At 41.6% G+C, this 288,358-nt stretch overlaps 4 protein-coding genes across 14 annotated transcripts in view; 2 read left to right on the top strand and 2 right to left on the bottom strand.

The window, feature by feature from the left end:
- rab38a (RAB38a, member RAS oncogene family) overlaps nt 1-6,602 on the top strand; it is an 8,443-nt gene extending 1,841 nt beyond the window's left edge. The window contains exons 2-3 of the mRNA XM_084350048.1: nt 1,986-2,266; nt 6,302-6,602. Of these exons, the coding sequence (XP_084206174.1) occupies nt 1,986-2,266; nt 6,302-6,457 (437 nt within the window). The 3' untranslated portion in view covers nt 6,458-6,602. The remainder of the gene's footprint in view (nt 1-1,985; nt 2,267-6,301) is intronic.
- A 31,697-nt stretch (nt 6,603-38,299) lies between these two features.
- Nucleotides 38,300-49,226, bottom strand: fzd4 (frizzled class receptor 4). The gene is made up of 6 exons (XM_084351503.1): nt 48,596-49,226; nt 44,512-44,649; nt 43,953-44,339; nt 43,274-43,419; nt 42,532-42,779; nt 38,300-42,030 (listed from the first exon to the last, which is right to left on the bottom strand). Exons 1-6 carry the CDS (start codon nt 48,857-48,859, stop codon nt 41,612-41,614), a joined length of 1,602 nt encoding a protein of 533 aa, XP_084207629.1. The 5' UTR covers nt 48,860-49,226; the 3' UTR covers nt 38,300-41,611.
- Nucleotides 49,227-119,105: 69,879 nt separating this feature from the next.
- Nucleotides 119,106-134,833, bottom strand: LOC311256726 (T-lymphocyte activation antigen CD80-like). Of its 2 annotated transcripts, XM_084352000.1 has the most exons (9): nt 134,782-134,833; nt 134,556-134,642; nt 127,168-127,196; nt 126,278-126,342; nt 122,991-123,299; nt 122,335-122,610; nt 121,225-121,362; nt 121,044-121,095; nt 119,106-120,839 (listed from the first exon to the last, which is right to left on the bottom strand). In XM_084352000.1, exons 2-9 carry the CDS (start codon nt 134,559-134,561, stop codon nt 120,791-120,793), a joined length of 924 nt encoding a protein of 307 aa, XP_084208126.1. In that variant the 5' UTR covers nt 134,562-134,642; nt 134,782-134,833; the 3' UTR covers nt 119,106-120,790. The 2 variants fall into 2 exon arrangements, with proteins under 2 accessions (XP_084208126.1, XP_084208125.1); XM_084351999.1 differs by lacking the exons at nt 134,556-134,642; nt 134,782-134,833 and having other exon boundaries at nt 127,168-128,392.
- Nucleotides 134,834-135,227: 394 nt separating this feature from the next.
- On the top strand, nt 135,228-260,940 carry dync2h1 (dynein cytoplasmic 2 heavy chain 1). 10 transcript variants are annotated; one of them, XM_084351592.1, is made up of 97 exons: nt 135,228-135,351; nt 136,131-136,313; nt 136,728-136,901; nt 137,104-137,242; nt 137,534-137,652; nt 138,033-138,177; nt 138,436-138,581; nt 138,756-138,842; nt 139,755-139,889; nt 140,114-140,227; nt 140,338-140,449; nt 141,257-141,381; nt 141,618-141,793; nt 141,959-142,154; nt 142,306-142,401; nt 143,008-143,169; nt 143,342-143,440; nt 143,679-143,818; nt 144,061-144,289; nt 145,032-145,159; nt 147,105-147,220; nt 147,506-147,633; nt 147,916-148,065; nt 148,257-148,462; nt 148,713-148,868; nt 148,999-149,113; nt 149,404-149,574; nt 150,087-150,245; nt 151,735-151,808; nt 152,030-152,179; nt 152,538-152,670; nt 152,774-152,891; nt 153,026-153,138; nt 153,251-153,364; nt 153,492-153,642; nt 156,745-156,950; nt 157,889-158,071; nt 158,213-158,395; nt 158,651-158,874; nt 159,218-159,333; nt 162,520-162,719; nt 162,930-163,061; nt 163,279-163,411; nt 163,597-163,804; nt 163,918-164,047; nt 164,436-164,591; nt 164,807-165,066; nt 166,352-166,598; nt 166,822-166,973; nt 167,174-167,318; nt 168,344-168,446; nt 170,774-170,920; nt 172,369-172,493; nt 172,844-173,092; nt 173,425-173,533; nt 173,993-174,106; nt 174,605-174,747; nt 175,101-175,179; nt 175,468-175,631; nt 175,869-176,006; nt 177,308-177,421; nt 177,596-177,756; nt 178,815-178,938; nt 179,092-179,213; nt 179,465-179,551; nt 180,193-180,319; nt 181,831-181,972; nt 182,724-182,833; nt 183,881-183,901; nt 184,383-184,481; nt 185,579-185,702; nt 188,068-188,231; nt 188,587-188,706; nt 190,011-190,145; nt 191,556-191,699; nt 194,241-194,330; nt 199,552-199,617; nt 199,738-199,788; nt 199,884-199,940; nt 200,303-200,434; nt 200,887-200,959; nt 228,250-228,410; nt 229,521-229,646; nt 233,499-233,609; nt 236,267-236,336; nt 236,880-236,965; nt 241,766-241,841; nt 242,138-242,364; nt 243,265-243,369; nt 247,957-248,073; nt 250,381-250,488; nt 250,771-250,872; nt 254,263-254,352; nt 257,956-258,065; nt 258,152-258,233; nt 259,279-259,395; nt 260,103-260,940. In XM_084351592.1, the coding sequence occupies exons 1-97, from the start codon at nt 135,301-135,303 to the stop codon at nt 260,262-260,264; spliced, it is 12,969 nt and encodes a 4,322-aa protein (XP_084207718.1). In that variant the 5' UTR covers nt 135,228-135,300; the 3' UTR covers nt 260,265-260,940. The 10 variants fall into 10 exon arrangements, with proteins under 10 accessions (XP_084207718.1, XP_084207717.1, XP_084207716.1 ...); XM_084351591.1 differs by having other exon boundaries at nt 170,756-170,920; nt 175,471-175,631; nt 199,887-199,940; XM_084351590.1 differs by having other exon boundaries at nt 170,756-170,920; nt 175,471-175,631.
- The last annotated feature ends 27,418 nt before the right edge of the window (nt 260,941-288,358 follow it).

Below are 288,358 nucleotides of genomic sequence, written 5' to 3'. Positions count from 1 at the left end.
CAAGCAGTCATGTGTCTCAAACTCATGTGAGTGAGATTTGAGGCCCGACCTTCTTGTGTACAGAAGGCTTTTATTGTGGGCTGAGAGTGAGCGTCTCCCTCAGAGAAAAATACTATCGGTCCGTGCTGTATGTGCTACCTACGAGCCTTTAGGTGGGAAATCTTAGTTACAGCATCCTTTGGAGTCCGTGGATCGTGGAGAGGACACTTGAAGATGATTCAAATAATTATGTTAGCATCCAGTTTATATAAGTCACATCCAGAAAATATCTTCCAGCCCTGCCGTGGGTTTGTTTGGGGATTTGATGATGGAGTTTTTCTCATGCCACAGATGTGATAAATCACTTGCTGTTTCTGTGCATTTCCCAAGACAAATAATAACTTCAACTGTTCTATTTTTGGATGCCATTTTTCTACAGCCTGGGCTGACAGGCCTGACAACGGTGACAGGGCTAGCTGCACAGGCAAATCATGATGAAGATGCGAGTTAGGCTGGTTTGAGGGCTTATTGGAGTCGTTTTTCAGCTGTTCAACCTCTTAAGATCACATAGATGTATAGACATGTGGAGTAGTTGAAGACCAGATTTGAGACGGAGTAACTCCAGATGTTTCTGGCCTCTGCTCGACTTCATCACTGCTGAATTATTGCCAGTCCTCATCCATATTAATTGATACTCCTTGCTTCAAATGCCCTGAAATACCTCTTTTTTCAATCAGCTTCTTTCTATATTGTCTACATTTTTCTACCAATCTTAAAGAGGCTCTGTCCTGTCAGTCCGTTGGCTTGTTAATATCTGGTCTTCCATCTCTGTCAGGCAGCGCCTGAGCATCATTGACTCGGCTCTGAGTTTGAAAGAGAGATTGAAGTTGACAATAGTAAAAAACATTAACCATAACCGTTGTTTGTGGCTTCCTTGCGGTCTGAGCCTGGTCAGCCCCCTGATCAGCACTGAGCATGTGCAGCTCATCAGAGATCAGAAAGAAGCGAGATGTCTCACTCCTCAGCAACTTCCGTTTTCTTCTTGATGTAGTCTGATGAAATTTGTGATTATAAACGGGACACAAGGGGAAAAAAAATGAAAGGCAAACTCATCGACTGGCAATGTGATGAGCAGGTTTGTCTGCATTTAAAAAACCTGCGTATAGACGCTAATGTCGGTGTAAAAGTTGTGTGTGATCTCCCAGAAAAGCCTGGTGTGTCGGCTGACAAGGAAAGTTAGAAACATTGTGGTATACAGTAATACTATCCTACAGTTTCTCTGCCCTTCTGATACTGTATGTCCTTGAACAAGACAGCCCTCCCCCTCAGCTGTTCTGCAGCTGACCATGTGCTCTGATCCACCTGTGCAGGAGAACAGAAAATGTTCCTCCGGGCCTCAACACCGGAGCTCCTCTCCTCTGCTTTTTGATGGACCAATGTAGTTTTTTGGTTAGCCCACAGTGTGAAAATGTCTTGCCCACAAGTTGATTGCGAGGCTGCTGCTGATGGGGCTCTCGCAGAAGTTACGGATGGGAAAATCAGTGTGGATACAACATTCCAACGGGGCTTACCGAATTAATTTCACCCTCAGGAATTTTTTGCAGGCAACTTCACAAGCAGGCACACACAGCAAAGACACCTCTCCCCTCCCTCCATCCTGCTTCTATTCGTGTCTACATCTTTTAACAGTAAAAACATGCACGAAATGGCGTGCGTGTATCAAGTGTGTGTGTGTATTTGAGAGAGTGGGTGTAGAGGCATGTTGGGAATGCTTGCATGGTTGCACGTATGAGACATGAGTGTGATGAAATGACTAAATCGGATGACTCAGATTCAAGCGTCCGTGTGGTTGCTGCTGAAGTGAGACTGTATCACTTGCAGCCTTTTCGCTGCCAGCAAGTGGTACAAAATGGAAAGCTGAAATTTTTTTTGTGCACCCGAGAGACTAAATGGTCATTTTTTTCTGCCTGTATACATCTGTGTCCTTGTTCCTATCTGTCCTCCAGGTCAGGAGAGGTTTGGCAACATGACCCGGGTGTACTACCGCGAGGCCATGGGCGCGTTCATCGTGTTTGATGTCACAAGGCCCGCCTCCTTTGAGGCCGTCACCAAATGGAAGGAGGACTTGGATTCCAAACTGACACTTGCCAATGGGAAACATGTAGCCACTGTGCTTTTGGCTAATAAATGTGACCAGGGCCGGGACGTACTGACCAATAATGGAATAAAGATGGAGCAGTTCTGCCAGGAGAACGGCTTCGTGGGATGGTACGAGACGTCTGCTAAGGTGAGAAAGACGAGACACACACGTACACGTAACACAGCTGGCAGGATAGTGCCGTGAATACAAAGGGTAGCCTTCAACAGGAGCTCTGAGGTGTCTGCAGGTGTGTCCTTCAGTTCAAATGTCCTTGAGAAGCAGCTGACTGCCGAACAGCTCGACTGTGTCAGACCCAGCACCTGATTACCCTGTGGAGAGGCCACCGTGGAGGCATTCAGGATGTGAAGAAATCCTTTAAAAGTGCTGAGTTTTACCAGACTCTCAGTCTGCTCAGTATTAGCATATGAATAAAACCTCAGTCAGAAAGTGTTACGGTGGAAATTTCAGGTCAGCTGCGCTTGCATCAGGTGCTCGATCATCCAGACAGGATGTCCGAGAATGTTGAGAGAAGATATAAATCCACCGTGTTTAACTGACTGACACAGATTTTAAAGGAATACATTAACATTTAGGGAAATAACTTTTCCTCACTAACTCGCTTTCCTGGCCAGAAGATGGATGCCACTCTCATGTGTTTGTTAATATCAGTCTGAAAAGATGGATGGCTTTGCTTAGCATAAAGACTGGAAATAGGGGGAAATGGCCAGCCTGATGTTATCCAATGGTAGAGAAAAACACCAGCACTTCTGTAGCTCCTTTTACACAGAGATCATGCAACACTGATGCAATAATGACCCTTCTTTACGCTTGCTTTTGTTTTTAAGTATGATGCTGCCCCAGTGTGTGATTTTGGATAGCATGCCTACTTTCCAGAAGCAAAAGAGACATGCCGTGTAAAAAGACAGCATCGGCATCTAGTGTGACATCTTACATACACGACAACAATCATTAACCATCATTTAGTGTCCCTGTTACATGGTGGTCGACTTCCTTGCCCCAATTTGCTGACATTTTCAGTTGTTCTTCTTCTCTGAGTTAGCTGCTAGCTGCTGCTAGCTGCACGTAAAATCTCCAAATTGTGTGTTGCACATCTAACAAATTGTCAAAATGTCCCACCCCTCTCCCATCCTGCCGCCTTGCCGGCTCACTCTTTTTACAGAGTTTGGCTCCGCTACAACTATGCCCCCATCCACACACTTTGTACTTTACGTGCAGAACGGTGACACGGCTCAACATTCCCGCCTCGAAGAGGTTGCCTGAAAGGGGTTCATGGTTGCATAAATTAACCTTCAAGTGGTATGTGATGCAGATACAGCCATAACCAGCCGATCAATACACTGATGAACATAACAGTAAACCTGCTTTCGGCGCTCAGTTAAAGAAAAGCAGGTGTCACTTAGAAATTCATATTTGATCTAAAACTTATGTTTGATCTAAAAACGCATTCTAAATTATTGAAGATGTACAAAAGTATATGCCACTTTTTATTTATGTTTGCAAGCTGTCAGTTTATGGGCATTACAGTCCATCTAAACCTTCACAACCTGGATTGGACAGATAAAAAATATGAAACACGAACATGAAACCTCATAAAACCTTGAAAATGTTGATTAAGAACAGCATAATTCAAGACTCCCTGATGCAGACGGGGGTGAAAGAACGTGGTGAGTGAGTTCTGACAGTGATGTGAGTTGAGGATTCACCCACCTACACACAAGCCGTGATTACAGCAGCTAACTGGCAGCAGGAATCTCACAGCTGGATGTTGAGGGGAGAAAATAGACTGTGATGTGCACATACGCATGCAGACACACACACACACACACACACACACACACACACACACACACACAAACACACACACACACACACACACACACACACACACACACACACACACACACACACTCACACACCTAAGGCATTCATATACTGTACAGTACAAAAATTACATTTAAACTTGATAACCGAAATTGAAACACTCTCATTTATGGTGCCGTATATTAAAAAAAGGACAGTACTCAAAGTGCTTTCACTAAGGCAGCACAATCCTCTATTCATTTATTTTTTTGTTTTTTATTAATAGATAATGTTTATACATTTTAATCTGCATTTGAATTGTGACAGGCAGAAGTAACGGAAGTGGCTTTATGATGAAAAGCGATGGGGACATAAGGGGCTCGGATGAAACAACACTTTTGAAACAGCCTTTGACATACGCAATATTACATTCTGTATTACAGTGTATGCTGATCACATCTATATCTAAGAACAAGAGGTTTTCCTGCACATGTTGTTGACTGTTGTTTATAGCGTATGTGCATGTCAGGTCCTGGGTTAAAATATTGTCAAACGTAGAGTCTGAAGCTCATACAGCTCTTTGTTTTGTGTTTGTTTTCATAAAAACCTGTGGAAATGTTTTTCCGCAGCGAGTGTGCAGCCATTTTGTACCGAAACTCATATTTGTAACCATAAATATAAATAACACTGACCTTGATTATCATGTGATGTCACCTTGATGTGCCATTTGTACAAAAAAGTATCAAGTGTAGTTCACCTTTGAGCTGAGTGACTGTTCAGAGTCTGAAACATAACCTGGGTACGCTCTCCATGTACAGGGAACAAAGTGAATTAGAAAGAGACGAGCGTTTCTTGTGTTTTATGTTGATTTGGAAGAATCTTTTGTTTGACGTCTCCCAGTAAGTATGATAGATCACGACGTGACAGACGGAGGAGTTTGTGTGTGCGTGAGAAGTTAAAGGCTCTGTAGTCGGCACCATGTCACATCCCACTGAGCAGCACGCTGTTACATCTAATGAATATTCAGTATTTCTACTGCTACTGCATCACGCTTCATGATTTATATTAGCAAAGTCCGTTGTGCATGTGTGTCTCTCTCATCCATACTGGCTGCTGGTCCTCTCCTCATGTGAACCTCACCAGTGGACAATTTCTCTAGTTTACTCAGCTTTCAGCTCTGGTCCAAGTCGCTCTAAATCCTTTGTGTGGGTGCTGTCGAGGAGTTCATTTGTGTTTTATTTTGACGGGTAGAATAGGTTTGTGAATCAGGCAGGACAAGGTTCTCAGGATTATCTCTCAGCTCTGTTATGTTGGCTGTAATCATTTCATAAATGGGCATCCTCGTGGGCAAGTTGTGTAAGACTGGCATCATGTAAGCACACGTGGTTCCAGACCTTTGTTGCATGTCATCCCTCTGATTCCTGTCTCTACTCAATTAAGGCCTGACGTCCTCAAATATCCTTTGACAATGGCCTTACAGAAATAAAATGACAGGAAAGATGAAGTGCAGTGGTGCAAAAATAAACATGTTTTGAAACGATTCAAAACACGAGGAGAATAGATTAGACTGAGCAGCACTTCAGGCATTTATTTCGGTCAGACTGTACTTTGCTGACCGAGTTTCATTCTCTCTTGTTAAAATTGTATCAAAGCTACTCAGCTGTCACCAATTTCCTGTTATTCATTGGCCAAATAATTATTTTGCTGTTGTGAGTGTTTGCATAATATTTCCATTCAACTGTAGTGTTTTTTGCTACTGTAAGAGTGTACCCAACTTATCCAAAATGGGGATAACTTTTGATATTTTACATGTAGACATACTTTAACTATTTTGGTTACTCTCTGTATTTATTGTACTCTGAGTGTTGTTGTTCAAATAATCAATTCAGACATTTTTACACAGTTTCCTATACTTGTCTGATTACTTGGTCACATGCTATATTTTTCTGCAGTATCATGCACTGGAGAAAAAAAAAAATAATTTTATGGATTTTTTTCTGTTTACAAGTTTCCCTTTATTTTTGAAATACACAATTACAAAAAGAGACTTTTAACTGATATGTCCAATGCAAACTAACAAAAATAAAATCTGTAACCATGAATAACCATACATTTTCCATTTTATTTATTTATTTATTTATTTATTACAATCTTAAAGGTGCAATATGTCAGAACGACCACTTGTTGAATTCATACTCCGAACAATAGGGGGCAGTATCTCACCCGAGTCACTGCTAAACTGCAGCTAACTTTATCTGCCATTGGCTCGTTGTTTGCATTAATCAGTTAATCCCTCTTCTTCTTTTTCCCCTCCCACCATTTCATACTCTGCATTCGTTCACTTTGTCCTCTCTTTTTCAGGAAAACATCAACATCGACGAAGCAGCTAACTGCCTGGTGAAACACATCATTGCCAGTGAGAGCGACATGCTCCAATCAGAAGTTCCCGACACCATCACCCCCCAGTTAGAGAAGGACAAAGGCGGGACATGCTCCTCCTGCTTTAGATCCCAGTAACAGCTCCTGACAGTTGGATGTCCTTTTGTATCTCGTTACGACACAAAGTCGAGTTTGTCTGTGAGCAGGAGGCGGTGGAAGGAGAACGACTTTGGCTGTTTTTTAAGAAGCATGTGTGGGTGCCAACTCGTTTCCTGTCTGGTAGCTCGGGTAAGGGGTGGGGGGTGGAGGGAGGAGGGGTTGGGAAGGGAGGGGGTTGACAGAGAGGCATCTGGCTAAAGAAGAAATGGTTGGATTGAAACAGAGACAGAAAGAGAGATGGATGCAGCTGTGTGCGCTTGTCAAAGGCAAGGTCACCCTCTGGGCGACTTCAAGCCTTGACACTGCCACTTCGGTTACCATGGAGACACAGTTAATGAACACGCGTGCAGAAAGATTGCAGCAAATCACAGTTTATGTGTACTGAAGGTCCACGGAGGTGATCTCTATTTACAAACCATGTTAGCTGTCTCTCTTTCTTCGCCCTTCTCGTCCTCGCGTTCCTTCTTCTCCACTTTTCGCTCCGTTTCCTCTCCACTCCTTTCCTTCTGTGTCTGAGTTTGTGTCTGCTTGTCCTCCCTGACACCATTTTGAGTATTTCACATGTCATTCTGGGCTGATGAGTGGGCAAAAAGCACATTTATATCTCGTAAGTCAATGGTTTTATATGAAATTTATATTTCACTGGTCAATATTTGTAATATTTGTAATTGTGGGATAAATGCATATATATACACAAACATGTACATATTATACCGATTATAATGAGGCAGATTATAGAACCAAAGATGTATCCAGTGTTCAACATGTTCATATGAATAAACCACAGCTTTACTGACTTATGTCTGGGTGTGATTAAAAGTTTTTTTTTTATTAAAAAAATGCTGTGTACATGTATTTCAGTTCATCTGGCTGACTGGACCCATTCACATTAAAGTTGGATGGAGACATGCCGGGAATTATATGAGGTCACTAAACTCTATTAGAGCAACGTTTACACTGAATTGTAATAAGGAGAATGGTGCCTCTCATTCCCTCTCTGCACCTGAACGCCTCTTCTATGTAACTTGGGTTGCCGGGTACAGTCTCCTTTGAAAAGTGTGTTGCTTTGCAGCACTACATCACACACCACCAGCCACTAACTGAATCATTTTTGTCATGAAAATGTTTCTGGTTTTCCCTCTAATGTCCTCGGGCTACTCTGCCTCAACTCTGTGCGATTTGCAGAGTTTGGCAACGGACAGATTGCATAAATTGTTGCTAAAGTAGCCACTAACTTCTGATAACTGTGGCTACTCTCAGCTAGTTAGCTAAGTTAGCCATGTAGCTAGCTACAGGAAGTGTTGGTGTTGACAAGGCTAAAAGAGGAGGTTGGAGCCACCAGGAGGAGGTTTTCAGGCCCGGGGTGACTGATGGGGAGCCAGCAAGCAGGTAACAGAAGAGGCTAAAGAGGATGTTGACGGAGGACGCTTAGAAGAGAGCCACTAACGTTAGCAACAGTGAGTGGAAAAGTGTTCGTTTTGATTTGATGGCTTGAAGTTGCGAGCAACCATGCCTTTCTATCTCCATCAGACAAATGACAAATGGCATTGGGATAATACCAGGATTGGCACAGCAATACAAGAGAAATCCCCACTGTGGAAGACGCCATGTTGGAAATGTCCAGTCGTAACATTACTGATGATGTATGAGGGTCTTGAGGGGTTCTCACATTTCATTGGGTGACGATTTCCACTACTAACTCTTGTTGACTTAACTCTGTTCTGGAGCGAGGGGTTCACCTGAAAACAAGGGGTAGGGGTAAAACTTGGGCCTTAGTCTCAGAGTGGCTCTTAATCGTTGGTGAGAGCTTTGCAGAAAAAAAGGCCTCAAGACAGTCGCTGAGCTGGCCTTGCTGCTGGAAGAGGGAGTATTATTAGCCTGCTTGCCAAGTTATGTCTTGTGTTTTTGTGCTTGCTTGATGTTTGGCTGATAGCACAGTAGTCAATGTTAGTTTTTGATAAAAAAAATTATGTAATCAAACAAATACACATGTGCAGCTGTTCAAATTAATGGCAGTGGTGAAAGTTAATAACACTTAGAAACTGTAAAACACCTGTAAAAGGACTATTGGTGTGTATGTTGTAGTAGTGTAATCCAGTCTTTTAAATTTTAATAAGATAGCAAGAAAAGTAGGTTTCATTGCCATCACATCTTTTATCTCTGCACATATACAGTGTGACGAACATGAGAAATTTAGATGGGGCTGTGGGAAGAAAGAAAATATTACAACCCTTTTCGAAGGTGTACCTGGTGCAGTGAAAAGTGTTTTTGGATTGTGACCAGATCATGCTTGATTTACACCACCGTGTTCTCTCCCTGATTAAATCACTAACAGTTATAAAAACAAACAGGCAGAATGTGATTTTTTAATCACCTCTCTCTGATTTGTAACCAGAGCTACATCATTATTGCCAGATCTACATGCAAAAATAAACAGTCTATTATTTTTAGACGGTGGTTGTTAACATCAGACAGCAGCAAATTTACAGACTTAGTCAAAGCCTAACAAATTGATACAATTCAAACATCTCCTGGCGCCGAGCCACAGAATCAATGTCTCATTTCAGTCATGTGTGAAAACATCCAGTCCTCCTAGAGGAGCACTATTTTTCTTCTGCTGTTTTTCTCACCGTATGTGTTACCGGCCGCTCCTGCTGATGTGCTGAAAATCTGATTTTCACAGAGAAAAAGTTCAGATTCCAACAAAATAGGTGTTGTTTTTTTTCCCTCAGTGACCTGCTTCTGACCTGCCATGTAACTGTAGCCAGCATTTTACCTTCGCACCACTGTATGACTGTTGTACGCTCTCCCTTAATATTGATGATCATTTCTCTGTTATGCAGCAGAAAAATATTTGTATAAATATAAATGTAGATCAAACATATGAAAATATTTTCACCTCATAATAACGAATATGACACTAACATGAAGATCTGACGCAGGCTTATGTGTGAAATTAGTGTCATCTTTACATGTATTGAAATATATATTTAATAATGTACTTGGAATGTAGTTTTGAATATAACAATTGATACATTCTTTATAAACTGACAGTTATACCAATTATTTCAGATATTGTAAAACATACTGACATATATATGGAAAGAAATATATGTGTTTTCATAATTTTATTTTGGGTTACTACTAGAATATGTCTACGTGCTTTAATGCTCAAAAACACATCAGTTAACAGCCCTCGTTAGCCTTTTAGCCTTTATGTCTCTTTACATGCCAGACTAGCCACTAGGCATAAATTATGCAAATGTACGACACGATGACGTAGTGTGATGTCACAAAGTCACAGTTTTTATGAAAAGTTTTTTAAATACATGTCAGTATGTATTTCTTATGTATTTGAGAACAAAAGCAGCTTCTAGTTTGGGTTGTTGGCTGTCAGAGTGAACAACAGGTGAACCTGTGTTTGGTCACACTGCCATACTTTTCTCCTTTGGTTACATTTGTGAACATCAACATTAAATTAACTGGTTTCCGTGACTAAGCAGTCACACAGAGAAAGAGCCAGATTAGGGCTACCACCGACATTTCCTTGGGTATACTTTTTTAAATCCCGTCACAGATTTAAGTCGGCTCGATAAAAAAACGTTTGTACAAATGCTGCACCAAAACATTACTGTACTGTTATCCAGCCTTTTCCAGTCTCCTCTCCTTACTCCCGCCTCAGACAGGCACCGTCTAATTATTGTCCTCTGCAGATAACATCCTGTGCCTTGTTTAACACTGTGGTTTCTTTTCATCCTCGGGTGGCAAAGACACAATCTATCGTCTTGCACGGCCTCTGCCGGATATTGGCTTAGAGGTGGGGGCACGCGTTGGAGAGAGACAGTGTCACTCTCTAATTTGTAATAATTAGCTCTGGTTTTCAGCATTGATGTTACAATTTGAAGGGGCAGGAAGAGAGGTTATGTGCAGTTATGTGGGAATTTTCCCCCTCGGCGGCATGTCAGAAGCCAACCCCCCCTCCCCCTCTGTACACCCACACAGGCACCCCCCTCACACACTGAAACACACACAGATGATCAGAAGATTTCGCAGATTTATCTCTCACTCTGCGCTGGTCTCTAAGGCAACAAGCTGCCGGGAAAAGTGATAGTTTCTCTTTACTTACAGGCCCCGTGCTTGTTGTTCTTTCCCATGGACCAAAGAGAGAAGAAGAAAAGGAGAGAGAGAGAGAGAACGAGAGAGAGACCATAACAAGGGACTGTAATCACAAGACTTCTCAGTCATACAGGATAAGGAGGTAATAAGCTGCACGTGATTTCAGGATGACTTCCCCCTCTCGCTCACACACACTCCCACGTGGATATTTTACACACAGCTTTACCTGTCGAAGCTGTCACGATGTTTGTGCTGTAAATTGTATTTTTTTACTTCTCAAGCATTTCACAAACACGCTCATTCGCTGTAAATCCAGCTGCTTGTTCTCAGATGACAAATTACCCTTTGAAGATAAAGGATATTCATTTTTTCAAGCAGTGATGCACGCAGGTATAAATAACAAAATGTTATGAGCGCGGCAATAAAACAGTCCCAGTGAAACTACAGGCACTGAGCTCGGTTGTAGTGCTACTATATGGTCGATAAACATTGAGAGAGGTGTTGGAAGTGGAGGCTGTGGCAGGCGCACTCTGGCTGTGAATTAAGCACACAGTAAAATGGAATCGATGAGCAGGAGCCACAGGGGACCAGGGGATGAATGAAAATAGAGGCTGCACCTCCGACTTTGATCGATAAGTGCGTGTGCTTGTCTGTGTGTGAGCCTGTGTGCGTGTGTGTGTGCGTGTGTGCGTGCGTGTGTGTGTGCGTGTGTGTGTGTGAGTGACCTCCCAGCAGCACAAGTCCCAGTGAGTTTTAAATGGAGTGCTATGTGGAATATCAAAGTCCTACTTTGGATGACTCACCATTCACAACCAGCTCGGCCGGAGAGAGAATCCGCTTCAATACCAGACCTGGGTCTCACACACACACACACACACACACACACACACACACACACACACACACACACACACACACACACACACGCAAACAAACAAATGTACAATTGATTACACTTGAGGATTTGTTTCCACTCGCAGCAGGTACTATTTGACTCAGTTGTGTGGGACGTGATATTGTTTGGTTATTTTTGCCACCAGTCCCAGCGGCACTTTGCTCTCTTTGATTTGATGGAAATTACAAGCTTGTTATATAAAAGGACTGTTTGTTTTTCACAAGGTCATTCATATGTCAATGCTAATGGCAGTTTTAAATGCTTATTTAAAGCAACATTATGCAACGCTTTCACCTTAAAATAACAGCTTCTGAATCATTTTCATGGTGCAGTGTCTTCTAATAGGGTGAATGGTGTCCTGGGATTTGTATTTACGACAGTGGTGTTGCACTCAGAAACTGTGGGGGGCGCCAAATCGCACAAAATGCCAATTTCAACATAATGTTGCTCTTACATCTGGAAAGGGGACAACGCTTGAAAATGAGGCTGACAGCGTCACATTTACAGTGATGATATGCACTGAAAAATAGATAACAAAGGTAAAGATATTTATGTAAGAATAGAAATGTGTGTAGCCATTAGGACCATTATGTGAAGTGTTCATGCAAAAATTAGGAATGAAATTTGAGGAGGATACTTGTGGAGGCAACAGGATGAAACCGTGGTCACACAGAGCAGTCGCAGCTCTATATCTGTAGCTTTAGACCAAAGATACACTTGCTTCTAACAACGTGTTCAGGCACGCATGAGAGCTGGTGTATCCTGTGTCTGTTTGGGGCGTGAAATTAACACTATGCATGTGCAAGATTCATTATGCACACAAAGGGTAGGAACAGTGTAGGGTCAGTATGAGGATGTGCCAGGGTCAGGAACCAGCAAGCCAGTCAGCAGCAGCAATGGGAGAACAAGCTAATACATGCTGTCCAGTTGTATCCTCCAGTAACACATGCAGTACATAGGCAAGTATGTGAACAGCTATGTTCACAATGCAGCCAGTTGTCTTTGAGGACGTATGGTTCAAAAGCAAGTATATCTCCGGCCTTAGCCTCGTTTCCACCAAGCAGCCTGGTTCAGTTCAGGTCCGTTTGTTCCGGTCCCTTCTGTCAAGGTACCTCGCACATTGATCCAGCACTTAAAGGGTAAAGAGAGAAACACTGCAGTCTGCTGATTGTTCGACAGAATTGTCAGGAGCGCAAACACCTGCCATTTTCAAAAATCTCACTGATTGCGAGAGAAAACATTCCAGACTGTTCTGTTTTGTTCAAAATTTTAGTGCGCAACTTCGTTTCATGGACAATCTGGGATGTGTAGACATTCCTCTGTACAGGAGGAAATACAGAGAGAGCTGGATGGAGCAAATAGCAACAAGAAGGTTTTTCAGCTCTTCACAGTGAATGGTGGCCCAGGGCTTCCAGCGCACGTCCGAGCAATGCAGAACGTAATGCGAAAATGCTCAGGAGTGATTACGGGAGGATTGGGGAGGAGAACAGCCGGAATGATGTTATTAGAAAAAGCTGGAGATGGTTCAACACGATGGATGGCATCTATGACCACAAGCCAACAGGTATAGGGGAATCGACACGGCCATGATTTAGTTGGAGACCATAATGGATGCTGACAGGCTCACCTGTTGGTTAACCCCAACATTGCTCCATCTCAGCATCAAATTGCTGCTCTTACCTTCGAGTCAAGTGGCTGCATGTTCTGTAAGATGTTGGAAAGATTGCTGCTGTGCTCCCCTTGAACTCACCGGAAAAAACAGAAATGAGCAGTTGTGATGCACATGATTCCAACTGGAGTAATTTCAGGCAACCATTACTTCTATTTTGTATGTTTTCTACCCTCTCATGGTTTCTGCTGCCAAAGCACATGCTGTAAAAGATGTAATGTACTGCCAGGGACAACAAGCTCCATAATGTACCCTGACCAGCTCCCGACTGAGTGGAGAGGCTGTTCAGACAGCGGAGAACTCTCCACCTGGGTCTAAATCACACACAAAATACTGTGCTGGGAAAGAGGACACAGGTGTGTGTCTGTCAAAGCCAGACTCAGCTCACACACTGTCATGAGCCAAAGAACAGGAAGTCATTTCTTTAATTTCCTTATACATGTGATGGATTACTCAGTCACACCAGGGTTTAGCTCTAATTTTGTGTTTTTGTCTTTTGCAGCTTTATGTCACTATAACGCTGATAAAGAACGACAAGCAGTGTAGTCTCACTTTCACCTGATTAACATCACTGTCACACAAAAGAAACATCTCAAAGTCACTGGATAAACACATTTTTGAACCTTTGACAGAAAACACGGCTCTTAGATCTTAATACCATTCCAGGACTACAAGGCTCCTCGTGTTTTATATGAAAGGAACAGGAGATGAATGCCATCATCTGTTGTTACAATTAACGACTGTAAAATCCCTGAAGGGTTCAGTGGATTATCGGCGTTTCCTTTCAAGCCCTGTGCGAGTTTGACTTTTAATTATCTGCAAACTTGAAAACGCTTGTGTTTTTTCAGCTCAGCACTTTTCAGTAAACCGACTTCTTTAAATGCACATATACAAGCACCGCGCAGGCAGTCACACGCTTTCAGGTTCAAACGGCAAACACTAGTTTTTACCGACTCATCAAAGGCAGCTTCCTATGCAGTTGGATCGCTGCCTGGTTTGAAAACTTGGCATCATCCGCCTAAGTCACAAATTTGGTCTGTTATCCTCACTGCCACACAGATCATCAGTGACTGACAGAGCCTGCCTTTTATTTGAACAGGCTGTCTGTGTATGAGGTGACACATGGGCTCCGTGATTAGCTCTGCCAACTAACGGCAAGAAAAGTGTAGGCACTTACTGTGCTGATCTTCCTGAGACTCACAGACATTAGGTAGAATGGGAGCTCTAGACTGCCAGCAGATGAGTGTGTGTGCAAGTGCAAGAGAGGCCCAGCCTTTCTCATGCAGAAAACAACTTGAGCTGCAAGTACTGTAGTAGTAATCATAACATGAGTACTCAGTACTCATGAGTGGGACCACACCCATCTTCAAACTCGGCTTCGTTTTTATCTCAACACTAGTAAAGTTTAATGTGACAAAATCTGTCCACAAGCAGACTGGTGTCGCAGTCAGACCTATCTCCACAGCACTGGAGACTTGGCTGGTGCTAAACGGTCTAAACCCAAGACGCAGCGACTGTGCCCTTGCCAAATAAGGTCAGGGGGGAACTTATTTTGCATGTGGAGAGCCGAGCCCTGGCGTTTAAATGGCATAATCCCTGCAGAAGGTAACAGCTGCTTGTTTAGGGTCTTACTTTTAGTGGCCCTGTTGGTGTTGGGGTAGCTTGCCATTTTCCGGCGTGTAGCTTGCCAGCTGGGAGGTTGTTATTGTTGTTGCCTCACGTAGCGACGAGGATGTTGAAAAGAGGGGAATGACAGGTTTTTACCTGCAGTCTACATCAGGTGAGCCAGCCAGACAGACTAGGCGAAAGCTCGGACAACGTCCATTTTTCAAACTCGGCCTTCATTTTGATCTGAACTACACACTTGTAAAGTTTCATGACTTGCACAGTCGTGATGATATCACGCTGTAAAAAAATCTGTCCACAGACAGATAGACAGACGGACAGACAGACGCATAAGCACCAGGCAAATTGCTTTTATATTAGTTTCAGAAATATCTTCAGCTGACGATGTTGCCACTGGTAGATAAATAAATAAATTGTCTAAGCATTCGAGGCTATTTGTTTCTCATCCAAAAGTGGAGTGATAACTTGTGTAGGATATAATATAGTATGCTGTGGGGTATACTTTATTACATGTATTTCAGAAAAACAAACTTAGACATAGACAGTGTTCAGACCCTGTTTGATTTATCTATATAGGCAACATCGATGTGCAAAAAAAATAGTTGTGCTTTGTTTTCATGTCTTTTCTGATGGATATTTCCACACATGTGGTGTGTCAGCTCAGTTCAACAGAACTTACAGCCCAGACTGATGTCAGTATATCAATGACAGCCAGTGAACTGCCTCTGCCTGTCTCAGGATCAGCACCTTGGACAGCGATGGTCGAAAACGTTAAAAACATGGCTGGTTTATTTTTCAGTAAATCATGTTTTACACCTTATTGTGCCACTAATTGCTGTTTTCTTAATGCGCTGATTCCATGCTCAAGGTACATGATGCCACAATGTCCTCTAAAGAGACAATAGGGTTACATTTGTGTCACATTATCATACAATTGCACCCAATCTGCCCAGTCTACCCTCTTTATATTGTGGCAGAAGGAAGGGAGGGGAACACTGGCGTTATTTATGTAAGTATAGATTTAACGGTTTCCACTTTATAACAAGTGTATCTCGGCTCAGGAAGTTGATTGCTGCTGCATCGTGTTTGTCCCTGGGATGAGTCTTTTGGCCAAGGCCACTGCATGTGCGTGCGTATGTGTGTGTGTGTGTGTGTGTCAACAGAGTATTTGCCTGCTCTCTTTGCCTTGGCAGGGAAAAAGCTGTGCAGAATATTGGTCAGCGATGCCCTTCCCCTGTGTGCCAATTCTCTCTCCTCCAGTGTGGATGTGTGCAGAGCAGCATGTGTACAGAATATCCATGTTAATGTGACCTTGTGTTGAGTGTGAGCTACCCTATTAAAATCCTGCCACATCTGTTGTGCGTCAGTGTGTGTTTGTGTGTTTCTGTTTGAGTGTTGGTCTTCTTGATGCAGAAAATAATCTCATGATTTTCTGTGGTCCTCTCTGTGGTGCCTTATAGCGCTATTCAGCAGCGCATTGCACAATCAGTGCAAACCACTAAACACACTTGCAACCCTCATCCATCACGTCATGTTATCAAGTTAAACTGGAGATTAAACAAAGGTAATACTCTTAATTAAAGGCGCATTATGTAAGAATTGGCCACCTCTCAAATTCATACTCCAAACCAACAGGGGGCAGCATATTACCAAAGTAACCGCTAACTGCTGCAAAGTTTGCTGCTGTAAGCTATTTAGCTAAGTTAGCCTTGCAGCTAGTGGTCCAAACTGTGAGCTTTGAGGGGCTGGGGCTAGCTGGTTAGCATGCGTAGATATCTCTGCAACACAGTATGTAGATGTTTTTGACATTAAATCTAAACTGTTATTTCTTCACATTCTGTTGAAAATCTTAGTTATTTATTGCAGGTTTTAAACTTAAACCTTTAAAAGGTGCAATATGTAAGAATTTTGGTTAAAAGACTTCACTGAAATTATCAACAGAGTGTGGAGGAATAAGAGTTTTGACGTTATGATATCTATGTGTTGTGTTGCTATGTGCAGCATGAAAACGAGCTAGCCCTGGTTCAAAACTCCATTTGCATAACAGCACTTTTAACACCGCTAACAACACTTTCGTTTCCGATACCTTGAAAGAATTCCTGAGGGAAATGACTCCTGGGTGGCAGACGGAGTACCGGGGAGCGTGGATGTTGATGTGCTGGGAGTCAGACTGCATGGATGGATGGATGGATGGCTGGAGAGTGGGTGGACAGAGAGAAGGGAGGTGGGCGGATGAGAGGTGTGTTGCCAGGCAGGCAGCGTGGGAGTTTGAGGGCACGTTCAAGAGTTGTGTCTGTGAGCGTGTGTGTGCCTCCTCTCTGTGTGGGCGAGCGAGCATGGGACCGAGCGAGCGCTCACGTGGAGGCAGTTGTCATGGCAACAGAGGATGTCGTCTCGTTCCGCAAGATCTCAGCTGTCCCAGAACCCCACAGACCTCTCTCCTCTCTCGGTCTTTCTCGTTCTGTTTCTCCTGCTTACACATTATGTTTTCTTTGGACCAAAACACTGGCTTGCTCCTCTTTCTATTCCTCCAGCGCCATTTCCCTGCTTCTCCAAATCCCCCGTGCTCCTCCTCTTCCACAGCTGTAACAGAGATAAATAGAGGTAATAAATTGCAGTGAGGCTGTATATGTATGTGTGTATATGTGTTTGGGTTTTCGCTCTAATGGCCTGTACAGGCTCATGGGTAGGATTTTCCTACACAGGGAGCGGTGATTCACCTTACCTCACTCGCTCCCTCACTGCCTCCCCCTCGCTCCATCTCAAATGGGACACACACACGGCCCATTAATTCACAGCTCTACCGATTTAGCTTCAAAACACAGAGGCCGCTTAACTCTGTCAGGCTTGTGACCCTCAGGCATTTTCTGGTATCCCACCGGCTGTAGAGGTTGTTTGAAAGCTAAATAAGTAATCATCAAAGATAAAGATATTCTTACTTTGTAAAGAGCAACAAAGCACCTAAAGGCTGGAGTAAATCCTCGATATATCTGATTTGTGTGCTACAGGGTAATATAATGAAAACAAGAAATGTAACTATAAGACGTTAACATATCAGTGTTGTTTTTACAGCGTGTTGGCCAACACATATTCTCATGCTGCTTTAGATATATATTGTATTAATATATAAAATACAAATATATTGTAAAAATATCAGCTCGCAAACTAACCATTTAGCTGGCGTCTCTTATTGTTTGATCATGTGTGCATGTGATGATGTTTTTCTGCCCAAGATCACAACCAGTGTGTAACCCTGACTCACTGCTCCTGGTTATAGCAGCAGCAGCACTGTGAGCAGATTAGGGCTTTCTTATCAATGCTACACATCACATGCAAGGTCAAGGAATGTGACCTGTATCGGCCCAAACATCTAATCTCTTCTCCAGGTTTACTCTGTGGCAACAGTCTGGCGCCGTGTTTACATTTACATCCAGTCAGCTGACACTCTTATCCAGACCACACGCCAATAAAAGTTATTGGACTGAAGACATCGTCATCACTTTGTTTATTATATTTAAATAAACACATTGTTCAATTGTACTGTATGATTAGCTGAATAGGATAACTCAGCATGTCTATACATTATAATCATATAATGCCAACAATGCTCTGTGCACAGCAGTGCTTTCCTACCAGGGTGTTGATGATCAACTGAGTAATTCGTCAAGCACACAAGGAGGTTTCTATAATGTATATCAATTAATTAAAGCTATTTGTTGCTGCAGAAGTGATACTGTGCACGTGGAGTGTCTCAAAACACCAAGCCTTACAACCTCGTGTGTTTATTCAGGAGCACCTTACACACATTTATGTTAAAGTTGCATTTATTTACAAGAAACTTTTGTCTGAAACAACTTACCTTTTTTAACATAAACGTTGGGAGTATTTTGGGCTTTAGGCGGACACGTCAAAAACCCTACCGTTAATGGACCACGCCTGACACCGCATGAGCTCCAGAAAATGAATAAAACATATTTGTGCGTGAATAAGAATCTCTGTGTACAGACAGGTTTTCATCGGTGCATTCACACACTGGTGCAATGTCATGACAGCTTTTGCAGAGATATAGTCAACGTTTTCAGCATTTAAATAAAGCAAGACTTGCTAGAAAATGATAAAATTACCCTTTAAAGAAATAATTGTGGAAGTAAAGCCAACGTTTTCCATTTTTCTCAACAATGGAACTCAGTTTTTTTTATTCTTCTCTCTAAATGTCTAAACCGTAAATCATGTCATAATGCTGTAACCAATTAAACCCTGAAATCTTGTGGCAGCAAGCCATTGCTCTGTTTTTCTCACCTCTACCACCCCTGTGTGCCTTTACTCTCTGCTGCTGAACCCCCGTCGTGTCTCTCTCTCTCTCTCTCTCTCTCTCTCTCACTCACACACACACACACACACACACACACACAAACACACAGGGATGCACACTCAGACAAACAACGTGCAATGTGATTTATTGCTGTATTAGCAACAAGCCCTGTCCCTGGGAGAGCGAATGAGGGGAAAACAGGACAAACACACGAGACCACCTGAGACCTGACAGTGTGCTCATCTGTCCACACTTACCGGAAGCAAGGAGGTGAAAGACAGAAGATACAAGGGCATGAGGAGGAGAAGAGATGAGTGTAGAATCTGTGGAAAGAAGACAATGGATAATGAGGTCTGCTGCGATAATGAACACATTCTGAATTGTATTTATCAGAACGTACTGTGGGTAAAGATGATGGAAGAATTAATGCTGCGTACACCAAAAAGACCAGATATCACGTACACTTTATACACCATTTGGAAGCACTGGAGTTCAAGGTGGATGAAAACCTGTCTAAGGGGCAACTCTGAAGTTTTTATATTTTTGTCGGTGCTCTAGTCCAGGAGGAAAACACGGGATGACAAGTGACTCAAGACGCTGTAGAGAGAAATAGTTCAACAAACACTAACAGCACTTTAAAGTTTTGGTGGTGTTGGTACCATAACGCCTGCTACATACCAAAAACCTTTTTCAAAACCTATAGCTCACCAACCACATCTATTAACCTGCACAGTAACAGGAGATGATACAAAGAAGCACTGAACCAGTGAAAAAACTGATCTTAATCACAAATAAAATCAACAAAAGCCAGAAATGATCACTTTTATGTAATATATAACACAATAATATATTATATGGGGTTTGGATTACATGTGTATGAGCTGACTTTCTTATCAGGAGGAGGAGCAGATGCTGGTGGCATTTTGAGACCACCTTTCAACCAACAAAAGTAGGTGTTTTAAGACAAATGATCTTTTCCTAACCCTAACCAAATGTATTCTGTACCTAAACCTTACCAGACAATAAGCACAGGATGGGCATGGCATAAAACTCAAAATCGAAACATGAATAAATGTATAAAACATACATTTTGACAGGAAAAGAAATGAGCATAATATTTTAAACCACGTTATCTTAATTTGTCTCCAAACAAAACCAATCAGTCATTTAAATGATGCTATATTTACATCTGTTTCACTCATTGTCTTAATCATACTCAAATGTCTTTAAGCGTCTTATCTGGGATTCAAGCCGTCGTTGGAAATAATTAGCTGTATTCTATCTGTTGTACTGGAATGACTGTGTGCCTCCCTCACATGTGTTCGGTACCTTAGGTCGCTGCAAACTCATACTGGGAGAAGCAACTCCCACTCTAAATAAACAGCAGTAATTCAATCAGAGATCATGGGACAGAATTAGAGCAGAGGCCAGCACTGTGAGCGCTGAGGGTTCAGTTACTGACAGCAACAAACAAAAGATGTAGAAAAAACACACAAAAAAACTAACGTAACACACAGATTATCATTTCACTTCTTTATCGGATAACAGGCTGTAGATACTTTCTGAAAAGTAAGAAAATAAGTTACTGAATACAGTTAAAAGGGGAGCCTGAGGGATGAGTATGAGCAACTCTGGAGGACTTGTGAGGCCTGAGGAGCAGAGGAAGAGGAGATGATGAAGCTGATTGGTGGAAAGGAGAGGAGAGAATATCAATAGAGAAAAGCTGGACGAGCTCTGAGAGTCCCAGCATGCCAGTGCAGCCTCTCTACACATCTGTTTGTTCATCCCAGGGGGGGATTGCAATAGCAGACGCAACAGGGCGCGTGTGCGCTCACCTCTCCCCCTCCACACGAGAAACATCTGTCTCCCCACACAGGCCAGATGCCCTGTAACACAAGTCCTCGCTCGTCTCCATCCCCCCGTCTCGCTTTCATGTCTTTTTCTCTTTCTGTCCCTGTCTTGTTGTCTTTGATGGAGTGCCAGAGGCTGGCAGGAGCTCCTGCTGCACATCTTCATGGCCACACTGTCTCCTTCTGCAACTGTCCTACACAAAACAACTCACACTCACACACAGATGCACACCGAGGAGGGCTGGATTTGCTGTCGTGAAATAGCAAAGCTGAATATGCCCACGGCAGTTCAGATTTGCATTAAAATATAATGATTCCTCTAGCAAGAATAACTTTCACTGCGGCTTCAACAACAGACGTGGGAATGAGCCTGAACGACTGAATATCAACAGACCCTACACATCAATATTATACTGGTGCTCAGCACTGGTCGTTGTGATGTGGGTATTCCCAAAAGCAATCAGACCATCAATCCTAAAGGAGAAATCCATGTCAGCACAGTCACTTCTCATTCCTGTGGTTAACTGCCTAAATGTAGATAACATCATATCGATTCATTTTCAGCACAGTTTTAACAGCATTGCAGAGTTTCATTGATCTAAAACATCAGTGTCTATTTTCAAGGTCCCACTGGACTCAAATCCAGTCCCTTAGGCTTCTTCGGACTCAACGTCAGAATCAGAGTCAGAATCAGAGTCAGAATCAGCTTCAGACATACAAGGAATGTGAGGAAGATAAAACCAGAAAGGTTTAAACAAGGACAACCAAGCTGAAGAAAGATAGATACAATTAAACTTACAATTATTGCATACAGAGAGGTGAAAAATAGGTGTGTGCCAGAAAATATATATATAAAATCAAAGGACCAACGACATAACATTTTAACATTTTTCCTTGGTGGCGCGAAAACCAAGGATTGAGCGATGGTACATGCCTGGGCCCTGGGATTAAAAATGGCTAAGCCCACACAAAAGTAAAGGTCACAGCTGCTAGATTGTTTATCATGCTGTTGGTGACCAGGTTAGTGTTAGGGTAACTTGCCATTTTCAGTGTGAAGGTTACTAGCGTGGAGGTTGTTGTTTCATGTAGCGACTGGGATTCTGAATACAGTAGCAGGCGGATAGCGGGAGGAAAGTGGGAATACCGTCTGCAATCAATGCCCAATGACAGTTTTACACCAACAGTCTACATCCTGTAAGTCAGACTAGTAATTTATCACCACCTGGTGAGCACGCTGAGTGAAACAAATCAAACACGCCTGCAGCGTTGCACAGCCAACAGGTGCATGCTAGGTCTGGCTATTCATGGTGCTGTGGACAACCTTTCTGGTATTTTACACGAACCCAGTCAGAGCGCTGTGACTGTTGATTGTGACTCATTTAGCAAATTCAAAATCAAAAATAACAATCATCTCAGCGGCACAGTGAAAGGCTGAGTGACTCAGCTGTATAACCCGATGCTTTGAGAATGAAAAAGAGCAGATGGTGTAGGATGCCTTTCAAAACAGGTGAGCTCGACAACAAACTCTCGCTTTGTGCGCTTGTGTATGATATGATGTTAAAAAATTGTGCAGCCACATTCCTGTACCTCTTTTCTGATTCATTTTAGTGAGGATCTACTGAGGAACATGGCATCATTTATCATTTGTAGTCTGCAAAGTGTTCAACTCGGGACTGAAGGTTTGAGTTTCAGTTTGTCTACTAAAGTCTACTAAACATGCTTATAATTAGTTTTTTACTCTTCCTCTTGAGTTAAATGAGCTCTCCTGCTGTAAAGGTTGTTTGAATAAATTGAACAACAAACATACAGGACCCACAACGACAAACACACAGAGACACAGAGGAGGACTGAACAGCAGCAGATGTGCTTGAGCACACGCATCTCTTATATATCTCGGGTATCGATCGAAGCCATGTACCTGTCTAAAAGAGGATTTAGACCGGGAGTCTACAGCCAATCGGTCACACTGCACTGCCCAGCACACAGTCACACGCACACACACAAACACACACACATACTCACACCTAACCTGTCGTTTTCTCCCCCCTCTCTTCACATTCATACATAATGCATGAAACCACTGTATGGTTATTGGAAAGAGTGTGTGTGTGTGTGTGTGTGTGTTTGTGTGTGTGTGTGCCCTTTTAACGGAAGTATGCAGCAAGAGAAGTTTGACTTAAATGAAACTTTTCTGTGTTGTGACGCTCACCCATCTCTTTGCATTATTTCACTCACTCACTCACGCACACACACACACACACACACACACACACACACACACACACACACACACACACACACACACACACACACAAACACACAAACAAACACACAAACACACACAGACACAATCTATCTCTGTCACAGCTTCTCCTCTGCCCTGTCGCTCCACCTGTCTCCTGCTGCCAGTTCCCTGCGGACCCAATCAGCGGTGAGCACTAGAAGACAGATTATGGCCTTAAGCGGCGCTCAATAGCAACTGGAGAGGAGGAGAGGGATGGAGTGGGATCGAGGGGAGGACTGGGAATGAGGCGAAGGTGGAAGGAGAGGATGATTACATCTGGGGATTACAAATGTGGAACAAGAGGTTGTGGGGAATGGGAGGTGTTGGTAAAGGAGAGGAGAGTGGTCTATAGGAAGAAATTGGAAAAGGTGAAGAGGCTGCAATACACTCAACAATACAAGACTTACACTGACGGACATCATGCTGCCAAATGGAATAATTTTAAATCATTGCTAGTTCTGAAAATGTGAAGTCCATCCTGGGACGAGACATGCTGCGACTCGAATTAAATTGCTTCGGATCGTGATTGTACCCAGTTATCATGTGTCCTGAATTTGCAATTGGACTTGAGGGTGAAACCAGAGCAAAGCTCACACAGTGCAGTTTTATCGTCCATGTGTGCTCATAAAATTTCACTAAAATCTCCCCATTAGCAAATCCTGAAGTGATTTGCTGGTGATGTCACAAAAACATCAGAAATCATATGCTTGGGTCTATTAATTAAAAGAGCAAATTTAATGAAAAGCTATTGGCTAAAAGTTTTGCGATGAGAGCTGAAATGATTAAGGGATCAGTCGATCAGCAAAATATTTAATGGCAACTAATTTCATAATCGATTACGTCGCTTTACAAAACCAAAAATGCCAAGCAATCTATTGTTTTAGCTTCAGAAATCTGGAAATGTGCTGCTTTACATCGCTGTAATCTGAATATCTTTTTTGTTTTGGAGCCTTAACTTTGGCCTTAAAGCAGCTGTTTCCTAACTGTGTTGCTTAAATTTTTTTAATTTTCAAATAAAATCCGCCTGTGCTGAGCCACATAAGATGAACGTGAATGTGAACATTACATGACATGATGCAACGTGACAGCCTACGTGAACTAGTTAGTCGAGAGCCAAGTGACATTGCCGACAGATCAGCTGACCTTGGTGGAGTCATTATGGGTATTTTTTTTTCTTTTCTTAAAAATTACATTTTAAACCAAACTATGAATGAAGAACATAATCTCCAAGTGTTGGAGGCAGAGCTGCAATAATTAGACGATCGATAAATTACTTGCAGGCTATTCTGATAATCGCTTACTCATTTTTTAAAGCAAAAATGTCAAACATCTGCTTGTTCCAGCTGCTTTAATGAAAGGACTTGTTGCTTTTCTTTTAACATTTCTGACAGTAAATGCCGAGTCGTTGGGTTTTGGACTGTTGGTTTGAGAAAGGAAGCAATTTTAAGACGTCACGCTGGGCTCTGGGAAATCATGATGAGCATTTCACAAAATGTTTTGACATTTTAGACTAAACTATTAATCATGAAATAATCAGCAGATTAAGAAAAATTAGATGGAAGCTTAAAGGACTGATCGACTAATATTGCCATCTCTGTCTTCACTATAAAGTAGGAGATGGGAGTAATGTAACACAGACAAGAGAAGTGAAATGTAGAGAAGCACTGGCATGGTGTGCCTGCACATAGGTGTGTCTCTGTGTGTGTGTGTGTGTGTGTGTGTGTGTGTGTGTGTGTGTGTGTGTGTGAGTGCATCTCTGTGGACCGACCTGGAATGCGAGAGTGACTTTGGATTTTCTTGACATTTTAGTTATAGTGACATTAAAGCTTTGTCTGACATTTAAATTTGCCGCAGACTTGTGCAGACTGCTCCCCCGACGTTGCTGTAAAATAAGACTGATCGCCCTCAGCGTGCACGGTTGCTCATGCATGTACAAGAGAGAGGTGCGTTCCTCGAGAGTGTGTGTGAGTCTGTGTACTCTGTAGCTTCTTCTGTGACAATAATCTCTCTCAGACTCCGCTGTGTGGTTTCAATCATCGCAAATCCCTGTGTGGAGAACATACCAGCGATGAACTGATGTTCACACTATCTGCTTGCTCTGCAGGATCCTGCAAAGACTCCCTAAATTCCCCAGTTTGATCCAGATCTTTCCTCGCTCAGGGAGAAAAGATAATATTTGCTCAGCACTTGCGAGGTGAGGGATGTGGACTGTGATGTTGAACGTGACAACAAGAACTGGTTCAGGGAATATGGTGCATTGAGAGCCAGAGGTGCAGTGGGATATTAAACACAGATAGCCAGCCTCAACATGCTCCTCCTGGACTGTCCACAACACATCTATTCTTCTGGCACATGGTGGTTTATAAGGGCAATTAGTGCCAGACCTCCTTGGGCTGATGATTAACTCTGTGGTTGTTTAACGAGTCCTGCGGCCATATGTTTTGGACATCGACACGGATCATTGGAAAAAATGTGCAGCGCTGCCCACTGATCACCCTCTGGTGGGGAGTCGGTTGAGACAGCAGGGAGGCCGGCCGCCAGCGCCCAGCCTCAATCCAACGAATTAATGAGCATCTTAATGTCTAATCTTATAAGAGTTATTCATCTATGTGAATTCCTGGAAGCAGACCCTGTGCTGCTGTATATCTAAAAGGTTTTTATTTAATAACTAACTGTATAGGCCGATTCAGACGTGGCCTAAAAAAACAGAAAAATGAGAAGGAATCAGAAACATGTCCGCAGAGACAGAGATTACATCATTACATCAGATGGCACACAGTGAGCTGTTATATCATGTAATTCAATATTCATACAGCAGGCTCATTGGTTTAATGTTCATTACTTTCCCTGAAGCAATAACTAATAAGTGTGCACAGATGTGGCAGCAGCAGCTTTTATTACTCTCTGAGCCACAGCGCTGTCAGCTTCAAGGGCGTTTTATTTAGGTATTATCACATCATCAGCGGGCCAGAGCAACGCTACCTGACTGAGAGGCAGAGCAGCGACTGACAGATACGCTGCGTGTCAACAACTTACTGAACATTATTTCCGACTGAAAACAACTTGTCTGCCACCCTGACAATAGCTGCCAAGGGCACCCATTTTTATATCAGGAGAGACTCCACCCTAGTTTAGCAACAAATTTTATTAAGTGACACACAAAAATGAACATTTGACGTCATGCGTGTCCTCATCAGAGTTATTAGATACACAGAAAATAAATGTACAAAAACCACAACAACCCACAAACTTAATCCTTCTAGGTAACCTCCTTGTAAGTCAAAACGTTCGTCATTTAATAAAGTTTGTTGTCTGGATCCGTGTGCTTCACTGTTCTTGGACAATATTCCTGAAGTTTGTCCTGATGCTAGAACGTCCTACTCTGAGAGCGCCAGACTAGCTGTCAACTCCATGTGAAACGGTTGAAGCGTGAAACTTCTTCCAGCACCTGTTCTGTGTCTGTGTACGATAAGTAAAAGCGAGTGAAAGATTTTAGGAATACTGACATCAAGAGTCTAAAAATTGCCCCAATGCAAACCCAGCCTTTTGATTGGCCACCAAAAATGTGTTAAATCTTCTCTCTCTCCCCCCTCTTAGCTGGCTAAATGCTGTTCCAACCCCCTCCGAACTGTGCTAGAGGTATAGTTCTGGTGGAGAAACATCAAATTGCTTTATTTCAGTTCATGTTTTTGACCTAAAAACCACCAGAGCTAGGCCTAAACATCTCACCGTGCATACTTTGTGTGTAATAATAGAAAGTAAACTTGTTTAAACCTGTTTCCACCCTGGTCAGAGGCAGTTGGACTTGCTGTGCAGCCTCGTAGATGCCGTTCATCCAAGTGGCTCCAACATTTCAATTTCAACCGGCGGCCGGGTTTCTTTTGTGGGTGACTCACACCTTATGAACACCAGAAAAGTAGGAAGCCGGCTGAATTGCTCAAATAGCACTCAAGTATATGTAATAATGAGCCTAATGTGCAGCCAACACAAGTGAGTCACAAGCGCTTATGTGTTCCCGGAAATATGGAGGGGAGACAAGAGGACACCAGCACAATGAGTGTGGTACCCAACAAAAAGGACGAACTAAACTAAAATGGCCCCACAGTTTTTTAAATTGTTAGTGAATATTGATTTGTCAGATAAATATTTATTGAATAAGATCAGCCGAGGATGTTCCAGGTCCAGCAGCTTGTGATAGAAATGTTTTTCACTCAGTGTTCAGCTGAAAAAACTCTTGCTCTTAAATCCTGGCTGCAGCACTGTTGTCATTGACGTGGTACTCAGTGATTTCAGATTGAACAGCCTCAGGTTTTCTCCAAGGTGGACTGCAGTGACTGGTCACAGCAGGAATTTCTTTCTAGGACAGCGCATTCAATCATTTTTAATAGTGGCATTGCCTTGGAGCCAGAGACCCTCTCCTCCGCCGACAGCTCCGGGGTGGCATCATTGAAGGATGACAGCAAATAGAAGGACTCACCTATGTGGTTATATTCCTCTGCAGGCGCGGGGGGATGGAGTCTGCTGTCATGGCCGGGCTGAGCCAGTGGCTTTGTTGGCTTGAAAAGACTCTGCAGGATGTGAAAGGAACTATTCCAACAAGTATTCACATATAGGTGGTGGTCATCCCACTGCTTCTTATATCTGCACTTCCAGCAGGAGAAGACGGTGCATCTGCATCACACATACAGCTCACGTACAATTTAAATGTCTTTTTTAATGATGCCATTTCAGAGAATATACATCTATATTATCTGATGCCGTCACATATACAGAAGTTTTCTGATTTCACATATCTAGTTTTCTACCCTTCTGTTACTGTGGTATGTTGGTCTATAAGTTTCTACTTGAGGATTGCAGGGGATTGGACACTTTTTTTAAAAATCTGTTAAACCAAATAATAAAATGCAATACACTATAAAATGCCAATAATTAGTAGGGCTTTGATTAATCTTTTAGCAACTTTTTCAGCAAAATTACCATTTTCCAGCTTATAACAGATGAATTTTTCTTGGTTTTGTATTGTTTGTCAAACAGCACAGGACATTTAAATACGTCAACTTCAGCTTGAGAAAATTTCAATTTTTCACAGTTTTATAAACCAGCAGTTTATAGACATTCATGCAATATTGGACATTTTAAAGATGAAACGCTAAATTGATTAGTTAAATGCACAGTACGTAATTTGGGCTGCTAGTGCTCTCTAAATCTAAACAAAACAAAAGCCATAAACAGAGTGGGATCGTGGGAGTTGTTGTCTCCATTTTCAAACAAACCAACCACTGCTGATGAAAACCTTTCTACGTGTCTCAGCCAGAAACGTTCACTGATAACTTCCCTCCTCACTCTCTGACTCTCTCCCAGAAGTTATAGCGACAGGTGACTAAATGAAATGCACCTTGCCACTAATAAAATCTCTAGGTTTGAATAAAAGTCATTTTTAGACATTTTGATGGGGAGATGTTACATATTTTATCTTAAAGAAATCACAGACCAGTTGATGTTAGAAAAGATTGATAATTGCAGCCCTAGTAGTTATAATGATAATATAATAAATACCATACCCAATACCTTTGCTGCTTGTGAGTCTAGTTAGGAGCATTTTAAATGACCCAAGTCAGTGCACAAGTTCATGAGGTTTGTATTTGCAGCAGCATCTGTCATTATGCATGCAGTGTTATCCCTGAGACTCTCTGGTGTTGGTATCGCTCTTGTTTTCTGGCAGCTTTCCCACTCCCAAAACAAAACCATTTAATTTATGGTCAACAGCAACATGGCAGATATGCAGCCTTACTTGAAGTGGTGGCCCCCATTAGGGCCCGAAAAAGAGAAAGTGATTGATTGTCCAATTAAACTGCTGCATACGTACACATACTGTACTTACACAAGCCTTTTGGGGGCAGTATAAATAGGGCCCAGTTTGTGCACAAACCACCTGAACCCCTCATTGGTTTTACAACGGCACGTCTGCAACTAAATGTAAAACAATAGCAGTCTCCTTTCTTTGCGTTTTGCTCTAAACAAACCCATTCTTCTTCCATTTACCGCTGACCATATCGCCACTGACAGCAAAAGAGGAGATTAGCGATCACCTGGCCTCAGCAGCACAGCAGGCTTCTGGCTGAAGATGTAGCATATTTTTTAGTATTTTTTTCTAGCTTGCTGATAAGAATGTTGCCAGCTGTGATATTTGCAGAAAAGCAGTCTGCTGCAGCCGTAATATCACCGACTGGATCAAACATAATCATAATGAAAGGGCATCCGAAGATGCAACCAAACAGAGAGGAGGAGGGAGAAGCCATGAGTAACTAATCAGAGATGAATGTTTCTGAGGAAGGATATGTTGATATGCTGCTTTGCGACATTATTACAACTATTATTACAATCATATTATTATTATTGAAACATCAGCAGCTATAATGCCAATGTCATTGTAATTGTAATTGTAATTTTTGATGATACCTGTGCTGGAAGTAATTGGCATGAAATTGGCATCATCATCATCATCATCATCATCATGTGTGTGTGTGTGTGTAGGTTGTGGTTGTAGCTAATATTGGTCTCATTAGAGAAGAGATATATGGATCTGGGCCTCACTAATGGAAAATGATCTGCCTCATCAGGCGCTTTTCCTTCACTCCTCTCGCGCTTTCAAGCATTTCCTCCTCCCCCCAGACAGCGTGCGTCCTGAGCATTTTATGACCAGAATCTTTAACTTAAAATTAAATGTATATATATGTTCACCCACCCACCGTAATTTTAATCACAGCGCAGAAGACAGTTTTTATTAGTCTGCCTCACTTGTTTAAAACCTCCCCCAGTTCATAGCTCACATTTTCTCACTACATTTACTTGATGCCAGTCGTTAGCCATGCCCCATTTGACTTGTAGGGTTAACGAACGCTATTCTGCCACTTACTGTACACAGCAGCAATAATTTCAGAGTGTTACCTCTTTAGCATCTGTTAGTCATTAAAAAGCCATAAAATATCTCAATTCAAATGTGAAACCGTGACTATGTATGTGAATGCTCAATCCTTAATTTCAACATGAACTCACAGTGAACATTTTGACGCGTCACGGCTTGAACAAGCAACATTTTTGCTCTTGATGATCAGTGAAACGTACCAAGAAGAACCCCACACTTAGATGATTGAATCTTACAGTCGTAGCTTTGGGTGAATTTGTGAGGTGTAACAGCTTGTTGACATCATTAAACTGTGCGAATAAAAGTAACGCTGTCTCTCTGAGGCTCTCAAACACGTGTCAGTCCTGTGTGAAGTGTGACATTAAGCCTCTGCCCATTTCTAACTCGTATTTAAGCTTCTTCAGCAACATTTCAAAGACTTGGGCTTCACTTCAAGCTGTCCAGGATCTTTCTCTGCTTCACATATGGTGTAAAATCACCTTCTGTCACTGTCACCTTGATACCACAACAATGTCTTTTTCTGTAATGTCATTTTCCAGGTTATTTGCATATAAAAGAACACCCGCCAACCAAGTGTCTGAATTTGCATTAGAAAATTGAAACATTACATGTTCTGCACATAACAAGTGAATTTAAAGATAATGTGGTTTTAGATGAAGCTTCCTATTCATTTAAGCCTTTTGTTCCATTGACATCCATTAAAATCCTATAATTTATTGCATAATCAAAATAAAGCCTGGAAATGTTCTGTATTATTCCTGAACAATCAGTTCTCAAAGTGGTGTTTAACTCCTGCAGCCACTCAACTTTATACTATAACTTTATAGTGGTTCAATTAAACTTTTAACAACAAACAAACAAAAAACATTTTTTTCTCTATTTTACCCAGTTTTGTAGCTGTTTCAATAGAAAACTGCCAATGATACTTTTGTTATTTCCGTGAGGCAGTTTTTGTGACATACTTATCATAAATGGTCTCTTGGTACCACAGGTTAAAAATTGAAGTTATGTAATAAATGTCCCAAATCCTAAACCTATGTTTTACTCGATGTTAATGTAATGAGGTTGACAACGTCAAAAGTTTGATGAATTGTTGGGCTTCAAAATTTGTACATTTGGGTTGATTCTGTTATTTTTCTCCAAACTAACTGAGTCTAAATTCAGCAAAACCAGCACCAGACCAACGCTGTTTTATTAAGCTTTATCACAGCACAAGATGTTTTCTGTATTTGTGGCCCAAATGATGCTCTTTATTCATCTGTGCAATTGTACCTTAAATTGGGAGTAAAACAAATTACAACAGATTTTAATCTTCGTATTAAAAGAACCAAGAAGTGAAGCTGCCATTGTGATTTAGAGGTGGTGTAAAGTAATTCATAAAAGTAGTCACATTTTTATCACTTGAGCAGTAGATAAAGTTTCAAGTATGTTATCAATAAGAGTTGGAGAGATAATCCTGGAACATTTTCTTGGAGCACAAACTCTTGTAAACAGGTCATATGTTCATTAGTCATGTGGATGATGAAACATTAAAGAAAAACAGATACCATCATTTACCCTCCGGGCCGCTCTTCCTCCCCTGCTCTCCGTCTCTTGCCTCATATTCTGCCTGCATTTCTATGTCTTATCAGATGACTTTTGATTTGTTAGTGTTTGGTTTTGTACGTTTATACGTGTGTGTACTAATTTCCATATCGGTGTGACGAGGATGCCGCTGCAGTGTGTTGGACCAGTTCTAATAAGCAGAGCACAGTGAGTTGTGGATCATAGGCTTTAGCTAATTGTCTCATTGCTATTCATGCGTCCAATAAAGTTTAAAACAGGCAGTACAGAGTCACTGACCCATGAGTAAACATTAAAAACACACATACACCGAAATAAAACTTGCACACAAATCTCCTGTTTAGATGTTGTGTAATGTAGAATATCAACTTTAAAGCTTAAAGTTTGTTGCCCTACTTTTGAAGACAGGATATCTGGAAGTAGCCTACAAAGTCAAAGCAGCTAGATTTATGTTATCATGCAAGCTAATTTTGACATTCATGGCCTGCTAAAGGCTAAACTATTGACTTTGGTGACTTTCTTCAGCAGGTCAAAGTTTTTCACACATCAGTAAACATCTCAACAGCTACCGTAAAATGCCATATGCTAATGGTTTGGTGATCCTGTGACTTCTACTGTCACCAGAAATGAGTTAGCATTTTTGCCCTTCCGGTTCCCTCGCCTTGAAGTCAGTGGGTTTGGACTTTAGACGTCATTATGCCAAACAAGGACACCATTTTCAACCTGTAGATCGATCAATTTATGGGAAAGAGAGGGGGTTATATGGTGTAATAGGAAGCTTCGTGGTGGTGACGTTGAAGTCATGCAAGCCTAATGTCAGCTTTTTACCTCTGGTGATTCATTTACGCTTCAAAACTCATACAAGTGGAGTTCATATGTGAAGATTATCTTGCTGAACGAAACGTGTAAGTATCAGAAACTCGTGTTTGCCACAGAGCTTATTTTCTGCAATAACTACAACTAACTTCAGGGTTAGCCTCCAAAAATACGCCATCCCTGCCCTTCTCCATAACTTTGGAGACCCTCTATTACGTTACCTGTAGCATCATCTCCAGGTCTTAATTCGTGCAAGATTTTCTTTTACGACCCATCACCTGCAAAACTAATGACCCCCAACTTTTTGTGTAATGCTAACGAGCAATGTCAGCATGCTAATACACTTAGCTACGATGGTCAACATGGTATCTTTTGAGAAAGAATGGAAATACACAGAAAAAGAAGATGAGATGCAAAAATTGAACAACTTCATTTGAAAATGTTGAAAACAGCACTATAAACAACAAAAACAGCAAAGATATTAAATGTGTATTGACGTAGCAACAACGATAAGTATCACCTTTCCTGTGAGGGCTCAGAGTTAGACAGTGGGCAGTAACAAGACCAACTGAATTATTTCTGCTAAAACCACAAACAGAAAACACAACGTTGAGAATCTGACCGAGCAGAGCCAGGGCTTTCTATGCTTTCTATTTCTGTACTCGCAGATGCGCGTACAGGAGGAAACTAATAGGAAACAAACCCAGACGGGCTCTTGGAGATAGATTGTGTTTGTATGAGTCATTTCCAGTCATTTGGCTTGCCAATCTGGCTTTCTGATTGAGGGAAACAATGGAATCATTTATGTTCCGCTTGTTGCACTCTTCCCTCCATCTTTTTCTCCATAACCGATCAACGCCGCCACTTTCATTTTCTCTCCCATTTGCCCCTGCTTTCCCCTTTCTTTTTCCTCTCCTCTCCCACTCCCTCAGTTTTCCCCTCATTCTTTTTGTTTAAAACCATTTTTCCTTTCCCTGTGTCTACACTTCACCTCTGTCTCTCTGTGTGTGTGAGAGAGTGAGACAGAGAGATGGATGAGGCGACTGTATTGACCGGCTGACATTTCTAAAGTTGACAAATGTCCTGCTGAAATAACATGGAATCACTCAGCCTTTCTCCCACACGGCACCGCATATATTCATTGCAACACATTTCCCTCTAACAGTGCAGCTTTTATACACAATAAACAGCACCCCTGAGCGCTCTTTATGTAACTTATGAGGTAGAGGAACACATATTTTTTGTCAGAACATATTCCATGGACCTGTGTTATGTGGTTATTATTCAAAATGTTGTAATATAATTAAAAGTGAGCAACCAGAAATAGTTTTGTGATTTTCTAGTTATTATCCCCTCGGTTGCTCACTAGCTCACCCGAGAGATATTCCAGGCAATTCATGAAGTTTATTTTAAAAATTTGAGAAAATAAGCTCAAGACCCTAATCCGAACCTAACTACTGAATGGTCTCCAGACATCCGTTCCATCAGTCCAAACATTGATTGAATATGTAAAGACCAACATATTTGGCCTTCAGAGTACAGCAACCAGCCCAGAAGTCCCAAGCCGTTTAGGGCATCCAAGCCTTAACATATTTTAGTCGTAACTGCTGCATTCAGCTCTTTTTAAAAACAGGCACAGATGGTGAGATTTTTGTGTTATCAGTCTCATCCCACCCTGTGGGCCTCTGCAAAACACACGGAAGCTGGTACATTTAAGTTCACATGTTTTAGCCTTAATAAGATGCTTTTTACTAGTCTTATGTGTGCAAGGCTAAGTAAATTGGAAAAAGGTCACAAATCCTGTTGGCATATACACATTAGACATTATACAAGCATTGTGAAAGATACTACATTCAGTAGGCATTCAGCATTTTAATGTTGTAGTTGGTTGAAGTAGAAACAATTCTACCTACTTTTTGCACTGATTGGTAGTTAAATGAATGCAATGAAGTGATCATATATTTTGTATGTAACAATGTACAGCCCCTGCACCCCTAGTGCATCCACACAGAAGTTGTACTATGTTGTGTTATAACCTGTGTTTGTTTGTTTGGTTGTAAGATTTAACAGATTTCCACGAAACCTAGAGGGAGGATGGGTCTGGGTCCAGAATAGACCCCATTAACTTTTAGTCCGCACCCGGAAAAAGGGACTGATCCAGGATTTTTCTTTCTCACTTTCTTTAACATTGCAAGATAGAGAGTTTTTCAACACTAACGTTAATTTCTGAGGGAATATTGCATTGATCTTGATGAAAAACATACATTTGGTTAAGCAGTTTTGGATGGTTTATAAGGCTTGATTGAATTAAGGCAGACTGTTGGGACTTGGTGGAGGTATGCTCTCTAATGAGTCACATTCTAGTGGTACGTTAGCTCCATCCATCTTTCACCTGGATGTGTGCAGAGCCTTTAATTTGAAAGGTAATGAGTAACTACTGCTGTCATATGTGGTGGAGTTAGAAATAATATAATTCAGCTGAAACATGATGAGGTAGAAGTTGTTGTTGTTGCTGCTGTTTTCCAAAATGCTAATGATTTAATCATTTATTTGAAAAGGCATTTGACAAATTGTTTTTCTAATTAATATTTCCTTCTGTCTTCTGCTTCTCTTCCAGTAGTGATGCTGATTTCAGTAAAATAGCTCTTAATTTGTTGAATTTCTGTGAGCAATTTCTTTAATCAGTCGCAATTCACCTCTGATTTACCCAAATGAGCATACAACCAGGATACATGAAAGGTAACAAGCATTAATACAGCTGAGAGACACAACAGATGGTGACGGGACCTGGCAGGGTGATCTGGACAAAGAGTGACATCTAGTGGTGGCAAAGGGACGAGGTGCAGCAGTATTATGGTGTAACCGAGATAATAGTTCACAAGTATAAAGTATAAGGTGCAGGTTTTATGAGGTTCAGGGACTGAAAGTTGATGAGACACGATGGCTTTGTGAGGAATATATGGGACCACTGAGGCAAAAATAATCTTTGAAGAGTTATCACATGGCCACAAACATTAAAAGCATGCATAAAGGCCTTTTGCTGTAAAGCCAGAGAGCCACCTGATTGGCTTAAATCACTGTTTCAAAGCCCCTCAGTGTTGTCCAAAATTGTGCTTAACATGCTTTAGGCAGACAGCACTAACATCCATTTTCAAGTATCTGACCTGACCTTAAACATACAATACATCTTTGTCTGGCATAAAATAAATCCAATCTTTCACACCATGTATAAAGAGCTCTCTGTGTCAACCTGATGGTGAATAATTCTCCCATCTCTGTCTTGGCAGGCCTCTTGGATTTCAGTCTCAACTCGTTAGCTTGTTTGGCCCCGAGAACCAGGATTTACAAATCCTCCGTGCACCAAATTGGCTCTCACGCCAAGACAGCTACGTCACCCAGAATCCCTAGTGGTGGCCATTACTCAAAACTATTCATACAAGCACAGACGCTGAGCGGAATGGGAAAATGATTTCAACATTGCTGAGAGGGAACAGCTGCGGCATTCTGCTGTTGGAGGATGACAGATTTCCTTTTCCCTCTTCCCCTCTCTCAATCCCTCTCACTTACTCTTTTATTTTTGTCTCTTTCACTTTTTCTTCTTCTTTTTCTTAATCTTATCAGTCTCATTTCATCTCCAGCTCTTTTAATTCCTGTCTCTTTCTAACTCTTACATGTGTGCACACACGCACAGACGTATACACCGAATTACACACAAGGGAACCCAGCTCTGGAAATACATTCCCAGGAATATTAGTCCAAGGAATTTTAATGGGGCCCTTTCACATTTCAGCCTTGTTGAAAAAGAAAAAAAAAAAATACTAACATGCTGTTCGCTAAAAGAGTGGAACAAAGTGTGTGTGTTTTTACAGTATGAACTGGCTGTGTCCAAATGTCACCACAAGTGTGGCTATGCAGAGGTTGCACTGTAAAAGCTGTCATTGGTGAGGATTAAAGTTAGATGTGTATTGTTGTTGTTATTTCTAACATTGGAAAATCAGCGTTTAGGGTGAGCTGTTGGTTATTAAGATTTCCATGTGATACACGTTACTAAATCTCGAAATAACCAAACACAAACGTGGAAACTGCTGCCTGGAGATAAAATGAGTGTGGCACTGAGTGAAACATGTGAGTTTGAATTTGTAGCTGATTGGAAAAAACAACGACAGCATGTTGTGCGCTTTGACATACACACTCTCCCATATAGAAACACCATTTAGGGTACGAATTTACGAGCAGTCAACTCATTTAACTCCTCCCCTTTCTGCCTGTGTTTGTGTGAACGTGCATGTCAGTTTGTGAACATGCTTGCTCGTATATGTACTGTGTGTTTGTGTGTGTGCGCGCGTTAGCAGAGCCACATCTGGAAACAATAGAGCAGTAGATGCTGTCACTTTCCCTTTACCTCAGGCCTTTGAGTGAATTCTTAAACAAACACTCAATTCGCTCACAGTAAATTACAGGAAGGCAATCTGAGCTGCAGACTAAGATATTTGGACTGTCTTTTTCTCTCTCTTTTCTGCCCACACACACACACACACACACACACTCGCACTCGAGCTGCACAGAATTAATCAGTTTCTTCAGATGGAATTTTACCCCTGCGCTGGTAAATTACAGCCTAGCGTGCATTAAGTGTAATTGTAAAACCAAATTACAGCAAATTTTGTAAGTGAGAGGAGGTGTGTGTGTGTGTGTGTGTGTGTGTGTGTGAATGTTTCCGTGTGTGCTGTAAGTGAGCGTGTGTGTGTGTGTTGAGTAGATTTTAAGTTCATAGCTGATGAGATGTGAATGACGGTACAGTCTTGTTTACACAGAATAATTACTGTGTTTCCACTATGGATTCAAAACAAATTAAGTGGTCATGGAGCATTTCTTACCCTAACCCCGAAAGAGACGCAAGAGAGATGAAAACAGAGTCACTGCTGTGTGGATGTGTAGCGTTAAGTGGGTCTGAGAGGCTGCAAACAAGCGTTCGAGGGTGTTAGCAGCAACACTTCATTTGTCTCATCAGACAAGAGGTGGCAGCATTGTTCAACCCATTAAGTGAACACAACTGAGAAGGCCTGCAAGGTGCTTCATAGACCCAGACAGGAACTCACTCACTCACTCTCAATCACTTATACTCGCTGCCGAGTATACATACATACCGCTCAGTCGTGTCTTTTTTTAAGTGTTTATCCAGTCTATGTAGTCTATTTAGAGCTAAAAAAAAAGTCAATCGGCACTTATTTCGATAATCTATTAGTTTTACTCTGCAAAAGAGCCAAGCATATGTGGGAATTTGATGCTTTTCTTGTCTGAAGTGATACTGAACACACAATTTGGGGTTTTTGAAACTTTGGTCAGACAAAACAACAAATCAAGATGTTACCTTGGGATTTCTTTCATTGTTTTCTGACATTGTCAAGACCAAAAGATTCATTAGTTAAAGCTGTTTCACACTAAGCACGGGTTTTCAAAATTTGCATGGAAATTTATAAAAAATGATTTTATGGGTTCTTCTTTACACGTGCACCCGACCTGGTGTGCAGTCGTCACTCAGAAAAAACGCATCCAGATTTTCCGTATTGTCGCACCGCATTTTTGCATCGCACTGATGGGAAATGGCTTTTGATTACACTTCATTACTTCCATTCATCGTGGACAGCCAAATGACTTTTTGCCTCATTAGGGCTTTGGTCCCCATAAGGTCTACTGGTCCCAGCAAGGTAGGTGTGTATACCGTAACACGTACGCACACATAAATACACACAAAACTGCATCAACATGTTGGAAACCAAAAAGTTTTTATTCATCATCTTCTTCTGATACAAAAGTGTTTTTAAATAACAAACAAGTTTTAACATTTTTGTCACTTTTTTAACAACGATAAATTAGCACTTTCTTTACAATACATTGATGACATCATCAAGACAACAAGTTTTGTACACAAAGGAACAGTCTCTAGACCTTAAAGGCTACGACCAGTGTCCGTGAACTCACTCCAACATCGATTCATATCTGGGCTTCTCAAAAGCATTTACAAATCTGTGTCATCCGTGGTTCTCAATCTTCATTAGGCCGTGGCACACGCTCATACTGTTTCAAGGCACAACTATTCAGCGATTGTTTGGAAATGTCACCTGGGGCTCAGCGTGGTCATACAAGAGGACGCGGCCAAGACATGAAGGCATGAGAGGGAAACTGCATTAGCTCAGAGGGGGAGGTGGTCAGGGGTTAATTTAATTCACTTTAACTCAATGTAATGTTTGTTTGACTTTGGAAATTTAATAAGTGTGCCAAGGTATGCTGGTTGGAGAAGCACTGTTTTTTCAGGGTTCTAGGTTTCACCAGAACCTCGAAAGGATCATTGAATGCAATACGGATGATGTTACATTTAACGTACTTTGTGGAAAAGGCAGCCCATACGGTAAAAAAAATGATTTTCTGTCAAAACATTGGGTTTAAAATACATGTGACAGTCTGTGTGAGGCACTATCTGGTTTTAAAATGACGCAAAGCTCTAGCCCTTATACATTTAAATTGCCCAGAGCCAAATTTTCTTTACTCTACTTTAATATGTAGACGCACCCTACATTTGTATACATTCAAAGCCTCACTGAAACACAAGAGCTTTGCTAGATAGATTGTCAGGCAAAAAGGAGCGGTTGCAGAATTTGGTGAAAGCAGCAGTAAGACAGTTATAACTTATAGAAATGAAAGCTTATAGTTCATTTTATAAGCTGTTATTGAGCAAGATTAGAGTGGAAGTGGAAGATATCCATTGTCAACAAAATGCACCGCTGGAGACAATGACCAGAAATCTCGTCTCTGTCATCCATGAAATTTTGAAATGCAGCGTACAATAATCTTTTCCAGGGACGACTTGATTGTCTGGGAAATGAGCCACGATGCAGCAGACGAGGTTGAAGAGAAACAGGCAGATGAGAGCATCAGACATACAGACATGCAGGCGGGACAGACATGCCAATTAATAGTGCAGATTTCACTGTGCTTCCATGTTGGCTTCATTTAAGAAGAAACAGAGTTGTACACAAACAGACATGGTCAGATATGGTCTCTTATTGTTGGTGTAACTTCGTATCAAATCTGGCGGATGACATTCGTGGGAACAGATTCATATACTTGCATACATGTGCATGTGCCTGCGACAGCTCTTTTGTTATTGCATAATGTGTCTTTTGGCAACTGATTGTCTAATAACCTCTAATTCTTTAACCTGCCTCGGGTCCACTGTTTAGAGAAGAGGGCAGAGGGAATAATTTAATTTCCTGGCTTTCACGGTAACTTGAGAGCATATACAGTACGAGGTTTCCAAGAGGACTGCACACATCATTGGAAGTTAGCTGAGCTTCTCATAGACTACTGAGGTAAAGCACACAGGCCTACATTTCCCAGATGCCTTACCACTTCCACATTTATGGGTCTGGAAAAAAGGCACAGCCGGGGTTCTCCCAGGATTCATTGCAGTATGACCTCATGGGTACCGCTAAGGGCTGCAACTAATAGTCAATTACTTGATTAGGCAATTGAACGCCAACTATTTTTTAATAATCGATTTTTATTTTGACATTTTATAGATTTAACCGTTTCACAATTAATCGTGAAAATAATGGCAGATTAAAGGTGCAATATGTAGAAATTTTAGATTAAAAAAATTAGCTAATATTATCAACAGCATGTGAATAGCAGTTTTGACATTATGATATTATGATACTGAAGCTAGCGTGCTAGCCATCTCTCCTAAAGCTGTCGGGGTCCAACGCTCCTGTGCTAGCATCATAAACACTAACACTCTCCTGGTACCCAGTCTGAACCGCTAACTGCACAGCTAACTGAGCTGATTAGCTAAGGGCAACAGTTAGCAGCAGTTAGCAGTTACTCTGATGATATGCTGCACCCTATTTGTTTTGAGTATGAATATGAGAGGTGGCCAATTCTTACACACTGCACCTTTAATCGATAAGTTGTTAGTTGCAGCCCAAGTTACCACGGACTTTACCTACATGTACAACACATAATAAAAAAATATTCTCTAATGTTTCTCCACCTGCGCTTGCCTTCATGATATTTGTAAGAAACGGAACAACACACCACATTTTTTTTTCTGCAGCTTTCATACTGAAAACTGACCAAACTCTCCCTGTTTAAAGGCTCTCTGCATATTCATATACTGTGTAATGATTTGTTATGAGTCCCATCACTGCCGTCCCTGGTAATGCACTTGTGACGAGCACAGACGCTTCACATATTGTATATAATTATAGTGCATTATCACAGCTTAGATCTGGTTTCCCAAAAAAATCTGCTCTTTTATATTGTACAAAAGGTAATAATTTACAGACAAACAAAAAAAAAAGGTCAGTGACCAAATGTAAATACATACATTTGATATGTTTTCTTCAGATTTTAATTCCTTTTGGCCTGGTAGTTCACTGATTTCCTATACTTTTCCATGTGGACATATGAACCCATATGAGTTGTCAGGTGCTTTTGGGAAACATCAGCCTACAGCTGCATCATGTCTGCACCAGGACTGTCCAGTGTAAAATTAAAAACTTCAAAAGACCCTAGAAAGACACAACGGTGTGAGGGTTACTGTATCGAGCAGGTTCAGTCTCTGCTGCTGAGGGCTGGGGAGAGGAAAGAGAGACAGAGAGGTAGACGTGGTGCTACACAGCTTATCGCTGTGTCTGGTCTGCATATCAATGCTTCTCTTCTGCCTTTCCCGTCTCTCTTTCTCCTTCATTTTCTGCTTTGTTTCTCTCTCTCTGGGCAAAGGAAGTCTTACAGAGGTAGAGAGGCTACTGTTGCTACTGATGCACAACCCACCTCCACTTTTCTCCTCCTGAAGAGGCACAGGGTCAGTTAGAGGGGGGTGAGGCATGCTTGAGGACTCTCAGTGAGCTTGTACGATGCCATTACATCCAGTGGCTTCCTTGAGAAACTCCTGCTGCGTTCCTGCGACACATCTCCCTCTCATCTTTTTTCTCTGCCCTCTCCGTCCTTCAATGTGGCAGAGTGAGTTTCTGTAAGTGAGAGGGAAGCAGATACAAGTCCATTCCTGTCCTTTCTCCTCACACCACAGTCTCATTGCCTTTCCCCGGTTTGATCCAGCCCTCGCCCGGCGCCCTCTTGCCCCCCCGGCTCGCCCTGCTGTCCCTGAGGAGGCGGGCCGAGCAGCGTTGCCAGGTGTGGAGGGTTTTCGCTGACCAGATCCACATGCCTGATGTGATGCCTACAAGCAGAGACATGAAGATTCGAAGCATCTCCGATGCCACATATGAGTCCCGGGGGCTGGCCCTGAACTCCCCCCAGTGAGAGAGCTGGTAGAGGTAACAGCCGATGACAGTGGACGCTGGGACGGTGTAGAGAACGGAAAACACTCCGATCTTCACCATCAAACGCTCCAGCTTGTCTGTTTTGGCTCCGTCCTTCTGCAGATTGGAGCGGATCTTGAAAAGAGCCACCAGGCCGGCACAGATGAACAGTGTGCCTGAAAACAATAGAAGAAATGAGCAACTGTACATGTTTGAGGGGCACTATGTAGTTTTGGAGAAGAAATTAAACTTAGAATTCATCATTTACAAACTTAGAAATATTAAACAAAATGTTCTCAAGCATATGACATAAAATATGTTATTTACGTGCAGGCCCTGAATGCATCATGTAAAGCACAGTCAACAGAAGCAGGTAGCTGTTTATCGCAGACCAGCAGTCCAACAAAACTTGAATTTTGAGATGAGAAAGGAATCTGATTGGAAGATTTTTAATCCTTTTACAGACAGGACTGGTGGTAAATAGCTTTTCTGATACATTAATCTGACTCATGTTAAAAGTGAAGGTAAAAGAGTGAGATTTGTGGTGATGGTGGGGCGACTCAGGAGCATGGATGTTCAATCTTCAGAATCCTTACACCCCTAAATATAGGTATATCTGTAAAGGTTAAAACTCCCATGAAAATCGATAAATTGATCGCAAGTCATGTCATATTTACCTATTAGAAGGTATGTGGCCAGCGGCGCCACCACAAATCCTGTGAGTGCCTCTTGCTGCATGTTGCCAACATAGCAGAGCCCCGTCAGGTCGTCGGCGTCCACCAGCCTCATTATGAGGATGACAATGGTTTTAACTGCCGGGATAGCCCAGGCTGCTATGTGGAAGTAGGAGCTGTGCATTTCAATGGCCTCGTGGCCCCACTTCAGTCCAGCAGCCAAGAACCAAGTGAGGGTCAAGATCACCCACCTGAAGAGAGAGAGAGCAAGAGGATAAGGTTTAAATCATGCAGACACATGTTAGCTCATCTTGACACTAGAGAGTAATGAGTTACATAACAGAGGATCATATTTTAGGACAGAGTGGAGTCCTTGGGCTTTTCAGTCTGTTTTTCGTCCAAAAGGGAAACGTGAATACAAACAGGAAAACAAGGTCAAAGTGAAAAGGAAGAAAAAGAGCTGTGGCAGCGATGTGTTTCCACTGCAACTGCACGGCAGCACGCACTAGAAAAGTAGCTTTTTTTTTTTTTTTTTTTTTTTACAAAGGCTGCCTTTGTATGTGGAAATTAATCCATGTAGTACAGAGGTTATGAGACAGGATAGTTAGACTGTAAAGAAAACAGGATGCAAAGTTTCGTGTTCCAATTGTTCCCCCAACAGTCCATTCAAAATGACAATGAGACAAAGAGTCGAAGGATTGATATGATAAAGAGCGTGTGTGTGTGTGTCTGTGTGTGTACTAACCAGAGTGAGGAAGCCATGCCAAAGAAATAGAGCAGGAGAAAGACTATTGCGCAGCCGGTGCTCTTTAACCCTTCTTGGACCAGGATGGGTACGGCTGCGGCATCCAGGTCACAGGAAACGCGCTCCCTGCCCAGAGTCAGCCTCACCTGCAGGAAGCAGAGGAGGAGGGTGAGGAAAGAGAGAGGACAGAAAGTGACAGTGGAAGGAAATAAGACATTAGTGAAACACAAATCTTTATTCATTCCAAGAAAAAGACACAAAGACACACCCCGTCATTCGCACGTTCCTGTTTAAAGCAACATTATGTAGAATCTGAGTGCAACAGCACTATTGTAAATACAGATCTCAGGTCTGTAACAATTTGTTAGATGTAATGTACTCATGAAGTCATAACGTCATCACAATGTTGCGTCGAAAATTTGTTTCTCGAACAAACAACAGTCTTTTAAGATAAATGTTAACTATCTTGTCTAGTTAAAGGTGCAATATGTAAGATTGTATGATGCTCCTTATTTGTTTTGAGTATGAATGCAACGCGTGGTCAATTCTTACATACTGCACCTTTAAATAAAAAAAAATTCTAAACATTCAAGACTTCGCTCAAACCCTATAGATTCCTTTTTATCTAAATAACAAATTAACTTCAGTGGGACAATATAATACTGAATCTCCAACTTACCAGGTAGGCAACACTATACAGGTTACAGCACATGGACAGGAAGATGATGGGCCTTTCAGGGTACGAGAAGCGCTGTGAATCCAACAGAAAGGTAAGGACGGTCAAGGTGGTCGACAAGAAGCACAGCACGGCCCACACCGCCATCCACGCATCCGTGAACACTTTGGCCCCTCGCCGGTAGAGCCCGCTGTCGTAGCCGCACTGCAGAGTGCAGCTCTCAGTCTGTTTATACCAGGTGTACTGGTCGGGTGCAAATCCCAGGGCCTGACACTCCTCCTGCTGGGGAGGATGACGGACGGGCTGGTAGGGCGGGTCCTCGTCCACCGGACCCTCCATACACATGTGGTTGTGGTCGTTTTGAGGCGGGAAGAGGCTGCAGTTGAGCATCTGGAGAGAAGACATGATTGGAAATGGCATTTTGGTTGCTGTTTAAGGCTGAGATTTTTTTTTACAACTAATTAACAAACATTTCTTACATCCTTTTTCCACATCACTCAGCCACATCCTGAAGCTACATTTGTTAAGACATGGAGGATGTTTGTGTGATGATGTGACTCACCTCAGGCCAGATGAAGCCAAACTCACTGAGCACTGGGAGGCATTTTCTCTTCACAGACAGACACATGCTGCCACATGGACCGATGGGGATGGGAACCTTGTCAGTGCACATTGGCACGTAGACTGAGCACAGGAAGAACTGAAGGGAAATGGAGATACGAGATTACAAGATAAACATTTTGCTCCGTTTTACAATCACATGATTAATTTCTTGTTACTTGTTTGGTCTTAAAATGGGTTAAAAATGTTTAGTTTTGTTTCAATGTGACATCCAAAAATGTCTTGTTTTGTCCACAACCCAAAGATATTCAGTTTACTGTCATAGAGGAGTAAAGAAAACAGAAAATATTCACATTTAAGAACTAGAATCAGAGAATTTTGACTTTTGTCTGATTCATCAATCTTATCAAGTTTTTACAACCTATCAATTAATTGTTGCAACTTGACTGGAGAGCAAGTTTAAAAACAAATAAAGGACACAAAAGTCTTTTAAAAGAAATCATATCTAATTGTATGTTACATTTCAATGCACTGACTTGTTCCGGTTTAGTTAAAGCAAACAGAAGCAGAAGGTAAATCGTGTCAGCGGTAAACTGCTTGTTAACGAAGTAGAAACAGCGCTGTGACTCCCCTGTGGGCAAGTCTTTCTACATATTACAACAGGATTACAGCTGGTAGGCGGCTACACACTGTACTCCCACATGTGGATCCTCCATCTACTTAGCATATATACCCCTCACTATCCTGCCGCCTTTACTTTCAACACATTGCATCACCACTTTTAGTGGTAGGTCTCCATTTTCACTTCAAATAAGAAACTCCATAACTTGAGTCAAAACACTAACCTGCTGCCAAGGTTACACATACAACTCCGCGTCTTTAAAAACAATATGTGATTTTAACAACACTGAGGGCATGTGCCCTGTAATGCTCCATAATCCCCCCTAATCCAAGGCTCAGTTTTCTCTGTCCCATGGCAATGGTATTGAAATAGATATCTAAATCAGGGTTATAAAGATAGTGAGCAGTCTGAAGTCACATCTGACTCTTTGAGATGATGTGGTGGTGATGTGAGCGAAGAAATACTCTGGGGTTACAAAAGGTTGCAATTTTAAGTGATTTCATGCCTTTACGGTGAAATCAGTCTGAAGCCGGAGTGTAAAATCGCGCCAGGCACACGATATGAAAATACACAGCAGCCTAAAGTACATTTCAATCTGCTACCTTCAAATAAAGGAAACAAACACGCGCCTCCAGGAGCTTGGACAGGCTGATGGCTGACTTTGAATGCTAAAGCGTGTTAAAGCGTAGTGTTTTCTATCATTTTTCATTTTAAAAATACCAAAATATTTAATGGGCCGTAACAAGAGCAAAATGTTTTGGGCTTGCCGCCTTGATCCAGTGACAGAGAAACCCCAGCCTGAAATCGGGCCTTGAACGGAGCCCAAATGAAACATGAATCCAAGAAGGGTGTCAAGGTTGGGAAATAAATACACACAGAAACATTATATAACTCTTACTTTCTTCATGAGAGAAATCATTTGTAACGTAAACATAAAGACTGTTCATGTTTGCGCCATGTTAATGTCGAGAAACTGCATCCTTGATAAATAAACTTTGTAAGAATTAAAGATAAACAATCAGCGGGCTACTTCTGATTATGAGTCCAAACTCTGACACAATAACTTCTTCGTCTGTTAGAGGCTGTGTATGGGAAGTATGCCATGTCCAAACCAGTTATCTGAGTCAAAGGGAACTCCCTTTGAACCCAATTTGTTACACTGCTCTCTGATCAGTATCTGGGTTGTAGCGGAGCAAACAGAGCAGGCTGGCTGATCTGGAAGCAGTTTAAGCCTTTCACTACACATATAGAGAATGTTTGCTCCCAAAGTGAACCACATGTATTGAGTAATCTGCTGTTCGATAAAACGAGATCAAAAAAGTGAACAGAGTTGTCCTGTGTGTGAAAAGCAGGTGAAGTTGTAGATAAGAGAAGATGGTATTTTATCTTTCCCCGGGGAACTTCTTGTGCAGCAGTTACAGCACAAACTAGGAGAGAGTGCAACATTAAATTAGACGCAGTAGTTTACCGTTTCTTTTACATATTTCCCACAGTAACTTATGCGACAGTAATGTAACACGTTCTGGGTGTTTTCCCCCCCGACTGTTGGTAACCCGAGTGCTGTCACTTCGCTGCTAAAAGCTGCTCCGGTTACTCGTCAGGAAGCCTCCCATTAGAGCAAATGTTGGGGGATACGGTTTCCCTTTCCCCTTTCCTCCCTCTTTAGCGTGTGTGTGTGTGTGTGTGTGTGTGTGTGTGCGAGAGAGAGAGGGAGGGAGGGGTGTCAGCTAATCTTGCGGGCCAATTTTCAGCTGGAGGGGGATAGTTTGGTTTTACGCTGCAGTTGCTCCCTGTTCTGTCTGGCCGTCTCACACATGCACACAAATATCTCTTCAGCAGTTAGCATGTCAAAATAAAACTTGTTCGCAGAGAAACTCACAGAAAAGCACAAAGAAAAGCCAAACACACACGTTTGTTTCAGGGTCTGTCTGTGCAGATTATCGATAAATTGATCAGTTGTCAACTATTACATCAATGATCATCTGTTTTGATAGTCTATCAATCGGTTCGAATATCTTTTTTCAGAGAAAAAAGTCAAAATTCTCTGATTCCAGCTTCTTAAAGGTGCACTATGTAGTTTTTAACATCAGAAGAGAAAGACCTTCATTTTCTGAAATTTTATGCCTAAGCAAACAAAATAATGACTGAATAAACTGAATACACACAATTTCATACTGTTTTATGCACTTTGTTTATATGTGGCGGACCCTGCCACCTTTCTAGCTTCATACAGTGTTCGGGGGACTTTATTCTCCTCTGAGAACAGCTCGTTTATTCACATGAATACAGACATATTTCTGAGTTTGTATTATTAATTCATTAATGTCGTAAATATAAAAAATCTGAGTTTGAATTTCTTCTCAAAAACTACATAGTGCCCCTTTAAACAGTTAGCATGTCAAAATAAATACGTACACACACAAAAATCATTGAAAAACACAAAACAATCACACACACACGTGTTTTCGGGTCTGTGTGTGCAGATGTTCATCGATGAATTGATCGGTTGTCAACTATTCAATTAATCTCCGACTGTTAATCAACTTGAGTAACTTTTTAAGAAAATAATAGACAAAATGTTGTGATTTCAGCTTCTTACATGTGAATAATTCCTGGTTTCTCTCCTCCTCTATGACAGTAAACTTAATATCTTTGGATTGTGGACAAAACAAGACATTTGAGAATGTTTCACCACTCTCTGACCGTTTATAGACCGAACACCTATTTGATTAATGGAGAAAACAATCAACAAGTGTAGGCATGGCCAGCTGTGTGATAGGAGGACATCTCAAAATAAAAACGAATGCCATTTCAGTCAGAGTAAATTCCTTTCGCTGACACAGATTCGACTCGAGTCTTTCCAATTAAACCTTCCCGAACCTTAAGGAAGCTGAATAGGACAAATCTATTTTTTTTCTTTACATGGTGCATGAGGCAGACAAGCAGCATTTGTCTTAACACACTGAGGGCACCATTGTTGAGTAAGAGACAGTAACAGTATATAGACTAGCAGTGAAGACTCAGCTGTTGCTGTGTGGGGCATGAACTGAGACTGTCAACAGACAGAGGGGGGCATTTTCAGTGAAATTAGCATGACAGCCTGGCACAACAGGAAGGAAGGGAATCAGTGAGGCAGGGACCCCTCTGCTTATTTTAACTCTGTGGCGGCCAGCTCACTATCACTGGCACCATCAGTCTGAACAGTTCACTGAATAGCCAACTATTGCTTGTAGCTCCCTGTCATGTGCTCTGGGACCACACTGTGTTCCTCTCTCTCTCTCTCTCTCTCACACACACACACACACACACACACACACACACACACACACACACACACAAATATAGCAGACTATCTCCACTCAGCCATGCCTTTTAAGAGTCCAGGATCAGCGCCTCCTAAATGTGTGCATGCTTTTAACAACCGTCCTGTCCTGCACCAGCACGCATCAGTCCCGGGTCGTACCTTGAGCTGGCTGGAGCAGCCGTACTGTATGAGCGGCGTGAACGTGGTCAGCTGCAGCTCTGCGTCCGACTGCAGCACGTTGCCGACCAGGTTGGGCATCTTGGTGACGTTGTAGCCGAGACCCTGGCACATGCTGATCCGGATCGGGTCGCAGGTCATTTCCTCCACCTCGTCCCCGAAAGCCCGCACCACGCAGAGCGGAGCGAGCAGCCCGGACAAGACGAGCAGGGCTGCCCCGCTGAGCGACACCATCATCCCGGGCATTGGTCACTCACCAGCCGCGGCACTGCCCTCTCTGTGGGTGCTGGCACAGTTATATCCTTCCTTTTTTAAAAAAGTTTGGTTTGGCACCCCGGTGTTTGTTACAGTCCAGCCGGAGAGGAGCGCGAGTAGTCCGTGCGTTTTTTTTTTTTTTTGGAGGCTATAATATCCAAATCCGAGCCATTCAGTCGATTCAAACATCCAGAGAGCAGCAGGGAATCATCTAAAGTGTTCTCCGATCAAAACAATATGCGCATTTGCGATTAAAAAAAAAAAATAGCCCTACATGTGGATAAGTCCTTCTTGCGTTGTCTCCCGTCAGTAAGTCCGTGTGGAGGAGCGCAGCGCAGGGCTGGTTTTGTGCGCCTACTGCCTGCAAGCGTCCAGCTCTAAACTTTATTGTGTCTGTGAGGAGAGACTGTTTTGCCCGTCCAGAGGAGAGCCGACCAATCCATGCGCGGGAGTTGGGTTTCCCTGACCAACCCCTGACCAGGAGGGGCGGGATCCGCCAGGAACAGAGAGGAGCGAGCCTCATCTCCTCCCCTCTACCCCCTTATCCCATCTCCTCCACTCTCCTCTCCTTCCCTTCCACATTTTCTCCTCTCCTGTCTCCTTCTTGCATTTCCTCTTTCTCCTCTCCTCCTGCAGAAAAATCAGCACACATTCTCCAACTAATTCTGACAATATCCAGAGCCTGTATTTATACTGGCCGATGTGGCTTACATATGTTTTTATTGGCTGTATTTTTAGAAAACAGGCATCTGAAAAGTAGATTTTTCAGTGTGTGAGTGTGTGTGTGTGTTTTTATTTTATATTTAAAGTCCCTAATGGTCCGCTAAGCCCGTCTGGAACTTCACCACAGGTTCCACTCTCCTCCTCTAAAGGCCCGTCAGCTTTAAGTGCTCGTGACATTGTAATTGAAAGTAGGGGCCTTAAGTGATGCTGAAGCATTGGAAATCTGTTTTGCATCGCAATGAATGCACATACTGGACAGGTTTTGTTTGCTCATGGCACCCCGGGAGAAGACTTCTCTTTTACAGCATGAAACTAGCAGTGAAAAGTGTTGTTTTGGCTTTTCTCTGTTGCAAAAGTGGGAGAGAGAGTGCTTGGAATTGTTGCAAGTATCTCGGGAGGGGGAGAGAGCTCGATGCCTGTTTTCTTCCAAGTGATTTGCACAATTCGGAGATGTGTTTATGCATGTGCCAGGTGTAATCAAACTCAACTTAAGAGCTCCAAGGACCTTTTGAAATACTACAAATACCTGAACCCGTAGTCTAAAGTTACTCTGCACAGAGCGTGAATGACAAAAGGTTTAAATAAGACTTGATTTCAGATTAACAGAGACATGCGTATACAGTGACAGTGATGCTTTAGTTCATTTTAGTCAGCGTGACCGAGAAGTCTTTATGTCCAGAGTTCAGCTGTTCCTCACTGTTAACTAAAGTTTTGAGCTATGACTCATTAAAACATGTGAAAGTTTTGAGAGATCATTTGGTTTTGGCCTTCCACACAAAAAAATGATATTCTTTATTACGTGACGGATGAATACAGGACCCGAACATTCAGGTGACGTCAATCGAGCACAGTAGATTAATAAGACAATCAAACTGCTGGGTGAAGGTCAGCATACTTTCACAAAGCCAGAGGATATTATGTAACACTTTATTATAACCATCACTAATAAATGGTAAATTTATAATGAGTTAAACAATGAGATGCTTTGCAGAATGTGCACAGACTTCTTGTCTCGATAGCCTTCTTGTTTTTGGAGGAGAGAACATTCTCCATGTATCATTTATCAGATCATCAGGCTTTAGATTTATAACATTTACACGAGCAGATATGAAGATTTGCCAAGAGAATGATTAGGTTGATGATATAATATTGTTTTTATTTTACCTGTATTACCGTTTCTGAAACCAAACCAAACATTCTCCAGGCAGTGACCCAGAAACATACACAAACGCAGTGAGGAAGTGCGGCTGGACGCCAAATATGCACCCTTTTCTAAAAGACATAAAGAGAGACACGAGGAGTCAACGTGGAAGGAACTAGAATGAAGCTCAGTAGAGCGCATACCTCCGCCAATACCCATTTTAATCAAATCGATCCTAATTCAATATCCTATTTGTTACCATATAGCGGCTGAAAAAAGAATGCCCTCTATAAAAACATATTGAAGTTCGCTAGATGTGGATTTTTATACGGCCCGACAATTTGTACTCCATCCATGCACTATTCCCTGAGATATCCTAATCCTGCTGACAAACCAACCAACCAACAAACAAACAGACACGGGTGAAAACATGACAGAGGCGATAAACACACCAAACTAGAAATAATGAGCAGGGTTTCAGGCTAATAAACTTGCATGTTTGTGTCGGGTATTTCTAGGGAGTTGCTGCTGATAAGAGACTTGCGATAAATGCTTAAAACGTGGAAACATCAGCAGCGGTCTGGTTGGCTGGTCCCTTTGTGCTGCTGTGTTTTCCCTCCTGGATTATACTGTGATGTTTAGGCCAATCCAGTGTGACAATTGATTGGCAGCAGCAATGACCTCTCCACCCAGCTAACCCTACCCCCAACCCTCGACCCCCACCATCACACACTTCTCTCTGCTCACACAGACACATTCGCATACACACCATCCCCCTCAGCTGCTCTTTGGCTGAACCTGAGGTCAAGACCTGAAGTAATTAGCACTGAGCTGAAACAATAGAGTGTGCCCTGGAGCTGATGGTTATCAGGGGCGTGGTGTGTGTCTCTGTGAGTGTGAGTGTGTGTGTGTGTGTGCACATGCAGGCAAAAGGAAGAAGTGAATGGATGGGAAGATTAAGTGGAGAAAACTTAAAACAAAACCAAAGCTCAATTTCAAGGGGATTTGGTGCCAAGAGCAAAGAATAAAACTCAGCTGTGGTACTTTTTTTTGGCACCACAGCGGCAGCACTTTATCAAGCCAATTAACTGAGTCAATTAGAGTTAACAGAAGATGCAGAGAAAAGGAGTGAGGCAATCAGAGAGAGACACAGGACTGTGAGGTAAGGAGCAGCAGCGGCACATTATCAGCCCGAGCCACCAGCACACTCCGTCCCCTCTGTTTACTTTCACAGTAGAGTGTGAATAGCCGCGGTGAGCAGACAACGTGTTGGAATTGACAGACTAATGGCCATCACACTGAGAGGATAATGACCACAGTTACTCTTTAAGCCATAAAAAACACTGAGTTAATAATCAAACAGGCCTTCTCATTACAACTGACATTTGGCTGGTAAGAGAAGAAGAAGAGGCGACTGAGGTTTTATATCTGTTTGTAGCAACACGTAGGCCCAGGGTCACAGATCTATACACGTCTTTCTCAGTATTTTGAGCCTGGACCCTATTTCTTCATGTTTTTGTGTCTAAGTGACATTTTTTGTATTTAGTCCAGTACTGAGGAAATTTACAGCAACACAAAGTTTTATCAGAGAAGCACCGGGGGCAAAACAGCATGTAGGGCCAAAATAATTGCACATGTCACTCAGTAAACTAAGTGTTTATTTCCACCATACCAGAGCTGGTGATTGTCAGAACAAGACAGACCGACCAAGACGGTTAGGGTGAGTTTTAATTTGTTTTTCTGTCGAGTCTAAATGAAGTGTGTTTGCACCGCTAAAATTATTGTGTCTGTGAATGGAGTCTGGTGGCTTTGGCACGGGCTATTTCTGGTTTAACAAAAGGCTTCTTATTCCTTAAAGGATAAGTTCACCAAAAAGTAAAAATTCATTCATTACCTACTCCCCCCCACATGTCGATGGAAAGTTGGATTAAGTTTTGTAGTCCACAAAACATTTCTTGAGCTTAACAGCAAAACAGTGTTGCAGCAAATTCCCAAACAGCGTAGTAACAGATGGGGATCCAAGTCTCAAGAGGCACCAAGATCCCAAATTGATTTGAAAAGATGTTATTAACACCCTCAACGCCAGGTAGAGCTCGTGCACCCACTTCAGATGGGGTGTGTGCTAATTCTTTTAGCTTAGTTCACTAAGATTTCAGCTTTAAAAAGGATGAAAATAACATTTTTTAAAATCAATTTCTCAAAGATCTCGGGTCTTCAGGAGACTTACATAGATTAGAAGTTCCCATCTACTTCAGTTGTTTAGAAGAATGCTGCAACTCTGTTTTGCCATGAAGCTCCAGAGATGTTTTGTGGACTACGAAAACTCATCCAACATTTCATCGGCATCATCGGTTGATAATGACTGAATTTTCATTAATGGCTGAACCTTACCTTTAACCAGACAGAGACACCATTCACCCTATTATAACACTGAACCATCAAAATGACTCTGAAGTTATTTTAAGGTAGAAAAAGTTGCTTTAAAAGATAAATAAAGATAATCTAGTGCCTGAGATTAAATGTAATGAGCATCTCTGGCTGTTCCTAATAAATTATCTCCATATTTTTTAATGAATCCACATGAGTGTCTTTTCTGGCCATCCTACTTCTATGCACAAATTGCTTTCTAACCAAACCAGCAATCATCTGCAGCAGGAAATCTACCAGGCTGCCAATGTTCAGGTTAGTGCAGGCATAACGTAAACATTTATGCCAAGCGGCTAATTGATGGTGACTGTATGGAAAACAGTCGTTGCAGGCTGCAGAGGTGGGCTCTGGACACAGTAAATATCCAGTCAGAATGTATTAAAAACATGATGTGGAAAGCGGGAAATGGGAGGTTGATGAGGGTAAGAGAAGGTCAGCTGATGGCAGCCAGTGGACCAACTACAGTGATAATGATGTTATGTTTAGCTCGTGTCAGTTCTGCTTATTGTTTTTGACTTGTCGTTCTGAGAACAGAGGGCTGACGCTTATTCACATCATTCAATTATATTATAAAACCTACCACAAGACATGCAGTCTGTGTGAGAGTTTGTTTTGCAGTCCAGTGAGACTGATTTCCACTGCTGTAGGCCGAGCAGAAATAGTCAGGGCTTTCTAATTATCTATGCCACACAGTTTCCTCCAACACAACATTCATGTGATTCTTTTTGCATGTCGATGCCAACAGAAAGGACTCGATGTCGTGGCTTTCCTTCCCCAAATTACCCAGCCTTGCTAACATTTTGATGGTTTAATGCTTACGAGCCCTGGCTTTGGAAGGACATGTGCCTTGGCTGGCCTCGGATCAAACCCCTCGCCACAGTCTTAACTTCCCTAATCCCCACTCTGCATCACTGCCACCTTTGTTACTGCCACAATAACACAAAATACGTGTGCAGATTTATAGGTACCACATGAGGTCAACCGGCTGGACAAGAGTAATGAGTGAACACCATCTTTACTGTTTAATTCGGCTTAAATCTGCAGCTTTAAAGGCGCAATGTGGAAGAAATTTAGTTTAAAATATTCAAGAATGAACTCAAATTATCAACAGAATGTGATGAAATAACTGCTAGCATGCTAACCAGCTAGCCCCAGCCGTCTTGGTCCAAAGCTCCCGTGCTAGCCATATACCATCATATAAACCATATCACCACCTACTCTCCCCTGGCGCTTGGGACTCTCAGTCTGGACTGCCAGCTGCACGGCTAACTGAGCTAACCAGCTAACATTAGCTATAGTGCGGCAGCTAGCGGTTATTCTGCCGATACACTGCCCCTTATTTGTTTTGAGTATGAATTCGACAAGATGTCAATTCTTACACAATGCATCTGGAAAGGAGGCAAGTAAAAAAAAAAAAAATTAATGTCTTGACAGAGTTTTGGGATTTAAATGTCAGCACTTGATCTTGAAATTAGATCTTGTTGGAGCTCCCTTAATCGCAAACTCATATATCCATGTCTGCTAAATATTAACACCTGCTGTCATCTTGGCTCAAAAACACACAGTCTCGTTTGGTGCTGAGACATTGATTTATGATCATTAATAACGCAGTCTTGGGCAGACAGCTGGAATTCTCAGCGATGCTAAAATCAGCTACAGCGCTGATATGGGCAGCGACTGCGTCTGTTCTTAATGATTTAATACCAGCTGTTCCAATTTAATTTAGATTTTGTTACCAGCTTCCTCTATTTTTGGCAGCGCTTTAACTATTTGATGTCACATGTTTTTCACTTTGTTTGATTAATTTGTTTAATGAGATAAAAACAAAGGGGACAAGGGACGTGGCTTTTGTCAAACAATAACATGAAATCAATCTCTCCGTATCATATTAAACTCTTAACACAGCCATAAATTCACAGTTGAAGGCTTTGAAGGGACAAAATGCAACACTTTATTCAAAGTATGTGGTTCTAATACGCTGCCCCTTCTCCTTTTAAATGAACACATAAACATGTCGGTTTGACCACAGCCCTGTTAAGGCCAACATGCTCTTGCTGTGGGAATGTAACCATTCTAACCTTTCAGCTTGGCAGGCGGAGTGAAAGGCAGTACCCTGAGGACAGAAAGAGAGACACAAGTGTGTATCAGTCACCAGATAGCATCTTATGGCTCGATGCCCAATCCCTCAGTCCTTGAAGTGTGGTATTAATAGGCCCGCCAACTCCTTGGAATGGTGTGAGTGTGCATAACTGTAAATGTTCTGTGTGCAGGAGAGAGTGTGTCTGAAGATGTGTGGCTTCACTTCCATGAAATTTGTATTTTTAAGCTTCTGTGTATGTGGATGCAGGTGTTTGGAAAGGTGGAGTGTGTGAGTGGGTGTAGGGACTTCTGCCATCACGGGGTTGGGGGAGTTTGTTGGAAAAGAGTTGGGGGTTTCTATAGGTGATCTGTCCCCTCTGGGATCGCAGGCTCATATTACTGTGCAGAAGAGTCCCACACACTCTTTCTTTAACTCTGCTCCATCACTCCATCCCTGTCACATCCACTCTCACCAGCCCTTTCTAAAGCACACAGTCATCAGCCCCTCTTCTGTTTCTTGTACCACAAGTTTGGCTTTCTGTTGTTTTTCTTTTGGTGTGTCACATTCAATGTCTCGATTCTGCTGGAAAAACAGGGAAATCAGCACTAGAAAGCAGCATGGAGGCTACTAACAATGTTACGTTAGTTTAGTATTTATATCTTTCACTTCAGTCTCTCTTTCAAACTCAACGCTGACTGAATGATGTTTGAGCCCTGCCCGAACTGTGTTGGATGCAAATTTATTTACTTGCCAACGTCCAGAACTTCAGTGTCATAGCATCGCACCTGAAATCATGTCGATCCGGGTGTTGTGTTTCATCACAGCTGATCGGAGCTCGAGATGATAAACAGCCAGTCTTCTGAAGTGGGAGTCAATGCTGATTGTACCCTTTCCCACTGGAGATAAAAGCCAGATGTTAGTGGGTGCTAGTGGGTTCTTTGTCCAAGTGGTTAAACTGTAGTCGCTTAGTCCTTACTGAAAGCTGTGAGAAACACTGCTTTTCTAGCCATTCTGAGGGCTGTATTTTCCTTTCATGCAGGCAAACAGTGGTCTGCTACAAGATGACAACCGTTCCTTTAATTCTCTTTAACGTTTGCCGAGATTGATCGGTGGTGCAGCTGAGCTTGTCTTCATGCACATCAGCATCAAGTGATTAAAGCTTCATCCAAATTTAAAGGGCCTTTATCTGAAAACACTGTTTACATGTGAACATAACAAATGTAAAGTTCTCCACCTACAGCACTAAAACAATAGCGCTATAAGAGCTATTATGCAGGATTTGCTGTCTTAATTTGTCCACAAACACGTTTTTATAAGACTACAAATGCCATGATGAAGGGTTGTATACACGCCACATTCTCACCTTTTAACTGGTTGTCATGTTTGTCAGAAAGACATACTGAACTAGGTTTCTGTCTCTGTTCTAAGATAGATGAGTATCCACCTACAATTACCTACAACAACACTGATCCTTTTACACTTGACTCATAACTTTTTTCCTCAAGACAGAAATCTGAATGTAATCTAATGAAATTGGCTGTAGAGAGAGTTGAACTTTATCTTTTTAATTTTAGCAACACAACCCTTACAAAAGCAGTTGAATAACCACGAAGATCAGGGCAGAAAAAAAAGTTGTCTTGCTCTTTCATAATTTTTCTCATGATAGGAAAATCCATTTCATCACAAGTGCTCACACTTGAAACTTGGCCTTTGTACAGGACGTCTGGCCTTACCATCCACTTACATGAACTTCTGCTCTTACTTCTGCTTTATTTTTGATCACACGCAGTTTGTCAGCATAATGTATCATCAGTGACATCAGTGAGTCTATTACTAATGCCTATCCACCAGAAATAAATACCACTATCAGTCATAGGTTTTCTTTAGTGTGTCTGTAAGCCTGAGTTTCCTAAGAGTTTCCACAGCTAGACGATTCATTATTACACACACACACACACACACACACACACACATATATGTATCTGAATTAGGCAACCCATAATCCCTTGAAAGAAACCACCGCAGCGAACGACCAGAATAAATGTTGTCAATTCACATTACCGTAAACCGCAGATAGGTCGCAACTTTACGTTTCTTAAGTTCAATTTTCAATTTTATGTTGTGACACGGTGTGCTTGTGCTCTGTTTAGGCTCAGGCACCGAAAACACTTGGTTAGGGTTAGGAAATGACCATGTTTTGGCTCAAACTACTTGGTTTTGTTGCCACAATCACAGCTGGAAGTTGTGCAGCGGTCTCCTTAAAAAATCCAGTGATTTCACAATTACAAATGTTGAAACTCAGTCTTGAACGGCTGTCACTGGCTTGCCAGCCCTCTTGCCTTTGACAATAGATCACAGGGGCAAAGTTCATTGTAATCAAGTAATTTGTCAATCAGTGCAGTGGTATGTCTCTGTTTTGTGTTTCAGATACTGATGTTATCACATTTTTTATTATATTACCAAGAAATGACATTAAGTGTACTTTAATTCTGAGAAACATCCCATTGAGGCCTCAGGCTCTTTCAGGGGATACCACAGAGAAGTCTTCATGTAAAGTTTCGGCCTGGCTCTGCCTGTGTTTTGCTTTTGTCTCTCACTCTTTCTCTCTCTAAACCACAAACAGGGGATCGTAGTTCATCATGCACACTAAAAACTGGATAACCAGCTAATAAAAATCATCTGGACTACTTGTTTTATTTTATTTGCTCATTTGCTTGTGGTTGTATGCCACTTACACACTTTGAAAGCATATTTATGAATGGTCTCAGACGGAGGGCCTTCCAAAGGAACATCTCGATGTCTTGAAATTCAGTCTTTGTGTTTTTTTAACCACAGCCTAACGGAAAAACTCACTTCAACGGCTTCTCTGCATGGATAATAATATACCCACGTAAAATTGCCTTCAGTAACTTCAGCATAATGAGATCGGCATCACTGGCAGAATACCAAGCACCAGAAAGTGTTTATTCGTTTTTTGATTATTCATTTTTTTGAGTAGTGACTCTGGCCAAAGGCGGCTCTGTCTGTCCTGTTCGGTGACAGGCAATAGAGTGCTGATAGATGGTTCCTGTCCATGGCTGTAAATCGGCCTCTTGTTGGAGAGTTAACCCCTGTAACCCTGCTCTGTCTGTAACGGCAGACTCCCCTCTCACAGCCCGAGGCAGCTGATGAGCTTTTCCCAGAAATCGGATGAGCAGGTGGTAGCGGCCCAGTTGGGAAGCGGATGGACGTGCTCGCCTCGGAAAATTGTCCCCGTCGCAGTAAACATGGGTGCGTGGGTGAGAATTTGGCTCACAAAAGAATAAAAGCAAAATAGAAGCGTCTCCCATCCGTCCAACATCTGCACCGCCAGCTGAAGGCAGCTTCCTGTGATTATAGAAACGTCTTGTTAGCGAGGTTTAACGCATGAAAATGTGAGCAGAGCGCGCCAGCACAGAGGTCAACCAAGTAGGCTGGGTGAACTTATTAAATGGCTGCTGAATATGTTTCTTTGTGCTCTCACTGTGCGCTGTTGGGGTCATTATTCAGAATTAATCATATATATCATGTAAGAGCTCAATCACAATAAAGTGTGCACACATACACACACGTTCATACATACAGAGCATTAGGGAGTAGTCCTCCTCCTCCTCCTCCTGACCTTCTGCAGACACAGCTGTTTCTCCTCTCCTCTGACTGGTGACTGGGACGACTTTTATTAATGTACTATAACTAAGTAACCACATAATATGGATCCCTGTAGCCCTGCTTGGAGGCTGATTTATCTCCTGTTGCGTGCGGGTGGGTGTGCATCCATTCACTGGTCGTTCCAACTTCATATATGAATACAAGCCTTTTTTAATGAGCTAATGTAATGTGGATCTGCTGCTGCGGGGGGGCCTTCAGTGTTGCCTGGGAGGGATTAATGAAATACAACAAACATACGTTTTTATTTGGCAAATAAAATAAATTGTTTCAGAGTAGCAGAGATGCATCATATTCATATTCATTTCTTAAAGTTTGCATGTTTAACTTAATGGTCATAACATGTAACGTAACATGTTCGCGTAGACGTTATACATCTACAGAGCTTGTAGAAAGGTGCATAATAAAAGTATCTCTTTTCTTTAAGAACATTATTATGATTGTGAATTAATAATTTGCTAACGTTAGCTAGATAGCATTAGCAACGCCAGGTACCGCTCGCCCCTTCCATGGCATTCACGTTACATCACCGCTGTTGTTCAAATCATCTGTGCCCTCAAGTGGTTGCGTGAATGATGCTAACATTAGATAGCTGACATTCCTAACGCTTGCCTACGTTGACATTGCTAATCGTAGCTAGCTAACACGAGGGCAGTACAGTATGCTGGGCACATACAACTCAGCCATTTTTTACTTTTTTTTCCGCGAATGGGACACTACCAAGACCATTAATCGCTGACAAAACACAGATATCACGTGATAGTCACAAACCTTGTTAGAAGCTGGACCCAACTGTCAGAATTGTTACACAGAGATAAACAATACAATTATTTTGGACCTGACATTTAATTTTTTTTTTTAAATAATCAATTCAAAATAATGTTTTTGAGGAAAACATTAAAATATCATCATTAAGACCTTTAATTGTGTTTCCATGATCCATGTGTTCACTGTACATCTCACAAGATGCTGAACCTTTTCATGAGAGCATGTATAACTACACTAACAGGATTACACTTGACAGACAACTTCTGGGAACCCCTCTAGCGTCAGTGTGTGCGTGTGTGTCCTTTGAACATTATTCATCCGTGACACCGTTAAAAGAGAATGTAGAGCACACGTACACATCATGCATGCTCTACATGTGTTTTGTCTGCGCATGTGCTGTGTCGGCTTGGATATTCACGCCAAAATGGATTGAGGAAGAGATCCCGCTTTGAATACGTGATAAGAACGTGTATATGTGTGTGCCTTTTCCGACAACGAAGTGGAAATGTTCTGTCAACTGCTGCGTTGACAAGGTGAAGGGCTGACATCCAACATGCAGCTGTGCATTTGGAGAGAGCGTGGATGATTTACTGTGGAGAAGGGAGGTGGGCGCTCTGTTTTTCCGTAGCAGTAAGAGATATGTAGAGAGGAAAGAGGGAGCGACTGCTCTAGAAATAAAGTTGGAATGAGGTGGGACCGCGCTCTCACCGAGAGACAAAAGGAGAATTCAGTCTTCTTTGACTGAAAGAGTGACATTAATCACTGTTTCCCTGGTTGTGCTCTCTGTTAGCAAGCTGCTTCTTACCGTAAACACACCATCATCCTTCAGTTTGTTATTCACAGACCTCTGTGCTGACTTCCTTGGCACCTGTCTCTTCCCCGTCTTGTTGCTTCACTCCCTTAAAATAGAACTCATGTCTTCAGAGGAAGAGTAAACATTAGCCTTGCCGTGGGAACACAGACAATCACACACACACAGACACACACACGCGAGCATATCGCTATAGTGTATACACATCGTATTTCATGCCTGACCACACAGACGGCAAGTCTGTGGCCCGTCTGGTTGATATTCAAATATGCTGCGCAGTTCTGAGTAAACTACTCGTCATAAGTGCTAAATTCCAGCTAAAGTGATTAAATCAACACAATGGAAGTTCAAATCCGGCTGTGGAGAAGGTTCAAGAAAAGGCAGTTAGAAGTTGCATTCATCTTACCTCCAGTTCTCCTTATCAGCTGCTGTTGCAAAATTACATTCGTGGAATTCCTTGATCTTGGCCTTATCACTGAGGCATGCCACCTCTTAAAGGATAAGTTCACCTAAAAAGGAAAATTAACACATTTTCTACTCATCCCAATGCAAACGGAAAGTCAGCTGAAGTCTCGTATGGAGCCGTTTTACGTTTTATTTCCTTTTCTTTGTCCCCATCTACTTCAGTTGTTTAGGAGAATGCTACAACACTGTTTTGCTGTGAAGCTCCAGAAATGTTTTGTGGACTACATTTAGTAGATAATGACGGAATCTTCATTTTTGGGTGAAATTATCCTTTACAAGCAAGAAAAAATATATCTGGTTTACTGGATTCCAAGCTACCAGTGCACCTCAAAACCAAACACACATCTTCTATTGTCAAGTTCAAGTTTTAGCAATAAAACGGTAGTGAAATGTGTGTGTGTTGGGAAGACCAGGCCAACACCAAATAGGGCTGAAACAGCTGGTTTAATAAATCTTTATTTGACTGCTTAGATCACTGCAGAGATCTGCTCCAGCCTTGGACCACAAGTGCCGTGGAGTCCTAGATTGCACTGAACCAACCACAGCATGATGAATGAATACATTTCTTATCTACAAAATAGAATTATGTGATATTATGTGCACGAAGGACGTGTGATCATGGAGAAAATCTAACCAAGGATTCTTTCAAAGTCATGAATGTCAGGTCATGCCAGCCCAGACTCGCCTGCAGAGCCCGGTAGCACGAGCTGTTGAGTGCTCCTGAGAACTGGACTGGCAGCCCGCATGGTGTCCTGTGACTTAATCACTGACAACACTCAAAGAGAGGCAGAGTGTGTGTGTGTGTGTGTGTGTGTGCGTGTGTGCGTGTGTGTATGAGGGAGAAATACTGTGGAGTAGAAACGTAAAACCACGGGAGGAACCGGTCCAAATATTTAAAGTGGATTTTAAAATCAGGTTTTCCATCAGGGTGAGTGTTGATGTTTATAACCTTTGTGTGCGTGCGTGTGTGTGTGTGGTGTGTGTACAATGTGTACTGTCTTCATAAAACGGTTAAAATTAAGTCTACACAAGGAGTGTAGGGAGACGCTGTTTGCCTTCACATGCATGATAAAAATCAAACCAAACACACACTCACACATACACAAACACACACTGTTTTGATATGCGGTCCCCTCCCTCAGTTTGCCGCTCTTTCTTACACACACACAAACACTTTTCATTCAACAGTGAGATTCCTGTTTTCTTGCCGCTCATTCACAGAGTCCGGATAAGAATAACCTCCAAACAATGCACATGGAAGCACACACACGCCTGAGTTTACCCCGACACTTGTGATTTGAGTTGTGCTTTGAAGAGTTTCCTACGTTTATTTCACATCAAGAGGACACAGAGATCTTTTTTTTTACCATACTTGACTTGTGTGGTAAAAAAGTATTAAAGATAAAGCTAAAATGAAATAAAACTGGATTTTAACAGGAGCTTTTCAGAGTGGCGTGCGTGCGTTTTGTTTGGTTTTGCCTGAGCGTGTAATTTCTGTGTGTACAGTATAAGCTCATGTGGGTGTTTAGTTTTGATACCCGATGTGGGTTTACAGTCATACGTCATCCAGCATATGGTGTGTGTGAGCGTGAGTGTGTGCTGGGAAAATGCTTTATACAAATGGCTTATTCACGTTTGTCGCAGCAGTGGGCGCCCGGCGTAGCATTCTCACCATACCAAGTCCGCTCAGCCCGATTGTGGTTTGACATTTGTGTGTGTGCGTGTGTGTGTTTGTGTGTGTGTGTGTGTGTGTGTGTGTTTGCGACCATGTGTCCCATCTTTGTCTCACGTCTACTAGATTTACCACAGACGCGGCTGACAGACATAATCTACATGCACACTTAATCTTTCTCCAAACACACACACACACACATGCGCAGACTGGAAGACAAATGGACCTTGCTGACACACAGACTGAGATGTGGACAAGCTGCTTTTCCGTTTGAATGCTCAGCCAAACCGCAAGCCACAATTACACTTGTCCCTGTCTTTTGACTGCAGCAGAGATAGAGCGCTGTGTATTCACTGAGCTGTGGGCTGCAGGGCGATGATGTGCGACAGTGGGGATGTGACACTGTAGGGTTGTGTGTTCGTGCTATCCTTAAAAACTCATTGTGAGTTTAGACAGTCGACAAAGGACACTCGGAAGTTCAGGTGGCACAAGTGTTGCATATTAGCATGCGTATTAGTAGCATCTCTGCTCATTATAAAGCATGTTATACAGGAGAAGTTCACCCAGAAAGGAAAACGTAGTCATTATCTACTCACCTTCACGCTGATGGAAAGTCTGGTCAAGTTTTGTCGTCCACTTAACATTTCCGGAGCTTCACACCAAAACAGCATCGCAGCATTCTTCCAAACTACTGAAGTAGATGGAACCTTACAGCTCGTCCTGCGTAATCCAAGTTTCCCAAAGCCTGGAGATCCCAAATTGATTGCAAAAGACGTTATTTACACCATCATCGCACGGTCAGGCCAGTGCATCGTCTCCAGATGGGGTGCATGCCCCAAAATTCTCTACAAATTCTATACCAATGAACAAAACCATTAATTGCAAACAAATTCCTAAGTAGGCTCAAAACCCAATCTGCAGCACCAGGATGTACTACAGGATCTACTCCTTTGAACTCAGAACCACCTTCAGTTTCCATATCCAGGAGATTTATTTAAAGCGCCATCAACAATCTTTCTCTCCCACACAGCAAGCTAGCCCGGCATTAACGCTGACTCCACTGCAGCTGCCGCAAGGTAGCAGCCTCGTGTTTAACTTTGCATGGACATCTCACATATATCAAGTGTCATCTGGAGATAAAACACATTTTAAGGAGTGTTTCATTTCATTCCTAGTAGATTGTGCAATGTGATACTGAATTTAGGAAGACTAACATGCTGTGATACAGACAGATGTTCTTAAGGGAAATCTCTTTGTCAGTGACTAAGTAGTTGTGGATTATGGTCATGCAGAAAAAGGCTTCAAAAAGTGACTCAAAAGGCGCTAATATGCTACTAAAATGCATGCTAATAAGCAGCTTGTTACAGTATTTTGTTGTGAGTTATGGACTGTTCTGTTCTGTATGTTGCTTTTGGTGCGACATATTTGATACAAAATACAAGACTTTATCGACCAAAGTGATAAAATAAAGCCTCTAGCATGGCATACCGATATTCTTCCCTTTTTCCCACCTGACCATGCACGACACAGTGTGGAGGCTCTGTGGAATGTGCTACGAGGCATTTTTCACAGACATGGTTTATAGTGCTGTTGACTCCTACCGGCGTTTCCTGCAACTGATTGCAAACATCCTCACTCTCTTCACATGAGCATATCGCAGGTGCAAAGGGGTTTTGGATGAAGACGTAAAATTTACTGAACTAATTGACAGAACCTGCGCCTGAAGCGGGATTGAAGAGGACCGTGAGAGCAAATAGGGTTCAATAATTCATGCTGGGATTTATAAGATACTGCCTCGCTCAGTGAACCTGGGAAAGAGTTTAGCATCCTCTAACCCATCGTTTTTAGCATGCTTTTACCATTTAAGGTAGCTGCATGACTGTTTTCAAAAATACATAGTTTCTGATGTCCCAGAGGATGAGGAGGACGTTATGTTTTTATGATGAAGGTGCATATGTCAAGATGTCCGCGGATTTCTATAACAAATAGATCTGCTTCCCACTTATTAATAGCTCAAACCCCCACAATATGACATCTTGTTTTCACAAGATAAAAAATGAGGCCAGTGGAAAATATTTGAGTGAAATATAAGAATACACATTTATAAAAACACATCTTTACCGCTAACAGATAGAAACTATGTAAAGGCAGAGACAAATTATTCAGGGATTACTTGACCCTTCGCTTCCTTCTTTCTTTATTTTTTCTCTGTCTCAGGGAGCGTGACCCTTGACCCCCATGAGGTCGCTTGTGGCAAGTCATCATCTTGTTTTCCTGGCTGCTGTCAACAGCCCCCATGAATTTACGTTTTTCCAAATCCCTCCTTTTCCTTCCAAGAGGGGAGAAAGTTTGACGCTGTGCATTTCAGGATGTAAAGTTTTTGGTTAAAAAATTCTCAGGAGACAGTCGAAGATGGATGCGTGTGTGTGTGTGTTTGAGCATGTGTGTCTGTGTGTGTTGCTGTCAGTCCAGAGGGACTGCAGGCCACAGATGTAAAAGTCATTCTCTCCTCCGAACTTTCTTTAGCTTTATCGTTCTCATCCTCTTCTGCCTACATTCTTCCTTCTCTCCGTTTTCCTCTCGTCGTGCTTATTTGACATGTTTCACCGCTCATGTTTCCATTATCACCCCCATCTATTTGCTTATTTCTCTCTTTCCTTCACTCCTCTCGTATTATTCCCATTCTCCAGTTCTTGCTTCACTTTCTTTTTCCTTCACTCTTCCTTTTTGTCTCCCCATGGCCCTGTTTCCTCCCCCTCCATCCCCGTCTTTTCTCTTTCTTCTACGCGCTACGCTCTCCAAGGCCTAGTATAAGTGTATGTACCTGGCAGAGTATTTTTATTGCGCTGTCAGGGGGTTGGGGACGACTAATTTCACCCATAAAAGCAGCTCAGAACAAGAAAAAGGGGGTGGCAGATGGGGATTGGGGGTAAATTTATTGGAATAGTTTGTTTTTTTAAACTGTGAACAGCTATTATTTTCCCTCTCCTCTTTCTCTTTTCTTTCCATCCTGGCAGCGGATTTTACTTTTGGCTCAGATAGTTGTTACTGAACACACACACACACACATCTACACACACAGAAACATTGACACAAGCTTTTGCGTTAATACAGTACAAATAGGTGCATTTGTACAGTTTTAATGGAGTTGCATGCAGAGATTCAAAGACTGGGTTATGTATTAATATGCACACACACGCACACCGCACACTTTTTGAGTGTGGCAGTGGTGGCTGTGGGTTGGTATGTTTGTTTGTCTTACTGAGTGCTACCGCTACCACAGACCACAGCGCATTTAGCAAAGCTGTAGCCATTTTGTCTGACTGCAATTTGGCAGACAGCCTGCGATTCTCAACGCAAGGAGACGTATGTGTGTGTGTGTTTGTGTGTGTGCATGTTCCATTAGCCTGGTTCCCATAACGTAGACCGACCATAGGCTATAGCTTCCAAAGGAACTCCACACCCAAACAACAAGCTGATTAAATGGAACAAGGTATTGTTAATTGTAAGAGTATATCCGATACACCATGTCTTGATTTATGTATGTCGGTTTAGTCCCATGAAGACTGCTACTGCTGCCGGACTCCTTTTTTGCTTTGCTCTTTTTCTGCCTATGTCAGCATGCAAACTTAGACGTCAGTTTCTATTACTTTAACATTGTTTTTAGTACTGTACTGTCTGAATGAAATTACAAACCTTTTACAAATAGAAATGTATTATCCCTATATTTAGTGTAACCACGGTATTATCTGTAAAGCATCCAAAGGCACTTGCCAAAAGATGTTACTGATCCTTTTCCAAGTGGCCTGTTGAGCTAAACATTGAATATCTTGAAGGTAAAGGTCTATAGGCCTGAAACTGAACTGGGGAATGAGGACTAGGAGGAATGTTCTCAACCATTAAGTGACATATGTGACGAAAACTGTCAAAGTTAAAACTGTTGGTTTCTTTAAGTTGCATCTTCCATTTCTCTCTTGTCACAATGCTGTGCTTATGCCCTGCTTAGGTTTGGCACAAAAAACACTGGGTAGCGTTCGGAAAAATATCATGGTTTGGCTTAAATGACCTGTTCTGGTCACCACGATCGCCAGTGGAGATGGTCCGACTTCCCGTGAAAAATAGACGATTTTGGTCGCCACAAAAGCCGCTGGAAACATCCCCAGGTCTCCTTAAAGAAACACCCTTTGATGCCACAAAAATTGGTGGAAATATCCCCATGTGTCCATAAAAATATCAGTGGTGTGATTCGTCGTCCATTTGGCAGCTTTGTTGGCTGTAGTAAAACCACCTCCATCCCCTCCAGCTCCTGATCTGAAATACAGCTAATAAGCACATAATATGCCATGTTTGCTACAAATGTCAACCTGTCATCTGTGGTTTGCAGAAACGTTAACTGCTGACATTATGTCCTAGCGGCTGGGCTGGATGAAAAGTCAAGGAAAAACTCCAGTGGAGGGTAAATGTGCAACAGCATGGGGACTGTAATCACTGAAACCCATCATTTCTATAGTTCAACAAGTCCTCCAAATTACAAGTAGGACGAGATAACAATAAAAGTAGCAGAGGGATGGCAGTAGCCAAGTCTGTAGGGATCCGTCCTGGGAACTAGAGGGTTGCTGGTTCAAGACCCACTCTGACCTGTCAATGTGGATTGGGACTGGTAGCTGGAGAGAAATTTAACTTGACTTTGTAGTTGCCATTTCCATTTGTACTTGATGGAGGATTTGCAAGCGTGTGGTGCTCGCCTGTTCCTCCTGTCTCTTCTGAAGTGTGCCAGATGCGTGTGGACTTTGGGCTTCCATGGTTCCCGCAAGCAGAGGCGATGGGATCCATTTAGATTAGAAGTCGGAAAAATTACCAACTTGGAGATACTGACATCTGGCTTGCAGTGCATGGCAGCATCAAAAATGACTTGGTTAGGGTTGGGGACAGATCAGTGCTTGGGTTAAAATAACTTCATGTTGAGAGAAAAGTGTGGTTTGGGTGAAAATGACTGCTTGGTTAAAGTAAGGGGACATTCGTCATCGTGATTAAACTAATAACTACTTGGTTTTGTGGTTTGAAACCAATGTTGACTTTTCAGTAGAAAGCAGGAATCAAACTGCAGTCTACTGTGTTAAAGCCTGACATTTTGTTGAGCCATCCAACCACACGGCCATCCTCCCTCTGTGGACTTGGCTCTATAACAAAGTCACACTGTCTCTGCCCAAAGAGTCACCATTCATATGGATGCAACAGGGCCTTGTCACTTTGACATAACCATGTGTCTTTTCGGGGTGTTTGTAATGCGACTGATTCTGTTGTTTTTCTTGGGAGGACAGTCTCCTAAAGTCCTGTTGTTCACAGATGAGTTGCGTTTTTCTTTTGGGACGATAAATTCTCCCATAGCATGGAGGAGTTTTGGAGGGAATGCTCCAGTTACAACAGCACCGCCGCCTCCCCTCCGATGAGACGCTTTCGCTCTTGGAGACATATTGGTCCAACGAGCCGAAGAGTCTGAGAGAATTCCTTCCAAAGATTTCAAATTTTGCCGTCACCTAATTTTAATGTATTATTAAAGCACTGAAATATTTATAACACACTGGTGGTTTGTTGTTTTGTTGTCTAAAGAATCAGTTTATCCATTAAAATATGTTCCAGCATTTGCATCAGGAATGCAAATGCCATCCAACCATTATATTCCTTTCATAGGGTGTTTATATTTACCTGAAGGCCTGTTGTTTGAAGAAACACAGCTCTGTGTGCTGCCTAGAATTGGTAACCATAAAAATCCATGATGAAGTGATTAGTGTGAGGGGGAAAGAGAGCCGTAGATGCCAGTGTTGTGGTGTTAGTTCTCTGCCCACTCGGTTGTAAAGCCACCCAGTGAGTGCACGCATGTATGAGTGTGTGTTTGGGTGGGCAGGGGTTGGATTAGGTGAAATAAATTATTTGTTTCTAGGTGTATAAACAAGCACACATGCACTTACTTTAGTGTGAGAGAGTTCTGTCCTCTTGTTTTACTGATTAGTCAACAGCTCAATTACTTTATAACGCTGTGGATTATGGGAACAACGTTACATAACCAAATCACTTTTCAGACTCTTGTGGACTCAGGAGGACCAGTTCCCAGCACACTTGGGGATTCCCTTTGTGCTCATAGTGAAGTGACAGAACAGTAAGTGACATTTTTCAGCTCTTTCAGTAACTTTTTTATCTTGTTCTCACTCGCAGATTTTAAGAAACAGACACCACCTTTGTCTGCGTCTGGAGTCTCTCTAAGAACACAGTAACATTTTCTGTACTCGCACAGAAATTCTTTGAAAGATGGAAAGTAAAGCTTTACTTTATCCTACGGCAAATTACTTTGAAGCCTGCAAGGGCTAAGCCTACAGCCTACGTTTCTCTGTTTCTGAATCTGTGTGTGTGTGTGTGTGGGTGGGTGTGGTTGGGGGTGGGGGTGAAAGAGGATATCTTTTTGCTGTGTAGAGGTTTCAGGAAATGCCGCTATAGGAGCCTGATGTAGCTGTAGGGTCGTACTTAGTCTACACACACACACACACACACACACACACACACACACACAGTTTGACAGGCCAGTGTTTTATGGTCACCAGTTGGCTCAACTTCTTTTTCCTTTACATGTGCCACTTGTGTATGTGTGTACGGTATTTCTTACTTTTTCCTTTACGTGTGTGTGTGTGTGTATGTGTGTGTGTGTGTGTGTCTGTGTGTGTGTGTGTTTGCGTGTGCACGTATGCCCCTATGAGGTCATTAGGAGCAATTAGCTGTGGCCCTGCAGAGCTAGTTAGGGGCCTGCTGATGGATTGGAAACATCCAGGCAAACACACTTCTTCACACTTCTTCAGTTACATCCTCCTCTCCTCTCCTCTCCTCTCCTCTCCTCTCCTCTCTATGCCAATCACTGGCTGTGCTCTCAGACAAGTCTGTGTGTGTGTGCCTAGTTTTTGTATGTCTCTGTATGGCTGTTGGTGTGTGTGTATGTGTGTGTGTGCGTGTATGCATTTTTGTGTGGTTGTAAGTGGATTTGATTTCAAAGGTATGTCTTAGGCCCATTTGAATCATTAAGTGTGATTAGTGGAGAGGGAAGGAGGCCTCCTACCTTCGCTTTACCCACAGAGAGAAAATGTACTGTACTACCAGCTGAGCCTGGGCCAAAAAATGGAAACAACTCCCTCTCTTTCTCTCTGGCTTTCTGTCTCTTGTTTCTTTCTTTCTCTCCTTTGCTCGTTCACATTTTTTACCCATCTTTTTTTCTTACTTTCTCCTTGTTCGGACACAAGGAATTTGCCCATCTAAACTTTAATTTCTTTGAATTTGCTCTTAAGTTTGTGGAACCACACCGAATTGTGTGAGAGTATACAGCAAGAATTTGACTAAGGGTCGTAAAGGCTGTACGCCAAGGCTAACAGTAATCCCTGGGCTCTCAGACCCCCAATCACATGAGAAACACAGACATATGTCAAAACCACTGCGCAATGTGTTCAACTATATTCAAGAACAATATTACAGAAAGGCTATAGAAAGTTGACAGTGCTGTAAATCTGTATTTTAACTTATACTGGTGCCGTACCATTATCACCATTGAGTAATTAAACAAAAGGGACAAAAGTAAACCTGATATAACTGAAGAAAATACTAAAGAAACAAATTAAAAAACAGAAAACTCAGGAGTAATAGCAATCAACTGCGGAAAATCTTCGTTACATTATCAGTGTTTGTTGAAGGTTTTTTGCCAGCCGGTGGCAAAATCACAGACTTTGAATGAATGGAAGGCTGATAACTTATGTGAGAAAAACAGCGTTTTCAAAGTAAGCCCAACCCAATCACCAGAATAAATGTTAGCTAAGTAAGTTTCTGCTAAAAATGTCATTTCGGTTACCACAAAAGAAGCTGGTAACGTCCCCACAGAGTCGAATGCGGACGCCCACTTAGCAGGCTTGTGCCTTGTAATAACGCCACCACCATCCCCTTGACCTCTTGATGTTAAAGTCAGCTAACAAGCATATAATGTGAATGTGATATTCTATGTTCAGTAATGTAAATCCTTGGAGGTATCTGTGGTTTACTGAAACACCAACTGCTAACATTATATTTGGCCGACTGGGCTGAGTAAGCCATACTAGAGCGAAGATGTGGTCTGTGTTTTTGTCTTGTGGCTCTTCTTCACTGTCTCTATAACCATTCCTGTTTTCATCAGCGTGTGTGGGCTTTAATGTCACCTGGTATATAAAGCGTGTTTGTGTGCAGCTTAAACATGACATAATGATTTCAGCATCAGCAACCAGGACACAAAATATCTCAAGTCCAGGAGACTCACTAAACTGAGGTAGTTTCCTTGACTATGCTTGTGTAGACTATTACACAACACCCAAAAAAACGATGGTGTCCAAGATGGCAAATAAATCAAGTGGGAGAAACACATGTATTTATGTGTGTATTATATTTTATATTACATGTCTGATACACTATGAAGTGTCTGCAAACAGTGCATGGGTGTAGCTTCTTCTCAATTATTAACCTTTGTCTAAATGTTCTCCTGTTTTCCCTCTAAAGTCTTTCCACTACTGACAATCTTAAGCTTACTTGTTTTATATCCACCCGTGATGGATGGGAGGATTTTTTTTAACAATAAGGTAGTAATGTTGCATGTATTTGTTGCTCCCCCTGAGTTGTACTGACTTTCTCCTTTCAGTCTTACCTCAGTACGCTGCCATAAATCTACAGGCTGGGAAGCCGTCCAGCTGGCTCTGCCGTCTTCTCTAGATGGGATGGGTTATTTGTCTCATAATGACCCTCTGAGACTTTCCTCTCTGCATCTCTCTTCATCTTTGTCTCTTTGTCATTCACTCGGACTTGCTCACTGATAAACACATGTCCTCTTCTTTGTCTTTACGCCTCATTTTTCAGTAACAGCACATCTGCAGCTGCATGTACACATTCAGCATTACAACAACATCAACACATTTGAACTTAGAGATGCAGACACAAACTCCATACCAAACACTGCTAGCTCTCTACTAGGAGAGCAATTACATCCAACAATGTCGAAAAGGGGGAAAAAATAACAATGACCAGACAGTAAACATCTGTCTGTTTGTACAGACTGTATGAGTACACGTAAAGTTGTGTCAGGTTCATGTGGGTTTCTTGTTCTCACCTTAGGAGCCAAAGGCAGCATTACAAGGTCCCTCAAACCCTGCAGGGTCTTTGGCTACGTGTCCGCATCTCCCCATCTCTTGTTTTTCACTCCCATTTATTCAAGACTCTTTAACTCCCTTGTTTCTGTGTCTGGAGTTGATTCCAACTGTTGTAATTCTTGTTTTATGTGAGTTGTCGCTGTTCTTGCTTTTCTTCTTGCATCTGTGGCCTTAGAAAAGGTGGACTCAAAAACAAAATGTTCGTTGTGGGGGGCCAAGCACTGACTGTTTGTTGGCTCTTTTTCTTTCTTTCTTTCTTTCTTTCTTTCTTTCTTTCTTTCTTTCTTTCTTTCACATGTTAATGTATCAATGGAGTCGTATGCTTTGAGTTCCTGTGGTCAAAATTTGTCTTGTAAATGGTCAGTTTCAGCCAGTTCATTTGGCTGCATTCACACTGCAACACGTTCTCATTGGAGGTTGTTGGTATTTGACAACCTGTGAATGAGACTAAGCTGTTGCATTGAAGATTGTCTCTTTTGGATGCCCTTTTCTGTGGATTATCTAACATTTGTTTTGCCATGAAGTACAAATTCAATACAGTCGTAATGAAACTTCAAAAACTCAAAATGAGATGTTTTTCTGTTTAGCTTTCCATGATCATAATTAAGCCTAAATAGTCCCCACCGCCATCGCCAATGACTTAGGTGCAGTAAGTTGAGACAGGATGTGATCATTGCAGTGGAATCTGAGCTCTACTCTTTTGGTCTAAATTTGGATCTGTTTTCACAGAAGCTGGGGTTTGGGTTTGGTAAGTTGTAAGTTATGTGTTCTTCCATGAAATATATTTCTTGACAGGATACGCTCCCATTTCCTCAAAACGTGCTTCCTAGAAGGAGACCTTGAAGTCCAGGAGACATCTATTTCTGTGACGTCAACAAAGCCAAGTAGCTTTTGCCCTAATGCACTACCTGTTTTTAGTCCTTTTCTTCCTCTTCGTCTTCCCCCTCTTTTGTCAGACTCGGCCTTTTCCCCTTCCTACATGTTGTTTCACTGCCTGGTGTTTGCTTTAGCTAAAAGTCATCGCTTCTCAGCACTTATCCCACGCCGCACACCGCAAGTAATAGTTGTTTTAAGATGTTATCTGGGTGCACTTAGGCCTGCGTGTTTCTGCAGCAAGGATGTGTACGCATGTATGTTTTTCAGCTGTGGAAGTGTGTGTGTTTATGTGTCAACAGCCACAGAGTTGTACTCCCAAATTAGTCTGTGGTTTGTCTCAGCTTCGGAAAATAGATTTCTTAAGCAGTTGAAAGATGTGGTGGAATGGTGAAGATTGTGTGTGTGTTTCTGTGTGTGTGTGTATCTGCCTGCTAGCCTAGCCTTCAAAGTTAACCTGATCCTAAGCTCGTGTAAAACTGTGAACGCTGAGAAATCAGGCAAGCAGTGAGGTCATACTGTGCTTTGGGCCAAATTCTCCTATCAATTACACACACACACACACACACACACACACAAACTCACAGTTGTTTTCCCTGCGCTTGCTCTCTCACTCTCTTTGCGCTGTTTGTTTCATCTTGGGCTATCTTTAAGGTTTATCGATTTTGGATTTTGACAGAGAAAAGAACACATCTGTTGAATTTGGATTGAAATATCAACTGCATTTTATTCGCCCACGTATTCAGACTTGTTCTCTTTATGCTGCACAAAGAAAGTGTTTTTGACAGTTTATGAGTGCCTCTCTTTTTGCAATGAGGGCAGCCCACAATTTGCTTCCAGTAATAGAAAGTGAACGGAAAAATGCTGAGGGAATGCTTGAGCTGCTTAACATGCACCAGGGTCCCTCAAAGTAATCGATAAAGAGTTTTGCTGTGCATATTGTACATTCAAGATACCGCTGTCAACCTGATATTTGTATAAATGATTGCTCTCAACAGATTTTCATCAGCTTTTTAACATTCAAAGTAAACAATGATAAAGTATAATTAATTCTAAAAATACAAATCCATAATAACGACCCTCATTTATCTTGCACCCAGAATTATTCTATGCTGTGAACGTGTGTGGCATTTATTGAGGAGTGTGAGTGATTGCATCTGTCAACAAGAGCAACTTTGTTTGTTTACTCATAAAGAGAAAGCAGGATGGGAGGGGTGAATGGAAAAAACAGAGAGTTTTATTGCACGTTAACCGGGCCCAAACAGATTTGAGCAGTTTACGGGCCTGTAATGAAGGAGCAGTGCTGCTGCTCCTGCTGCGTCTGCCTATGTGACTGTTCGTGTGCGCATGAAAGACAGACACGGATTATAGCAAATGAGAAGAAAAATAAAGCTGTGGTTAGAGCTTTTAGATGAAGCATGGGCAACGGCTTCAGAATGGTGTGTGTGTGTGTGTGTGTCTGTGTGTGTGTGTGTTGTGTGTGTGTGAACATGTGTTTCAGCAGTATCTCATGGCTGCTTCATCTGGTCTTCATTTGACTACAAATGTTTGGCTGCTTCTGTATCTTACCGTCCACATGTGTGCGTGTGTGTGTGTGTGTGTGTGTGTGTGTGTGTGTGTGTGTGTGTGTGTCTGTGTGTGAGAAGATAATTTGTATGTGCGATGTTTTACTCATGAGAAAATATGGAATCCTGATAAGTCAGAAATACACATGGGTATGAATGACGTAGATAGATGTGTGTGTCTGAGTATTTCACAAGGCCACACAGGGAGCTACAATGCACATTCTGCTGCTGATTTAACAAGACTGTCTGTTGTAAATGTCTATGTTAATGCATGGTGACCACAGTAGCCTTTAAACCCATAATAACCCTTGATATTTGGTCACTTTGTGGTGAGAAGAAACAAGCAGAAACAGTTGTCTATTTGTATTTACACATCCAGCAGAAACAGAGCAGTAAGGTAATATTTGAGTCCACCTGATGAATGTAAATGCAATATATACTTCCTTTTCAGCTCTGTTTTTGAGGGAAGTATCTTGCTCTTAAGCTTGTGAAGTAGGTGAAGATAGTGAAGCAATTGGCATGAAGTCAGTCTTTCAAGGCTTTTTGCAGGAAACAGCTGTCTGCTGCACTTGAAAACAAACGCTGATGAGAGCGGTGAGAGGGAACCAACAGAGTAAAGTTGCGGACTAGAAAACCAACACAAACCGCTCAAAGATGGTAAAACACGCTATAGACGTGAGGAGAACTGCATTGATGATTGATTCTTAAGTTTGTATTTGTGCCTCCTGTCGTCTTCCAAACAAATGAATAAGCTTTGCTCGAGACAACCTGGGTCTGCTACGACTGTGACCAACCTGCAGTTACAGCTTGTTGTTTGTTATCTATGTAATTTAAATCATTTGTCAAAAAAGTTATCAAAAATCAGAGAAATACATTACATTACTTTGAGGAAGTTATTAAAAGAGTTACTTTACTTGTTACATTTTTAATGGGTAACCAGTAAAATGAAACATATTACATTTTAAAAGTAACCTTCCCAACATTGGTGGTAAGTGCAAGTGGTGACTCACGTGTATACAATCCATTGTTTATATACAAATATTCTTATAGCTGCTTTAATTGGTCGCTGAGTCTACGAACAGCAACTATGAATTCACTTTGCTTTAGGATCTGTCGATCCTAGAGATGAGCTGTGTTTTTAGCTGTAATCGATGACACTTCTTCTAAAAACTTGATGAAGAACCTTGGTTACAAATATCTGTGAGCGAAGATCTGAATGTAGATAAGTGATGCTGATATTTAGCAGCCTCGGGCATGTTCACAAACTCACTGTTTGTTGGTTTCGATTTGCAGATTTACCGAAAAACAGCAGCTGTTGCTTAAATTGAGCTCCATCTCGGCTGTAGCAGGTCTCCGGGCTGTGTCGTACAGGTGGTGCTTCTCTTCCCTTAAGCGTTGAAGAATGAATATTTAAAACCTGTACGCTTGGATGTAAATGGTGTATTCAAGTGGAGTATATAAAATGTGTGTGTGTTAGTGAATATTTCATGGGGTGTGTTCAGAAGTTTGTAGAGTTTGCTAATTTATATTTCACCTCTACACAGATGCCCACCTATACACAAACACACACTCAGCACACAGGACTGGTTCTCAGGCTCTGTAGTAATTTGGGGTCAGAGTTTGGGCCCCTCGTCAATCAGCAGGTCATTAGAGCTCTTTAATGACCCCCTCCCCCTTCTCCTCTCCTACATTTTCTCCTCTCCTCTCCTTGTTCATCCCCTTGCAGCATGATATCCTCCCAACCCTCTCGTCTTCCTCCCCTCCTCCTCCTCCTCATACTCTCAACTCCCGCATTTGATTGATCTCTTATTTTATTCTCCATCTTTTCTCTAGCGGTTCATCCACATATCTTTTCTCCCACATTACCCCTGGCGCTCCTTTCCTCCCTACGTCTTTTTTCTCCTCCCCCCTGTTTCCATACCTCCTCCAGGGGAAGTGAGCAGGCCCTGGTGTAGGTCTGCACTATTTCACATGTCCATCGGTTCGATTCTCTGCATTCCCTCAGATAACAAAAAAAAGCCTGGAGCCTTTTTATCCCTCTTGACGTCTGTTTTTCTTCCTTCCTTCTGGCTTCCTCTCTCTCTTCTCCTCTTCCTCTCTCTTTCCCTTCTCCCTACTGAATTTTAAATCCTGACGACCTCTCCCTCTTTCCCTTCCTCCATGCCTCATTCTGTCATTCCTTTTTGACAATGAATGATTTGTCAGCAGAGCAGATCCATCCATTATGTGTGCGTCACGCTGAGAGGTCTTTATCATTTGTCAAATGACATCACACACCAAGTGATCTCCAAAATACTCAGTTTAGCACCAATTTTTTAATGTGTGCATACAAGAAACAGATTTTGTCCTTTGTGTTTGATTTTCTTGATTTAACTGGTTTTGGATGAAGGCTGTTCCAAAGATCTGCTTGATTATGAATGAATGGCTGTCAGGAGGTGGGTGAGCTAATACACAAACTAAGCTGATGCAAGCTTGTGTGTGGAGGATTGTGGTGCGTGGACAACATGCTCTCCAAATGTTGCCTTGATTTGATTTTTTCAAAGGACCTAGTTTCAGAAAATAAGGTTGTAGGTCAGGCTGGTGGATGGACATGCAGTGCTTCCAACTTTAATGAGGGAGACTAGAAAACCACAATCTTAACCTCACCATAACCAGTGTTTTAGTTGCACAACACCAATTGCATATAACCATAGTTTGTTTACTTTTGTCATTCCAACCTAGCTCTGCAGATCCGAAAGATGGACCTTGAACTGTCAAGACTTCAAGAAAGTGGAGCACTTTGAGGAGCAGAAGCTTCAATCAGTCATGAACATCAAATGGGAAGACTAAGTTGCTAACTTTGCAGTCCTTGAGGAAGCTCAAGCCAACAGCATCGGAGGCACCATTATCAAACATCAGCTGAGATGGACAGGCCATGTGCGCCATCAACCCAATTGCCAGAATTCATGTTGGCTAAGTACGTTTGTGCAAAACCACAGAAATGTTAAAACTAAGCACTTAGTTTTTCTCTTGTCAAAATGTTGTGCTTATGCTCTGTTTAGGTTGAGGCACAAATACCACATTAAATGCTAATAAGCATTTCATGTGAACATGATAGGCCACATCTGGCACACGTTAACCTTGGACGTATTTGTGGTTTGCAGAAACGTAAACTGCTAACATTGTATCGTGGAGACTAGGCTGGCACCAAAGAGTAACACCAAACTTTAACACCAGATCCTCTACAGTGAACTCTGACAGAAGACCCTGCAGCTGCTCTCTGTAACGGTACAAAGATCAACCATAACAGTCTATGAATAAGACCAACATCAACCCGAAAACCTGGGAAGAGCAAGCGGAAGATTGTAATCTCTGGCATCAAACTACTTCAATTGCTTTAGAGCAATTCGAAAAGAACACCACAGAAATGGAGAGGACAAAGACAAAACATCTGCCAAGCCCAACCACAGCCACCTCCATCTATCAAGTGCGAATACCAGAACAGCAAAGAAAAACAGAAGAAACGAAAAACTCAGAAACAAGGAAAAGCTAACAAAGATTTTCCATAACTGCAATCTCTCTCTGTCCTTAACTGCAATGTAGTTACCCTGCTTTGATATTGTAGCGAGATATAAGAGTTAAACGTTCAACATTCCTGTCTGGCGATAAAGTTGGTTGGTATTGTATAACGAGGCTTGATGTGGTTCAAATGGGCTACTTTTGCCACGCTGTGTTCCTCTGAGGCAAAACTTTCTCCCAGGTTTTGTTCTCCCCGAGCTCTACCAGTGAAATGCTTTTAGTCATTGATTGTTATAGGTAGGAATGTGGATTTCATTTCAGGGCACATTTAGCACATAATGGACCTCAGTAAACAGCAACAGTTTTCAGTAATTGAGCGCCAAGTTCCTCGTCTTCTGGTCTCGAAAACTGGTCTGATCATTGCAGTGAACATGCATTATGCTATATGTTGAATGAAAAAGGTCATTCTTAGTTTATGGGCCATGTCTATATTGTTTAAAACAGTCTGCTCTGAGGACTGTCCAGGCAGTTGACTCTGGATTATGTGTTAGTGTTTTCTTTTTGTTTCGTCGCTGCTGCAGCTTCACAACTACCTCCACAACTTTCTCAACAATTATGAAGATGGAGTACAATTAATAACGATGGAAAAAGGCCAGTGTAAGTGTTTGTCCAAGTGTGTGCTGAATAAGCACTGTTTGTATTCTGAAGGCCCCCCCTCCTGTCTCCGTGGCATGTGGAAGTAATATCAGCCCAAATGTGTTCCTCATTAAAGCAGCGGCAGCAGCGCGTATGAACACGGTCAGGATACACAGACAAATTAGCCCATTTCCCCCCCAACACGCACACGCACACTTAAACACACACACATATTCAAGCGTGCAAACACACAATCATGCGTGGACACCGAAAACACATGTCAGCACGCACGCGTTTTTATGAACACATGCCCGCCTAATACACACACGGCAAAAAGAGCTAAATAATCACCATTTTAACTGTGTGTTACTTTTTCCTAGAGCGGACAAATTAATGAAGCAAGGCTGCAGAAATGTGTGACCGAGTGTGTGGGAATGTGCTGCGCATTATGTTGGTGTTTGTGTGTGTGTGTTTGTGTGTTTGTGAGTATGTGTGGGTTTGAGCATGGGATCATGCAGAGCCAGGCACAAGGGGACTCATGGTGTAAGAAAGATTAGGAGAATCACACTACTTCAGCTCTGCTTATTTCCCTGCTGGGTGTGTGCATGAATGTGTGTTAGTGTGTGTGTGTGTGTGTGTGTGTGTGTGTGTGTGTGTGTTTCTGTGTGTGTATTTATACGGAAGGGTTCGGCTTCCGGCGTCCTGATTGGACAAAGTCTCAGGAAAACCCCCTTTAGTCTCAGGCTCATTCGCAGTTGTCACACTTCTCCTTCATAAACCTGCTAATAAACATCACATGGTTTGTACTTTTGCAGTGTGTGTGTGTGTGTGTGTGTGTGTGTGTGTGTGTCAAGATTTATAACTTTTATTACCAGTTTATCAAGGCTGGAATCTGAGTGACACTTGTTAAACATCAGCGGTATGGTACCGTTTTATGGTTTTCACATAAAATGTAGATATCTTGGCAGATTTGTCGAGGTAGTCGTGCACATACCTTATATGTGCTTTCATACCATGAAACCTGGCACCGGCTCAAACACCCACCCACACATACACACACACACACACACACACACACACACACACACACACACACACACACACACACACACACATACTCACTCACTCTCTGTTGCTCCTGTCACATTCACTGCTGATCCTGCTTCTGACCTGCTGATTGTGAGGGATGTTTGTTTGGACATCTTGTGAATAATAGTGATAGCTGTAAGCCTGGGTGGACCACACTTGTGTGTGTGTCTGGCAGGGCGTTCTTTGTGAGTCCTTTTGTGATCAGGGTGAGATGTAATCTTGGCCGGAGCTGCTGAAGAGCTGCTGAGCAGAAAGACAAAAACATAAAGATGACAGATGAAATGACTTAAGGCCTTGTGTCTTTCCAATTTTCAGGAGGGGAAAACAGAGAGAACTGTGAAATTGACAAATAAGGGCTTGTTTCTAAAAGAGAGAGGAGGGAGACGTTGTATTGTTTAAATAGTGGGTTCTCGGTTCCTCCTGGAAGCCTTTCATCGTGTTGCACTCCGTTGTTCACATTAAAAGAGACAGAAAGAGTTCAAAACATGGCTCCTTTCTCACCTCCGCACAGCTGGCCACTCATGGCGTGAGGTGGGTGTGAATACCGGTTTGTCAGTTTCGGGAACTTATAGATATTGTGGGAAGTTGTTGGACACCGTCCCCCTTTATTCGACATCAGAAAGGTGTGTATGTGGGGATTTCTAAAGCTTCTAAATTGATATATGAGTATGATGAGTAAACTAACCTCTTAAAGGGAGACTACCAGCAACAGCTGGTGGATATAAACATCAGAAAGAAGGGTAAAAGTCTGCAGATGTCGAACTTCAAACTTGAAATTGGAGATTGTAATATTCTATTTCATATAAATGGAGACCAAAAAAATAACATAATCAATGAAAGGAAACTGGAAAAATCAACTTTTGGATGTGGCCCAGAGCAGGAGCAGAGCAACAGCTGTGATTAAAAAGTGAACTGATACTCTGTGAATTAAGCAAAAAGTGCTGATTATAATGGTGTTGTTGTTGTTCAGTGAAGCCTGCAAAGCTGACAGGTTGAACCTGCTACACACTGAGAGTGACTGTGAAAACGAGATGCAAAACAAAGAAGTCAGAATTAGAAAATGGTCAGGACTAAAAGGAGAGAAAGTGCAAAAAGGAGAGAGTGTGAAAGAAAAATACAGAATACAGAAAATGAACAGATAATGGCTTTCTGGTTTGTCTTTAGCTTTTGTATTTTCCTAGTTTTTTGGACTTTCCTTTGACTGCCTTTTTGTTGCTTGGACTTTTGTTTTTTTTGTTTTTTTTTGCCTGTCCGTGTGTCTGCAATTGGGGTTTCTTTTTGACAAAATCTGGCAACATCAAGAGATAATCTATTCTAACAAGTAAAAAAATACCCTACCGGAGCTTTGTCCAGTCTGACATTATGAACTTATGCTGTCATCAGACTTATCTTAGCTTGAACTCAGGATATCTTCACATTTGCTGCTTGCCAAACTTCATGGAAATCAGTACAGTGCTGCTGTATTGGCGATAAGAGACTTTGATTAATTGACATTATTTCCACAGAGTAGACAGACTTGTTTCCATGACGCTGCTTAGTATCTACTCATGGGGGAACGCTAGTCATCAAAATAAAGTCCTGAATTTGTCTCTTTCCCTGTGCATTACAGTCCTCTGCAGTTGTGCTCCGCAGGCCTCGTCTACAAAGCTGACTGTTGCGCTGGCACGTCCCCCAATTCCTTTCCGCTGAGTTCACTTTAGTTTATACATGTAGAATCAACTATTTTAGGATAATGGGAGAAGCACATGTGTGTATTGATCTTATTCGGAGTGGGTTGTAACAATGGGATATGTATTGCAGACACAGTGAAGGGGAAAGAGAGCGAGCACTATATCGCTCCTTTGAGGGTGCTCTGGCATATAGTCAAACCTGCACACACACACACACACACACACACACACACACACACACACACACACACACACACAGTTACTAGAGGGTTAATGGTGAGAACAGGAGCTCTGGGGTCTACATTCAGTCTGCCTGGTTTCCTACATTTAATCACATTTGGGAAACAGGCCCAAATCTCTCTTTCCTTCCTCTATATCTCAGTTACTCTCTCTCTCTCACTGTATCTTTTGCCCTGTTTCCTCCCTCACTTCCTCCTATTTTGGCCCATGAATTTCTGAATTTGTCTCGTCTCTCGGCCTCATTTTACTTCATTTTCTCTCCACTTTCCGCCTCTGTCTTTCCTCACATTCACCGCTTGCTGCCATTCTTTCCGTCTTCTCCCTTTGAATCACTTCAATTTCTGCTTCATCTAAATTTTCACTTACACACACACTCTCTCTCTCTACAATCTGGTTTGTTTCATCTGGTTTGTGAGAAGAACAAAAAAAAGTGTGCATGTGCGTGTGGGACCTGTGTGTAATGTGCAACCACATCACTTCCCCTGTGGACAGTCTGTTGTATTAAATACAATGCTGAACGCATAGCAGTGATACCTTACCCTGCTCCTTCCTATAGGCTTCATGTGCCTGTATAGAGGGAGGAGGGGGATGGTGCATGTGTGTGTCTTTGTGTTTTTGTGTGTGTGAACAGAAACCAGAAGCATATATGAACTGTACGGTCACTGGTGAAGGGGACGGACGAGATAGAAAAGTTCACAGGCAAACCAAATAGAGGGCGAGGGCGGATAGGTACGACGGAGCTCAATGATTGTGAATGAGTACACAAAACACACAGGAGGGGTGACAGGTTTTATAGCCGCGTCTGGTCGAGCGAGTTAATGATCAAACAGTCTCAGTCTCCCTCTCTATCTAACGAGACAGGGGCACTCAGCCCAGACTAATGCCGCCTTTCTCCTTCCTCTTTTGTCTTCCCTCCTTCTTTTTATGAGTCGGTTAGCTGCTTAATTAGTGACTAAAGAGAAAGAGAGTTTAAGGGAGGGAGGACGAGAAACAGAGTAAGAGAGAGAGCGATCGCTGTGATCATTAACTGACCAGAGCTCTTAAACTTGTCCCTTGTCCACCCTTTCTTTTCCTGCCCCCTGCATCCTTTGGTCCTTCCTCTCCCACATGTTCTTCCTGTACGATTCACCGGATTTACATTCACACAAGGAACCAGGTTATTGGGATTCAAGTTAAGACAACACATCTGTTAGAGGGATACACTGTATGACACTGCTTTTATATGATATATGACACTGCAGGCTTTTTTTCTTGTCAGCTGTGTTTGACAGCCCAGATGCCAGAATAAAAAATTGGCGATGATCATTCCTGCAAACCACAGATATATTGAATTTGTAAGCTTCATACATGTAGTATCAACAGCTGTCAAGCAAAGCACTGTTAAAGACAGCACATTCAAAACTAAAGAGACGTCGAGACCTGGTGAGCCAAAATACGATGTCTTCCTAAACCCTGGTTTTTGTGCCTGAACATAACTAGACCATGAGCACAATGGTGTAATAGCAGAACATTTAAAAATGAACATAAAGTTGCATTATGCTGTCAAAACAACTCGTTCTAAAGACTTGGTCTCACCCAGACACGCTTGTATTCACCATGTTCAACACCTGAACACACCATTGTTCCATATACACCAGGTTTATCCAGCAGAAATGTAGATCTTAAGATTTAGAAATGGGTGTCTTTTTTTACATGACGTCTCAGAAGTAATATATAATTACATAAAGATTGCAGCAAAAAATACAGTAGCCTTCACTTCACATACCTATAAATGCCCTGTGAAATAAACACATAACCTAATTATTAGCTCAAATAATGTAAAAATGCATTAAAACAAAAAACTAACAGTTTATAGCGGTTAATTTGTCCTGTCCATGTATCTGGACAGGGCATGGAGTCACAGAGTCATATGACAGCGCAACATGATTATAATTGGGCTTAAGTTGCTCCACGGGTAGCCATCTGAGTCAGCTCGATTATGGCTCAGACCTGGGGAGTGTCGGGGGCACTTGACTGTATTCTGGCACCGGAGAGTGAAACGTGAGCCAGCTTTGGCTCATATATGCCAGCCAGATCTGGTGGGGGGAGTTTGGGGATGTGGAATTGGAGAAATCTGGGTTGAGAATTGTGTCAGGTTAGCAGCACTCATTCTTGCTTTGGGTGCAGTCTCTGTATTTCAATGTACACAGTGGGGACCTCGAGCCAATTCTGGCATGTCACACTAGTGGTGGAATGTAACTGAAGTGCTGTGGACAAGTATAAATTTGAGGTTCTTGTACTGGAGTCTTTTCTTTTCATGCCATTTTCTGTTTCTTCTCCACTACGTCTCAAAAGGAAATATTTATCTGACAGCTTTTGTGACAAACTAAGAGTTTTGCACAAAAGAACATTTAAAAAAATTATGTTTTGTTGACGGCAGCTATACCGTTAGCAGCAGTTAGCGGTTTATTTTTATTTTTTTTACATATTGCTCCTTAAATGCATGAGTAATAATAATCTAATGATATTATATATATAATAGTATCAGGGGATTTAACAGTCACAGGGGACATTTATCTGCATTAAGTACTTAATCATACATAATAATACATTTTCCTGATTATTCTTACACATTTTTCATCATGTGGTATTCGTACTTTAACTGAAGTAAAGGATCTGAATACTCCCTCCAACACTGCATGTCACCCATCACAAATTAGCTTGCAGCATGGTAACAACAACAAACTGGTGTGATCCAGTTTTTCACATGAGGTGGGTTTTCTTTAGGCACGGGGGGCTACATGTCAGCTGCAGGTGGGTCCACATTAGTGCTGAGTGCTGGATTTACCTAATGAGCCTAACAAAGAGTGTCATCTGGGCCTGTGGTCAGAGTTTAAGAACCTGGACGCCAAGCCGCTGGATGAAAGTGATTTAAGAGTACGTTTTCTGGGGGAAACTGCGCTCTCATGATCCAGTCTTTTCCATTCACTCTTTCTCCATCGTTCATCCTCCCATCTCTTTCTCCCCCTACTTTTCCGCTCTGCAGGATACCAATTGGCCAGACCACCTGTTGCTGTTGGCGACGGGGCCCTGACAGGAGAATGTGATTGGACGGCAAGGTCGTTAACCTCCGCATACAGAAAGTGCTGAACCCTGGCAGGAGGGGGTGATGAGGACACACACCGTCTTAATGAACACACACACACACACACATACACCCCCACTGACACTCACAAATACCCCCACAAACCAAAATTATACACACCCCACGGACACGCAGACAAACACACACATTTAAACGCACTCTCCCCTTTCCCTCCCCCATCTCGTCGTCCTCCTCTCCTCCTCTGAAGGAACGTTTAGTAAAACAGCGATCGGCTCTATTGAGGACCAGTCTCTTTTCTCCTCTTCCCTTTGTCCGCAGCTGATTGGCAATTTGTCTGGAGATGAATTAGTTAGCTGGTTTCACAGGAGACGCTGAATGGAATAAAGGCCTAAAAGCCAAAGAATTAGAGAGCTAGTTAAGAGAGAGGGAGAAGGACAGAAAGACGAGGGGGGAGTCGGAGAAAGGGAGAGGCACGGAGTGAACGAGAGGAAGAGTGAAAGGAGTGAATGAGAGTGCTGATTGAAATGGTGGATATGGCAGTCTAAAGGTTTAGAGCGTAGACGGAGTGCTTCAGGCAATTAAAACGGCTCGCTGCTCCTCTAGTACCATTGTCATGGATGGAGGGCTTTTGCATACCTCAAAGCTCTAACGATGTTTTCTGTGGCTGCATAGGGCTCACTTTCACTGTGCCTGAAAGCAAGTGTTTTAATCTAAAAAGTCTGCAGCAAATCATTTAGGCACCTCTTGTAGCAGTTACATGTCAGAGGTAAAATAATACGGATTGAAAAGACAGTACACGTAAAAAGTACAGATGAAAGCTAAGCCGCGTTAACAACATCACCTCGAAAACCTGATAAAATATACTTATAAAACCCATCATGCATCATTTCTTGATAAAGTAATAATATTTCCCACATTACAAAAACATTTAATTATACTATGATTAAGTCTTTTGATTATTGAGGCCTGGTCACACCAGGAAGTGGCACAGCAAATTAATATGTCTCTTATTGTACAATGAGCTTCCACAGTGCTAGCTGGCTAACGACTGTAGCTGCTAACCAGCTGCAAACACAAGTTTGTTAGCATTAGTCAGTCACAAAAGCTTGCCAAGCTTCCTCAAGTTTCACTTTCCCATTTCAATTTGTTCTCAGGACTGTACATCATCAGGTACAGAAGAGAAAGCTCCCTGTCCCAGCAGGCTTCCTAACTGTCAGTTACCATCCAGCCATCACTAGCTATCGAACAGCAAGTCATTTAGCTGGGTTGCTAATGAGACCATGAATTCTTGGTGTCCTTTTTGCAGTTTTACAGATAAACTAAAGTGCACTGATCCAATCTAAATATCATATTAGATGTAATGTAGCAGGTTGGAAATCTTCACTCACTTTAATATGGAGTTGTTTTTGAATATCCCACCAAATGTTACAAGTGTTGCTAGTAGGTTAATAATGGCTGTCAAAATAAACTGTCCACAGACAGACAGCCACACACACACACACACACACACACACACACACACACACAGACACACACACTTCCGTTGGGATGTCCCTCGCTATTCTGTTATTTTGGCACGGTTGACAATATAAACCTTCCTGACAGACAATGGCTCTTCCTGAAAGGCTGTATATGATATCCTCTGTCTCTGTTTCACTCCCATACACTCTCACACACAGACATAACAAGCACGCATACACACACCCACACACACACACACACACACACACACACACACACACACACACACACACACACACACACACACACACACACATAGCCAACACATTTCCGGTGGGATGTCGTCTTTTCCTTTGTTTTGTGTGACAACTGACACTACAGACCTTCCTAAGAGACAGTTGCTTTAAGGCTGGACATTACATCAGGAGACACAAACACACACAGTTGCACGCACATGCAGATAATATTTCAACAACTTACAGTAATGGTGCATCACCACACAGCCAGCACGCCATGTGTAGTCCTGATTTTTTTCAAGTTTATCTAATTTCTTTTGAGCAGTCGTTTTTTCATTTTTCCAGCTAAAAACTAAATTCATATTCAGTCAGATTAGTGTTTCTTGTCAGCAAAACACAGTCAATCAGAATCTCGCTCCAAGTGTGTGTGTGTGTGTGTGTGTAAGCCTACTTGTTGAAGCATATGTGTGTATTGTTTTGCTAAGTTTCGGTGTGTGTCTCCAGCCAGCAGATCATTTCTCACTGACAGGTATTCCTTTTGTTGACAGCATACACAACACCCTGGTGCTGGGTCTGACTTTTAGTGCACCTAAGTGTTAAGTGTTGAAACCCTAAGTACATGTTTCTCCATCATGAATTTGTCTGCGTCTGTGTCTACATAGGAGCAGTAGTAATTGCACAGGTACATTTTTCAGATGTCTGCCAGTGGACCACCTCATTGGGGCTGTCAGCACATACAAGGCCTGAAAACATACAGCAAGAGCGAGAGAGGAGGGGGAGAAGCAGGAGGGGAGTGAAATTAGATGGGTACAGTGTGAGGAGGGAGGTATAAAGGGACCAAGGTCGACAAAAGATGGAGAGGTGAGACGGATGACTGAGAGACAGCAGGTGGTAGAGAGAGAGAGAGAGAGAGAGAAAGAAAGGATGGAGGAAAGAAGAGAGACAAAGACGCAGGGGAGTTTAATGGAAAAGCACTTCTGTCATCGAGGCTAAAGCCGTAGAAATATCACACACATCCCTCATTGTGTATGGATTAAGCACAGACAGACACATGCACGCACACACACATAGCCCACACACATGCTCCGATGCACATACTTGGACACACTCATGTCTCTACACTCATATCCGTGCACAGAAAAATGTGCTCAGCAATCCAAACAGTCAAGTGCACACCGAAGCACAGATGGAAAAGTTCTCATGGTCAAATTACGATGGCATGTCCCTATTTTAGCCAACCTCTGCCCCCCTCTGCCTCTGAGGCATGTTTCCCCAAAAGTTCCCTGGTCAACTCAGCCTACAGAATTATGTTCAACAAAAACCCTGACATGTTGCTATGCCTCTACTCCTAAACAATTAACGTTTGTGAATCTGATCATGACTTATTCACCAAACCAGCTGCCTGTCATTGGTAAGTACTATCTCAACTGTTAAATGCAGACATGTGTTCTTCATTCAGCTTCCAAATTCAAACACACATGCATACACAGTCAATCAAAGCACAGTCAAACAGACAAGTGGTTGGGCAAATACCCAGAATCACACAGAACCAGACAGAGCAGCAGACAGATTGAGCTTCATGGTGTCACTGCCTTCCATTAAGCCTCATTAAAAACGCTGTCACGTGTGATTCTTTCCCTTTAGTCTGTGTTTTCCACGATGTCCACATAATCAGCCATAAACACAAGACATGGACACTTGTTACACTACGGTACACACTGTGGTGTCTTACTGATGTTGGTGCAGATTGCTGGACACAGCTGGACATGGATCAAGAATAGCAGAATCAGGGAACAGTTTGCCATTTTGGAAAATATGCTTATTTGCTTTAATGTCTCACTCTCATGCTGGAACTAGTGACTTCCTGGAGTCTGCACTGGTAGCCTGGCTGTTTCCTGCCAAGAAATAATCACGATCATAGCCACTACCTAAAATGGCAAATTGTCATTTCTGTACTTCAGTTTTTATAGCCAACATATTCAACATGTTAATTAATTACCTTTACATGTGCTGGTAGGTCAACTATGTTGCCTTTGGAAAGAGCCCGGCTAACTGTTTCTCCGATTCCAGTCTTCCAGCTAGGCTTAGCTAACTGGCTGCTCGCTGTAGTTTCATATTTTCTGTACCATCATACAAAAAAGCTTATTATCCAAAATTTCGAACAATTCCTTTAAAGGAATGTGGTACCACCCTGCTGTACAGCTGGGTCGGAGGGGCCTGCCAAAGACCTACTTTAGTTTTAGCATGATCGTTGGAGTGTGTCAATAACGACCATTTTCAGATTGTATCCTCTATCTCCAGAGCTCGTGTTGGGCCACAGCATACCTTGTAACTCTGTTCTGAGGGGCAATGAGGCACTTAAAAATGAGGGGTAGGGGTAAAAATTGGAAATGGGATTGAGCCTAAGCCAATGTAATGTGTGGCCACTAAAGGCCAGACTGTTTCATCACCGTTTATAGATTGTCCCATTTGTGGTGTTGATACTATCTATCCTCACGCTACTCAATATTTATTAACTGCTACAGTGGGTTTTTGTGATCGCATTCAACAAAATGTAGACAGACTTTATAATCCAAGACTTTGAATTTGAAGAATGTAGTTCATGCCATGAACATTAGGCTAATGTATGCGTACCGGTGCTCTTGACAACTTGCTGACAAGAAATTGGCTTCTCACCTGCTCAGTGATCTGAGCTGTAGTTAAGTAACAAAGTAAAGCAAGGCAAAGTGTTGGGGGGACAAAGCCAAAGAAAAGGGCAGTTGTTGGAGTGTTTTCTCCCTCCTCTCTTGTTTGGCTTGTGTGTTTCTGTGTGTGTATGTCCACTGCTGTATGGAGAGCAGTCAGATCAGATAATCTCTTTCACTGGCTCCTCTCCTGTTTCTCACATTATCATCCATTATCCCTCCATCTCTCCTCTCCTCCTTTCAGTCCCTTTGTCATCTCTGGCCCGCTCCCGCCTTCTGTCTGCCCGTCTGACTCCGCGTCTTGGAAAAACTCTCACATTCTGCTGCACAACAATATCTCCCATGTGCACTCCTTCTCTGTATCCTTTATGCGCGCACCTATTTACTACCTGGCTTTGTTTCTGGCGCTCGCTTGGGCACACACACACACACACACACACACACACACACACACACAAACTCCTTCTTGCTCCCTCTTGCTCCTCTGTAGGAAACAATGCACAGGAATGGGTGTGCGGGGTGTGAAGGGAGGTAAAGTTGCTTTTCAGAGATGTCAGGGACATCCTGTTACACACACACACAGACACACACACAAAGAGGATGTTGGCTGGACAATGGATAGGTCTCAGGAGTGTTAGTGGGGAAAGGGGCCCTTCCATACCTTGGTTTCCACTCCCTACACAATATTCCCTGTTCAGTAGTTAAAGTGTTTTTCTTCCCAGCCTGCAGTATATCTAGTTTAAGAACATATGTAGTATTCTGACAACATCTATTGCATTGGATAATGTATTTGAATGACTGTAGGATGCCTTAAGATACGCCTGATCTCAATTAAGCCAACAGGGAAGCAGATTTCTTCTACACACTAATATGTGAGGGTGTGTGTTTGAATACAGGGCAGGTGTATGAGTGTATGTGAATGAGTCTTTGTGTGCTCTGCGTGGGGAAGCAAAGTAGAGACAGAGTCAGAAGTGCAACCATGGGGTGAAGAGTTCAGAGAAAAAAAAATAAAAAATAAAAGAGGAAGAGAAAAAAGTAGAGGGAAACGAGAAATATTTCTTAATATTTCAAATTAACTTGTGTCGGTCACATGTTGGACACTTAATTCACGTCGGGTCATTCACGACTATATAGGTGCAACGTATATGGCCATAATTTGAAAGTTGCTCCAGACATATAGGAGGCAGCATATCACCAGAGTAACCACCAGCTGCTGCTTGGGTGGCTGTTTGCTAGCTATCTTTGGCTATAGTTAGATGCCTTTAGCTAATTAGCTCAGTTAGCTGTGGCGCTAATGTTCCTATTATTTGACTGGACTCAGCCTGGAACGCGACTGTGAGCTAATTTCAACCGTATTCTCCATGTGAATACAGCTGGATACCAGACTTGGACCAAACACAGCCTTCGGGACTGATGGAGCTCAACTTGACAACAGCAGATGAAGTATGGAGGTGATTTACAGCAGCTCTGACCAGCACTAAGACTCAGGTGGGGAAAGCAGAGGCGTGCAGTGGAGTGAGATAGAGTCGGGCATCAGCAGCAGGCGGAAACATCTCACATCTTTATTGGTCAATTGACGATTTAATTTAACCAAACCAAACCAGAGGTGACAGGGGAAAGTGCATTCATACATCTCCCCGCTGAAGGAACGTGGGGCTATGAGATTATTGTCAGAAAGTTAAAAGTGCAGCATGATGTCGATTGTAGAGAGGGATGACACTATGAAAGGAGAAATAGTTGATATAATTTGGAGTTATGTTTTACCTTTTATGCAATTACTTCAGTGGGATTTGCCACTCCTTCATCTAACACATAGTATCCATATTTTTTTCGTATGCTTGTCTTTGCTGCTGCCATTTAGTTCCCCTGGGATATTCTTCAAAGTGATGACCAAAGTTACAACAAAGTTATGAAAATACAAACACACAAGGGAACAGTGAGCCTTATATCTGAACTAGAGCTTCAACAATTAGTCTATTAATTGATAAGTCAATTGATGATTGAGTCGTACTATATGTGATAATGAATTAAAAACCATTGAGTTTTGGACTGTTTTGGTCAGTCAAAACAAATAATGTGTAATTTTGGGCAGTTTTCACTTTTGACATTTCATTGACTAATCAGCCGATTAATCAAGAAAATAATCAGCAGATTCATCATTAATTCAAATAATTGTTAGCTGCTCTGACAAAAGACACTGTCACAACAGTAAAAAAGTGGTGGAAGTAGCTCAGTGGAGGCAACAATCAACAAAAAAGAATTAGCATACCTTGCCCATTATCTACACAGGGTACACCTGGCTAATGGGTGTAGATTTAAGTGATGGTTTGTTGGCTTTAGGAAGAAACATTTTGCTCGTGCACCACCTCCACTGCCAGAAAAGAGCCTTCTCATGTCTCAAAGAGCACTTCCTTTGAAGCCTGCAGCAGCCGCAAGAATTACCAGCTGGCATCTGAGGATATTTGGGTGGGAAGAGGGTGGGAAGAGTCCAGAGAATGAAAGGTCATGCGATGGACTTTCACACACAAGCACACGTGAAGCACGTGTAATTTATTGTAGTGTGATAGGAGTTCTATCCTCTTCTACAAAATGTATTTTAACTCCACAGTCACAATGCTCCACATGCTACATTTATCCCACGGTGCACAGTTTGGCCCCGTGTTTGCCCAAGGCGCCGAGATAAGACTGAAAACTTGGGGTGAGAATCATCCAAGCACATAGCTACCAAAACACATGATTATGAGGTTTTGTTGGCTTTATTTAAAGCTTCCACCATGTGCAAGGGTGCGACATGGAGATCAATGGAGCCGGAGAGATGAGGAGAATGCAGAGAAAAGGGGAGGAGGAGGAGGGATAGAGAGAGAAGGAGCAGTGCCAGGTGCTATTGTCCTGTCTGTCAGTCGCTGGAGGGCACGAACAAAGAAAACTGGTGGGCTGTGGCGTATCACATGTCTGTCTCGCTCTCTCTGACTCTTTGCTCTGTTGTTCACTCACGTACTCAGTACATTCACTCTGGGTAATGTGTGACTCCATTGCATTTGTCCTGTCTCCCAACCCTCCCCTCCTCTATCTTGGTCAGTCCTGATCTTTTACCCCAATCATCCCTTCCTACTACCTCCCTTGTTTGCCCTCTCCAGATACGACCTCCTTCTTCAGAGGCAGGTGGGGTTGGAGCAGGTGGAAGGCAGGCCTATAGGTGCAGGAAGAAAAGGATGGCGGGAGGAGGAGGAGGAGGAGGAGGAGGAGGAGGAGACCCCCTACTACTCCCCAGGTAAGGAGGTCACCGCAAGGCCAGTCCACCCCACACCTGTCCCTTGGCGCCAGGGAGGGGTGGATATGAGCGGAATGGGGGTAGCGACACACCTGTCCCCTGGGGAACTCACCCTTGCAGGAATGAGGGACTCGCTGAAAAGAGACGAGGGAAATACGGTAGAAAAATGCACTTGTCCCCTGACCTTTAGAGATGGAAAGGGTATGTGCATTAGTGGGCTACCTATGGTAGATAAAACATGATAGAATACCCTCTATGGTGGTCCACTGCGCAAGGAAATGTGGTAAGGTGCCCTCTAGGGTGCTTGTCCAGTGGCAAAAAACAAAATACTGGGGGCAATCACACTCTACTTCTCTTGGTGTGGTTTAGACACTACAACTACTTGGTTTGGTTAAGGAAAATATCGTGGTTTGGATTAAAATAAGCATTCTAACTTTAGTTATGTATCTAACTTTAAGTACATTTCCTAATTGAAAATCAGTCAACATTGGGTCATCACACGGGACATGATCAGCGGTCATGATCAGCGGTCTCCGCATTCGGCTGGTGCCTTTTTTGTTATTTTGCCCCTGGCCGTCAAACAGCCTGAGTCCACCACTGGATATCATGTGTGTCTAATGGGGAGGAAGAAGAAAAGCAGAGCATTGTCCAGGTGGCAGACCACAAAACTTATGTGTCATGGGAAATTTTTGTAAGATGTCGCTATGAGCAATCTCGCATGTGAAAATTCTTCCGAATACGCCTGAGGGGGGTAAACATTTTTTTTTTTTTTCCATTGTGTTGTTTCACTGACTGTCCAGCTGATGCTGCATCTTGTCTTGGCCGCACCAATTGCAAGATGGCCTCTGTAATCAGCAGGCCACCCAGCTACACACCATGGAAAGCTTTTATACGATTAAGTATGAGTCCTCTGTTATGGTTTTAAATCAGTGCTTGTAGAGTCACACACTGGACTACTGCTAATTTCCATGACACAACTATGAAACATTCTCCGTCAAGATTTCGGAAGTCTAACGGCTAAATGGCCCACAGACAAGGATTATTTGAATGGAAATCCCCATTTATTTGACTCTACAAATGCCAACTCATACAGGGGTTAAAGGTCTTCTCTTCTCTTCTCTTCTCTTCTCAGCTTATTCTGTGCTTAAGTCTGTAAAAATCTTTGTGGGAGAATTTTCCCCAGTAAAGTTAAGGGAACATTTGTTGCTTCCAGAAACAGTCCAATAAAAACAGACCTCTGCTTGCTTTCTGTCATCTCTCTCGCTCCCTTTCTCTCCCAATCACTCTCTTTCTTTCTGCCCTTCTATTGCTTTCTCAGCTTGTCATCACTTTAAACAAGGCTGATCGTTCGGCCTCAGTATTCCAAAATGCTGAGATCCAGTGTCGTACAAAAATGTAGACTGTGTTACAAAGTTGAAGCAAAACCAGCCGTGCATGTTACATTCAACATGTGACGTCTGAGAGTGTATGGAGGGACATTTTCTTCTTTATTAGTAGTAAACTCTGGACAGAAAAAACAAATGGCTGCCCTGATTTAAACTCAAAATGTTGCAGACGCATGAGTAAGACAACTGTAACGTCTCTTTCTAAACAAAGCCTGGTTTTATGTAAGGATTACTACCTTCCTATCTGGTCTTTCTTGGAGGATCAGAGGAGGTCTTTGTCATGTTAATCCACTGATTCCTGACACTCTATTAGCAGGCCAGGATGAGGCCTTGCACACAGGGAACACCTACCTCCAAGTTGATTAGTTGGGCCTCTTGTTCAGATGGCATTACATGTGTTTGATGAGAAAAGCTCCTGCATTGTAGAGAGACTTCAGTGTGTGTGTGTCCTCTATCTGTGATGGACACAGAGCCCTCTTGTGGTTCATCTATCTCTGCCATTCTCTACTCTCTGTTTCCAGGCCCCTTTCACACCATAAACAATTCTTATTTTGCCATGTGTTGTGTCAATAACAGCTGGGCCCTGATAGGCTCATCCTGCATTATTTCCTTGAAATTGTGTCAAGATTCTCTTTAATGTTCCTCAGTGACTCTGCACAAGTATAGGTCACAACAATTCTAGGACAAGAACACAATAATGCTTTCTTAATGTGCTTTCACATTAAATGAGTGGCACACTTTGGTGTGACACAGTTCACACAGATCATGTCACTTGCTTTGGACAAACGTTTTGTCTAGAAAGGGACCTTTTTGGTAAACTATCACCCTGCCACCGGTGTTCCTCATCTGCCATTTCTCTGAAATACTGTATTGTCTGCCATTTTTTTTACCTTATATAAATGGAACATGCATCTTATCTGGGACCCTGTGTCAGCACATTTTGCAGCAACACTTTATACAATAGAAGTATAAATAGCGAAAATCATTTACACTTGCGGAAAGAGTTAACACACAATTTATGGGGCTTCTGTGCTATCATTCTAGGGTTTAGCCAAAAACATTACATGGTTAGGTTAAGGAAAATATTGTAGTTTGAGTACATTATGTTATATTATGTTACACTACATTATGTTGCGTCAAGTTACATTATGTTACGTTACGTTATGTTGCATAACGTTATGTTTTATGTTATTTTATGTCATGTCATGTCACATTACATCACGTTAGATTATGTCATGTTGTGTCAAGTTATGTCACGTCACATTTTGTTACGTTACGTTATGTCAGTTCACGTAATATCATGTTATATCACGTGTTAGGTAATGTCATGCTGTTATATTGTGTTATGTTATGTTATATTACATTACATTACATTATGTTATGTCACGTTATGTTATGTTATGTTATGCTATGTTATGTTATGTTATGCTATGTTATGTTATTTTGCATTGTGTAAGTTAGGTACATTACCTCAGTTAACTTATGTACGTAAGTTGACTTTTGGTTTCACATGGGACATGAAGTCTATCAGGTGAACGTCCTGTGGTTCACCCATCAATCCACCCCAGTGTCCCCCCTTTGCAGACTTTGTTGCTCTGTTAACTACACCACCTCCATCCTCCTTTGCTCCTGTCATAATAACTACAGCCACTAGAGGTCATCTGGCAATGTAAACATCAGTTGCTTTCACCACTTTAACAATCCACCAGTGTTGACATTTTTCTGGTGAGGAGGCTGTCTATATCACCCTGTCTCCTTCGATTCCTCTTCTGCTTCGGTAGAGCAGTGGAGGCCTGAATCTTTCACAAGTCTGAATCTCATCTCCTTTGAAACTATCTGTGTGCTTTCATGAATGGCTGATCACATGCCTGAGTTGGTCCATGCTCATCCATATTACAAAAGCAACAGCATGAGAAGTAAGCACTTGGAAGATAGAAGAAAAAGCTTTCTCTCACTGTCTTTTGTCCATCATCATCTCTGTCTCTCTTCTCACTGTCCTCTGTCCACGTCTCTTTCCTAACCCAACTCTCTCTTTCTTCGGCAGCTCTTGTTGAAACCTTAGTTCCCTTCTGTCTAATCACACTCTTCCTCCTTCTGCCATGTTGCTGTCAATTAATTCAGGTGAGACAAAAAGACAGCAGATCTAGTTACAGACACATTCGAACTATACAAAACAACTTAATACTCCATTTGTGCAGGATATAAAGATGTTTTCCCTTTAGTCCCATTTAAAGGGATAGTTCAAGCTTCTGAAAACCCTGCGCGCAACATGGAATGGTTAAACACATGTTTACATGTGTAACACTCACATTTGGCGAACCATGCCAGACTATTTGGCACAAACCTTGTTAATGTCATTCAAACAGGAGCTGGGTTCACAAGTTTAGCCACATACATCATTGTTAAACCACTATATAATAATATTTCTTGAACCTTATTTATTCTCCTTCTGGGTTCCTAACAGTTAAATTTACCATCTCTCTACTCCAGAATCCTATAGTAAGCCTAATACTAATCCTATAGTTACTATAGTAACCTTATTTAGCCGCTCATACCCGAGCTAAGTACTGCCAGACCTTTGTTAAAGCCAGAGAGGGAGCAGATTTTAACAGCAAGGTCAGACAAAGTGTGTTGATCTCTTTACACCAACAGCAAAAAATACAACAATATAAGTTAGAGATCAATGATTTGAATAATTATCCTACACTGTCTGTAAGATGGACAGGTAACATGGCTCCCTCAGCTATTTGTTGACAGGATGCAGCCTGGCTTTAACCTTTGACTCCTGCCAGTGGCCAACTAAAACCTCTTGACCTCGTGCTTTGTTATTTTTCTTCTTCTTCCTCCTCTTTCCCCTTGTTTTGCTACAGAATGGAAACACTGAGAGAGATTTCCCAGATGGTGACAGGAGAATATACTGTGTGTATTTTATTCCTCTGCTACATACCATATGTTCATTTTGGCTAAAAATTGCACCTTTTTCCCAGCAGCGATCGGTTTTCACTGCTCAGACTCTGTGCATACAAGACTGCAACTCTCTTTAAGTTGTAAACCCTTTTTCTTTTGCTCTGTGTCTGTTTTCTCTTACATTTTCAAACTGTTAATCAACTTCTGGTGTCAAAAATCTGTTCATCACCCAGCGGTTGTTCTGTCAAAGATGATTCATAGCTGCTTGACGCAAATGTCTTGTAACTGTGTCAACTGCCATAAAACATTCATAAGTTTCGTCAAACAATGTTTAACCAGCATGTGGTTGTGCTGTATGTTGCACACAAGTTTCTTAATCTGAGCTCCCTTCACATCTTACCTCCAGTCAAAGCCCTTTGTTTGCCCACAGTCACATCCCCTCCCCTCACAGCTTATTAGTAACTGAAAACAAGACGTTTTGGATGATTTGTGGGCTGTCAGTTATATTTGTGTATGTGTGTGTATGCATTATAAAAGGCTCTGACTCCACTTAGTCTGCACTCAGCTCATATAGAGACTGCTCGGCCCCTCTCTGTTACCTTTGTTAAGTGCAGGCACGGACACATGAGAGAGTGTTTGTGTGAATGTGCTGGCGGTGCCGCATTCGGCTCATATTTAGACACCTTAGAGCTGAACTTTGACCTCATTGATGGATTGTTCTGCCAGCTTTGGTTTGGCGACACCATGGTTGTGACCCCCACCAGTGCATACCTGCTCACAAATTGATTTTTTTTTCTCTCTGGTTTTCTGGAAACAGGAAAGTGTTGTTTTTTTAATTTATTGTTGGACAGCAGTTTATATTACAGGGACAAGGTCAGTATGTGTGCTGTTCACAGATTTTTACAAAACGTAGAAACTCTGTACATTTAGGGACAGGTGCACGCAAAAGCAATGCAAATGATGTCTGAGGGAGATTATAGAATATAAAAGGATTCAGTTGGTCTCCAGCGCAATATTGAGTAGGTTGCCTACATTTTGGCAGCGCTCGGAGCATATACACAATCACTTTAGTTATGTGGTTAAAATGAAAGACAAACAAAAAGGAAGATAAGAAAAAAATGCTTCTGGTTGCCTTTACGTGTGTAGCAGGAGCAAAACATGATCCATTACGAGGCCTGTGTAGACAGCTGGATTAATTAAAATATTAGCGTCTCTGTTCTGTCAGACGTGCGTGAGATAACTCCTGCGTAGACAAGCTGTAATTTTATCACAAGTGATTAGTTTCAACCCAGACTGGAACATCAATCGACAAATGTCCTGAAAAAGGCTGAAATTTGGATCTCACTTTGTCAGAGAAATCTATTTATCTACCCTCCCTTCCAAAAGATATTAATCTCCCAAGTGTACAGGGTCAATCTGCCTTTATCTTATTTATACTGTGTGTGTAAGTAGTGTGAGTGAGTGTGTGTGGGTGTGTACCTGCATGTAGACCATGGCAGGAATTTGGTGAATGGATGTGGGAGTATATGTTCTAATGAAAAACATTAAATTACAGCGCTGTGTGTGTGTGTGTGTGTGTGTGTGTGGGTGGGTGTGTAGGGAGTATTAGTGTTCCAATTATTTCTGCTGGGAGTGATTAGGCTGCTCGTGAGACTACAGGAATCCAGAGGTCATAGGTCACCATACTCCCCTATCTTGCACACAAACACACACACACACACAGATGCAAACATTCCTTTTGCAAATAATTCAAAGTTTTGTCCCTCAAACAACAAAGTTGAATACTTGCTGCTACTCTCAAGATCGAAGAAAAACATGAGCAGAAGGACGAGAGTGGCTACTGCTGCCATGGCGACTAATCCTCAAACCCTCACTGTGGCCACATACAGAGGGGGGAGGTGGTCAGCACAGGGGTCAGTGGGCAGGTCAGGAGGTCCTGGTCCTGTCAGGGTGAAGCTGCAGGAGAGGATGATTGAAGGGTTGACATGGCAGGGGGAATTAAATACACAGCAGAGAGAAAGACAGGAGTGAGGAGGGCACCTTTACAATTTAATGCCTCGCACTGTACCTCCTGTAGTGAAGACAAAATACTTTGGGATAAGATTTGGAGAAAGGACAGGAGGGATGGGGGCAGAGAAAGACACAAAGAGAGGTTCAATTGGATGAGAGGGATGTGGTGGTGGATGGGACATGACTGAACTAGAGCTAAAGGAGGAGTAGAAGAAGAGAAAGGGTGAACTGGAGCATCTTCATTGCACTGTTAAAAAGACTAAACTCTGATAACTGTCACCCGGAGCTGATTCGTGTTCGACCTCCATCCTTATTTGCAATTAGTCCCAAATGCGCTCACACACCAGTCAAGAAAGAAGCACTTCCACAGGTTTGTATGTGTACTTCTATCTCAAACGTATGCAGGTTACACTCTTCGTTTTCAAATGTAGGTGTGTGTCTCCACGCCAAGTCTGTGTGAGCCAAACAAGGAAAGTGAAGTCATGGTTGTCATGACTGATGTCATGGTTGCTCAGGGAGCGGTGTTGAGTTTGCCCGCTGATGTTATAAAGCACTTAAAAGAGTTTTGTCCTCTAATCTCAGGGCTATCAGGAACAATCAAAGACAACAAAGGTGAAAAAAAGTGACCGTGGCTTCTATGGAGACGAGTAAAAAATAGAATCAGTGTTTACTAGGAGCTAAGGAGCACTAAGTTCAAGCTTGTGTCAAGTTGTAAATTATACCCACCTTAAACAGAGCGTCTGTTCACATAACTCATGTCTGTCAAATGTTTGACACTGACGCTCGCTTCCTTCAGGTGTACAGCTGTCTTTTCTTGTAGACATGACACCATGGTTGGTCTTCCTGACACGCACGAACTGGCAATCTGGCCATTCTGGTAATTGCAGGATTGGCCAGCCTGCCTTGTGGGCTGCAAGGGGAACACAACTTTGACTTGCTGCCCTCTTGCTGTTGGGACAGCCCATTTGATTGATGCTGACGTGATGCTGCTAGTGTGTAGTGACTGTGTCTGTGGGTAGTTGCTTAAAGATCATCTCTACTGCCAACGTGATATCCTTTGCTTAACCTGTATATTATAAATTGTCTTACTGCTTTATGCAATATCCACGGCTACATTTTATTTCCAGTCTGACCCTTCCTGTATGTCAGGAGGAGTGCAGCGGTGATAAAGAGAGGCTTATCAGGTCGAGAAACAGGCAGATCATTCCTGTCGACAATTTATTGGAAAGACTCTGAATAAAAAGTTGTGCAGATGTTTAGGCTGTCTTCTGTATGAGAAAAGCGTCTGACGCTCCACAGACATTTCTGTGACTTCTCTGTCGACACATCGCAGTTTACACATCATTCGCACAGAATGAGTGTCTTGACATTTAAAATATGACCATAAATGTCCTGCCTAAATAGGATCAGCTGTATTTTCGCTTTATATGAAACCTTTTCGGTTGCCAGTTTAACTGAAGGCTCGAATTTGAAACCCACGTTGCTGTGCAAAATATTTAGCGTCCTGCATCTCCATGCAGCTTTTGGATGAGTTTCCAGGGTTAAGTCATGATGATGTGACCGTGGAGTGAGAGCGTTTAAGGGGAGAAGTGTGAACATGTCCAGTCACACACACCAGTGGTTAGATTCAAAGACGGAGGGCTATAAAATAACAACTCGGTTTGTTTAGAGCAGGAAACAACCGTTGCTATGAGCACACACACACACACACACACACACACACAGATCCATGCACACACATACAGTATAAACATATAGACTGCAAGGCAGTGAGACACATGGTAGACTATGTCGTTAACACTGTTAAGATATAATTACTGTGCGATAATAATTTATGTACTGGGTCAGAAGTTTTCGTGGCTAAAAAAAAAAACCCTTTGTCTCTCTGGGAATTACTTCTTACAGTGAAACTCCTCCAGAACTATTTTTAGTATCGAGTACTCACCCCCTGGAGGCTTTAAAGGTGGCTGTTAGTAGATTAAAATACAGATGAACTGCTTCAGTAAGAATCTGGAATCTTTGCCATATTTTCAACAAAAATACACACTACACATGCAGTTACACAATGTTAGTCTTCAAAACGCACAAGTTAAAAGCAATGTGCAGATCGACGGCAGAGAAATGGATTTCACCACAGGCGAAATTTGAGAAGTTTCTGTGGAAGTTTCAGTACTTTTTTTCTGCTATGGAAACTGGTCACCCTTGAAATCTGTCGTAACTGACATTAAATCAAACTGACCACAGTTTCTGTTCCCTATGAAGCTACCAATTCTGTAATTGCCAGAATATTGCTTGAGTTTCTGAGGTGCATTTTATCTTCCTCTCTCTTTTTCTGGTTTTCTTTCTTGTTTCACCTCAGTGTCCCGCTACTTTTTGGCAGTTTTTTTTACTTTCCACACTTGCAGGAAAGGACGAAGTCAGGCGAGTTTCATCATGTGACCTTCGTCGACACAATCAGGTGACCTATGTCGTCATGGTAATATTAATAAGCACGTGGTTAATGTTGAACAGTCGCAGTTTGGCTAGGTTTAGGTAACAAAACTTCTTGGTCAGGTTTAGGAAAAGTTGTTTGGAATAAGCTTATTTACGTTGCATACCGTGCGCGTTTTGTAAGTTGTTAGTTCTAACATAACAGCTTTTCCACTGCACCTTAAAACGCAGCAACCACTGCACTACAGGGATTCAGTATTTTCTAAAATGCACAAATGAATCCCGTAGACAGATAAATCAGTGGTGAGCAGGTTAAAGAGAAAACAACAGACTGAAGAATAGACTGTCAAGACAGTAGGAAAGAAGTCTTCTCGCCCGGCGTCATGAAGATGACTTCACCTGGCGACAGTTGGCGTGAGGTGGGGTGGATTAGCAGAGGCTGTCATAACTTCACCCTGTGATTGGCTGAAGCCAGAGGCTCACCTGGCCAAGGTGTCTAGGAGGTGTTAAAGATTAGAGGCTTTTAATGGCTTACATTTCACTCACACGACAGGAAGATGTCAGAAATGACTGACAGCATTAGAGATAAACAGAATGCTATAAAAACATGATTAAACTTTGCACACACAAGCACTTGGAAGTGCATGATTGCACTTCAGTAATACACACACATGGTACATTTACCCTCTGGAGCCTGGTGGAGGAGAGGAGGTGGAGGACATGGAGGAAGAGAAGAAAGGAGCCTCCCACTCCATACCTGCAGGTATACTCCCCTTCATCTCCTCATCTCATCCCCCCATCTCTCTCTCTCTCTGCCTCGTGGCTGTTAGCTGTTGTCGTTCTGCCAGTCTTATTAGAAAGGAACAGAAAGAGGATAAGTAATATAATACATGAAAGTTAATACAGGTGTAGGTCATGGTAGTTTATCATGTGTCTGTCATGTTGAACAGGGGCTGCTGAAGAAAAAAAAATCCCGCAATAAAAGTTTCATTTGATTTTGAAAGTTGAAAGAAAACCTTCAAGTCATATACAGCACGCATGCCTCTTTCACAATGTACAGCCGTAAGATAGGTTACAAAACGGCCACTGTATGTAATCAAAAGGTAATGTTAGCTAGGAAGTGGTTGAATGCTAACATTAGCAAATGGGCTATGAAATATGTTGTTTTAGCTAGAAATGTGCCCTGCTGTTCCTCCATGTTTCACTGTCCATCATCTTTTCAGCTGTGGATCAATCAGGAAGTGGTGAAAATATAACAATTTGTCAGATTCCCCTTCATTTGTAGGAGTTGCAATCTGGAACACAGCAACATAACATTATCCCTGCATTTGAGCTTCCCACCCTGAGACAGAGAAGAATGGTTACTGGGTGAATATGGTCAATGCTATAAAACCTGTATGATAGATTGACTACTTGCCCCATGTGGCTTCTCGCAGATGTTGAACCTTTCCAGATCTCAGCAGTTAACAAAACTATCATTACTGATAAAAATGACGTCCAAAGCTGCAAAAATAAGATACAAATTGTCATGACATCACAAGTCTGATGTTGCAGAAACTGTGACAGAGCACTGTGAGTGATTCTCCAGATATACAGTATATGGAGCAAATTATGAATCAGAAAATGACTGATTCAGATGGTTATTCATATTTATTGGGACTGGTGGGACTGGTGACCCAATATGTCTATAAATGTGACATCTGGATTCAATGTTGAAACAAAAAGAGGGACTTCAATAGCGAGCTACTTGTTTTATCACCCAAGGGAACGGTGGTTCAAAACTGAGGCAGATGACTGTGTGTATGGGACAAAAGCAGAGAGCAGCGAAGGGAAAGTGAAGGAGAAAAAGAAAGAAACTGTTGGAGGTAGAGAAAGGTGAGAGGAGCGGAGAGTCATCTGTGGTTCCCATGGTCCAGAGAAAGAGCTGCTTGTGCTCACATGGTTGAATGTGCGTATGCGTGTGCATTTGTGTGCGTGTGTGTGTCATTAGAGTCCCCCAGAGCGCTGAGACCAAAGGGGTCTCACCGTGACACCTATTATCCCCCCGAAACATGACACACCACCAGCGAGAGAGACAGAAAGAAAGACGGGGGGTGGAGCCCACGTTTCACTTGTCTCTCCCTCCGTTTGAGTCACTGTGTCTGCACATGTGTGTGAGTGTGACCGTTTCTGCCTTTACCAGCATCTGCTGTGTGTGTTAATGTGCACACACGCCGTCTAAAACTGAGACTGCACTGTGGTTCGAGTTTACGTCTGTGCATATGAACTCCCCGTGTGCATATTTCTGTGGTCGGAGGTGAAATGTAGCAGATCGCTGCGCTGTGCCAGGTGTTTGCCTTGGCCACACTTCTGAGACCCTGACACACATTTTACAGAGTCCGCAGGGAAATAGTGTAAGAGTTTGGGGGGTTGTGTGTTTCATATGAGGAGTGAGAACAGTTTAAAGGAAGGGAACGGGCTCTGAACTCTTTTTTCTTGTGCTTCACTCTCACAATATTGTCCTAAAGGTTATAAAATTGATTTTTGGATTCATTATTTTCCTAATTCACTCATGACCCAATCACTTGTAAGTATGCCCAGTTCCATTTTGACATATGAACTAAGATTTTACCATGCACAGGGGGTTGTTTACACATTAAGGACTGCGTTGGAAATTAAAGTGTGTGTGTGTTTTTTCCATTTTTGGTGTTATTGATATTAAGGTTCACCTATTCACATAGCATACTTAAGCTTTAATTTATTCAAATTAATAACATATGCCCTGCGTACGCGTTGGCATATGTATACACAGTCGAACGGCGCTGTACACCTGCCACTGTTCCGCTCGTCTGTGGTGCCTCAGTTAGGTGGTAAGCGAGCAGGTGAGTCTGCAGGTTTGTTGTCGTTAAAAGGTGAGAGAGCTGCCGTTTGTGAAGTTGACTAACAGCCTTATCTTTGTTTGTGAACCTGAAACACGTCCACACACGTCTTCTCAGATGCGTTGGCGTCGGTAAACCACAACAAACGGCCTAATACGCTTGTAGACTGTACATTTCGAACAGATTATTACAGCTCGAGTAGTAACTTTTCACCCCACGTTCGAACAAATGTTTGGTTTTCGAATAAAAAGTGACAGCCCTAAAAGTAGCTCACCAGCAACTTTTCGTTCCAGAAACTGTCACTGTTATTAATCCGGTAAATCAACAGACCTTGCTTTGACCTGCTTTCATTGGAACTACTTTCTATTAGAGAAATAGTCCCTATAAACATTTTTGACAGCGTGCTCCCGAGGGCTACATAAGAAAACATGTTTTGTTTTGTCATTCGGGATCCGTAACGTGGAAACCATTTACTTACGTGTTCGATTACCACATGCGTGATTTATCGTGCCGCCTCATCTATAAATGCTTCTGCCTTGCATCTGATTGACTTCGTGCCCTTTGTGACACATGCACAGAATCCAAACACCAGTAACCAGAGCACGCTGCGTGCACGGCACGAGCAACTCAATAACCCAGTTTGCTTAATCGAGTTATGCTTACTGTCATGAAGCAAGTCAGATAACTTGATTAAGGTGTTTTACATGGCATTAACCAGTGTAGTTACAGTAAGCAGAGCATTTCCCTGTTAGTATCAGATAAATGTCTGAATGTAGAGCTGGTTGTTTTTGGTTTGCAGCAGGTTTTGAGGTCGGTTGGAGAGGATGTTGAGGATGGAGGAGTATTACTTTCACAGCATTTTGGGGCTGGAAAACACCCACTGGGGGTGGAGGGTGCTGGAAGGTTGCTTGGGGACATTTTTCCCCCAAGTGGGTGTTATTGGGCAGGGTGGGTGTACGTTTGATATAAGTGGCGGCTGTTTGGAGGGGGTGGACTTGAGACATTTTAAACCCCGGCTCGTCTCTTTCTATAGGCCTTATCAGGTTTCCAAAAGGCTGCCAGCAGTGAAGCAATACAGAGCCAAAAAGTCAGAGGGGTGTAGAGTGGTTGCAGGGGTATGAGTAAAGGGGGGTAGAGTGGGTCTGGAGGGGAGAGAGGGGATGAGAAGAATGGGGAAGGAAAGAAACAGGCATGGGGAGTAGGAGGGGTGAGAGCGAAGGTGGCAGAGGAAAATAGCGGAGGGAGGAGGAATTATAAATAAATGGAGTAAAGGTGAGGTAGAAAAAAGAGGAGGAAAGGGTTCAAGAGGAAGATGAAGAGGAGATAAAGGGAGGAAGCCGAGGGGGGAAGGCAAGGAAGAAGGAAAGAAAAAGAAAAAATTGGGGCCCATGTCTGAAAGTCAAAGTAACCCCCGTCTTTCTGTCTCTTTGTCTTTTCCTCTTTCTTTCTCTGGGAGCCGTCAAAATAATGGATTGTCACGCTAAATGGCCGGATACAAGAGGGCAAGGGGGTTGCCTGGGCGGGGGAGCCGGGAAGGAGGGGGTAATTGTAGGAGGCGGGGGGGATGAGGAGGGAAGTTTTGGATAGACAGGGGGGCGGACAGACTGACGAGTCGGGGACGCTTCCAAGTCAATTTATTCCCTATTATTAAGGAGTGCTGCCAAAACCAACATGAATGACTGATTATCATTCTGATTCTTAGATCAGGGTTTCATCAGTTGTTTCTCTCTGTCCAGCTCTGTGTTCCTTCTGGTTTTGTTGAGATGACTTTTAGAAACACAGCGGTGCGCCACAGAAACCTCACGCTGACTTCTCAGGATTTGGGGAAAAACAGGTTTGTTTTCCGATTGACGACGATGTATTTTTTGATATTTGACAATGCACATTCAGTGGTTTGGCTCAGCCCTCGGGTCATGCAACACTCTCATTATGCCCCAGTGTTACAGTTAAAGGAAACAGCATAAATGGAGACGCAAGGTTTTGTTTTTTTGCAAAACACCAAGACAGCCTTTGGTTTCTATCAAACTTTTGGGCAGCCGCTTTGTTCTTATGAATATAATTTGGCAGCCATGCGTCATATTTTTGAGCGTGTAAAAATGTGTTTTGGCTGTTGCAGTATTTTGAGCAGATTTTTCCTGGCCCCAGCAGTACACTGTTCGTTTTGTGGATTTATAAAGCTTCTGGGTAAGATTGGCCTTGAGGGTAAAATAGTGACAAGCTACACAAGACATGGTCTCCCCATTAGGAGCAAACGAATAGACAAACTGTCTCCAGCACATGAACTACTCCACTGTCTCTTCCGTGCGCATTTCTATTTATTTTAATTTTAATAAAGTGTTTTCTTATCTGTTAGATTTCACACTGCCAGTTAGTTCACATTGTTGGCTCTATGGGAACTTCTGTTTGCCAAGCAGAGCCCCCCTGCCCATGATAAGAGCATGTGGTTATAAAAAATGCACTGTTTAAAAAAACGTTCTCTACTATTGGACATTTTTGAACAACGCTCTCCTCCAAAAAGCCAGAACACCAAGACAACACATCACAACAAAAACACCATGTCAAAAAAGCTGGTGTTTTGTACTACGATGTTTTCGAGAGTGTTTTTCTCGTCAATTATGCATGTGTTTGTGAATCAAGACCCAATTTAATGCAGACCCAGCAGCTGTATGTGGACCATGCTAAAAAAAAAATGGCTCACGCTTGTTTATTTCTCCCCCTCTGTCTCCCGAGCAAGCCTTCGAATCAATGAGGCCTTTTGATGTATATTTGATGTATCTCAATATCCAAACGTCAAGACATCTCTATTGTTATTCCATCTGACAATCCAGGATCAATAGCTGACAGCAAATTGATGGCCTCGAGGAGAAAGAGGAAGGAGAGTGTGTGAGAGAGAGCGTGGTGAGCAGGAGACAGAGAAATTCACAAACAAAAGACAAAAGGAATACTACGGGATATTACAGCAAAAATATCAAATCTAAATTAATTGTATATGTGTGTGCACTGCAGCAGTCTGTCTGTAAGAAGAAAAAAAAAGAGGTTTTTGGCCAACCTGAGCCAAGCGAGGCCAATAGAGACATTAGCCTCATAATCACTCAACATTTGATTTGGTGGAAAGGTATGCAGTTCATATTTTTCATTTCCCCAACTTCCCCTCACACATGCAAAGAATGAAAACAAAGGGGGGAAAGGAGGAACAATACAGTAATGCAGAGACAGATGTAGTAAAGGAGATAGCACATATAAAATATAATATGAGTATGAGCAGTCCTAAAACATTTAAGTAGTACAAACTCTTGTTGGAGATGCGACTTTTGTCTATAACTAATACTATTATGTACCAAATTTAGCAGGCAGGTTTTTTTTTTACGTAAACCCTCTAAAATAGACAAGAATTAGTGGCAGATCGTGTCCACCTGAATGTCATGTTTCCTGTCACATTTATGCAAAATGGACCCAAACACAAGACACACAGAGCAAGGCAGGTGAAGGAACAAAAGCAAACAAAAAAAACTAAGGCCAAACCAGAAAAACATGAGGAACAAATCCGGAACACAGGGAACACACAAGGGAACAGGCACAGTAGCACAGGAGACACGAGAACAGACGAACCAACAAAGAGTGAGGGAACAACACAGGCTTAAATACGAACTAAACTAATGAGGGGGTGAGGTGCAGGTAGAGAGACACTGGGAACAGGGCAGTTCTGACGAGGCTGATGTGAAAGAGGTGTGGGGGGGAAAGGAGACTGGGGAGGAGCACAGGAACACAGGAGGGAAACAGAACACTAGGAACACAGGTGAGCAGGAAGTAGAAAGTGAGTAGACACAAGAGTATATATAACTACAAAACGTAACATAAAATAACTAACAAAATCAAAAGCTTTTTTCCTTTTATTCAAAAGGAAAAAGCTGTGTGGTAAATTACATCTAAACACATTCACTCAGATGCAATGTTGAATATTTAGTTTCTACCTTTTGACTTGTTCATGTTCACAGATGTGGATGTCTCGCAGGAGCAAGAAATATTCTGATTTTAAGGATGCAAAAATTGTAGATATTCCCCTCTCTCTCATTATAAATTCTCTGTTTCGATCACAATCTTCCTCCCCGTCCTCGGGGCTTCTGATTTCCCCCTGCTCTGTTTGCATACAACATGCTTTAGATTTACACCCAGTCCCCTGTGAATGTGTGTGTGTGTGCACTGTTTGTTTTTTCCTCGGGCCTCGGTGTTAATGCCTGCATGTTTGGGTGCATTGGTCCATGTGGATATGCATGTTTCTCAGCTATTTTCTGGGTTGTGAAACAGGAAGGTGAGCCCAACCACATCCCATTGTGACATGCTTTAACAATGTCTATTCCGCTTCCAGAGATTTGTCTCACTGGAACTGTTGGGAGAGGCAGCCAAGCATGCGTTGCATCCCCCCCGATGCTCTGCTCTGTTCTGAGAAAGATGAGATGCTGCAATACCTTGATAATGGATTGATGGCGCCTGTGGGCCTCTCAGCGTTTTGAAATGCAACCAAACAAGGTCTCTGTGCAGAGTTTCAAACAACGATACTCCCTTTGTTCTGGGCATTTATTCAAACGAGCATCGACTTCTCTGTGTAACAGCTCCAAAGAAGACCAAAGTCGTCATCAAAGAAAGGTTAACTCCGACAGACACCATTTTTGGTTGAAATCCTCTGCAGAGCAACCCACGGAGGGAGCATCAATCTAATGAGAGCTTTCTCTTATCTTCCTCATTACCGTGGATCTTGTATCTGGTGGAACACCTGTTGACTTGACGCTTTGCATAAGTTACTGCTGTTTGCTGTGCACTGATTAGGAATCTACCATCAACGGCGTCATTTTAAGCAGGGACTGCCAGCACAAAAAAGATTCCCAAGATTGCACTTAAAACTAATTTATAGTTTTTATTTCACCAATCCTCCCATCTGTAAGTCAGTGACAGCATGGTGTACTCAGAGGTCGGGGGGCCTGTGTGAAGAATTTGTTAGAAGAATGTTTTACTTTAAATTTTTTATTACAGTCTCACATTTTATATATATATTTTTGGAGTGCTTTTGAGTATTGCCATGGCAACTGACTTGAACGATAGATGCGTTCAGGAAATGAGGGGAAAAAAGATGCCATGGAGCAGCGTGTTAACGTTAAAGGAATTATCCTCTGTGCAATGGCCGTCTTAGGACATCTTACAAGTCAGGCTTAGCTATATATGTAAATATACTTGACTAGCTATACTTTACTTTGTGGACCTCAGCTTTTTTCCTCCATATCAGTTCAGAGACCCAGTTGTTTTAATTAAGTTTTGGTCTTATATGGTTGAAGAGCGTGTGGAACGTGACTATAAAGCAATCTGTGCCTGTCTGTATAACTGTGAGGATTCATCGCAGGAGTTATTTATACTCTGTTACTTTCTACATTTGAAAGCCAACCAGTGGCGTTGAAATCAAAAGACGTTTGCTGAATGTTGTGTGGGAAGGGCCGGGCGGAGCGGGGGGGTATGGCTACTCTTCAGGCCAGCTCTGGAGGAGAGAGTCGGGGGAAGAGCCAGGCCTTCTGGAGGAGTAAACACCCAGATTCACAACAGATTCTGCTCTGATCCGGAGCTGTTGAGCGAAGGGAGGAAAGCTCTGAGATTACATTTTAACATTTTAAGTGGATTTATAATCTCTGCCGTTTATCAACCTGACTGCAGCAGTGATCCGCAGATGTGACCTCCATTGTCTGGTGTTTATATACAGTACTATGATGCTGACTGCAGACTGCAGGTGGAGGGGAAATTTCAGGGGAAAGAGAAGAGAGAGAACTAGAGTCTCTGGTGAGTGCTGTGCTAAACTGTAGACCTTGTAGACGCAAAATTTAAATTGGCTGACTGTTTTGTGCTTTTGTGGAACAGCGTGCAATGTCCAGTAAGTTTCAGTAGCCAAAAGCAAAAAGACCTAATTTGAATTTTTTATTCTGAAAAATCTATCTTTACAAGTGTGGGAACTTGTTGACAGAAAACTGGTCACAAAACCTGAAGGGGTTTTTCTGCAGGAAAAGACAAATCATTTTTATAACGAGAAGCCTTGCCGGCTGGGTGGTTTTCTTTCACTATGATTGGTGTCCCGCATGGTGAGTCATTTCCCATCTACACGTGTGCTGCTTTATAGGCTAATTAAATACTTTCGGGCCTTCTTTAAGCTCTGCACTGAATGAGCCGTTGCCTTACAAGGATTGCTGAAGTCATAATTCCGAGAAACCAAACACAGAGCAGGGCATCTCTCTCCACAACATCTTCTCCTGCTCCTTGTAAACCTGTTCCCCTTGCAAACTTGCCATACAGTACCACACCTTGTTAAAAAGCCACCGGCAGCGAGATGCACAATGATGATCAGATTTATGCTCTATGTTACTGCTTCTCAAAGTGTTTGTGTGTGTGTGTGCGTGCACGCTTGCAGATATGCATGCGTGCAGTATGCAGCGAGCCAGCTCTCAGAATCTGATCTGAGACTAGAATTTATTGTTTTGACAACCTAAGAATTTAAACCACGAGCACACCTCGCATGAGTGCACACACACACTGTCCCTGCACTCATTTGTGTGCATGTGCATGAACACATTCACACAGCAAATGCAAGCGGTGCCAAACAAAGGTACGGCTGCTAATGCATTAGTGCAGTCATGCAAACACAGGCTTGCGCATTACAAACAAGTGTGGGTCCCCCGTCATTCTGCAGGGCTAACACTCTCCCTTGGACACACACACACACACACACACACACACATACACACACACATCAAGAGGGAGAGTTTGTGCCCGTCCCGTCCTCTCTGGTCTATTTCTGAGGCGACGAGAAAATGATCAAAGCTATGTGACCAGACTCCAGGAATGACCTTCTAACTGTCTCAGGTGTCTCTTATTACACACACGCAAATACACACACCTTCATTTACACAGTCAAACTCACACAAGCCCACACACACACACACAGATCTTTTCTTTGCAGGGGGAAACATACTCACAAAAATGTCTCAACACTCACAAAAATGTATGTACAACATCTCTGCCTTGTATTTCAGCCACATTGGTGTCTGTACACCCCGTCCCTCCTCAAAGCCCTCACCACGTCTGGGGTGTAGATAAATTTAAGCTGAGGTTGCTGTAGGGACCTGTTGGTGTCAAGTATCCAAAGCTTGTGCAGCATGTCAGCCATATTTCTTCACATCTTTTCGCGGTTTCAGTTGTGTCCACTTCATCTGGATCCGTTCGGTCCAAGCGCACACAGAAACTACTGAAACTTTTTTTTTTTCGATTGCCCCATCTCTTCCCCACTGTTTTCTCTGTTTGCAGCTGTTGATGTGCAGACTATATACTGCTGTGTGTAGAAAATAATTGGATAAATGTCACACAGCTGTTGCAACAGCCATTGCCAAAGGTGAGTGGTTCCTTGAATCCACAAAAGTAGCTAAGTGAGGCTACTGATTTTTCATCTGAAAAGATTCAATAAAATTATACTTGTTGATTTGATTAGAAAAGCAGCTACAGGGAACTAAGAAAGGTTTTTTGTTGTTGTTGATTCTGGCGGCCCCTGTGGACAACAGCAGTATGAACACCACCAGCTCGTGTCCTCGAGAGCTTTTGCATACAATTGTTTCGAGTGATAGGAAGATCCAACGTATTTTTAATTCTATTTTTCTTCTTTAGGCAGGCATGAGGTAAGGTTTCAGTTCATGGCTATGTAAGAAATTAAGTAAACTTTATTTTTGTGCCCTGCCGTACCACGGGCCTACAGAGCAGCTTCTTTCCTCAGGTTGTGAGGCACCTCAATTCATCCTCAAGACTCTTGCTTTGACTCATTTTGACTGAATTATGTGTACTAGAAAATAACAGGTTGGTAAAAACACAGAAAATCATGTCAGTTTTATGTTAAAACAGCAAAATACAATTGTTGTGTCCAGCATAGCTCTGTAACTCTTATTGCAATGATGTATTTTTGTCATGAGAACACAGATTCCTTGAACAACAAGAAAGCGACAACATGCCAAGTGTAAATCAAACAATTTAGTATACATTTTGACATTATTTGTAGTTCACTTAAATATTGAAATATATGCAAAGTGCACAAGGTTTGTGTTAATTGGGCTATGTTGGCTTTAACAAATTTTGTAAAATAAACTCAAATCAAAAATACTACTACTATAAACAGTTAAAAAATCATTGTTGTACATTTTACAATTCAAAACATATAATGTCCTGACCCTGGCGCACTGGAGGAGGGAAACAGACACCCACATTTGACAGGGCTTTAGTTATGGCCCATTATTGTACACTAGAGTAATTAAATTCTCCCATTATCGCTGTCTGGTCTCAAATAAACCACACAAACTGGCTCCCTTACTCATGTAAATAAAGACAAAAGCACAACCCTTCACTTCATGGCCATGCAGTTATCTTTAGTGCAACAGAAAATGTCGCAGCAACCAAATAAGGTCAGAGCGGCGGAATCTCCACAGTAGTAGGCTGTGAAATGTAAACACCCGTGCTTGGGAAAAGTCCTGTCGAACAGCAGCAAGACATAAGATGTAGCAGGGAACGAACATCGTGTATGTATATTATGATGTCACTTACAGTCTTTCACAACACACATTACAAATACTTTTGACGGTCTTTGATGTTGAGCCTCTGCGGAAACATGAAGCTGCCAGCCGTCTGCAGCCAACTGGGCATCTTACCACCGATCCCTCTCACCGGCCTCTGTTCTTCTTCTCGTTGGCTCCCCTCATACGATCCTCCCACGGGACAGTCGGCTTCACTCTGATCACCTGTCTGAGTGTTTCAAGCGGCACAACAATGTCTACTGTACAGTCTGATTGATAGATGGATAGAAACTGTGTATAAAGTTTACTCTGAGTGTGTGTGTGCGTGCGTGTGTGTGCAAAAGTAAAGGTCACATCTTAAGCAGTTCTATAAATATTCAAAGGAGATGTGACTCGACTCTACTCAACGTCTGCTCAGATTTCGCTCATCCACTCGCACACACACACACACAAACACACACACACACACACACACACACACACGCACACACAGCTTTAGATACCAGGTCACAGCCTAGTTGAAAAGGCCTTGGCCAAGAACGCCTTTGGTGTATCACCATTACAGAGAGGTGTTAATAGTTCTATTGGGCTCCGAGCCAGCGAACGTCCCTCCCTCCCAATTTTTTTTCAGGCTGTTTCAAGTCTCTGCTGATGGTTTTTGGCTCAACCAAACCGGGACCACCGGCAATGTTTTCATCCTCTGACCAAGAGAAATATTGCCGTTGATTCACACTCATAAAGTCCACCTTGGTTTCCAACAGCTTCATAAACCTGCCACTATAACTTTAGAGAACAGAAAGCAATAATTCTGGATAGATAGATAGATAGACAGATAGATAGATGATAGATAGATAGATAGATAGATAGATAGATAGATAGATGATAGATAGATAGATAGATAGATAGATAGATAGATAGATAGATAGATAGATAGATAGATAGATGCCCCTTGCCCATGTCTTTATTTATCCTCTTCCCTTCTTCCCTCTGGTGTGTCTTCTCCCTATCTCAGGCTTCGGGTCAAGGGTCAGAAAGCACCAAGGTGATAAATGCTTCCAGGTCACCTCTCCTGTCACTGGGGGTCAGGGAGAGGCTTTCTGCAGAGACAGCAACAACGTGATCACTCAGCTGAAGCAGCACAGCTGAACCCCCTGACCTGCTCCGTCCTTCTCGTGTCTCTGCTCCATCAGCCTCATTCTACAAAAGGTGTCTGTTACAATTTACACAAAAGGGGAACACAACACCAAAATTCAAAGCGAGAAACTTTAGTCAACAACTAAATCTAAGTGACGCTTTTTGATGATGCTGATTGTTGTTTCGACATCACTAATGTTTGAAATGACAGCAGACAACTTCAAATACTGACACTTTGGGGTTGTTGGTCGGGTCGGTCGCCATCCCAAAGTGTTGGGAGTTGGGAATGAGACTTAAAATCCAAATTTCTTACAAAGTGGACCTTTTATAGATGTACCCAGTTTTGTCATCACAAACACAGCTGTATTGAAACACTTGACAGCCATCCTCATAATGTAATTTGAACGTAATATGACACTTATTGTAGAAATGTTGATATAAGTATAAAACGTACAATTTTAACATTTCTGTGGTTCGCAGAAACGTACTACGCCAGCATTTTATCCTGGGACTGGGCTGCACCGGGATGTGTAGCTCAGGACAAAACACACAAAAAATTCATGCTGGGATTTCCACTTTATTCTGCACGGTTACACCACCGAGACACACACACACACACACACACACACACACACACACAGACAGACACACACACACTTATGACAGTGAAACGCCTGGTGTTATTTTGAGAACGTTAACAGCCCAGCCTCCCTCATGCTGATCAGCTCCGCTCTCCCGCTGTGAATCGATGCCTTGTGCTCCGGCTCCTCGCACTAAAACTAATCTAGTTGACTTTCATAACTAGTATAATCTGATTATAAATCCCCTGGTATGGACTGCACACAGAACAGTGTGGCAGAGGTCACACGCCTCTCGCTGAGAAACGCCACAGGGCCATGTCCCGACTGAAAAGGTTCTCCATTAAAGCAGGAGATTATACACCCTGCTGCGTCACTGGAAAACAGAACAGTCCACTCAGATTGTTCATAATTATTAGATCTGCTTTCTTTGCCTTGACTCCTAATGTGCCTATAAAGACTTTCATTCTTCACATGCTTAATTACATCTGGAAACAAAACTGCGATCTGTAGTTCAGAATGAGAGTTCAGTTTCTATAAGTGTTTCTATCCTTTAAGATGTTTGTTTTTAATCTCACAATAGATTTTAAAGGTGCAATACATAACAATTTCAGTAGAGAAGGTTCAAAAATTGACTAAAATCAACAGACTAATAGGCTGCTTTGCTAACATTATAAAAACTTCTGAACTCCCAATCCAGACCACTAGATGCACAGCTAACCAAGCTCACTAGCTAACGGCAGCTACAGTTAGCTGTTGCTCTGGTGATATGCTGACCCCTATTTGTTTTGACTACAACAGCTTCCCAGTTCTTACATTTTGCACCTTTAATTAGGCCAGATATAAGGTTGGTTTGCTACCGATAATGATACAGTATATGATATGAAATCTGAGGCACCCCTTGATGTTAAAGGTTTTTAAAAAAATGATTTAAAAGACGTAATGAAAAATTGAACTTCACTGTGGGCCTAACAAAATTTGGGTTTTTTTAACGTGAACAAACCAATGTAAACAGGGCTTTTTATTGTCTTTCTATGGAGTCCATTGGTTTTTACTATTTCTTAGATACAATTACCCCATTCCAAACCTTTGCCCAAACACACTAAAACATACCGCTCACTGCTCTGATTTTTGTATATTCAGTGGTCAGTTTTAGCGTTAAGATTTCCTAATAGTAGCTCTATCTCATGTTGAACTTAAGCGCCTCATATCCTTTTCCAGTACCTCAAATTGACTAATGTTTATGTTTAAACCCAGTCTGACATGTGGTGTGTTTCTTCTGCAGCCACCACAGAGGAAAGTCCTCCCTGGTTTGTTTGGGTTAGACAGCAGAGGAATGAGGGAGGGAGGACAGAGGGATGGAGAGAAGTGGGAGGTGAGGGGATGATGACAGGGGAATGGGGGGGGTGAGTGAGTCTGGACAATGCGCTCTGAATTTTAAAAAGGGGATAGAAAAAGGTGAGGGAGAAGGAGGAGGTTCGAAGGAGAGAAAGGTGGCGGAGGGGAGGGGGAGGAAGGGGAGCTTGTGAGAGGGAGGGGGTGACGGGGCAGAGGGGAGGATAATTGGAGGGAGGAGAAGAGCGGAAGGGAAATGACGGAAGAGGGAACAGAAGGAAAGTGAGGAGAAGGAGTGAATGTGTGCAATGAGGGAATAAAAGAATGAAGGAGAGAAAGAAAAGAGGTGGGGAGAAGGGAAAAGAGGGGAGGAGGAGGAGGAGGAGGAGGAGGGCAGGGACCTTGGGGGTTACATTCCTGAAGTGCAACCAGCCTGGTGCTGCTCTGCTGCCCAATGTAAACACAGGGCAGAGAGGTGGACTGACAGCCTGTCACTGTGACTCATGGGAGCGAGAGAAAGCGAGCGAGGAAGAGAGGTGGAGGTGTGCTCGGAAAGAATGAAATGTGTGAAGAGGGAGAAAGAGAGATATAAAGAAGAGGAAGAGGAAGAAGTTATTGAAACAGTCTGAGACAGTGGTGGAATGTAAATAAGTACATTTACTCAAGTGCGGTACTTAAGTACAAATATGAGATACTTATTTTCCTTTCATGCTACTTTATAAGTCTACTCCACTGCATCTCAGAAGCAACTCGAATGGCAGTCAGTAGAGCGCATACCGCCGCCAAGGCCCAACAATCCCCTTTCAATCAGTCGAGCCTCATCCAATATCAAACTCAATATAACTCAAACCACTCATATCTACTTAACAGTAATTTAAGATCATCAGAACTAGGATCTGCATCAAAATGTTCTCATAGACACCACCAACCTAAATACACCTGATTTTTTCATCAAGATCGCTGTGTTATTATCATACAACTGTATGTTTTGTTATAAATGACAAAACAGTCACAAGTACAGATGAACCAATATTAATTGATTGGCCGAATTAAAGGTGCGACATGTAAGAATTGGCAACCTGTCGAGTTCAAACAAGCAGGGGGCAGTATATCACAAGAGTAAGTGCTAAGTGTTGCTAACTAGCTGCAATTAGCAGGAGACCCCAGGCTCAGAAGCCTTTCAGTGAACACGGTCATAGGACACACCAAACACTGCCTCAGGCAGAGGTGTAGTCCAGGGTATACGCAGGTATACGGCGTATACCCACTTATTTTTCAGTCAGCATTGCGTATACCCACTTCTAAATCCCCCCTGTGTTTCCCCTACCGTTGTATAGGGGGGGGCGCCCCGCCCACCGGGACCCCCCTGAAAGTCAAGTTAATTTCATTTCCACGTTTTTTAAGCGCACTCAAAGTGATTGTGGCGAGGCAAACGTTAGATCTGCTGCTAGTAGTTAGCATGGCAGTACGATTGTGAGATCAATGTAGATCGGAGAACTGTTGGCTGATGTTTATTGACAGATTGTCACACTCTACAGCCAATGGTATCGTTAACAGCGTGCTGCCTGACCAATGACAGTGTAGAGACCCACACGGGGCGGGATCTCAACACGGAGCGGCGCTAAAGTTTAGCTGCTTAGCTAGCAAGGACTCGTCGCGCTGCTACGTTATCACTGAGTTTAGTCAGCACGTGAGAACTCGTCTGACACGGAGAGTCTCCTGTTGTGTGCTTCATGTGTGAAACAACAACTACAATCTGGACTTTGTCTGTAGTGTATCTTTGTTAAACGGCTTCATTCAGCGTCTCTCCCGCCCCTCTGGCACCGTGAGTTACCATGGTTACAGGACCGCCCTGAAACTTTATAATGATGATCAATAAGAAGTGTTTGGTTAGTTTGACTGTACAGAGTCATGATTGTTGCCTGATTGTAGCTCAATGCTGAAATCTTGTATTATAACATAGAACAAAGCCTCAGAGCTTCTTTGATTATTAACATGTTAGTGATGACAGAAAGTGATAACTCGCCATCAGACTGACAAGGCTGCAAAAGTTGCTGCTTGTATGATGTATTTTTCTGTTAAACGATAAGAGGCTCACTTTAAACAATATTATTTGTACTAATAATAATGATGATGAGAAGAAGTAGAAAAATAGCGTACTGAAAAGTTCTGTAGATGGTTGATTATTTGAAAGAGTGAAACTTGAGAGAAGCTTGGCAAAAATAAAGAAACAGATTGATTTCATAGATTGAAAATTACATTGAAAAGACAAAAAACATTTTAAGTGCAAATAGAACAGCTGTTCAGATCATCCTCCTGGCTGAAGACGTCAACTACCTTCCTTGGTCCATCCACAGTGTGGATGGACTAAGGAATAAGGAATAGTTCACTCAAAATGCATAGTTGTCTCTCACTAGTCTGTGGGCCAGTATTGGTTAAGTAATTTCATATTACTTGCTGCTTCCTCCCTGAGATCAAGCAGCAGAAATTGTGACAATAAGCAAATACTACTGATGGATTTTGGGGTAAATTAAATAGAGTAGTCTTACATGTCACTGTTGCTAAAACAGGCCGTTTTTCTGGGCTGCGTTAAAAAAAGGGAAAAAATTGAGAGTATACCCACTTCTCCAGTGACCACTACACCACTGGCCTCAGGTATTAAAAGACGGCCTTGGCCTAGATTTTAACATGCTGCCCCTGCATTTTAATACTTTAAATACAATTTGATGATTATACTTTTTTTTTTTGTTTTGATTGCACGACTACATACATAACAGAGTATTTTCACAGTCTTTCAAAGGTCTTAGTACTCCCTCCACTGATGGACTCAACAGCTTCATGTGAGAAAACGGCCTTACATCTCCTGTCCTTGGCACCTCACCTCACCCTTCTCTTCCACTTCGACAAACCTTCTACTGGCAAAAACCTACATACTGAGGTCAAAGAGAGACATCTTGTATCCCTGTTCTCATTGCTCTGATTGTACATTGTGTGCTGAATGTATAAACACTGTTTCATTCCCTGGGCAGGCAGAAAGGAAGTTTCTGAGCTCTTTGCAGTCTAGCTGACAGATGTGATCAGACTCATGGATGTGGTACTTCAAAGCAATATTCTGATGTTAGGGTATACACAACACCAATCAGCCATGACAGTGGTGTTGACGTGGTGGTGCTAGTACTACATCTAGTGGCAATAAAACTGTATTGCAACTGAAAAAATAAGGCGGGTAAAGCTCTTTCTAGAGGGAGTGTAGCCTTTTATGTGACTAAAATCCTCAGCTGAGCCTCTTAAAACATTTACATTGTATGAATACAATCTACTGCAGCAGTTCAAATAGTATATTCTGACCATATGTTAAAGTGAGTGGAACATTTGTGTAGTTCTTCCCATGACACAATAAAAATTAAAGTACTCAAGTTTGATTAGTGAATGCACATTTCACTAAACAGAAAAATGAGAGACGGACAGGAAGTTATGTGAAGTGACAAACTAGAAAAAGTTTGAGGAGTGTTTTGTACAGATTTAGGAAATGAAAGCAGCCGTTTGAGTTTCTTTTGTAATTCAGAGGAAGGAGGAATAACAGAGGTCTCCTTACCCACAATCATGTAAACAGGGTGAACAATGTACAGTTTGGTATTGAGAGAGAAGAACATACAATGAAATAAATATGGGGCAATGCAGTATACAAACATGTTATTCAACATGAGAACAGTCACCAGAGAAAAGACCAAAATATGAATACAGATGTTAACAGCAATTTAATTTAAAAAGAGGAAAAACACATGTTCCTTCGTACTCAACATTGCACTTTACAGGGGAATACTGGGATCTATAACTGAAACAGCAAAATATAGAGAACAAATTTAGGCTCAAACAGGATTTCGTATTTTCACAGCTTCCACTTCTGTTCGTTTGACTAAATAAAGACTATAACACTGGACACAAATTAGGGAAATAACGTACCTTTCGATCACTTTAAAACTAACCATGACTGTTATATATGTGACTTGTAATGAAAATTTTAAAAATTCCATAAGGCCAAACATTAAAGACCGAAGGCTATTGTAGACCGAGATATACCAAGATCCCCTTCACCCCCCCACCGTTAAAAATTCCAGAATATATGAATATGAAAATATTTTTCAATTTCCCAAGTTTCACCCCCGGACATAAGATGTCTCCTTCTTTGCTGTTACAGTATATGCACACAAGTTTCCACATCACACTTGTGAATGCCTAATATAGGACCAGGAATTTACACAATAAGCAAAGAATGTAAAAACAGCCTTCTAGTGTCAAATCACACACGTTGTTCTGCACAGTGGCTCTCAAACATTCGACTGTAGGAACAAGAAGAAAAACACATTTTTGACACAAGGGGGACTTTGGGGAAATGCATAAAGTGCAACAACAACAATATACTGTATTTAAAAATGACAAAACAAAGTCCAAAAGTGACACTTTCACAGATTGCATAGAAAAAGGGAAGCACCTGGGAAAGGAACTGTTGACCGGTGGAGTGTCATGACACCTTATCTTGACGATTAGTGGCCAGGAGGCTAAACTACAGCAGCAACACACAATAAATATCCCACAAGAAAAAAATGTGGAAAAGAAGCTCATTGTCAGTGTAACAGTTATAACAATACAAAAAATAAATTAACTTCAATACATTGACAACCATGAAGGAGGTCAATTCAAGACCCGGATAAATTAAAGCATCAAATTTAAGCCTCTCTCTCAAGCAATGTGTGAAGACAATAGCCACCTCTCCACAAATTTAATACCCTCCCATCTCAAAAAGCTATTGTTTGTCGTCTTTCATGGCTTGGTCAAGTGTGCCTGAAGTAAGCCCAAGGGTTTCCCTTTTTCTAGTTGTCCAGTTCGATTTCAAGAACACCCCACATTCACATGGAGTTCTTCTTTACAACTGTGAGCACCCTGACTTTTCTTCTTTTTTCTTCATTAACAGACCTGTCTTCTCCCCACAGAGGTCAGTGTAACACTTAAACATACATGACATCAAACTTTAGGTACTTTTGATTTTACTGCTCACAGTGCTGGTGGGTGTGTCCCTAGGAGACTGTTTTCCTGTACACAACAACAATCTCACCACAGTTCACTGGAAAAGTCCTTTTTTTTTGAGAAGTAAGGTATTCCCAGTTGACTGACACACTTTGATCACAAGTAAAATGACACTAGCGATGAACACTTCCTCAAACACTGAGAAGTCAAATGTTGACAGCGAACAGTCACTGACTCCTGCCGTCACTGGCCTTATGTACCTAGTTTATCTGTATGTAGCCAGTCAGTCACTAATGTAATGTACACTTGCGTGACATACAGTTTTAATTCTAGATTATACAATGTGTAAAATGATCAGTCCGCGTAGAAATCGGATGATCTTCTTCACCAATGCCGAACTCAAGGTTGCTCGTTGCCTCCGTCGTTTTCTCTGAGTTCTACTTCCTCCCTGGAGAAAATGAAAAACAAAGTAGAGAATGGAAAATGGAGGGATGATTAAAAAATGTGAGCCATGTATATGATGGACATGCACACGTTACACATGCATACACTCCCAGCCTTATCAGCTTACATTTTACATTGCTTATGAATTAAATCAAAGTATTGTGTCCTTTTAAATGTGGTCAATTGTGTCTAGTAAACGTCCACTTACTCCTCACGTCCGTTTGCTCTCCACTCCTGCGTCACAACTGCTGCTGCTGCTCCTGAAAGCCAACGGAGAAACAGCTGTCAGTTTTTGCTCATTACTGTGGAGTCATTGCTCGCATCTTTGTATCGTTTCAGGAATATGCAAGTATTTAGAAAAGCTGCATTGTGACTATATCTGTCCTTACCTCGCTGTCTTCTCATGTGTTTCAACCACAGCGCTGATGCCACCATAATGGGAACGACCACTCCCACTACACCGATGATGATGATGGCTACTATTATCTCAGCACGTTGGCCAGGTGGTGGTGGAACCTCGCCTTTACCTTCGGATAAGAACAAATATTTATCAGAGTCAAATATTTATGAACTTGGACAGCTGAGTATATGGCTGCTTATAATTTAATAATTTAATGTTATTGTCAAAAATCCCATCAAAAGACCAAAACTGAGAATGTGTTAGTCCTTCTCTCAGTATTTTTACTACCCTGTCTGTGGCATTAAACCTCAAGGTGTGTTCCCACTGAAGATGTAAATCAACAAATGTAAGATTTACAGTTACATTTTTGATAGGTTGAATAATTTACTTAAAAGAACTGGACGCTGTAGTTGTTAGCACATATTACTCAAACTGAAGTACATTGTGCACTTGTTTGGGACTATTTCTTAGCCATGGATTTATATATATTTGATGCGCTAGTATATGTATATGTATATATATATATATATATATACGTATACGTATAATTACGTATTACGTAAGAAAAATCCAAAGCAGCATTAGCATCTAGCATCGCCACAATCAGCGTACCCATTATTCGAGATAAAGAACATGACAAGGCAACAAGGATTTTTGGATGAACTGACCCTTTAAATAGTATACTAAAGATATGTATAGACTTGTACAAAAGTACTTCCTCTCAATCATCATGACCCTATCCTCCGCCTGAATGTTCTTATTTTCTTAGTGTGTTGCATGTGTAGTTTGTTATGTGTAGCATCCAGTGTGGCAGTCCAGCAAATTGCCATTGTTAGCGTTAGCATTTAAGCTCAAGGTGCCGCCAAGCTTTATGGTGTCTTCATAGAAAAAAACTCTAGACTGAAGCTGAGGTCTATTCATCATTGACATGATATAAAAGGTTGAGAAAATTTTCCCTCAGACATTCCTGAAAGAGTAGCCATTAAAAATCTGTCGAGGGCTTTCCATTGCCTTTCACTTCCCAAAACTTTCCCAGCGTAAAAAGGATTTTGGTACAGAAACCATTAGGACTGGTATTTTTTCTTATTTTAATACTCACAGACGGTGGTCTTCTCTGATGTGACATTGCCTACTTGGCAACTGATGGAAACCAACTCTCCCTTGGAGCAATTGAAGGATGCAGTGCTGGAGCTGTTCCACATTAAAGTGTCCCGATCCTCCATTTCACTTTTATTCACCCGCCTCCACATCTGACCCCCAGGAACGTTCCACTCCATACTGGTTCGAGGATAGCCCCCATGCGATGTACATGTCACCAGGCAAGTAGATTTGTCTTCACTACAAGCCACTGTGACTTCAGGTTTGCTGTAGGTGGCTGTGGCAGAGAGAGGTACAGAAAAAAGAGTACTGTCATATATCTACAGCATGTCAATTGCCGTGATTAGCTTAAGCACCATAACCTTTTTTATGATGCCAAGAGATTTCACTCCCAGGGTCCAAGATCAAAATCTCACAGACAACTCATCAAACTGTGGGAATTCTACTGATTTTAGGCCTAATCATAATGCTTCTCCTATAAACATTAACCTTATGAGATGAATTAATCTGCATGGTGAAGACATGAATGGAAAACATAGGTCAAGCCCTAATGTGATTTTTTTTTTTGTGACAGAAAAGGAAAACAGCATCTCCACTTTAACAAGTGTAACTGTTAATTAAATACATTTTTAAACATTAAATTTAACAAACACATACCTGTGACTTTGATGTGTACGTCGTCAAAAGTGTCAGGGTTGTCCTTATCCGTGTACTGGATAATGCACTTATACCTCCCGGTATGTGAGATGCTCAGGTTATACATGTGCACTGTTGTGCCGCCCTTATCCACTCTGGTGTTCTCCCACCCTCTGTCGGGTGGTATAATTTTTGATGCATAGTAGCCATTGACGAATGTGTTACCTATTTGAAAGTAGAAAAAGGTGATATTCTTCTGTTTGTTACAGGGGCAGTGAATGGTCACATTCCCGCCAACCTCCCCTTGGACGTCAATCCGCTTAGTACTTTCTGGAAAAGAAGCATAAGGGGGAGTAAAGGGTTAGACCATAATTTAATGCAACATAATGACATTGATTCAAGGCAGAAATGTATGCAAGCCATGGCTATTGAAAACATATAAATATACTTCTGTTTCATAGGAAGCTTATTTCCTGTAGTCGACTTTGACAACATTCTGAATAGGTAGCATCTGAGCTGGTAGTTTTTTTGTAAAGTATATTATACTAAATAGATGTGGATTGAAAGAAATATTTTCTGTAAACAAAAAATGACGAGGGGGGGCAAAGCTGAATGCAGCGATTGGACTTGAAATTAACATAACTAATATATGTTGAGCAAACAGTTTTTAATTTAGGCTGTAGGTGGGTGTAAAGGTCAGGGGTTTTTCCTGTGAGATCTCCACCAAATGACGTAGTAGACAAATCTCAGTTCCTCTTCAGACTATCTGCCCTTTCTTTTGTATTAAATACATCCCAAGTAGTGTCCCCATGTTTTACACGATCTAAAGGTCACTGTATCGAAAGTGGTGTTACAGCGAGCTAAAGGTTTTACTTTTCATTATCACCTCATGTGTAGGTGTTTTTGGTAACCTCATGAATGCTTTTGCTCTGTTTAGAATTCAATTGCGTTCTTGACCGTCTATAGCTTGCCAGATGCAGTGTGCTGAAGGAAACCCCAAAAAACGATAGCATTTTTACATTTCCAGTTCCCCTGTCTCAAAGTCAATAGGTCTTTTGAATTGGTTTGTGGTTAAATAACACAGGCTTAAGATATGTACATGCTTTGTTCCAAGACATAAAGTACATCATTACATACCCCACAATTGAATTATAAAGGGTATACGTGACTTAAAAACGGTGGTTACTAACAAGTGGCTAAATGAGGCCACAGAGTTGTCGGGGACATTAAACATCATCATGCCTAAAGCATATTAAAGTGTGTATAGTATAGTGTAGTAAGACACTTAGTGGTAGTGACTTTATAGTCATGTGACTACATGATGTAGTTTGTTTATGGCAAACATTAGCTCTTTACATATTTAATTTACACTTAAAAAAATCATAAAAGTTCATCTGTAAAGATTATCTTGCTGAACAACACATGTAAGTATCATAAACTTACATGTGCCACAGAGCTTTTTTAGGTGAAAATCCCAAATCCAATTGAAAAATCCCATTTGCATTTTGCAGAAGGAACCAGGCAATGCTAACTTCCAGGTTAGCATACAAAATATATTGTCCCTACAGCGCTCTATTCAGCTATTCTCACAGGCTAGTCACTTTATCTGTCTGCTGTTCTGTGGTGAGCAGGTAGCTCAGTGGCTTGTGGTCACTGAGTGTGGTGGGACTGTGATAGTACATTTATGGGCCTTTAATCTCAAGTCTTCAACACAGGGTCCTCAGAGTTACTGCTGGAGGCCAGAAAAATGATTGTTTGATAATATTTTTAAAGGGTGTGTCTGAATGTGTCTGAAAGTACGCATTAACATGGATCCATATTATACTATCAGCAAAGATACATTTGTTAAAAAAAAACAGAAAACAGAAACAAAAACAGAATTTTTTTTTAACACATAGTCTACCAAAGATTACTTGCGCTAACCTATCCATATCCATAATAGTGTACTTATTGGCCAGTTATCTGTATTATTACACCAAGTGTACTGACATTCTTTTGAGCCACAGTGTTTGGTAATTTAACGAGCAAGAGAAAATCTCTTAGTGAGGCTGACGCACTTAACATTAGCCTTGCTTCAACTGCTTCGGGCTTGTTCAAACATGACACTATAGTTAATGTAGGCACAGTTAAATATGCTATAGATTTGTTTTTACAAAATATCCTGCTCCGTCTCACTATCAACTTAGTGGTCCTTGGCCTGAAAAGCGCTGAAGTCACTTGCCTTAAAGGAAAAGTTAGAGAATGGTTTGGTAAATGCGCTTAATCATTTTCTTGCCAAGGGTTAGATGAGATGTTTGATAGTGCTCTCATGTCTATGCTGAGAATGTGAGGTTAAACAGCAGCTGGTTAGCTTAGCTTAGCACAAAGACTCAAAACGGAAAGAATCAACTAGCCTGGCACCAATTTCCAGACGGAGTTGGCCTTCCACTCCGAAACACCGCTGTTCCAAATCCGACTTTCAAGTTCCAATTACTTCCCAATAGGGTTAGGGTCAGGGGTTCCCCAATAGCCTTTTCGGAATAGCGGGGTCTTTAGAAAAAATGGGAAACCACGCCATTACGAAGAATGGAAGTCTATTTTCCGAACAGCGGGGTTTCGGAAAAGCGGGTGTAACCTTTCCAGGCATAACACTAAGCTAAGGCAACTGGCAGCTGGTTGTAGCTTCACATATATCGTACGGACAACTGAGTGACATCGATCTTCTTACTAAAGGTATAATTCATAGAGACCGACTAAGGCCAGTTTAACAACAGACACTTTTCATTACGCTAACATACTGTGGGCTATATCTACCAGCAGAAACTACAGGGTCTATCAGACTATAACATCTTTGCAACACAGTGGGACATGGCATAACGTCAACACTGTCGTTTCTTTACTTTCTGTTTATAATGTTAGTTCATTTTTTGAATGTTTGGAACTCAAACTCCGGCCATGTCTTGCAAATTGCTCCTTTAACTATCGGCATGAAAGAGAGCCTTTACCCCCCCAAAAAATTTTAACTGTTCCTTTAAAACCAAAACAATAATGCAAACAAACAAAATGTTCTGTAGAGTCTAGTAAACTAAATTATTCTCTGTGTATTCATCTCTGCCGGCACACCTATCGCATTATGTGAAGCTATCTGATTTATTTGGAGTTTCACCACCGCTGGTTTGTAATACTTTTGGTGTTTTTTTTATTCATGTGCAATCAAGCATACTGCTATGACATCACAAACCTTCAGGCATATAATCTATTTATATAACCAAATACTCTCACTGTAAGATAAGGAGATTATTTATGCACTGATCACTGACGAAACTCACCTGTGACAGTGAAGGCCCACGTCATAGTCAAAATCAGAGCCAGCCATAGGAAAATCCTTTGGTTTCTTGGAAGACAGAGGGAAAATCAAATGTTATCATGGTTACCTTGGCAACACTGGGGCATAACACAGCAAAGACAATACAATACTCGCCGTGGCCCTATTCTCGGGAATGCTGTGAGTGCGCAGTTCAATTCACTTCCTCTGTTTTCACACATGTGAATAGATCTTATGATCTAATCTGACTGAACTTGCCCTCCTCTGTCACTAACCGTCATTCCCTCTAATGCTGAATTGAAACTGTCCTGCCTCCTCCTTTACAAAAACAAGTACACAGAGTTCATCAGCATGAACATTGTAAGTTGTTCACAATGTGTTCTTTCCGGATCCATACGGTTCTTATCAATATTTCCTCCTTTTGTTGACCTCCAAGCTTCTTTTGAGGAGCTTCAGTTTATGGCTCTTTACACAGGCAGCAATCGCTCCAGTGAGCCTGAAGGTCATATGTTATTGTTAGATTGACAGCTTTCTGTTAATTATGTTGGATTACGTCAGTACAAGTACAATTTAAGACTTAAGACTTCATCACAAGAGTGTTTGGATTCTCAGGAGAAAACTGGTGCATATATGAAAACTGTAGGTTTCAATATTTTTTGTTGTTTCCACGCAATCTTTTGTGGTTGACTTACAGTAATCAAGAAGGTGTTTGAATCAGATACTACTCTTGACAATGACTCTCAATGAGTTCATGCGGTTTGAATGATGACATCATTGTGTTTAAACATCTGCTGAAGTTTTTAAAATAGTTTATGAGTCACAGCATTGTACTGCATTGTCTGCAGCAGACAATTCAAAATCATAATGGCATAGTGGGAAATGATAGTTACTTACAAGAAATGGTGTGGATTAGAAGGTGATGCCTGTAGAAAAGAAAAACACATTGATCACTTGTTAAAGGACTGTCTTTTCATTTAATCTTTTTTAATCAGTGCACAGTAGCATTAACCAGACAGGAACCCATCGGAGTGGCAGGTTCGTAGTTGAGCGCTCATGCAGAGGTAAAAAAAACCTGTGATGCTGAAATCATCGATGTGGATCATATTAGACCAATGAGTTATTTGCTCTTATTTAGCAGGTGACTGATTGATTTACCTAATTTTTTCATACAACCTTGTTCCGAAAAAAAAAAAAGTTGGGACGCTGTGTTAAACATCAGTTAAAACAGAATGCAGTCATTTGCATACAGTGCTTGCTGACAGCGGTTTTACAAAGTGTTTCTGAGCCCATGTAGTCATATCCTTTATACAATCATGTCTTTCAGAAAGAGGAACATCACCCCATGCTCTCTTGTGAGTGACTCAGCCTTTCGAGGATGGCCATTTCCTACCCAATCATGATACTCTCACCTGTTACCAATGAACCTGTCTACCTGTGAATGTTCCAAACAGGTGTTTTTGGAGCATTCAACAACTTTCTTTTGGTGCACCTGTCCCAACTTGTTTGAAACTTGTTGCCACTGTTGCTAGCATCAAATTCAGAATAAGCATCAACAAAGTTTACCCAGCGTGGCAGCTGGATTTGTGAGATCACAGGTATGTAATCTCACATAGCCATCTTGCCAGGCTTTAAGCCATGTAATTGCTGACGAAATAGTGGCAGCAGGCGTGGTTTAGATGTGACGACGGCGAGAAGCGACTGTTAGCTTGTAAACAATGGCAAAGAACGGCACTGAAGGCTTTTCTCGATGGACCTTCTTGTGACCAGTTTTGTTACAGTTAGATTTAACAACTGGCACAGCTGGTAAAACTCTCCTTCTGTTGATCTGATTGGTCGAAGTTAGCCTGTGATAGCCAGTTACAGACAGATGATCACCTTCAAAGTATTTTTTGAAAGCACCTGACTTTTCCAAAGTTGCAAATTAAGTCAAACTGTCTTTGTTTACTGTTATCGCACTCTGTTTAATGTATGTTTTGTTCAGCATCCCATGTTTTTGGAATCAAGGATGAAAATCTAAAACTTTGTCAAGTTTTTCACTTTGTACTTGATTGAAAATGATTATTTAAAACAGTGTGGACAGCATGCGGAGTGTGTGTTTAGTGAAAAGGCAGTACAGCAAAGACTCTCTTCAACACACAATCAAAAAAACAATCTTATCTGAAATATCTGACTGCTCCTTCCCAGTCAGTGTTGAGAAGTAAAATGATATTTGTCATCTGAAAGAAAACATTGAAAAAAAAGGTGTTTTCAACAGTCACCAAGCTCAAGGAAAGTCCCTGCAGTGAGCAGTATTACTAAAAATCTGTCTCTGTTGTTGTGCAGAAGGGTGTCGGCTATTACGGTACCTGCTGGGGGAAACTGCCATCACAGTACCGAACAGTGCCTTCTGACTCATTTATTATTCTGTATGTGGTATATTAGAGATTCTCAAAGTTACTACTTCTCTCTCTATATATATATACATTTAGTTAGTTCATATTTCTGTCTATTGGTGTGTAAAAACTCAATTTCCCGCAAGGAAAAACACTGATTTCATTAGATGTTGCAAGCCAGCTAGACCTAAAGCCTTGGGAAATTCCCAGGTGGTAAACAACATCTCAGTTGTGTTATTTGTAGGGTATAGTGTTACAGGATAATGGGAAAGGAAGTGTGAACGCTGTCAGTCAAAGTGTATCACACACCTTGTCTTCTGAGACACCTGGTCTGACTTCACTCATACTGTGTACATACTGCACAGTCTAGAAATTGCGTGGGCTACTTTCAGTCCTTCGTTTTGTGCTGAAACTTTCTCTTAAAACACAGATTCACAGAATATAACAAATCAAGTACTTTGCAATAAAAAATAGCCTTTACAGAAAAAGGACTTCCTGGGGAAACACCATGATTAACTTTGAGCAGCCTAACACTCCTCACCAGAAACCACATCAGAGGGAATTCCCAAGGCCACATAATAACAAAAGTACTGTTCAGCTTACAGTGTGTTTAGTTTCATCATGGATCGATTGTGAAAGTGATATTAATAGCTATGGAATGCAATGATTTTATCAGTATCAAATGTAGTAGTATATAAGTAGTAGTAATATAGTATCATAGATCTACACTGAGTACTACCTTTGTGAAAGCTTGTGTTGATTTTCATTGCCGAGACTGAGACTGAGGTGTTTCTACAGGTTGTGGTTTGAATGTCTTTTTTTTTTTTCAAAGATTTGCAAAGCACTGCAGTAGATGCACTGCGATATTGTTTCGAGGAAACAAGTACGTGCTTTTAAGAGTTGGCACAACAGAAAAGCGACAAAACCACATACCGGTCCCACACACACATCACAGATGTCTTTTTAATGTGGGAGCAGCGTGGCATATTTACGACGATAGAAAATAGAAAGTGTGTGAAACTGATGACACTGAGGTGAGAGATGTGTATTTGTTTGCCACGCAGCTTCTCTCATCACTGTCCCTTTCACGAAGAATAACACCCAACCTGACTTTCTATTTCCTTTCTCATTTTCATTCACTTTGGACTCTTCACACGCTGAACTGTAAAGTAAGGTCACAACGGTGTCAGGAATGCTGGATAATTGTTCCATAGTCACTTTACATTCCTGAAATAGTTGTATCCTGTAACTTTAGTCACTCTGCCACAATATTTCGTAACTAAACCAGTCATGTATGAGATCAGCAAACACATGTATTATCTAAAATTAGCCAGTGTGTAGTGATTTACACTGTCGACACACGCCTTGCTTTCTGTCTTAGTCACAAAAGTTACACAGACAAGGCTGAGTAACCTTCCCGGCATGTATCTGCACATATCTTTCCTACTGTGAGATAGTCCTTCTGATATACATGCAAGTGTTATAGTTTACTTGTGGCTAAAACTTACTTGATAATTTTGTTCACTACTTCTGCTAAAACAACTGTAGGTCGCTCAACAACCAAGCTCATGCCAGATTTAGATTTTGAGAAGCTATGAGTACACACACACACACACACACACACAGACACATGCACACAGCATTTTTCACGCGCTGCTGCTTAATGAAGTTTCAAGCATTTCATTCAAACAGGAAGCTATGTTCGTACATGAGAGACAGCCCTTATTTCTAATGTCAACATGGCAGCAATAAAAGCCTCATTCACTTCAATGAAAATATTACAATGAAACAATAAAACTAATTGTTTTTCAAAGAGACAGGGGGAAGAGCTCTTACCATCTCGATGTCTCCTTCTCTGTGTATCTGAGAGAGGAAGTGAGAGCTCATACAGACAAGCCTTCGGGGGGGTGGAGCTTTATGACGCATATGAGGCTTCTTTTTTTTCATCCATTCTTATCGAAACCACATGAGGTCAGCAAACTTGATGTCAACCTGAGCGCTAAACACAGTCCTTGTTAGTTGTACCAAACCTGTTGTATCTTTGAATACAACATGATAGTAACACATTCATTAGTGTATGTACTGGTGTTTGTTTTGCTGAGATTTAACCTGCATGTCTAACTCACTGGTGAGCAACTTAAAAAGGTTTCCAATGAATCGTGTGGGCGCATGGTTATTGCGTGTGCACTGGTGTGTGTGTGTGTGTGTGTGTGTGTGCTTTCACTACATTATGTGACGTAAGAAATCAGACAGCTTCACAAACTTCCTTGTTTGCTCACGGATTGAGTTTCATTAGACCATCTGACACGTGTCTTTCTTTGGAAGAGATCTCAGCCGTTAACTTAATGCGTGATATTCTGCTGAGATGTGGGAAGTGAAAAGTAAAGGTCATAGTTTACTTACGTTTACTGACCTGATCTGCTTTAAGTACATAATTGGAAACAAGGAAACACTAACCAGTTTCAAGTAAAATTGCCTCCAATGTTTAAAATCTGAAAAAAAAACAAACAATAGGCAATCATTAACATGCCATCTAGTCTGTTTCAGGGTTATAAATGCATAAATCATTCACTGTTGTAGATGGCCGTAAACTGTAACTTCTTGTGCCACTAAGAGCAGCTTTGAATGATGGAATTATGTAACACAGAGAGCAGAAAAGGTGGAACCAAATGCAGGAGGCAGCACGCAGATAAATCAATGGATGAACTTTGATTCAAAATAACAGCTGGGACAGGCACAACAATAGACAACCTGACAAAGACTAAACTACAACCTGGACTTAAATACATGATAAACTAACAAAGGCATTAGATGCAGGTGGAGGAGGCGGAGAAACACACACAGGTGAGGGGAATGAGTGGAGGAAACAATAGAGCAGGGAGGGAGCTGAGCATAAAGGTCTTATGAGGCTGATGTGAAACAGGTGGGAAGGGAAATTCAGGCTGGGGAGGTGTACATGACCACAAGAGCACAGAACACCGGGAATACAGGTGAGCGGGAAGACAGACAAAGACAGGAACAATTAAAACAAACAGAAACGACAAAATTACACAGGAAATACCTGAACTAAAAACCCAAACCATGACAACGGGTAGATATTGAGACAGTGTTGTTATCATGAGTTCTTTTGACCATGATAATGGTGTAGTTAAAATCTGATGTTGTGACAGCCTCAGGTGAAATACAGGCGTGAGATACATCGTTTTTGACTGCAGGAACATCCGGGATTACTTCAATTAGTTCGTTCATCATGTCCAAGTTGTAGTGATTGGTCTGAGGAGGTTGCTACAAAGTAAACTTTAAGGAGTACTATGTAACAACTCTTAGCAATTAACTTGTATTAATCACTTTTTTTATCGGCCATATGTGAGCGGATTGTAACGTGAGACCTTCCCCGTCTCTCTCTGTTGTCTATACGAGCCTGTGGACGCTTTGTCTAAGTTGTTAAATGCTGCTGGACTGTGGATTTCCTTGTGGAGGACTCGGTCGGACTTTATGCATGTTCTCGAGTGCCTCGTCTCAGTGCGTCAGTCACGTTAGTTCAGAAATGACGTGCGCCAACATAAACGTACAACGCTCCACAGAGCCCCTTCAAATGTCTGTATGCCACACAATATTTCAGTCGCCTCCCATCAGAGTTTTATTTTACAGAACAGCTCCATTCTGGCACCAGATTGGGCACTACTGACATTTTCAGATGGTGGTTCATTCGTGAAGATGAGTCTTGTGTGAGTTTGTGTGTTTTTGAACATAGAATGAGTCACTGTGAACTGTGCCTTTTGGGTCAAAGTGGCCTGTGATTGACATTTTCTTTCTTAGAAACATCTGGTTTACTATTTTTCCAAACTGTACAGTACACTGCCCCAGCTGGGTTGCTCGTAACACCTAACATAACCACAATGTTTCACATTCAGGTTTTGTTCTTTGTTCTTCCTACCAGACATGATAGAACATGTTTTTCACTTCTGTTTTTCATCTCTTTGTTATGTCAAATGAAAATCAATACAGTAAATCCTATATTTATTCATTTTCATTGCCCACTTAATTCCTTTTAATTGTCATCCAAAAAAGGTTTTTAATTTGTAAGGTTCAATTCAACTGAACTACCCTGGCTGTAGCAACAGGACATAATGTCTAATGTGTTAACTTCGATTTAAACCAGATAATAAAGTGTTTCTACCCCGTAGAGCTCATTAATGTCACTCAGTGTTTGCTCAGTGAGACTGTCTTTGCACACTTTTCACAGCTCCTTGTCAGTTCTCCTTTACAGCTCTCGTTGGCCTCATGACACTTTCCACTGAAGTAAGGAAAAAGTGGTCAGAAAACCAAACTGTGTGTTTCGTAATTAAGTGGCGTTATGCCGTAACACAACTGCGTTATGCTCAACTAGTCTCTCACAGTTATTGACATAGATATGCCCACAAGTTGGCCAGTATGCCTTTTAACTCTGTTAAAAATCAATAATATTAAAGGATTAAAAGAGCATGACACAAATGCTGCTGATTTGTGGAAACTATACGATTTGCTGGGAAATTGTGCCACAATAACAGAATTTAGGGAAACAGACAAGGAGTTCCTGGGATTTTCCATGTGTATCCCTGTACATGTGAGAAACCAACCGATTAGGTCTCCTAAGTACTCCTCCTAAGTTGACTCACCCCTATGTCACAACACATTCTGGTACACTACTGTATATCTAGTGTGCTTTTGAATCATTGGTGTGCAAATGTTAACAGTAAAGGTATTTATATACGATGAATGTTAAATGTTTAAAGAATGACTGTAAGATAGAATGTGCTCTTTTCAAATGGGGAATTATCAATCAGATAAGGGGCTGTGTGCCTCAGCAACAAGCCAGTGACGTGAAACTAAATATGGAAGTCACATGAATGTTTGTGGGCGGTCATTTCTGGTAACACGTGATAACCACTTAACTCTTAAAGCTCTCTGTATTGGCTGAGAGGGACATCCAGGAGAAGTTCACACAATAATGAAATACAAATCTAATCTAAAGAATGAATATTTATTACAAAACAGATGCCAAAGCATTACAGGTGATCGTCTGCATAACACAGATTAATCAACACCCACAGGATTCTTTACATTCTTGCTTAGGGAGCTGAACAAAACGGTGTCTGTCTGTGGGCAGTATGTGGGTGGAAAGGCTTTTAAGATCACAACCACATCCCCAAAAGAGTTAATAAACAAATCAGTTCTCATCATTCGGGGGAATTTTGAAACCCAAGAAACCCAACAATCTCATATAGCTACCAGCTTCTTTTAGTAACATATGTCTATATGAGAGTGTTCCCTTAAACAAATGTACAACATATTCCCACAGCTTCAGTTTTTCTGTTGGGTGTGAAGACACTGTGTGTCCCTTCTATCTTTGTAAGGTCAGTGACAGAAACTAAACTCCAGTAACATGTTATGTCACACAGTGTTTCTGTGTGGGGTCTAAATTATATATATATAATATTAATACTTTAGTATTATACATTCATAAACAGCTATGTTTACATGGGCATTGATGGCAAAAATTAGCCACCGGCTCGATCACCAACTGGACCTCTGAGACTTAGAGACACCGAAAGCCCCTTTGTGACAATCAGTTTGAGTTCATTTAATCAATTGTGACTTTGTTGGAATACAGGAATATTTATTTACAAAGTAAAACTATCAATTGACATGATAAGACCTTTCAGGTATAGGTCCTTCCTTTATTATCTGGCACTGAAGCCCCCGAAGCCTATTTCATGCATATTCCTATATTAAATATTGGCAAACCTGAGGCCAGGTAATCCAGCATAGAAATACAATACAGCTCACAATGCGCACAGAAGAGGGGGCATAGAAAGTTTGAGAAGTTCAACCAAAAATGAAAGTCATTTACTGTATTTATGTACTCACCCTCATGCCGATGAAAAGTTAGATGAAATTTCGTAGTCCACAAAACATTTCAGGAGCCTCACAGTGAAACAGCGTTGCAGCATTCTCCTAAACAAGTGAAGCAGATGGGGACTCAAATTGATTTTAAGATTTAAGCTTTAAAAACAGCAACTCACTTAGTGTTCATATACAATTCATAAACACACAACAAGATAAGCGTTTTATTTTCTGATCAGCAACAGGCTACCTGACGTGACCTCCTTTCAACAGTCACAACACCACAGAAAAGGAAACAGGTGTGTTGCTCATTCTCAATGGAAATCTAAAAGTGACTGTGGTGATGTCGACCACATGTGAACTACAACACTTTCATACATTTGTAACACATCACAGGTGTGACGTTCATGTTAAACCCCAATGTGGTTATTAAATGCATGCAAATAATTGTTATTTTGTTCTTGTTAAAAAAGCACAAGTTACGTGCATGGTCACACTTCACTTGTCAGGAGACCTTCAGCTTTTCAGAAAGACCTATAAGCTTAAAGAAGTTTAAAGATACGACAGAAACGGACAAAACCAGCGGCGCTGTGCGGCTCTGACGCACCTACGTAAAAGGCGTACGTAAATTGCGTAGACCTCCCGTCCAGCTATTACATCAGTGGTTCCGCGGTGTCATGTGATACGAGGGATCGTAGTTGCTACCTGGCAACCACGCAAGCATAATCCTGGAAAACACACGAGCAACAGATTGCTACAGCTTCACTTCATGAATGAAGTTACCGAGTGCTCCGAAAGTAGAGCATTTGGTGGCAAAACGGTATGAAACCAAGGTTTCCGTTAGCTTGCTATCGTGCTGAAGGCTAGCTCGCTAGCTTAAATGCTTAACTTTAATTCACAGAGGCAGCGAGCTAACGTTAGCTAGCTAGCTAGCCCTCCTGCAGCCGATGCTTAGCCTTAATGCTGCACCATAACTTTGCAAACATTATCGGAGTCCTTTCCATGCAAATAGAAGAAGCTTCTTGAACACAGGGGACTAGCTAAATTAATGCTGGTTTTAGAAGCTAGAGTTGTTTCAGTGCTAGCACGTTTAAGATACGTAGAAACGTTAGCTTACTTTATAGCTTGGCAAAAGATATCCGTGCTGCTCAAGCGCATCACTTTTTGGGCACAGTTACTAGTAGCAAATGGATTTAATCGGAAAACGTGAGCAGTGACGTGGCATGACTTTTGGTCTCCTTGTTTCAGGGCTGACGGACTCTAACATTACATTACGTATAGGTTAAAGCTATCCAAGTTGGAGATAATGACCCAGTTTGTGCCTCTAATGGCTTATCAGGCACCAACTGGGACTGGTCCTGATGCAACAGCAAGTTGTAGCCTGGTTCTCAGATGCTAACTCTCGTGATTAAAATGAGGAAAGTCCATTGAAGTCTTAGGAATCCGCAGAAATAACCTTGTACCTTGAGATTTATGGAAGTATCTGTTTTACACAATAGCTACCATTAAGCCATGTCCCTCCCACTGTGTGAGCCTTCACAATATTATTTTTCGTATGCTACAGCTTTCTCAGAATCACTTCATTATTGTTGCTGAAAGATGCCCCACGGTTCAGATGACGCCCGCAAAAAGTTTATCCTGACCACAACTGGAAACTTCTATGGGATAAAGCCTTCGTCGTCCCTGGCTGACAGCCAAGAGCTCAATAACTTCTTGGATGATGGAAATGAATTTGTCCTGTCTGTCAGCAGACATGACAATGACCTTCACTTGTCAAATAAGGTAACAAAAAAGTTTTAAACCTTTTTACCGTGCAGGGTTTCCTAGAATATGCATGCATATCCACGTGAAAGGATTTGCTGAGCTCACAGGGGGAAATCCTAACTTTCTGTTTGGTTAAATAGACTAAATAAACCATATTTTACACAAAATTGTCAAACAATCAATAAACAAACACCATAGAAGGAAGACATTACTCCTGGAAATTACCTGTGGTTAAAAGATACTGAGTGATACTATAAACTTTGAACCCGGATCTTTAACTGTTTTTTAACTGAGTGTCAAATAAGCAGCCTGGTAGCATGTATATGTGCATTTTGTTACTTTATTCATGCTTCATACTTTAAACTTAACAATTAATCATCATGAGTTGACTTTGTTTTTTTCTTTTTTAACATTCCGCCTTTCTTTCATCAGATTGAAGCGTCGGGGAACAGCAGAGAGAAGGTGTTGGTGTTCTTCAAGCTGCATCCCACAGTGATCACAGAGGACAACCTTCACCAGAGCCTCCTTGTGTCGTCCATGCTGGAGTCTCCCATTAACACTCTCTACCAGGCTGTAAGACAAGTCTTTGCACCTGTACTGCTGAAGGTGAGCCCATCCCAGTGTGTTAAAGAATCCCATAGAAGCATGCCACATACTTAGTCAATTTATTTTCTATATTTGTAGTTGTAATGTTACAATTGAAAAGGAAAAAAATGGGGCAAATTTAAAACAAATGATTGTAAATTAATATTACATCAGCAAGTGTACTCACTCTAAAAGTTTTTGCATCTTGTTCACTTCTCTCAAGGATGAGCGGTGGCGTTCAGCATTTGACCCTAAGCTGGCAGGTCTGCTGAGTGAGCTGGAGCTTGGCCTGGGCTCAGTGGTCCGCCAGACTGGAGCGCAACCCTCGTCCAAGAAGGGCCGCACGGAGGAAGATGTCCTTGGTATGCATACGTGTGTTTTTTACAGAAAGATAAACACCGGTCAGGACCATAGATGTTTTTTCAAATATTGAATATTGGAAATATTTAGATTTTGGAGGGACATAAGATTTCACATGCCATTTGGTAAAACACCTTGTGCTAGCATCTCAATGTGGCCTATCAGGAAGAGTTAATAGGTGTATGACTAAACATGATTTTGCTTTGTTCAGTTCTTCATAAAGGAAGTTACCTAGTAGAAAACAACAACAAAAACCCCCCCGGTGAAATCATACTTTATTCTCCTCTATGCAGGCATCCTGACTCCCAGTGATGAATTCCAGTATTGGGCTGATCTCTCTGAGTCAGCGGAGAAGAACAGTGTGAGAGAAAGGGCAACACATTTCACTGAGCTCTTTAAACCCGTACAAAAGGTATGCAAGCAAACAGTTATGTATCAGGGCTGGCCACATGAAAGAAAATTAATTAAAGTCACATTAAAGTTACATTTACTATTGGTTTTATGTGTAAACATGGTGGTTGCTAAATGAATTACAATTATTTAGATGTAAACTGTAACTGTACTAAGCAATTATTCTACAGATTAATTTGTAGAAGAAAGCCTTTCCTTCCATCTTAGTGTGAAGTTTAAAAACCTTAACATTGTTGGTCTTAATGTTAACATTATTTCTCATAATGATTTGACCAGTGTTTAATGGTTGTTCTAGAAGTTAATGTTTCTATTTGCAGTGAACCAGCTGGGATAAAGCTAAACTGACACACCAAAGTATGTGTCCCTTTGTTTTTCCGCCAGGAGTATGGTGGTCTTGATGGCTTGTCTATGCTTGATGTTGTGGATCTGGTGGAACAGAGCAGAGACTCTCTGGATGATGTTTGGAGGCAGACTGACTTTGATCCTTATCCAGAAACGCGCATGGTCCGACTCATGGACGTTATCGGTGCGACTCTCTCACACATACACAAACCAAAACAAGGAAATGAAAACAACTAAATGCTGATGTTGTTTTTCAGATACAGTATGTGCCAAGCTGTCTATGTCACACAAATTAAAGACCGCACATCTATTGAGAAATGAAACCAACTGTTTTCCGAGGAACTACACTCAGAATACAGTACATGCTGTTTGTGCAGAACATGCTTGTCAGTAGTTCAAGTTTGACATCTTTTCTTGTTGTGTTTGTGTATTTATGTACAAGGTGGAGCCCTGGGGAGATATGTGCAGAGGAAGCTGAGCGGTCTTAAGATTTTTGAGGAGCCATTTGTATCAGTGAGGGAAAACCTGAGAACAGGTGTGGCCATCTGTGAGCAATGGGTGGTAGCCTGCGATCATCTGACTGGACAGGTATGGAAGAGTACAAAATGGGGGAAAAGTATGCGCAAAATGGTTTCACAAATCAAAGCCATTACTATTTCTGTCATAATTGAATGCCTAACTTCAGTTCAACTGTAAAATAAAAGATATTTTCAGTTTGATTATGGTAAACACTGAAAACTTGTTTACGTGCCTTTTTCTCAGGTGTGGAAGAGACACGCCCCCCACCCCTGGAAGGGAAACAAGCACTGCCCACAAACCCTTCATTGTCTTGCAAAAAGATTAGACGAGGTAAGATAAGGTCCTGATCAAGATATATCCTGACATGGCCTTTTAGTTTTTCCTTTCCTGGTTTCTGTTTATTTGTAAAGAAGAAGAAGATGTGACATTCAAGTGGAATTTCCACTTGATGTTTATTAGTCCTTAACAGGAAAGGAAAAGTGAACCATAAATGGTTACCATAAATAAAGGACACACAGACTCTCCTTTTTATGGCACTTTAAAGTCTCCTTAAAATACTTCTGCTAATATACCATATTTTCTAATGTCTAGTACTCTTTATTGATCCATAAATTAACCCTCTCACATGTTCATATGTACAGATTTAATCTTAACTTTTGACTTTACACAAATTGTGAACTTAGACAGACTCAAAGTAGCCTTTGCAATTGGGCAGCTTAATCAACAAAACTTTAGACTCTGAATTTGGTCACAGCCTTTGATAAATGATCTGCCCCTAGTAGCTGTTTGTATTACAGTGTTCACAGAACATGATAAATTCCTTCTCTCCTCTCCAGGCTATTGCCTAACTATGATACAGATCTATGATACGTTTAAACCCTACTTGACCTGACAAAGTCTTTTAGTCAAGAAACTCTACCACAGACTTGGAAAGTGGGGAAACATGTCCCCACTGTCCCATACCTCTTTACAGTGTATTGTATAATTTCCCTTGTGGACATAACGTTAAGTGTTTGGAACTATCTAATATCTGCCCTGTGAGCATTTTCCATTGATAGTTTGTCATGAACATCCTTTGTGTCTCTGTAATACCCATATCTATAGCATCTTAGAATTAGTCCTACAGTCAAATAAGTCACACAGTGGAACTCAGGTTGTTGACTCCTTTCAGTCTGATAACCAAAGATGAAACAGCACACATAGATAACATGTGAATACACTGTCTCTGTTAATGTCTACCAGGTGGTGACTCTGCGCATGGTTCATGAGAAACTGCTGCGCCTGCTACCAGGAGGGAAACAGCAGGCTCTGACTTCAGATCGTGTTTTTGAGCCTTTCTCTGGACTCAACCCTCTGCATTACAACCCCTACACTGAGGTTAGACTGTTGTTGGAAGCTGTGAGTGTGCATGTGTATGTGCAGGGTCTTCATTGCGTGGCTGACGCTGCCATCAGATTACTATCCAGTTACTATGCATCATTTTTCCATGCACTTCATCTTTTATTGACTTTGATCCTATATATAAGTATCATCTACATTTATTGAAACATCCCTCTTTACTTACTTATTTAGTACGACTGATTATTGTATGTTTTCTGTAGCCTCTTTGGAGAGCAGCAGTGGCTCAGTTTGAGCGACTAATGGCTCCGTCAGAGCAGGAGGTCGCTGGCAGACTAAAGAGCTACATTGCTGATGTGCAGGATAATCCACAACAGGTAGTGAAACAGACTACTTCAGTTCACGTTAAAAAATATTGTGTGTGGGTGTGTATTCATGTAGGAACTTATCGTAAGTGCCTGTGGGTGTGCATTTGTTTGTTGTCTAGCTGTTGCAGGTGTTTCAAAAGCACAAGGAGCTAATCAGACGTCCCAGTATCAGCAAAGAGCTTCAGTCGGAGAGAGAGACCCTGCTGGCCAGACTGCTGGACTACGACAAAGGTTCACAGTTCTGCTTCAAAACACTTTCGTCTCTCTGTTTCAGTGAGACATTGAGTTACTGTGTTCATACAGGGGAGCAGATACATACAATCTGATTAAACCCACTTCCTGTGCTTAAATGCTGCTGCTGAATGGATTCACTTTCCATATCTAAGAAATACACTCAATGTATTTTCATTTTATTGAAATCATTTATTTAATTTCGCACTATTATTGTCCAGACCAGAGGTTTTTAAACAGTATAGAGAGAGTTGAGGGGGATGCACAGGGGGAGAGATGTGAGGCAAAGACACTACATAAGTTGAAAATGTTGGTATTCCTGTAAAAACACAAGAATTTAGTTATTGTGGTTTGGATCATTAATCAACACAGTCATCACAGGAGTGGCTGTGTCACACATGTAGTGCCTGTATGCCACAATTTGAGTCAAAAATCACATTCATAAATAAGTCAAATCTGAACATATATATATGAAGTATATGTATATATATTTTTTCCAGATGTGGTTGTGGTAATTTTGTCTGAAGAGGTTCTCAGAGAGAAAACCCTTGGTCCAGACCATAAGAGTGCAGTTAAAGATAGCTACTCTGAGGTTGTTTCAGAAATGTATTAGCTTAAATGGGGCACTAAGATGGCGTTGTGCTTAGAGTAAATATCCTGTCATGACAAGGCTCTGTCCCTCAAACAGCAATATATTCTTAAGCTGAAGCACTGGCCGTTTACTTATAGTAGTATAGTAATAGTGGTGAGACATTGTTGTTCCTCATCTTTGACCTCTCTCTACTTTATTCATTTTTGATTTTTTAGGCCTAAAGACCGACTTTGAGAGTCGTTGCCACGGAGGACCCGGAGAAAAGTCTGGGCCACTCATCGGCAGAAACCTCCCTGAGGTGGTCAACAAAATTGTCTGGGTCAGACAACTCATACATAAGGTAACTGAGTCACATACCGTCCAATAGCATGGACTTTCTGGTCTATCATTTATTTGCACAGGTTTAAGAGAGCTTTTATTAGATAATTAGACAGATGATCATGATATGAAAATGACTTGAAAATACAACCACAACGTTATACTGATATTCCAAATATTTCCTATGATGATGAAAAGAGTAGTGTGTGTGCCGATTCCTTTTTCTTTTATGTTCCTCTGCTTGCATTCTTACATTAGGTTGAGGACTCTGTCCGCATATCTGAGGCACTGCTGTCAGACCTGTCTGGGTTCAAAGGGTTCATGCATTTCTGTGATGACCTGCTGGAAGTTCTGAGGGCATATGAACAGGAACAGTTTGAGGACTGGTCCAGAGATATACTGTCAGGGCTGGCTGACCCAAAGTCAGGGATCAGGTTGGAAACAGTGCACGCTGTGACATACAAGACATTCAAGAAAAGTTCAGAGCAACACTGAATTCATCTTAAATGTTAATCATCGCTTCTTTGATCAGGGGCACTTCAGTTTAAGTGGATCTTACATTCTGTATTTCTCTAATCCAACTCTCTCCCTCTGCATAGTCTCCAGGCCAGTAACCGTGTGATGGACCTGGACCACGTTGACGGCAGGCTGAAGATCCAGTATTCAGACAGACTGGTCAGTCTGCTCAGGGAGGTCAGGCAGCTCTCTGCTCTCGGCTTTCCCATCCCAGCCAAGATACAGCAGGCTGCTAATACTGCAGACAAGTTCTACAGACAGGCCATTGTCCTAAAACAGGTGAGAGTGTACTACAGGTCCAAACACATACATACACATATAAACACATTTCCTTTCCTTATTTATTTATTTATTTATTCATTCCTCTGTCATTATTTCTGTTTTAGTTTGTCTCATGCTCATATTGTAACAAAGTGTTACTGTGTTTCAGGTGGCCCATTTCTACAACACCATTGACCAACAGATGATTCCCTCTCAGAGACCTATGATGCTTGGCCTCGCCTTGGCCTTTGAACAGGTCATCAAGGTACTGCACACAGCTTGAAATGATTGTTTTTGAATTCTTTGCCTTAACGTTAAATATTGGAAAATGTTTTTGTGATGATAATTATTTCTTAGGGAAGTCGAATGTTATAAAAAGAGAATTTGAAGCCGATGACTCGCCAGTGCACGATTGTTATTGTGAGGATGAATCATCATCATCAAAAAAAAACATTCAATAATTCCTAGAACTCAAATGTTTTTAGCGTTCGCGGGAAAAGTATAGGAACTATAATTCTGTATAGTTCCTTCAACACAACATATTTCAACCGCAAACTTCCCGTCGCTTTTAAATTATGCCTGACTTTGATTTTATGTTTTCTACAGTCTACTGACTACTGACCGCTCTAAGCGCTTTACAACACTTGTCACATTCACACACCCATTCATATACTGATGGCAGAGACTGTCATGCAAGGTGCTGACTGCTCATCAGGAGCAATTTGGGGTTCAGTATCTTGCCCAAGGACACTTTGACATGCCGCTGGGGGAGCCAGGGATTCGAACCAGTGACCTTCCGATTACTAGACGACCCGCTCTACCTCCTGAGATGCCCCATTAGTGACATACCCTTTCTGCTTTTCTTTGTCAGAATCCTCGCTCTCAGTCAAAAGAATCAGGCGGTAAACTGCAGATCACCTGGGACAACCCCAAGGAGCTGGAAGTTTACATTACCAAGCTGCAGTCTGCTGCTGAGAAACTCTCCACCGAGAACAGGAAGCTACGCAAATGGCACACTGATTTCGTTGACAAGGTTGTAGCATGTTGTTACATTTAGTCCTCAGTTGTTCTACAAAATGGTCAAATACAGAGTTGTACAGTTAGCACTAATGTAAACTGTTTTCTTTGGAACCATAATCCGATATTAGTAACTAAGCCTTACTCCTTTGTGTATTTGTTTGTACACCTCTGGGTACATTTCTCAGGTGGTGACACTGATGAATGTGGACCTACTGAGACATCAGCAGCGGTGGAAGGATGGCCTTCAGGACCTCCGTACTGGCTTTGCCACTCTGGAGGCTCAGGTATTGATTATAGTCAGAGCACAAGTATAGTGTTTGCTGCTGCCCTCTTTTATGTATTTTTTACTGAATAAATTATTGCTATATTCATGACTGGAACCATTTGAAAAAAGTTCACCAGGGAGCCCTGTGGTTTCTGTGATAATCATTATGAGTAAGCATGATTCAGACTGGTTCAAGTGCTCATTCAGCTTTTAATTGGACATTTTCCAGCCTGTCTAATGCATGTATGTGTTTCCAGGGCTTCAGGTCTGATGACATGCGGGCATGGCGTCAACACTGGAACCATCAGCTGTACAAGGCTCTTGAACATCAGTACCAGACAGGACTGGAAGCTCTGAACAAGAACCTGCCTGAAATACACATTGACCTCACTTTCAAGTCAGTACACACCCTTTCAGCTGTCAAACCTTCATCTGCCTCTCTCACACATTAAGTATTTTTCCCTTATCTGGAACCATTGACACCTCTGACTTCCTTTTACCAGCCCATAAATCTCACACTTGGCCATGTCACCATTTCTCTTTCTTTCTCTCTCCTACAAAGACATTATGATAAGTGTGGGTTGAATAAAAAAAAAAAAAAAAACCTTTTTTCATGGTTTCTTTCCTTCTTGTGATCAGGCAAGGCCGTTTGCAGTTCCGTCCTCCATTTGAGGAGGTGCGAGCACGCTATTTCAGGGAGATGAAGCGGTTCATCTCAATCCCAAACCAGTTCAAAGGGGTCAGTGCCCAGGGGGAGGGGCTTATTTTCAGCATCATGATCGATAGAAATGCCTCTGGTTTCCTCACCATCTTCAGCAAGGCCGAGGACCTCTTTTGCCGCCTCCAAGCTGTCCAAAACAAGTTTAAGGTGACTAAACAACATGTGATGATTAATAGTGTTTATGACTAGATTATGAGTCAACTGTCCTGTAAAAAAAAAAATCTGTATAATCAAGATGATGTAAAGAGATGTATGATGAGGGTTTTATTTGTCACTATACAACATGAAACCATTTTAATGCATTAAAAAAACAACGTAAGTGTGGTCATCTTTGAAACTGAAGAGATTTGAATCTGGCCTCAAAGGTCAAATTTGATATCACCCAATAGCTGTAGAATACAAAGTGATTAACAGTTTCTTGTAGTTAATGATTCGTCTTTAAAACACTTCTTATGGCTCCACTGTAATGCTGTCCATGTATTTTACACTAATGTTCAGTAAGTAACCACTTCTTGCTCATTGAAGCATAGCAGTCTGAGCCATTGCTGTGCTGTTTTCTTTGAAAGAGTGCAACTTGGATTAGTCATGCTTTTCTATTTACATACTAAAGGTCTGTTTGTTTTCATTGTCTACATTTTCCCCTTTATACTACCCTGACAGAACAGTGAGCACAGCATAGTGTCTTGTCCCCTCTATCTGCAGCCATGCATATTTAATTGTAAGGGGAAGCCCTCCGCCAACACCAGACTTCTCCTTTTATCAACCCTTTACTTCTGTTTTTTTATTTAGTCATCTATGTCCAGTTTTGTAACCTCTGACACAGACACATATGAAATTGGGAAATGTGCACTTAACCCAACCACTGTGATTCTGTGTGTGTATGTTCTAGGAGTGGGTGGTGCTGGGCCAGGTAGATTTAGAGAAGTTAGTTGAGAAGCATCTGAACTCTGTGCAAGACTGGGAGAGGAACTTCAAGGCCCTGAAAGCCAGAGGAAAGGAGTCTGAACGTCTACCCAGGTACATATCACATGTAAAATAAATAGAAGTCATACAGTTACACAAAAGAAAAAATGTCTTCAATGTATAGTACTTCTGTGAAATACATATAAATACTGCAAAAAGGTGGGGAAAAACAGCAAAATCAAAAAGCCCCAAGATTAAACCTATCATCACACCATCATGTATTTTGATATCTCGTGGGAGATCACTTGTTAAGAGTGAACGCTTAAATGCACAGTATGTCATTTCTGCCATTATGGGGTATGTCAATCAAAGCGATAACAAAAGGTATACATTTGATGATGCTGTGAAGTAGCCTGAAATCAAGAGAGTTGTTGTCTTCATTGTGAAACAGCTACAATTGCTGAATAAACCAGAACGGCACTCAGTAGAGCGCATACCTCCGCCAAGGCCCAACAGTCCTCTTTAATTCAATCAAGCCTAATTAAATATGAAACTCAATAGCCCTGTTTGACTCAAAATTTTCAACCACTCATAACTGCTTAACCATAATTTAAGCTCACCACATCTAAGTCTGGCATCAAATTGTACTCATTCATACATACCAGCTATCTAAATACCCCTTTTTTTGTATCAACATCCGTGCATTGTTCACTGAGAAATGAACAAAAATGTTAATAATGCCTTATCTTGCAATGTTAAAGAAAGCGAGAAAAAATTCCTGGATCCGTGCCTTCATATAAATTCATACCAAAAGTAAATGCCCTTCCTCCATCCAAGTTTCATGGAAATCAGTTTGGTAGTTTTTGTGTAGTCCTGTTGACAAACCAACCAACAAACAGACAACAAACTGACACGGGTGAAACAAAACCTCCTTGGCGCAGGTAAAAATCTGATCTGAAATTCTAACAATGTGTTTGCAAGACAATCAGTTGTAAATGTCCTTCTCAGACGTGTCATCTGGGGTTTCCCTTAAAGACATCTTAACTAGAGTGGGTTTGAAGGGATGTGACGCCAGTGACAGGCGACCAAATGAAATGCCTTGTTACCTTGAATAACAATACTTATAACTGTGTTGGAAACATTTGGGATAGTTTAAGTACACAATTAAACACAATACGTAATATATTATATATATGTTTTTTTGACATTTTAATGTGAAAATATTACATATTACTCCTTTATTACATTTTGTTTTGGCACAAGCTGGCGCTGCTAATACAGGTGTGGGGAAGTTGGTTTAATCACAGCACTGAAAACCAAAAATCAACCTCAAACAAATCACTACCAACGGTTTATTATCCTATCCTATCACATGTTTGTTTGTAGAACTAACCGACATGACTCATCCTACTTATCTTGAGTTGTTCTCTAGCCTTTTGTTGCTGGTATGTATTTCCCCTAGGAGTACCAAATTCACTCCATTGGTTCAGTTGTTAAGATGAAAGGTCATATGCTAACTGATATCACAAATACAGGAAATTTATAAACTAACATTAAGTAACAGACACTGATATTCTTCTTCTCCCTCTGTCAGTCACGAGACTATTGACTGCACATTACTCAGCTGTTAACCAGATAAAGCAGTTAGTCACTCACAGTATACAGCATCTTTATGTCCTTGTTGTTCTTGCATTCTGTTATCTATGGATGTTGCAGTATTTAAAGCTACTCAGTATTATTACTGATGCATTTCCATCTACTAACCTGACATAACAAGAAGGCCTTGTCTACATCTTGATTCTGAAAATTCTTTGTTAAACTAATAGTAAAGACTCACATCTCATCTTTAGTTCTCTGCCCTGAATCAGCTTTGGCAGATGTCTCAGAGTTCTTCTCTAGCCAATTGTAGCTGACATGTACTTTCCCCTGGTGGGATTAAATTCACTTCTTTGATTCAGTTCTTATGGTTAAAGGTCATATGTTAACTGACACCCCAAATACAGGGAATTTACAACCCATCATTTGACAGGAACTCATCCGCTCTTTCCTTCTCTTCCAGTCAGGAGAAAGTAGACTGTATCACAGTTAACTGTGAGCCAGTAAAAGCAGCCATCGATGACCTCATCCAGAGGCTGTTTGACATGCTGCTCTTGTCACTCAGGAGGTCCATACAAGGTACACACAGACAACTTGATTGTACTTTTACTTTCACTTTTTTGTATGTAAATGGGGAATGTTCTCTCTACTTTTCAGCATTAAGATTTCACCTTCGAATTTAAATGTCAGTGTAATTTACACCAATCACAAGCCCAGTGTTTCCCTATTTCCTTGTCTTTCTCTGTTCTCGTTTTATGCCAATTTTGTTTTCCATTCTCTTCGCCCCATGACATCCCCCTTTACTTTCTCTTTCCTTTTCTGTTTACTTTACCGTGTGCGTGCATTCTTCTCTCTTGCTTGCAGGTCACACACAGGCCATAGACAGTTTTGTTTCAGAGTCAATGGAGGCACTGTCCAATAGACCAGAGAGCATGGAGGAGATTGGTGCGGCCAGTGGCACATATAGCCAGATACTAGCTCGCAAACCTGATGTAAGACAAAACACACCCCTAAACTTTGGCTTGGAACTTTTTTTGAATGATAGTACCAATGTTTGAGGTCTATGCCAATATGATTCTCCAACCCCTTCATTCTGCAGGCTGATTTGAACTGAAAAAGGTTCATTTTTCTACACTTAAGAAAATAGAAAAGAATGTTTTATTTCAGATGTTTGATATACAGTATAGCAGCAGTGTCTTTGTTTCCACGTGGGATTGGTCTTATGTTTGACAGGACATGAAAATAAACAACCCATACTGTATGCATGTGTATAGATCCTACCTCAATTCCAGTGTGCTGAGGAGAAGAACCGCTTGCTGCGAGCAGTGGCTGGGGCCGGCCTGGACTCGCTGTCCTCACTGAGAGCCAAGTGGGACAAACTGGAGCTTGTCATGGAGAGCCACCAGCTCATGATCAAAGAACAGGTGACATAAACTCACAAATGCAAAGGCTTACAAGTTTGCTTTGACAGCAGCTTTCTGCTACTGCTTTGTTAAAGTCTTTCAACTCCCCTCTCACTCTGTTTTCCTTTGTCTGTTCACCCCAATTCCTGTTCTTTTCTGTCCCTGGCTGTGTTCTTGTGCAACTCACTAATCTCGGCCTGTTCCTACCTTAGGTGGAGGTGATGCGAAGTAATGCCGCTGCTCGTACCGACGCCTACAGGGCAGATCTGGAGCGGTTTAAGGCCCGTTGGGACCAGCTGAAGCCTAAAGATGAGATGCTTGAGTCTGGTGATCATGCTGCCCTTTTGGCGTGTCTCCAGACCATCAGAGACAAGCAGCAAGAGTTCCAGGAGCTCGAGCTTGTGCGCATTAAACTGCTGTAAGTTATTTTTTAATATGCTGAATTTATATTTTTTTCTACTTATAAAGTCACATGTTCTACCTTCAAGTTTAAGTGCCTTTAAAGCAGGTTCCAACACAGTCAAAGAAAAAAAAAAGTGTTTGTCTCGCTCGTAGTTCAATAATTACATACTTACTCAATGATGAGCCCCTTTGCTGCATTGTGCCTGACAATGAAGTGGATGAAGTCCTCAACTCTACTCTACTCTACTCTGCTGTACTCTCCTCAGTGAGGACTGCACCTATTTTGACCTGGAGGCTCCAGATTTCTCTCTGGCAGAAGAGACTAAACGAGACATGGATGAGTTCAGTCAGATGTGGAGTCTTTATGAGGAGTGGCAGCAGGGCTTCACAGAAAAGGCCCAGGAGGACTGGATCACATTCAGGTAGAGGGTTATGTTAAGGTCTGCTGCTGATGGATCTCAATTCTCTGAATTTGGCACTGTTCTTAAATGTGTCTCTACTCTGTAATCAATTGTGTGTTAACATGTGCTGTATGTTTCTGTTGTTTCACAGGAGTAAAACATATGTGTTTGAGGAGTTTCTGTTTACGTGGCAGGACAGACTTAGGAAGTTGGAGCAGCCTACTGCCATGTCTGTTAAACTGCAGGGAGAAGTGGACAAATACAAGGTACAGTGTAGTAGAGTTGATGGAATAACATATCATTGCTATTCTCTACAAGTATTTTTGCTTTAGAGTCTCATACAAGACCCTCAAGCAGGGCTTAGGCCTAAATTGTGAAAGTTTTGCACAAATAAACTACTCTTAGAGTCTGCAGGGGTTTTAGATGGTAGGTGAGTTCTTCTTTTCGGGAGCATACATTTGTTCGGAAAACATTGTGGCAATTTGCCTTGCAGAATATATTTTATGCAAGTTTGTTTGTACTTTTATTTTCACACTTTTCCATCCACAATGTCTAGAACATGGTCCCAGTGCTGAAGTACGTGCGTGGGGAGCACCTGTCCCAGGACCATTGGTTGGACATGTTCCGCTTGCTGGGCCTTCCAAGAGGAACAACTTTAGAGAGACTCACCTTTAATGACCTCCTCGGTGTGGCAAATGCCATCATAGAAAAGGCCTTGGAGCTCAAGGTATGGACACACACACAAATACGCAAATACATATGCATACTTCTATAGGGAGACACACCTCTTTGAATTATTTAAATTTTGTTTGGTCTTTTTAGTTAAGGGACGATGATGGCTCAAAATATATGAATTGCAATGGTTACCGACATTATCACAATAAGTGACTGAAGACACTAGGGGGCAGCAGCAAGTAAGAAATTGAGATTGTTGATGACATGAAACTTATGTCATTGCACTTCGTAACATTTTATAATGAGACTTTTTGGTAAAGACAATTGTTCAATGAAGTTTCATATCAGCACATGTAAAGTACTATTGTATATTACTGGCAGGCCACATAGACTATCTGCATATTTACAGTTATTGACAGTTTGACAAAACACGGCACACAGGTGAAAGTTCTTGCCCACCATCACAGAGGAGTTCTTACAGAATGCTTTTTTAAAATGTTTATTATGTGATGGGTGAACACAAGTTATCCAGCTGTGTGTGTATGTGTGTGTGCTTGTATTAAGGACCTGAACAGTCGTGCTCAGGCAGAAGTGACAATCAGAGAAGCGCTGAGGGAGCTGGATTTGTGGGGAGCTGCAGCTACCTTCAACCTCACTGAGTATACAGACAGCAGCAAGCGCACTCTCACCCTCATCAAGGATTGGAAGGATATAGTCAATCAGGTGAACACAAATACACAGTAGACTGTATATAAACACAAAACACACACTTGGTGCACAGTGTCACATTGACTGAAGGTTAGTCTGAAGCAATCAAGTAAATTACAGTTTACTGTAACTGGTTAGATTTGTATTACTCTTACTTAAGAGAAGTATACATCCCCACTTATTGATTAAATCTTGACTCAGGGATTCTCAGCATCTGCCTTTCTTTTTAAGTAACTACCAAACACTACCTGTTATATCTTTTAGCTTCTTACACCTTTTTACATCACCACTATTTTTTCAGGCTTTTATTACTTCAGATAAACTGGACTTTTTCTTGATAACTGAATCTGGGCTCGCCCTAGATGCAAGGATAAGGATGAGCTTGCTTCAATTACTTTTTTATAGCCTACTTTAGCAAGTTGCTCCCCCGTAGAATGGGGAAGCTTATCAAAAACTCAGCCTTGTTCAAATATAGAGAGAGAATGACATAAAGTTAAATGCAGCTAGAAGGACATTTGATCTAATATTATTTAATAATTGATGGTCTCTTTGATTCACTAAAAGATGTATTAAGCAGTTTAAACAGTGGTTAAATGTGAGGGCTCAATTTCTTTCACAATTCTATTGAACAAAACAAAAAATGATAAGTGCTTTTCAGGTTCGAATGCTGTTACAAGAGGTTACAACTCATCACACCACTAAGTCATATACTTAATTTCTAAATTCTTTTACTGTTGAGGTGCGTACAACAATAAAAACCACAAGCCCTTGATAGAGACCATGGCTATGGTGAAGCACCTCTTCTGCTCTTTTGACAATCTCCCAGACATTAACCTCGAGGAAGTCTTTGCAAGAATTACTTCTGTTCTTGCTTAACTTGATTATGCATTGGTGAATTTGAAGGAACCATCACTTGATCCAACAGTTCACAGTAAGCTGTTTTGTTGAGTGCATACTATATGTACTTTCTGGGAAATATTAGTCATGTTATAGATATAGATACAGAAACAGATGACAGCCTGATTACTGAATGATGGACACTACTGTAATTTTCCTGTAGGATGCTTCTTACATGTTTTCTTCTATATTTATATATATACATGTACATAAATATGTCTCTGTAACTGTTCTGCCTTTGATAAATGTGTGAGGCAGAACGCTGAGCATAATGCTTTTTAATTAGACAAAATATAAAAAGTGAAGTCTTCATGGAGAGCAATGTTTTCAGAGACATTTACTGTACTGTATTTATTGAAAAGGCTCCTTCAGCTATTGTTGTCACTATTCACATTGTTGGAATTTCCCCTTGTTTTTTTATTTTTTTATTTTTTCAGGCAGCTCAATTAAAGGAGATAACTTCTACTACTACCACTGGCATTTGCTAGATAGACTTAGAAGGCACATAAACATTGTCTGGAAAACGCAGGCATATCTACTGGCACCATTAAATGTAATCTTAAGGATTAGCAAACATTGGCTTTATCACTACTCTGTGCCCATCCAGGTGGGAGATAACCGCTGTCTGCTGCAGTCTCTGAAAGACTCTCCCTACTACCACAGCTTCCAAGACAAGGTCAGGTCAAAGGCTTGAATCTATGAATATGCTTTTATAATCTCTAAGTGCTTCATTTTTATTTTTGGGAAAAGTAAATCTCCCACAGATTGCCTGTTTATTAAAGATACAAAATGTGTTGACTTAATCACATGAATTGCTGTCCATGTTTTCTTTTTTATTCGTGGTTCACCCATATATCGTGGTTTAGCTTCGCTAACTAATGTTTTGTGTATATCCAGGTCAGTCTGTGGGAGACTCGTCTGTCAGACTTAGACGAATACCTGCTTAGTCTGAATGCCATCCAGAGGCGGTGGGTCTATCTGGAGCCGATTTTTGGACGAGGGGCATTGCCCCGAGAGGAGGCACGCTTCAAACGGGTTGATGAAGACTTCAGGTACTGTGTGTGTGTGTGTGTGTGTGTGTGTGTGTGTTTCTGTGTTACTGTATCACATCAAATTTAGAAGTTTTGCTCTATATTGCAAATTGGTTGTCAGCTAGAGTAATGCAGATATGAAATGAATCTGTTTAATTTGACCAAGAGATGGCAAGAACACTGTCCACTCCCATATCCACTGTCAGATTGTTTGCCTATACCCTGTACCCCTGGAAAATCATTTTCTTGTTGCACAACACATGTTTTGATGTACTAATCATTTTGTGGTTGTGTGTCTTTTTTCAGTAGAAATGTAGAAACAGAATTTGTGCGACAGTTTTATTTACATTCAGTAACACTTTCTCTGTATGTGTAACAGGTCTATAATGTCAGACATTCAGAGAGACAACAGAGTTGTATCTCTGAGCTCAAGGGCCGGCATCAGAAACTCCCTGGTCACCATACTGGATCAACTGCAGCGATGCCAAAAGTCGCTCAATGAGTTCCTGGAGGTACACACACGTTTGCATTTTAGTATGCAAAGAGTTCATATGTGTAACATGGGCTGTTAGCATCACAACTTTTTTTTTTTGTATGTGTGTGTGGTTTTTGCAGGAGAAGCGCTCTGCCTTCCCACGATTCTATTTCATAGGAGATGATGATCTGTTAGAGATTCTTGGTCAGGCAACAAACCCAACTGTCATCCAGTCACACCTCAAGAAACTCTTTGCAGGTCAGTAACCTCTGTGATTATCATGCTGTGCTCTTTTGCTCTGTTCTCTTCTCCTCTTTAAATTCTTTTGATCCTTTGTGTCATAGCATTCTGCTGGACACTGAAGGTAACCTACATGTGTATTATCTGTGCAGGCATCCACAGTGTTGTGTTTGATGAGCAGTGCCAGCACATTGTCGCCATGTGTTCTCTGGAGGGAGAGATAGTGCCTCTCAGAAACCTCATACGCATCTCCAACCTCGTGGAGGTAAAGCTGTTGTGCAGATTTGTGTGAATGTAAACATATTCTGTATGTTCTGTGTTTTAGACTCTGTTTTTGTTTGTATATTCTGTGCCTGAACTGTTTTCCTTCTTTCTAGGTATGGCTAAGTGAGCTGTCAATGGAAATGAAGGAGACTCTGAAGCACCTGCTGTATGAATGTCTGTCAGCAGGGAAGAAAGGGGCTGTGGACCCATCACGTTACCCATCACAGGTACACACACACTTTTTTGTATAATCAGCATTTAGCAGAATGATTTTTAACTGCTGTCCCGACCCAGCATGTGAAATAAACACATTTTCCTGTAAGAATGTCTTCTTAATCACTATGTCTGGTGCAGATTCTGTGTCTGGCAGAGCAAATCCAGTTTACTGAAGATGTGGAAAGAGCCCTGAAAGAGCAAAATTTGCAGCAGTTGGAGCTGGAGCTCAATGCTAAATTAGAACACTACACTACAGTGGACACCAGCTCGGACGATAACGCTAACACAGGTAGTTCTGTCTGTGCTTGTGTGTGTGCATTCTTGAATATATTCATTATACGTGCCCTTTCAGGCTGGTTCAACCTCTCCCAGAACCACACCAAATACCAATGTTATCGACTTTTATTTTTTTTCCTTTAGGTTAATTAGCAAGTTTTTCCATCTCCTTTTTTCCTCTTATGTAGGTTAAATATATACATAACAGGTCCTTGTTGTCATAATCTTTCCATTTGTCTCTCCCTCTGTCTCTCTCTTATTACCTGTAGTTTTTGCGATTTTGTTTTAGTGCATCCAAACCCTCCTACCTCATCCTAAAATTCATTCAGCACTAAACTGTATCACCTTGTGCTACTCTGATCAGATCATTGATTACTGAGAGGGTAAAAAAAAAACTTCTGATGTGAGACTAATGCAAACCCAGACAGAATAAGCAGAGAGACACAGTACTATACCCTGTGTGCTAAAAGATGCTCAGGTTGTTGTCCTGTTCTTGTACCCCTATTTATACTGCAACAGAGTTTTCCTTTTTTCTCCTGCTTTTTTTTGGTTGCTGATCACATTCCTGATAATATGGACCCCTCTAAACTCCCTCGCTGTCCTTATAAACAAATGCTACTTGACACTCTCTTGTTGTTCCACTATCAGACTCCCTCTTGTGTTGTTAATGATTGAGCTCTGATCAGAATCTTGGGTTGTTACTTAGGACTGAAGAGATTAATGCCGAATGAATGACTGCTCTTGTGTGAATCTCTTGATAGCCAGGCGGACACAAGACGACACAGAGGGGCAGCACCCTTTTAAAGCTAGAGATGCGGTAGCTTGCAGGCTAATTTAATGACTTGGGGCAGAACTTATGGCTGCAAAAAGCATGACAGCAGCATTTTTTCACTGGACTTAAATTTGTGAAAAGGACTTTAAAATTTAAATTGCGGTTTCTTATTCATGCATGAGATGAAAAGCTCTCTCATAATTCTGTCAGTGGCATAATGTCAAGGGACATTGCTGGCAAATCCCAAATTTCTGTTCCATATGAAAATGTATCAATGAAAGTAATGCTTGTTTCACTTGCACACAGAATTACTGAGGACACATTTTATTCATCACTAACTTACAGCAAAGTTTGGAAATCATTCGCTTAATCGTTATGTTTCAAGGTTAGGAATCTGCTTGAATTTGAGTATACTCCTTGAAAAATGCTTCAGTTTCAACATACTCTGGTGTTTTATGTACACGATCACTTGTGTAAACAACAAATCTTTTGTTATCTGAAGTAAAACAGTCCTATTGTCATAGTGGATTGTTGTCTCCCACATTAGATAATCATGATCAGAACATACAAGCAGAGTAAAATATGAATAGCCGCTTAAAAGCTGCTTCACTATACATTATTCGCTGTTGGTATAAAGAAAGCATCTAAACTTTATTTTTTGCATTTGCATTTATAACAATTTAGATGTGACGATTAAAGGTTTGTGAGTCTAGAAATCTTAGGTTAAGGTGCCTTGAAAGTGCTTGGAAAGTGCTTGAATTGTACTCTGAAAAACCTGTGCGAACCCTTAGATTTTGATCTTTTTGACAAAATCACAGCATAACAGATATTGAAGGCTGTTATATTTGCAGATAATACAGTTCTCTTTGATGCTAGGCTCTACCATCCACACTTCAAATAGCGCTCATTTCCATGATAACACCTCATTAAATTACTGGCTCACTTAAAACAACCAGGTATGCTGAAGAGGCCTCGGAGTGGCAGTACTGATTAAAGCACCTAAAGTAATGGCAAGAAGGATAATCTAATCACCCAGTCTACAGTAATGGACCATAAAGCCAGGCAGGGAGTGGGAGTGATCTCCACTTTGGCACAGAGACAAGGCACGATGGTGAACATTTGGCAAGGTATTTTTTTGTGCCTCTGCGGCTAGGCAGACATCACCGATGCATTTTACACCCAACCAATAGTTAATAAAACAATATTTGTATGGATTAAACAAACATATTTAGTTAGAATCCCTAATAATTTTGTTGAGGTTGTTGTGACCAAGATGTGCTCTTTAGACAGTAAACTAAATAAGTGTTCTAGCTACATTTGATTATTCCTTTCTATTTTCTTTTTCATTTCTTTCTTAGCTCTGACACAACTCTCTTCTCAAAGTACAGGGGATACTCAATGATTAGGGCAATCTGACAAGTTAGAATGGCACTATTTCCAAATTGTCTCAAGTGCGTTTTTCTGCATTTTATGCAGTCACTTATGACAGTTAAGCCAGTATTTGTTGGTGATATTGACTGTCGAGAATATCAGTGTGGCTGTATTCGTGTCTGACACAGTTTCCATTTCTAAATTGTTAAATATTTCAGCTGAGATGTTGGGTTTGTTTACACAGTGGGTGGTCCCATTATTCTTCTTACCAGTCGATATAATTCTGCTTTTTTTTATTTTATATTTTTTACTTTAAACAGCTTTCCTTACAACTGACAAAGGTTGCTGTTTTATAGTAACATAAAGGCTATTGCCATTCTGTCTGCTGACAATAAAAGTCAATCATCTATTAACCACAAAGTGTTTATTTAATGACCTGAATGAACACTAAATAGAGTGGTAATTACTTTACAAGTTTTTAAAGTCAACGCTAAGAATCTTACTTGGTCTGGGCAATATATTGATGATAAACTTGCCAGATTGTTCTACTTGGTCTTAGGCCTACCTTTAACCACAAAATGTCATTATATATGCATTGCTGATGATTATTTATCAAAAATCTCATTGTGTTAATATTGTGTGAAAGCACCAATAGTCATTCCTACATTATTGTGACAATATCAATATCGAAATATTTGGTATATCATGATTGTTTACTTTGTCCCTATCAGCCGCCCCTGTATCTTAAACTTTTAACATCATTATCGACTATTTACAAGTCCATATAGCACTGTGCGTACTTTTTTATAATGCATGAGTATCTTTTTTTCTTGCAAATGCAAAATAGGTTTGGCCTTGTCGAATACTGTATATGACCTTTTCAAAAATGATCCTCCTTCATGATCAAGTTTATTATTTTCGTAACTCTACCTATTCTGCCATCCTGATGTAAATGCCTGTCTTCCTGTGCAGAGTCCAACGTGCTGCAGCTGAAGCTAAAGGCCTTGATCCTGGATATTATTCACAACATCAGTGTGGTGAAGCAGCTTAGCCAGGCAGGAGTTACCACCCCTGATGCCTGGGCCTGGAAGAAGCAGCTTCGCTTCTACATGGGATCAGACAAATGCTGCCTCATACATATGGTGGATGCACAATTCAGCTATACATATGAATACCAGGTGTGTTTGCATGCTCAGTAAATATTTACATTTACAATGACTTGAAAGGAAGGAAAGCAACAAATGTTTTCTCATTTATGAGGTACCTAATTTGTATAATTAGAAAATATGTATTTTTACTCGAGAAATGACTAAAATTATACATGTTATGCCAGAATTGGATGCATTTGTTCTTTTTTAACTGCCTAGTTACATGACTCACATTAAAGTTACCTGTAACAGTAATCAAAAACCATGCATGCAAGTTATATATATTTTTCCTTTTCAACAAACGCACGCACTTCTATTTTGCCAAACTCTGATTGATTAACAGTGCATCTATACCATAGTCACTTGTAGAATCACACAATGTACTATTAGGCACCCATACATTTTCATACATGCTTGACTAAACCAAAGCCACAGCAGCAATTGACTTACGGATAGTTGTCTGGTATCAGTTTGGTACTGAAAACAGGAAGCTCCACTGATGCTACCAAAATAAAATATCCTAAAATACACTGATTTTAGTACAGAATTTCATGGTATAGGATATTGATCTGAATGAGTAACCCCTTGATACCCATTCAGGGTTTCACAAAAACATTTTCTAAGTTTCAGGAATATACTTGAACTTCTTAGTTTTTACCTTTTGGGGGCACTGTTTGTGCAGATATGAGGCACTGAATAACCTTTCTTCACGTCCCCTCTGCAGTTCCTGGAGTCACTCATTATCATTTTCTTTGACTGTCCTTCATTTGTTTATCATTCCTTACCCTCTTAATCCATCATCTGTCTGTTTGTCTTTATCCTTTGCTGGCGTCTTTCCTTCTCTCTTGCCCCCCCCCATCCTTCCCTCTCTCACACATATCTTAACTTGTGTCTGGCTATTTCACTGCGTTCTTGTCTATTTCTTTCTGGCTCACTGTCTTCTCCCTCCTACCTCTGCTATCTCCCAGGGGAATGCTGCTAAGCTGGTGCACACTCCACTTACTGATAAGTGCTACCTGACTCTGACCCAGGCCATGAAGATGGGGCTTGGGGGAAACCCCTATGGGCCCGCTGGCACAGGCAAGACCGAGTCGGTCAAAGCCCTGGGGGGGCTGTTTGGGCGGCAAGTGCTGGTGTTCAACTGTGATGAGGTATGATGATGCTCCCGGAGAGTATGTGATAGATTTAACATGTCAGCCACAACTTTGTATAAGTCAGCATTTTTCTAAGAGCAACACATATGCCAATAAGGACACACAAGGCTATCTGTTTTCTGTCTGTTTTCTTTTTAGGGTATTGATGTGAAGTCAATGGGAAGAATCTTTGTGGGCCTGGTGAAGTGTGGAGCATGGGGCTGCTTCGACGAGTTTAACCGCTTAGAGGAAGCAGTGCTGTCTGCAGTTTCCATGCAGATTCAGGCCATTCAAGACTCCCTTAAACATCACAAGAACACATGTGATTTGCTGGGGAAGGAGGTCAGAAAATGAGAACAGATGCAGAAGAACACATTGTTTCCAAGTGCTGATGCCGAAAAACAACAACACATTACTCTTTCAAGTATATCTTTCTGTTTAATGCACTGACTAGTATTAATAAACACAACCTCAAGTTGTTGCCTTTCTGCCAAATCAGTTAGTTATTCGTCCATTGTAGAAGAGTTAGTTGGGTCAATAATCTTAAGTATGAAACATATTTGATTAAGTAGAATGACATTTTCCTTCATCCTCCAGGTGGAATTGGACCCAAACTCTGGGGTGTTCATCACAATGAACCCGGCAGGTAAAGGCTACGGCGGCAGACAAAAGCTTCCAGACAACCTGAAGCAGCTGTTCAGGCCAGTGGCCATGAGCAGGCCAGACAATGAGCTCATTGCTGAGGTCATCCTCTACTCTGAGGGCTTCAAAAATGGAGAAATGTTGGGACGCAAACTGGTTGCAATTTTCAACCTGGCCAGGTAATAAATGTGTGATCTCTTTTTGTCGGTTTGGGTTAGGATTGATGTTGGAGGGAATAAAAATGCGAGATTTATTTCACTGCCTGTAACTTATCAGACTACTAATTGTGCAGTATGTGTATGACATGTGGGGGAGGTTTTTTGTGCGCCAAACTGAATCATGCTGTGGGTGTTGAATTTATTTTAAATTATCTATACTTACTGTTGCTACAGTCTATTGCATTATATTGATTTTGTGGATAAGTTATCCTCCTCCTCCCACCCATTAGCACTGCATCCAGTACCACAGTCCATTCAGAGTGTGTGAGTATGTGTGAAAATGTGCCCTTATTTGTGTGTCCAGGGAGCTGTTGACTCCCCAGCAGCACTATGACTGGGGTTTGCGTGCTCTGAAGACAGTGCTGAAGGCCTGTGGCAGTCTCCTGCAGCAGCAGAGGAGGAGTCAGGACAAGGACAAGAGTAAGACCCCCTCTAGCTATTTTTTTATTTTAAGGTACAATATTTTCTATGAGGCATTTTTACTTTTCCAATAGTGAAGCGTGACAGGAAACTTATGAGAGAGTGGGTGCGTTTTCGTCCGTGAGCTCGAGTTACATTCATTGCTGCCAAAAGTACATAGTACCATAACTTTTTTGTGAACAAAAAAAACATCTGCACAACACAACACATACTGTATAGTGCATTTGACAAATAGGACTAATGCAGAGCAACAGGATTTATTGATTGAAATACGCTGCACATGTTGGGATCTACAGTCGAGGGCTGAAGAGAAAAACAGGTGATTTCACTGTTACCTCCTCCTGTCCGATGTTAATCAGATAAATCATTTGGTGTGGGGCAAAACTTAAAATATCGACAAAAAAGAAAAAACTGTTTCTTAATGACATCAGACTTAGTTAGGCAGATCTGTACTCTAATTTCTTAGCTAACATCCCCCTCATCATCAACATCAACTTCATTGGTCTAGCTCTCCTAAAAACAAGCTAATCCTTTTGACAGCATAACACACACAACAGGATACAAAATCAATACATGTTTGAGCAATCATTCTACACAATTAACCCAAGGTTTTTATATCAAGTGTCACTGCATAAGTCTTCTCTTGTGTCCCTTCTTATGTCTGTATTGACAACTAATGATAATGGCTACTAAAAGTTACAGGTCGCTTTGATATGTCTTCAATACTCAATGTAAGAATGTATTCATGCTTCATAGGTGGAAACAATAATACATTAATGAAGTGTACGTCCATCAAGTAACACAGATAGACACAAAGGGCAGAGCGGCCCTTTTACAAGAAGCAATGGTTTAAATCATAAGATATTGTCATGTTATACTATTTTAGTGTTTCAGAAGATTTGAATACTTGTGCCATGATTTGAAGTAAATACTTATAGAGCGTTTGAGAACATTTTAAGTCCATTTCAGATATCACCACTATTGCAAAGATCAGTCAACTGCCTCATATCACAGAAAATGATCAGCTTTAAGAAGCAAGACCATTCATTTACCCAAACTTAATTAATGTTAAGAGCTGACTGCAGGACATGAAGCATCGAGCCTGTTCCAAAACACTTCAAGAAGGCTCAGTGGTAGGCTCGTGACAGCCTGCTCAATAGATCAGAAGTAAATGTACAACGATAGCAGAGGAGTCATTATTCTACTGTCATATAATATAAGATGCTGGAGACAGCCAACGTTGAAAGTCTATATACGTTTTTTTTTTTTCAATAACTCAGATTCACTGATTCACATTTTAAGTCAAACTGACTATATTGACAAAGGTTTAAGTAAAAGTTCCAGTTGTTACACAAAAAGTAAAGAACTTTAAAACTAACTTTTTGGTCAAAGTGTCTCTAAAAGTGTCCACTGGGAAGTGCTGAAACTGTTTCACTCATATCAGGCTTTGGACCTGAGAGGCAGACAGCTGTTGAGCTGATGAAAAGGATTAGAGGATAAGGCAAAAGTGAAAATACGGCCGGTTTGTAGATGCTTATCCTGAAATGCAACAAGGTCACACTACAAGTGTTATGGTAGTCTGTGTCTCTCTTTTTGAACACTATTCATGAGTGAACTCCAAAAGGCTCTATTGACCAGCACTTTGTGTGTACACACCTGCTGTTGTCCTTGCCCTCTAAATCCTCTAATACAGACACGCCATCAATTGACATTTAGCCCAAATGCTCCCTTTAGAAACTTCCCTTCCCTTGGGCTTTCCACTTGTCTGTACTTTTGTCCTTCTCCATCGTCTCATTCCCAAACACTTTGCCGGAGTTCTGTTGTTTACTTCTTCAGTACCTCCTTCCCCCTCCTTCTGACCTCTTGTTAGCTCTCTCTCTGATACCTGGCTGTCGATGCCTCTCTCATCGCACTCGTTCCCACTTGCTGCCCTCTGCTTCTCACCCCCATCTCCCCTTCATCTCTCTGCTTTTCAATACTTTCCCCTCCTATCTCTCTCTTCGTTTTCTTCCCCACCTCTTCTTGAACCCATCCCTCTCTCTCTTTTAAATCCCTCTGTTCCACAGCACGGCCTTTATCTGCCCAACACACACACACACACACACACACACACACACGCACACACACGCACACACACACACACACACACACACACACACACACACACACACACACACTACGTTCACCTCCCGTCTGCCGATGAGTCCCCAAGGTTTTCTTGTGTTTATCTCTGTGTGTAGTCTGGCCAAGTGTTCCTCCCTGCTGTGAAAAAACACCACATTTGTGCCTGCAGGGAAGGCCAGCATCTTTTGGAGAAGAGAACAAAAGTATTGACAAACTCTTAAATCATGACAGGCCTTGGTAATTAGCACTTTTATAACAGGGGGCATGTGCCAGAGCAAAGCAGTAATCGCTGGGCAAGTATATTTTCACAAGCTTGTGTTTCTGTGATTTTCTCCATCAAGCCGTATTATTTCTTTGCTTCTCTTTCTGCATATTGACCTTTTTTAACCAGAATAAAACAATTTCATGTTTTAAGTGGTATCCTTATCACAAAATCTGTATTTTGAATAATAATTAATTTAATATAATTAATTAATTTAAAAAAAGTATTTTGTCTTTTACCACACAGTGGTGGCCAGAAGGCAAACAGGCATTCATCGACATTAACACAATGCTGCATTTTATTAAGTTGGAGAAGATTAGTTACTGACAAGTTTATGGCAACCTTTCCTAAGTCATGTTGATGCTTCAGGCTCTGATAACTTTATGGCTGAGTAAAGCCTTTTGTGTATCTAATTTGGAGCATGGAAATGAAGCATTCGAAAGATCCTTGACATGTGGAAGTGTTCACATTTTACTGCTTACTTTTTGTACTTTTTTCTATGCATGTCAGTGCCTTAGATATTAGGGAGTACTGTTCTATAACCCTCACAACAAAATTGTTTATTATTTAGATTTTTGATGATTATATATTCATGTTTCCTGACATGGTTAAAGTTGTATACCCTCTGAAGATTATCACGTGTTTGGTGGCTGGTTGGGGCTCTGTCCAGTGTGTCCATACAGTGAATCAAAGCTGTATTAACAAAAGTCAGAAATATGTGTTGTTGTTTTTTTTTTTTTTACATGCCTGTTCTATTTATTGGAATGGAAATTAAATTCATCTCTTTCATCTACATGCAGTTCAGGAGAGCAGTTTTGTGGTGCAGGCATTGAGACTGAACACCATGTCCAAGCTGACGTTCGCCGATAGCTCCCGGTTTGATGCTCTGGTCAGAGATGTCTTCTCCGGGGTAAATTTCACCGATGTGGAGGACCAGATACTGATGCACGCGCTTGAGCAAGTCTACAAGGAGGCCCGACTTGAACTCATACCAAGCCAGGTGCGTGTGTATGAAAACATCTATTTATTAGCCAAATAGAAGGATGTTATTGTCATGATTATAACATCTGGTATTTAGCCAGTGTTGAGGATCATCCTATACTGAAACTCAAGAAGTCTCTATCATCAACACAGACACAGTTGGATAGTTTGTTTGAAAGATGGAAGAAAAGTCAGATTAATCTTAAGCTGTTTTTCCATCTCTGCGTAGCTGAAGAAAGCATTGGAGCTGAATGAACAGCTGAGACAACGCATGGGAGTAGTCATCGTAGGGCCAAGTGGAGCGGGGAAGTCTACACTCTGGAGGACGCTGAGGGCTGCTCTCAGCAAGACAGGCAAAGTGGTGAGTAAGAGACAGGCCGCCTACTTGGCTTTTCATTCAGCGATTTATAGTGTACATAACATCGAGTCTAATGTGAAACTTGTGGAAATGTATTCAAAATTACATGTATTCACATTACTTTGTGTAAGGCTTGGGCTCGAATAGTATTCCGCATACAAAGTATGACAAGAATTTACTCAAGAGTTTATGTGTCTTTGACTATTTCTGTTTTTTGTAGGTGAAGCAGTACACAATGAATCCTAAGGCCATGCCCAGACAACAGCTGCTGGGACATATAGACATGGACACCAGAGAATGGGCTGATGGCGTCCTCACACATAGTGCCAGGAGTGTGGTCAGAGAGCCTCAGGGTAAGAGGTCTTGCATAGAGCAATGTTTACCAACTCAAATGCAGTGTACTTTGTCTGGAAGCAGTAGCACTGTACAAGGAATGGACACAGTTAGCCTAGTCAACATTTCCATGACTCTGTACTGTATCTGTTGTGGTTGATGTACTGTATGTATCTACAGTATTATGTATTTTTGTATTTTCTAGAGGTGAGCTCATGGATTGTATGCGACGGGGACATCGACCCAGAGTGGATTGAGAGTCTGAATTCTGTGCTCGATGATAATCGCCTGTTAACAATGCCTAGTGGAGAACGCATCCAGTTCGGACCCAATGTTAACTTCCTGTTTGAGACTCACGACCTTAGCTGTGCCTCACCAGCCACCATATCCCGCATGGGCATGATCTTTCTCAGGTCAGTCAGCCCATGCAGACAGTCTTTTAAGTGTTTGTTTTCAAGTCTAACCTTTGCCAACTAGCTTGACTCACTCCCCCTTCCCCTTTTTCCCCACTTGTATGTATCGTTAGCGATGAGGACATTGATGTGGGTGCCTTGTTGAAGTCGTGGTTGAGGGGTCAGCCAGAGGAGTGTCGTAGTAATCTAGAAAACTGGCTGGGAGACTACTTCCAGCGAGCCTTGGACTGGGTCATCAAACAGGTACCCTTTGTCCTCTCCTGTCTCAACAAAGTGGCTAAAAAAAACCCAACTGTCTTCATTGTGTTGAATTTTGAACACGCGCACACACACACACACACACACACACACACACACACACACGCTCAGTGCTGATCTCATTTTGCATGCACATGACAACAATATAAGAATTTGTGGATAAATGACCTCCACATGTACTAACCAGTGTTCATTATAATCTGAATCTCTGAGTCTGATAAATTAACAAAAATCACTTGAAAAAACAGCAGGCCCTGTGGATAGATCCAAGTTAGATACTTAGATACTTGGTTTCCCCCGTTTCCACCCCATTTATTCCAAACTCAAAAAGATTTTTTATTCAAACTTTACTTCTTTTCTCTCCTTTGATCAGAATGACTTTGTGGTGGAGACTAGTCTGGTGGGTACAGTGTTCAACGGTCTGTCACACCTCAGTGCTGTTACAGAGAGAGGTCAATTCATCGTTGGTCTTCTCAGAGGTTTGGGAGGAAACCTCAGCCTCAAAACACGACAGGAGTTTGCCAAAGAGGTGAGGACCCCTGTGTTTTTTATATGTTCAGAGGGGGACTGTTAGAATAGTTTAGCTTCAGAATTAAAATTGTATTCAAGCATTAAAAACTGGAGGATGAGTCATTATTTAAGTACTTAGTACAGGATATGTACTTACTGTATTGCCACCATTGAGAAAGATATCAGACCTGGTTTTAATCTGATCTGTGCTCTTATTTCTTTGTTTTTCTATAGCTGCTGAGCTGGGCCAGGGAAAGCCCACCAGACTCAAAAAAACCACTAGATACCTACTATGACTCTGACAGCGGCCATCTAGCAGCCTATACATTCCAGCGTCCAGAGGGTCTCACGCTGGAACAGCTGTCTCATACACACACGCTACCTGTCATTGAGACTCCTGACATGCAGAGAGGCCTGCACTGCTTCTCCCCATGGCTCACAGCTCAACACAGGCAGCCCTTCATGGTGGTAGGGCCAGAGGGCTGTGGAAAGGGGTAATTAGACACACATGGATATGTATGTACACACAGAGCATTTGCATAATCATGGGATTTGCACACATGCTTACAAAATTATGTATATGGAGACACTGTATATACACACACATTCACAAATTGCATGCAAACACAAAGTTTGGATCCAAACAAAAAAATACATTTAGAAAACCATTCCGTTGTGGGTAATGTAGGCGCCAGATTTTGAAGAGCAGTCGACTGGTTTAGCATTGCACTCCTATAACACCTGTGGACAGTTTAAAAACAGATCAAAATCGATTCAGCAGAACCAGAGATATCACCTTTTTTATCCTGTGCATTCTTCCTCCTTTTGAAGACCTGGTGCCTACATTACCCACAAGGCAACTTAGCCACCGACTTACATCACTGGAGGCAGTTTAACAGATTACATGCAGCTTCCTTTGGAGCTGCAAAAGGCCTTATATGAGTTTTTTCACACATGCAGTAGTACTCCCCAAGACCTTTTAACAGATTATGATGTGTAAAATTGATGGCATTACCCTTAAAATAGGCACTGTTCCATGCAGACTACATGTAGAAAAAGGGTTACTGAGGGTCACGTTGGAAGAATGTGCGTTATGGATTGTGAAGCAGAAGCAGTCAAATGCGGACACTCAAGATGACACAAGCAGACAATCAACACTGCTATCAAAGCTTGTTTATTCAAGACTTGACCTTTTGTGTAAAAGCACTGAAGAGTCAGAATAAGGATGAGGTCTGTGTGTGTGTGTGGTGTATGTGCTCTGGCTTGTGTATGTGTACACAGAGAGTCGTTGCCTCTAAAGTAATTGCTTCCCTCCTCAGGGGGTTGAAGAACAAGGGTCACTCAGTTTGCCTTTTACACTCCAGTTGAGTCTCACTCAATGTCTCCCTTTCTCGTCCTCTTGTCTTGCCTCTCTTTGCCTGAAAGGTCAATGTGTCAGTGAGGCAGCCGGTTTGTCAGCTTATTCTTTCTGATTTCCAATTAATTTACACACACATAGACTGGAAGCAGCATACATGCACATGCATGCACATCATTTACTTTCCAATTATTTTCTCTCTGTGTTTTGCGCCCTCTCAAAATGTCTCTCTTTGCCTTTGGGTCTGTTCTGACAAACATTGTTCTGTAGATCCCAAGTGGCCCCCCTAAATACAGCGCTAACACACATTTCTACTTTCCTGCAGTCCCAGCAGTATCCTAAACATACACGGGACATACAAGAGTCGCAGCATTTAAGTGTATGTGTGTTTCTTGACCTTTTTTTCCATGTATTGTTTTTAGCATGCTCCTGCGCTATGCCTTCTGTCGGCTCCGCTCCACCCAAGTTGCCGTGGTTCATTGCAGTGCCCAGACCTCATCTCGTCATGTCCTGCAGAAGCTTGGTCAGACCTGCCTGTTGCTCAGTTCGAACACTGGCCGAGTCTTCAGGCCCAAAGACTGTGAGAACCTGGTGCTTTACCTGAAAGACATCAACCTACCCAAACCTGACAAATGGGGGACCAGCAACCTCACTGCCTTCCTGCAACAGGTAGCGAGGATTCATAAAGACGGATAAATGTAGACAAATTAGTGAATAGATGATGTGGTTATATAAAGTATTGTTTTCAATCCTTATGACACTAGTTCCATGTAAAATTTAAAAGCACTTCAAGTCTCTCTTACCCTTTAATAAATGCCTTACTTTCTCTCAACTCTCCTGTATCTTCCACCTCCTTAACTCTCTCTCCCATCTCACCATGCCTTTCCTCCAGGCTTTGACATATAAGGGATTCTATGATGAAAATCTGGAGTGGGTGAGTCTTGAGAATATCCAGGTAGTGGCCTCCATGTCAACAGGGGGTGCTGTTGGGAGCCATTCACTCACCTCCCGCTTCTCATCTGTAGTTCGCATCTGCACTATCGAGTAAGTATGGTGCACATTACTTTATGTATCTGCATACATGCCCTTTAAATTTGTTTCCCCAACATCGCCCCTCACCTCGCTCTGTTTCTGTGCTTCGCTGTCGCTCTCCCTCTAACTCTAACTCTGACCCTGATACCCTCTCTTCTCTTTTCATTTCCCTGTCTCCATCTGTTTCTCTGCCTCTTTGCCTCTGCCTTTAGCTATCCAGACAGGGAGCAGCTGCAGACTATCTACTCAGCATACCTGCAGCCAGTTCTCCAGCATAGTCTGGGCAGCCAGGCATCCTGGGCCAGCACAGGGAAAACACACCAGCTGGCTGGGTCTCTTGTGCAGCTCTATGAACAGGTATTGACTTGAACAGGGTGTTCATTCATGTTCACATTTGTATTTTTAGCAACAAAGTCTTGCCTGAGATATTGAAAACATGACCAAGTCATTGGAGACTGATTTGGGTGATTCCACATTGAATTCATTGATGTCCCCCCAGCAGGAGAAAGCACACACAGGCTGAGCACTGACTGATGAATGAGATCAGGAACAAATTACTACATCCATTTGCACCACAATAACATCACCCCGGCTCTTGTATGCTTTAAAAACAACCTCTTTTGGTTGAGTGCCGAGCATTGTTTTGGAGAGCACATCGGATTTTTAGATAACTATTGCAAGTCTAGAGTTTGTAAGAGATTATGTATGGCATGACACAGTAGTGCAGAATGACATTAGATGTTGTGATTCTGTGTAGGTGGTGAAAATGTCAAGATAAACGTTTTACATTTACAGTTGATGGAAATCAATCCCATTAGCATATGCGTCTCCTTAATTTACCTCATGGAATTTGTTTTCAGCATCTTACTGTGTATCACACTTAACTAATGCCACGAATGTCACACTGAATTGTGTGACACTTTAAGGTAATAATTGGATACACTTGTTGTCTCTCAGGGATGTCTTTTCACCTAAACTTATACTGTATGCAAAGGTTTGGTGACAGGGTAAACACTCCTTAGCTGTTGGTGTATTGCAGTACTTAAACAAAACTTCAATGTGCCACTGAATTACAAAGATTTTTAAGAGAAGTCAAGCAATGTGATGTATTTTGAAAAGCCAGAGTGGAGTTCTGCAGGAGAGTTGTTTTATTGTACAGGAACAAGCTGTCAGTCAATGAAGCCCCATACGGCTTTGGAGTTTAAATGTCTGTATCATGATTAATGCCTTGTACAGTATGCTGATCGAGCAAAAATATAAAGGCACTTATTTTGGTGAACTACTGTAATTTCGACCATAATTAAGCATATTGTCAGTTGCCAATTTATTTTTCTCCTATGTATGTACGTGTCACCTCTCTCCCTGTGTATCTTTACTCTCAGGTGAAAGCTAAGTTTACAGTGGATGACCACAGTCACTACCTCTTTACCCCCTGTATCCTCACAGAATGGGTCCTCAGCCTGCTGCGATATGACCTTACTGCAGGTAACCAAACTCACATGCGTGGATGCACACATATTAATATGTGTCTGTTTGAGCACTTTTTCTAGGAAGGAATAAGATCTCTAAGTTTTGGAGTGAGTTAGTACTTCAGGCTCCGCTGAGGTCCAGAATAGCATTTCTTATTTTTTTTTAAAGTGGGAACCCTCAAGAATCAGACCCATGGCCCGTAAAGGGATTTTTTTGACCCACATTTTCAGAAAAACAGAAAGTCGGATTTAATGGCCCATTGCTTTTCTACTAATTCCTGGGAGTCCTCACTTAGAATAATTTTGCTGCCAGTGAGGAACATAAAGCATTAATAACTTTCAGTTTTGATGCCTGAATCAAAAAGACAGCACCAGATGGCTTAGTTTCTTGTCAGTATTCCTTTAGCTCAGAGCTACTGTCTCCAACTCTCACCTTTTTCTTCATTCCATCTCTTCCTCCCTCCCTCCCTCCCTCCCTCCTCTCTCCCCTCTTTCCTCACTTCCTCTCTGTCACTCGTCTGTCTCTCCCTCTTTTATCATCCTCTCCCTTTGCTGTCCTTTCATCTCTCCCTCTGTCACTCTTTCTCTCCTTCTGCAATGTGTTCCTGCTGTGATAGTGAGTCCAATCATTTATTTTAATTAAACACGTCAGCGGACAAACTTCTCTTTTCCTGTGCTCATCATTTTTTAACTTACTCTTACTTCTTCCTCCCTCTTTCCCTTCTATTGCTGCTTACCTTCTTTTTGGTATGTAAAACCCCCCTTCATCTTTATTCTGTGCTGTGTTGATGTTTGTGGTGAGTTTTAATTGGCATGTGATCACAATAAATATATTAGCATATCATAACTTTAGTGTTTGACATTTAAAGTGACTACAACTGATATTTTAAAATAATTTTGTATAAAATGACAATGTAAAAGGGGTCATTTGAACCGATGAAACCGCAGAGTCATTGTAGCACTGCTTGACTTAACAGAAGTTCCAGCTCATTGTTTACTCACATTTAACACCATCCATACCAGGCAGCTATTTTCAAAGAAAAAGCACTAGAGACTCTCAGTACACTACCCTTCCAGCATGAAACAGCTAGGCAGACAGTTAGCAACTAGCCTGTGAACATAGTTGAGCATTTAGCAGCCAAAGAGTCAGACATTTCCCTCAGGAGTTGGTAGAAACCAACACCAGAGTTAATAGAGAGTGAAATTGAAAGAAATACGACCCCAGAATGTATTAAAATGGCACTGTTGTAAATAAGCAACAAGTTTGTTAACAAGTTCACAATATCAATGTCAGTGTTGTGTTCACATCTTGTTTCTACTGCCCCTAAGTGACCAGAACATTTTCCAGGTTTAATTTCTGTGTTTAAGTAAAATATCTTTTAAATTGATTGGGGATTTAGTAGAGAGACATTAACTAACAACAAGACTGTGTAAGTTTCCTCAGGTAAATGAGAATGAGGTCATGTATAGTGGACTTAGATCTTCAGTTTTTGTTGTGTTGCTCTTACACAACAGTATATCTGAAGCAAAAGATTTAACATCATGACCAATAAATGGGACTAACTGATATCATCAGCCAAGTTTACTGCAGATATATCAGTATTGGCAGATATGCTAAAGGATTTATTGGCTGTGGTGGTAGAATTACCACTGGTGTGGGTATAGGGCAGGGAAATCATCTGAAAGCCATAGGCATAGACAATGTTTAGCATGACAACTTGGCACTTTAAGTGTTTTCTTTTCCTTTGTGGTCTTTAAAATTTAATATGCCAGGAAAAGCCCCGGAGTGTAAACTGTGTCTCAGTCTGACTGTCCTCTTCAGCTCTTTCGATATAATGTGACAGACACTGTTAAAGCCGGCGGCCTATGAGACTCTCGTTTTAGCCAGCAGCACTCTGCTGATTCTTGGGGGAATTTAGTAAATTTATGCTCACCCTGGGAGGTGCTTTTGTCATGCCTGATCCCACCAAAAACAGGCTGTTGACTCATGTTGAGGCCTGAGTCATAGTGTGACAACTGTGCTAGTGTCTGTGTGTGCACTTTTCGAAACTTAAACAACCATGACAGTTATGGACAGACTACAAAATGCTCATTGTGCGAGTTATTGAGTAAGTGAGAAGTAGAAAAATGACCTTTTGGAGATGAGTCACTGAATTGTAGTTTCTGATCACTTCTGTATTTTAGTCACCATGCTGAATGTTGTCCGATCAGAAAAAAAATCACCAAATCTTACCTTGTGTGTAAATGCAAGCATGAGCATGCCTCGGGATATCCTGCTGGGTATTAATCCAGATATGTGTCTGTGTCTCCTTTATTCCTATTTAGCTCAATCTAATGTGACAGACAGTGTTTTGGAGGTGGTAGCATACGAGGCCAGGAGGCTGTTCAGAGACCGGCTCGTTTCCTCCAAGGACCTTCACACCTTTGATAACATCCTCTCCTCCATCATACGGGGAGACTGGGGCTCTGACGCTCTAGACAACATGACTGGTATGAAACAGCTCTTTTCGCTCACACGGACCTTCATTCAAATCAGACGTACACATACGAAACAATTGTTTGCAGGCTCAGATAGATTCAACATCAAAGCAGAAGAAATTCCATTACAGATTGACATTGTTGATTGGCTCTGTTGTTTGAAAGCTCTGCATTTATGGCACTTTCCCAGCTAATGGTGTGTTTGCTTATTTAACACCAGCATGACAAAATCTGACTGCTCCAAACCACTTAAAACTAAATGTAAACAGAACTCGGAGTGAATGTTTCTCATTCGCTGATCAAGAACATAGGGTCACCCACTGGTGTTAACATTTGAATTGCTTGGTTATAGCAGGGGTCAGATGTTGGCAACTAGTTTTTAAATCCTGGCTGGAGCTGGCAGAACTCCAATGTTGAACTTGCCTGCCAACTCCTAGTGTGAGATAAACGAGAACAAAGTGTTACAAGGATCAAGAATCATACCAGATTGGTGTTGTCCACACCTAACAGGAGGTCCCCTTAGGAACCCGAGAGGATTGAGAGTTAAAGATAAATAAAGATCCCGCCCCCCCCTTAAATGTAAATGTACACACTGTAGTCATAATACTAATATGTACCCTGCCTTGTAATGGTCTGCACAGCAGCACTGGAAATACTTGGCAAATGCAGGCAAGAGCAGGTCAAAGACGGTTTTCTTCATGCAAACTAATATTGGAAGCCAGTACAAAGAAAACATGCAAAGAATGCTGGCTCAACTCAGAGAGGTGTAATTATCAAGAACAGGTTTTGGCTGCTGAATAAGCACGATGACATATCTATAATCAAGGCCCTTGAAACTGCCAAACAAAGGCTTACAGTGCTGGCAGTCAGACTAAAGACATCAGAGAGACAGCGGTGTAAAGGATACATTCTTTTCATCACATCAACACATCCAGAGTTCGCTTCCAGCTACCGTGAAACCCAACAGTTTAAATTAAAAAATAATTGGATGAACGTACATACGTATAACACCAGTTCTCAGTGACTAGGAGACAACAAACTGCATTATCCCTGAATGTGGCGCCTGGCAATGATTGCAGATACAGGGCAGAACCTTGCAAGTGTGACAGCTTTTTTCTTGAACACCCCCGTCATCTGCACACTATTCTCCTCTAACCTCCTATTAGCATCGCCTAGACTGCTGAATATAAATACAAGCAGTTTGCATTCATATCTAAGCTGTGAGAAAAGTGCAGTCTGCCTGCAAAACAAAGATCTTGCCTGCTTTTATACAACATCTGGGATGTTAGACAAAATACAGCGATTGATCATCCAGACAAACATTTGATCTCATTTTCACATATATTTGAATTCTGTTTGTTAATTTTATGTGTATTTTGTCTCACTTCTACTGTATGGCATTTAATGTGATCATATTTCGATGTGTTACTAACAGTCTGTAATATTTCCCTGGCATGCAGATGGTTTCTATGTGACATGGGGAGCATCTGAAGGGGCTGTAATGGCTCCAGGCCAATCTCTGCCTCCTCATGGTAAACAACTGGGACGTTTGCATTCGGCTGACCTAAAACAAGTTATACAGAAGGTACACAGTGAGGAGCTGTTGTCTGGCGTGTTGTTTGTGTGGTCAGGCTTATTGGATTTAATATGCACACATACATATGTATTTACAGACAGTACAGTAGTAAAGTAAAGTACAATTAAGCTTTTTTGCTGCTTATAGCTACTACATTGAAATGCTGCTTACATGCTGCTGCATCATTTATACAATCTCTTTGTAATAATAACATAATATTATATTATTCGTTATTATAATAATGAAAAAGGTTATGCTGTATAATGAGAACGATTGCTTTCAATGTTTTTGCTGATAAAACTTGAATATATTTACAAAAGAAACACAACTGTTTGTGTCGCTCCCTCTCCTTCCTCAAGGGAGTAGTTCTGTACAGCCGTGATAACAGGGAGCTGGATCTCCTCCTGTTCTGGGAAGTGTGCGACTTTGTGTCCAGGGTGGATCGGGTCCTGAGCAGACCCGGTGGCTCTCTGCTCCTGGCGGGCCGGAGCGGAGTGGGTCGGCACACGGCCACGTGCCTGGTGTCGCACATGCACGGATACACATTGTTCACGCCCAAAATCTCCCGTGGCTATACTCTAAAGCATTTCAGCAATGATCTCAAGACGGTAAGAGTGGATTCTTTTTTTTATTGGTAGACATTGTGCCAAAAAACCACTCTTTGCAGAATGCACTTAGAGATAATTGTATTATATTGGAAAATTTTTAAAATCCATCTCATGTGGGTTTTTTTTTCTTTTTGCAGATAGAAATTGCCAAATTGATAGTCGAATGGCACTTGTACAAGCAATTTAAGCAATAAATACACAGATAGTTTTCGAAAGGAACTTCGGTTTCCATATACATGTAGTGCGCTGTGTTGATATCAAATGTATGTGTATGTTTGTGATGCATTTGTGTCAAACATGTAATATATAATATGTGTATACTGTTTATGTAGGTGATGCAGCTAGCAGGTCTGGAGGGCCAACAGGTGGTTCTACTGTTGGAAGACTATCAGTTTGTTCACCCAGCTTTCTTAGAGATGGTCAACAGCCTGCTCTCATCAGGTATGCATTTTGTTTGTGTGTTCGTTTTCCCCTCTTATCATTTTTACAAGAACAGATTTGACTGTTTTGACCTCAAGTTTGACGTTTAACGTCTTTTTCAGGTTAAGGTTAGAATGTGGGTGAGATTAATGATAGTAATAAAGGAAAAGTTTGGAATTTTGGGAAATATGCTTGTTCCATTTCTTGTGGAGGGTTAGATGAGAGGACACCACTCTCATGTCTGAGCATTAAATACATAATAGGATACCCAGCAACACTTCCAGTCCTCTGTCTTCATAAACACGATCTGCATTTGAACATGAACCATGCACTTATTTTAGCAAAACCTAGACTGTACACCAAACAAAGGTTGCAATTATAATTTATTCTGGCACTACTATCTTGTAATTGAGAGATGCTGATGTGTAAGGAAACACTGATCATTTCTTTGTGTGTGTCTGTGTGTATGTTATGTTTCAGGTGAAGTCCCAGGTCTATACACCCCAGAAGAACTGGAGCCTCTCCTCACCTCCCTCAAAGACACTGCTTCCCAGGATGGATTCCCCGGACCACTCTACAACTACTTCTCCTTCAGTCAGTTCTCTATATTTATCGACATCACAGTCCCTCTGTCTTTCTGTGTGTCATTCATTATTTTGTTCTGTTCCCATCTTTGTGGTACTCTGATCTTCTTTCTCACTGTACAAGTCTACTACATGTTTCATTTCTTTCTACTGATTGTTCTATCTATTCTCCTCTGTTATTGTATCTGTCACTGCTCCGCTGCCTCCCTGCTGTGCAGTGGTGTGTGTACTGTAGAAGTGGTGCAGTGTCTGTGAGGTTGAGGTTGCTGCTGGAGAATCAAATCAATAGCTCTATTATTGTCAAAGTAAACCCGCTAAAGAGCTCCCTGCTCACCTTCACTATCAAACTCTGTCAGGGAGGCACAAGCTAAAAGGGACAATATCAGTGACAGAAAAAGTAGTGCCTGTCTCTCATTTGCTGTGTCTCAAACAACTTTTTGTGATTAACTCCTCCAATGTTTTCATTCCCCAACTATCCTGCTGCTCTTTGTGTCTCACACCCACTTAGGAATCCAGCAGAACCTTCACATTGTTTTGATCATGGACTGCTCCAACTCTAACTTCACCATCAACTGTGAGAGCAATCCGGCTTTCTACCGCAAGTGTTCTGTTCAGTGGATGGAGGGATGGTCTGAAAGCAGCATGAAGAAGGTTAGTGGAGAAGGAGAAGGACAACAAATACAGATCAAAAACAGATATTAAATCAGCAGTTGTTGAAGTTAAAGTTTATAAAGTTTAATATCAATAAATCCAGCTAAAAGTATTGAGTGTTGAGATTTAAATATGCCTGGCGCCACAAAGATATCTGTATGCTTTACCAGTATCCAGTGGCTTCAGATCCAATATTGACCCGATCGGTGCAGGGCTTAAGAAGTAAATTTGCTTACCTGCGGTGCCTGAGATTTAAAGTACAAAAAGTGACACAAAAATTCTTATGCATGCATCAGTGCTTTCTATGTAATTTCACATCTGGTGTGTGTCTGTAAAACTCTAAACCTTTTCAGATTCCTGAGCTGCTGCTGGCAAAGACAGAAGGAGGAGAGGAGAGTGAAAGAGAAAAGGCCACAAACGTGAAAAGCTTAGGTAGGAGCACTTTATATACAGCAAAAAAGTCTATTATTATTTAGAAAATTAGCTACTTTGATACCACTGTATGACTGTGTTATTTATACTGATGGTGATGTTATTTTGGTAGTATATCTCTGTCATTTCCCTTATTCTAACGTGCTGCTCTTCTGTGGATGTAATGTGTTTCACAGTTACCACAACTTTAATCTTAGTACTGTGTTTGTCTCTGTTTTGTGTTACGAACTTGACCTCCTAAAATTAAACCAATTTGTGCTCACAAGCCTCATCATCCTCTGCTCCCAGCAGGGTCTGCTCAGGGAGACCTGTGCCGCTTGTTCCTGATGGTCCATGAGTCATGTAGAGAGCACGGTGCGACACCCAGCCAGTACATGGCCTTTCTGCATGTTTACACCGCATTATATAGCCGGAAGAAGAGCCAGCTCACGACGAGACAACAGCATCTGCAGGTAAAATACCAGCAGTGATGCAATCTGGAGCTTTTAGCCAGGTTTTTTAAATAAATGTTTGATGAGTTTTTGTGTACCTCAGAATGTGGAAGTATGCTGTTTACCAAATCATTTATGAATAACTTATGGTGTGAAGCACAGATATTGTATGTATGAGGTAAGTAAAAGAAAACAGTCATACTCTGTAGCATGCCTTTAGAATTAAGGACACTGTTAAAGCTGCTATTGTTTCTGCAGGCAGGAGTGTCGAAGCTGAACGAAGCCAAGGCATTGGTCGATGAGCTGAAGAGGCGGGCTGCAGAGCAGAGTGCACTGCTGAAGACTAAACAACAGGAGGCAGATTCTGCCCTGCAGGAAATCACCACCTCCATGCAGGTGTGTGTGTGAGTCTGTGTGCATGTGTATGCTTGTGACCGTGTGTATGTCAGTGTTTGTAACTTTGCCACTCAGTGGCAGGCAGGACAGAGGTCCTGCAGGGTTTCATGTCTCCTCCAAGTTGCATCTGTCCTCCTCTCAACTCTCGCTGCGGCCCTCATCCCTGCTGGCCCTCTTCTCTTCTCTTCTCTTCTCTTCTCTTCTCTTCTCTTCTCTTCTCTTCTCTTCTCTTCTCTTCTCTTCTCTTCCAGTTTATGTCTGTACTCCTCCTCTCCTCATCTGCGTCGTATTATACGAGCAGCCTTTTCTATATTTCCCATGGCTGTGTCTCTCCTACTGTGAGGAAACTATTTATTTAGTTTGTGTGGGTATCAGCATTTATTTGTTCTGTGACTTCTCATCCAGTGTTTGTCTTCATATCCATGTTCCATTCCCTCCTGCTGGCTCTGTCTTCAGGATGGATGGATGGATGGATGTGTGGAGGATGCTGAACCCTGTTCATTAGTTATGATATCCCTCTGTCTTTCTTGCTGTGGGTGAGATGGAGGGAAAGAATGAGGGAGAAGAAACAAAAGAAACAAGGAGGAAAAACTGTCAGTTTGCCGGAGTCAGTTTGCAGAGTGATAATTAATGACTAGAGCCGTCCCTTTGGGCTGTAGCAGCCTTTTCTCCTGTGGAGATGGACACAGCAGGGAGGGAAAAAAGGAGTCGGACAAAGTGATGAAGAGTTGAAACAAACTAGGTGATAGAGGCTTAGAGGCGCAAACCTTCAGAGTAAGATGTATTGGAGGAGGATGGAAAATAAGATTTGGAGAGGGGATAACTGAGTAACTATGTGGTGTATAGGAAGGGGTCAAGGGAGAATTGGAGAGATGGTGGAGACTTTGAATGAGGATGAGATGTGATAAGATTCTAGTGATGTAGAAGTGAGAGACAAAAAGTTTCAGAAAACGCTGCTGCCAAATGTTCGTCCTCTCTCTCTCTTTTCATCTTCAGTGATCGTGTCTACTCTGACTGTTGCTAAAAGAAATCTTTCATCTTTACTTAGACAAGGACTAGGGCTGTTTGTCATTTCAGAACTGAAGTACTGAAAAAGGGGAACTCATTTACATTTTAAAAGGCTGTTGAGAGGCGTTTAAGTTGTAATATTTCCAGGTCGTGGGTCAAGTGTTCTTGGAAAATAGCAAGTTTAAAGGGAGTATACTGTTTGTAATATTGTTCTGTTTCAGAATTTAAAACATTTTAAGACTGTATTTTCAGTCGACCACAATGAACATCATTTGATCTTTTTGGATATCCAGAATGCCAGTGACCAGAAGACAGAAATGGAGAAGATTAAAGGAAAGATGGCTCAAGAAGTCTCCAAGATTGAAGAGAGAAAGGCCAAAATAGATGATGAGCTGAAGGAAGTCCAGGTAATTTGTCTGTTTGACATGTGAGACCAGTCACCTACTAGAAATACACATACATACATACATACATACATACATAGAACTGGCCTCTACCTTTTTCATACTTGCCATATCAGCTGTACTTAAACCTTCTTTACCTCTGTACCCCTCTCTCTTCTTATCATTGCTGCCCTCTAGCCTTTGGTAGATGAAGCAAAGCGTGCAGTTGGAAACATCAAGCCCGAAGCTCTGTCTGAGATCCGATCCCTCCGCATGCCCCCTGATGTCATCAGAGACATCCTGGAGGGTGTACTGAGACTGATGGGCATCTTCGACACCTCCTGGGTCAGCATGAAGAGGTGAGAGGGGGAAGACATGGGAAGAATGGGTAAAAGGACAAACAGGCGGATAGATGAGGAGAAAGTTACCTCAGTGGGAGTAATTAAACTGATGAGGATTATCAGCACCATTTGGGTTACCACAAAGAAGTGTGAGGAGGTGATGGGGTGTTAAGGGATGGATGGGGATAGAGGAAAGGATTTAGAGGAGAGATCTTAGTACTTCAGTTAACATGAGGACATGTGAGAACTTTAGCACTACATGTAAGAGATTTTTAAAGGAACATTTTTTGGAAAATCAGCCAAACCTTCAACTTCTGTTCAAGTTTGAATTCAGAATAGTTTAATTTGTCATCTCATTCAAATAGTGATATTTTCCTCCCACTTGTTATTGTATACATCACATTGCCGAAAAGCAATTAAACCTTGTATCAAGACAAAAATTGTGGTATATTGAACATATTTTAAATGATAAAAATATGTCAAATATACACATCAAAATACACATCAGTGTCTCTACTTATGTATATACGCTGCATGATTGTGTCTATGCAGTTCCCTTATGTTTCAGTGTTGATTTAAATTAGCTTTTACTACGAATCACTCATCTGACCGTGGGCACCTTTCGAGGCGATCAGACAGACAAAAAAAAAAAGACAAAAAACATTCTGCCCCGCTAATGACTCATGTTGATCGGGTGAGCCATCTCCACTCTGAACACTGCACAAGTAACAAAGCGTGTGAGTGTGTGTCTGACAGAGAGAGGGGGGTGGAAGAGATGGATCTGCTAAATATGAGTAACATAGAGACTACGTTGCAACGGTTTGCGCTTAATTAGAGATGAAGAAAATCTAAGTCTCATAATTTTAGGCTTGAATTAACATTAACTTGCTCATTTTCTGGATAAAAATGAATTCTATTCCCTCTCTCTCTAATGTCCCATTATCTCTGCTTTACTTTGCTTTATTGCTGTAAAATGGAAGTGTGTTTCTTTTTTCAGTGCTTTATCTGTTTCCTACTCATGTCCAATCCTATCTTTCCTCCTTTTTTTTTTTTTTTTCCCCTCTTTTTCCCTGTAGCTTTCTGGCTAAGCGTGGTGTGAGGGAGGACATCGCTACATTTGAGGCCAGGAACATCACCCCTGAGATTCGACAGAGTGTGGAAGAGCTGCTCAACAGGAACAAGGCCTCCTTCGATCCCAAGGTCAGCCGGTCACTATAGCAGAATATGAAGTAGATGTATGGCTGGTGGGGGTTATTAACCCTTTGTTGATTTTTCTTTTGTTGGCTGAAAATGTTGTCATGGCTTACTAATGGAGTTGTTTTTGACTTGTGATGCTTTTGTTCTTACGGTCAGAATGCAAAGCGTGCAAGTGCAGCAGCTGCTCCACTGGCTGCCTGGGTCAAAGCCAACGTACAATACTCCCACGTCCGAGAGAGGATAGAGCCACTGGAGAGAGAGCAGGCCGGGCTAATGGAGTAGGAACACACAAGCGCAAATATACTTGATTTCTTCAACACAACCACGCAACTGGTCATAAGCTATATGCATAAACAAAAGATCTCATACTTGCAACTTTGATTCTATGAGCTTGTGGCCTTGAGCTTAACCTCTTATTAATCTCTTACGCACATAAAGTACACATACATTAAATGATGCACATAGACAACCTCTTCATAATTAACATACAGCGAAATAATTTTCTTTAATTTTGTGTTTCTGTGTCCAGAAACCTGAGGAAAACTGAGAGCAGGAAGAATAAACTGGAGGACCAGCTCAACTCTGTTGGAGCCAAAGTCAACGAGTTGAAAGAGAAGTATGCGTCCTTCCAACTATCCATCAGTTCTTCCATTCTTCCTTTCTTCCTTCTGTTTCTACTGTACTGTATACAGTCCTGACTTCACGTTGGTCAACAGAAACATTATAAACCTTATGGCGGGGCCAGAACTGGCAAAGCAAAACTTACTTTCATGGTGAGGCCATGGTGAAAAGCCGGTATGACTGGAAATAATGCAGCTTTTAATAATCTTCTGATGCTAATTCGGCTAACAGGGCAACCGTAGCATTCCACAAGAAAGAAATTATTTACTCCTTTGTAGCTGCCTTCCCTTTTGTTCGCTGCCAGCCATGCAGCATCCCTCCTTCTCAGCATGTAGATACATAAACAAGGATACAAACAATCAATAATGCCTGAAGGGCAGGTCTTTTCCACCCTATTTTAAATTGGCTGTATATTGGCCAGTCCCAGTACTTATCAGGTCACAGTTCAACAAACATGAACTTCACGATGCAAGTTTGATCTTCAACCGTTGCCCTCTCCAACCATCAGTCCTATCATTTATCTGTTCCTAATCCTCTCCTCTCCTCTCCTCTCCTCTCCTCTGAGGAAATGATGATTTACTGGCAATATATTTGATCTATCATATGTAAATTCACCATTTGCTTACTGTTTCCCAGGTTTCAGTGTCATACGACAGAGGCAGCTAAGTTGGAGGCTGAGGTAACAAAAGCTCAGGACACGATCACTGCGGCCCAGCAGCTCATATCACAACTGGACGGAGAACACACACGGTGGAACGCACAGGTAGTTTGATGTATGAGTGTGTTGATTTATGGCAGGTTATACACATTCACTAAGAAGGGGGCTCATTTACCATGTAAGAGCAACAGGAGGTGTGTGAGTTTGTGTTTGTGTGCGTGCGTGCGTGTGTGTGTGTGTGTGTGTGTGTGTGTGTGTGTGTGTGTGTGTGTGTGCGTGTGCATGTGTGACAGGGGGATGTATCCTGCTGTCTTGAGTCCCTTCTGGCTGTTTTTACTCCTCTCTACAGCATCTGTCTGCGCCTTAATTAAAACACTCAATCTCTTCCTGACACACACACACTCGCGCACACAACCGCCCACCCTCGCACTCACTGCCTCCCTCAAGGCCCGCGCCAAAGAGCCAGTTTACTCTCTACTCACGTACTTTCATATACTCACGCATATACGCACACACTTCATCCCTAAATCTAATGCACACTATGCAGTAGCTGTAGTTAGCTATATGTTAATGCCTCTAAGTTGTTTGACCTTGCAAAAGACTTATCGTGAACTTATCGTTATAAGGTATATGTTAATTGAACAATGTAGTGGCTATAGAATAATGTCACCATCATCGTTTAGATTGGTTCCCTATAAAGCTCGCTTTCATTATGCAGTTTTGTCTGCCTCCGGGTACAAAATCTGATGGCGAGGGCTGACTGGCGATCCAATCAGACAAGCAGCCTGGCGCCATTTCTGTCTGCTTTCATGTCTCTATTAAAGTCTAAAGACTAAATTAATGAATAAACTCATGTTTTGTACTGTTGTTGGTAGGGTTACAGCAATACATCTTTTTTTGATGATAAACCATGCTATGAAAATTGTTGATTATCATACCGTGTATGTTTGCTTATCTGCTGTATAAATCTACTGTATTAGTTTATGTTAAGTTCCATGTCTGTCAGTTCATAATATAATTGCCTAAAACCAGAAAAGCAAAACAGAAAGCAATTTGGTTGGATTTTTCAACTGTGGCACCAACGATTATACTACTTGGAACTGCTAGGGGGGAAAAATTGTCTAACTCCACTTGATGAGAGATGTGGGCATTTGGGGGTCATAAGGCTCGACAGTTTAGCCTGATACGTTATTCGTCTATCACGTTCGTGTCCATTTGTGATCCCTTGACATCCACTCCATTTCTTGACTACCTCAAAGGGATCCTCATCAACCTAGCAATTACAGCGTTAATCACATTAGCTCCGAAAGTGCAAGTCTGTCCCTGCAATTGTGGGTTACTTAAATCTGTCAAAATCAGTGTGGACATTTTTGGATAATTTGTGGCTCTAAATTGGGTTAATGGTTAATCTGTTTAAAGGAGGGAATGAGGAATCACATGCCCCCATGGCTATGTTATTGACATTTGTCTTTTTCCTCCGTCATTTATCCCTACCTTACTTTAATTCCTCCTTAACCTCGTGGTGCCCTTCACTCTCTTGTCATACTTTTTTCACCTGTCTCTCTACCCCTCCTCCCTCCTCTACCTTGTCTGTTTCTTTTCTCTCTGTTCATCAGATGTCTGAGATAAAGAATGAGTTGGACACGCTCCCAATGCGGGCAATGCTGGCTGCAGCCTTCATCACCTATCTGTCTGCAGCTCCTGAAGACCGTAGAAGATGCTGTCTGGAGACATGGATGGCTCAATCTGGACTACAGAGTAAATATACTACTGCTAATACTTTAGGCCAACAGAGTGTCAGCATACGCCAGCTCCTGTACTAAACAGCTGACACAAACACACTACTACCCACACACATGGCACTGTGCTAATACTGTACTTATACGTAGAATGTACAGCACTTTAAAGCTCCTGGTTCTGATAAATATTAGTGCTGACTAACCACTCCAAGTCTAGAATTTACACAAAAGTAACGACCAAACTTTCCGATCATGTTAATGTTTTGTCTTTAATCCCTCAGACAATAGACATCTTTATTTTCACACATTTACTCATTAAGGATTACAGTTTAAACTTGCTGGATTTTACCTCTCATATACAGAGCTTTTCTATTCAAATATTAATATTCCACCCTCACAAATGAATGTGTGGTAAGTATATTCCAGCACTAATTGTTCTTTCATTAATAGCTCTGACTACATAATTCTGCTTCACAACTTCTTTCCTTTCAGACATGCATGTTATTGCACAAAATACTGAGTCATGTACCCGCTTTAGTTCCAAAATCCTTCTGTCCAGCCAATGACTTCTCTGCAAATTAGATGTCGAGATTACTTTGTTTGTCATAATGTGTTCAGGCACCACTGTTGAATTGGGACTTGCAGTCAAGTGGCTGTCAGAGTGTCCAGTAGCTGAGGTTTAATTAAAATTAAAAAAATAAAAAATCTTTTCAATGAGCAAATATAAAAGCAACAATAAGAACATGCATTTGTGTTGTGTGTATTATCAGAGTTTGACTTGCGGTCATTCCTGTGCTCGGAGAGTGAGCAGTTGATCTGGAAGAGTCAAGGGCTGCCGTCTGATGACCTCTCCATGGAAAATGCACTAGTCATACTACAGGTTAGACATTCACCTGCCTGACTGTCAAATCTTGTTAATCTCTCTCTGCTTTGCTTTAATTCCCTTGATTACAAATCTGCTTTGACACAGAAGGATCTATGTTATTTAAGCAATTTAATCACACATTTCTGTCACTTTTGCTACCCAGTTCTTTCAGCTTTTTGTGAGGCTGAATTTAGTAATACAGTAACTATTGTTGTGTCAGTTTACAATAACTCTTTGTCTTATGCGTTTAATGTCCTTTTTAAAAGGGGAATTTCTGTATTTTTAAACCTGGGCCCTATATTTCTATGTTTTTGTGTGTAAATGATTCACACTTACCAAGTTTTGGAATCGGTGCAGCAGATCGCTTCAGCTTGAAGCCGCATTACAGCTGCAATGGCTGCAGTGTAATCATTCGGGACAACTACGACCGTCAAAGTTATGCCCACTAAAAATGTTTGCTTTTGGTACTCAGGCTGAGGATTTATTTCTACATGTCTGACAACATTAAGGAAACAATTCCTACAGAGAGACATTTTTGTTAAACAATAAGATCCCTTTTGTAACCAGAAAAGTCTTGCTCACAGAGACGTCTCGCCCTGAAATCTCATGAGAGATGAGTTGTTGGAGGAAGATGATGGTCAGAGCTGGAGAGAGGAGTTTGGAGTTTACGTAGACTAACTGTCAGCAAGAATTTATTTCCAAAGTCATGGCTAACTATTTAGCTGTCATGATAACAGAGTGAGACTTGAACAAGACTTGTGTTCCTGGTTACAAAATTAATCTTACACTAACAAAAAGTTCTATCTCTGTTGGAATCGTTCCCATAATTCAAAACGTTTGGTAAGTGAATCAGGGTGTGAACACCATTAAAATATAGGGCCTTAAAAATACCAGAATTCCCCTTTAATATACATCAAAGTACAATATAACAATATCATTCACTTGCACCAATCTGTTTCTGTATTAATGGTCGTATCAAGAGTTCTGCCCTTGTTGCCATTCATCTGTCCTCCATTTGTCTGTATTGTGTTTGTGTGTTGTTTTTACCATTGCTGCCTTCAGATCAATGCACTCAAGTTACGGGTAAGAAGTTGTCCCACAATTCATCCTTATAGCCCACACTTAGTTTTGTGTAGCCTCTCTGTTACTCTCACTGTCTGTGTGTCTGTCTCCCTTACAAGCTTGTGTGTATGTGTGTGCATAGGAAATTGTAGTGTATCGTCAAATCGCTTCAGTAGATGTATATGCTGAGTTAGTTGCTGTGTATATATATATATATATAGACTGAAAAGACTGAGGTAAGAGAAAGAGAATCGTTGATCAAGATACCACGAAACAAAGGGAGCACAGGATGAAAGGAGGGTGCTGGACTTCATTCCTTTGCCTGGTGTGGGACTGATGCTGGTCTATAAGCCTGACAGCAGTGAGACAGGACCGAGCTACATTCAGATACACACACAAATACACACACCACCTTTTTCGGTTACCGAGCCTCTTTCTAGATGAAACCATCCCCGAACAGCGTAACCTAAAACACAGCTCTTTATGATTGTTCTCTGCTCAGAGTGTTGCCTGTCCGTTCCTGATCGACCCGTCGTCCCGAGCTACAGAGTGGCTACGCACACATCTCAGTCACCAAAGACTGGAGGTTATCAACCAACAGGTAAACACACACACTTGTATACATGTCAAAGTAGGCACAATAGACATTCTTGCTCATGTACACTGTTGATATGTTTTGGTCAGAAACATCAGCCCTACAACTAACCTATGAGTGAAGTAACTTTGATGTTGGCAGGAGCATGTAAAGCTATTCCCATCCAACATCTCTTTAATGTGTCTTCAAGTGATCTTTTCTTCTTGTCTGATGAATCCAAGTGTATACTAAGTTCATTAATGTACCCTCATCATTTAGTTGTTATCACTGTTTGACAGAGCGTATGATTAGACCACCTTTAACTTCCTCCTCTATCTACCCAGTTGTTTATTTGAACAAATGATATGATTACATTAATCGATTTTGAACTGTATGCTCATTACTCACTAATTACTAGTTAGTATTTGCAAATTAGTGTCATTCATTATTACACTCTTAAATCGTAAATTAGATTTTGTGGCATGGTGCTCTTAAGAAGATTGAATATCTCCTTTGTCCTCTGTGTGTCGACAATGTAATAAAGGCATTGTAATCCCTACGCTAATCACTCCTTTTGTCCACCAGGCATAGGATAGGTGTTAAACATGAGATGTTCACCACTTTCATCTTGTCTGTTTTGCTATGTTTATCTAGAAGTCTGCTGTGTTCAGATAAATGACGTAGCTGTATCTTACTATTTGTTTTTGTTCTCTTTATTTTATTAATTATTATGTTGTTCTTGTGCTCAGTTACTTTCTTGACAAACTAAAATAGTTCTCTTAGTGTTGTAAATGCTGCTTTTGCTCAACTGTCCTGAACTTGACATAGTCAACACAGAGCCGGGATGCACAAATGGCAGACTGTGCTAGATGAGCTTTAGTGTGCGCATAAATGAACTGGAAGGACAATTAGTCGTTATATGATGAGTGGTTATGAGCATTCAGTGAGGCAAAGTAATAAAAAAAGAGGAAAAACAATTCTTTGTCTTCATCTGTTAATTATTGAATTGTTCCTGGGAATAGTGACAATATTGCTATGATATGTTACAGAGCTCTGTGCCACCATCCAATACTGGTGTTCAAGAGATTCTCACAATTGTGTGTCTCTGTCTCTGCTCTGTGTAGGATAATAACTTCATGACATCCCTGGAGCTGGCGGTCAGATTTGGAAAAACACTCATCATCCAAGAGATGGATGGAGTTGAACCTGTGCTCTACCCACTGCTGAGGAGGGACCTCATTGCACAGGGTACACACATACACTCACAAACACCACTTTCATTCAAAGTGGGTGGGGGAAAGTAATTGATTCTGCATCACAGCTTTTTTGAGTGTAACTCAGAGGTTTCACCAACCAGTTGTTGCAAACTAAAAAGCTGAGTACTTGCCTCTGACTCTGACGGCTACTTTTCTACATAGTAGTGAAATCACATTTTGAGGCATATTGCCATAACAACACACACTTTCATCACGTTGTTAAGCTATCGTTGTTAACGCTAGCTCACATTAACGTTGCCAACGCTAGCTAGGTAACATTAGGGAATTACAGTAGGCACATACTGTAGAACTCAGCCATTCAAACGTTTTTTTTCCATAAGATTGTCAATTGCTGATGAAACACAGATACCGCATGATACTAACGGTGTTATACTATTGGCTCACGAACCTTGTTAGAAGCTGGAACCAACTATCAGAATTCTTACACAGAGATAAACAAAACAATCAACTTGGAACCAACAAATTTTAAAATGATTGATTCACAATAATAATGTTTTTAGGGAAAAGATATACTTTTACTCTTCACCTTTCTACAAGCTCTGTAGTTGTATTTTTTAAATGTTTTTTTATTGATTTGTCAACATAAAAATGTTATCAATATGTCCTTTAATTCTGCTTGTCATATATAAGACATCAAGCCATATATGTTCTCAATTTTTGACTATGTCACTGTCATTTAACTGTCGCGCAAAACTGCCATGTGTGAAAGTCAGTGAACTCATTGCACAGTTTTACTACAGTCTACATCCCCCTGTCAGTGCGTCTTAATGCCAGGGGGTTAATGTATCAACCTTTTCAGTCAACTTGTTTGATGTTAAAATACAGAGGATTCTCACTGGCAGCAAGTGAAGCAGTTTGCGAAATCTCCCGTAAAACAGACACTTATGATCAAACACCACTTATATTTTCCAAAAAGAATAAGCCGTAACTCCATATTTGGGCAAGGCTGATGCCACAGGGAGGCAAATGACAAACTGTGCATTGAACCAAGACAGCCATGAGGAGGATTTTTGAAGTGGTAATGAGCCTACTGTGAAGAAGCATTACAGATGACTCAGGAAAGAAAAGCATGAACAAAGAAGAGAGTGGATAAATACAGATGATTAAAGAAGAGAATCAGTGTTGTCATACTATCAATACTGTCATTTAATATCACTCTTTGGTACGTAAAAATTACAATTGTTTTTCCTGTGTCAATTTCCATTAGTTGTACAAGCACAGAAGATTACAGATGAGTTTTTAGTTTTTCAGGAGGAGCTCATTTATTGAGTTTCCCCGAGTTACTCAGTCTTTGTTCCTCACATTCTGCAGTAAGTGAGCTTAAAGAAAGAAAGCTGTAAGAATACGGTCAAAGTTGAAAGACAAGTGCTTTTGTGAAACATCAAACACTCCTTCAGTGGTCATTTCAAGAAGTGATGGTAATCACATCTATTAAAACCTAATTACTACATCCAGGGTGTGATCCAAAATCTGAAGAAACTGTGGTGGTTTTAGCTACTGAAGAATCTAAACGACTACAATTCTTGACAATTATTGGAAATATTTACTATATAAAAGAAAATAAAAATAAAGGACAACACTCCCATCAAGCGTGTATTATGGCAAAACAAAATGTTTTCCCAGAATACACGCTGAAGAAGGGCGTCTTGCCCTAAACGTCTGTGTGGCAAGAATAAACAGTTTGATGGGAGCGCTGTCCTTTATTTTTATTTTCTGTATTCCTTACAAGAGTGATTCAGCACCCCATACTGAAGCTATATACGTGAGTTGTGCGTTTGTTTCTTATTTGTAAATATTTACTATATAAAATGAGATGTGCTCTGTACTGCTTTGTTAATCATACTTTGTTGATGGGTGCTACTTGAACCATATTATAGTCATCCATGGCTGTCTTTGAATCTGCCACTCTGATTCCATCTGTGATGTTTCAGTTTCTTGGCTTAGAGAACTGGATACCAATCCCAGCAAATTTAATCAAGTAGATACGTGTAAAGAGAGGTTGAAAACATACCTGTGAAAATGAGGGTGATTCATGAGGCTATGAATCATCCAGGGAGAGGCGGTTGTCTATTTGAAGGTTCACTGCAAAGAGAGAGGGCAGAGAAAGTGTGAGAAAGGGCAAGTTATCCACTTAAAAGTGATGTTGAACAGGATGGAAAAAAAGAGGCGAGAGAAAGGGATGGCAGTACTGCACTGCAGACATCTAGAGGACAGGGAGTAGAGGAGAAAGTAAAAGGGTAAGGGTAGGAGTTATAGTGACCACAAGCCTGTATGATACAGTGTATGTTGTTAACACAGAGTCTTCCTCTTTCTGTTTAATTTCAAAACACACACAGGTCCTCGGTATGTGGTTCAGATAGGAGACAAAGTTATTGATTACAATGAGGACTTCCGTCTCTTCATGGCCACACGGAATCCCACCCCATTCATCCCCCCTGATGCTGTTTCCGTGGTGACAGAGGTCAACTTCACTACCACCAGGGCAGGCTTGCGAGGACAGGTGACCCAAATATAACACACTCAAACAGTTACACAGTCTATGATAATGGCCCTGAAGTAAATGGTGCCTGTGTGAATCTATGTTCATTTCTGTTCATTTGCTGGAGCAGTATTGGTCAAAATGAATACTGTGTGAGGCCATTAAACAATACAATTTATTAAAAAGAATGTACTACTTTAATGTTTTTCAATTTAGTAATTTAGTGCTTAGTGAGCAAAATCCATGTGAAACAAGTGCTTTTGTAGTGGGATAATACAGTTTATAATGAGAGTATGTACTCGATGTCATTAATTCCATATCATATGTCCACTTGTCCATTTGTGTCTTTGTTTGTTTGTGTGTGTCTGTGCGTTAGCTCCTAGCCTTGACCATCCAGCAGGAGAAGCCAGAGTTGGAGACTGAAAAAACAAGACTACTACAACAAGAGGAAGACAAGAAGATACAGCTGGCTCAGCTGGAAGAATCACTGCTAGAGGTACACATGCAGACAACATACACAGTGAGAGAAACAAGGACAAGTTTACTTTTTGGAGTACTTAGAGAATTTGGTGCTGCCTGCTGCTGTACCTTGTACTCTATTATGTAAGTTACAATACCAGTTGTACCTACAAAAGCACAATTATATACCCGAGTAATAAAAATCTAATCAATATATAATCATCAGTTAATGTGCACCTCCCTTTTCTCCCACTGTGGGATGCTCAGTTCAACCCTACACTGCAGACCTTGTTGCAAACTCCCTGAGGAGGTTGTAGTAGACAGAATGAGACAATGTGTACAGACCAAACAGGAGGAGTTTCTAGTGCAGCAACAAGGATGCGATCTGTCACCGGCTTTCCCCGCGTAAACACTGGCAGATGTGTTTGATGGAGCACTCAGCCAAGCTGGAAGCCAAGCTGCTGGGTAATGAACCCATGTCTCAGGGTGAGGCGGAAAGTTGCGCCTTAAATATTCCCAAACTATTTTATATCTTTATGCTAACTTTAATTTTAGGTTGTCTCTATGAATATTCAGTTACTACTTTGAGAACTTGGTGTCTTTTGTACCTGCAAAACAGATGGTAAAACAACGTTAGCATAATTGTCTCCCTGCAAATGTCCGATTAAAAATTCTGGAAGTTGTCGGATTTGAATAGGAATATTAGTATGTATAATTTTCTTGGGTTGCATTTCTCTTAACATATTCATGTACTGAACACATTGTTATTGTCCAAATACTTAATGGCCTTCCCTGTACTACCAGGCAAAAATACATAGAGCCAGACGCATATATGCTTTTAGAATTAAACACACACATACACACACAGTTGATGGACATTTGGACACACATAGACATCCATCTAGCTAGTGCCAAGAGCAGGATGTCAGTGCTTTACTGGTACTAGACATGTAATTAATCTAAAATTGTAGGAGCATATTCGACTTGACATTTCCATGCTCCAATGCTTTCTCATCTATTTTATCTGAATTTATTTGAATACATTTTATCAGTTTGTTTCAGAGAATAGATTCCACAGGATGAAGTGGATGAGTCATAGCACTCAATCAAAACTTAGAAAATATAAAAAATAAATGAAAAAGATCCCCTCATCAGGCCATTCTGAAAATGTCACCTCCTGTTTTGTGCAACTATTATGCGATCACAGATAAACTAATTGACAGATACATGAAAACCTACTTCTTGTGTATCCCCCCACCCCTCTTTTCTCCTGCTGTGTCTCTCTCTCCATTTTTTTTTGTAGCTGTTTGTTCATCTGTCTTTTCTTTTTTCCTGTGTCAGACCCTGGCGACAGCTCAGGGTAATATTCTGGAGAACAGGGAGCTGATAGATAGTCTGAACCAGACCAAGGCCAGCAGTGCCCTTATCCAGGAGTCACTACTGGAATCACACAGGCTGCAGGCATCCCTTGACCAGGTACTGTACTGTACTCCACTCCACACCTCACTGCAGCACTTTTTATGTGGTTTGATTCAGTTTTACAAGCTGTATTTGTTATGAAAAATATAGATATACATCTATAATTATACAATTATTGATGTATAATACATGTTGAGCAGCCACTTTGGTGACCTGCTGTTTTGGGTAGTAATCTCACTACTTAAAGAAACATTATGTAACTTTTTTTACCTTAAAATAAGAACTTCAAAATCATGTTGATGGTTCAGTTTCTTGTTATAGGCTGAATGGTGTCTCTGTCTCAGCCACTGTGCCCCTCATCACTTGTTTCTGCACTATGTAACTTCATTGAGGGGGTCGGATCACAGTGTTAGTCATTAGTGTATCATCACCTGAAGCTATGAATTGTTGTGTTTTTGTTACCTTAGATTGTATTGCGATATTTCAGTTAACTAGTTCAAATCTATGAAAATAAAGTAAATATATACATTTTAAATCAAGTTTTTGATGTGATATTTACTGTACATCATGCCATAATCATGTAATTTCAAAGAGAATCAGTATTAACCCATGGATTACTGTGGTGTAACTACTTGGAAGTAGCTGGTATTTCCTTTCACACAGTCTGCTTCAGTCTTCCAACTCACTGATAAGAGTGAGAGAGAAGGATTTGAGATTGAGAGAGACACACACACACACACACACACACACACACACACACACACACACACACACACACACACACACACGCACACAGATAATGACAGTCAGAGATAGACAGAGATGTAATGTGTTGAATGCATAATGATATGAATGCCCAATCTGCAAATGTAAACTAATTCCACTTTTGTACTCTTCTCTAATTTCTGGAACAAAGTATCATCTTGTACTCAATGCTTGTGTTAAATTGAAAAGTTGAGGCTATTATCTACGATGATGCAGTTTTTTGGCACGGACACTTCATCCGTTTCAGTGGTCTTCAGATAAACAAAGTCACAGCCACTCACTGCACAAACTGCTGCAAACATCAGATAGCACAGGTGCACAGGCATGGAGATATAGATGCATTACATAATCATCCTCTAGGGTGCAGTGTTACATCAGAACTGTCTCTGTGCTTTCCTCTCAGTTGTTTTTATTTATTTATCTCTCGCCTGTTTCTGTCTTTCTCTGCACCTTGTCTTCCCACATTTCCTGTCGCATCACACCTCATGCTGTCTATCCTCATTTCTCCTTCTCTCTCCTTCCATCTTGATTGAAATAAACATTTACAATTCTACTTTTCTGCCTGTCCACACCCACATGAATTCCTTTCCCTGCCTTCCATCCATTGGTTGCATTTTCTTCACCCTAAAACATCTGTGTTTCTCTTTCTGCTGCTTCTCTCTGTCCATTCATGTCATCTTTCTCCTTGTGTTTTTATTTCAGGAGCGGGATGCCTACCTTCCTCTTGCAGAGAGCGCCAGCAAGATGTATTTTGTCATCACTGACCTGTCAAAGATCAACAACATGTACCGCTTCAGCCTTGCTTCTTTTCTGCGCCTCTTCCAAAGGGCTCTTCAGGCCAAGAAGGTGAATGGATGCAAAACAACTCTTACAGTACTTCAATTTTCATCCAGCAATAATGGGTCCATATAATATGCCCTTGAACTGAAACCTACATCAATACAACACATTCATGCAACTTGACAAATAAATGAATCATTCAGCAGTATAGTAGTACAGTTTGCCAGTATTTAGCATTAAGGGTAACACAACTTGACATCATACACCCACACAACGTAAAGCTTGAGTGAGACCATGTTTTACCTGGTTTCACTGTAGGAGAAGATCATTAGTCTTGTTAGATGGGAAAGGAAATTCTTCTCCTTTGTATTTTAAAGGAATTTTTCTATAATAGCAACACACCTCTCCTAAAATCTGCTTTAAGTGTTAACTGTGCTTCTGTCAGACCGTTCCAACATTAAGAAAGACCCTGAAAGCATATCTAAGGATTCACTATTTAATGTTATACATGGTTTTCCAGATACAAATGTTAAGCAATTTCTTCAATCTATAGTCAGCTGCTTTCACAAGCATTTATTGGTTAATCATTAATAAGACAATATATTTGATGTTATTTCATTAGAAAACTGTTTTAACCAGGTGGTTAGGAGTTAAAAGAACAGATAAAGTAAATACCATGTTACATGAATGATACTACACTAAATAACACAATATAACGACTTGATTTTAATTGTGGTGACTTTTAACAACTAGTCCAACAAAATCCAGCAAAAATAGTGCTAATATCAGATTTTATAGAAGTTTTTTTTATTAAAAATTGCTTAAAATAGCAAGATACTTTTAGAAGTATCTCATTCCATCTCTGATTGTCAATTAGTACATTTTTCATCTGTAAAATACTTAAACCCGTTTAGTCGATTAATGATTATCATCCCTATATGGTTTGTATAATTCGGACTAAAACCAAAGCTTAAAAACGACAAGTTGCCATTTTACATTTACATCTGTGGCCGGACGATTTTTTGGCAAGGAACAGTAACTTCCTACAGTCTCAACAACTTGTCAGCAACTACCCTCATAATGTACTTCCCAAGAAATTTCCTGAAATGTCAAACTATTTCCTTTTAGGGGTTGCTGCTTTGGGTTGACCCGAGGTCATGCTGAATTTGAAATTTGAAAGACATCACAAATCATTACGACTCTTTCTATGATTGCTCTTTCTACAGTGCCAATAAAAACGAAATCCTCATCCTATTTTTACATGGTTTTATTGCAGTTGAGGTCAGCTTGATTCATTTCAGCTCATTTTGAGTTTATCTCAGTCTGACCTGTGCAGCTGGAGAGCATCATGGACTGTCTATCGCACCGCTGTTCCCCATCTGAGCCCTAAACACTGTCTGATAACCAGAGCACACACACACACACATACACATACACACAGACACTGGGTTGAGAGATTGAGCGCTAATTCCCCAAATCCTGTGTGGGTTGTTAGAGCCAGTGCTGTCATCCAAGAATGTCACCAGGCAGCAGCTGGTCACCACTGTTTCGTGTGTTTGTGTAGGTAGGCTTGTGGACACATTCAGTGTGTTTGGTCAGAATACTGCACTGACTCATGGACTCTCTCTCCCTTTGTATCTTTTTTTTTGTTGTTGTTTTTGTATTGAATGGGCAAGTTTAATTTGCCATGAGCTGCAGATGGTTCCCAAGATCTGGAAGAGAATTGTAACCTCTCATGTCCGACATAACTCACTGAACAGTGCTCTTATTTGCTCACACACATATACACACAATGTCTGTGCTAACTTGCACTCACTAAGCACAGGTTTATATAAAATACCATGCTTGCAGAAAACCTCAAACAGAGATTCAGACAGGAGAAACAGAAGGAGAGACATGCAGAAGTAGAAAAATGGGACAAAAAGAGAGAAATCCATCCGGAATTTCTCTTTTCTTCACCATCTCCCTTCAGTTCTCTTCTTTATGTGTCGGTTTCTTATGCTCTAATTCGTCTGCTTTACAATTGCTGTTAAATTTTCCTCCTTTTCTTATCCCACCCTTGTGTATCCAAACAACGTTTCTCTTCCACACTCCATGTACATTCGCTGAAAGTTTAACTGTTGTCCCACCCTACAGAGCAGACACCGACTTCCACCCGGTGACTGATCGCTCTGCGGTAATTTGCATCAGAGAGAAAATGAATAAAAGGGTGCGAAAGGGAAGAAAAAAGATACAGATTAAACATCTGCTGGACGACCCTGACACGCTTTGATGAAAATGTCACGGCTAACGTTTACAGTTTAATCTCTAAAGTGCATAAAATCACATCACACACAGACATATGTAATGTTTCATGTTAATGGAGGCTGAGAAAGAAAAAAAAAACCTCGAGTGATAGCCTTTCAAATCAATTCAATGCAAAGCTACTTTACTGACATGGTGAAAACAGATGTTTACATTGCCAATACAAGTGTGAAGTAAAAGTAAAACAAGAAATATAGAATGGAAATATAACTTAGAATAGAAAAATCACTCACACCTCGTTTCATTGGTTTAACTGCCTCTGATTTCATTGTGTGCATGTCTGTGTATGTGCGTGCACTTTAGGAAGCGGAGAATACCGAAGCCAGAATTGCTTCTTTGGAGGCCAGCTTGAAGAATATGGTGTACGAGTACGTCTGCCGGTCACTTTTCAAGGTAATACACACATTTACACACAGAAATAGAACAAATGTTATTTTGAGCATGTCTACAAATGCCTGTCATCACTCTGCTGATTTGCATAAGTCATAAATGGGTAGTGACTGCAGGGTTTGGATTGCAAAACGGGATCAGCCTGTTTTGAAATACATTTTTTTTTATAAAACCAGTTTTATTTCTGCCTTTTTGTTTCTTGTTAAGTTAATTCAAATGATAGGATGTTAATCTGAAAACAACCATCAGCCATAAAAATATCACTCTTCATGAGCCATCATAAGTCTCCACTTAATCTACTCACAGCTACAGAGAAATTCCTTCGCCAAGGTAGCTTATGTTGTTATAAATAAGCATAATGCAAGGTTTAAGCAGACAGGCTAAACGTATTAGGTTACTGTTTTTATTTTTACTTGTAACAAGGTTTAAAAAACATTTGCAAGGAGTGCTGCTTGGGTGTGGAAAATGGTGTCCCTCTGGTGCTCTTCAGTTTGGGGATCCTATTCAGAATTGTTGAAGAAGTCTGAGGCGCTCAAGAGTGTTGGGTTAAAAAGGGCAAATACAAAATGGCTGAAAAGGCATCAATGGCTGAAACATGTAGGCATGTTTTTATTGTTCTTATGATTCAATAGCCATGAGATATTAAAGGCTTTTTAACTCAGCTCCCTCTTGAGAGCCTCAGACTTGTTCAGCAATTAGTAACAAGGTTTGTTTGTCTCCAGCAGACGCACTGAAATCTTTGTGATTTTGTAATATAAAGTAGAACTAAAGTAGTTTTCTTATTGATCTTCCCACAATCAGATAAACACATACATTTACACACTTATACAATCAAACCTGTGCAACTAACACAGTGATTAAGTGTAAATATTGACCAACGGAGCAATCATTGCATCGATCAGGCAGTAAATGGTAAATGTAATTTCTCTGTCCTTTGTGTGTGTGTGTGTTTGTGTGTGTGTGTGTTGCCTCCATGGTAATGGAATTTTCAGGCAGAGTCAGAGTGGCTTTTTACTGCTGATCATGTCTATAGGCTATCTACCCAACACCTGCACACAAACACACGCACACACGCATATAGGCAGTAGCAAGCCCAGTCATTAGCAGAGAGGAAGCACTGGACTACATTATCATTGCTCCTGTCAACATCTGCGCCACAAGAGAGATAAATTCAAGGGGGACAGGAGAGAGGGTCCAATGAAAAGATAAAGGTGAATAATGACCAAGAAAAAATTAGGATAGCACAAGGGGAGAAGGGAAGAAGAGGGTAAGGGAATCAAGATTAGAAAACACCATGATATATACATTTTTGGAGAAAGAAAACAAACCTCTCTCCCCACAGTTTTTGAACATCTGTATTTTTTATGTCAGCTGTTGGCATTCCTATTCTATAATTGTGTTAAATACATTCCACCACAAACACAACTGATTCAGCTTAATAAGGTATTGATTGAGCATCATAGCTGAGATAAAGAATCTCTACCAAATAGCCTATTGATTGTTGAACCTCTTATAAGCAAAGATCGTTCATTATTTTTGTATTTCTTATTGCTGTTAACTTCTTACTATATGAAAAAAAGAAAAGGGATGTTTTTATTTTGAACAGCTTTCATTTTGTCCAAATAATGTCCTGAAAGAGAATGTAGAGCCCGGATTTTGTCCCTTTAATGTTAATTGAAGCTTAATGGTATTCTCTTAATTGATAGGGCAGTATATTTAAAGGAAAAACATGTGATTCATAAGGAATACGTTAACTTAGCAGGCAAGCAGATACTGTGCCATCCCATCATTTTGAACTTAATGTGTGTGATATTTAAATCATATATTATCTTAGCTTTATTGAATAAAAATATGCTAATACTTCACAATAACCACCATTACAGGGGCTCTGTGGAACTTCTGTGTTGTGCTGGAAGCCAGCGGTTAGCTTATGTTTGCAGACTCCATTCCTCAGCTAACGTTCAGCTAACACTGTTAACAACTGTTGCTCTGTGTCAGCAGAGTGGACAGAGGCACTCAGAGGAAGCACTCGAGAGCATCCATAAATTCACATCCTTTGGACTGTCGCGGAAAATCTGACCTGAGTCCTTCACAAAGAAATCCACAGTCCAGCAGCATTAAATAACTTAAACAAATGGTCTACAGGCTTGTATAGGCAACCAAGATAGACTGAGAACGTCTCAGTTCTCACGTCAAGGTATAGTCCGCTCACATATGGCCAATAAAAAAGTATTTAATACATGTAAATTGCTTCAAGTTGTTGCATAGAGCATAAATTCTTAATTTAGAGCCAATTAAACCTTTTTTAAAAGTTATTTAAATTTTAAACAATTAAATTCTTTATATACCATTTAATAAGCAATTGTAAATGTTTATAAACATCAGTTGCGATTTTATAATAATAATATTTATAGATGAACTACACAGTATTAATTAAACATTTAGAATATATTATAAAGATTAGTTGCAGCTTTACAATAATGAATTGCTTAATAAATGGTTTAGAGAGCATTTCATTGTTTGTTAACAGTATAATAACTAACTATAAATTTACCATTTATCAATGATGGTTATTATGAAGTGTTGCCAAAAAGAACAAAAAGGCCAGAATCAGACAATGTGCATAGGAGCTGGAGCTGTACATTTACTAATATAAAAAGAGTACTTCAGAAGCAGCAGTATGTAGGCTGTTTAACCATGCATAGCACCTTAGTAAATCCTGTTTTTCGAAATGTTTCTCCATAGAAAACATGCAACAATAACAATGTGAACGTTTTTCTTTTCAACACACTGTTGTACGCAAGAGGGTTGTTCAAGGAGGAGATTATATGTTCAGAGTTGTAAACTGCTGAACTGTCAAAGACGGAAAACAATTAGATTGTGTATCTGTTTGTGTTTAATGTACATGGATGTACTGTATATGTGCAAACGCTTGTTATGTTGGTTGTGTGTATATGTGTGTGTGTGACAAAGTGGATGGATCTCTCGGGACATGCAGTAGTTTGAGTTGCAGTTATGTGCTGAAGTGTGACATGTTCCAGGTTGCACTGTCTACTGAGGTTCCTGTCCTGCCAGAGTGCCAGTATGACAGCAGTTCATACGAACACTCACAGATTTCTATCCTCATTGCTCTCTGTCACATACTGTATACACACACACACACACACACACACACACACACACACACACACACACACACACACACACACAAAAAACAGGACAGTGTTTTTTGTTTGATCCGTCATATCATATTGCTCAGTTCTCTCGGTTCAGCTGTGTGCACTGTCACTTCAAGGGCTGGAGTTGAACTTGGCAGCTTGGCGTAAATCATCCAGACATCGGATCAAGAGATGAACCATGGAAGGGGTCGTAAAGAGGGCATGGTTGTAAAGAGCTTGGGTCCAAAAGTAGCCTAAAGGTTAGCCTCACCACAGCTCAAGCTGGTTCTGCAGCTGTTGGTAAACGTACACAATGTAGTATTAGGGGACAGGCAGAGATGTGCTATGAAGGTTATTGAACTAGTAGAAATAGGGTTGTCTGACCATTTTAAATGGAAGAAAAAAATACTGGCTTAATAACTGGCAAATTATTTTCTGTTATGCCTTCTACAGAATAAAATGAACCCTTCTTTGATTTTGCGCTGACTGAGTCTTAATGTAACACACTACCTGACCCATGTCAGATGCTCACGTCTCGTGTAAACAGCTTGACACAGGAATATTGTTGGTCATGTGGTTTGGTGTACAATGGTCCAAGCTTAGTCCTATGTTTGGAAACACAGGTTGAATTCAGGAGGCACAAGATTGGATTGCATTGGCAAATTGCACTGTAGCACTGTTTCTCATGTATAAACCTTTATTGCCCCTGGGAACAAAGAGCATAAAAGAATATATGTACAAAAAAAAACAAACACATAAAATAAAAGCATAAGCATCGTAAGCATGTATCAACTTATTATTTTTGCTTGCAAGTATATAGTTTAAGGTGGATGTAAAAGACCACTGGGGGTCCAATTCATCTCAGTTGATGCTGCTGGTGTCCTTTGCATGCTGTCTCTTTGGGTGATGGGTTTTAATCTCATCCAATGATGCTGTGATTCAGTAACTGTTCAGTAAGCACATCTGAATGATTGTAGCCACTGTAGTTGCAAAAGAGGTTTTCTCATAGAGGCTACCATCTCCCTTATGTAGCTGAATTTTCAGCAACAATGCCTACATCTTGCAGCATTGATAGCAGCTACCGTGAATAGCCAAACCGATTAGATTAACACAGTCATTTGACATTTTGCCACTTTACAAAACACAACATTGAGAAGAATTATCAAATTGCATGCCACTTCCAAATTGGTTGTCCTCGCCAGCCCGTTGTTAAATACATTTTTACATAAATATACATGACCGGCACAGAAGCAGTGTGGCTGCATTTTAATGTGAATGTTATGTCTGTTATTAAGTTTGTTGAATAGGTATTGTGGTTTTTGAGCAAAGATATCAGGATCAGTAATAATATGTGCTGCAACTCTAGAGGGAAACAAGACATTAAATGAATGTTTCTGGAGGCCATTCACACCACAGAAATTAATTTAAGTCGGGTATTAAAGGAGACGTACATTGAGTGTTTTTAGTTGTCAGAAAACCAGACAGGAAAATATGCTTGTGAAAAAAACATTCATTGTACAATTCATCATTTAATTGTATTACTGTTTGTTGTGTGTGTTAATTTGTGTATATTTGCTATCTTTCCCACTGCTTTGTCTCTGTTTCTCCTCTTTCTGCCAAGTTCACTGTGTCCACTGGAGTGTCTTGGTCACTGTCTTTCTGTTTCTCTCTGTGGGTGGGAGCGGCGGGATAAGCATCTTGATTAGTGTCTGTTTCTGTTATCTCTCCCAAGAGGAAGAGAGAGAGGCAGGCACAGAGAGAGAGAGAAAGAGAGAGCGAGGGAAAGAGATAGAGAGAGGGAGAGAGAGACAGAGAGAGTGCAGGGATGATATAACCCGGGGCTTTTTTGTCAGTGTGTAGCAGCCCTTTACAAGCCCTTTAGTCAGGCAGGCTGAGCTGCATATCATGCAATGGGGCTATGAGTGTGTTTGCCCTCTGTCTGGAAGAGATGCTAACATATTGTGCTACCATGACTTTCTTTGGTTATAGTTGGGTTTAGAGCACGGCAAAGTAGCATGTTCCCATATGTGTATTAATCTCTCTTCCCTTCCTTCTCTCCGTCTCAGGCTGACCAGTTGATGTTTGCTATGCACTTTGTGAAAGGCATGCACCCAGAGCTCTTCCAGGAGAGCGTGAGTACCTTTGTAGATTTAGCATCTTCATTTTTAGGATTTCATCAGTGCTGAGGGACAATTTAAATAAGACATTTAAGATTTGGACCTGTCAAAAGTTAACTGTACTCTTTGCTGTAGGAATGGGATGTCTTCACTGGAACCATCGTAGGAGAAATGTTTAAGAAAGAGGTAAGAATGCAGCTTTTTTTTTTTTTATGAGAACAAGAAAACATTGTACTGTAATATTGTATGTATGTATTTTAGCCACACCTCTCCTCTCCCAGCAGGAGTTCCCCTCTTGGATTGATCAGGAGAGGCATGGAGCAGTGGCCATTTTCAAAGTAAACACAATGATATAAACAGTGACGTACACATACATATCCACTCAGGAGCATTATATTTACCAGGTTATTACTGAGCTGTAATCTTAAGTGCTGCGACACACTCAACACAAAATATGTACATTATCACCCCATCCACTGCTTATGCAATGTGTGCAAAGTGCAACATCAATGTTTTATAGCGTAAACAGTCATTCTGGCATTTGGATTTTTTCCCCCAGCCAGTAGATATCAACAATAGTTATAATGCATTATAAATTGAATCCCAGTAAAGTGGTCCTTACTGAGTTTAAGATTGGATCTACTTATCTACTTATGACCTGCCCTTCACCCTTTTTATTTTTGCCTTCCGTCTTTCACAGACTACATTTCCAGCCCTCTACCAGTCTCTGTGTTTGAGTGACTCAGACCTTTGGCTGTCCTTCTCGCAGAGCTCGCAGTGTGAACAGGAAATCCCATCGTCCATTGCCAAGAAGATTACTCCCTTCCAGCAGGTCAGCTTTCAATCAAAAACCATCAGCCAGATGGAACAACTTATCATTGTTTACAGAGTTTATCAAAAATCTGCACACCCTTAAAACAGTCTGGTTGTGTCTACGAGTTCATCCCTTCACATGTGGTTTGAGTTTGAATTAAGATTTAAATATTCTCATTTTGAAGCTCAAACAAGACAGAAGCCACTTATCACTCAAGTCAAATGTGCATGCTTCATTGTCATACCAGTGAATGTACTCATTAACTTTGTGTTCTCAAAAACATAAAGAAAAAAACAATCTCTTAGCACTCTGAGAATTTTATAGGCTTGTTCTTGTCAAATGCTGTCTTTTTGGATATGAAATATTTTTGTTTGATATGAATGGGACTGACCTTCTGTTTAACATGTTTTTAATGGATATCTGTTGTTTATTTCCTCCTGTGTTTATATTTTTCTCTTTGCTCTACCCAGCTGTTACTGGTTCAGGCAGTCAGACCGGACCGACTGCAGAGTGCCATGGCAGCATTTGCCACCCAGGCCCTGGGTAAGTGTTTCAAATAAGGGTTATGTTTTCTTTTATTATTACAATCAATGTTGCCTGGGTGGACTGGAGTTAAGCTCAGTACCATTCTACTGTGGTGGACACAAATACCCATAAAAAACTATTATTATTTACAATTTGTTGTCCCAAACAAAATCACATTCACAACTTATTCACACTGCCCCTTGGGCACCGAGCCACTCTGGAAATGGGTCTCATCTTTATTGATATTTTACAAGGTTTCTCTTTCTTTGCTTCTTGCCTCTTGGTCAGACCAAGACAAGTGTTATGTTAATGAATATACATGTATCACTTTTTTTGAATACCTTTCAAGTGTAGTGCAGATGTCGCCAGTAAACAAATCAACAACACATGCATTGGCTGAAATGATAAGCTCGAGCTGTGTTTTGTACAAAACAAGATAAGTATGATTAGCTTTTGAAAAATATGAGCAACATTTGTTTTTGTTTTGATAAAGGTTCAGTAAATCTTTGCCCTTCTGAGTTTGAGTAGGATTGCTTTGAATAATGAACTGTAAGCATCATGAATGACAAGATCCTCCTTTATCCTCTTTGGTATGGAAAGATTCTTTGTTTTTCACAAGCACCTTCTGCCTTCACTCAAGCAAAATGTTCTCAGACAAGGCTTTAATTCTGGAATTCTGAGCTATATTTCAAACATCAATGGTTCGATTTTTTTTCTTGATAGTGTTATCAATCCTTTCTCTTTATGGGTCTTTCATCACTGTGAGAATGCCACTGTCCTTGAGTAAATACCACACACACAAACACATTTAAACACTTCTGGCTGCCTATTCTTGTTTCTCATTGTCTCGCTCTCCTACGCTAACACTTACACACAAACGACTATGCACTATGTGCACACACGCACACACACACACACACACACACACACACACACACACACACACACACACACACACACACACACACACACACACAGAGTTATGATGTTGTTAGAGTGTGGTTAGTTTATTGTGCCTAATGAGCCCATTCATTCAGTCCAGATAATCCTAATGGCATGTTGGCTTCTGACTGCATTATCTGGGACGCTGCTAATTGGTGTCAGGTGAAACTAATATGCAGGTGTTAATATATGTGTATAAAGCTAATTTTCAGTTGTGTGTGCTGTGTGACAAGACATGCTAATTGAGTTCTGATGTTTTTTTAGGTTCATAGCTATGTAGGATTCATCTGTCTATCAAAATCTCAGCATTTGTTTGTGTGTGTGTGTGTGTTTTGGCAGTTTTGAGCTGCTCACTATCCAGTTTATTTCCAATGGCAAAAGTAATTTTCGAGACAGGTTAACTTGAAAGTTGAAAAATAAATGAATATGCATATAAACCGAAATTCTTAAGGGTTGTTACTCACAAAACCAATGTGAAAGAAATTTAAAATACATAATCCAAGTTGACCACCATGAAGCTTTCCTTGCATAGTAAATTCTAGATCTCTCTAATCACATTGTTAGAAATATTAAGTGTTCTTCCTAATACACTATTATAAAGGTTCATATTGACCTTTGCAACACAACATTTATAACTTAATTAAAGGTTTCAGTTTTATTTGGTTTAATTTTGTATTTTGAATAAAAGTGGCTTTCCAAATATACTGTTATGAAAGCTCATATCGACATTTGTAACAACTTAACACAAACATTATTATTATAATAGAACATAATCATAGGTATCCAGTTCAATTTTGTGTTTTTAATACAAGAACACACTCTTCATGTCCTTTGCTATCTGGTCCTGCACCTGCCTTTGTAAGTCACACACCACACCAAATACATACACGCATTTTAAAGCCTTAGTTGGTGTGTTAACCTTGGAAAAATCTATGGACGCCAGCGTGTTTGCCATATGAATATTCATGAATGAATAAACAATGACTCAAGGCCAAACAATTCCTTATTTTAATGAGAAAACCACCCAATTTTAATTCTATTGTTCCAATAATGTTTGACACGTAAGTGAATCTGTAAGAGTTTGTGATGCCATCAAGTGACAGTGGTCCAGTGATATTGACGCGTTGTATCCTCAATTTATGTAGATAGATAAATATAGATTTAGTAGATTTTTAGTAGATTTATTTGTCTCTTTTTAAACAGTGTTAAAAAAAAGATTAGTCTTTGAGTCCTGCTTCATCTATTTGGAGTGTTGAGGATGAGTTTAAGAGTCTCCCGGCCTGAGGCTCCATAGTCTGGTGGTATGGCAGCGGATACTTCTGTATCTTTTGCCAGATTGCAGCAGGGTGAACAGACTGTGGCTGGGGTGGGTGCAACGTGCACACAGCAGAACAACATTTCCTGTTGTTAAGTGAGACTTAGTCGCACCTCATCCACCCCAATCACAATTTGCAATTCTATGGAGCAGCGTCTCTATTTTAATTTTGCTCTATATTATTTATTGTTCCGATCTACGTGAGCATAGTAAAAATCACATTAAGCATGAGATATGATGGACCTCTGATTTTCAGAATTTGATCAATGTTTTTCTGTTTCAATCTACTGGTACTTAATTTTCACCAACCCATCGTACACGTCTCCCCCATTGTGTTTTGTTTTCATCTGCCTTTAAAACACCTGCCCATGTGAGGCTCAAACTCACAACCTTCAGATTGTGAGACAAGGGCTGTCACAGATGCAGACCGAATGAATGTTGTGTATCCAAATACAAGTATTGAAGGACTAGGTCTTATAGCACATAACTGGTACAACACTTCTGACAGTTTGTATCTCCAATTTTCTACATCACTGGGACGAGATCAATTTTCTTTACAAACTGGTCCTTTGATTTTTGCAATCAGTTGTAAGTTTGTTATTTCTATGCGAATCGACTGACAGGCTCAGTTCAACCTATGTATCACGTGTCCTCCATTGTGTTTTGTTGTCATCTGCCTTTAAAACACCTGCCCCGTGTGAGGATTGAACTCACGACCTTCAGATTATGAGACTGACACGCTGCCTACTGCGCCAACGAGGCTCAAAATTGGGTAATTGTCATTGAGACGAGTTGCTGATGTTACCGTACCAGCTAGGCAGTTAGAGCACTTGTTGACCTTTTCACTCAACAATTGATGTAGCAATCTTACCACGTCGCCTTGATTATTTTATACATTTTTAAAACTTGGCGTCCTCATTGACTTTAGAGTTCACTTTTGACAAAAGAGGCCACGTGCACGTTGAAGGAAACACAAGACTGCAAATATAATTCCACCAAATAAGTTTTAATACAGTGATGTGGTATGGTAGTCAGTTTCATCAGTGGTGAATGTGTGTGCATGAATGAGTGTAAGGTATGGTGTCAGAGATTCACGCTGCATAGCGTAAAACAAACAGAGACAAGCAGGAGACATGCTGGACTGAGAGAAGCTCTAGGACTACCACAGATGCACAGCCAACAATGTGACAATACCAACTGAATGTGTATTTGTAAAAATTCCAAGTTAAGTTCAAGTATTGAAAAACTAAGACTTACAGCACATAACTTGTACAACACTCTTGACAGTTTGTGTCTCCAGCATTCTACATCAAATATCTGTAGAAATCTGGTTCACATGTAACTTCTGTCAGATTCTTTGGTTTTTGCAATCAGTTGTGTGTTTGTCATTTTTATGGAAATCCACCAACAGGCTCAGTTCAACCTACGCATCATGTGTCTCCCCCATTGTGTTTTGTTGTCATCTGCCTTTAAAACACCTGCCCCGTGTGAGGATTGAACTCACGACCTTCAGATTATGAGACTGACGCGCTGCCTACTGCGCCAACGAGGCTCAAAATTTAGAAATTGTCATTGAGACAAGTTGCCACAATTACAATTGTCAAGTCACGAGTTTTTCAAATTTCTGCTTACTGTACCATCTAGGCAGTTAGAGAACTTGTTGACCTTTTCACTCAACAATTGTCGAAACGATCTCAACACGTCTACTTGATTTCTTTTAAGAAAATGTAAACTAGGCGTCCGCATTGGCTTTGGAGTTCACTTTTGACAAAAGAGGCCAAGTGCACGTTGAAGGAAACACAAGACTACGAATATAATTCCACCAAAGAAGTTATAAAACAGTGATGTGGTATGGTAGTCAGTTTCATCAGCGGTGAATGTGTGTGCATGAATGAGTGTAAGGTATGATGTCAGAGATTCATGTTGCATAGGGTAAAACAAACAGAGATGAGCAGGACGGATGATGGACTGAGAGCAGCTCTAGGACTATCACAGATGGACAACCAACAATGTTACAATACCGAAGGAATTCTGTAAAGTTTCCCAATACTAAGACTTTCAGCACATAACCGGTACAACACTTCTGTAGTTTGTGTCTCCAATATTCTACATCACTGGGATGAGATCAAATATCAAATAAATTGACTAACTATAATTTGAAAAACTCATGATTTGACAATTGTAATTGTGGCAACTTGTCTCAATGACAATGTCCAAGTTTCCAGCCTCGTTGGCGCAGTAGGCAGCGCGTCAGTCTCATAATCTGAAGGTCGTGAGTTCAATCCTCACACGGGGCAGGTGTTTTAAAGGCAGATGACAACAAAACACAATGGGGGAGACACATGGTGCATAGGTTGAACTGAGCCTGTTGGTGGATTTCCATAAAAATGACAAACACACAACTGATTGCAAAAATCGAAGAATCTGATAGAAGTTACATGTGAGCCAGATTTCTAGACATATTTGATCTGATGTCCGTGATGTAGAATGCTGGATACACACAACACTTCTGTAGTTTGTGTCTCCAATATTCTGCATCACTGGGACGTGATTAGAAATCTGGCCCACATGTAGCTTCTGTCAGATTCTTCAATTTGTGCCGTCAGGGGTGTGTTTGTCATTTTTATGGAAATCTAATGACAGGCTCAAATCAACCTATGTTCCACATGTCCCCGATTGTGTTTTGTTGTCACCTGCCTTTAAAACACCTGCCCCGTGTGAGGATTGAACTCACGACCTTCAGATTATGAGACTGACGCGCTGCCTGCTGCGCCAACGAGGCTCAAATTTGGCTCATTTTGAGTAAAGCGAGTTGTCACAATTGCGATTGTCAAGTCATTTTTTTTTTTTTCAAATATCTGTCTATTGTACCAGCAAGGCAGTTAGAGCCCTTGTCACATATTAAAACGTGAGCCAATCCATTCACATTGACAGTTCATTGCTGACCTTTTGACGCAACAATTCAGATTATGAGACTGACGCACTGCCTACTGTGCCAACGAGGCTCAAATTTGGCATATTTTGAGTAAAGGGGTAAGGGTTGACTCCCTTTTGTAAGGGTTTGCATTCAAAAATGTTTTCAAAAATTGTTTTAAAAGCTTGCATGAGGTTTGCTAAAATGTATATTTTGTATGTTGGTTTCATGTCATTTGAAATAGCATTTGAACTATTTTTCACGAAAGGTAAGACTGATTGCCCCTGAAAATGTCAAGTGGTGTAACCACAACAAAAGGAGAAATATTAAATATTTCTTTCCACCTAGAGTGTATGCAAGTGTACTAAAAGGGTACAAAAGGGAGTCAACTGTCTCTTCTGGTCTCAGGGCAGAAGTTGTTTTGTAGGATTTTCCTCATGGCTGTTTAGTCTCATCTGGTCCCAGGGCAGAGACCATTGTTTGCCACAATTTTGTCTGAGGGCAGGTGAATCTCTCCTGGTCTCAGGGCAGAAGTTGTCTGAGGGGAGGTGAATCTCTCTTGGTCTCGGGGCAGAAGTCGTATTTTTCTGTTTTAAGACAACGTAGTTGGGCGAAAGGGAGTCAACTGTCTCCTCTGGCCTCAGGGCAGAAGTTTTCTGAGGGCAGGTGAATCTCTCCTGGTCTCAGGGCAGAAGTTGTCTGAGGGCAGGTGAATCTCTCCTGGTCACAGGGCAGAAGTCGTGTTTTTCTGTTTTAAGGCAACGTAGTTGGACAAAAGGGAGTCAACTGTCTCGTCTGGTCTCAGGGCAGAAGTTGTCTGAGGGCAGGTGAATCTCTCCTGGTCTCAGGGCAGAAGTCGTCTGAGGGGAGGTGAATCTCTCCTGGTCTCAGGGCAGAAGTCGTATTTTTCTGTTTTAAGGCAACGTAGTTGGACAAAAGGGAGTCAACTGTCTCTTCTGGTCTCAGGGCAGAAGTTGTTTTGTAGGATTTTCCTCATGGCTGTTTAGTCTCATCTGGTCCCAGGGCAGAGACCATTGTTTGCCACAATTTTATCTGAGGGCAGGTGAATCTCTCCTGGCCGCAGGGCAGAAGTTGTGTGAGGGGAGGTAAATCTCTCTTGGTCTCGGGGCAGAAGTCGTATTTTTCTGTTTTAAGACAACGTAGTTGGGCGAAAGGGAGTCAACTGTCTCCTCTGGCCTCAGGGCAGAAGTTGTCTGAGGGCAGGTGAATCTCTCCTGGTCTCAGGGCAGAAGTCGTATTTTTCGGTTTTAAGGCAACGTAGTTGGACAAAAGGGAGTCAACTGTCTCTTCTGGTCTCAGGGCAGAAGTTGTCTGAGGGCAGGTGAATCTCTCCTGGTCTCAGGGCAGAAGTCGTATTTTTCTGTTTTAAGGCAACGTAGTTGGACAAAAGGGAGTCAACGGTCTCTTCTGGTCTCAGGGCAGAAGTTGTTTTGTAGGATTTTCCTCATGGCTGTTTAGTCTCATCTGGTCCCAGGGCAGAGACCATTGTTTCCCACAATTTTGTCTGAGGGGAGGTGAATCTCTCTTGGTCTCAGGGCAGAAGTCGTATTTTTCTGTTTTAAGACAACGTAGTTGGGCGAAAGGGAGTCAACTGTCTCCTCTGGCCTCAGGGCAGACGTTGTCTGAGGGCAGGTGAATCTCTCCTGGTCTCAGGGCAGAAGTTGTCTGAGGGCAGGTGAATCTCTCCTGGTCTCAGGGCAGAAGTCGTGTTTTTCTGTTTTAAGGCAACGTAGTTGGACAAAAGGGAGTCAACTGTCTCTTCTGGTCTCAGGGCAGAAGTTGTCTGAGGACAGGTGAATCTCTCCTGGTCTCAGGGCAGAAGTCGTATTTTTCTGTTTTAAGGCAATGTAGTTGGACAAAAGGGAGTCAACGGTCTCTTCTGGTCTCAGGGCAGAAGTTGTTTTGTAGGATTTTCCTCATGGCTGTTTAGTCTCATCTGGTCCCAGGGCAGAGACCATTGTTTCCCACAATTTTGTCTGAGGGGAGGTGAATCTCTCTTGGTCTCAGGGCAGAAGTCGCATTTTTCTGTTTTAAGACAACGTAGTTGGACAAAAGGGAGTCAACTGTCTCTTCTGGTCTCAGGGCAGAAGTTGTCTGAGGGCAGGTGAATCTCTCCTGGTCTCAGGGCAGAAGTCGTCTGAGGGGAGGTGAATCTCTCCTGGTCTCAGGGCAGAAGTCGTATTTTTCTGTTTTAAGGCAACGTAGTTGGACAAAAGGGAGTCAACTGTCTCTTCTGGTCTCAGGGCAGAAGTTGTTTTGTAGGATTTTCCTCATGGCTGTTTAGTCTCATCTGGTCCCAGGGCAGAGACCATTGTTTGCCACAATTTTGTCTGAGGGCAGGTGAATCTCTCCTGGTCTCAGGGCAGAAGTTGTCTGAGGGCAGGTGAATCTCTCCTGGTCTCAGGGCAGAAGTTGTCTGAGGGCAGGTGAATCTCTCCTGGTCTCAGGGCAGAAGTCGTGTTTTTCTGTTTTAAGGCAACGTAGTTGGACAAAAGGGAGTCAACTGTCTCTTCTGGTCTCAGGGCAGAAGTTGTCTGAGGGCAGGTGAATCTCTCCTGGTCTCAGGGCAGAAGTCGTGTTTTTCTGTTTTAAGACAACATAGTTGGACAAAAGGGAGTCAACTGTCTCTTCTGGTCTCAGGGCAGAAGTTGTCTGAGGGGAGGTGAATCTCTCCTGGTCTCAGGGCAGAAGTCGTATTTTTCTGTTTTAAGGCAACGTAGTTGGACAAAAGGGAGTCAACGGTCTCTTCTGGTCTCAGGGCAGAAGTTGTTTTGTAGGATTTTCCTCATGGCTGTTTAGTCTCATCTGGTCCCAGGGCAGAGACCATTGTTTCCCACAATTTTGTCTGAGGGGAGGTGAATCTCTCCTGGTCTCAGGGCAGAAGTTGTCTGAGGGCAGGTGAATCTCTCTTGGTCTCAGGGCAGAAGTCGTATTTTTCTGTTTTAAGACAACGTAGTTGGGCGAAAGGGAGTCAACTGTCTCCTCTGGCCTCAGGGCAGAAGTTGTCTGAGGGCAGGTGAATCTCTCCTGGCCTCAGGGCAGAAGTTGTCTGAGGGTAGGTGAATCTCTCCTGGTCTCAGGGCAGAAGTTGTCTGAGGGCAGGTGAATCTCTCCTGGTCTCAGGGCAGAAGTCGTATTTTTCTGTTTTAAGGCAACGTAGTTGGACAAAAGGGAGTCAACTGTCTCTTCTGGTCTCAGGGCAGAAGTTGTCTGAGGGCAGGTGAATCTCTCCTGGTCTCAGGGCAGAAGTCGTATTTTTCTGTTTTAAGGCAACGTAGTTGGACAAAAGGGAGTCAACGGTCTCTTCTGGTCTCAGGGCAGAAGTTGTTTTGTAGGATTTTCCTCATGGCTGTTTAGTCTCATCTGGTCCCAGGGCAGAGACCATTGTTTCCCACAATTTTGTCTGAGGGGAGGTGAATCTCTCTTGGTCTCAGGGCAGAAGTCGTATTTTTCTGTTTTAAGACAACGTAGTTGGGCGAAAGGGAGTCAACTGTCTCCTCTGGCCTCAGGGCAGACGTTGTCTGAGGGCAGGTGAATCTCTCCTGGTCTCAGGGCAGAAGTTGTCTGAGGGCAGGTGAATCTCTCCTGGTCTCAGGGCAGAAGTCGTGTTTTTCTGTTTTAAGGCAACGTAGTTGGACAAAAGGGAGTCAACTGTCTCTTCTGGTCTCAGGGCAGAAGTTGTCTGAGGACAGGTGAATCTCTCCTGGTCTCAGGGCAGAAGTCGTATTTTTCTGTTTTAAGGCAATGTAGTTGGACAAAAGGGAGTCAACGGTCTCTTCTGGTCTCAGGGCAGAAGTTGTTTTGTAGGATTTTCCTCATGGCTGTTTAGTCTCATCTGGTCCCAGGGCAGAGACCATTGTTTCCCACAATTTTGTCTGAGGGGAGGTGAATCTCTCTTGGTCTCAGGGCAGAAGTCGTATTTTTCTGTTTTAAGACAACGTAGTTGGACAAAAGGGAGTCAACTGTCTCTTCTGGTCTCAGGGCAGAAGTTGTCTGAGGGCAGGTGAATCTCTCCTGGTCTCAGGGCAGAAGTCGTCTGAGGGGAGGTGAATCTCTCCTGGTCTCAGGGCAGAAGTCGTATTTTTCTGTTTTAAGGCAACGTAGTTGGACAAAAGGGAGTCAACTGTCTCTTCTGGTCTCAGGGCAGAAGTTGTTTTGTAGGATTTTCCTCATGGCTGTTTAGTCTCATCTGGTCCCAGGGCAGAGACCATTGTTTGCCACAATTTTGTCTGAGGGCAGGTGAATCTCTCCTGGTCTCAGGGCAGAAGTTGTCTGAGGGCAGGTGAATCTCTCCTGGTCTCAGGGCAGAAGTTGTCTGAGGGCAGGTGAATCTCTCCTGGTCTCAGGGCAGAAGTCGTGTTTTTCTGTTTTAAGGCAACGTAGTTGGACAAAAGGGAGTCAACTGTCTCTTCTGGTCTCAGGGCAGAAGTTGTCTGAGGGCAGGTGAATCTCTCCTGGTCTCAGGGCAGAAGTCGTGTTTTTCTGTTTTAAGGCAACATAGTTGGACAAAAGGGAGTCAACTGTCTCTTCTGGTCTCAGGGCAGAAGTTGTCTGAGGGGAGGTGAATCTCTCCTGGTCTCAGGGCAGAAGTCGTATTTTTCTGTTTTAAGGCAACGTAGTTGGACAAAAGGGAGTCAACGGTCTCTTCTGGTCTCAGGGCAGAAGTTGTTTTGTAGGATTTTCCTCATGGCTGTTTAGTCTCATCTGGTCCCAGGGCAGAGACCATTGTTTCCCACAATTTTGTCTGAGGGGAGGTGAATCTCTCCTGGTCTCAGGGCAGAAGTTGTCTAAGGGCAGGTGAATCTCTCCTGGTCTCAGGGCAGAAGTCGTATTTTTCTGTTTTAAGGCAATGTAGTTGGACAAGAGCACTTGTTGACCTTTTCACTCAACAATTGATGTAACAATCTTACCACGTCGCCTTGATTATTTTATACATTTTTAAAACTCGCCGTCCTCATTGGCTTTAGAGTTGACTGTTGACAAACGAGGGCCAGTGCAAGTTGAGGGAATACAAGACTACGAATGTTATTCCAACAAATAAGTTGTAATACAGTGATGTAGTCAGTTTCATCAGTGGTGAATGTGTGCGCATGAATGATTGTAAGGTATGGTGTCAGAGATTCACGCTGTATAGTGTAAAACAAACAGATGAGCAGAAGAGTTGCTGGACTGAGAGCAGCTCTAGGACTATCACAGATGCACAGCCAACAATGTAACAATACCGACTGAATGTTGTAAAGTTTCCCAACACTAAGACTTACAGCACATAACCGGTACAACACTTCTGTAGTTTGTAGTTTGTGTCTCCAATATTCTACATCACTGGGATGTGATCAAATACCTGTAGAAATCTGGCCCACATGTAGCTTCTTCAATTTTTTTCAGGGATGTGTTAGTCAATTTTATAGAAATCTACCATCAGGCTGAATTCAACCTATGTACCACGTGTCCTCCATTGTGTTTTGTTGTCATCTGCCTTTAAAACACCTGCCTCGTGTGAGGATCGAACTCACGACCTTCAGATTATGAGACTGACACGCTGCCTACTGCGCCAACGAGGCTCAAAAGTGTGAAATTGTCATTGAGATGAGTTGCCAATGTTACTGTACCAGCTAGGCAGTTAGAGCACTTGTTGACCTTTTCACTCAACAATTGATGTAACAATCTTACCACTTCACCTTGATTATTTTATACATTTTTAAAACTCGCCGTCCTCATTGGCTTTAGAGTTGACTGTTGACAAACGAGGGCCAGTGCAAGTTGAGGGAACACAAGACTACGAATGTTATTCCAACAAATAAGTTGTAATACAATGATGTAGTCAGTTTCATCAGTGGTGAATGTGTGTGCATGAATGAGTGTGAGGTATGGTGTCAGAGATTTACGCTGCATAGCGTAAAACAAACGGATGAGCAGCAGACATGCTGGACTGAGCGCAGCTCTAGGACTATCACAGATGCACAGCCAACAATGTAACAATACCAACTGAATGTGTATTTGTAAAAATTCCAAGTTAAGTTCAAGTATTGAAACACTAAGACTTACAGAACATAACTTGTACAACACTCTTGACAGTTTGTGTCTCCAGCATTCTACATCACTGACATCAGATCAAATATGTGTAGAAATCTGGTTCACGTGTAGCTTCTGTCAGATCCTTCGATTTTTGCAATCGGTTGTGTGTTTGTCATTTTTATGGAAATCCACCGACAGGCTCAGTTCAACCTATGCATCATGTGTCTCCCCCATTGTGTTTTGTTGTCATCTGCCTTTAAAAGGCCTGCCCCGTGTGAGGATTGAACTCACGACCTTCAGATTATGAGACTGACGCGCTGCCTACTGCGCCAACTAGGCTCGAAATTTGGATATTGTCATTGAGACAAGTTGCCACAATTGCAATTGTCAAGTCACATGATTTTTTTCAAATTTCTGCTCACTGTACCAGCTAGGCAGTTAAAGCACTTGTTGATCTTTTCACTCAACAATTGATGTAACAATCTTACCACGTCACCTTGATTATTTTATACATTTTTAAAACTTGCCGTCCTCATTGGCTTTAGAGTTGACTGTTGACAAACGAGGGCCAGTGCAAGTTGAGGGAACACAAGACTACGAATATAATTCCACCAAAGAAGTTATAAAACAGTGATGTGGTATGGTAGTCAGTTTCATCAGCGGTGAATGTGTGTACATGAATGAGTGTAAGGTATGGTGTCAGAGATTCATGCTGCATAGGGTAAAACAAACAGAGATGAGCAGGACGGATGATGGACTGAGAGCAGCTCTAGGACTATCACAGATGGACAACCAACAATGTTACAATACCGAAGGAATGCTGTAAAGTTTCCCAATACTAAGACTTTCGGCACATAACCGGTACAACACTTCTGTAGTTTGTGTCTCCAATATTCTACATCACTGGGATGAGATCAAATATCAAATAAATTGACTAACTATAATTTGAAAAACTCATGATTTGACAATTGTAATTATGGCAACTTGTCTCAATGACAATGTCCAAATTTCCAGCCTCGTTGGCGCAGTAGGCAGCGCGTCAGTCTCATAATCTGAAGGTCGTGAGTTCAATCCTCACACGGGGCAGGTGTTTTAAAGGCAGATGACAACAAAACACAATGGGGGAGACACATGGTGCATAGGTTGAACTGAGCCTGTTGGTGGATTTCCATAAAAATGACAAACACACAACTGATTGCAAAAATCGAAGAATCTGATAGAAGTTACATGTGAGCCAGATTGCCTTTAAAACACCTGCCCCGTGTGAGGATTGAACTCACGACCTTCAGATTATGAGACTGACGCGCTGCCTGCTGCGCCAACGAGGCTCAAATTTGGCTCATTTTGAGTAAAGCGAGTTGTCACAATTGCGATTGTCAAGTCATTTTTTTTTTTTTCAAATATCTGTCTATTGTACCAGCAAGGCAGTTAGAGCCCTTGTCACATATTAAAACGTGAGCCAATCCATTCACATTGACAGTTCATTGCTGACCTTTTGACGCAACAATTCAGATTATGAGACTGACGCACTGCCTACTGTGCCAACGAGGCTCAAATTTGGCATATTTTGGTAAAGGGGTAAGGGTTGACTCCCTTTTGTAAGGGTTTGCATTCAAAAATGTTTTCAAAAATTGTTTTAAAAGCTTGCATGAGGTTTGCTAAAGTGTATATTTTGTATGTTGGTTTCATGTCATTTGAAATAGCATTTGAACTATTTTTCACGAAAGGTAAGACTGATTGCCCCTGAAAATGTCAAGTAGTGTAACCACAACAAAAGGAGAAATATTAAATATTTCTTTCCACCTAGAGTGTATGCAAGTGTACTAAAAGGGTACAAAAGGGAGTCAACTGTCTCTTCTGGTCTCAGGGCAGAAGTTGTTTTGTAGGATTTTCCTCATGGCTGTTTAGTCTCATCTGGTCCCAGGGCAGAGACGATTGTTTGCCACAATTTTGTCTGAGGGCAGGTGAATCTCTCCTGGTCTCAGGGCAGAAGTTGTCTGAGGGGAGGTGAATCTCTCTTGGTCTCGGGGCAGAAGTCGTATTTTTCTGTTTTAAGACAACGTAGTTGGGCGAAAGGGAGTCAACTGTCTCCTCTGGCCTCAGGGCAGAAGTTGTCTGAGGGCAGGTGAATCTCTCCTGGTCTCAGGGCAGAAGTTGTCTGAGGGCAGGTGAATCTCTCCTGGTCACAGGGCAGAAGTTGTCTGAGGGCAGGTGAATCTCTCCTGGTCTCAGGGCAGAAGTCGTGTTTTTCTGTTTTAAGGCAACGTAGTTGGACAAAAGGGAGTCAACTGTCTCTTCTGGTCTCAGGGCAGAAGTTGTCTGAGGGCAGGTGAATCTCTCCTGGTCTCAGGGCAGAAGTCGTCTGAGGGCAGGTGAATCTCTCCTTGTCTCAGGGCAGAAGTCGCATTTTTCTGTTTTAAGGCAACGTAGTTGGACAAAAGGGAGTCAACGGTCTCTTCTGGTCTCAGGGCAGAAGTTGTTTTGTAGGATTTTCCTCATGGCTGTTTAGTCTCATCTGGTCCCAGGGCAGAGACCATTGTTTGCCACAATTTTGTCTGAGGGCAGGTGAATCTCTCCTGGTCTCAGGGCAGAAGTTGTCTGAGGGGAGGTGAATCTCTCTTGGTCTCGGGGCAGAAGTCGTATTTTTCTGTTTTAAGACAACGTAGTTGGGCGAAAGGGAGTCAACTGTCTCCTCTGGCCTCAGGGCAGAAGTTGTCTGAGGGCAGGTGAATCTCTCCTGGTCTCAGGGCAGAAGTCGTGTTTTTCTGTTTTAAGGCAACGTAGTTGGACAAAAGGGAGTCAACGGTCTCTTCTGGTCTCAGGGCAGAAGTTGTTTTGTAGGATTTTCCTCATGGCTGTTTAGTCTCATCTGGTCCCAGGGCAGAGACCATTGTTTCCCACAATTTTGTCTGAGGGGAGGTGAATCTCTCTTGGTCTCGGGGCAGAAGTCGTATTTTTCTGTTTTAAGACAACGTAGTTGGGCGAAAGGGAGTCAACTGTCTCCTCTGGCCTCAGGGCAGAAGTTGTCTGAGGGCAGGTGAATCTCTCCTGGTCTCAGGGCAGAAGTTGTCTGAGGGCAGGTGAATCTCTCCTGGTCTCAGGGCAGAAGTCGTCTGAGGGCAGGTGAATCTCTCCTGGTCTCAGGGCAGAAGTCGCATTTTTCTGTCTTAAGGCAACGTAGTTGGACAAAAGGGAGTCAACGGTCTCTTCTGGTCTCAGGGCAGAAGTTGTTTTGTAGGATTTTCCTCATGGCTGTTTAGTCTCATCTGGTCCCAGGGCAGAGACCATTGTTTGCCACAATTTTGTCTGAGGGCAGGTGAATCTCTCCTGGTCTCAGGGCAGAAGTCGTATTTTTCTGTTTTAAGGCAACGTAGTTGGACAAAAGGGAGTCAACTGTCTCTTCTGGTCTCAGGGCAGAAGTTGTTTTGTAGGATTTTCCTCATGGCTGTTTAGTCTCATCTGGTCCCAGGGCAGAGACCATTGTTTGCCACAATTTTGTCTGAGGGCAGGTGAATCTCTCCTGGTCTCAGGGCAGAAGTTGTCTGAGGGGAGGTGAATCTCTCTTGGTCTCGGGGCAGAAGTCGTGTTTTTCTGTTTTAAGACAACGTAGTTGGGCGAAAGGGAGTCAACTGTCTCCTCTGGCCTCAGGGCAGAAGTTGTCTGAGGGCAGGTGAATCTCTCCTGGCCTCAGGGCAGAAGTTGTCTGAGGGCAGGTGAATCTCTCCTGGTCTCAGGGCAGAAGTTGTCTGAGGGCAGGTGAATCTCTCCTGGTCTCAGGGCAGAAGTTGTCTGAGGGCAGGTGAATCTCTCCTGGTCTCAGAGCAGAAGTCGTGTCTTTCTGTTTTAAGGCAACGTAGTTGGACAAAAGGGAGTCAACTGTCTCTTCTGGTCTCAGGGCAGAAGTTGTCTGAGGGCAGGTGAATCTCTCCTGGTCTCAGGGCAGAAGTCGTATTTTTCTGTTTTAATGCAACGTAGTTGGACAAAAGGGAGTCAACTGTCTCTTCTGGTCTCAGGGCAGAAGTTGTTTTGTAGGATTTTCCTCATGGCTGTTTAGTCTCATCTGGTCCCAGGGCAGAGACCATTGTTTCCCACAATTTTGTCTGAGGGGAGGTGAATCTCTCTTGGTCTCAGGGCAGAAGTCGTATTTTTCTGTTTTAAGACAACGTAGTTGGGCGAAAGGGAGTCAACTGTCTCCTCTGGCCTCAGGGCAGAAGTTGTCTGAGGGCAGGTGAATCTCTCCTGGCCTCAGGGCAGAAGTTGTCTGAGGGCAGGTGAATCTCTCCTGGTCTCAGGGCAGAAGTTGTCTGAGGGCAGGTGAATCTCTCCTGGTCTCAGGGCAGAAGTTGTCTGAGGGCAGGTGAATCTCTCCTTGCCACAATTTTGTCTGAGGGCAGGTGAATCTCTCCTGGTCTCAGGGCAGAAGTTGTCTGAGGGGAGGTGAATCTCTCTTGGTCTCGGGGCAGAAGTCGTGTTTTTCTGTTTTAAGACAACGTAGTTGGGCGAAAGGGAGTCAACTGTCTCCTCTGGCCTCAGGGCAGAAGTTGTCTGAGGGCAGGTGAATCTCTCCTGGCCTCAGGGCAGAAGTTGTCTGAGGGCAGGTGAATCTCTCCTGGTCTCAGGGCAGAAGTTGTCTGAGGGCAGGTGAATCTCTCCTGGTCTCAGGGCAGAAGTTGTCTGAGGGCAGGTGAATCTCTCCTGGTCTCAGAGCAGAAGTCGTGTCTTTCTGTTTTAAGGCAACGTAGTTGGACAAAAGGGAGTCAACTGTCTCTTCTGGTCTCAGGGCAGAAGTTGTCTGAGGGCAGGTGAATCTCTCCTGGTCTCAGGGCAGAAGTCGTATTTTTCTGTTTTAATGCAACGTAGTTGGACAAAAGGGAGTCAACTGTCTCTTCTGGTCTCAGGGCAGAAGTTGTTTTGTAGGATTTTCCTCATGGCTGTTTAGTCTCATCTGGTCCCAGGGCAGAGACCATTGTTTCCCACAATTTTGTCTGAGGGGAGGTGAATCTCTCTTGGTCTCAGGGCAGAAGTCGTATTTTTCTGTTTTAAGACAACGTAGTTGGGCGAAAGGGAGTCAACTGTCTCCTCTGGCCTCAGGGCAGAAGTTGTCTGAGGGCAGGTGAATCTCTCCTGGCCTCAGGGCAGAAGTTGTCTGAGGGCAGGTGAATCTCTCCTGGTCTCAGGGCAGAAGTTGTCTGAGGGCAGGTGAATCTCTCCTGGTCTCAGGGCAGAAGTTGTCTGAGGGCAGGTGAATCTCTCCTTGCCACAATTTTGTCTGAGGGCAGGTGAATCTCTCCTGGTCTCAGGGCAGAAGTTGTCTGAGGGGAGGTGAATCTCTCTTGGTCTCGGGGCAGAAGTCGTGTTTTTCTGTTTTAAGACAACGTAGTTGGGCGAAAGGGAGTCAACTGTCTCCTCTGGCCTCAGGGCAGAAGTTGTCTGAGGGCAGGTGAATCTCTCCTGGCCTCAGGGCAGAAGTTGTCTGAGGGCAGGTGAATCTCTCCTGGTCTCAGGGCAGAAGTTGTCTGAGGGCAGGTGAATCTCTCCTGGTCTCAGGGCAGAAGTCGTATTTTTCTGTTTTAAGGCAACGTAGTTGGACAAAAGGGAGTCAACTGTCTCTTCTGGTCTCAGGGCAGAAGTTGTTTTGTAGGATTTTCCTCATGGCTGTTTAGTCTCATCTGGTCCCAGGGCAGAGACCATTGTTTCCCACAATTTTGTCTGAGGGCAGGTGAATCTCTCCTGGTCTCAGGGCAGAAGTTGTCTGAGGGGAGGTGAATCTCTCTTGGTCTCGGGGCAGAAGTCGTGTTTTTCTATTTTAAGACAACGTAGTTGGGCGAAAGGGAGTCAACTGTCTCCTCTGGCCTCAGGGCAGAAGTTGTCTGAGGGCAGGTGAATCTCTCCTGGCCTCAGGGCAGAAGTTGTCTGAGGGCAGGTGAATCTCTCCTGGTCTCAGGGCAGAAGTTGTCTGAGGGCAGGTGAATCTCTCCTGGTCTCAGGGCAGAAGTTGTCTGAGGGCAGGTGAATCTCTCCTGGTCTCAGGGCAGAAGTCGTCTGAGGGGAGGTGAATCTCTCCTGGTCTCAGGGCAGAAGTCGTATTTTTCTGTTTTAAGGCAACGTAGTTGGACAAAAGGGAGTCAACTGTCTCTTCTGGTCTCAGGGCAGAAGTTGTTTGTAGGATTTTCCTCATGGCTGTTTAGTCTCATCTGGTCCCAGGGCAGAGACCATTGTTTGCCACAATTTTGTCTGAGGGCAGGTGAATCTCTCCTGGTCTCAGGGCAGAAGTTGTCTGAGGGGAGGTGAATCTCTCTTGGTCTCGGGGCAGAAGTCGTGTTTTTCTGTTTTAAGACAACGTAGTTGGGCGAAAGGGAGTCAACTGTCTCCTCTGGCCTCAGGGCAGAAGTTGTCTGAGGGCAGGTGAATCTCTCCTGGCCTCAGGGCAGAAGTTGTCTGAGGGCAGGTGAATCTCTCCTGGTCTCAGGGCAGAAGTTGTCTGAGGGCAGGTGAATCCCTCCTGGTCTCAGGGCAGAAGTTGTCTGAGGGCAGGTGAATCTCTCCTGGTCTCAGGGCAGAAGTTGTCTGAGGGCAGGTGAATCTCTCCTGGTCTCAGGGCAGAAGTCGTGTCTTTCTGTTTTAAGGCAACGTAGTTGGACAAAAGGGAGTCAACTGTCTCTTCTGGTCTCAGGGCAGAAGTTGTCTGAGGGCAGGTGAATCTCTCCTAGTCTCAGGGCAGAAGTCGTGTTTTTCTGTTTTAAGGCAACATAGTTGGACAAAAGGGAGTCAACTGTCTCTTCTGGTCTCAGGGCAGAAGTTGTCTGAGGGGAGGTGAATCTCTCCTGGTCTCAGGGCAGAAGTCGTATTTTTCTGTTTTAAGGCAACGTAGTTGGACAAAAGGGAGTCAACGGTCTCTTCTGGTCTCAGGGCAGAAGTTGTTTTGTAGGATTTTCCTCATGGCTGTTTAGTCTCATCTGGTCCCAGGGCAGAGACCATTGTTTCCCACAATTTTGTCTGAGGGCAGGTGAATCTCTCCTGGTCTCGGGGCAGAAGTTGTCTGAGGGCAGGTGAATCTCTCCTGGTCTCAGGGCAGAAGTCGTATTTTTCTGTTTTAAGGCAACGTAGTTGGACAAGAGCACTTGTTGACCTTTTCACTCAACAATTGATGTAACAATCTTACCACGTCGCCTTGATTATTTTATACATTTTTAAAACTCGCCGTCCTCATTGGCTTTAGAGTTGACTGTTGACAAACGAGGGCCAGTGCAAGTTGAGGGAACACAAGACTACGAATGTTATTCCAACAAATAAGTTGTAATACAATGATGTAGTCAGTTTCATCAGTGGTGAATGTGTGCGCATGAATGATTGTAAGGTATGGTGTCAGAGATTCACGCTGCATAGTGTAAAACAAACAGATGAGCAGAAGAGTTGCTGGACTGAGAGCAGCTCTAGGACTATCACAGATGCACAGCCAACAATGTAACAATACCGACTGAATGTTGTAAAGTTTCCCAACACTAAGACTTTCAGCACATAACCGGTACAACACTTCTGTAGTTTGTAGTTTGTGTCTCCAATATTCTACATCACTGGGATGTGATCAAATACCTGTAGAAATCTGGCCCACATGTAGCTTCTTCAATTTTTTTCAGGGATGTGTTAGTCAATTTTATGGAAATCTACCATCAGGCTGAATTCAACCTATGTACCACGTGTCCTCCATTGTGTTTTGTTGTCATCTGCCTTTAAAACACCTGCCTCGTGTGAGGATCGAACTCACGACCTTCAGATTATGAGACTGACACGCTGCCTACTGCGCCAACGAGGCTCAAAAGTGTGAAATTGTCATTGAGATGAGTTGCCAATGTTACTGTACCAGCTAGGCAGTTAGAGCACTTGTTGACCTTTTCACTCAACAATTGATGTAACAATCTTACCACGTCGCCTTGATTATTTTATACATTTTTAAAACTCGCCGTCCTCATTGGCTTTAGAGTTGACTGTTGACAAACGAGGGCCAGTGCAAGTTGAGGGAACACAAGACTACGAATGTTATTCCAACAAATAAGTTGTAATACAATGATGTAGTCAGTTTCATCAGTGGTGAATGTGTGTGCATGAATGAGTGTGAGGTATGGTGTCAGAGATTTACGCTGCATAGCGTAAAACAAACAGATGAGCAGCAGACATGCTGGACTGAGCGCAGCTCTAGGACTATCACAGATGCACAGCCAACAATGTAACAATACCAACTGAATGTGTATTTGTAAAAATTCCAAGTTAAGTTCAAGTATTGAAACACTAAGACTTACAGAACATAACTTGTACAACACTCTTGACAGTTTGTGTCTCCAGCATTCTACATCACTGACATCAGATCAAATATGTGTAGAAATCTGGTTCACGTGTAGCTTCTGTCAGATCCTTCGATTTTTGCAATCGGTTGTGTGTTTGTCATTTTTATGGAAATCCACCGACAGGCTCAGTTCAACCTATGCATCATGTGTCTCCCCCATTGTGTTTTGTTGTCATCTGCCTTTAAAAGGCCTGCCCCATGTGAGGATTGAACTCACGACCTTCAGATTATGAGACTGACGAGCTGCCTACTGCGCCAACGAGGCTCGAAATTTGGATATTGTCATTGAGACAAGTTGCCACAATTGCAATTGTCAAGTCACATGATTTTTTTCAAATTTCTGCTCACTGTACCAGCTAGGCAGTTAGAGTACTTGTTGATCTTTTCACTCAACAATTGATGTAACAATCTTACCACGTCACCTTGATTATTTTATACATTTTTAAAACTTGCCGTCCTCATTGGCTTTAGAGTTGACTGTTGACAAACGAGGGCCAGTGCAAGTTGAGGGAACACAAGACTACGAATGTTATTCCAACAAATAAGTTGTAATACTATGATGTAGTCAGTTTCATCAGTGGTGAATGTGTGTGCATGAATGAGTGTGAGGTATCGTGTCAGAGATTCACGCTGCATAGCGTAAAACAAACAGACGAGCAGCAGGCATGCTGGACTGAGCGCAGCTCTAGGACTATCACAGATGCACAGCCAACAATGTAACAATACCGACTGAATGTGTATTTGTAAAAATTCCAAGTTAAGTTCGAGTATTGAAAAACTAAGACTTACAGCACATAACTTATACAACACTCTTGACAGTTTGTTCTCCAGCATTCTACATCAGTGACATCAGATCAAATATGTGTAGAAATCTGGTTCATGTGTAGCTTCTGTCAGATTCTTCGATTTTTGCAATCGGTTGTGTGTTTGTCATTTTTATGGAAATCCACCGACAGGCTCAGTTCAACCTATGCATCATGCGTCTCCCCCATTGTGTTTTGTTGTCATCTGCCTTTAAAAGGCCTGCCCCGTGTGAGGATTGAACTCACGACCTTCAGATTATGAGACTGACGCGCTGCCTACTGCGCCAACGAGGCTCGAAATTTGGATATTGTCATTGAGACAAGTTGCCACAATTGCAATTGTCAAGTCACATGATTTTTTTCAAATTTCTGCTCACTGTACCAGCTAGGCAGTTAGAGCACTTGTTGATCTTTTCACTCAACAATTGATGTAACAATCTTACCACGTCACCTTGATTATTTTATACATTTTTAAAACTTGCCGTCCTCATTGGCTTTAGAGTTGACTGTTGACAAACGAGGGCCAGTGCAAGTTGAGGGAACACAAGACTACGAATGTTATTCCAACAAATAAGTTGTAATACTATGATGTAGTCAGTTTCATCAGTGGTGAATGTGTGTGCATGAATGAGTGTGAGGTATCGTGTCAGAGATTCACGCTGCATAGCGTAAAACAAACAGACGAGCAGCAGGCATGCTGGACTGAGCGCAGCTCTAGGACTATCACAGATGCACAGCCAACAATGTAACAATACCGACTGAATGTGTATTTGTAAAAATTCCAAGTTAAGTTCGAGTATTGAAAAACTAAGACTTACAGCACATAACTTATACAACACTCTTGACAGTTTGTTCTCCAGCATTCTACATCAGTGACATCAGATCAAATATGTGTAGAAATCTGGTTCATGTGTAGCTTCTGTCAGATTCTTCGATTTTTGCAATCGGTTGTGTGTTTGTCATTTTTATGGAAATCCACCGACAGGCTCAGTTCAACCTATGCATCATGCGTCTCCCCCATTGTGTTTTGTTGTCATCTGCCTTTAAAAGGCCTGCCCCGTGTGAGGATTGAACTCACTACCTTCAGATTATGAGACTGACGCGCTGCCTACTGCGCCAACGAGGCTCGAAATTTGGATATTGTCATTGAGACAAGTTGCCACAATTGCAATTGTCAAGTCACATGATTTTTTTCAAATTTCTGCTCACTGTACCAGCTAGGCAGTTAGAGCACTTGTTGATCTTTTCACTCAACAATTGATGTAACAATCTTACCACGTCACCTTGATTATTTTATACATTTTTAAAACTTGCCGTCCTCATTGGCTTTAGAGTTGACTGTTGACAAACGAGGGCCAGTGCAAGTTGAGGGAACACAAGACTACGAATGTTATTCCAACAAATAAGTTGTAATACTATGATGTAGTCAGTTTCATCAGTGGTGAATGTGTGTGCATGAATGAGTGTGAGGTATGGTGTCAGAGATTCACGCTGCATAGCGTAAAACAAACAGACGAGCAGCAGGCATGCTGGACTGAGCGCAGCTCTAGGACTATCACAGATGCACAGCCAACAATGTAACAATACCGACTGAATGTGTATTTGTAAAAATTCCAAGTTAAGTTCGAGTATTGAAAAACTAAGACTTACAGAACATAACTTATACAACACTCTTGACAGTTTGTTCTCCAGCATTCTACATCAGTGACATCAGATCGAATATGTGTAGAAATCTGGTTCATGTGTAGCTTCTGTCCGATTCTTCGATTTTTGCAATCGGTTGTGTGTTTGTCATTTTTATGGAAATTCACCGACAGGCTCAGTTCAACCTATGCATCATGCGTCTCCCCCATTGTGTTTTGTTGTCATCTGCCTTTAAAACACCTGCCCCGTGTGAGGATTGAACTCACGACCTTCAGATTATGAGACTGACGCGCTGCCTACTGCACCAACAAGGCTCAAAATTGAGACAAGTTGCCCCAAACCACCACGGTCCTCTTGATCATTTTATACATTTTTAAAACTTTCCATCCTAATTGGCTTCAGAGTTGACTGTTGAAAAATGAGGCAAAGTGCACGTTGAAGGAAACACAAGACTACGAGTATAAAATGCCTGCCGTGTAAGGCTCGAAGTCATACATTCGAAATTATGAGATTGACGCGTTCACATGGGGCCATTTTCCTTATCCTCCTGCACTGACTACTTAAATGTTTAATGCTTTAAGTCAATTTTTCTGATCATACTTATTCTAATTATTCCATCACTAAGATTTTTTCTCCACAGTTTTCTTCAGACTGGTTTCATTTCTCTGCCAGAAGGTAAGCAGATAGGGAGGACACCAGAACTTTGGAGGCCTATACACAGTAGATCATAAGCAACATAAAACAGGTACATGTTAGTCAGGCAGTGATGGATTGACGCAGTAAACTTTTCTGATAATGTCTCAACATTTAGATGGTATGATAGATACATTTTTTCATCCTTTCTTCCTAAATTTAGACATCCAGTAGCTTTTCACAACCCATACAACACACCACTACACACAAGTTTATGTAAAAATTAAACAATAATGCTAAAAATAGGAGTGAAAACATGAATTATAATACACCAGTGAAGTGATAATCTAGCCACCAGACCTACCACAGAGAGCTCTCACTATATGTGCTAATGGAGGTCGTGCAAATGGAAGGTGACACACAGTGCAAATATTGCAAATGTAAGGTGATTTTTATGTAAAAGCAGGGCAAGAATAATGATTACTGTCGATGATATAAAATGCAAATTCAAGATTGAAAATGTCAACAAATAGAAATGCAGATTGTCCATAAGGCTGACTGACAAAATCAGTAGCTGATTACTGTGCACAATCGAAGACACTCATCTGAGGATATATGACTTTACAGCATACTAAAGATAAATATTTTACCGAGTGGCTCCTCGTTTTCTTTTTTTCCATTTACCTGTAGTGCTATTTATCCATCTCGATTGTTTTGGTGTGAGTTGCCAGGTTTTCAACATATCATCAGAGATGTCTGCCTTCTCTCTAATATTATGGAACTGGATGGCATTTTGGTTATGGTGTTCAAAGTGCCACATAAATCACAAAAGTACATTTGATAAGCTCAACAGCAATGTCTTCTTACAGAAATCATGACCCAGCAGGGCAGCTTTGTCCCATATCTTTTTGTTATCTTTTCTACCAGTTCTAACATGAAAATGGAGCATGGCGAATGGACATTGGCAGAAAAGCACTGCACAGACGTTGTTCAACCAAGAAAAATGGTTGTTTACTTTAAGGTGCAGGGAGTTCCCATTACTCTCCTGCAAAATAATGTTTACCCCCCAAAAGGCAATCATATACTTAATTTATAATTACAATTATCTATTTTTATTTGACTTCAGTTTGTCTTCTTCTTGCCTAAAAGAAGAGGCAGTCATTTGAATGATTAGAGAGGAGACAACTGGGCTATGTGAGGATTTGGCTCTGGACAGTCTCACATTTTGGGAGGGAACACTGAGTAACAGCAGCTTTAAATAGCGCTCTTTACTCTGGAGATTCATTTTAACTGGCATTTATCACACAAGTGTCATCTGCACTTCATGTGCAGCTCTTGGTGCAAAAGAAATGCTTGAATTTCCCTACAGAAATGCATTTTTTTTATATTTCTTATATTTAAGTTTTATTGTTAGTAGCTGTTAATAAAGCACATAGGTAGACACACAAGGTGGAAACACTGCCAGCTGCTGTCCTTGCTTTTAACTTATATTTAAGTTTTATCGTTAGTAACTGTTAATAAAGCACATATGTAGACACATAAGGTGGAAACATTGCCAGCTGCTGTCCTTGCTTTTAACAATTCAAAACAGTTCTTTCATGTCAGTACAAGTACAAGTGCTTCAGTCTCTGTGGTAGGTTGATACTGGTATACAAAAGCACAATGAAATGGGTTTGACATCACCTGCAGCTGACAGGGAAAAAATGTAATTAAGAAGACAGGACAGGGCCTCCTACCCACTAGTATACATGTCACGTTTCAAGCTCCACCTGATCTTAAATGACTGGTGATGCCATTCTCCAAAGAATTGATTTATCAGAAGTTGGTGCCTTTATACACCTTGATCTGTTATCTTGAACATATCATGCTCCGGAGCAGGTTAGGTGTGCAACATAAGGTACCATGGTGATGTGCCCCGGTAAGAAGTGAACCAACATCCTAGCCCTGAAAACCCGGGGTTAAACCTGAAGTTACCTCGCTAACACCAAATCCTGCCTCATAGTACAGGTCTCAGGAAATTGAGTACAGATGTCACAGTTGCAAATATAGCTCTAACTCTCTATAACTCTTTGAAAATAATTGCCTGTAGTTTCAATGTAGTATTTTTCTCAATCCTCATATAGTTTCACAAATATTGTTAATCGGAGATTCAAAAGAGCCCCGGCGGAAAATTGCATTTCTAAGTCACGGATGAAAGGCAGAAAATATAGACAGAGAGGGAGAGAGCTCTTTGGTGAGCCAGAGAAGTATGACTGCTTTTCTGCCTACTGATAGCAAAAGCTCTATTGACTGAAACTCAGTTTCAGCTGTTGTGCAGCTGCTCCAGAGTGCTAATAATAATACTGGCTCATTGAGGGTGCACTCCAGTCCTTGTGTGCCTTTCTGTATTTTTGCGTGTGTGTCGATCAGCCAATCTATCCACCTTTGACAGTGTGTATTATATTTGCATATTTAACTATGTCATATCGTTCTCTATTTGTCCTCTTTTGTCTCAATGTACTTCATTTTAAAAACACCTGCCCCGTGTGAGGCTCGAACTCACGACCTTCAGATTATGAGACTGACGCGCTGCCTACTGCGCCAACGAGGCTATAAGAACACTTTACTAATGGGAGAGCTCAAACAACAACCATTCACGATGACGCTTCACCTTTTGCGCGTGTTTCTTTGTGTGCGTTTGTGTGTTTCATCTGTGGCTCACTATCTTATTCATCAAAGGTACATGTCCACGTTTCCATATTAGCGAATTCTTTGAAAGCACAATCGTCACATCTTTGTCTGTCCTCGTTTTTCGGTGGGCAAGCTCTAATAAAACACACATGCACTCTATCCTGATGAAATGACAGCTGTCACACTCCTTTGAACGCCAAGTGAACCCATTGACGAAGGTGTAGTGTGTGTACAAGTGCATGATGTGGGTGAGAGTGTGTCTGAATGAGAGAGTGAGGGAGATACGGACAGAAAAAAAAAAGAACAGGAGCGAAGAAGATTTTGTGTGTATGTGTATGTGTTTTTGGCTGTAAATCAGTATGCTAATGAGGCATGGTCTGTAATCCTCTTACAGCTAATCTCACTCAATCCCCCCAGTCCAGGCCTGGGCACCGCTCACGCACACAGGCATGCCTGGGTGAACACAGCCGCACACACACACACACACACACACACACACACACACACACACACTTGTGCTCACTCACTGGCTTAAGCACCCAACTTCTCAAAAATACAAACACTCTTTCACATATGCATTAAAACATCTCTCTGTGTCTTATTATTAATCATCCAGCCAAGAAGACGGCCTTTTTTTTGTTTAAGCCATCAATCAGCATTTAAATGCAAATGTATCTCATCAATTACAGTTATTTAAATGGAAAGATAAAAAGATATTTATAGAATAATCTCAATGCCCATGTCAAGTCTTTTGTCTGCTCATTAATTCTTAGCCATTCAGTGTTTCATCCACAAAGCAGCGTAGAGACACTGTGGTTCTGTTTTCTTTTTCGAGGCTCCTCTTTGGCCTGATTGTATGTCATAAAAGCCAAGGTGAACCTTGCTATTCACAGACAGAGGATGCTGGTCTGCAGCAGGAATACTGATGACCTGCCTGTGTCAAAGGTAGATACGTATGTATTTGTGCACACGCACGTTCTGTAAATGCTCCCCCTTTTTGGAGTCAGACATCACAAGCCATGTGGTCAGATGACTGTTTTTCTTAGTGTTGCCATGGTGATGCAGCAAAAGGTCGCACTAAGATGTTCTCTACCAAGACCTTGTGCGCGTGCATGGATGTGTACTTCGGTGCAGCAGATTGCATTTGGCAGCAGACACCCAAAGAATGTTCAGGCTGGGGCAGTCAGCCCAACCAGAATAGACAGCAGTGTGTGTGTGTGTGTGTGTGTGTGTGTGTGTGTGTGTGTGAGAAAGAGATATCTGCTGATACATGCACGAATAGCATCACAGTGGAATTTCCAACACAGCCACTCACCCTGTGTGTGCTCGTATCGCTGCTTGTGTGTCACTATTAACTCATATCTGATACGCAATTCAATATATTACAGCAGGATTAGAGCTTAATGCTCAGCGAGGAAACGCACACATGCACTCACACACTCAGACACGTACACAAAGAGTCTGGCTTCTCAGCGCCAGGGGGCTGACAAGGTATTCTTCTGCTATGTGTGGTGAATACTGCTGCATACCTAGCACTCAGTATGCACAGCACATCACCCTCCTAATCTCTCTCACTCTGTCTCTCTCAGTGTCTTCCTCTTATGCCCTCTTCCCCTTTCTACATCATCGCCTCCTTCTTGCTCTCCCTCTTTTACTTTTTTCTTTTCCCCCATATCCCTTCCTCATCACCCTTCCTTTAGGCGCTGTCTACCCCTCCCCGTTCTTGCCCTCCCTCTGTCTCCCTGTCGTCTTTCCCCGCTCGACTTGTCTACTCCACCTGTGCCTCCTTCTTTAACATCCACCCTCACAAAATGCCTCTTTGCTGCTACTCAGTAGCTCTTACTTTTTTCCCCCTTTTCTCGGCCCCCTCCTGGTGTGCCATCTCTGTGTACTATATTCAGTCACTTTGACTTTGAGTAGCATATCAACTTTAAATGAAATGTTGCAACACTTCTTTACAGATCTGTTTTTCACACCCTTCATTATCTCCCTCTCTCCTCTTCTCTGCAGGTATGAAAGAGCTCTCCCCTCCTCCTCTGAACCTCCGACGTCTCTACACCGAGACGCTGGAATGGGAGCCGGTGTTGATCATCATCTCTCCGGGGGCGGACCCGTCCCAGGAGCTTGCAGAACTTGCAGCTGAAACCGTTGGCAGGGACAACTATCATGAGGTAGAGAATAACAGGGTTAAATGGGAGAAGTCATAGTAGATTAGCAAGTGTAAATGGATTTCTATCAACAGATTACCAAGATCAGATCAACAGATTTATCTCTTGTGCACATAAATTGATGCTACAGCTTGCAATATGCTGTACTGAAACACAGTTTTGACTCATATCTCTTGGTAATATTCTGCCGGTAGAATTTATCAATTGTAATATATTTTAGGACAACAAGAGCTCTGAGAAAACCGCCTTTGCAAGACGCTCCTACACACCTGCTGTGATTCAATATGTGGCTATACAGCTATTCAACAATAATTCAATATAGTGCTGGTATTGTTTTATCTTTTTGCTATTATTATCAAATCCCCTAAAGAGACCAAAACCTACAAAGAAACATTTTGTACCTACAAGTATTGTCTATATAGTGAAAGCCTGATATATGGTAGCCTCTGTCACCAAATCATACTGTACAAGTTCGTTCCCTTCCAAAGACTTAAGGTGGCATGTTCCTTCATTATGGTTCAGTTGTATTTTTTTATTTTATTATTTTTTTTGGATCGTCCTTCAGATTTGAATGACTCTGACAAGACCTTTTGCCAAAAAATGATCACCAAAATGCAAGTGCAAAGTTCACCAAAGTTATAGATGATGATATTCTTTTTAAAGCAGTTTTAAATACGCAAACCTACCCACAGTCAGCTCACAGTTCTAGAGCTCACTGGCCAGATACGTAGTTCATAAAAAATACACATTTTTACCATTTTCCTTCCATAATAACCATATGAATGCACTTAAGACATTACACACTGCATCCCACTCATATGGCTATTGCTTATAACATTACTGTAAGTCGTATCAGTGACATATACATATAAATCACATTTGTTAAGAGTTACTGGCCTCAATGTGGGAACTTGATTGGTAAAAGTCACATCATGAATCTCACTTTGCAAGTGGTTTTCAGTGTCTCCCACTGAGCAGACAGATAAATTAAAATATTGAATCAGATTTTCTGCCCCAAACTTCAGATAAATTACAATGTGGAATCACATTTTCCATCCCACTGCTTCTGTTTCTCGCCCCCTCCTACCTCCTCCACACTCTCTGTCTGTGAAGATCTCTATGGGTCAGGGGCAGGCTGATGTGGCATTGGCTACGCTCAGAGAATGTTCCCGAAATGGAGACTGGCTTTGCCTGAAAAACCTTCACCTTGTCACTACATGGCTACCCCTCCTGGAAAAAGTAAGTACACTGTGTGTGTGTGTGTGTGTGTGTGTGTGTGTGTGTATGAGTATGAGTCTTTGTGTGTTTTAAGGCTTTTTTGTCGCTATGGGTGCTGAGTGTTATTCTCTTTTCTCTTATTATTGGATAATAGCACAGGCAGAGAGTGATCAAAATGACTATTATGATACAAGGATGTGTGTCTGTCCACAGTAGCATCACATTAACAAGCATCACATAAACACTTGCTGTAAAATGATATTATCCTGCATCCACAATCCTGCAAAACCAGATGTGCATCAGGATCTGTGGTTGGGAAAAGTTACATGAGATAAATAGAATATGTTCAACAAGCTTTTCCACTGCATGACACAATGATCCAGCAATGTGGCAATAACAAGTCTGGAGCTAATATGATACAATAAATCCATTATAAGACTTCGAAAGTAAGTCCAAGAACATTGTCCAATAAACAGTTTGGGATACATCCAGTGAAACGAGCACCTCCTCACATCATCTCAAGCCCACAGTAACAATTAGGTAGTTTTGGGGCTATGGGGAAAGGTCAGTGGAAACAGGGAGCCTGGAGGATGTTGTGTACATAAAGAGTATGTGTAATTTCATGTTTCACCCCGCTTGTCAGTGTTTATCTGTAATATTACAACACTGCTGCATACACACAAACACAAGAGCACATTCTGCTGGCTGCCCAAATTTCCATATCTAAAATTACCTTCTGTCCTTGCACTGCACAAACACATTTTGCTCTCTACCTGTCAACCCATTTCAGTCACTTTGCTGTTGTTTGTGTGGCTCTGTTTGTCATCGTGTGTTTTATTTATTTGTTTGTCTTTCTGTGTTTGTCTGTTTCTGGGCATACATGCATGTACAGTATGTATTTGTACCATGCTTCTACACTCAAAGGCCACATTTTTCTCAAGTGCAGGCTCAATCTCAACCATCAACCTAACCCTGTGTATTTACACTCAAGAACTATTGTCGATGCAATGGATCAGGCATGCAAAAAAGATCATTTTCTGGGTGTATTGCAAGAGAGGACAGAAGGGGGATTTTTGAAGTTTGTGGCTAAATGCAGAAGACAGGGTTGACTAGCATGGTTGTATGTGCATATCTGTAGCTATCCTATACAAATGTCAATAGTTAAAATGTACAGTTTTGTATTGTAATATTGGACAGACTTTAGCATAATTTTATTCAAAAATGGCAAAAACACTATTGAAGCATATTGCAGCATTTGTGATTAATTTCTGAGACATTTACTGTCCATGCAATAAAGACGTCCCCTTCTTTTTGTGGTTGTGGAATCTTGGTTTGTACCAAATAGATAAAGAAAAGATGTTTCAAAGGCAATAGTGATACATATTGTAATGTTAAGGTTGTTAGCAGAGCTGGGCGATATGGTCTTAAAATAATATTGCAATATTTTAGGCTATATCGCAATACACAAACTATATCTCGTTGTTTTAAAATCTCCTCCAAAAAGACCTGAGTGTGTATAGTGTTCTGGTTGCATTAGTGGATTTTCGATGTTAGATTAACTGTTGTGCAGAGCCGCATGTCGGTAAAGAGAACTGTCTGAGCATAAGAAGTGAACTCATGTGTCCATGAGCTTTTCCCGGGGTTCTGTTTAGTGCTGTGTCACTGTAGCAGGTCATATCTCACTGGGAGGCACAGCTGTTGGCGGTGATTGGCCTGTGTGTGTGTGTGTGTGTACATGTGTGTATGAGCCCTCACCTGTGTGTGTGTGTGAGTGAGAGTGTGTGCCCTGTGGTTAGCCATAGATCCTTCCTGTCCTGAGTTGTCTGTGCGCTCAGTGTGACTTAAACCATAGATTATTACAGCTCTCCTCGTCTACTTTTCCCCCTGTCCGCCACCAGTTTTTCTTAACACCCTGCTCCCCTTATATTGTATAACTCAAACTCTCTTTTTGTCTGTTTTGTCCTGCTTTCTCTCACTGCCTCGCTCTTTCCCCGGCAACCGATGAGGCTGGGTCTCAGCAGTCGAGCCTGAAATGAAAAACTGACGCAACAAGGGGAACGAGGGAGACAGGGAGCATAGAAAAGAAAGAATGAAGACACAGTGAATGTGAAAGGGCGGAAGTAGGGAAAAATGAACTGAGCCTCTGCCGGCAGGTGGATATTCTGGTAAAAGAGGGCTATGTTTTAGGTTCTGCCTCTGTTTCTGTGGCTGTGTCCATCTGCTCTGTCTCACTGTATTTCTCAATGTTGTGTCTAAATTTTCCAGCTTATTTTCTTGCCATCTGTCTCTCCAGTCCTTCCCTCCTTCACTAAAGCAGTTGGTCAGTGAGAGCGAGGAGAAAGGAGGGAAGAGAGGCAGAGAAAGAGAGCGGTCAGTGTTCATAATTGAAGTTGGCAGTGCAGATGTCCTCTCATCCCTGTCCACTCACATTCTTCCACTTGCACAATTTACTGTCTCATTTTTCACATCACCCACACTATCCCTTTACTTATGGATCTATCTTTCAATCTGCCTGCCAATCTAAAGGTGTCTCTGTCTGCTATTCCTATAAATTAAATTAAGACTGAAACCCTTTCAGTTATGTGTTACAATGAATAAATTAAATGTATCTTGTGAGATCTTATCACAAGATACACATTTCCATCTGCAAAAATCTGTGTATGTGTGAGTAAAGCATGTGGGATTTGAGTATCTATGTGTGGCGCATCTTTAACACTATAACAAAGATTGGTTTTGATGTGCGACACACACACACACACACACACACACACACACACACAGTGAGAGGCGGAGAAGTTTTTCTTCGAGGGATGTCGGTTTCTGTGTTCTTTGACTTTCCGTGATCATGTCTGCTTCCATGAGAGCGAATTAGTTTCCAAATGATGCAGAAACACATTGATTACGATTATGTGTGTGTGTGTGTGTGTGTGTGTGTGTGTGTGTGTGTGTGTGTGTGTTCTTGTGCGTGGGTACCCAATCAGATGACACAAGACCCTAAGGTGTCAGTTTGCTATTTTTAACCGCAAGTCTTTGAGAAAGATAGAAAGCGAGGGGGGAGCAATGTAAGAAGAGAAGTGAGAGAAAGAAAGCTGGAAATTGAGATGAAGAGACAGTGATGGAGACGGTGAAAAGAAGGGAAGCAGAAAGGGAGAGAGATACTGTATATCAAAGTGAGGCGAATGAGAAAGAATGGCATGGAAAAAAAGGAGAGAGGATTAGACGAAATATATTTGATTTGTTACTAGATATGCACTATACAGCTTCCTCCTTTATAGTTTTTTGACCAAACAGAGTTAACAGCTCTCGTTTTACCACACCTTATAAATAAAGGTTGAATATATGATCATCTTTACAAAGATCATTTACAAAGATAAAAATATAGATAAAGGGTTTTTAAGGAAGGGCTTTGCTGTGTTTGCACTCAGATTAAATTTCAGTTAACTGATTAGAAATTTGCTTAAAGGGAATCTATGGAAGTACGTGTATTGTTTCAAGTTCGTGCATATGAAAAAATGCAGCAAAATTATACAGTGTGTCATAAAGTTATTACTCTATTCTTTTACCTCACGGCAAGGAGGTCCTGTGTTTAAATGCAACCCAGCTGGCTGAGGTCTGCCTCTGTGGATATACTGGGATAGACTCCAGCTCTTTCCAACCTTAACAAGATAAGCAGTAGAAAATTGATGGACCTGTATGATGCAGTATCTGGGCTCAAGTCTTCTCTAATTGCTACAATTAATGAGCACGTTTTGTGTTTTGACATACGTTATATCTATAGCCTGATGTTAGCGCAAAGGTAGTCTGCTCTCTTATAACTCTCGTATTCTCTTACTCTAATGTGTATAATGTGTGTGTCCTGTCCTTCCTCCACAGGAGCTAAATGTGCTTCATCCCAAAGCTGGCTTCCGTCTCTGGCTGACAGCAGAAGTTCACCCCCGATTTCCTCCCATACTGCTGCAGTCCAGCCTCAAGATCACTTACGAGGTATTCACACACACACATTCACCACCACACACATACAGGCATTAAAACAATAACACTATAATACTCCTACAGCAGCTTATGATGACCCGACTCATATCACACAACTTTTCGCACAAACATGCAGGTACACATTCTTGTAGTCACTAATTTGGGCCAGGTTACCAGCATATGGCATGCTCACAAGATGGAAGGGTATGTAAGGACTTTGTGTCTGAAATGCTGTTTGAGTTCATGACTATGTGTGTGTCTTTTATCCTCTATGTAATGGCTACATCCGCAATGCAGTCACACACACTGTACATTTGTCAGGAGACGTAGAAGCCTGCAGCTTGTGTGTTACTGATGCGTGCTTTAGCACTCAGTGTGTTTCTGATGGGAGTCCTGCTCAAGGGGTTAGTTGCTTCAGCAGCCAAGCATGCTGCACAAACAGCCTCTCTCTCTCTCTCTCTCTCTCACTTTGTCTCTCTCGCTCTTCCTTTCTTTTCTCTCTCTCAGACACACTCACACTCAAACTTATTGACATGCTTTACACTGAATGCACAGTGCAGACATAGGACAAGGACAAATAAGCATCAAAGCTGATCTGTCAAACCAAAGAAAACCAGTGTAACAACATAAAGAGCATAAAAGTAATAAATGTCGTCTTACAGAACATGACATGACATGTCACAATCACACGCATCACACAAACTCATCATTATAGCAAAATCACTGTTGCTAAACTACCTTCTGTATCTCAGCTGCTACAGATTCTCCACCCCAAAACCCAAATACCTCACCCAACACTCAGTTTAGCATTGAAGCTGCTTTTACTAAGTACATATATTTAGTTCCTTGTTGGCATGGTGGGCAGTGTATTAGACTTTAAGTGTGATTCAACAGCTCAAACCTCTCAAAGAGCAAATAATAGATTCCATTCATACCATTCAGTGTAAAAAGCACAGAGGCAAGGGTGATTTATTTGTCAGTGTCTAAAGCAGGGGTAGCCAACATGGTGCCTGCGAGCTCCTGGTATCCCGCTGTGAGCGTATGAGTCGCCCGCAGGGCACCTTAAACCTAGACTGTCTCCTAAAACATGGAGCCTATTGTAGACATAATATTCATCATTTAATGGTAAACTGAGCAAACATGTTGCCCTACATATTACTCCATTTCAATTAGGTAGCTCACAGTCTCCAAAGGGTTGGGGACCCCTGGTCTAAAGGTAGAGTTAATGTATTGCTTTGTTACGTGTGAATAAAAGTATTGATTGAAACTGTGCTGCAGCCAAAACGGGTAAACACAGCACCTTGCTAATACGTTTAATCTACTGAAGTTGGTAACATATGTGGTGATTTTGCCAGTTTTGGCAAGTTTAGTACATATGCATTACTGGCTGTGCATATGATCAAAACCTCCAGATGGAGGTACCAAATGTTCAGCAAAGCTAATAATGTGTGAACTGATTTCAATGTATGCTCATTGTTTCTTAAATAAACAGAGCATATTGTTGCCAGAGGAATCAAATATGCATATAACTGCCACTAACTAAAGCATACACAGTATAACACAGTATAAGGAATACAGCATTTATATACATATATATACAGTGGGATGGCTGGATAAAAGAGTGTCAGTGTTATGGGCTGTGGTCCTAATCATCCTCGTGGTGAATGCTATTGGGTGTCCAACCCTGACCAAAATATTCTTTCACTTTATTCATAAACTCTATTTGTAATTTACAGAGACGCTGACAGTGAGCTTTAAATGACTTGATGACATTTCCTTTTCTCTGCCCTGACTTGTTCAGTGTCTTGGTTTTTGTGGACAAATCCATTTTTTCTTACTATAGTGATTTGAGAATTTTATTTTCACATGAGGTCACACGTTGCAGGTCCTGCATTCTGGCTTGAGCTACTGTAAAAGAGCAGAACAACACTAAACAGACTGTGAAAATAAACAACATGAAATGCATTTCGAATTGCATTTCACAGCTTCTTTTTGGTCTTGCCAGTCACATACATTTGATAGAGTGGATTTGGGAATCACACTCTAGGGTATGTCAGGATCAAACGTTACTCATTTCTTACAATAATACAAGCTCACATATTAATATAACATAGAGATAATTGTTTTAACATTCTAGCAACACACTAAGACTTTGTGATAGCTTCTGTGTGCAGGTATTACCGCCCACCCTTTCATTCTGATAAGTCTTCCTCAATGCTATATAATGAATACAAGTACATTCACGGCACAAACTTGTCTGTAGATATGGAGCATATGTATGAGAGCAGCTGCTTCAGTCATCCTTCTTGTGGATGCCATGTGGCGCTGTGGCTTAGTTGGTTAAAGCGCCTGTCTAGTAAACAGGAGATCCTGGGTTCGAATCCCAGCAGTGCCTTTTTTTAGTTCCCCCACAGCATGTTCCATATCGTCTTACCATGCAGCACATAAGTCTTTCACACATGAGTTATGCCCCTTTATGATTTCCATGTTTCTGTGCTTCTACCACAGAACTATTGGAGTTTGTAATTGAAACTTAAATGTTGCACAAGATTCTGTAATAATAAAACCCTTTCTTTCTTCCCCTTCCCCTCTATCCTTCTTTACCTTCTCCCCACCCTGTCTGTCTGTCTGTCTGTCTGTCTGTCCTCAATTTTTTCTCCCACCTTCAGGCACCCCCTGGGTTGAAGAAGAATCTGCTGAGAACATACGAGTCATGGACTCCAGAGCAGATCAGTAAAGGTTTGTATCTTCTCTTCTCTTTTTGTTCAGCTTCTTGCTCTTATTCTTATTCCAAGCAATAATGATAGATTAGTCTCTGCTTTTTTTAAAGGGATAAATATCTTACAGTACACCCTACATTTAAGCTAACAACCAGCTAATGAGCTCGCCCTATGTTTTAAAGAATTTGTGCTTTGTTTCCATTTACAGTCAAGGGATTGTTCTCTTTTTTCACATACAATGGTATGTGTTACAGTTATCACTGGTAGTGGTATCAGTACGTGATTATGAGCTTAGACTTTGAGTCCTGATCAAAGAAATTCTTGCAAGCTTGCTGGTTCTGGGGCAAAGAAGAAACGGCAGCAAAGGGCTCCAACATAGGATTCATTAAAAGTCCAAACAGCATGCTTCATTCTCCTCTCAGTTCTTTCTGTTGAATATTGTTTGATGAATAATAAAAAAAGATAACTGAACTCAAAGGTTTAGAAAACACAGACACTCTGAAAATGACTGATTATTCTAGTTATTTTTGGTTGTGACATGCTGTTGATTGTTTGTGTGTAGGAGGCGTCCTGGCCAGAGCCCAGTCTCTGTTCTGTCTGGCTTGGTTCCATGCTGTCTGCCAAGAGAGACGCAACTACATACCACAGGTAAAATACACAAACAGCCCAATATGGATGGGAGTAGTCATAGTTGTACAATTTCATTTCAGGACAATAAACAATATAGCACTTGTTTAAATGTTGTTGCAGTAGATGTAGAACTAAGACAGTGGCACAGACAAACTAATAACTACCCAGCTCCTTTTCTTCAGTTTTCCCGCCTTTGGAATGAAGCTTTTTTGTAAATGCGACTGGCATTAGCTGCTGTCTCATGTAGGTACTTAACTCAGATGCTTACAGCATAATAATGTGCTTTAATACCCTTTTAAAATTGCAAGCTTTTTGTTAGTTTTTACTTGTAAAACCCAGAAATGTGTTTACGCACACCCACACATGAAGTATATGGCCTTATTTCCACACTGGTTATCATAAGTGTGTAATGACTAAAAATTGCAATTCATATTCAAAGGACACATCTATACAAACGACAGCTGTACAAATGTGTGATTTGTTTATTTCCTAGCCATTTCTAGTTGTTGATAACAAGTACATGACATGAAAAGTCATAGTCCACACAAGAACACCCACAGAAAGGGTAAAAAATCTCCCCTGAGATCAGTTCTATGTCCTTACTGACCAGCAGAGATAGCAAGCTTGTTTGCACTTTGTGCTGTGCCTCCGGCAGTGTCTTTGTGTGTGTTTATGTGTGCCACACGCTTTGTATGTGTGTCTGCAGCTATGGATATAAGCCTTTGTTGTATACTTGCCTGCCAGTCAACATGCACATTGTACACAGCACAAAACACATTGTATAAGGCCCCCACACTGGTGAGGGTTTAGCACAGTCTCGCTGCCTCATACTTTTCACCCACACTGCTGACAAACCAAAGGGGTTTGCAGTGTCAAGTCAGGACAATGGAGGCATGAGAAATATAATCCTGTGATGTCATATACTGTCAGGGTATTTTATAGGAGACACATAAATGTCAACCAAAAATGGATTTCATTGACCCACTGTATTATGTATTTTTTCCACAAGTGTAATTCAGCTTTAACACTCTCACAGCAGCAGCTCTAAATAAATCAAAACTGTGTGTTTTACGTGTGCCAGAATCATCTCAGAATATTCAGAGACTGAAGAGACCGCAGTATTTACTCTTTTGAACCGAAGCCTCTGATAAATCGTCTCCACATAACAAGATAGAGGGTGTGAAGAATGACATAATTTGCATCCCTATAGGGAAAAGCAGACTATTTATTTTCTCAGTCAAACCCCAAGGCGTTGATGAATCAGCACAAAAAAGATAACAAATCGAAGAACGTTGAGGGAAATGATACTGAACAATAGCTTGAGTTAGAAGGGTATTAGCAGTACCCTTATGTCCAAAAGAACACGTTTTATAAATACTCGAATCAGATTCGGAAAACTAAACTGTATACGTTTTGTATCAAAATCTATTATCCGTTTAATTGCTGTGGTAAAGCTGATGAGGAAATTAATCAAAATTGAAGATTTCGATTAACCTCATCACTGACGCATAATGAATTACTAAATAATTGGATTTTGGAGATAATTTCAGAATGCCCGATGCAGCGGCAGCCATGACCCATGAAAACAAAGGCCCCTGTGCATTGTGTGATTCTCTGCCTCCTCCTCCATGTCACTTTTCTTTCACATATCTTTTGTTCACTCTCAAAGTGTCAGACAATTCCTGTAACTTTCCAGAACTAATAATCTGACATCCAGACCCAGTTCACACACCCTTAAGTCTGTTATGTTTAGGTGAGAAAGTGGGCATTGAGCAGCGTGAGTCCAAACTAATGAGACATGAAGACACAGACACATTTTAACACAAGCGAAAGGAAGATGCGGTTGTATCTGTAATTGCTTGCAGTTTGCTGCGTCATGTTTCCACTTGTCAACTTAAACAGATGCTTTTGTAGTTCGGTAGCATGCGGGCATGTTGCAGTCTAAACATGCACTGGGACTCATTTGTCTCTCTGTGTATCACCGTGATGTGTCAGAGTGGTCTGTCTAATGGAATAATACAAGATATCTGCAGTTACAGCGGTAAGATATCTCTTTTTGTCCGCTAAATCAACACACGACCAACACACTCTCAGTGAACCCAAACTCTGGGGAGGACTGTTGGGGAGAACATGTTTTTGTAATTAAACTGCCACAACGTTTGCTCGCTTGTTTCTCTTCTCGCTGTCTCTCCTACTCCCTCAAGCTTGGTCCAAATATTCCCCTTTAACCATTTCCCTCATTGTGGAGGTGTTTGGAGAAAGAAGTATGGATTGTCCTTAATGATGATGTAAACCCCACATAACTAACAGTGCAGTATGAATGTGTCTCTTATTCTTGGGAATCTCCAGGGATGTGTAGTAATGGGTTGCATGTCATCGGGATTATGTTTACATCTTTAAGATATGGCAATTTTTTCATGAATATGAACATGCAGAATATGCTGAAAGTGGTGACTTTTTAGCTAACTCCCTGCCGGTTTTGCAGTTAGCAATCCCCTCCCTCCTCTCTACATCACCTCACTTGCATGACTTTTTTCTTTCTCTATTGAGGCAGCTCTCTTTGCCTCTTTCTTTTCTTCAAGCGATGTGTTTGGTAGAATAACCGTCACAGGGAGCGCTGGAATTGGTAGCTTTCCCTGTTCTGCCATTACCGTAGGTACCAGAAAAGGAGGCTCCTGCTCTCTGCACGTTCTCTGAGCAGACATGAACACTTCTTTATGGACTTTTCTGTCCTGATTGGGTAAAGTCCGCAGGGATACCAGAAAATGTATCTTATACTGCATGAGCGGGGGGAGGAGAGACATGGGTTACTGACCAAACACTATATCTATAACGGCACTATTCATTACTTATTTTAATTAGAGAATAACGCTTACAGCAGCTTCAACTGATATTTGATCTGGTCCGATAACCGATCGCCCATGTCCATTTTGTTAGGATCAAGCACAATATTTTCAATGTTTGATTTTGAAATAATCCAAAAGTATTCAGATAATCCAGTGGATTATGTTACTAATTAAAAAATGCCATAGAATCTTAACCGACTACATTTCAAAGTAATCTGACCCAACCCTGTCTGTCTCTCTCTCGCGCCTTGCTTACTCATTGTTTTTCCTAATTTTCTTGTGACTGGCGTCCCTCCCTGGCTGGTGTCGCCTTGTCTCTCTCTCACTCTCTTTTCCACTCAATCATTGAATCTCTGGTAAGTGTTTCCATTTGAGATGGTAATGTTGTTCCTCATCCAAGAACATGATCGCCCAATTATTGAAACAGTCACAGCTCCTTTTGTCCACTCCGCCATCGCTCATTCCCTCGTCGCTTCATCTACTGTCCTCCCTCCTTTTCTCATTTATTCTCTCCCTGTTTTCATCATCACATGTCTATGCAGAAATCATTTGGAAAGTGTGTGTGTGCGTGTGTGTGTGTGTGTGTGTGTGTGTGTGTGTGTGTGTGTGTGTGTGTGTGTGATCATAGCGCTGCAGCAGAAGAAAGATTAGGGTCTCTGTTTGATGGCCATAGGAGAACAAATACTGTGGCCAATTATAGTTGGTGAACACTGCATGCGACCAGGTAGTACACTTTCCGAAGTGCTCAAAAAATAATTGAAAACTAACACACACACACACACATGCACTCACACAGATATACAGTCACCTTTATAAGAACTATAAATAAGCAGCCAATGTTGTATACATAAAACAACTGAATACATGCATGAGTGCAATCTCACTCATACACATTTATCACATCAGTGCACATTTATCCAATGCAGTAGAAGCATGCCCCTTTTCAGTCTGTAAATATACGCACAAACTGCGTAGACTTAATCATTCAAAGAATTACTGAACATTCCTTCACAATTTTCCTCCACCCCTCACCTCATCCACCCACAGCATCAGTGGGCAGATTACAACCGCTGATTGAATAGCAGTGAAGTGCAACAAACACGTCCTCACTAACTGAGCCTGCCCTTACACTCAATTATGTTTTAACACTTGTGATTTTTTTTTTTCTTCTTCGATGGTCAATGCTCTGACGTTGTGTGTCTGTGTGTTTAACTGTGTGTTGCTCTCTGCATGTGTGTGTATGTATGTGTGTTGTCTGATTGCAGCAGACCTCTGTTTTCCTCCCATATGTTTCAGTGCTAATGTCTTGAAGGTAACATGTCTTACTTATAGGAGATTTGTTTGTGACCTTTCACCAGATGGTTGGATCAAGAGAGTCTGAGAAAGTGATCCAACAATAGCCTTCCTTCAACGGCTACTGGGCATTTTTCAATCAGCAAGTTATTCTGGCAGTTCATAGTGGAGCTTTATTACTATAAAATCTTGGTTTCTCTGGGTTTCTGAAAAGTATCAACAAGGGTAACTGTGTAAAATTTCAGCAGGTCAAACTAAAAGGCAAGTGAAATAATGAGGATGTGTGGAAGTGATGGTACACATTATGGAGAGATATCCTGAAATTTGAGCCGAAAGAGAAATGATATTAAATTGAATGATATATCTTTACTTTCTCAGGTTTCTGTATTCATCTCAAGGACGGAAAAATACTACAGGCATGGTGGTTAAGACTACACTTGCAGACAGTTGTTAGAAGATTAAAAAGAAAAAGGAATATGTGTGAGCGATGATACACCATGATACTTCAGTCCTCAACCATTATGTGACACTTTGAATGCCATCTGTTCCTGTTTATTTGACAGATTCTGAAAGTAATCCATTAATACCATAGTAGTCATGTAAGTAAAAATAAGCAGTAAAATGCAGTAAACAAATTGTCTTTTTTGTACTTCTTCCTTCTCCTCTGGGCTTTATCTAGGGTTGGACTAAGTTCTACGAGTTCTCTTTGTCAGACCTCCGTGCTGGCTTCGAGATCATCGACAGGCTTTTTGAAGGTAGGGGGGCTGGTAACAACCATTACAATGCAGTGAAGGGCTCTGCTGTGCTCTGCAGCACATATGGTAATGAGAAGCGGAATCTGTGGGTTCTTTGATCAATTACCTCTTTAATTTACACTACCCCTGATAAAGCATGACCTGCACAACTCAGCATTTGCATTTATATTTGAGCACTTGCCCTTCGTTGTATCTCCCTGCCTTTCTTTATGTATGGTTGTGTGCGCGATTCTTTTTTTCTGTTTGCTCTCATTACACATGTTTGTAGCTTTCTTCGTGTCCGTGTGTCTTTCAAGGTGGTAAAGCTTTCCAGTGGGAGTTTGTCCATGGCCTGTTGGAGAGTGCCATCTACGGTGGACGCATTGACAACCCCTCTGACCTCCGCATCTTACGTTCCTACCTGGAGCAGTTCTTCTCCGCGCATCTCCTCTCGTCCTCCCTCTCAGCTGGTCAGAGAAAGAGCAGAGGAGGAACGCGCTTCTTTCCTCCTCAGATCAGCCTTCCAAACTCCTGCTCTATACTGGTAGGTTGTCAGGGTGACGCATGTGCAGTTGGCAAGTACACATCTAAATTCACAGTTGCGGGCATGGTTGCTGTTTGAATGGATCTTAAAGATGCTCAAGAAGTGAGTTCTTGCTACAGAGAAAAAAGGAGCACTTCTGTGTTTTTTTCCCTGCACTTTAGAGCTTAAGCTGTAATGTCCTCCTCAGCTCTCTCTAATGATCCCAGGTGCGCTGGCAGAGACGCAAAAGCAAATCAAAGAAAGGGTACTGAATTAATGTGCCCAAGCTTTTCACTGACTAGATTTACTGTTTCTGGTTTGGTCAGTATCGAAGTTTCATTAATCCATGTTGCGTTAGCTTCATTTTAGGTTGGTTTATAAAGAAGCTACTACAAATACATCCACTTAGTAAGCCTCAGTTCGACACAATCGGTTGTGGTCTTTCCATTGCTTTGCATTCCGTTAATGTAGTTCAGTATATAAAAGAAGTAAGTGGGTATACAAGCCCAACACTGTTCATTAGATCTCTGCTCATTTGAAGTCCTGCTAGAGTGTGTAAGTATAGTGCGGAGACGGTGAGATGTTATTTGCTTTGCAAAAAAAGTCAATATGAAAATGTATACTTTGAATTGGCAATCGCTGCAATTTAAAGTCAGTAGTAAGTGGGAGTGCAAAATGGATTCAGTTAGAGAAGCTGCATCAAACCGTATAAACAACACACCTAATTAAGGACAATACAGTTCTATTTATCCTATACTCCCAAACAGCAATCCAAAAAGCATGCTACAACGTTTTACATTTTCAGTTCAGTTGCTAAGAAACGCTCAGATGTTGTCTTGTACCTGCAAGCTGCAATAAAAATAATCTTTCTCTCTTTAGCCTTTCTGTGTCTGACTTGTACGTACCTGTGTGTCTTCCCAGGACTACCGCAGCGTAATAGAGAATCTCCCCGAGGATGACAGACCTGCATTCTTTGGTCTGCCTGCCAACATAGAGAGATCCTCCCAGAGAATCATCAGCTCCCAGGTGCACCGACACACACATACACACACAGCCACCTGCTTTTTCTCACACACACACATAAACACACAGACACCACCACCACTACCGGCACAGCCTCCATCTCTACCTCGCACGTGCAGAAATACAAACGCAAAAGGCACACACACATTTATTCACATACACTCAGGCAACTATGCAGATGTACGCTCTCTCGAACTCACATAATCACAGAGGAAAGCACATTCATCAGTATACATGGATTCACATACTGCATGCCAGTGCACACTTAGACACTTAGGTCCATTGTGTGTATTGGGAATATCCTGTGCTGATCATCAAACATGCCTTCACACAGCTGGGACATGACCAATAATCGAAATGAAAATGTGCATACGTAACATCAAAAATATTCACGCTGTTCAATAATATGCACCAATATATGAATTTGCGACACGGGTCTATTATCACATCGAATTATACTTACTGCAGACTAAGCAGGACTGGCAAAAAAACACCACATTACAATTTTGTGTCCTTTGTCATGTAATAAAGAAACAAAATAAACAATCAAAAGGTCTACCATTGCCATGAGTTGTGGTGTGAGATCTGTTTCACACAACATGATTGGTTGATGCCTTCATCTGTGTTGCAAAAGCTCATTCACAAAAAACAGTCATATGACAAACGATTTAATCACAAGAAACAAACGCCCCGCAGTGAATCATGGCCTTTAGTTTTCAGAACCAATCAGAGCATATTTAAATTGATCAGTATGGGTCATATTAAACTAATTAAAATCTGTGTTGTTTGATTATTTTAACCCACTGCAATTGTCCTTTGCTATGACTCTACAGTTTGTTCCTAACATACAGTATTGTAGACCAGCAAACTGCACAAATGCATGAAAGAAATAGCAACCAGCCATCTCACTGATGATATCCACATTGAAAGCCAGGGTCACGTCGAGACGCACAGGGATCTCGCCGCTTCAGATGCTGGTGTTTTCCAGTTTCTGAAGCTTAAAACAAAGCGAACAAACGATTTACTGCCAAAAGGAACTCACTTTTTCACTCTGGCAGCCTTCCTTTTTGCATCGTCACTGCATTCGTTGTACAGAAAAGCAATTTATCTCCTAATTAGGGTTTAAATTACACAGTTGATTGCTCTACCAGATTGTGGGTGAAACCTGTGGCGATACATTGTATGACACTGCAGTTATTTCTGTTTTAGCAGTCAGCTGTAATCTGTGTGTTATTGAGTGTGCGAGTTAATACACATGTGCGTGTTTGCCCTTCAAACAAACCCCCAACCTCAGTCGTGTTGCACAGACTGTTCAGGGGACATAAAAGCAGTTTATTTTAGGGTCAGGACTTGAGGTTAAAGCTTTATACCAGGCAGCCATCCTTTTCCATTTATTTCACTGCAAAATAAAATTCACCTTGCAGAGACATGAAACTGGGTTTAGATGGGTAATCCATCACAGTGAATATCATGTCTGCTTTTATCAGTTTCAAGGTTGTGTTGTCATCACACTTGTGAGTGTAAGCTGATTTTAAAGAGTCTGCACTGCAGCAATAATGTGAATTTAAGAAGCAGAGCAATGTTTAGCAGACTAAAAACAGGACAACAATGATTCATTTAGAATATTACTGACCAAAAGGTCGAGTTTCTCAAAATTCTCCAAAATTTTCTTGGGCTGATACATTTGTATATGTTTCATATAGAAAGACATTTAAAACGCGGAATCTCTATATTCGAACTTTTTGAAATCATACAAGGCACAAGGTAAGGGTTGCATAACAAAATACAATTTTTTAAACCTTTATGCTGCACAAATTATCGAACATATATACAGTTATTAATATAGAACTATATACATAAACATGCGGTGCATCTTTTGAACCTGCGTCAGCATGTATGTACACAGCAGCAACAAGATGGTGATGTTAATATGGTCGGCATCTTCATGTCAAAAGTTGATCTGATCTACATCTGTCCATCAACTTTGACTGTGTTTGAGCACCAAGCGTTCAAATCCACCTCTCCTCGTCCAGCTGTAGTGCTGCTCTCTGTTGGCTCAGAACACGGGCCGCCCGTCGAGTGCAACAGCTTGATCCAGCATGTCATTTAAGAACTTACATCTATGTAATTAAGATCCTGGGACCCAAAACTGGGCTCATGCACAAAAACATTTAAGGACCCCAGATTAGAGGCTACAAACTGAATTTGAGCAACGGATGATCAGACAAGGATGTTGAGGCATGTCACTGTGAGGATATGTGTGTGTGTGTGCATGTGTGTAGTGGTTGATGGTCACTGCAGATTCTGATGTAACTCAACGCAACACCAAATGATTTCTGCAACTGTCGAGTTTGTGTGTGTGTGTGCGTGCGTACGTGTGCATGCACGCCCGCATGTGTGTGTGTGTGTGTGTTTAAAAGAGAGAGATTGCACCATAAAGAAATAAAGAGAGGACACAATCATGAGAGATGGAAGAGAAACAGGATGTAGAGTGACAGGTGCATGGCTGCACTGCTCTCCTTTTGTGACCAACCTTTTATTTTTTTCTTGCCGGATTCACACAGAACAAAAACTGCTTCCATAACAGACCTTCATACACCTGTTCGTGGAAATACAGAGAATATGAAAGGGAGCAGGGAGTGATGGTTCTGGTGTTTCTGTGTTTGTACGTGTCTTTCTGTGTGCAGTCGCCCTCAACAAACACACAGAGCCATTACAGCTTCTGCATACAGTTCCCATGTTGTGTTAACGTGTTTAAGTCCATTCATACTGTCAGTGTGGTCTGCTAATCACTGCAACCACCAACCTAGTTTAATTCACACAACTCCCACATGACCAATCGTGTGTGTGTGTGTGTGTGTGTGTGTGTGTGTGTGTGTGTGTGTGTGTGTGTGTGTGTGTGTGCGTGTGTGTGTGTATTACTGTGTCTCTCTCCACTCGTGATTGTCTTCCCTCCTGCTGTCATTTGTCACTGTCACGTTCATGCTCTCTCGCTCTCTCTCTCTCTGTCTTTTTTACCTTAATTTATGCCCTCTCCTCTCCTCTCCCTAAAGACCCATGTCACTTTCTGCAGGTCGGGCACTTAACCACACACACACACACACACACACACACACACACTGAACACGTCCCAGGGGACTGTCTGTGGGTTTGGGGGTTGCCATGTAAAATTAATGCATAATCTTAGTGTGAATGACTCGAAATGGGTCAGAATGGTCCTTAATGTCTACTGAGGATTCCCTTTGGCTTACAGATGTAAGTGTGTGTGTGTGTGTGTGTGTGTGTGTGTGTGTGTGTGTGTGTGTGTGTGTGTGTCCATAATGTGTTCTTATGTGCAATGCAAAAATATGAGTGAGCATTTAGAGTAAAAGCAGTGACAAGCAGGTGGAAATGTATTGCTAGGGTGTTACAATCAACAGAATATAAAAAGTGGAGTATCAAGAAAGTATATTTTTCTCCATTAGTCTCATAAAGTGAGATATCTCTAATTGTGCCTCTATACATCTTGGCAAATACTGTCTGCTTGTGTTTTTACACAAACATCATCTTGACTAAAACCATAAGAAATAGTTCCCTGATTAAAAACCATGAACCACATTCCTGGATTGCACTGGATGAAAGTGAAAGCCTTAACTAAATTGATTGCACCCACTGCAGGTACTGTAACAGTGAAGTTGCTTGCACAGAGACATTGTCTACTAACCTTTTCCTCCCAGTTGGTTATGTCAGTAAATGCAGTTACGCCTGGTAGTCAGTGGATGAGATAAGAAAACATCTTAATGTATTTAAATCCCTATATATTTGAACCCCAATATATTTCAAATCTCCATCCTCAGCTGCCCTCATTTTTACTGCTATCGGGTTTTTATCCTTCTCTTTTTTCCCCTCTCTCTCTCTCCCTCTTCCTCTCTCTTCCATACACACATGCACGCACGTCCACATACATATACACACACTTCCCCTCCTGAGCAGAGAAGATAAAGCAGGTGTTAGTAAAGAGTTCTCCTGGCCCAAATGAAAGCCATTTATCAGACGCTTTGCCTTCCTCACAACACACACGTATAGAAACACACACAAACACACGTACACACACACACTGAGTCAAGATAAAAGCACTATCCAGGACTCTAAGCCTTAAGCTAAGCATGCTTGATTAGGTGTGTAAGGAGCTGTTAGGAGATGTGTTTGGGGTTTGGCCTTTTTTCATTTGTAATATTCCAGGACATGAAACAGTGTTGACTGTCGCCGGAGAGTGTAGCCACTGGAGATGTCACTGACATTTTATTACAGGATTTTAAGAACTTTTTTTTATCGTACATTGCTGAAATAAACTGCACATTTTTCACAGAAGACAGCTGGGATTTAGTAAATACCACATGTACCTCTTTTGTGAGGGTTTTTTATCATCATTCACTCTTCGAAGTCTAATTATAAGGAAGTTGCAAGCAACATAAGCCATTAATATTTGGGCAACCTTTTACCAACGTGCTAAAGGACCTGTCTCATAAATATATATGACACTCAGGAAACAGATATCTCTGTTCCACTTTCTTTATTAATTCTGTGTGTTTAAAATTTTTTGCCTCACAGGTGATTTCCCAGCTGCGTGTCCTGAGCCGCTCAGTGGCAACCGGTTCAAAGTTTGACAGGGAGCTCTGGTCTAATGGACTTTCACCCGTCCTCCACTTGTGGAAGAAACTCAATCAGGTCAGTTCATCTTTCCCTCTCTTCCTTTTCCTTTTCCTTTTCCCGAAACTGAAAACTCATGCTAGTCTTCAACAAGAATCAAATCTCTTTCTGTGATGTTGCCTTTTTCTCTGAAAACCAAACTGCAAAGCTAGTCCCATACATATCATCTTGATCATGCATTCAAATTTTGTACCATGTTGTCATCAAACTGATAGTGCTGCTAAGTATTTGCTATTTGGTTAGATTAGTTTAAGAAAACACTAGAGCTGCAATGATGAATCAAATTCTTGTCAACAATTAAGTTAATCAGAAACTGTGTTGATTATAGATTGATTGGTTTGGGTAACTTTTAAAGGGAAAAAAGTACAAACTACATTTTCTGATTCCAGCTTCTTCAATGTTAATTGTTTCTGAGTTTTCTTTATTCCTTTTAGTAAACTAAAAAAATGTTGGGTTGAAGGCAAAACAAGAGATTTGAACAAGTCATCCTGGGCTTTGTTAAACACTGATCAACATTTTTCACCATTTTATGACATTTTATAGACAAAACAACTACTGTAATCAGTTAACCGAGAAAATAATCAACAATGAAAATAATGATATATAGTTATAGTTATAATAAATTAGAAAAAAGCACTTTCTAGTCAAGCTTTGACAGTTCCATGCTAATCTTTATTTGTATGTGAAATCATGTTTTTACATTTTCACACAGTAGCAACAAGTCTAAATTAAAAGCTGTGAAAGTTCATTGGAAATTAGCAGGGTCTAATTGAGCTCTGTGTGTTATAGCCAGAGGCCTGCCTGGTCGGGCAGCCCTCCTGAGTGTGGTTGCTTGGAGACTGGCACCTTTTCAAATCAAAAGGACATCTACCTCCACATTAAATAATTTAGCCACCATATTCCCTCTCTGGCGCTCTGCCTCTGTTTTATTCACTCTCCCGCTGTAAATCACACATGATCTCCCTCTCCTTTTCTGTCATTTTAATGTGTGGCTCTCTCTCCCTCTCAGTCTGTTGCAGGCGCAGTTGTTTTGTACTTACTGAGAGGAGGCTGATTGACTGTGTTAATTGTTGCCATTGTATCACTAGCAAGCTTCCCATAGATCACAATCTACCCCCGACTGCTTTCAATTAACCGGCCCTTTGTCGTCAGCTAACCTTCTGAGTTTGACCATCAGTGGATGTGTGTAGCTCGAACGCACGTCCTTATGCATGCACATTATTTCTGTGTGTGTGTGTGTGTGTGTGTGTGTGTGTGTGTGTGCCCTTGTGTGACTATATGTGTGTGTCTGTGGATGCACTTGTCAGTGCCTGTAAACTGTGTGTGCATGACTTTGTGTATGTGTGGAGTTATGAATGTATTCATTTTGACAAATCTTTATGTAGTCTCCTTGGAGGAGAAGCACCAGACAGCGGATACTGTTTATTTGGCTGTTAAGTCACATTTTTGAATGGAGACAATAGCAGAGCTGTAGTCAAGCTGAATTTCTGCTCATTGTCTCATTTATCTCCCGCTCTCCATTGTCTCCATTCCGCCATCTATCCCTCCCTTCCTCCCCTTTTTTTCCTCTGCCCCTTACTAAGTAGAAGAGAGAAAAACAAAATAGGATCCAGGAACAGAGTGTGATATCTGCAGAACAGAATACAACACAATATCAGTGTTTGTTCACATTTGTTTTTTTCTGTAGTCGTGTTTGTACACCAATACAAACACAAATGCTTGGTGTACTTACGATAGATCTCCGTGTTAACTAATGTAAACAAATTGTCCCTCTGGTTTGCACCGCAGAGAAGCAATTTCCTCTTTGGTTACATCTTGTTATTGTGGCAGAAGAAGAACCAAGAACAGAAGAATTTAGTTTATGTATGTTGAGCTGAGGAAACCCACAGGGAACACTGGGTAGATGCACTGTAGTAATGGAAGAAATAATTTGAAAGAACAAAGATGCATGCTGATGCACCGCAGCAGTTACAAAATGCATTATACATGTGACTCGAAATAATGTCCGAGCCTCTGCTGTGTAGCAACCAGTTTGAGGAGAGTGATTAGTTGGTGTGGTGCCAGTAGTGCTTCATTGATAAGAGGGGCATAAAGCAACTGTACCATAGCATACAGCAAACCTTGAAGCACTTAACATAAAAACATCTAGAGCTCTGAGGTCATTAGTATGAGTATGAGCTGATTATATTTGCTGCACTTCCTCTGCTCTTTCTCTTTTTTTCTCAGTCTTGGAAAATGTTTTTAAATGACTCTAGCCTTCTTATCTGTCTGTCCTCCCAGTATGCCAATATACTGCATCTGTCTGTCTGTTTGTCTGCCTATCAGGGCTCTACTCTGATTCACCAGAAGGTGGCCCCACCTACAGAAGGTCAGGGCTCACCAGTCCTGTCATTCATCGCCCTGGAGCAGTTCAATGCCATCCGCATGGTCCAGGTGTGTCAGATAACCACAGCTCTTACTTTACACTCACGTTACATTATCATTGGCTTAATATATTCATACTACTGTACAAGTGCATTACTACTTTTACAAGACACTTCCATTTGATTTTTTTTTAAGAAAGCAAAGTAACTCTTTCTAAATACATCTTTGGTTACTGAGCACACTGCTGATCCCAGTCAGCCAATCACAGGGCCTGTCATAATGAACCAGTTCTCAGAAATCAGATGGCAAAATGTCAAAGTATGTACACTAAAACTGTAAGTGTCATCACAGAGTATCCACCAATCACTGGCTGCACTGAGCAAGGTCATCAGAGGGACCCAACTGTTAACTCCCGAAGTCCAAAAACTGGCCACTGCCTTGCTCAACCAAGAGGTAAGACATGCAAAGAGAAAGAATTGCAGAAAGAAAGAAAGAAAGAAATGCACCACATTGTTTTAGAGGTGAAGATGTGTTGAAGCTGAGGCCACAGTGGCTGGCACACATATAGTATACTCAGCTGACTTGTACACATCTCGCAAACACAGCATGTATCCTTGTGTGTGTCCTCAGGCTGAGATGAGGACAAAGAGGATGTGATGAGGTAGAGCAGGAGAGATGCACAATCAACCTTTTATTCCATCTACGTTTGTAATCTCCTGAGAGAAGCCTTGGGCTTAATTCCCTTTCCCTTCCTTAATTCCCTTTTTCACTGCTTCCCTCCCTCTCTTATTGTATTAATCAGCAGGTCTTTAGTCTCTCCCAACCAACTTTGTCCAGTTTTCTTCTCTAATGTTTTTCGCTCTCTTCCCTGGTCTCTCTCACATATATCTTCACAATATTCTTTCTTCTTAACAATCAGTGCTCCTACCAAGACAAAATGTGTTAGCTACCACATAGGGCTCTGTGATAAACTTTGAATCAATATTGATAGGAAGACTTTTACAATAAGAGTGTATAACATGATATGGAAAGTGATATTAAAAAACATTTTAAGACCTTCTCTCTGTTTGTAGTTGTGCATAATCAAAATGCAGCAATTCAATGAGTTGTTTGATGGTCAAAAAATATGCATTTTGTTTTGTGTGACAGTGTGACTTTGTAGACTTTTCCCATAGCCTATGTTTTATGAATTAAGGTGGTACATGTGTAGAAGTGTGTCAGTGTGAAGACTTCTTTTCTCAGCTTGCAGCAGAATTAACTTGAAACCCTCCATTGTCTGTACTTATTTTGTAACGTGCGACAGTAAGTCCATATCTCCACCCGAAACAAAAGAAATGCTAGACAGAAGAAATAGAGCTAACATTTGTTTGATAAAGCTGAACCCCAACATTTTAATGTATACTTCACAGTATCTTATTGAATACCACTTGTCAGATTAAAGTCCTGTTTGTACTCTTCCCTTTACTTAATGAATTATTCAAAAGAGGAATTGTGTACATTTCCACATGAGGTAACAGGTGGTCGTTATAATAATGTGAATGTAAGATACAACTCTGCAGAGTGCAGTCTCCAACCACGAGCCATTATCTGTTCAGACTTCCATAACTGATTGAACCAGTTTCATCCGGAGAAGGAGAACAGAAAGAGCTGCCGGTGTGATTTATTTATTTGGAAAATGGATCATTTGAGGGGTGTAATGTTGTAAAAGTATGGCAGGCAGCTCTGAAGGTATCAGCTCCATTGCCCCTCTCCTCAGCTGTGCAGTAAAAAATAATTAGATACTTGGAAACTACCCAAGCATCAGAAGAGAGTGGTAAGCAGCGCTGCAAGACAGAAAATAAATATCACCACTGCCTTAACTCAGGGGAAAGATCATTAATATCAAGACATAAGGGGTGATGCAGCGATGGCATTTTGATTAAAGGTTAAACAATCTCTAGTATTAGTCAGTTTCTCAGTGCCAGTTGTAGTAATTACACAGGAACACACACATAGCAGGCGAGTGAATGAATGGTTGACTTGCAGCTAATAGATTTAATTCCATTATGAATTCTAAGATTAAATAACAGCAAATTCTTGGTCCACAATCTCCCGCTGTGTGTGTTTGTGTGAGGCAGCTCTCAGATCTCTGTTTAACAGCTGAAGCAACGCAGACTGCCGAACCTGTGTTAGAGTTGACATCTGTCTCCTGAGGGAAGCTTTCTTCTGCCTCCAACACACAAACATTGTAATTGTCGGGGGCCTTCCAGGATGAACCATTTGAGCATTTCTGAACTACACATTTGTAATCAGCAACCTCTATGGTCAAGGTGTGGTTAAGGTTAGGCAACTTAAAGTACTTAGTTAGCATCTGGAAAGATTCTCGTCATTGTTGAAGTAAACCAACTTTGGTTGTACTTTTGTACATTCATCCACCCCTTCATCACCCATCACCCTTTTTGCTGCATCATAAAACATCACACCGCTTCCCGCTTTGGGGTCTTTTTTTTTTAATGAACAATGCCCTCCACAGAAAAACAGCAACATTTGTTGTTTTTCTGTGGAGGTAAATGTGCTGCTACAGTTTCAGTGAGACAAAACTCACAGCCGGATTATAGAAAAAGTGAGTCAAAGGACCTGTACAGTACCATTACATAATGAGCCAGAAAGACTACTGCATTGTATTTGTTTTCTCAAGACTCTTTTGTCACTGTCATGCTTGGTGTAGCACTTCAATTTAATGTAGGCCAAATATTTAATCTGTACAGTAAAACAAGCACTTTACAGGTTCTGCATATCTGCTACCTCTAATGCTTTATTCACATGGATTCAGGCAGACTGTAGACGACAAATAATTTTAGTGCACGAGAGCAGTAAAATTAAGTGACGCCTGCAGAGAATACTGGAAATGGTAATAAAGTTAAAATATTTAAACTTTTTGCCGTCCTCCGCTTCAGAATGTACAACTGGATACTACTTAGCTCCCTCACACAAAGACAAATCACGGTTGATCCGGCCAATGAGAAGCTATTTCTCGAACAATTACATAAAATAACAGACATGAAATAATGTTATTTAACCCGTGAAGGGTGTACACCACTGCTCGCCTAAGGTCAGCTGGGATCAGCTCCAGCCTCCCTCAACCCTGCAAAGGATAAGGGGTTACAAATAATAGATGGATGGATAATTTTTTTTTTTTTTATTATTATTATTACTTATTTCATACAACAATACAACATCAATGTAGCAACACATTGTTAAGTTTGTTTTGTTTTGTCTGAATCCATGTGAATGCAGCATAACTAACTAGTTGTGGAGGACCTGTGACATCACATAAAAAACTGGATAGATTATGTTTTAGCCAGTCACATTGGCAGTTCAGCCTCGGAGAATGCATGCCTTTTAGTGACAGATTCACAATGTTTAAATGTGTTTGGAATAGTTTCAAGATGACCCAACAGGGTCCCGTGTTGTCAGGTTATCTGTCTTTGTTGCCGATTTAGCGGCTGTGACATCCTTTAGTGATAGCAGAGAGCACAGGAAACGTTTACGCTTTATCAACTTTATAAAAATAGCTCTGGGACATTTTTTGTGCAGGACATTTAGCTACTTTCCCTTAAAGAATGTGTTTAGCGCAGCTCAGAGAATCTGCAGCCCTCCTGCGTGCTGTGGCTCTCTCGTTTGACAGCTGCGACCACACAGCAGCCTGACTGAAGCCCGTGGCTTGCTGATTGCACAATGTCCACAGCGATAATAACATGGTATACTTTGCCTTCTTGCTGACACTTGTTGTTTGGTATGCATTTTTTCATTACGGCTCTAAATAACTTCTCTTCCTCTCTGTCCCTCTTATCTCTGTCTCAGTGCCCTTTAACATGGCAGAACAAATGGGAGGGACCAGAGGAGCCAATGCAGTACCTCCGAGCTGTAGTGACACGAGCTCTTGCTACACAGGTAACACATGCATGTGTTAATATAAAGAGACCTTAACTCTATTTCTCTGCTAGTTCATCTGTCTCTCATCCTTTCTCTCACAGGCACACAAAGAGTACTTACAAGAAATATGCATATGGAGCAAGGCAAACACACATACGACCCTCTTTAGCTGTACATTTTAATCCTTCAGGGACTAAAATTCACACCGGTCTGCTCCTACCAAAGAACCTTCGTCTTTAACAAAAAAATCAATGGTAAACCTTCTGTGGGAGAACTGGTAGTAAAGGCATTCACTGACAACCTCACTTGGTTATTAGAAAGCACCAGACGCCCCTGGGAGTCCTCTGCGCTACTACTCTGAGTTTGAGATTTAACAGGCCTAAGAGTTTTCTAATCAGCATTAGCATAATGATGGAGGGATCCATTTAAGTCCATGGTGCATTTATATCCTACCGGGAGCCTCGTCCTCCAGTTGCGATGAATATTTTGAGAGGACACTTTTGTATTTCTTTGGTTTGAAACGATTTTAAAAACGCTAAGACCTTGCACCTCAGATAATCCCACAATGGCCCAAGATCTTTTTGCTGTGTTTTCCCCACATGACGAGAGACCTTTAACTGAGCCTTGGTCCAAGAACCAGACTTAGGTTATGGCTGAATTTATTCATGACTGTAGGCAACCTGTTGACTAAAACCCTGAGAGAAAGCTGAATGTTTTTTTCAAGAACCCTTCATAAAAAAAAGCAGATTATTATATTCAAACGTATTTTTTCAGAGGTTTTCAGGAGTGTTTGCCCTCAGTTGGTGCAAGGAAATAAAGTACGCCTACCTCAATAAGCTTTGGCAGACTAGAATACGCACACGCACACACACACACACACACACTCCATGTGAATTTGATGCGTTTGATTATTCATGTGGGCGAGCCTCACTGCCTCTGTCTGTCTGTCTGTCTGTCTGTCTGCTGATCTGCCTGCCTACCCATCTGTTTGTGTGTGTGTCTGTGTGTGCGTCTCCCTGTCTGCCTGCCTCTTCCTGCTCTCCATCTGTCTTCGTGTGTGTGTATCTGGAGGCTGCACTGTCCTTAACTGTCTATTTCTGCCCATCAGTGCTGAGTGATATCTCTGTTAGCAGCGTGTCTGTGTCCTGTTAGCTAATCAGTCTAATAAAGGCGGAGACGCTCAGAGATGCTGCTGTGTGGAGCCGCTGAAGAATAAAGAGCGAACGGCACAGCAGTGCACCCCAGACGCGCAGGACGACCTTGAAAACAACCAAATACTCACACACGCGCGCACACACATACACACACACATAAATGCTATGCATACCAACACACACTGGCTTGCTGTATCATTAATACCCACAATTTTTGGTGCACAGCTTCCTCTGTGTGTGTCTGCATCTGCCTGCAAGTACGTGCCTGTGTGAATGTGGGTATGGTCTTGCATTCGTGCATATTTTTTCTTGGCATTATGCTCATCCCAATTTATCTCCAAAGCCAGTGCCGACTGATGCTGTGCTAAAAAGGAATCCATTTATAATAGAGATGGGATCAGATGTTTGCTCATTCTGCCTCGTGTTTGTCAGCAATTTTCCTCAGCTGACCTCCAAAATCCACTCGTTTCTATGGTGATTCAGAGGAAACTGCCTACCTGTTAAAAAAAAGAAAGAAAAAGAAATGCAAAACAAAAGAGGGCCCAGAATCGATCAAGCCTTCAGTCTTAGGTCAACTCTCAAGGCTTAAATCTGACCACTGCAGCCATATTTTATGATAAGCTTGGCTGTGAACAGAACAGGGAAATCAGTTGTTGGAAAGGAAAACATACAAACTGAGGGCTAAGATTGTGCTGTGAGATTTCATATCAGGTGAAGTCCTGAGTTATGCCTTTGACCAAAAAAATAAATAGTTTTCATGATGACAAAGAAAGAAGCTTCTTACCTGAACAAAGCAGATGTTGCTGATGTTGCAGGAAGGACTGACAACATTGGATAAGTCTCCAGTCATATAGATCCACACTGTGTTGTTGTCATACACACCCCGTTTGTCTGATATTAAAATAGGATCTGTATCTGGATATGTTATCTGTATAATAAACCATCTGATCGTGCCTTTGTGTTTACACCTAGCATTTTTAATGTGCTCTTGTTATCCTTTTTGAGATCAGTTCTCGTAAATTTCAGGTGGTGGCAAGCTGTTGAGTCAGAGGAAACTTTACAGAGTTTGTGAAACTTGGTGCTTAAATGGCACAGAATAGACGTATGATCAGCAATTAAAGGGGTGTCCTTCGACCTCCTGGCCTGCTGGTTCTCTAAATTTGAACAACAACCTGTTACATCTGCGTAAGATGCAAACACAATGTGAGGTGGACTACCTCCAGCTGTGGTCAGTCAGATCTGATTACAATCTGATCACACCGATTTACACCTTGCATAAACATCTCCTCGCCCGGATCAGGGAACCTAAAAAAGAAGGAAGGGTCAGCTGTGGTATCAGCTGTATTGAAGTCTGTGGGAGATGATGGAGAAACACACTAAAACCCCAACATATCTACATAGTACAACAAAAAATGAGGACACACTTCAGAGAGTAGGTTACCCAGTGATTTTTTTCTCCCATATTATTGACAGAGCTGATAATATTGTGACCAAATGGGGCAGGTCCAACCAAATATCACTGATGAGACTGCAGTTATGCTGTGAACAGGAGCCTTTCTCACACGAAATCGAGGGACGACCAACATCTCATCAGTTGTTAACCTACTCTGTGAAGTGTGTCCTTTCATTTTCTGGAATGCGTTTCTTCATCAGAAGTCACACAACGTAGATAAGCTGGGTTTTAGTGTGTTTCTCCATGCATCTCCCATAGACTTCATTACAGCTGTCACCACAGTCTGGCCCCAAAGCATGATTCAATGACGTAATGACCCTTCCTTCATTTGTAGGTTCCTTGGTCCGGATAACACGCCTGGATATTGATTGCGTTTACATTGTATACAGTATATACGCTCACTCAAATGGGAATCTGTATGTTTATGCCTCTGTATGTGTGTGTGTTTGTCTGTGTGCACTCTCACTGTATTCCCATTAGCAGGTAATTGGGGTCCCAGTGTTATCAGCTTGTTGATGTGGTGATAAAAGGACAAAGGGACATTAAATACTCTATTGGCCCCACATTTTTATTGACTCTGGGTTTTGCCCTCTCCTTCTGTAACCCTTTTTATCTCTCATTAACAAACACACACCGACTAGGATAGAAATTATGATCATTCCGCTCACAGATCGATGTCCTCTATGAAGATTGAAAAGAGCCAAATACAATAGAAACGCTCGCCGTTTGTAATCTTTGCAACCAAACTATTCATGCTGAGAGAGAGAGTATTCAGAGCAAATATTTCTGCTCTTTTCGCGTCAAATTCCACCACTCGAGCTGAAGAAAATTATATTCTCATTATCTTCCATTGATCCACTAAATGTTTTGCCTGACTCCGGTGTGAAACTGATTTTATGCCTGAATTACGTGCAGCCTTGGAGTGTTTATTCGTTATTTACTAGGTTTTTTGGTTCATTAATCTGTGTGTGTGTGTGTCTCTCTGTACGTTTGTCTCTATGTGTGTGTATCCAGAGTTGGGTGGAGCGTGCAGGCAGACAAGCTCTTCTATCAGACACCCTCGACCTAGCTGAGCTTTTCCACCCTGACACCTTCCTCAATGCACTGAGACAGGAAACTGCCAGGTAACACTTGACACTTTTTGGGTTTTTGTGAGATGGTATCAAAACCTGTCCCAAGGTTAATAACACCGTTTTCTGTGTGATTTTAGGTCCATGGGCTGTTCTATGGATAGTCTGGTGTTTGTCTCGTCATGGAGGAGTCCTATTGCGCAGGCCAAGCTGCAAGTCAAGGTAGAATGGCAACAAGCACACATTAACTCACAGATCATGCATGCAGACACACACGCTGCTCCCATCCAGCTGCAGAATGCTGGCGCTATGAACGAGGCCGACTCTGGCTGAGTGATAATTGGAAAATAATGGAGTAAGAGACAGCAGGAATAGAATACAGATGCAGATAAGAAGAGAGAAAAGAAAGTTGGAAAGAGTTTGCTGCATATCCATTACAGATGAGTCTGCTGCTGTTGAGTCACCTCGAGTCTCCTGTGATGCATTTGATGGGCGCAAATTCATACAGTTAAAGGACGGCACAATACCACTCTGTCTTCTCTCTTTCCCTTTCATTCTCTGATTCAAGGGTGATATAATCGCATTGTCTGCAATTCAAAGACTTTAAGGCATTTGTTTCTTCTCTTTCATGCCAGTAAAAATTGGCCCGGCTTGACCTGCACTTAGTTATAATATACAAAGAGAGAGGAGAAGGGTGTGGGTGCTTAAAAGGAGGCTGCAGCTGCAGGGAGGGAAGGGAAAATTCAGACATCTGACAGAGGAAGAGAAAGGGGATAATTGTTGTGAAGCAATGAGCTCTCTCACACACACTTACACGGACACACACTGTAGCTTTTTCTGGATCTCTCGCTCTCTTGCTTTCTCTCGCCCTGATTATGGTGATTTAGTAGTTGTCTGTGTATGTTTGACATGACGCCAGAGTTCCCCTTATTGTCTGGCCTGCTGTGGAAAATCCCTGAGTCACTCATGTAAACACTCTCTCGTGTACAGTGTGCGTAACATGCTAGCTATTCTGGTGACAGCAATCTCTTTCTTCATTACTCTTCGTCGACATACGCCGTCGTCTTTTGCTCCCTTTCTTATTTCTGCCTTTTCATCCCTTTATATCTCACCACGCCTCATTCTTTCCTTCTGTTCAATCTACTGTTTATAATCTCTCCTCTGTGTATCTTTTTCTTTCTCCTTCTCCTCAGTTTACAACCGCTGCTGACCTCACTCTTTTGGTCTCCCTTTGCTTCTCACATCGTCTCTCTCACTCTTCCTTCAGGTTGGAGGTCTCCAGCTGGAGGGTTGTAGCTTTGACGGTGTTCATCTTTGTGAGAATCAACATGACTCTCCCAGCGTGTCAGCTGTCCCACCCTGTTACATGGCCTGGGTCTCACAGGTAGGTATTTGTGTTTGAAACAGCAACATATTCCAATTCACAGAGGATATTTGTGTGCCTGAAACATGAACAGACAGACTTTGGGCCGACAAAACACATTTGTGGTTCTGTTGTTTTATATTCTCTGACATAATCGTGAAACTAGCAGTGATTGACCTTTTTTTTAAATACTGAGGCCTTGTTTAGCTATTCGATCTAAAAATCTAAAATGAAACAATACATAACAAACCCTACATTCAATTGTAAAAAAATGATATATCATTGCCAGAAAAAAATTACGCACTACCACGGCTATCTGCCGCCCTGCAGTGAAGGTACTGCAAGACGAACACACACAACGTCACTGTCATTGATCAAGAATGAAATGTTACAAACAATTAACTCGGCAACAACAGGAACGATAGAGATTTTACAACCTAACTCAGTTGCAGAGTGACTGATTTTAACGGTACTCTAATATGTCGGTATGTGTATCTTTTAAAAGACATGTTTATGTTGAAATAAACGTACCTTTGTAGTTGTATTTGTTTGCCCGCTTTTGGACACAATATGCAAAAATAACACCAATTTCGACAGCTTAAAAAACTTTCCAAAAGTTGTCTTGCAGTGGCAGAATGTTAACACTGGGATCTTTTGGGACGTGAAGAATATCTATGTAGATATAAAGTAATTGTGCGTACATTCATGAATATATGTTTCTATCCTAGAACTCCGCCGCTGACTCCACTGCGTCAGAGGAGAGTATCTGGCTGCCGCTGTACACCAGCTCAGAGAGAGTGAAGGTGGTCACGCACATCTGTCTGCCGTGCGGAGCGAACCCCAACCAGTGGATCCAGACCGGAGCCGCTCTGTTTCTCAAACAGCAGTGAACGGATGCCACCTTAATGAGGGGAAGCACATAGCGAGAGTAATGACAAGAACTTGTGTCGAGCACTGTAAGCCTTAGGTGGTGATTGTATTCTCATGAAGGGTGGATTTGAGTGGGTCGACAAAAACAGGATGAATTATTAACGCTCCAAAATGTCAGGCTGTGATACTGACACCATCGTTTTCTTATTAAGCACCTCAGCTGAGAGACAAAAAACTAAAACATGCAGTTACTTTATGTCACTATCATTTGCACAATGCGGAACAAGTGGAAGCACTCGAGGAGAAGACAACAGTTTATACCGTCCGTCCTTTGAATTAACAATAACACTAATATCTGAATGAGAAGACTTTATTTTTTATGGAACAGAAAGAAAAATGGAGCGGCAGTGAAGTCTTTAATGAGAAGCTTTGATACATCTGAGTTATCCTGCTGTTGTTTTCATAAAACACTACTCCACTCATCTTATATAGTTCAAATAAATAGTGTAAAACTACATCTGTAATTCTTCTTAGTTTGTTTAAAGAGCTTGTGAAGAAAGCAACATTATCCAGATTGTAAATTGCATTTTGCTGAAGGTGTTTTTCCCTGAGTGTTTGTTTCATGGTTATTTTGATGCCTGAGTGTATTTATTGAAAATAAAGATTAAATAAACATCATTATTGTTGTAAAGTTCAGTAGTTGTAGTCACTTAGTTGTTCCAGCATGGTGGTTGGTGAAAAAACACCAAAGTTTCTGCTGATTGAATTTCAGTTCAGCGTGAATTACTGGTGTAGATTTTGAGAATAATATTGACAAAGTACCAACGCAGAGGTGTGTGTGTGTGTGTGTGTGTGTGTGTGTAGGTGTGTTTCGGAGCTGGACTCACCCTCCATCACACACTATCAGCAGTCACAACTGTTCAACAGTAAACAATACAGATCACAGCTCAGTATGCCTCTCACTCAAATCTGCTGAAACAGGCATGAAACGCTTCAGTGTCTGTTACCAAAGCAAATGCTCGCTCTCTCTCTCTCTCTCTCTCTCTCTCTCTCTGTCTCACACTCACACACACACACACACACACACACACACAGGCTCATTGACGAGCACTCAGTCCCTAACCTCTGTGTGATTGGTTGTGAGTTGAGGTTGAGCGGAGTCGGTGAAGCTGTGATGGATGGCCACAGAACTACAAAGGAGGGAGGGTGTGAGGTCTGTCAGGTGTGTATGTTTGTGTGTGTTTGTGTATGAATCCAACCAAGAGCATCAAATTTGATTGATGGCTTAATTAAGACTTTTTTCCCCCCCGTATCCCCCTGTTCTCCGTGTTTACGGGTTGTGCAAATGTTTGTGTGCGCGCACTCCTGTGAATGTGCGCGTTTGCGGAGACAGAGAAAAAAAGGTTGGAATGAGGGAGGAGCGGTATTGTGTGTTCACTGCAGTGTGACAAAATGGGAGTGAAATGGAACAGCAGGTTTAAAAAAGAGAGAGGATTGGATTTCGGCGAAACACGGCCCTCTGGGTCAGAGAGACAGAGGGATGGAGGCAGAGAGAGAGAGTGTGTGTGTGGGGGGATGATGCAGGGAGAGCAGGAGAGCGAGAAAAAAGGCTATAAAACTAGAAAATTGTAGAGAAACAGGAAAATGAGTGAGGCACGGGGGACAGAGGTTGGGAGGGTCAAAGGGAAAGAGATGGATGGAGAGGGTTCGGACATGTATTGAGTGAGTTATGGACAATGAGCAGGAGGGCAGAGTGTGAAAGAGTGGGAGCAGATAGATAATATTCATTGAAATGATACGACAGTGTTTCGAGCTGCTTTAATACTGGGCTGTCAGTTTTGTTCTTCACCTTTTCTATAGTCTGAAAGGGGACCTATTATGCTCATATCCAGCTCTGTACTTTTATTCTGGGACTCCAATGAAGTAGCTCTTCGTGATTCACAATTTTAAAAAAAAAACAATCCCTATTTATCTCATACTGGCTCTTTATGCAGCCCTCAGGTCATCCTCTGTCTGAAGCAAGCCGTGTAAGCTCCCGTCCTAAAGGGGAATTCCATAATTTTGAAACCTGGACCCTATGTGTTCAGAAGTTTGTTTGCAACACAGCTGCAATGTAATCCGTTGGGGCAACTCTGAGCGACAGTTTCATCCACTAAAAGTGCTTGTTTTAGCCACTCACAGGCTGAGCTAGCTATTCCAAGTGTCTGGCAACATTACGGAAACAACCTCTACAGCGATAGACCTTTCCCGTTTAAGAGTAACATCCTTAGTAACCAGAAACACAAGAAGAAGGAAAGTCTCGCTCTTAAATCTTGTGAGAGGAGATTGTTTCAGGAGGACGTCTGTGGAAACTTCTTTTTCAGAGTTAGAGAGGGGAATTTATTTCCAAAGTCGTGGCTGCATATTTCATCTAGATGAGGACATGACAACTGTAACAACTAAACTTCTGAGATTTTAGAGCAAGTCTTCTGAAGTGAGTCTGGAGTTGCCCCAAAGAGGATTACATCGCAGGGTTATTACAGCTTTGTTGCAGCTGTATGCTGAGGCGATCTACTGGAGTAGGTCCAACATTTTTGGTAAGTATGAACCATTTACACACCAAAATGTGTAAATGTATGTATACTGGTTTAAAAATACCAGGATTCCCCTTTAAGGCCCAGCATCTGTAAAAGCCCGCTCTCTTCTGATTGGACAGACTTCCCGAAGCCTTCAGAGGGACAGGCAGCTTTGGTTATTGTTTAGCTAGTTAGCTCAGTTAGCCATGCAGCTAGTTAGATCAGTTGGCAGCTATAGCTAGCGGTCCCTTTGGCTAGCTGACTCTGTGCAAACTGGGAGAGTTGTTTACACCTCTAGCACAGGAGCTTTGGACTTGTGACAGGGCACCCAGTGGGTGGAGACAGCAAGTTGGACCGCTAACTGTACAGCTAACTGAGCTAATTAGCCAATGGCAGCAAATTTAAGAGTTAGCAGCAGTGGGATCCAGATCAGAGTCCTGGTTGGAGCCGCTGTAAATCATCTTGGTATGAATAGACCATGATTGCAATAAGGGAAATCTGCTTATAGGGTTGGAAGCCGAGCCATCTTAATTCCTATGAAAGACTCAGTGATGCATTAGCCAGAAATGTTTTTGCTCTGTGTAAAACACCTGGATCTTCTGGTGGAACTTAAGGATTGTGTTGTCCACAGAGTGTGCACACTAGATACTCCTGCTGGCTGAGCGGCTAGCTATGTGAGCTTTTGGGCCCCAGTGCATCACATGACATTATAATAACACAGTTTGGCCACTAGGTCAGATTGGCCTAAAAGCCTGGGGCTGTTCCTGCGGGCTTTGAATAGAACAACTGACTGTGTGAATGGTTGTGTGGTTGTGCATAATATAAGTAAAGCACTGGGACCCCTTTGCATTGAAATTCACTGCACATGTCTGTATGCACGCACTTGGCATACTGGTTGCTGCACTATGTATAAGTCGGAGCCAACTCTAAAGCTTTTTCCTGAGTTGTTTAAGCAATCTAACAAAAGGCACGTCAACATTTCTTCATTGTGGAAATTAGATTCCAGCAGAAAGTGTTGTCGCCCAACTCTTCCGTAACTTTCGATGACAACTAATCCTGCAGGCAGAAGTGGGGGAATTAACATCAGCATCGCAGCAAACAGCAAAAAGCAAATGTTTTGCCGTGGGCTTGTTTCCAAGGTAATGTGTTTACAGAGTTTTCCTTTATCACAAATTAGCATGCCAGGTTTCAGAAACTATTGTGATAAAAATTCTGGCTTGATGGCATTCAGTGGCTGCTGTAGTGCGATTGTTTGCTTGGGTTTTTGATCGCAAACCCACACAATATGAGTCACTGCAGAACAAAGATTTAAATGCAGCACATGTTGGATTCCTACAACTGACAGGAACTCAGGAACATAGTGTTACAATCAAAACAGCCATACTTTCTACATAGAAATGGAGCCACATGCATTATAAGGGATATAATTTGAATGCTTGGCTGACTCCTGAAATTCACCCAAATTGTGTTATGTCTTCTCTCCAAATCCCCTGCTTGCTACTCCGTTTTAATTTTTGTGACCCTCCTTCAATTCTTCTACAACTTCCTGCATTCATTCTTCATGGCGTCCAACAGTCACGGTGTTTGGGGTTTTCCCTCAACTAAAATACAATGCTTATATAAAGCTTGCCTATGTGAGACATAAACATTTTCAATCTCTAACACACATATTTGCAACATTCAGTCCAAATAAATACTAAGAAACATGAGGATATAAACAGAAAGGAATGAGACCGTTTCATTTGTTTTCCTGTCCTGTAGATATGTAATCGTTCCATCTCACAACAGAGTCAGATTTTCTCATTTAGTCTGTCTTTACACAGCTCGTCTAATGCATCCAACCCTGGTATTTTCTACCCAGCATGCTAACTGCTAACTGGGCCAACATCTGGTGGGTCCCCAGAAGACAAGAGTGGTAAAATGTTTTGGGTTCCTGCACAGGGCTCGTATTCTCATCTGGGTTTCTGGATTTAAAATGTTAATCACTGCTGCATCAGACTTTAGCCACATTTCAGTGAGAGAACTGCAGAAACCTCAGCCAGCTGCAGTGTAAGACTGACCTAAGTGCAGAATTCGGTTATAATGCCGCCGTACAGTAATCATTGCTACCAGCATGGTAACATTGTGCAGAAATGAGCATAACAAATGTGTTGTGTCTGGATTTAAGAGAGGGTTTTGTGACTGTTTGAAGACTCCAGTCCTGGTCTCTGGGGCACCCGGTGAAGACACCTCTGATCTCTCCCACAGCTTCTATCAGCTTCACTGTGGACGCTGTCGCTGTGTGATTCCCACATTTCTCTGTGCTGTTTCCCTTAATAAACACCCTGGACTACAAACGTTGTCACAGTATGTCCCACCTCAGCAGAGGGTTTTTAGGGGTGGGAAGTGAGAGGAAAAGCCAACGCCGTCCACAGGATGCTCAGGAGGAGGAGGATGGAAAACTGCTGAAAATACACTGCAGCGGAGCAGAGTGGAGGAAGCGTGGAGAGAGATGGGGTACATTACTTGCAGGATGGCAAAATGTTGCAGAGGACAAGCGGAGTTTGGTTTCCAGCAGGTTTGATTGAGACAAGGACAAGAGCCACCAACTCCCATATGCTCTGGAAGTGGAGGAGCGTATTTACTGGCATAGATGTTATTGATATGTTTTTGCTCAGCCTGCATGTTTACTGATATATATGTTGGCACCAGGTTCTCAGAAGGCAGTCCACTGGTCTGCGTTGTCTCCTATAACAATGTTGCACTCATTATTGACAGTTTGAAAACAAATGATCAAAATCAATAAAACAGAACCAGAAATATTTTTTATATTCTTCCTTCTCAAAACCTGGTGCCTACATTGCCCACAATGCTATGTGGCTTCCACTGGAGCCACGTGGCATTGTTCTTCTACATATGCAGTAATACTCCCCAAGACCTGTAAACACACTTAATGTGTAAATTTGGTGGAGCTACCCTTTAAATAATCAATGATTGAATGCACCACCTGGTGTGAGAGCTAAGTAAAAAAAAAATAAAGCACACCCATGATGTTGCGTGACCAACAGGCGCATGTTGGGTCAGGTTAAAAGAGGTGTGTGATGTCTTCCTGCTCGTTCTGATCATCCCTGAGTCATAGAGATCAAAACGTTTAAGTCTGATATATCTTATTCCTCTGTGACACAGAGCTCAGTTGTTAAAATAAAAACACATCAGCCACACAATTGAATCGGGTGACAGTGCTTTGGGTAAAAGTGACCTTGCTGTGATGAAAATGTAGTTTATTTTGATTCCATCATACATCCTACACTTCAATATTCTCCCTACAGCAACAAATCCAAGACTGAAGAAAAAACAAAAAAACGGCTGCAGCCATTCCCAAAATAATTTGTCCGTTATAAAATAAAACTATATATTTTCGACCAGTTTTTAAAGGTTGACATATTCAGTAGGAACAAATGGGCTTGGGGCACAGAGCCAGAGACAGGCTGGCGACCGACAAACAAACTGCTGGTTTTGTTTTTTATGAGATTTAATGACACTGAAGAAAGTATAAAAAATTGGCATCCTTATCCTATAAAACTGCTTATCAGGAGAAAAGCTTTCACAACACAAGGACACAAACACACTCTGCCTGCATATTTGCTGCAAATTGCTGTGAACACCCCGTCTGCAGCTTCACATTGCACACTGCTAACATCTTCAATACAGTGTTTGTATTTTGTCTCAGAATGTTTTGCTTTTTTTGTTTCTCCCTATAATAAGGTAACCCTTACATTTTTTACATTTGTGTCTGTGTGTGTGTGTGTGTGTGTGTGTGTGTGTGTGTGTGTGTGTGTGTGTGTGATGTAACATTCGTGTGATACCATCTCTGTAGGGATGTGTTGCAGCGCTATCCAACATTATCTGCATGATATCTGTGATACCTTCATCCTGTAATGGACCCTCTGCCTTAATGCAGCTCATCATCCATGAGGAGAGGAGAGATTTTAATAAGGCTCTGTAGCAAGCTGTCAGCCGCTGCTTCAGCCAGCATTAAAACGTCCTGCACCTGCTAGTAACGATATATGATCCCCAATGAACATTAAAATAATTGCACAGCATTTTCACCCACATTGAAAAGATGAAAGGCCCAACACTGACCTCATGCTCTAAGAATAAATACAGTGTAATAATGGCAGAAGAAAATCTTTCCAGTATTATAGATTTTGCTTGTGACATCATGCACAGCTTTCAGCTTGGAGATGTAGCCAAAGCTCTGTAAAACTCCCAGAGAGTGGACCATGAAGTAGGATTTTTTTTGTCATGTAGCATTGAGCATTGGCAAATTGGTATGGGCTGTGGACAAACCAGGGCCGCCCAGAGCATCATTGGTACCCATCTAACAGGCATTCCAGATATCGGTGAGCTGAGACGGCCGTGCAGAGCCCAAAGAATACTAAAAGACCACATCCACAGGCTTCACATGGGAATCAACATGTATAACATAGGTTTCATATGTAATCCCAGTGAGTTTCACATGTAATCCCATAGGTTTCATATATAATCCCATAGGTTTCACATAGGAATTTAAGGGAGTTTAACATGGGTATTTACATAGGTGTCAAGTGTAATCCCGTGGATTTTCATAGGTAATCCAATAGACTTCACATGTAATCTAATAGGTTTCAAATGTAATCCCATACATTTCACATGGGAATTTATGTGGGTTTAACAGGATTATTTACATAGGTTTCATGTGTTGTCCCATGGGCTTCACATATTATACCATCAATATGTCCCGTATCCCCGTTTCTCATGTGCAAAGTACATGTTCCAATTATTTCACACGTGATTTAACATGTTTTTCACATGCAGAAAGTCGAAAATAGAAAAGCCGATCCTGTTGTACAGGGAAAGACTTTAGGATTTAATAAGACAACACTCTGTTTATTGATTATACAAACAACACACAGTAGGTGAAAACAAAGCTCTTGTTTTGTTGTTGCATGTCATTTCATGCCTTTCCTTTGTTTATAATTGTGAGTGGGAACATGGGAACACACATATGTTCTCCTCAGTTTACTGCACAATGGTGTTCAAGTGTGTGTGTCAGTGTGTGTGTGTGTGTTCTTTCCCTGGAGAGATATCCTGCCTCCAGCAGAGTCAGAGGGGCTGACAGATGACCACAAGGTCACTCGTCTCTCTGATCTGTGATCCTCTCCGGAGACACCAACACTTCAGGGGAATTTCATGCTCTTTTTCTCTCTTTGCCTCGACTCTCTTCTCTTCTCTCCTCCTCAGCTCTCCTCTGTTGTTTTCTTCTACTCATCTTTTACTCTTGTCTCCTCTCAGCGCTCTTGTTTGTTCTCTTACACCGTCCTCCCCTCCTCCCCTGCTCTCTCTGTAACTTCTTGCTTATCTTTCTGGCGTGTGTCTTTGCTTCTCAAAAGATCTCTTCTTGCGTCTCTGTCTCTCGCTCTCTCTCTCTCTTCCCTACTGTAATCCATGATCTCCCTGCAGACTAAACGGATTATTGTATTATTGCAAGATGTTAGACAGGATTCCTTCAGGACTTTGTGCTGTTTCTCATACAGTCAGACCACTGACTGCTTAAAATGGTTGGGACCTCAATACTTTTTAACTCTTTTAAAGGAGACACATTCTGCTCATTTTCAGGTTCATAATTTTTTTTTGGGTTTCTACTAGAGATGCTTTACTGCTCAAAAAACACATTTGGCATTCTCAAACTGTGCAGTGCTGCAGCTCTGTATTAGCTCCTGTCTCTTTAAGGCCTGTGCCTCTGTATATCCCAGTCTACTCTGATTGGTCAGCTCACACACGCCTGACCAAGCACCACAAACAACAACAGGGCGACTGTGCTTGACCAATACTTACATGGCTAGGCATATGTTATGCAAACATGTGACATGGTGACGTAGTGTGATGTCACAAAGTCACAGAGACTACTGACGAGGCGTTTCAGGAGCAGTGTTTTCTGTGGGAGAGAGGAGCTTCTGAAGGTGTGGACGTTTTTTAAACTTTCAAGATCTTTAACATGCACAAGAACATATATAATATATAATATAGAATACACATAATTAACATTGTAGCCTGCAAAAACAAGCTCAGGGTTGTGATTATAAAATGAAACCGTAGGCTTTATAATAAGAAAAACCAACAGTGGCACTATGTGTAATGTGTTGTACATTAATTCAACATTAAGATATTATTATATTACAAGAATCTGTGCTGGAGATGTGTGTGTATAAAGACTGTTGACCGGAAGAAAGTGAGGTTTTGGATCCTGTCTGAAGAATACATTGAGAAGTGGACATCATAATGAATTTACTGAAAATATATGGTTCATCACAGTTGGATACACACAATCAGTTGAATTCACACAAAAAGTGCATTTCCACTCACTGAACAGTAATATTGAAATGACTGCCTTTTATTTTTTGAACAAAAAAACATGAGCAGCTTCTTGTATGCTACTATTTTGTTTTCAGCAGACAACAACACGGCTTGTGATGACTCAGCTTGGCTGCAGTTCGGGACTCTTCAGTCTACTGTGGGAGAATTGTGTCCATAAGGTGAAGAGGTCGCCCAAAAAAACAGGGAGGGTAGAAATGGATTTTGCATTCTGTCAATACACTGGGACCTTTCATTGGCAGCGCTAGAGGACGACTTTTAAGCACTTTCCATGCTCGGGGTTTGGCTTTACGCTCATCGCTGAGTTTGGAAAGTATCCTGTGATCCCTGTTGAAAACTCTTTCGACTGATCTGTTGTGATTTATTCCTCATCATCAAGTTTTGTAAAGGATGTTCGCCAGTTTCTCCTCTGAAAAATCAGTTTCCCGAATAGCGCACAAGAGTTCAACATCTCTTACGACAGAGAATAAAACCTTGGCTCCATTGGCGCCTTGTGCAGCAGCTTGAAAATATTTGGTAAGAGGTTTCTTCACTTCGCCCCAGCATCCTTTTAAAGTCAGCTTCAGCAGTTTTGTAGCTGTCAGTACAGCCAGAAACGCTGTCTTTGCAAAAGCATTTTCATTCGGTACAGATGCTCAACAGATGGCTGCAAAGATCGCTTAGCACCAGGGTACCATTCCGTACCCACTCGTTCCAACAGGACAAACACAGATGGACGTAGGAATCACATCCAGCTCTGATCCTTTGAGTAGAGGCCTTTTAAAATAATAGACATTGTGGTAAAAGCAACCTCGAGCCACATTTATCCGTATTAATGTGTGTTTGATATGTTCTACAAGAGCCAGACTGTTCTGCTTTTGAGTTTGAAAGTGGCCACAGTATTGAGCCCATAACGTTTTATTTCCAAAAGTCTCGCTGAGGAGTTTCACAGGCACATCGGCTGAATGCTTTTTGAGACGAACTGTTTCTCTGTACTCAGTTGCTCTTTCTATAATCTTGGTCTGTTTAGAAATCCATTTGAAGGCGACACAGACTCTTATCCCAGATATTGGAGCTTTAGCGAGCAGTGTTTTTCCCCATGCTGGATCGATGTCACCATCACGGGCCACACACACCATCCAAAAGCTGTTCTCTGGATTGATTTCACATGAGGCCTTCAGTCCAAATCAATCAGATTTCAACTTCGGGCCACAAACGGTGTCTGTCTACCGATACAGTATGTGTCACACTGTTACAGTGGGCAGATTTAGAGCAACTCTGAGGCCCAACCAGACAGAAACTCTTGTTCTCTGTTCTCCAACATGCTTCCTTATTGACTTTGTCCTAAATTGTCACCGTCCAGCAGCTGTTGGCTGTAACACGAGTTGAATTATATTCTTTCATTGCAACAAAAACGTTGTAAACAGACACCCTATAGCTACTGTAGGATCCTACTGCAACGAAAAACAATCTCGCAGGAGATTGGGCTGTCCATCTATCCTCCTATAAAAGAAGAGAGGGCTGGGGAAAAGGGGTGGAGGAGGGGTGAAAATAAAAAATGATTAAGAGGAGATGAGAAGAGGGAGAAGGAAGATAAAAAATATAATTAAAGTGGAACAAATATTAGATCCTGCCAACAGCCCCAGTCTCTCCCTCATTTCATATAAACTTACACTGACATTATATATTTTTGGTCCCATACGTTGATCTACATTATCTATTTTATGTATTTACTCAGTATTTTCCATCTTACGTCTAATTCTGAAGCCCAAATATATCTTGTTCATCATGCTATTTTCATTCTAATTGATTGTCTGTGTTTAATGTGTTTTAAAGTGCACCAGGGGCCTCAATACACCAACTTTTTCAGTCTGAAATCTGAAGACATTTTGGATTTTCATTGGGTTTCATAACTGCGTTTAGGGATAAATCCTATCGTATCTTAAGATACGGAAATACAGAACCTTCTATCACAGAATCTCTCAAACTAAGTATCCGAAGGGCTGCAAAGACCCTGTCCTAAATTTAGAATGAGGCAGCATCATTGTTGATCAGTCTGTATGGCAATGGCAATGAAGATGGGAACGACATGGACACCAAAAGATTATGATTGAAAGGTATTACTACTACTAAGGTACTTCCCAAACTGTAACTGTCGTGGAAACTAATGCTGATATTAGCCTGTTGGCCCTTAAGATAAGATACAAGATCTAAGATGGGATAGGACACAGCCATGAGTTTAGGGATTGCTCCTTTAATAGGAAGATTTTTCTTATTATTGCAACTTAAAAACTTTACGAGTTTTAGACAGGTAGTTAGTATTTCTGTAAAGCCTCCTGCAGAATCTTTGCTGAAAGCTTGAATGTGCTCCCTACAAACCTGAACCTCTGTAAATAAATAAATAATCAGGAGACTGTGCTGCCTAATAAAAAACTGTGCGAAGCTAAAGAGACAGGACAGAGAAATCGAGTGTTTTAGTGACTCCAGTTTGGCCTCAGCGATCCTCTGCGCACTCCATCTAATATTGAAGAATGTCCCAGATTAGAAAGCTGACAGCAGCTAACTGACCAGCTGCACTAACCCCTCCCCTCCGCCGTCACAGCCAATGGAGCAGCGTAGATTAATGACCCCTCAGACCCTCGGCCAATCACCGAACACGACTCTCATCACCAGCAAGGGATGCCCTTGAGCAAACTCATACACACACATACTCACAAACACACATACACAGTCACACACTCACCACTTAATTCAGCCTCCTCTGAGGGCAGCGGGCCGCTCAGCGCCGATGTTTATGGTTTCTCTGAACCTGCAAATCACCGTGGTTACGGCTGGGCGGATTTATGACCACGGCCCTGTCTACCGGCCCTTAGACAAACCGTGGATCACCCCCCCCCCCACACACACACACACACGTGCACACAGTCTATATTGAGGATGATACAAATGCTCAGACAGCATAAAGGTTTTTTGTTGTGTTTTGTGGCTCACCGTCCGTCGTATGTAAAGTTATCCAATCTGTGTGCGTCTGAGCAGATGCGCCTTGTTCGCCTTGCTATTACAGAGCAGCATTCAATCCCACCTCAGTGCACCCTAGGGTGTTAAAAAAACAGTAAATCATTCACACTGTCAGGTTTAAAACTGATAAATATGCAGGATTTTTTAGGTAAATTATATCTGTGCAGAATTTCCTTTAACAAGAAGGTGGAGTGTCAGAGCTGACAGCAGGGCGTCTCATCGCTTAGATTTGGTTATAACTGGCCTCTGCAGCACGAGAGGCTTTAAGGTGTAAAATACAGAGCTGAAGGGGAAGATCCTCCCTGAATCTCGCAGTTTATTTGATCTTTTCTGCAGCCAAGAGGGACCTATTCCTAGTGGGTCTCGTGAAAAACAGGCAACTCAATCATTTCCTTGATTTGTGGTCAAAGCGAAAGGCTTTGTGAGATATTGCCAGTTTAAAGAGGATCTATGTTCATGACAGTGCAAGCGGTGCTGTGGGGAATGTGCACCAGAAAAAAACCAGCATTTTTCATCATTTTTTTTTTTTATCCTCACCTGTATCCATTTTGTTTTTGATGACTCATCACGACCTTGGCTGCACTTACGTGGGAGAAGAGTCACAGTCGGGGAAGTGTCAGTAACAATCAAGCAGTGAATGCCTGCCGATTCAGACGGCGTGTGGGCTGACACCGGCCAATTTGACTCACAAGAATTCTTACGAAAAATGAAATCCGCCATTTTAACTCCATGCAGCATGAGAGAGAGAGTTTCTTTCTAAATTTCCAGGCGGTGGTTTGGCGGACGCCCCCCTTCTGTGTCCGAAAATTGTCTTTATAATCTCCAGCTGGTTTGTCTAATATTGTTGAACCGTTTCTTACATCAGGCGACCTTTCTCAGCGGACCAGAGTGGCACCAAATGTGCCATTTCCTCAAACTCTTTTAACATGAGCTGCTCTCACAAGCTGATTTATTGTGAGGCGTGACGATTCTGCACCTCCCACATCAGTTTCTGCTCAAGAGGAGGTGATCTGCTCTGGACTGTTCTCTGTATCACCAAATGGTCGGAGCGTCTTGCAGTATAGAGCACATCACTCTCAAAGGGAGGCAAGTTGTTCGATTATATAGATAGATATGTTCCTTTTTATGTTTCCATCTGCCCTTAAAGCAGCATAATGTCACTTTTTACCATAAAATAACAGCTTCTGAATCATGTTGATGGTTCAGTGTCTTGTAACAGGATGAATGGTGTCTCTGTCTCAGCCACTCCGCCCTCCATCACTTGTTTCTGCACTATGTAACTTCAGTGAGAGGGTAGGATCACAGCGTTACATACATGTTACATACAAGTTTTCGACACATATCATTGTTATGACGTAATGAGTTTTGTTGGTAGTTAGCACCTACATCATAGACCTGGGCTGCGTTCCAAAAACAGGTTGAGTCACCCTCGCTCACTTGCCCTAAGCACTTGCCCTCGGGGGAATCCCCGCTGCCATCATAAGGGCTGTTCCATTTCTCTGAACAGCTGAAGTGAACTCCGGTGAGATCGACCCTTGAGGGCTGAGTGATCGAGTCAACAACGATGGTCACTCCAGAGCTGTATATCACCCACAATGCATTGCAGTGGTGCACGAAAAATATGTCCATGCGGTGGCGATAATGAACCTCAAACACCATTGTCTGCTGTCTATTTACCTGTCTGAACAACAATCTTTAACAATTAAGGCCATAAAGACAATGAGGAGGAGAAGGAGGAGGATGGTGGTGGTAACAGGCCTAATAAGTATCAGGGAAAAAAAAACAATCTAAAACTAAAACTAATGTCAACTAAACTTAAAGTAGGTTAAATGTATTTAAACAACAAAACTGTCTACAAATCATAAGGTAAAGAAAAATAAATAAATAATGAATTGCCTGAATAAAATTTGATACAAAACTAATAATTCTGATAATTACCAGGTGCCGACGTATTGCCATCAAGCGCAGAATACGTCTTCGTCTCAATGAAATGAGTCTCTGCATATTTTGTGTAATTTGGAATAGGCAGTATAGCGCAACTCCAACAACGTGTGGTTGATCCATGATTGTCTGGGCTGTTAGTGAACGAGGGCAGGTGTGTTCCATTTACCTCTTTCACTCCTCCTCCTCCCACTTTCCAAGCAAGTGAGCGAAGGCGACTCAAATTGTTTTTGGAATGCAGCCCTGGGGTTTGTATTTACGACAGTGGTGTTGCACACTGTGGGGGGCGCCAAATCACAAAAAATGCCAATTTTGACATAATGTTGCTTTAAACTGCAACATGCACATGGAGCTCTATAAGCAAAAGACAGAAAATAGACCGACAGACCAAGCGTTCTGCAGTCACAGAGTACTTTTGAATACAATCTATTGGTGTCAGAAATGCCTCGGATCTTTTCAGCACACCCCGCCTTCATTTCTTATTCTTTCGCTTTACCTGCAGTGGACCAGCTCCCAACTGAATTATCTCACGATGCAGAAGTCCACATTTTAAACACTTATTCGTGTCTTTGGGTGTGTGTATGTCTCAAAACTCATCATTAAACCTAACAGGCAAGCCGAGGATTGTTCTTGTGCGTGCAAGCATTTGTGGATATTGAAAATTATTATTATGTGTGTGTGTGTTTGTGAGTGTTCCAATGTATTTGTGTATGAGAGCGACTGCTATCTTTGACTTTCGTGTATATCATCAGCATTGCATCAGCAGAGCAATATATAGACTCGTCCCAGAGTAGCTCAATCCTCTCAAGTCTTGAGGGACACAAACATGCTCTGGCCTCTGCATGCCTCGGGAATCTATTTTACTTTAAAATACTTCCATGTGCATTTGAATCTTCGAATATGTCTCCAAAAGATGGAATGTGCTTGTATTTGTATTTATTTTTCTCGTCTGAGTTGGATGTGCCAGTATATGCAACAGATTACCTCCCAAATTTCCTAAACGGACACGCACTCTCTCCAAAATCAGACCGGCGCTCATGTAACTCCAAGTGTCCACGCAACAGAGTGTGTCTACAATATGTTTATCAGCCTGCTGGATAGTCTGTCTGTTCATTTGTGCGTGTGTAATTCTGCTAAGCGCTGTAGTCGGGGCAGGATTAGCTCAGCGTTTCTGTCACTAACATGCTTCATTAGTAAAGATGAGCCCAGCCAAGCAGGCAGACAGACGCAGACTGACAAAACAGCTGAACAAATGGAGGAGTGTGCGCAGAGATGTGAGTGGAGACAGGTGGTGAATTTAGGGTTGGATAAGGTCACGGCGTCATCAGCACTTACAAAGTTTTAATAAGCATTTTAAATACTCTACGTGCCGCGTGTGTTCAGTCCACGTATTATAAACTCGGTTAATGTGCGAGGGGTGAGAAGAAGAAGAGCGGCTCTCCTTCCGAGCACGTACATCCAACTCTTTGAGTGATCATGCAGAAAGTTTGAAGTTAATAACTTTAGAGGTATTTCTGTTTCAGGTGATTGAAAATTCCACGTCAGCACTGACGGAGACAACAAGTCCAACAGCGACCGTGGCAGCGGTCCAGGAATGCGGATTTTAGCTCATCCTACACCCGCCCTTATTCACCTGATCTGACACCCTCCAACTACTTTTCTTCCCCTAGATGAAGGAGCTCAGTGGTTGCCATCTTGACAGTTCACACTGTTAGACTTTGCTGTAATTTATAGTTACTTACTGCAAATGCTCAATAAAATACCATTTCTTTTTTTTCCAGGTCACTACAGTTACATACTTTGCATTCTGTGTATTGTTTATGATGTTTCATGTATTTTACAGTGACTAACTGAGTATTGGGAATTTGCTGTATTCTATTATTCACAACAACAACAGTTGCAGAAGAGAGAAAATGTGTCACTGACATTTTCAGTCTGTTCACACGTGTGTCGGGTGTGACATATTTTCCAGCAGTGTAAATAACTTCATGGATATCGTGGAGAGAAACAGGAAAGGACAACGTACTAAACCTACTGTAAAGTTATTAGGCCATAAAACTAAGCTGCAGGAACGTTATTATACTGTAAAGAAATGTTGCTGTAAGGGTATAGTACTGTAGTGTGTTGGGGGTAGGTGGGTGGAAATGCCCAGAGTGCTTTGAGACACTGTAAATCATCACAGATATTACACACAGTGATTGGTGTTGAAGTTGCCACATGTTATCTGTGTTATTAATAGATTACAGCATAAATACAGTAAAAAGTCTGATGATGTTATCGCTGCTGTGGACCACTTTCTGGAGGACCAAGCTGCTGACTTGCAACGAAGGCATCCATATGCTGCACAACTGCTGTAAATAAGTGTGTAAATGGAGGAGGGGACAGTGTTTAAAACTAAATGTGCTAGGTTTTCTGAAATGTGGTCCTTCCTTTTGAATTTATCAATCACCCCTCTTATAGAGCTGCAAGGATTAATTGATTAAGAGATTAGTAGTACGAAAAAGAGAGTTGATTCCCAAATATTTTGATAATTAATTGTTTCAGTCATTTTTCAAGCAAAAGTGTCAAACATTTGCTGGTTCCAGCTTCTTAAATGTCATTAAAGAGGCACTCAGGCTCTGGGAAATTATGATGAACACTTTTTTACGATGAAAAAATGTTTGGAGAATAAATTCAAGACGGGACACAGAATGAGAAATATAGTTGGAAGTAAAACAAGAAAGGCAGAGGAAGAAGCTTAGGTAGGGAAGAAGGAGAGAAAAAGGAGGAGAGAGGAAATATGGGACAACATGAGTGTGAGGAGAGAGGAAGATAAGAGGCGGGGGAGTTTTCTGTTGGCAGGATTGAACACATCTGCAAGAAAGAAAGAAAGATATATGTAGAGGAAAAATGGTTAGACGTATCACTCATATTAAAACCTGAAGCATTAAACAGGCAAGACACAGCACCAAGAAAAATGGTCAGAAGGAAATGTAAGACAAATACATTTACAATGTCCACAACAAGAGGACAACTAAAGATTTCATTCTCATGTTTAATTGCATGAAAACCACTAAAGGGAAAAGAAGACATTACAGATGTACATAGAAAAAAAGAGCAAGAGTATCAGCAAAAATTGAAAAGAAAACAAAATAAAGTGGTATGATGGATTAAAAGGGTAAAGGCATACCGAGTGAAAGGAAGAAATCAAATGTAAAGTGAAAGTGTTTCAAAGAGGACAAAGACGAGGGAGAGCCTCATGGAAGTCCCGGCTCAGAAAAGAAATGACATTAAATGCATAAGAAAGATAAAATCTCAGCGTGCTCGTCTAATGGATGCAAGAAAAATGAGGAGCATGTTCACATCTGCTTTAGAGAGCGAGGAAGATGGAGAGGAGGAGGTGGAAAAACTTCTTCAGGGGAGGAGTGTGAGGTTGACTCATCTCCATCCAACATGATTTCACTCTTTCTATTAGAGACAGATACACAGTCGGAGCTCACAGCGCTGAAACAGACACAGTGTCAGACTGCATTGCTTTTAAAAGGCCGTGAAGGGAGAGAAAACGGTGTTAATGGCTCCAAAATGCTTTTAACACTCCTACCCACATGAGTCAGGATCCTGCCTTCCCCATCGCTGCTTTCTCTGGTGCAGTTACAGTACGAGGCCCCTGTTTGAAATTTAGGAAGACGCAAAATGGTTGCCGCAAAGTGGAGCTTTTCCATCAAAAGGAGGGAAGATGAGGAGGCGACGTGAAGTGGTGTAACAGATACGACAATCAAAGCATCTTGAGATGAATCGTGCTTGTCATTTTTGCGGTCCCTCCTCGAATTGAAAGTGACATACTTCCCTGACATCGTGCTGCATCCTCAGTCAGATGTCAAAGTACTCTGAGTGAGCTGAGTGCCTTACAGCTTACAAAAACACACGCAAATAGACAAAACACAAGTGAATTAAAGGATGAGTTCACCAAAAAATGAAAATGTAGTCATCATCTACTCACATCCATGCCGATGAAAAACTGGATGAAGTTTCGTAAACGACAAAACATTTCTAGAGCTTCACAGCAAAACAGCTTTGCAAAAGCAGATGGGGACTTGTTTTAAAACTAAACGGACACTGTTTGGAGGGGACAGGGTCGGGTTTAGTGATGAACACGGCCGGGACACACTTGTTGTCCCACCAAAAAAACGTACATTTTATGTAATATTCCAACAACATTAGGCAGCAACTTCAATAACTTCATGAGTCATAAACCCTGGCAACAACAAGTGCGTCCCAGCCATGTGAATCACTTTTAGGCGGTCCCATGATCTTCAGATTCTCTATAGCAGACGTGTTTATTCGTCACAGCAGGAAAAACACAAGTATTCAATTTTGGTGACATAGTTAAAGGGCTCTGGTTTGAACACAATGGTGCACTCGTTAACACTACTGGTCACAGCGGTGCCTTTCCTGCTTTGATGGGTCAAAATGTCTTGTGAAAAGGGTCCATTGTCCACGCTGACTCACCTGCATTGTTCAGTGGAACTCAGACATTGTTAACGTTACGAGCAACACCTGTGCTTTTTCTTCAAGGACAACTCACAAGATGTTCAGTGGAAAAAAGGCCCGTCGTTCTGAAAGCCACCAGCCTCCATGTTAATCTTTATTGAACTTTAAAGGTCATTGTGCTTCATCAGAGCTGCTCGCTTAATGGTCGGATAGGAAACCCTCTCTCTTCCCGCTTTACATGTTCTGTAACTAAAAGCCAAAAGAAATCTCTAAAACAGAAAATCCGTCAATCACATCCACTTCACGCCGTGATTTGTCAGCTGTGTGTAGATGAGAAAGAAACCAGGGTTTGAACTGGTCCCTTAAGCTCATTCTTTACACAACTACTTCTGCCACTTTTTAAACAAATGAGGGTAATGCTGAATGGTTTCCAGTAGAGATGGAGAATATCTCCATGTTTAAATGTTATTACGTCTTTGAATGTCAAGTTATAAACCTTAAACTGTCAGGGAATCTTAATACTGAGTAATTTACTGGTATAAAAAGCTATATTAGATAGAAAGAGGCCACACATCATTCTCTTTAATAGTCATTTAGTCATTTTTCACTTAAGTTAGGTATTTTTTCTTGTTCCTTGGCCTTTGTGCTAAAATTAAGAATACAAAATTATTATGAATAGTCCTCAGTTCATTTCACAGTCTGATCTCAAGTATTTTGATCTCAAGAGCAGCAATGCATACTTATAAAAAGAGTTCTGAATTAGGACTCGGTTCAGGAAGAAGTCGAGCACCACATGACCCAGAGACTTGTTAGTGGTTGAGAGCAAGGCCACTCAGCGCTTCACAGACAAGCAAAAGGATCTTGAAGTCAATTCTAATTTGCAATGAAAGCTGGGAAAATATTGATTACTGTGCACTGACATGTCCTCTGTGACCCATGTTAAGAGAAAGTTGTCCTAACCTTGGTACGTGTTAAATAAATGTCAGTTTTATGAATTCATCCATCAATATCCTGACCTTAATTAATTAAAAGTCCAAGTGATTCCCCATGATGTAGAGGTTCTGACACCACTGGCTTGATTTTGACAGAGGGTGATACTGTATGACACATTTTAACACAGTGTCCATGTGTAAAATATTACATTGACTGCTGTGAGCGGGACGTTGTAATTTATATTTTTCATCTACTTCACCATAATTGCAATTTTCATTAAATATGGAGTGACGATGCATCTTGTCAGAACTGCCCAAGGGTTGCATACATTATACATTGAGCATGATATATTTACCGTTTGGATGTCTTAAAGCACCATTAAATTACATTTTTGATATTAACATTTAATCAAATGTCCTCCTTGTGAGGTAAAATGCTTGTGAGCACTGCCTCTGTCACTGTGAATCAACACCCGTGTCGACTCCCAACACGTGTCCCTTGTTGCATAGCTGAAGTCTTGGAAAAACTAAATGTTTAACAGAAGTAACAAATAAGCAGCCTGGAGCCAAACAGACTTTTTCCCCTACAGCACATTGTATTTTATTTTATACATATATATATATAAAAAGTGTATCTCTGAGTCAGGAGTCTGCACAGACATGAATAATGGTCTGGAAGTTTCCACCAACATCATCAAAAACAGGTCACACACTCACTATAAATTATGTAGCCAAGGGGCATCAAGGGCAGCCAGTCTGGACTTTATTTAGTGACACTGTGAGTGCCTCTGTGTGTGTGTGTGTGTGTGTGTGTGTGTGTGTGTGTGTGTGTGTGTGTGTGTGCGTCTATCTGTGTGCAATTGTGTGTTCATTTCGGTGTAATTGCCAACATCGGTAACTACATGCTGTATCTATTGTGTGGGTATGTATCTGTGTGTTTGGATGAGTTATGGCGGTCAGACCGACGTGTCAGAGAACAGACTTCCTTTCGTTTCTGCACACACACACACAGACACACACACACACACACACACACACACATGCACCGACTCAGATAAACAGTATGTATGTCTGCTACTGTGTGATCACACACATTCAGGAAATTTTAATAAAAACCCACGAACGAACAAAAGGGTCACACAGTCAGTGTAGTTGGAACTTCTTGTACTGCTAATGGTTACTCATGTGTTTTCCAGACCAATCCAGGAAACAGTCCTCAAATGTCATTTACATAACGTAAAATAATAAAGCTTTTAAAAGACTATTTTGGGTGTCCAATGTCTCTTCTGTGAAGCGTCTTTCCAACTCAACAGCTCGCACCAGAGCCGATTAGAACAACTTATTTTCTCCTCTGTCACTCTGTCCTTGTCTTTAAAGAAAACTTCCCAAAGTTAGCCAGAAGTTTTCAACGTGACTTTGGTCCAGTAAAAACAAAAGCTAACAGACTAATGCCGGAAACATCTCCTTCAGGATGACGGAACAGAGCATGAGGTGATTTCTCTGTCCTCTCCAGCTGGGATTTTACCCACACCAGAGTGAAGCGATCACATTTTGGAGACCTTGTCAAAATCAACTCATACGGACGGTGAGGCATAATCTGTATGACCAGTGTGTTGTTGCGGTGGGGAATGTTGCTCAGAGGTTAGCAGTTCATGCTGGTTGTTTACTCAGTGGGTGAAGTCATGTCTGATTTGTTTGGCCTTGAAGATGCTTCTGATTTTCTGGCGTGATGATATGTTTAGACAAGTGGTCCTGCAGACTTCACCTGTTGTGTTACAATTTCTCTTTATTAAGTAAGTGACATTTACGTCTCCATATCCTCAATGATGTCTGTCTGATAGGGCTACATTATGTGGCTATAGCAACACATTCTTCATACCTAAACGACTGAACTGAACTGTAGGAATGAAGGTCCTGTGCTTGGTTATCCTGACCGTCAATCCCTGACCTCCTCCCTATACGGACTTTACAGTCTTTCTATTATCTCCTCTCACTTCCTCCTTTGACGCTGTAATAACTACTACAGCCCCTAGAGGTCGCTGTCTTACAACAAACGTAAATGTACATCATAATGAGCTGCTTCCTTTTTTTATTTAATGAGGATAGGCTTGTGACTAGTGTTATAGACTAATATCAACATGATATAAACACAACACACACACAGTCACCGTAACATGTTTTTGGGGGAAGGGGCGGTCGGTCTCTGTGGTCTTTATCACATTATTGTTGGAACACAGATGCTGTCACACACACACAAACAATTGGATGTTGAGTCACAGCTATGAGCTTGAATCCAGGCATGATTCCTGTTTATTCCATGTGGTTTGATTCCTCATGAACCAACAGGAAATTCAAACTGTTAACTAGACTAATGTTAAACTACCTGTGCTACACACAACATCTACATTACAAGCTGAACAGGGAACTGAGCTTTTGCCCGATATGGAAGAAATATAACATTTAATAAAAGACCTATGTTTTAGAAACATTTACTAAACCATCTCCTTTGCAGTATTTTTTATATATTATGCTGTGACTTAAAACAACAGCCCTGTCAGCAAATGTGAAACTATCTGTGTCATTTTACCCTTATTTTTCAAACTATTATCATTATTACTGAGGCTTTACGAGTAAGTTCCCATGTGTTTTCCCCTCATAGCAGCTGTTACCAACAGTGGGAAGTTAAAGCTAAACAGTGTGTTTAGTGCGGCTCACATTCCCGTAACATAAGTGGCTGTGTGTTTACCAAGCGATTCAGGGAAACAACCTTGGAATGCAAAGGTTTTATAAAGTAGCTGAGGATAAAGTGTGATGGAGTGTGTGTGTGTGTGTGTGTGTGTGTGTGTGTGTGTGTCTGTGTATGTTTGTGCTTGTGCAAAGACCACAGACATCCGGAGCCCAGCTGTGGTTTAGCTAAAGTTTTTATTTATTGTTTATTTAGTGGCTTCGGGGGGTTTTATACGTGAAGTCTCACTCTCATTGGGTCTTCTGAATCATACGGTACCTGCAGGCAGCAGCCACTGGGTAAACAGGTACTGTATTCTGAGCAGACGGCTTAGGATTCAAGGGCACAGCTAAAACTTTCTCTGTTTTCTCAGTTCCTTAACACTCGTCTCTTATCAGAAAGACGCAGCAGATTTCTTTCAAATGAAATATTTCCCTGCTAAGATGTTGGTCGAGATTTATTGTGACCATTTTTTCTTTCATGATTAATGTTCCAATCGGAGACTTTCCAATGTCTGGCACTTGTAAGTTACTCATATTAATTGAAACCAACAGTTAGATATCTTCAAAGTAGAATATTAGCATGCTTTTCAATGCACACTGGTGGTTTTATGATCAAAGAAGACGTTCCGCTCTCGACTTGCATCGCAATAATGTGCTAATGTGGGCTAACAGACCTTCCATTCGTCAGTTCTTACCCAGAAAATACAACTAATTGGCAGAATCATTTAATATACCCTGACTTTTCTATTCGTGCCACCTGCAGGTCAAAGTTTTCACATATCCAGTGAAGTATCTCACCATACACTGGATGGCTTATAACAAAATGTCCCAGAGGGTGAATTCCTTAGACTTTGGAGATCCCCAGACATTAACTTTATATGTGCCTCCATGAGTTTGTTGCTTTGAGCGAAATGTCTCAACAACTACTGGATGGATTGGCAAAACAATGATGCAATTAAATCACGCCCACACACTCATGTCCCCCCTCAGGATGAATACAAATAACTTTCCTCTGATTTTTCATCTAGTGTCACCAGGTCAGCAAGCAGAAAGTTGCCAACAAACTAAATTACATTGGTAAAGATTATACCTGATCAACATCAGTGTGTTAGCATTGTCAGCATGTTAGCATACTGATGTTAGTATTCAGCTTGTAGCACATCTGTGTCTGAGTACAGCCTCACAGAGCCGCTAGCATGACTGTTGACTGTGTCTTGTTTTAATTCTTCGTCTAGACAGCTGTTGACACAACAGACGTTATGACTTAAGTAATTTACTGGAATGATTTCCTAACTTATGACTTCTGTAATTCAGACCTGATCTCTTCTGCTGGATATCAATGTGCATGCTACATGTGTTGGGGCACGTTAATACATCTCCTGATGAGCTGCAGTATCTTATGTTTAGCTTTTCTGAGCTTTCCTCGAATATAAAATATAGTAGCTTATGTTAAATAGATCATAAAAATCATGTGAACTTATCTACACACAGTAAATACACAGAGTCTGTTCCAGTGAAGCATTTGACAGCATCTGTATTCCTATATTGTGATAAGGAACACAGCTACAGCTACTGAAACCTCCCTGGAAAACATCTATTACAGTGGCTCTGTGCATCTTTGTGTGTGTCTGTGTGTGTGTGTCAGATGCTCTTTGTAGCCTTCACTACCATGTGTTTCCTGTTATTTGCACCTTTTTTGGTCCGACCAGCCGCAGATCTCCCAGACGGGTCTCTCTCACATGCTCAGACACACAAGACACAGAATAATTTATAATTCACAGACAAACCACGCGACGACACGCTTTCCTGCTCGGAGCGGTCACTCGGTGAAATCTGTCACTGCGCGATGTTGTTTTCCGAAGGCTGTTATTTCCTTTTTTCATGTTGTTTTTGGATTCACCGTGTTCCCTCCATCTATTTTGAGAGGTGGACAGGTTGAGTGTACGTGTGTTGTGTTATTTGCTCTGCTGTTTCTTATTTTTCTGGAGTGTCGTGGGGAATGGAAGAGATCAAATGTTTGTTTTGTGTTTTTCTTTCCTAGGGGTTGGTGGTTTGTAGGTAGGATGAGAGCGAGAGGTTGGGTAAGGTAGATAAGAGAGTGATCAGGGTAACATGTTGAGGCTTATCAATAAGAGATGAGCGGGGAGCTTGTCGGAGGGTTGGATGGAGATAGTGAGAAGACCTTGGGCAGATTCAGAGGGGTTCAGTATATGTAGGCAGGAAAGGAGATCAATACGTGTGTGTAATAAATTTTAGATGAAAGGACAGATTTCTTTTCATGATAACATGTTCAAATATACTCAGTAAGTTAGCTATTCGTATTTGTTAGGTTATTTATCAGATGCAGTGCACATTAGTTGACTTCTGTGTGCAAGAGTTGGAAAAATGGCTAGTCCCTGGATAGATCTTACATAGCCGCCCGAAAAGGGTTCTTAAAAGAAAAGTCAATAGCTTTTGATAAAAGCATGTAATGCAATAAAGAAAGACAGGACGACATTCATTCATTTAATATTCACATTGCGTATGCGGTGTGTGCACCTGGCAGCCGTCTCTTGTTCAGGGGACCACCAGTCGCCTCTTTGAATACACACTATGGAGATTCACCTTGGGAGTTTCATGTTGTCTCCTGCACATTGCCCCTTCCCTGCTGAACACGCGCCCTGACCAACCTGTAAGAGTCATGCAGCGACCAGGACATGATTGGCAGTGTTGCCACCTGTGAGCTCTGCCAACTCTGTTTGTCGCACAGGCCTGCAACGCTGCCAAGAACTAAAGCTGGGTGAACGCAGGTGATTATTTTAACACTATTCCCTCACAGCACCAAGGAACGAGTAAAAAAATATGATTTATGTTCCCTCCATGTTCCTCCCAGGTTACAACATGGTGTTCTGAAAAATTGTCTAGAAGATAGTGCTGGGTAATCTATTGATATTATATTGGGTCATGAGACTATGTATCATCTTTCTTTTACTTACCAGGCTGTTCTATGTGTTCTAATAATTGTCTTTACCCATTTAGTCATTATATCCACATCACTGATTATTATTTGTCTTGTTTTGTGAAGGTAAAGAGTCATTTTTTGCAATATTGTCAAAACATCAATATCAAGGATTTGGTTAAAAATTGCATGTTTGATTTTGTTGCCTAGTCCTTGCATTTACAAAGTACTTTTAAGAAGATTTAACAATTATCGAGATGTAGCAAATATCACAAGGTTATTTTAAGGCCATATTGCCCAACACTACTTCAAGAGACTGAGACACCTGATTCAAATGAATGGGTCGTTATCAGACTTCAGCAGAGCTTGATGACGAGCTGAACATTTGAATCAGGAGCGTCGGGGCAGGGAAACTTCTAAACGTGACGGACAGGACTGAAAAAGTAGATATCATTTGTTGCACACATTTGAGTCAAGCTGTAGTTAAATGTAATTCTATTTTAATGTAGATGAGTGTTAAGGTTGGTTAAAACAAACAAACAAACAAAAAACAAGTAAGATAGAAAACAGTTTGAATTTCCTGTCGTATATGTGGAGTCAAACCACATGGAATAAACAGGACTCATGCCTGCATCACCGCTCATAGCTGTGACTCAACATCCACTAAACTGCCATCCAATAATATGCATGTGTGTGTGTGTGCGTGTGTGTGTGTGTGTGTGTATGCCTGCCACTGAAGATCCAGTAGTTTCACAAAGCAAAACCCGACTAGAATATGTCACTCGGGAGGTAAAGCTCTTAATCTCATTTAAATGCAGCTCAAATCTGTGTTTTCCTCTGTCATGTTGATGTTTGCAGTTTTCTTTATGCAGCGTTTGGTGTGTTGTATGTCTGTATGGCGTCTGTATGTGAGTTTATGTGCTTTTTTCTGCATGTTTTGTTTGCGCGAGGAGTGTCTGCGTGTGTATGTATGTGTGTTCTTGCGTGCGTGTTTAAGCTCTTTAAGCTTGTGCACCAGGTAATTCAGGTAATTGAATAGTCTGTAAGAATAAAGTGCGCCGTGAGGTTCCTGTGCTGCCAGAACAAACTGTTTTACGGTTAATACCTAACTACACACACACACATGCCAGCAGACACAGCAGTGAATCACTTCCATCAAATTAAAGTGACTCCGGTGCCTCAGGGTTTGTGTTATTTGTTTGTTTCCGTCTTCCTCCTCTCGCTTATCCTTTGCCCCGTTTCCTCCCAATATGACGCTGTAATGAATGTAATCTCCTAAACTTCACTTTCCAGGAACTAAGAAACAAAACATTTGTTGTGTGCTTGTCTTCAACCTTTTAGAAGTCACGTTTAAAACTTTCAACAACTTATGAGACTGTTTCATACATTCAAGGGGCATACATCGGGATATCTCTGTGATTTTGTCCATTCTTTTTTAAATCTTGAAAATCTTTAAAGTCTCCCCGAGCGTTATGATTTTTTTGAAATAGTGTCACCACATAAAGTGGAAATGTTGAATCAACCAGCCTATTATTGGTGAATGTTGCCGTATCCACTGCCCTCCACTCAGTCTTCAACTACATTGAAAACAACAACAGCTACATCAGTATGTTGACTTCAGCTCAGCATGCGGTCCATTCTCACCCATGAAGGGTTTAGAAGTTATGTGTAAATCAAAACTCTCAGTGTGTTTCATGCGTTCAAAGGCCGTAAAATAGAGCAGAAAGCACAAAAAAACACCTACAAAGAATTTCACTTGCTCCTTGAGTCATAATATGAAGAGGCTTGCAGTAGCCACACACAGACACACACAGACACACACACACCTCATGTCTTGACTTGCACTTTGAGTTAATCATTTATTTAATGGAACAGTTTGGATCTGAGAATGTCATTTTTATTGGACTATTTTAAATGTGCGAGTGAGGACCCACAAGTACGACTGTCCTTTTTCTCCTTATGTCTGCAGATTCCTCACATACGGTCTTTCTCCATTATTCAAAAGAAATATCTAATATTCATACCTAAATGAAAGCTGTTCTATAATGTAGTGTGAAAGAGGGAGGAAGATGGGAGCAAGGGACAAGGAGGGCGGATGTGACTGGAGATCAGGAAGGACAGAGAAATGGTGTGTGTGTGTGTGTGTGTGTGTGTGTGTAGTGTGGATGGGTGACTGCTCATGTCTGTATGTGTGTTTGAGTGAAATTCTCAAATCAAGAGAAGAAGAAACTGAAGTAAAAAGTGTTCACCCACACGCGTCTAAACAAACTCCACGCTCCTCTCATCCTTGGCGATGAGGCGATCTGCGATGCACGGCAACAAAAAAAGTAATCATGATAGAAGACTGGATGTGAGTGGAGAAATTGAATGCGACCATAAGCCGCCATGGTCAAGCATGTTTTTTTTCTCGCGTTAGACATTGACCAGAGAAAAAGAGACGAGGCCTTTCTCTTGGAAAGAATGGACAGATTGACAGTGCTCCTTCTATTCATCTCTGCTGCGTGTCGCCTCGCTGTGTGTGATGCAGGGCAGCACTGTCTCGCTACATCGTGTCTCAGTTATGGGTCATATTCTCACCGTTCTTTTCTACACGCCTCAGTGACTTCATCAGCTCTCCTCCACCTCCTCATCATCTGTCCGTGTGTCACTTTGCAACGTCTGTCTGTCTCTCTAAAGCCTTCTCTCAGTCTGAAGGCTTTTTGTCTACTTTTTTTCATCAGTTCTCTTCTTTCTTTTCCCCAACTGTTCCTGTCTTCCTCTGCAAAGTGTAACCTTCTTCTCATTGTGCCTGTTTGTCTTTTAGTCAATTCATCCAACCCCATCCTTCTGAAACATTATCCAGGCTCATTTAACGTGACGAGCCTCCACCCTAAATTAGATCATTCGTTGTACTGCAGTTCTTTTTTCTCTTGCCCGTTTTTCACTCCAAAAATAACTGATCTTTAACTCTCGATGGACAACAGCATGCTGAGGGTGACCAGATTCAACCACAGCTCACATGGGAACAAAATTTTAACAATTTGATAACATTGCATGATAAAAATTCACATTACTGCGGCTGAAGAGACAGTGGACGGCCTTGAAACCAAGAGAATGAAAATAGATTACTCTTGAGGGTTCCTTCTTCTGACCTTTATCTAAATTGAACTGTTGGTGAGCTA

The sequence above is a fragment of the Pagrus pagrus genome, assembly GCF_965226575.1.
Source record: "Pagrus pagrus genome assembly, chromosome: 4".
Lineage (NCBI taxonomy): Eukaryota > Metazoa > Chordata > Actinopteri > Spariformes > Sparidae > Pagrus > Pagrus pagrus.
This window is presented reverse-complemented; position numbering and strand designations above follow the sequence as displayed.

Bases quoted from the DNA above. Each gene is read 5' to 3' on its own strand.
- fzd4 (XM_084351503.1), bottom strand. From the start codon at position 48,859: ATGCCCGGGATGATGGTGTCGCTCAGCGGGGCAGCCCTGCTCGTCTTG. The intron at 42,780-43,273 runs GTTAGTACACAC...CTCTCTCTTCAG, and splicing joins GGCATGGCTTCCTCACTCTG to GTGGGTGATCTTGACCCTCA. The intron at 42,031-42,531 runs GTAAATATGACA...TATTGTTTTCAG, and splicing joins GGCCACATACCTTCTAATAG to GCACACTGTTCATCTGTGCC.
- LOC311256726 (XM_084351999.1), bottom strand. From the start codon at position 127,217: ATGTGTTTTTCTTTTCTACAGGCATCACCTTCTAATCCACACCATTTC. The intron at 122,611-122,990 runs GTATGTGTTTGT...TCTCTGCCACAG, and splicing joins CGTACACATCAAAGTCACAG to CCACCTACAGCAAACCTGAA. The intron at 120,840-121,043 runs GTAAGTGGACGT...CATTTTCTCCAG, and splicing joins AGAGCAAACGGACGTGAGGA to GGAGGAAGTAGAACTCAGAG.
- dync2h1 (XM_084351587.1), top strand. From the start codon at position 135,301: ATGAATGAAGTTACCGAGTGCTCCGAAAGTAGAGCATTTGGTGGCAAA. The intron at 138,582-138,755 runs GTATGGAAGAGT...CCTTTTTCTCAG, and splicing joins GCGATCATCTGACTGGACAG to GTGTGGAAGAGACACGCCCC. The intron at 165,067-166,351 runs GTAATTAGACAC...TATTGTTTTTAG, and splicing joins CCAGAGGGCTGTGGAAAGGG to CATGCTCCTGCGCTATGCCT.